The 226,958-nt window shown below is 44.5% G+C and overlaps 5 protein-coding genes and 1 pseudogene across 6 annotated transcripts; 2 read left to right on the forward strand and 4 right to left on the reverse strand.

The window, feature by feature from the left end:
- Positions 1 to 45,727: 45,727 nt before the first annotated feature.
- LOC310999950 (actin-related protein 3) lies at positions 45,728 to 52,696 on the reverse strand. Its single transcript, XM_083990573.1, has 12 exons — positions 52,507 to 52,696; positions 52,021 to 52,076; positions 51,616 to 51,740; positions 51,417 to 51,527; positions 51,226 to 51,321; positions 50,857 to 50,964; positions 49,732 to 49,875; positions 48,967 to 49,140; positions 48,781 to 48,873; positions 48,481 to 48,606; positions 47,567 to 47,650; positions 45,728 to 46,830 (listed from the first exon to the last, which is right to left on the reverse strand). The coding sequence occupies exons 1-12, from the start codon at positions 52,548 to 52,550 to the stop codon at positions 46,735 to 46,737; spliced, it is 1,257 nt and encodes a 418-aa protein (XP_083846699.1). The 5' UTR covers positions 52,551 to 52,696; the 3' UTR covers positions 45,728 to 46,734.
- Positions 52,697 to 58,714: 6,018 nt separating this feature from the next.
- LOC310997881 (ly6/PLAUR domain-containing protein 1-like) lies at positions 58,715 to 63,445 on the reverse strand (the record flags this gene model as incomplete). Its single annotated transcript, XM_083987705.1, has 3 exons — positions 58,715 to 58,962; positions 60,873 to 61,007; positions 63,397 to 63,445. The coding sequence occupies 3 exons, from the start codon at positions 63,443 to 63,445 to the stop codon at positions 58,715 to 58,717; spliced, it is 432 nt and encodes a 143-aa protein (XP_083843831.1).
- Positions 63,446 to 66,196: 2,751 nt separating this feature from the next.
- Positions 66,197 to 187,672, reverse strand: LOC311000213 (nck-associated protein 5-like; the record flags this gene model as incomplete). The annotated part of the gene is made up of 20 exons (XM_083990866.1): positions 66,197 to 66,765; positions 72,614 to 72,789; positions 72,894 to 73,023; positions 73,421 to 73,536; positions 75,816 to 76,136; positions 79,676 to 79,763; positions 80,832 to 80,937; positions 81,570 to 85,153; positions 85,261 to 85,449; positions 86,427 to 86,531; positions 91,491 to 91,610; positions 91,802 to 91,840; positions 93,433 to 93,501; positions 96,150 to 96,335; positions 99,874 to 99,964; positions 112,460 to 112,593; positions 123,747 to 123,810; positions 148,000 to 148,073; positions 179,827 to 179,929; positions 187,542 to 187,672. 20 exons carry the CDS (start codon positions 187,670 to 187,672, stop codon positions 66,448 to 66,450), a joined length of 6,144 nt encoding a protein of 2,047 aa, XP_083846992.1. The 3' UTR covers positions 66,197 to 66,447.
- A 6,527-nt stretch (positions 187,673 to 194,199) lies between these two features.
- gpd1c (glycerol-3-phosphate dehydrogenase 1c) lies at positions 194,200 to 198,481 on the reverse strand. The gene is made up of 8 exons (XM_083991325.1): positions 198,383 to 198,481; positions 197,622 to 197,799; positions 197,006 to 197,146; positions 196,682 to 196,820; positions 196,418 to 196,530; positions 196,101 to 196,334; positions 195,267 to 195,373; positions 194,200 to 194,716 (listed from the first exon to the last, which is right to left on the reverse strand). The coding sequence occupies exons 1-8, from the start codon at positions 198,421 to 198,423 to the stop codon at positions 194,620 to 194,622; spliced, it is 1,050 nt and encodes a 349-aa protein (XP_083847451.1). The 5' UTR covers positions 198,424 to 198,481; the 3' UTR covers positions 194,200 to 194,619.
- Positions 198,482 to 199,402: 921 nt separating this feature from the next.
- On the forward strand, positions 199,403 to 211,321 carry osbpl11 (oxysterol binding protein-like 11). The gene is made up of 13 exons (XM_083984958.1): positions 199,403 to 199,803; positions 200,144 to 200,212; positions 200,354 to 200,529; positions 200,811 to 200,890; positions 201,436 to 201,624; positions 202,481 to 202,679; positions 203,608 to 203,753; positions 204,709 to 204,849; positions 205,374 to 205,881; positions 206,728 to 206,914; positions 206,998 to 207,180; positions 208,318 to 208,471; positions 208,982 to 211,321. The coding sequence occupies exons 1-13, from the start codon at positions 199,688 to 199,690 to the stop codon at positions 209,036 to 209,038; spliced, it is 2,205 nt and encodes a 734-aa protein (XP_083841084.1). The 5' UTR covers positions 199,403 to 199,687; the 3' UTR covers positions 209,039 to 211,321.
- A 598-nt stretch (positions 211,322 to 211,919) lies between these two features.
- LOC310997890 (high affinity choline transporter 1-like) lies at positions 211,920 to 216,483 on the forward strand (annotated as a pseudogene). The gene is made up of 7 exons: positions 211,920 to 212,010; positions 212,407 to 212,520; positions 213,027 to 213,182; positions 213,267 to 213,417; positions 213,501 to 213,644; positions 214,568 to 214,735; positions 215,968 to 216,483. The product of its transcript is annotated as a high affinity choline transporter 1-like (transcript).
- Positions 216,484 to 226,958: the final 10,475 nt, after the last annotated feature.

Below are 226,958 nucleotides of genomic sequence, written 5' to 3' on the forward strand. Positions count from 1 at the left end.
AAAAAAAAAAAAAAAAAAAAAAACCTGGCTTGTTGCACAGTCAGCCCCGTCATTAGAGGCTGCACTCTGCATCCTTCATCCCACTGCGTGGTTTTTCCATTTCTTTGTTCAAACAATGGCCCGAGATCTGGTCGCACGAGGCTCCGCAGCCCATGTTTAACGTGCAGCGGTGACAGTGGGGAAACAAGCGGTAACAAAAATAATACGGTACGTAAAAAAAAAAAGGAAATTGAAGCAGTCTGTCGAGTCTTATTTTGAAGGATCTGGATTAGTTACATCTTTGTCAATGGTTACCATGAAACAGGCCCTTTTTGTGGCGTCCCACATTACAGTGCATGGCAAGATATTTGAAGAAGCGCTCACTTAAGCGGCAAGCTGCGGCATGGGACATTACATTAATGTGTAATGTGAATTTGTGAAGTGGAAGAGAATTGAAAAACAGTGTTATCACTGCACATCAAGACATTACACCTGCCAGTGCTCCTCTTAAAGCGATGTCTTATAATGTGTGGGTCATGATTTGCAACATTAAAATAATTATAATATCCAAGGAGATAGATAGATAGATAGATAGATAGATAGATAGATAGATAGATAGATAGATAGATAGATAGATAGATAGATAGATAGATAGATAGATAGATAGCATCCTCTTATATTCTACAGTTTACACAGCCTCAGCTCTTTTCATTTCCCAATAGAAAATGATGCTGCTGCAGCTGACATGCGCGAGCAAAATGTTAATCAAACAAACCCATTTCTGCTCAACAGCTAAACCAAACAAACGGGCCTCAACTTTCCCATTCAAGTCAGAATGACAGCGTAACACAACACAACAGCAGCAAAACGCAAGCGTTCTTTATTCAGGGAACGTCAGCCACGCGCTATTCTGTTGAAAATATCAACTTCAGATGTTGATGGGAGGAAAAAAAGACGGGCGTTTTGTCTGCCTTTGTTGGTTTGGGCTTGATATGCCGCCTTGAGCCTTTCAAGCCATTTGTTAGACTCAATTTCTTCCTCTGTTACATCTGCAGATTACGTTTCAAGCAAACAACCAGCAACATGAAGGCACAGAAGCGCTATTATGGTGAGAGAATGACAACTTGCATAGGTAGAGAGCAGGAGGAAATACAAGAAAAGGATGAGAAAAAAAAGAGTTGATGTAAAGAAGGCAAGGAAGACTGGAAAGAGGCGGAGACAGAAGTGATGAGATACTACAGTGATGGGATGTATGCGAGTGTGTATGTGTGTATGTGTGTGTGTTGTAAATGCATGCAAGCAGGTTATGCAAATAAAAGCGCTTTGATTCTCCGGCCTTAAACATAGTCTCCCTCTCATTGTTGTCTTTTCTTCAACTCTCCCTCTTCGCCTCCCTGCCTCCTTTTTGTTCAGCTTAACTTGAAACATCTGAGAGGCCGTAGAGTTTGTTTCTGGACAAGTAATTTAAGGATGTGGATTTGCATGTGATGTGTTTTTTTTTTCCCCTGTTTGTTTTTAACATGTAATCATACGGTTGGAGGCCACAACATACTCAGGATGCATCCATAAAGCACGTTCACACTTCTTCAGGAAACGTCACCAACTGAATTCTATTTGCCAACCAAAAATATTCAAGTGCGGTGGTTTTCGCAATCACAAAGAAATAGAAAAGCATGTGGATAAATCTATATTTCTAAAACACACATAGACAATGAGTCAGACTAGAAGGTTGTTACGTTTGTTGTTATAAAAACAGTGCTTTCCTAGAAATTATATCACCCGCATTGGCTAATTAGCTTAGCTACGTAACCACATGTACTGTAGCTGTGGATGTAAATGATGTTAATTAGCTATAGGCTGCTAACGTTCACTGTTCATGCATCTGTTGCTAAACAAGCGAGCTTCAGTCAGTGTTTCCTGGGAACAATTAGAGTTAAAGTGTGAACTTATTTAGCAGAATGTTTAAAAGCAAGTGATGGAGAAGGGTTAAATCGACTACATTTTTGACATTTTTGTAATTGCAACATTGTTTTTTGGTGTGTGGATGATTTGCTTTTCAAATAAACTAAAGATATTAATTAAAGTCATTGATTACACCTATGCTCCTCTTGCTATGCCACCTGTAGCTCCTCCCACTATGACATCACCACCACCACAGCTACTTGATTATGGTTTTGTTTTTTCAAAGCAGATTTGTTATGTTCAGGTTCCACTTTAAACATAGTATCTTGGATTATATCCTCCTCCTCCTGCCTTTTTACAGTAAGGCGCAGGAATTGATTTACAATTTAAAGATTAAAGTTGAGAGTTTTCACAGTTTGACCATTATAAAGCGCCGGTGGGGACATCTTGTTATGTCTTTGGGATTAACAGGACATTTTTACCCTAAATCTGGAGACAAGATTTATTAACATTCTCCATCTTCCCAACACAAATTTATTTTAATTCATGTGTTTCATTACCATCTTCTAATCACTGCTCCTCTTTATTTTTGTGACAAATAAACAAATTAAACTAAAAACTCAGACATGAATTTGTCACCCTGATCTTGCTTAAGCCTAATTGGGCTTGCTGGGGTTAAACCACAATCTTACCTAATTAGGAATCAGATATTAGCTGTGGTGTGATCTCACCCCGGTGATAAATTTGTTCTGAATCTGTGGTGTTGTTTATGTGCTTTCGGGCTCAACACTGAACACGCGTCGCTCGCAAGCACGTCAGAAAATCCTCAATCCCAGCAAAAAAAAAGGAAAAAGTGAAATCCAAATCCTATTCCATATTCCATAGCTCTACATGCTACGAGTGTGTACACTTCAATAAGGAGGATCACTTACCACAGAACAGTAGACTGCTGACAAGCCCTGTGTCCCTGCTCCTCTAGGCTTCCTCTGCACACACTGCTTTAACCGAGATCGCCATCTAGTGTTTGCATGCGGTGCGACTCCTGACACCTCTACCTAACACGCATATACACATCCCATATGAAATGTTTACAACCAGCAGGATGATTTTCAGGTATTTTGCATTAAAGTTCAAGTTGTTAGTGTGTGTTTAAACTGAATCCTGGCTTTGTCTCTCTGACAACCAGCCACAAATAAAAACCTGTTTTTAAAGGTGTGTTTATACGGTCGTCTCAGAAAGCTCTCAGACTGGGGATCAATATGTTCTCACTGCTTCCTGTGACAGTTAAATTACTAATATAAAACATTGCAACTTGCATTTGTCTCAAAGATTTGTCTGCTTTCTAATAGATTGTGTGTGTTTTTTCTTTTTCTTGTCCATGTTGTCACGACAGCCTTGTATCTTCAAAACTGTTAAAGATTTCAGAAATGTGTGTGTGTTTTTTGAGTGCAGTTCTGAATGGAGCAGATACTACTGTTTGTTTTTCCTGTTGTCACCACTTTGTATTTTCAGAGATATTTAGGATTTTATTAACACAACCTTATTGTCTGAGGGAAAAAAAGAACAGATAGTCCAGATTGTTTTGGGTGTTGTATCATCTTATCACTGTAAATGCAGCCCTCATTTTTTTGGCTTTCTGTTGATTCGGTTTTGACTGGGCCGGATGCTGTGGTTTATTTCTGCTTGTCATTGCAGAGACATTTAGTATTAAACAACACAACATTGTTTTCAGCTTTTTGTCAGTGCTATGTTGAACGGACAAGCGCTGTGGCTTGTTTTTCATGTCATATCACATCAAAAAAAATATTTAACAGTTCAATTTTATTATTGCTTCTTGCAGACTCAGTTTTAAATGGATCTGATCCCGCTGCTTGTTTTCCGTTTTTATCAATTCCGCAACAGCCTTGCATCTATAAAAATGTGTAGGATTTCAGAAACTAAACTTATTTTTGTTTGTCCGTCAATGCAGTTTTGGAGAGGACCATTTGATTTATTAGAAATGTCATGAAAATGGACTCGTTGGTTATTTACACAGGAACACTGGAAGGCTGGTGGTTAGGAATAAAGAGGAGGAGAATGTCAGTGTCTTTTCATGCATGTGTGTAGATTCCTGTGTAGTGAATGTTCGCCCGAGTGTACGTTTATATGCCTGAGATGTGTTTGTGCACATGTACAGTTATACCTCCGTGTGTGTGTTTGTGTGCGTGTGTGTGTGTGTGTGTGTGTGTGTGCAGAGGCCATGAGCCTCACCTCTCTATAATGAAATCATGCGGGTCAGTGAGGCCGGCGAGGCTCGGGCAGGTCACCCAACAGATCGGAACTAAGCTGCTTTGACCCGGCCTGGTACTGCATGCCAAACGCACACACATGCACGCACACGCATACACAAACACACACACACCCTTACAGCACAATAGAACCACTGTACAGAGGGGAGGGTGTGTGGCAATGATTAAAAAGAAAGTCCAAGCTGTTACACACACTCAAGGAGGTTTTTTTATTATTATTATTTAGCTCCAAAACTAATAAAACCTATCTGAGAAGACATCCTTAAAAGAGGGTTTGAAAAATTACATTAGGAAATTAAATCAACAATAGAAGCGATCAAAGTTGCTGTAGTCTGTAAACACTGAAATGGTACATTAGATTACAGTACAGCAAGTTGTGTTTCAGCAGGGTTATTATGGGGAAAGCTTTAATCATTTCTCTTCTATTAGCTGCTGCTCGTATTGCCCAGGGACTTCTATTAGAATTGAATTAAACAGTGGAAATGTAAATATTGACAACATATGCATAATTATTTATTCCACACACAACGAGATCAGAAAATTATTGCTGCTGCATTGTGTTAATATGAAAACAGGAATATTTGCATTTGTCTGTAATAAAAACGCAAATCACATCGTAGAGCAAACACAACAACAGTAATGATAACGGGAATAATAACGACAACAACGATAACACACAATGCAAGTGCACGAAATGTAAAATTTTTGTTCATAAAAAAAACACAATACAATTCAATGCATTTTACAAATACAAATGCAACCCCCTCCTTTTCCAAAACCACCATCCACCTGTCACTTTAGCATTTTATATTTTCCTGCCGTCACGTGTCATAGGTCAACAGCTCCAAGACTGCAGTCCTCTGGAACTTGTCCCTTTTTTCTAAGAGGGTAATCAATTACCAGAAGACTGATCTCCGCCGTCGTGTCCCCGCTCATTCCTGCTTCCTCAGATCAGCGAGGTCCCCATAAATTTGAATGTAAAACAAGCTCACCAGCACAGGGTTAAACACGTAATTAGCCACGACAAGTGAATATGAGGAACAGACTTAGTCAGGAAGAGAGCTATGGTAATGCAGGAGACTTCGCAGCCCTGCGAGGCATCGAGACGGGACGTGGGAAGGGGAGGGTGTATGAAGAAGATTTCACATGCAGATATTACAAATGCAATTGTCTTCTGCATACGGGGCGTCGGTCTGGAAATTGACTTTTTCATTATTCAGTTAGTACAATAATTAAATATTCGATGCCCTGGGTTGGTGAAGCTACTGAACCACACTGAGGATATTTAACCGGGCCTGACAGATGTTTTAAATAATGTTTATTTATCAATACTAATATAAACTGCCCTAAACTGTCACTCTCCTGTGACCTGCCTCAGATTTTCTCCAGGCTTTGCATCAGCAACTCAGATCCAACAGTAAGAAGAAGAAGAAGTTACTTAGAGAAATTAGTAAAGTTTGTCATCAGTTTGTCTGTTCAGTCCAAAAAACACGTGCCATGTCGTCTGATTGGCTGCTTCCCTCCGACTTCCGGTGCCCGCCGTTCGAACGCAAAATCAGAAGGAAGTGCTTGGTACCGCGGCGGCGGCCTCGTTTGTCCAGACGAAACAACAACGACCCAAATGTATAAATTAATAAATGAATACATGAGCAAACGCCAAATAAATATCCACGCAGATGAATTAATACATAAACACACAGCCATATTTATTCATAATCTCCATAGTAACACATTCGCCGGCCCCGGCAGATCTGAGAGGGAAAAATATCATTATACAATAATTAGACTTCCATCCACTTTCCATTGCCCATTACCAAATATGAAATATTCTATGTATTTACATCTGAAAATGTCAATCCCATTCAATATCACGCCGTGATTTGCAAGTCATGCAGCTCTGAATACCCATCAAGGGAGAAGATAAAAGGCAGAAAGGAAAGAGATTTTCTTCCTTACAAGTCCGGCCAGAACAAGGCAAGTACAAAAGTACAGGAGAGGCAGAGCAGAGAGGGATTTCAAAAAAAAAAAAAAAGAAAAAAAAAAAAAAACCAAAGGAGAAAACTCAACAGGCTTGGAACCGTTACAAACAACCAACGGACGGACGCCAGAGCTTCCAGTAAGGAAGAGGAGAGGAGCTCAGTCTGAGGTCGTCCCTCATGGCTTTCATGTGGGTAAGTACTCTTGTCTCCGTACTCTCCTTATGTTACAGTTTCCGTATTGGAGCACGTTTATATCAGCGTTTGCACAAACAGTTTTCACTGTTGAAACATTTACTCTGGCCCTCATCGTTTTCTGTCTGCGCCGCTGGAAACTCTGGAGAAGGACTTTGAACTGCCATGTGCGAGCCTGGCTCTCGCTTCATAAAAAAAATGCGCCCGAGTGCGAGCGCAAAGGGGTCACGCTCAACAGTTTATTCTCGATCTAGCTGAAGTAACCGGCCCACTCCACGAGGCAAACAACACGCAAAGTGGGGCTCAAACACTCGGGGAGGGGGTGGAACAATACGCTTCCTTTTGGAAAACTTTTGGAGTTGGAAAATCCATTTGCATTGGCAACAGGTAGCGGCGGCTCAATGGGGGCCCCGAAAATGTCTGGTTAGAAATTCATCTGCTCCTTCACATCAGAGATCTCCAGCGGGCTCAACGAGGGAGGGGGGGAGGAGAGGGGAGGGGAGGGGGGCAAAGTGGTAGAGTGCTTTTGTTGACAGGCTCCAACAACTTATAGTGATCCTTCATTGCTGTGTTTGATGGACATCTGAGCACCACTTGTGAAAGCGTGGGGGATGGTGAGGACGGGGTGGCATGAGCAGGAGGGGGTGGGTTGGTTGGTGGGTGGGGGGGGGAGAGTGTGGGGGGTGGGTGGGTGCACGGGGTGTCAACACAGAGACTGATGGAGTGTGCGCTAAAGCACTGTATTGAAAAAAATAAACAAATCAGAAACAATTAAGTGTGAACTCTCATGGAATATTCATAGGCGAGCAGCCTTTGCGTGACAAGCCATCACGCCACCTCCAGTCCATTTTTTTTTTTTTGTTCCTCCTCTCCATGTCCTGCACACATGGAGATGTGCCTGCCACTTAAATCAAATTAGTCATTAGCAAATTGAATCAACAATTAGAGCAAAAAGAGCTACATGGCATTAGCGTCAGTTCAGTCATATTTGTCAACCTATCAGAGCAACCTCTGGAGTAGCTGCTCCTGCGGTCCAACTCCACTCCGGTGCGTTCAAAGTCAAGGCCGTAGCTCAGGGCTCCCCGGCCCCCCCCGCGCGTCCCTTTTCTGCCAGGGTCACCTAGCATCACTGCGGCTTGAGCACACTTGTTTTTTCGCCAAAACTCCATTTTTTGTTTTGCTGGGCGGGTATTTTGATGGATCCGGTGGCTGCCCTGATCGCCCCTCTTCCCTGCCTCTTCTGGATTATTTGTATCGACGTTTCTCACTCCTCTCCACCGCGGCTTTTAGTTAGAGGCTGTCAAAAACATTGCTGGCGGAAATGGAAGTATCCTCATTATGCAAATGCAGGGTTGCACTGATGGCATGTTCTGTTTTATAAATTGCATCCCCCTTGTCAGAAGTCAAATTGTATTTGAGTAACTTCAGAGAAATTGTCACTAAGATTTCAATTTGCTTTGCCTGCAATGCCACCATCAATTTAGTCAAAACAAATATAGACATATGTTTATTTTTCCACAAAGAGCAACATGATTGTGTTTGTGTGGGAAGCACTTCTCACAATCATATATTATTATATACAGTTAGTACATCCTGTGAAAGCTCGTGAATAATGAAAGCCGGAAAAAAAATAATCATTTGAGATTCAGATTTTTTTTTTTTTTTCTAAATAAAATATGATAAACAGCAGTGGTTAGTGTATATTTTTAAATGATTTTCTGCGCGCAAACTCACTCCCCTGGAAGAGAGTTGACAGGGCATCCTCCAAGGAAACATTAATAATCATGTCCCATTAGAGGTAACAAGAAAACACATTTAGAAGTGATCCTCTGTAAGCTGCATGAATAAGTGGATAATTGTGAATTTGTTGATGCATCTAATTTGTAAATTTTCCTTCAAAATCAGGATTCCTTGTACTGTATGCATCACTGCAAATCGACATCGCTATGAAGTTTATTACTTATGAATAAAAACCAGATCACGGTTTGAAACTTTGGGATAAACAGGGGGCTTTTCTCTCACAAACTTCATTGTAACTTTTCTAATATGATACCAAATCTACTTTTTCATCAGTTCATCTCTGAAAACCTGATCAAGCCTGGAACTACTATTGGAAGAAATGAACTTAGTAACCATGGTCATATAAAACAACTAATGCTGAGGCTGCAGTTTAGGACATATAAAAGCACATATTGGGTTGTGGGATGTCAAAGAGCTTCCAGCCCCGTCAGCACAGGTCAATACGAATCTGTTTTATAGGATTTGATTTGAAACTGAAGTTTCCTGTGCGAAACAAGGAATTTCCTCCCAAAAAAAAAGGCAGCAATAGATCTGACTTTATGGTGTTACAGTGTTTATCTGTTTATGTCCTCTGCAGTCTTAAGGGCCCCAAACTCAGGTTCCCTTCACTCTCCGGCCTGATTCAAAGTGAAAGCACGTTCAAGTGCAAAAAAAAGAAGAAAGAAAAAAAAAAACTAAACATCAAAGTCACACGACAAACTCTCAGTTCACTTCAAATTGGCAAAATACGACTCTGTTGCGTGCTATCCTCCGTTGAAAAGTGGGAAAGAAACATGACGCCTTAAATCTCTGACAGCAACAAAAATAAATGGCGCCTGGCTATTACTGTAGACAAGCCAAAAAAACAGAGAGAGAGAGAGAGAGAGAGAGAGAGAGAAAAGAGGAGAAAGCGAGAAAAAACGTCAGGGTCGATTTTAATATTCATGAATTTTCTACCAGCTCAGTTCAGCAGTTTCGATTAAGCATTAATTAGGAGCCAGAGGGGAAACCAAACAAAAATAAGGAGCTGAATGACTAATGAAGGTGGTTGAGATGTGGGTAGACTGCCATGCCACTAATGGCTCGGTGTTATGGGTGCTACATGGGCAGGAGTGCCAGTGGTGTGGGCGGCGAGACGCACCTCTGCCCACACCAGAGATCACACTCTCTGAGAGAAAAACACACTCTGGCCATGGAAGAATAACATGCTCGCCTCCGAACAGTGAGCAACCGCTGCCTTCTCTCCTGCAGTTCAAAAATAAAAAAATAAAAAAAAAGATCCTACAACCCATGAATTCATGTAACACTTTCCAAACCAGCTGGACGACATTAAAAACATGCATGTTGGCAGGGGTCAAGCTGAAAACGAAAAGCTTTTTCACTTTAGAGAGATATGAGGTTTTTCCCGCGTTACAGCTGCGACACACGCAAAGCAGAGTGTTGTGAGGAAGTGTTTGCATATTGAGCAGTTCGCTTCACACCTACAGTAGAGTGGTGGAGTTTCCTTCAAGCAAAGAAGTCATTAAAAAAAAGTTTTTTAGGCCGCGTTGTCGATCCTGATCTCATTATGTGTGTTTTTAAAAAACGCCGTGTTTAAACTCAGGTCTGCGGTGGTGAGGTCACAGCTGTAAAAGGTTATCTGAATGTTTTAGAAGCACTAAAAAAAGACAATAACATTTTGACTCTAAGAATGATTATTACGTTTAGTAGCTGAATGATAAAACATGAACTTATTTTAATCACAAGTATACAGTATATGAAATGTATGGGTTTTTGTAGAACACATTTAAAAAACCAACTTTATTGTCCCATACGCTCATTATTAACACAGGAGAACTGGCTTTATTGTGAGTTTTGGAAATGGTGCCTCACAAAGAGGGGAAAAATAAGAGATGTATCATTATTATTTTCAATTTTTGTAGTTTATTGATTTGAATTCTGGCTCTCGGATGATGTTTTGAAGATCTCGGTCACTTAAAAGCGAGTATGCAAAGTAAAACAGAATTATAATTCAGTAACTGGAATATGCTGCAGTGTAAAATTGTCTCATTTTTTGAAAACCAGGAAAATTAGACATATTTTGAATGATACAATAATTTTGTAGTGCAAGACACTGGATTTGCATTCACACCAGAGAGGCAACATCATAAAATAAATAATTTTATCACTTAAAGATAAAAGTATGTTGCAGATGACAGGATGCAAGAATAAATTCAACAAATAAAAATATCATAAATAATATTATATATATTTTTTTTTTTTTCTATTCACAGTTGAGTGATACTTTTGTCTAAAATTTGTAATAATTCAAACACAGGCTTTTACTTTTGAATAAAACATTCTCATAATGTGCATTTTCCATCAGGTCAGGTTATGTTGTGTCTAATCAAAGGTTAGATCAAATTATGTCAACATTATAATAATGAGAACCTTAAACTATATTAGAATATATTTATTATTATTTTACATTCAGTAAAACTGCCCTTAGGTTTTTACCTAATATGTCACCACTAATGTGAAGCTTAATTATTAGTGTACTTCATGCATTTACAAGACCACAATGTATATGTATGACTGTGCAGCAGTTGAATATATTCGTCAAATATGAATAAACAGCATAAATATGAATTTGGCATAACATTTTCATTCATTATTGTCATGGCTCCAAAATGTCAACCAGGGCACAATTTACATCCTATAAATATTTTCACCTCAATTATTTGCGTTTACTTATTTCCCTAAAATATCGAGTTAGAGTCACGCAAAGTGCTGTTAAAATATTATTTTCCTATCGCTTTTATTTTTATTGGCACTTTATGAGAACGTGTGAGATCACTGGGGGGAGAGGAGAAGAAGAAGATGAAGAAATGTATAATCCCCACAGGAACAGAGGAAGAGGACAGAGAAAGAAAAAAAAGGTTATCTTTTCTTTTATCTATTTGAGAAGGGGCTTTGCAGTCTCCTCTCCCAGTAAAACAAGGATAAAGGGAACAGGGAAAAAAATAAATGATATTGTTACAGAGGTATTATCCTTAAGCCTGCCCATGATATTTGAATTGTATTGGTGAATTGTAATCAGGTGTTTTAGCTTAGTGGTGCTGGTGTCCGTGCTCAACGCCTACCATCTGGTATTGGACGACAGTGTGACAGACAGAGGGCTGGAGGAGGAAGGGAGGAGGCGGGGGGGCTGGTCTTTTCGCAGTGGGGATGGGGGGGGGGATCTGAGGGAGTGAGGGAGAGGGAGGAAGCCCTTATCCAACTGAAAAGCCCTGCGACTTTAGTTTCCCAATCTCTAAATCTACACATTGTAATGTAAGTCCACAGACAGGAAGCCCAGAGCAAACAGTGTTTGTATGAGCAGATATAGGCTGAGATCCCTGCAATCATGAGGAGAAAGTTGGCGACGGTGCGGCTTTGCTCGCTCTGGATAGGTGAGGGAAAAGAGAGGAAGAGAAACAAAAGAGTTGAAATTACTGAGATTTTTTTTTTTTTTTTTTTGCCAGTTTAAAGCTCCCATATGATCCACTTTTCATTATTTTGCTTTTAAATATCATATAGCTGGGGAAACGGCTCAGTGAATGGAGTGACGGAAGCCGCAGTCGGTGTTTGTTCTGTTGATTTCCTGTTAGGAAATTTTTTAAAGTGGCGTTAAATATGGTTGGATTACCTTACTGGAGGGGGGGGCTGGAGTAAGAAAGTGCTTTTATGGCCCCAAATGTAATTATTGCGGTATGTGCACCCAGTCGGTACTGTATTGCCCTGATCTTTAGGTGATTGGGTTTGGATGCTATAACATTCAAATCTTACACCCCAAATTGCACAGTCAATTCAATTCAATTTATTTTATTTGGGAGGGACAGTGCAAGTTAATGGACATCATCATATGTAATACAATAATGCTAACATGCCAGATTACAGCCATTGGCTAATTTCCATCTGTTGTCCCTAGCAGATGCCCGCTAGATAAAAATAAAAACACAATATAAACAGATAATAATAATAAGAGAACAGTACATTCAGTAAGTACATACAATAACAAAGTGCAATCAGTCTGAATAAAGTGCATATAGCGGTACAACATTGTACCGTAAAGTGCAATAGTCTGGATAACAGTAAAGTCAAATATACATGTAGTAATGTAATTCTAAAGTACACCGTTGTTATGCATGTACCACATGGGCAGAAAAAAAAAGGAAAAGTAAAAAAAAAAAAAAAAAAAAGCATAAATGCTGCAAATGTATGCGATAACTCAGAACAGCTTCACACAACTCGCAAGAAAAAGTTAAAGCAATCATTTCAAGTGCGGTCCTTTAAACTAAATCACATTTAACAGTGTCTTGTTCAAATAAGATCATAAATGCATTGGAAATAAATGAACTCTCCAATTCCAATCAATCTTCATGCCATGTTTAAACTGCACATATTCAAACAAGGCCTTTAAAACGACTGCACATCCACCCTCCCTTGGATATTCACCCCCCCCCCCCAGAGAGAGAGAGATAAGACGGACAGAGAGTCTCATCTCTTTCGGGGCCGGCCGGTTTGACTCCGTGACCCCTGGCCCGTCTGATGAGAACTCTCGTTTCCGTCGACGACGCTCCACAGAGGAGAGTCCTGTTGCAGCCGGCTCGAATCACCGCGGCTCGAGTGCCCTTCAGCCGCCTCACTCGCCGCCTTTCAAGTGATCAAGCGCTGCCAAAAGACAGATCCAGGCCCGGAGTGCCCTCAACTGAGAAACCACACATTGGTATTTGCTTTTGGGTTTTCTTTTGTTGTTTTTTTTGTAATAAATCCATAGAAAAAATGCATTTATTAGTGATAACTGTGGAGCAAAGCATCAGAATGTGTCCAATGCACCACAGATTTTCACAAGGTCATGCTCCCCCCACTCCCCCCTCTTTTTGCAGGCAAACTGACTCACCCGGTGCCTCACGTCACGTCCATTTGTTCTTATGTAACTGCACCTGAATTGGACATCATATGAACATCTTATCTGGTCAGCAAGGGTCAAACACAAAGAACAACACTGATTATCTGGCTGAGAGCGCCCTAACAATTAACAAAGGGAGGTGTGTGTGTGTGTTGGGTGGAGGGGGGGAGGTGGTTGGGTGTATGGGAGGGGGGGGGTTAGTTTTTCTTTTCTTTCCCTCTGCCTTGCCACCTATCACAATTCATTACCACAAATTAGGGTTCAATAAAATTGCTATTCAGAGATAATTAGGAGTTGGGTTTGTGGTGGCGGGGTCGGGGGGAGGCAGGGTGAGGTGAGGGGAGGGGAGGGGGGGTGCTGGAGGGGAGGGGAGGGGAGGGGGGTTGCTTTCCACATGTCATCATGACCCAAACCGAGGGTCTGCAGCTGGGGCAAGTGAAGTGAGACTCTGATCTGCCACCGAAACCCCCCCACTCTACCCATCCACACCCCTCCGTATGATGAGAAAGACCCACACACACACACACACACACACACACCCTTTCTCCCCCTGTCCTCTCACCTGCTGAGTTGGGAGCTGCTCCAAATTAAACAAATTATTTCAGGCCTCTCTCTCTCTCTCTTTCATTCTCTTCCTCCTTTAGAAAAGAAAAAGTGGAGCAACGGCTCACCGACAAACAGTGATCCCACATAAGGATGGAGGCTAATAAGGTTGGGTGTGTGTGTGTGTGTGTAAGTGGCTGCCTAAGTGCAAGAGCTGGGGTTATGCCTGCATATGTTCACCAAGCTGAAGGTTTTCTTTCATTAATTAACACTTTCCTGACAGCACAAGCCACCGATCTTTGCATCTGAGAAGGAGTGAAATATTTGTCGGGTGGCAGGATTTTGCCTGAGAGCAGTTGTATTTAATTAAGACACAGATCTTGCATTTCTTTTGTATTGCCATTATTCTTAATTAGTTATTAAATATTAAAATACAGCAATAAATTGGTCATTTTCATGACCGTGTTAGAGTACGGGCAACGAAAAATACAATTAATAATGTGTTTGATGTAAAAGTTCTGTTCTAGGAATAATGAATACACTTTATTCACTTCTGAATATTGAGGTGAACATGCATGCTGCAGTGGTTTATCCTCTTCAGTCAACAACTCTTTATTCAGCAGTTGAAGCAGAGTTTCACAATAAGAGCACAGTGATTTCAAGATGTAGTAACATTACTTCTACATCTAGTAATAGTGATAAATATAAGTGCGTTGCTATCCTGGGGGGACAAAGATTCAATGTTAAGCTTTGAAATGTGATTTATTAATCATATTTTTTGTCCATCCCTGCTCTCAAAAGGATTTATTTATTTCTTAAGATATTTCTCCCTTTGTGATGATTTTATTAAACAGTAAATCAAACTTGCAAACTTGGAAAAACAAAATTGAACGAAGAAGAAATCGAATGAGAATAGTGCATGTGCAATAATAAACAGAAATGTCATTTGAGGTAATGTGCCAGAGTTGGCAGTTGGAATTAAAACTTAACCACAGTAAATATTAATTTAACGCACATGTTAAACTGAGTGTAGCCACTTGATGGAAAATGTAAAAAAGGGGATTTCACAATTTCACTCCTGCATAAAAAAAATGTAAAAAAACATTGACAATTAATGTGCAACATGCAGCAGATATTTTAACTTCATCCCAAAAAGATAGAAAAAAAAAAAGATCCAAGGAAACACATTAGAGCTAATCTGAGGAATGTGTCGCAAACTTAACCCCAGAGGAAGACGCTGGAATAAAAACACATGGATTATCACTTCAACAAGTTTTTCCTCTGTTCACTTTCAGGCGAAGCTCTGGCTGCTGCTGCTGCTGCTGCTGACATTCAGCTGCTCGGCTGAACCTGCCAACTTTAACTCCACTTGTTCTCTCTTGCTGTTTGTACCCTGCGTCCTCTTCTTCCTCCTCCTCCTCCTCCTCCAGCTGTCTGCACGCATGCGACTCTGGCTGCGGCCCCAGCGCCACTGGAGGGGCCGTGTGAACCGGCCAGTCCGGTCACCTCGCATCAGTGTCGGGCTGGAATGCGCCGTGGCCTCGGCCGGGGACACATGCACCACTCTGGGGGTTGGTTAGTGGCGGCTGAGCAGGTGCTGGGTGAGTGTGGGTGGCAGGAGAGAGGGGGGAGGGAGGGGAGATAATGTTGATGTCACGTCCCTGCCACCCATTGTGGTCGGGGGGGACATGGACACCGAGGGACACAGAGGGCCCGTGGGTGCGCCTCTCCAGAGGTCACCGTGCCAGATCAGAATCACACTGTGAGCCTTTACTTATTAAGTGGCTTTTCTGTGCACCCGGTGGTTATAGCCAACAACCAAGCCACAAAAAGACCCCGGTAAAGAGACACCATTGAGACGTCGCTGTGTCCTATACCAGACACGGCGAACAAATATGGCACATGATACCAGAGGTGTAGCGTTCCTTCCCTTTTCTCTTCTCTCCGCTCCTCGTTGAAAGAAGTCCTTTTTACACAACCAAACAGAGCATCGCAGACTCTCTGATCAGCAATTATGCACTTTAGAGGTATTAAATACTGCTGAGGGTGGGTGGGGGGTGGAGGAGGGGGGTGGTGGGGGCCTCCAGGGACCACCAGCAGTCCGTAAATACACTTCTCTTTGCAAAAATGAAAGGAAGAGACCTGCCATTTGTAGACATTATTCATGCATTAAATGTAATGCCTGGGTAAAACAATTATGTCGCATATATTTCAGCTTTATTTACTTGCTGTATCTTGTCTCGTCTGTGCGGCAGTGTGTGTGTGTGTGTGTGTGTGCACAGGAGATGACAACTCTCCTAAGTTATTTGCTGTGCACTCATCTGTGTTTACCCTGCTCTGGTATCTATATTTATCGCCGGCGCAGGTCAGAGATCATCCATTTCTAAGTGGTGAACTGGCACAAAAGATTATCATCAATTAATATGCCATAATAACCGGGTTCACTTTCATATCTGCTGTATGCATTTGTCTTTTAAAGTGATCTAGTTTGGCAATCCAGCCGCCTTTTCCGTAATGTATGCTAATGTGAGTAAAAAACACTTTGGATTGTCTCTGAGGAATAAGAATCCATATTGGGATTCATACCGGCAGCATATTCCACTTTTGGCGTCGAGAAAAGTTCTCCGGCGGCCAGGAAGTCTCACCAACTTCACATGTATTCTTTTCATATTGTTTCCTCAAAGTTGTCTCTGTGAGCAGAGCCTGGTGAGTCGCCAGAGAGCCCATTATTCAAACCGGGGTCCTGACACCGGTTTATGGCTGAATCCCATTAACTTGCATGTAACTTGACTTCAGCAAGTGAGAAAGGAATTGTTAATATTCACCCCCAAACTGAGCAGAGCCTCTGCCAGCGTTGGCCACTCACAACGTCCTTTCATATGTTTTTCCATGTAACTCAATTCATTCTGGACGCTCAATGAAGAATATCATGTTGAAAGGAGAAAACATGCATAACAAAGGAGAGCGATTGATTTATAAAGCAGGGAAATAAATACGCTTTAGCTGCTTTTTTTAAAAAGAGTTTAACAATAAATATCTGATGCTATTAGTTTTCAAAGTGCCACATTGTTCACACACGTAGGAAAACTGTTCCGAGCCAGGAGTCGTCTCGCTCGTTGAACATCGCACAGCTTTTTCAGTTTTGCTGCACCTTTGCTGGCGCATGAAGTGAACATGTGAAATTGTCAGCAAAAGGTAAATGGTGAGAGAAAAACTGTGTCGAGCAGCAGCATGGAAAACCAAATAAAACTTTGCATGAAACGACTCAGTTAAACAGGTTCGTGGTTTGACTTGTAGGTCTTTACTTTTCCATTACGAATACATGCGGACTAATACCGTATGTGAATATGTAACGGAGGTCCACGGGTATAGTCACAGTCACCAGGTACCAGTAAAGAGAAGTGACAGCGTGTGGCGGTTAGCGGTACTGAAGTTAAACTCACTCACCCATAAAAGACGTGCTAATCCACTTGCCAAGTGGTCATTGACCTCTTGGCGAAACGGTTAGCATCGTCGCCCACGGTGCAGGAAACCCAGGTTGGAAACAACATCGGTCACACATATCTACACAGCCAGTCCTGCATATTCAACTGCAACTGCAAAATTAGTAATGCAACAATTTAAAAAAGTAAAAAAAATAAAGGACTTATGCAAAAGTTTCTCCACAAACAGCTCAACTACGTAAGTAAATAAGTTGTAGGCAGTGTAGAAACTGATAAGTTTGTATTGACTTGTTGTTTGAAAAGCATTAAATACTGTTAAAATAAAGTTGTAAAAATACAACTCCAAGTATCAGACAAAGTCCTGTCCTAGATGAAGGAACTAAAGCTGTGGAGCGGCGCGGCCTCTTTGGAAGTGCACTCTGCAGTTAGTGCACTCCAGCTGCACAGACGCTTGAAGCACCCTGGGCGAGGGGGCTTAAAGGACGGGCGCGAGTGATGCGGGCCTCGGCGCGAGGAGAGGAGGGGGGGGGACGATGAGGAGAGGGGAAGTGACAGGAGACAGTTGCTACACACTGTGTCAGGCTGGCGGTGTCACACCTGGCAGCTGTCAATCACCACGCTCGCGAAACACCTCGCTCCCCGATATCGCCGCAGCCGCTGCCAAACATGCCTTGAGTGGTGTCATCCATCCACAGATGAGCACTGGCTCACTCCGACTGCACTCATCCTGTCAGTGCAAGTCAGAGAGAAGGCAGAGAAAAAAGAGGGGAGAGGAAAGAGGGGAGAGGGAGGGAAGCATCCATCTATTTACATATGGAAAGGTCACAAATAGCCTGCAGGCACTGTGCTAATTAGAGAATGTGGCAAAAAAAAAACTCCAAAGATAAATTGAAAGACAAAAATGGAGAGTTATCTAAGTATGCTTGCGTAATGAAAGTAGGGATAAGGTGAATGAAAGGAGAAAAGGGAAGTGGCTTTAATGAAGGTGGAAAACCAAAAGAAACAAAAGAAGCAGTTTAAGTTCGTGACTGCGGCGTCAATTTCAAAAAACGGCCTTCACGCTAGTCTCGGCGGAGAATCATCATCATCCACACGAGTTCGGAGAAGCGATCGAACTCCCGCGGTCCCACACCGGTGTAGCTTCAGCTGGGCAGGTTAGCAGTTAGCTGCAGTAGGCCTCCACCGGCAGACACTGACCATATGATGGTGTTCAGATGACCGGGCGTGTGTGATCTCCCATAGCCGGATAAGCGAATCAACCTTTATAATTCATTGTGACAAGCTGACAGGGAAAATGAGTGTAAAATTTTATACATACATGAATTTTTGTGTCAGATCGCCGTCTGTGCACTTGTTTTTCTGCCTGGCCATAGCCGAGGGCTTCTTTCTCCGCGGGCGTTTCACGGACTTTGTTTCCAGGCCTTCAGACACATCGCCCTTCGCCCTAGTGAATTTGCTGATTAATTTTGGATGCTCCCCTTAATTAACACCCCAAAGGAAAGTGTAGATTTCCGAGCCCGAGCCTTTTGCTGCGGAACAAACAAAACGAGAGTCTGAAGAAGGATGACCTCAGGGAGACAGACGTGCCGATGTCCAAAATGACATTACAGGAGCAATGTGAAGGCCCCGCGATGCCGGGCCTAGACCTGGACACGGGCGATGCCTCAGGATCTCCCAGGCCTTTTAATCAGCGGCTGGAAATGAGCTCCCTATTAGTCTCATTTCATTTGCTTTAGCGTCGGTGGAGAAGCAGGCCTCGCATGATGCCACCCGACGCTTGAAACATGCTGTTCCAGTGCCAGTGCTGGTGCCGCCTCCGGCCCACGGTCATTAATTGGTGCCACTCTCTTACTTCCAGTGAAATTGGCAGATGACGGACAGGGGGCGAAATAAAAAATGTGATTTCTTTCTCCTTTTTTTTTTTTTTTCGTCCCCCCTCTTCGCAACATCAGAGTGGATTTCACTAATTGGGTTGAATGGCGCCCATCTCGTCTTGTGACAGCCAAGCAGGATGCATGAGAAGCTGCGGGCAGCTTGGAGAGCTCTCACCCTGCCATGCCAGCTCAGAAGACATGCCGGCAGGAGAGGGTGGCCGGGGTGGCGGCGGGGATGGCGGAGGGGGGGCGGGGGCGCCGAAGTTGCAAAAGACACGCTGAGACAAAAGAGCACAGCTAGAGATCGCACGCTCACTTTTCAGAGACCTTGAACAAACAAACTTGCACTTTGTGTCGCTGAGGGCAAAAGGATACGCACATCATCGCTCAACCAAAGGGTAGCAAATCAGCTCGTGGAAAAAAAAAAAAAAAAAAAAAACAGGGGGGCAACGTCCTCAGAGACTTCGCTCTGCCTCCTTGGCTTGTGCATAGTCACTGCATCACTCGGGTGGATGATAAAAACGGTTGAACTGAAGACAAATAGCGACGTAGAGGAGCGGGAGTGTGGGGAGAATACGAATGATGCTGCAAATCGAGCATCACAGGGTGGTGAGGATTCACATTTTAAGATGAAATCCTGCTGTTGTTCTTCTCTAATGTGGATCTTTTGCTTTTCGCTACGAGTCCCAAACTCCTTTTTTGTTTGCGAAAGAAGGATGTGGAGCACCTGGGGTCACGCAGAGGGCATCAGGAACAAACCCTCCAGATCTCTGAAACGTGAAATGCTCCCTGACCGCAGAAGGTAGACATACAGTTTACATAACTGCAGACTAATACAACTGTCCAATTAGGGCCATTAAAAGCACATCTGATCCGCCCCGCCTCCAGTAAAACAGACATGGATGTTTGAGCAGGTCGTCTCAGCTCCACGCCGGACAATTGTCCACTTTGTGCGCGCTGCGACTCAGGGAGGAGAGAGAGTTTAGAAGGGGGAGAAAAAAAAAGAAGCTGAATTCCCATTACAAAAGGACAAGAAGTGCAGGTGTAATTGGGATATTTGGGAGTGTCTTGTTTCAGGGCCCATCGGAGACGCGGTGAAATGAAGCCTGTAAGACTAGAGCGCCGGGGCCGGCAGGAGAAGCTGCCCTCTGCTCTCCGTCTCACTTTTACTGTACTCCCCTTTCTCTTGCATCACCCCTCCTCCCCTCTTTTCCCCCCTTCTTTGTTCATCTCCTCTACTTTTCTTCACACTGTCTGCCTAAGGTGCATCTTCGTTATCATTTCTTTTCCTCTGTCTGTCCGTATCCTAACGGGACATGACACTGCAGCGGCTCAGGCTTCCCCCCCCCACCTCCTCTCGCTTGATAGCAGCTTGATCGGGCAGGTATAGGTAACAAATGAGATCAATTAACGTGTCCAAGAGGGGCACCTACCCGAGAGTCCGGTTGCACTAAACAGTCTTCTCATCTTTTGTTTCCCTCCACGGGATTCCATTTGCAACCTCATCACTTTTCCGGCCCCGAACAACGGAGACGATTGTTCCACCCCGTCCGCTTTAATGGAGAAGGCCCAAGAAAGGCCGGCCTCTTCTCCTGGCAGTGTATCTTTACTATCACCGCTCCGGTTTAGGGCAGGGAGAGAGGGAGGGGTGGGGGCAACCTCTCCGAAATGAATCCTCGCTCCCCTGCAACCTTCCCACCGGCCTGACCTCTTGACCCCTCTCTCTTCACGGGAGCCCGATTTGTCGCAAATTTGTTTCATTGAATGACTTTGCCACTAACAAGCTGATTGAGCTCATTGACAACGCTGTTGAAGGCACAAATACCACAAGTTGCACAATATTGCAACCTCACACACACATACACCTGTGTGGATAAGACAGATTTGAGGAGAATACGAGTATGAAATCCATGTTTCCTACAGGAAATGAATCCTGCTGGTACATCATATATATCTACGACTTGCCGGGAGATAAATGTTGACCAGAACGAGGTGTCAAATCAATCACGGTTCCCATAGATGACACACTCCACGGGCGCACCCATCACTTATTGTCCGTTTACACCCGCTCCATCTCATCAGGTTTTACCATCATTTCCAGACTGAGATATTTTTTTTTCCCCTTTACAATATTTTCGCATCCCCCTTTTTTTTTTTTTTAACAGACAAATGGATGGTCACTTTTCGCAAATTTCATCTCTGCTAATATTACGAGCGGCTTGATGGAGAGATGGGATAACTAAGTGAAGGTCTGCAGGGGAGAAATGACCAGAAGAGAAGCAGAAATAGGTGCAATTATCATCAGTTAGAGAGACGAGGGAGCCGCTGATGGCGACCATCGAACCCTCTGAGCGTTCGTTTAAATCTGCTTGATGAATGTGATGTGTGCTCCTCATCTGCCCCCCCTCCTCTCCCCTCTCTCCCCTTCCCTCCTTCAGTCTGTCCACAGCAGTTAGACAGGATTGTTTACTATAACCTTGTAATCAACCTGGCTTGGTTGACAGCTCACCATTACCCCTGATAACAGGCCTGCTGCAATTTGGTCCCCCTGAAATATATATATTAAAAAAACAGACAAACACACACACACACACACACACACACACACACACAGAGGAGCTGCTCAGGCCCTTTCTGATGCCTTATTGATGGAGCGCTGGCCCTGTTATCTTTGTGCGTAATTTGTTTTCAAGAACTGTGATTTACATTTCAGTGGGATTACACCTTTTAATGCTACACGCCGGCGAGAAGTGGGCAGCCGCTGAATACTCCACATCTCCACCACAGGAGGAGGAAGAGGGCGAGGGAGGGAGGTGGAGGTGGTGGTGGTGGTGGTGGTGTGTATGAGAGGGGGGGTTCAAACGATGCATTTCCAAGTCCTCAAGTGGAGAGGATTACAATTACAATTAAAAATCAAAAGGCCTGCGTGTCCATCAAACGACTGCCCATAACCCTTTGTGTACTTACTGCCAAATAATCGCGGCTAGTGGAGGGTTGGCAGATGCAAAACGCTTCCCGGCTTAATTGTGGCGTATTACCGGAGCTTGTTCATCGGGATATTATGCAATAAGTGTTATTTCAGGCAAAGAATGCAGGTTCTAAATGGCATGCTAATGTGAGTCCCTTGGCAGCGTGTTAAAGAAAATCCATGCGTCGCCATTAAAAACAACGGCGGGGGCCAGTGGCAAAGTTCAATCATGTTGTTTTGGATATCGCCTTGATGTAGCACAACAAGTTCAGCCAGACTCCAGCTGCCACAGAGAGGACTTAACACAGGTAGTGCGTGATCTCGTGCTGGAACAATATTTGTTTGTGTGTATGAAAATCAAGCTTTATTCATTAAGCGCGGGGATATCTGCAGACAAACCGTGGCTCAGTTGAACATAATCCCTGCAAACATTCATCCTCAGAGAAGAAAATAAATAGGTACGAGTCGACACGAGGAGGAAAAAGGGAAATAAAATATCTTCATTCTCTATAAATATGACTTTCCACCAGTTTGTTGTTGCCCTGGTTTTTACCTCCACCATCAATGTGTGCACAGAGCCAGCGCCAGCTCACCACCCCCTTACACACACACACACACACACGCTTCTTAATCATGTGCATTATTTCAGTCATTCAGATCACAACATTTTACATAATTCTTTGTTTATTCATTTTCTCAGACAGTCAGTGAAATTATGTAAAACACACTCGGTGTGTGTAATAGAATGCAGATTTCATGTTATTCTAACACATTCGCATACTTGGAGGCAAAGTGTCCCATTTAAATGAGAATTACACTTAAATGTCACATGGGTTTATCTAAATTTATAAACAGTGCATTTATTAGAATAAATCCAGGGAATCCTAAACATGGATTGCGGGAGGTGGAATGAGAGACGTGCTCCGAGGGTTATGACTTACTAATGCCTATTTAAATTGTTAACGCCTTGTTCCTTTTTGTTTTATTTACCCACTATTCTCTCCCCGAGATGACACGGCACCTGAAGAACTGCTCTTTGAGTCTTCCTATGAGGCTGCAATTGAGACTGAGAGAAACGTTCTTTGCCTTTGTTGAATTAATTCAATCATTAGCTGGCAGTTTGAAACCTGCAGCTCCTTGAAAAGGCTGAGATAATGCCATACCTGCCATTCACAGTAGCCCCCATGTCTCCTGATAGCCGCCAATCTGTTGCCTAATAATTTTCAGGCCACATTATAATAACAGGAGCTCTCATTTAGAGGTTTAAAAAGGGAAAAAAAGTGTGAATACAAGAGCCCCTCACCTGTCTTGTGCAGAATGGCAGCCAAACAAGGAGATTATATGGGAGGGAGAAACTCGTTTACCTCATCAGTGGCCTTTGTACGCCCTGAGTCAGCTTTCTGAGGCGAATCCGTTTGAACTCAGTCATCACTGAGTGTCTGTGCTGAGACACAAAGTAGTCCCTCCTCATCCAAAGCAAAGAGAATCCTAAATATTAATGTAGATTTAGATATTTAAAGTGAAAACATGATAGAGATGAAACAAAATCCAAATGTTCTTCTTGCATTTTTTATGAATGGGCTGTAAAGATAAATTTATCTCCGTGTTACAATCAAACACTTTTTGTTTAATTTATTTTTTTGGACTGCATGCACTTGCATTGGAGCACGGCGGTGCACGCCTTCCATTTCATACACACTCACAGAATTGTTTCCATATGGGACCGCAATATAATGGCAATAGCGTACATTAGATCGCTTCTATACAGATGTTCACCTCAATTTCTGCAGCAGTTTGGTCCATCTGTGTTTACAGTGAGCTGCTTAGCACACGGCTGTGTGAAGGGAGGCATATCAAGCATATGGACATTTTACAAAAGGTTACCCTGCATAAATTAGCTTGAATGGCAATCTGTTGAGGAGAGGTGGCTCACTGTGAGCACTAGGTGGTTCCGAGCAAAAATGGATAACAAAGGCATCTGCTTTTATAATAGTGGCCAACACTGAATGACTCTGTTGTTCCAAAATGAGATGTCCACCATTTCTGGAGTGACAGTTTTGTTTTTGTTTTTCTTCCACATAAACCTCAAATTGTGCGTCTGGGAATGTTGAAACAACAACAGATTGTTTAGTTCCCCTTAGAATTTGGATGTTAAATAATAATAAAAAATATTTACAGTATTTTAATTATTAGCTTTTTACATAAGGTTTCGACTCAAGTCATGTCATTTAAACTGTCAAGTGTCAAAAACAGCTAAAATATTCCTTAATTCATGTCCTTCCTTTTCAGTGTTTTCTGTACATCACTCATATTAAATGTTTGATAGTAAAAGTGTTTCTATTAAATGCCTCTTTTTTTCTTTTTTTAACCAAACTGCCTTGACTGTGGAGGCAACATATGCACAACAGGCCCGGCTTTAGATTTTTATCACATCTTAGAGTGACATCTAGTGGCTGTTTCTGTAACGACACCATGAGCCCACGTGCAGCACATAGTGCACCACAGTCGTGTTCATAGTGTATTTTTGAGTAGAACCAAAACTTTCTGAGGAGTTTAGATGAAAACCAACTGAGAGAAGTATAAAAAGTATTTAGTATTAGTAAAAAAGGAAGAAAAATAGACCAATAGCAACACTGTGCAGTACGAATACTCTTAATACATCTCCCAAGTCCATACAGGAAAAAGAAAGTGTAATTTACAGGTACGTTTTCTATGTCCAAGTACATCTTCTCCTTAAAAAGCTTCAGTTTCCTGGTGGCACCGCCCTGAATAAAGAGGACACGACCTTTTAAAATCTCAACCCACAACTGCAGCACCGAAGCATAATGCAAACTGCCCTTTCTTTCATACATCCACCAACGCCTCTAATGCATTCAGTCTAATCTGCCTATGTTTGCTCTCATCTGCGAGTTACCTTCATCACTGTGTGGGTGGTTAAGATTGATTAACAATAACAGCAGCTGACTAGGCAGGAATAATTCACAAAAAAAAACAAAGCTTTTGTGAATCAAGAAGGCCCACGATGAGAGACGGAAGGAAGGAGGGGGAAAAAAACGCCGCTCCCTCTGTTTCCGAGTGTTCTGATGTTTGCTAATTGAAGCTTTGTCACGCAGATCGGGGCGGCGGAGGTTCAAAGGCGAACGGGCGTCCGGCGACAACACACAGGTTTCATTTCAGGATGGCTCGCCACCTTTGATGTGTGCTACTTCTTCTTCTTCTGCAGATGCGGCTTTGATACAAGAGGCCAGCGCAGCTTGATGGAGATCGAGGGCTCGCCGGACAACAACGAGGCCTCTGGGGGGGAAAAAAAGGAGCAGCCAAGTCACAACGGGAGAGACGCAAGAACCGGACACTAGAGCGCTCAAGTGGCCAGAATTCATATTCATGCAAAGATCACACAACATCACACATGTACTGTGGCTGCGGAGACAAAAGGAGAGGTTTTAGCTGATTTGACCTCGTCGTCTGGCGGCCATTTTGAAGGTGTCCAATACACAATTTTCCATGAGGGGCGCACAACTTTATTCTTGTTTCGGATTAACTGTTTTCTGTGTATGCAGAGAAGTTGAACTATTACACACAATTGCGCAAGCTATGCAACCATACCATGGCCACAGGTTGCATATTCAAGCAAAAAAAAAGTTGGATTTTATTTGGAAGGCCACGGAGTGAAGAAACATCAGCAAACAAGCAACTTTGTGGACATATCCTGTTGGAGATCCCATATTGCGGCTTGTTACTGTAAGACTGTACCTGGAGTTAACACAACCTTCATTGCCTCTCCCATCACTCTTTCTCCATGCATTTAGCTTTACAGTAGCCTTTCAAGCAACCACAAGGCACTTCTCTATGGACCCTTTCCTGGGGCATTCACAGGTGATCCGTATTGACCAGAGTTGAGTAATGCCACAGAAAGCAATTAAAGGAGGGGATAAAGAGGCAGGAAGACGGATGATCCAACTGTAACACTTCCCTCTCTTCACCCTCATAAATATGTCTCTGGTTGAACTGGGTGCTTATAACCAGTGACACCCAGTCGAACACTCGCTTTGGTTTTGTAGCCGAGTGGTAACAGCCCTTAACTCACCCTTCCAATGTCTTTTCACGGCCTCTCCTTTTGTTCCTCAACATAAAAGGAGAAGGGTCTACATGGAGAGGCAGGGAGACACTTTGAATAACATGCAGATCAATAAAGACCATCTAGCATGGAGATAATGTTGGGGAATTTAGAGTGCAGGTCGTTCGAGTGTCATCCACAGTGCTCGCAGTGAGAAAGGGTTCACGCCGTAGGTCATCCTCTGCTTTGGACTGGCGTGACCACGGACGGGTTAAGGTGCAGTTATGCCAGGTCTCCGATACAAATGGTCGCTTTGATGGCGTTCAAAGCCTGGTAGAAGCCTCAGGGTTAAAGAATTGTCTTGTAAGTGGTCTGAGTCTTGAACCAGTTGTAGAAGTCTGGATGCAGAAAGTGAATAGAGTCTGAAAGAAAAAGGTGCAGCCAACCTTCTTTGGGTATGTTTAATATCTGAATGAATGTTTATCTATAGAGCTATGGGACCAACCGGCACGCAAACAAAACAAAACATAGCCTAGCATACCGGGCATTCGAGCGCTAATGGTGAATGCAAGCAAACGTAAAGGAAAATTCATGTTTTAATGCTGCTCAGTTGTTGCAGCCCGAAAGAAGTGTTCCTGTGTGTCCCATGGGTGTTTTCCAGGGAATTAGATCGACTGATCTGCACGGGATCGGGTGCATTTAACGTCTGCAGCAACAGCAACAGTGATTTCTTCAGAGTTAAAAGGATTAAGACAAGCGGGCGTTCAGTAGTAGTCAGAAAACGTGCACCGCCCACAGAAAGTCGAGCCTTAACGCAACCTCCAAGGGGGAAAAAAGGTGAGAACTGCTGGAGCTTATTCCCTGCCAAGCCAACTGTGGGAAACGCAGTGTAGCTATAGTCACCAAAAATGGAGAGCAAAGGAAAAAAAAAATTAACAATCTGGTGTCGTGTTACAGATCTAAAAGTCAGATCTCAGTCTGCAAGGCCTCGTAGAGCGTCTGCTGAGGGCAAGGTCTGCTGAGTGCGGAGGATATCAGCGTTATCGCCTGCTCCTTTCACTCTCCCCATGATGAGCTGTGCTGCCGAGTGTGTTGTTGCCTAATTCCCTCTAACTACAGCCCTGTGTAATCACACACCCCAATTAACCACCTCGGCTCCCCGTTTCCTGCATCGTGCCCGCCGCCCCGTCTTCTCGCCACACCGCGTAATTAGCTTTCATCTGAAAATGAAAAGAAAGGAGCACCTCAGCAATTGTGCAGCCACTTTCTCTTTCTCCCCGTCTCTCCAGCACTCTACTTCTCATATCATAATGGCCTGCAATTTCAATCAGATGGATTTTTATCGCTGACACTAAGAAGGATTGGCCCCTCATCCTAGTCCCTCCTTCCGCCACCCCCCAAACAAGCAACCCGCCTCATTTGATAGCTTATGCTTCTGAGACAGCTATCAAGAAGAGTCCTTGTTGTGACGGGGTAGGTTTTAGTTTGATATTTGCAAAGGATTTAATTCCCCTTTGTGGATGTGTGTGGCATAATGGAAGGATCAGGTCTGGCATGTTCCAACAAGGCGCAGCACTAAATTAATTTACATCCACCTGAATGGGAATAAGACAAAATAAATCCATTGGAGACGTTTGGTGTTAATCATTTAGTTGGTTGTATTTAGAGATTCCCCAAGTCAAATATTAGCTTTTATGTGCATCCTTTTTTCTTTTTTTCTTTTTTTACTTTTGCTCACACACTTGTGTGTAATGTCTTTTTGGGAAAATTCTGGTAGAACCTCCAACATCTTTTCCCTGTAATGTCCAACTCTTCAACTCAGTAATATGCAGATAGATCCTCAAGCATCAGTACTTCTAATACCATACATGTCCGTTTTAGGATCAATACTCATAATAAAGTACCGATACTATCACCAGTCTGCACTTATTTGGGGTTAACAAATATTTTCATCAGTTATTCCTATTTGACTCGGTTGGAAGGGACTACATCTGCTTCCGGCTCTGAGGCGAACCACGGTTGTGTAAATCAATGCGGCACAGCTGAACTCAGAGACCTAAATTAGAACATTTTCATATATTAATACCATAGAATTGTGGGAATTGTACTTTAAAATAAAAAAAATCTGGGAAAGGGCTCTCATTTTGATCCTCCACCCCCACTCCCCTCCCATGTCTAGACCATAGTTACACCCTTGCATTTAATGTCTATTTTTAAGTGATTTATTCCCACTAACAATTCAAATTAAAACAAAGACAGATAGTCTGTGTTTTAGTCATTGCATCACTATAATTTTGAAACCGTCTACTTTTTTAGTTTCCACCTCTTTACATCAATCAATACTGGTATTGGTAACACCACCTTTGGTTTTACTTTTTACTAGTCGGAATAAAAATCAGTGGTATTGCACATCACTAGTGCTCAGGGATGAAAAAAAGTACATGTGCATTCTCAGGTAAATATTTATTCACCTGTTTTTGTTTGGTTCAGAGTTAATTCTCTTAAGAAATGACATTGAACTTGCTCCTGAATCAAAGATGACGAGGCTTTGTAGTTAACAGCCTCAAAATCAAAGTGAACCAGGAGAGACGTTCATATTTGCAGAATGTGACGGCACATTAAAGTTGGAGAAACTGAGATTTGAGATCAGAAATTGCTGTTTACACGTCCTGGTCTTCATCCCTGACCTCATTGTGATTTTTTTTTCTCTTTCTCTAATCATGTGACAAAGTTCTTGCAGTCGAAACAAAAAGTAAAAGTTTTGTCACTCCGTCAACCGGCTCGCGGTTTCAGCGGGAGGCTTCCCTGCAGATGAACGGTGAGATGATATCATTAGGAACTTATCAGCAGCGTGAACGCTCCTCGCAGGTACAGTGGTAATGTGACACGAATACTACACTTCGGTTGTCACAGGGAACAGTTCCAGCCGGGTGAATCATTGTTCAGTCATACAAGTGAGCAGCCTGCTAATGATACAGCCCTGACATTTAACACATAATAAGGTGTTTCATCCGCATCTCCTTCGGTGGGCGATTTGCAGGTGGAACGAACCCAAGACCTTTTAGCTCTAAAAGCAAAGACTGTTTGAATTCCTGGTTGTTGCTTCTCCTTCTACTACTACTTTCACTCTCCATGTGTGTATCCCACCATCCCCCCTTCTCAACCTGTTTGTTCCCTTATCTCTCCTTGTCCTGAACAAATCAATGAGGTGCTCGTTAGCCCAGGGATGTTCAGCGCCAAGAAGAGATTGGCTTAGAGCAGAGGGGGTTAGAAAAAACAAAAAAATCATGATGTGCAGGGGCGTGTCCAGACATTTTTGATCGGGGTGGCCCAAGTGGGGCACTGACTTATAGTGGGGTGGCATTACGTCCTACTCATGTATGCACGTCCACACAGGTTTTGGCCATACCCAGTTTTGTCTGCAAAACCCATATCTACTTCATTTACCAACACTGCAAGAAAAACTAGACTTACTAGTCAAAATACAGGAGTGGCAACATACAATTGTGATCTCAATATTTTATAATTACTTGACAAAAGCCAGTATAACAATGTATAAAATGCCTCTGACTGGGTATATAGCCCATCATATTTTGGGGTGGCCAATCAGATTTCAGGGGTGGCCCGTACAAACAGACGTTTCCATTTAACGAGCCATGCAATGATATCATGAAGCGTTTTTGTTGCATTTCTTTTTATTTTTAAGTATTTTGGGGGGCTTTTCTGCCTTTGATTGACAGGACAGTTGAGATAGAGACAGAAAATGAGCAGACAGAGAGAGGTGGAATGACATGCAGCAAAGGGCAGTATATGATGCCCCTTTTTGGTTGCATTTCATTAAAAGGCCCCCCCCCCCCCCTCACTTCTTGCAGACTTTCACATAAACTAAAGATGACTGCCACCTGAGAAGGAGAGGAGGGGCAAATACACGAGAAGCATCCAGAGAATAAATTATGTATAAGAAAGTGCAAATGTTTCCATCATCAACACAATTTCCACTGAATAATGGTTCCATTTGAGTACATAATCACATTCGCAAAAACTTTCAACACACACAGAAGCGATGTCCGTGCCTTTAGTGGCGGTGATCACGGGCAGACATGGACAAATAGACACGACGCAGACTACATCGCCTCTGATGTCATTACTTTCCCCAACAGCATGAAGAACAAAGCTGGTAAACATATTTATGCAATTGATACGCTCTTTCAGTTCCAATAGATTGTCTTTGCAAAGCAGTGCATCCATTTTTCCATTAGTGCATCTCTTGTCTTAATTTCCACAGTGGCTTGTTTGTTATATCTTATGTAGCATAAAGAGAAAAAAAAAACATGCACACTTCTAGAGAGCTAAATTTATTTATGACGAGTGTGTAGGAGGGTTGATCTTGTGTCGTTAGCCTTTGATATAATTCAATCAACACTGCGTGAGTGGGATGGAAATGAAAAGAGGGTGTGTGGTTTTTTTTCCACCTCATCTTTTAAGCCTGTCCAAATCTGGCATTTTCGGGGCATTTAGAGCAGCTGGTCGCCTCGTGCAATCTCGCTGATGCTCATCTTGGTGTGCTTCTTACTGATGCACCGCTTTATGTGGCAACTTCACGTCCTTTCATGTGCATCATAAAGAAGATTATATGGAGGTGGAACTGATATAAGATTAGAACTCCTACGATCAGGGCACACAACTGGAAAAAAAAAAATCTTCTTTTATAGACCACCAATAGAAATTTTAAGATTTAAATTGAAAAAAAATGTTTTGTTGCCACGTTTAGTCCATCTATGTCTGCATTTGATCCCATAGCTAAGGCCTTTTCTGCAGCTGCTATCACTGCAAAGAGCGGACCCTCAAAAATCAGCAGCGTCTTGGCACCGGAGCGACGGCGACCCTCTCGCCTCGCCTCGGAGGTTTGCATACAGAAGAAGAGCTTATCCTCTTAATAAATAAACCTGGAACCTAAAATCACAGGAACACAGGAGGGATCATTGCCGCACAGCCCTGCACTCCTCTCCGTCAGAGAGGGATTATCCCTTTCACTTGGTGCGCACGTCGCTAATTTCTTCTGCCAGGTTCAACTCCCAGAATGCACCAGGGAGATTGGCTGTCTCGGCTTCTTTTCTTTTCTTCCTTCCCCCCCCCCCCCCCCCCCTCTCCTCGTTGCCAGTCCTCCTTCACTCCTCTCCTCCCCTCCATACCTGGCTCCCTGACTTGTTTTATCTCCCTGCTGGTGGGAACACAAACCCCAGTGTTTCTTTCTCCTCATCCTCTTCTTTGATGATGTTTTACAAATTCACTTGGCAGGCTACAGAACCGTATTCCCCGGGACTCGAGGCTTGCACGCATGTGCCTAAAAACAAGATTAAGGTGCACACCTCTCGTAAAACAGGTGTTGTCAGCATCTAACAGGTTGAAATTTCTCCTTTTCTCACCTGATGCAATCCTCATTATGCCTCACTAGACAGTATGGGTCTTATATTTAGCAGCTTTTTGTTCAGAGGCATTAATTCATTTTACTCCTCTCATCATAAGTCGAGTAAAAAGTCAGACTTTGTTCTTAAGGCTCACTCCATCACTATTTCACCCAGTACTCAGTCTGTTGAATAAAGGCCATCCCTCTATTTGGAGACCTCTTATTTGGGCATGTGCAGTCATTGCGAGTTTGACTGCACAAACCATGACATATATAGATAATAATGGAAACAAAAACACACTGTACTGTACTGTATGTTCACACCACCATGGCTTTTCTCTCCTCACCCTTCCAGATGTATGTATTTGTTTCCCTTTGTGTGTTTACTCAGCGCATCAAATCAGTCTCTCACCTCCGGGTAATTCTCACACCTGCTGATGAATCCACAGTTGCGGCACGTCGGCCTATAAAAAAAATCACATAAGCCGGAGAATATACACAGTAGGTATTGTTGCGGCTTTCATGCTCGGTCAGCAAGTTCGGTGAGAAAACAAATTGCAAGGATGAGTGAGGATAGAGAAATGTATGATAAGAGCTGTATAGCGTCATGGAGGAAACTCACTCCGTCCATCGAAAAACACTGATGATAATAATAAATTACAAGACTTCTTCAGGATCAACTTTTTTGTCCCACTTTTTGGGTTTTTAAGGCGAACAAAAGCATTAGTAGGACCCAAAGCGAGCCAGCAGGAGACAAAATATTGGTTTTAAAGTCATTACAAGGACATTAAAGGAGAATTCCAGTTATTTAGAGCCAGGTGCCACACATGTACACATGTGCACACTCAGTGTTGTGTGGTAATGCACTGGTGGATGTTGCAAAGCACGTGTAGTGATATTTTGAGCATAATAGAGGCCAAAGTCACGTTCTGCCCCCTGTGCAACTGCAATGTGCAGCTAGCAGGAGGAGAGCTAAGTCCTGGCTGCACATACTGTATTTCTCATGGGTCTTTTCCTATGGTAGCACTCGAGAACCTATAGAGCTGTAGAGCGTTACTTAGAAAATGACTGGAATTATCCTTTAACACGACTTTGATTACATGCTAATGTTGCAGTCAGTGCCCTCAAGTGGCTACAAAAAGGAGCTGAGGTGGAAAAAATGAAGTATTGACGATCAAATCTCGATTTGGCAAAGTATAGATGTGATGAATTCTCCAGTTCCACTTCTTCTCAGTGTCACCTACAGCTGACCTGAGCCTCCTCCTCCTTTTTCCTCACTCTGTCCCCCCCACCTCCGTCTTTGTAAACCTTGGCCCACGAACGCAAGCCGCATCACAAGTGTTGGCGCTGTCACCGGTCGTGGTTATCCCAGCTCCCCGGCCCTACTGCTGCTGCTGCTGCTGCTGCTGCTGCTGAGCTGTTTGTTTAGGAATCTGGGCCCCGAAAATTGTATTCCATCGACCATGCTCGCTATCAACACACAATTATCTGGGTTAATCATGTGGAACTGTGGCAAATTCACCTGGGGCTCAGGAACTAATGACATTCGCGTCTGGCCCTGCTTTAGTGAAATGGCCCCGGCACCTGCAGCAGGAACACGGAGATTGCCAAAGAAAATTTGGTCTCATTTCGCCCTCCTCGACGCCGCCCCCTCCCCAGGTCCGACCCCTCCCCCTCTCTAAACCACCGCCGCCGCCGCCCTTCCCCCCCTTTCCAATCTTTCTCTGTCTCTCTTCCCATTTCCATCCCACTTGGCTCTTAAATTTGTTAATCTTTCAGGTTTCCTCCTCTGCTCCTCCTTTTGTTTCTTCTCGCACCTTTCTCTTCTTGGCGAGAGAGGGACACCCACTGTGGTGGCCAAGTCACACGCCCGCCCGCCCGCCCAATCACGACGTCGGTCTTCACGCCTCCTGTATAATCAGTATATTTCCAGCTCTGCTACCTGTGTAACACCTGAACAAGTATAGACGGTGGAGAAAAAAAAAAAGCGAGGAGGAGGTGATACAGAAAGACGAAGATGATATCTCGCAACAAATTCGTGACTTTGGTTCCGGACAGACAGTGACTTGTGTTCTCGCTGTATAATTAAGAAAGTGATTGAGTGCAGTCAGCAGGGTGTTGATGCTCTTTCTCCATCACTCTTTCTCCCATGCTCCCTTTGTCTTCCCATCACACACACACACTCACTCAATCATACACACGGCAGAGTCATTTCCACCAACTTAGAGGAAGTAGAGAGACTCAATGCTCATAATTATACATCAATACAAACATATGTTTCCCAATCACAGATGCCATCCATGTGTGAAATGGGTGTCACACCGTTGGAGGTCTCATTATTTGTGAAGTGTGTGTGCGCGCGTGCCTCAATACTTTGGATACCACCCACCCACCAGTCACAGCGACTGTGTAATATACCACCTCTGCTGATAATCTCAAGCAGGGCTTTTGCATGCTGAGCGCGCCGCACACCGGATCACATTCCCAGCCTTTCTACTTTGATACGACGTGCAAAATAAAAAACGCTCAATCCTCTGGGCGTGTGCTGGTCATTGTGGTTGGATTTATTATTCCACTGGACGACGAAGGGCTTTCCTTCTGCAACATGCATGCTCCTCAGTGAGAAAAAAATCCTCCCATTTCGTGTAAATTAAATGCTGGTACAGATACTTCTTTGTCACATGGCCATGCCCCTTTGGAGGCTTCAGGTTTGCTGTGTGAAATTTGGATGAAGATGCCAAACCTGTGCCGCGGCAGTTATCTCAAGTTTACTGGGTAGGGGCGACCGGGGATGGTTGTAAAAAGCATCACTTTCACCAATAAGGGATAACATTAGAGTTATATCATATGATCAATATCATGTGTACCCATCCCCAGGTGAATTTGCATGGCTGTATGAATTGTTTTATTAAGTGTCAACCACCTTTACTGGAATTTTCCATGGATTATGAGCTGCTTCTGACCTCCTGCTGAAGATTTCCATTCATACATGTAGCTACCATTTATTGGTATTATCAGAATACAGTATGTTCTTTAAGAAAGCTCTTCTAATAGGATCCACACCACTTCTTCAGGGATGAGGGGTTTTTTTTGTTCATACTGAACCATAGAAAGATGCTTTAGTGTTGGAACATGCACAATAAACTTACATAGATGCATATCTAGGTGGGTTGTAACAGTGGCACTCCTTGCATCTGACACCAAATAATGAATTCTGTGATATAGTTTGAGAAGGTCAAGGCTTTGCTATTTGTTGTGGACAAATGAGGCCTCAACCACACCTCAAGCCTACAAATACCTGGTCAACTCTTTCTTCCTCTGTTTGCCTCAGACTCTACAAGTTATAGAAGCTGAGACAAAACGTGTCGCAACCATCCCTGGTCTCCCTTACACCTCGTACCTCCAAAAAATGACCACACAGGTCGGATCTAAAGCCGTACCTGTTCCTAATAAACTGAGAAGAGAGTGTAAGTTGCAGGTTATTGCCATTTGGAGCTGCCTCACTTGAGCTTTAAATAGCACCGTCTGCTCCTGTGTCTCGAATATGTTTGCACACAGACACATTTCTTTACACAGAAATGTATTCAAGGCCATGATTGCAGGGCTAATTGAAAAATGTTCACGAAAATAATCAAATTTAAAGCTTAAGAGTGCATTCGAGCCCACATAAGAAGCAACATCAGGGCACACACACACACACACACACACATACATGCACACTGGGAGCTTGTCTTGTTGCTGTGGAGTCCGTGACATGGTTTAACAGTCTCACAGGATCCATAAAACGCCCCCGAAGGCTTCATATAATCTCTCCTTTTTTCCTGCTTAATAGGAGATAATACAAGTGCGCACCCCGATGAATCAATATGCAACAGCAGCTTTAGTTTGATAATTAATACCAGTGTCGGAAATAGATTTGTGATTTGGCAGGGCAGGTCTGATATGACTCTGGTCTCCCCTCTCTTTCTCAACAGCCAAAGTCCCCGTTCCACTCCGTATCCACATGCCATTGAACTAATCTCATTCTTTTTTTTTCTCTCCCCCCTTTTCAATAGCGCTAATTCTTTGACTAAAGCCTGTTATCTCATTAAAGGCCCCGCGATGGGATTCGATGGCATCCTGACATCTGTATTCATTCCCCTCAAAATTAGTCCTGACACAAATTTAATGAAAAAACACTCAGAACAGTGGAGATTAGACATCATGCCAAGCATCACAGAAGGGAGGGGGGGGGGGGGGGGGGGTGGAGAGACAAAAAAAAATCATCTATTTAGTTTTGGTTACATTTTTGGAAGGGTGGATTAGCACTCCTCCTTTAGCAGCAATAACTCGACTGCTGAGACCTTTTACACACGTTTACACTCTTTTACACTCAATTCGTCAGTCGCGTTGAGATATTGAGGAATGCAAGAGACTCCCCTGGTGCTATTTTGAGGGAGTCTGCAACACTCAGGCAGGTATTTTGGTACCAAGTGCTCTTAAGGTACTGTAAGAAATGCTGGGACAAGGCGAAGAGGCCCTCACCCCTGGCCCTCAGCAGATAAACTGAGTATGCATGGTAAGTGGATTCCTGCTCCCACCTAACTTCCCACCCCTCCTCTCTTATTCCACTACCAGCCTCAACCAACCACCCTCCATCCCTCCTCCTCCTCTTCCTCCTCCTCTCCTTTCCTGCGCCATCACCCTCGTCAAAAGCCTGTGTCGGTTGCAGCGCTGATAATTCCCTCTGTTTGGGGAAAAAAAAGGAAGATGAAAGCGTTCATGGATGAAAGAAACTTGGATTTAATCTTTCTCGCCGTCTTCCGCTCTCTCTTCCAGTACACGGTGTTGATCGTTTTCCTCGGGAAAAGAGGGAAGAGGGAAGAGGCAAAGAGAAGGAGGCTGGAGGGAAATAAGTGGGAATGGGAGAAAATGGGAGCAGGGTTAAGCCCATTTAGAGCCACCGAGCCCAGGTGAGGCGAGGTTGTGGGTTAGTTCAATAGAATCAGTTCACTTCTGAATGTACACATAGTGACCTGAGAGAGGCCACAGATAAAGAAAAAGAAAGCCGTCGTTTCCACCTGCGCCTCGCCACGATAAGCCCCCAGGTGTCTGTAGTCACAAGGTACGAGATAGAGAGACTACAGGATGGACTGAGGAGCTGAGAGAGAGGGCAGAGTCGACTGGATGGAGGAGGGATATTCACTCATCAGACCAAACCAGACAAAGAATAAGCGCTCTCATTTTTCTCCTGATGGCAGATACAGAGGCTCTGGCTTTGACTTTCATATACATTTAAAAAACACAATCTACTAGATTTTAATGTGAAAATGCAGATATTGTGCATTTGGATCAGATCCATCATATCAGTCGGGAATATAATGTAGTTTATAGAGCTTAAATGCAACATTTCTAACAGCATCTGATGCAAAAACTGGCCTGCTTACATTCAGTAAAGCTTCTTTAAAAATCGTAATATTAGCAATATCTGGGCAATTGGGCAATGTTCTGTGCATTTAAGTGAAGCAAAACAACCACTGTTCTTGTAATTTGGTTTATACAGGTGCTATGATGACTCCAGCATCAAACTCTGCAGGCTACTCCACTAATCCACTGTCTATTTGATATAAACCACACATATTCTCCTCACTACACTGAGTTTCCTCCAGTGTGGTTGTTGTGTATTTCTGCGTCATCCTGCTCTCTCTCTTTAAAAGAGGCAGCACAAGGTTGCAGGAAGATTCTGTGACGCAGCTGCTACGCCTTGAGTTTTCTTGTTGCGCTCAGCGAGTCTGGCAGCGCGGCACCGGGCCACAGAGCTCATTATCCTCCATCCACTGACCTGGCCTGAATAGATGGAGAGGAAATGTGGAAGGAGCCCAAGACAGACACACGAGGAGGGGAAGGCGTAAAGAGGAGGACCCGACAGTGGATGTTAGAAATCCAATCACCTGTGACTGACTCACTTCAATGGGGAGAAAAGAATAAGGCAAATTAAAGAAAAGATGAAGTGGAGAATAAAAGGAGGAAGAGAAGCTCTTATTCTTTGCCCCAACACCCAGAGAACATTCACTGCCATAATAGCATCCATTATAAAACTTTATACTTTCCATAATTGCTCATTTAAGATATTGACCTGCGGTAATTTGAAATCTTTGAAATGTAGACAATAGGTTGCACGACTTCCACTCTTGTTCTTAAATTCAATTTCCATCGTCCTCTTTTGTAAATCACGGCTCTTAAAGGCCGTTGTTATATCGAGGATGACACATCTGCTGCTCTCCATCTTTTGACTTTCCCTCAAATTGTTGTTAAAAGAACATGGTTGGCCGGAGGACACCCGCATCCTCCCAGGAGGAGGACGATAGTGGAGGTGTGGGGGTGTTTTGCGGTTTCGTAGCCCCCAGCTCCGCAGCCCCACTTCTGCCAGCCGGGCGGTGCAAGGGGGAGCCCATATGGCAAGCCGAGCATGGCTCCGGCCAGCCTGGGCTCATATGTATGGAAAACACAAGGTCTGGAGAGGGAAGTCACAGGGGGGGTCATGCTAGTCAGAGAGGCAGCCCGAGGTCCTGGTGCAGGTTAGAAGGTCTTGGTTCAGGAGAAGAGGCTAATTTCTTCTACTTGGCTGAGCAAAGGCCTGAATAATTGCGCCCCCTGGGTTGGCCTCCGGGTAATGTGGAGGTAGAGCGCACAGAGGAGAGCGAGCAGGGGGGGTGGGGGGGGCCAGGAGAAGTGGTGGGATAAGGTTGCATCCACCTTTTAATGGATGCTCAGTATGTTTTATTTTATGTCACGAACACAGAAACATCCTCTTACATTATTATTTCTGTTTTATACCACACAGTGCTTAAAGCAGAGGGACTGTTTGCATACATAAACCAGACATACACATACAGTTCACATCAAGCTAATTCAAATGTGCAATGTCTGTGACCTGTATGACTTAAAGCTGCTGTTTCTTTATTGTTTTGGACAAGCTGCAAAGCAAACATCAGCACATAACTACCAATGGTGAATAGGTAACTTAGGAAAAGTTGGCTGCATTCAACCTCCATTCTGTTAGGCACTATTTGGTGTTGGTTTGGAACCAGTACAAAAAATAATAATAACAAAAGAATGTATGAAATGAATTTGCAACCGTGGTATCATTGCTGTAATCATTTGCACGTTGCTGCGCATTTCAAGCCATTTCCATCAATGCACATTTGCAGATTTACAACAATAATTTGGGGTGCCATATAGCGGGCACCCCAAAAACAGAGGCTGTAGTCTTTGCAGCCGGCCCTGGTTCGAATCCCCCCAGTGGCTCTTTGCTGTGTGTCATTCCCCCTCTCTATCTCCACATTTCCTCTCTTTTTCTCCTCCAACTATTGTCAATTAAAGGTGAAAAAACCCACAAAAAATACTTGCAAAAAAAAAAAAAGAATAAATTGAAAACATTTAAAAACAGACAGAAATTGTCTCCACCCCCTAAAATACTAGAAATGTAACATGCAAGTCAAAGAAATAAATGAAACTTTGTGATTAATGCCTTTAAAAAGACATAACAGTCGTGTCTTCAAGTCCGTGTCTTTGTTGCCCCTGTGGTAATTGTTGCAGACAGCTCTATCTACTGAGGACAAAGCCCCCAGTGTGATGATGTGGCCGCTGGTGCTGAGTGTATGAGTCCAGAGCTGACAGCTACAGCAGGCCACCACATCCTCCGCTGGAGCTCAGTAATGAACCTGCCACCGTCCCGGCTCTCGTAAGATTGAAACCCCGGCGATATGACCGGATCTCCTCACATTCACTGTGGAAGTCAAGATCACCCCTTTAAAAAAAAAAAAAAAAAAGCCAATGACTGAGGCAGAGGAAGAGGGAGAGGAGGTGACAGAGATGTTTAAACACAGTGAGGGCCAGGGAAGCGAATGTGACATGCTCAGGTGTAATTATATTCACCTTGTTCACAGCGGAGATTAAGAGGAGAAGGTATGGAGAGGTGCAGGAGCGTCAGACATGAAAGAATATTGAAAGACTCGCTGATGAGCAGTGTCAACTACCCCCCCACCCCCCCCTCCTTTTCCTCCCCTTTCTCTCCCTTTTGTCACTGTATCATCTCAGGGTCTCGCATCTGTTTGCCTTTTCCAATTATCAAGGTGTGACTGTGTGCTTCCACCCAAACCCCCACCCCCATCGCCGCCACCCACAACTCCCCCCCCCCAAAAAAACATAATGTGAACTGTACTGAACTTGAGATAAACAAAAAAAATCATTTTCCTTTTGTTTGCAGGGGGAAAATTACAGTTGAATTAATTATCACCTCGAACATTTCCCTCCAGGCTCCATGCGCGGCGGCTAATCTGATGCAAGCACTGCAACTTCTGCTTTTTATATTGTTGGACATCAACGTAAGGATTTATGATAAAGTGGTTTTTGTGAGATTAGAAACAGCATCCAATATATCATCCTGAGACAACACTGCCCTCTGGTGGCTGTTGTGCTTTTTACAGACGCCCCCTGAAGTGGCCGGCGTCCTGTCAGAAAATGGATTATGACAGTCTAATTTATTATCATCTCCATCCCTGTGACCCCCGCATGTCAGCGCTTCAACCTGCTGTCCTAATGACAGGCAGGCCCGGTCACACTCAATCTACTCAACCCTCCAGCAGGCGCAGCCTTCTCCGCTCCACTTTTGTCAAAGCTGATTTATCAGTTATGATAAAACAGCAGATTGAGAGTATTGGAGTATTAGTCACAAAGGGATCTGTTAAATTGATTAGAAGAATCCTTTTATAATGAACAATTTCTAATCAAGGATTCCAATTATCATCGCTGATGGAAGTATCAGGCAGGTGGTTTGGTTTTAGAGATGGTTTCAGCCTCTTTGGGATGTGGTGGTTTTGGTTTGGAGGCCCTAAGGATTTAAAGCAGAAGTAAGCGATCCGGTGGTTTTGGCTAACTTCCTGTCAGCCGATGGAGTTAGCAGTCCCCGCCCTCGTCCCTACGTCGCCACATTCACGCACATCCCTTGGCTGCACACACAGAGAGGACCGCCCCTTTATGCCGTTCTCTCTCCTCATTGGATAAAGGTTGTAGGATACAAGGAAGTAGAAGTTTTCTCCTCGGCTTACAGCAGAGCAGAGTGACTGACAGACCCGTGTTTCAGACCAAACACTCTATATAAGTGATTGCTGTCGGAAGATAGAACTATTTAAGACTTATATTAACACAAACATTCTGCTTACTTCTGCTTTAATGCCTTTGCTTGATTTATTGAGAGGAGCCCAGAAGACGGACGGGCCGTGCTGGACGGTGAGGTGGGAGGAGGGGCAGCCGGAGAGGCTCCCATGGAGGGCCGACTCCCCCAGAGAGAGATCTGGACCCAGGTCAGATACATCAGCAGCACGGCCAGCAGACTCAGGCCTGACACACAGGGACACGGTCGCTACGGTTACAGGCGTCAGGCCAAACTGTCACATCATTCTGCTGCTAAATATTTGCCCAGCTTGGCTCAGAGTGAGAGGTTTATGAAATGTTGTTGTTTTTTGGGGGGATTTTCTTGATTTCTGGCAGCAATCTGAGTTTTTTCTCTTGAATTGTGGGTAATATTTGCTCCTGTGCATTAACACGCCGCCCCGGTGTCTACTGTAGCATCAGGTCATCAACATCATCATCATCTGGATTTTCTGTTTTGGAATTTAAACATCTCTCCAAACTTTGAAGCCTAAACTTTATTTAAGTCAATGTTTTGTGCGTTTGCTTCTCCCCCACTATTAAATCTTTTCTTATTGACTGTTTGCTGTTTATTCTTGCTTTGTCGTCGCCGTCGTGTTGTCCTCACTCTGCAGGGCTGCAGCTGGAAACCTGTGTTTTAGCTGAGCCAGTTCCACAGCAGGTGATGTTTTCTTTGCTGCTTTTACAGCTGAAGAATAATTTATGTCGCTCACACAACGACAATTAAAAAACACACAAAACTGTTTCATTTCTTATAATTTGTTTTGTTCTGGTGGCTGGAAGCAACTTTTCAACAAATGCAAACTTATTTTTGCAGAAACTTTTATAAAACAAGGCTATGATTTACATTTAATTGTCGCATTACTGCAGAGACAGCCTGGGCCTTTAATCTGTCTGGGTCTGCACTCCGCAGTGTCTCACACATGGAGAATGCTTTCTAGCAAACGTTGGCCTGAGTGAAGTTTCTGTGTGCGTGCATGTGTGTGATTTCTGCACAGTGACAGCGATCACATCCTGATGCTTTGGCAGCAGCGACACAACAGATGCCTGATCTGCTGAGACGGGAGGTATTGATTATAGATGATGGCAGATTGCTGTCAACGTCCCAACAAGCTTCTCTCTGAGAAAATGTTCCCACACTTTGCTCAAGTGAGAAAAAAAAGGTTCAGTTTGAACTTTTAAACATCACAGGGAAAAATGACTTCACCCCCAACTCTCTCTCACACACACAACGGTCAAACATGTGCTCCTGCAAACAGAGGCTTTTTAAAAGCAGCAGCTGAAGGTGATGATCCTAGATGAGCGAGCAGCACCTGATCAGGCCTGAGAACAGGTGTGGGACTATTTCATTTTAATTAAAGCAGAAGTAAGCAGAATATTTGTGTTAATATAAGTCTTAAATAGTTATATCTTCCGACATCAATCACTTCTATAGAGTGTTTGGTCTGAAACACGGGTCTGTCAGTCACTCTGCTCTGCTGTAAGCCGAGGAGAAAACTGTCCTTGTATCCTACAACCTTTATCCAATGAGGAGAGAGAACGGCATAAAGGGGCGGTCCTCTCTGTGTGTGCAGCCAAGGGATGCGCGTGAATGTGGTGACGTAGGGACGAGGGCGGGGACTGCTAACTCCATCTGCTGACAGGAAGTTAGCCAAAACCACCGGATCGCGTAATTCTGCTTTAAAGAGCAACTTTTCTTGTCTTTGTTACTGTTTAAGCTAAATAACATCAAAAAAAAAGGAAAAATAAATATTGGAACAAAAAAAATTGCCTCCAAGCCATTAATTCATTTAATTAAATGCAGTGCACTTATTCTAATTTTCCACACAATTAAATGGCATGTATTCACTTTAGATAACTCTGTTCCATTATTTAAAAATAAAAACACTGGTACAATACACTCACTCTTGTTTGACCCAACTGACAAAACATTATGGAGAAATAAAAGGAAACATTTTGTCACATTTCTCGTGAAATTATTATTATTTTTTTGTATAGTCGAGTAAACAGCTACCTCATAACACATTGTTGTCATCATATATCTGATTCTGGATAAACAGGGATGTGATTATTTTATTCAATCGTTAATCTTATTTTGAACCTTAATATTAACATCTAAGATGATGTAATTTGATTTCTTGTGAGGAGAAGTCACATGAAACAACGTTCCAGGTGATATTCACTTCAACACTCACCTGGAACCAATCAGGCTCCATGAGGTCTAACGAGCGAAGCTGACAGCAGAGTCTTGTCACAACCCTAACCTCTAACCCTAACCACAATCAGAAGCGTAAGGTAACCAAGGCAAAGTATTCATCCAAAGCTAGTCAGCATAAATCGCAGATTTCCATGCAAGATGTGCGAAATATGTGCATTTTCGTTGCAAAATCACATATATCTTAGCAGAAAGTTTTTTTGTTTTTTTTTTGTGATCAAGTTTTTATTATTTCATCCCCCCCACCCTTTTTACAATATGCCCACATTAAATCAAATTCACAGTTATGACATATATATACACCACCTTAAATCATACATATACCTTAAATCATACATATACCACCATATACCACCGTACATCGTATATCAAATCTTAGCAGAAAGTTGAAAAATGTTGCCTTTCACACAAGAGCAGCCATTTTCCTTCTGTTGCCTTGGGAACTTTATAAAATGACATCATCGGAAACCCCGCGAAGAAGACATGATGATGAACCTTAGGAATCGAAATCGAATCGATTCAGGAAACTGGGCACAATACCCAGCTCTACTGGGGTGGTGGTGGGGCAGAAAATAGGGTACCACTGAGAGATGCTGCTGTGTCGTAGACAAGCAAAGAGGAAGATGGGTAAAACGCCCATCTTAAATAGACCGCCAGATTGAGAGGGTGTGTGTATATGTCATGAGAGTGAAGCAGCGCAGCTCGTGTCTCTTAACTAGCCGTTTTAATTTCACCTGGCTTATTCACAAGCCGGGTGATTTGAATATTCAAGCCCTCGCTCCCATGTAACTAACATTACTTTTAGACATCAAGGTACCATGTGAAGTAGCAGAAATGAGCAGAATACTGTATGTCCCCTTTAAAGTGCATGATTCCTTACCGCCATAAAGGTGAAGCGCCCCGACCGCTTTACAGAGCTTGTGATCGGTCAGTGTGGCGGGACAGGTGATGAGAAACATGCCCACGCCTGAGACGAAGAAGGTGCTCCACAAAGTCCTAAAAACTGACAGACCAGGAGGAAATTAAACTTTGTGATTATGAAAAATTATAATGCATTGTCACATAAAGATTTAATCCCTAATACAAACCAATGGCAGAGAAATGCTCATAGGGTTCTTGAGGTAAACTGTGGCTCCGCCCACTGGCGCACTGATAGGGAGAGGAAAGCGGCCTGGCACACCTTCGACTGTGGCCAATTTGCTGAGAGTTAAAGTAAAAAAAAAGATTTTTCTGCATTGTTTTCATGTTTCATTGCATCATTTGAAAATTAAAACCACATCGTTTAAGTTCTCACCAATCCAAAAATTCCTTGGGGGGAATTCATGGGATGTGACCGTGAAGGAGCAATGCCACAACAAACCCTCGTGAAAGACCCTCATACTGTTCACAGCCTGGTGAAGGAGAAAAGAAAAAGTCATAAAACATGTGTGCAACTGCACACACTGGAGAGCTGCAACAGAGGAGAAAACAGTGTAACTGATGGTGCCATGTCCATAAAATGGAGCAACTCTGACCTCTGCAGGTCATGTCTTCTCCTGAGGCAAATACTACTGTACTGTAGGTCAGATAAGATGTAAGATAAAAACACACACATTTTTCTAATTCACCTTTGATTTATTTTCTCTGTAGTTAGTTCATTATTGAATTTGAGGACATTTCATGACCATTCAGTATCAAGGCAATAGATTCTGTGACATTTCTGTGGGTTTTTTAAAATCATTTCACTAAAGTTACATTTCTAATTTGTTCTGTTTCTCTATTTGCTTCTCGTGCAGTTTTAATGTCCTTACACTCATCAGTTGATGTGTGGATAAACTTACCCCTCATCCGTCCTCTGGTTGGCTGCAGGACTCGGCGGCCAGCAGCCAGTACTCTGTCCCATAGGATATCAGCATGAAGAAGAGCCCTATCAGGCCGGGCAGCATCAACCTCTCAGCAGGAGACATCTCTCAGTCTGCCTGTCCCACTCTCTGCTTCTCCTCTTTTTTACATTATCGGTATCTTCCACTACCTTTAATTACTTTGCGCTGCACTTTAATGCTCAGATATAAAGAAAAGATTCTGATTTACTACATCCATGCGATAAAGAAGCTCCCATTACGACACACACCTCTGCACAGTGTTTCAAATGAAAGTATACAACAGGTAGTTCCGACCAAGCAATCTGATTGGTCAACAAGACATTTAGAACGTGCTCAAATCAGCATAGTCTCGCTCGCCAGACCCTCCTCCAAAGAAGGAGATCAAAATCAGCATGACAGCAGGCCATGTTGTTTTATCTATCTCCATGGTAACCATCCATGGATTCTTATTTTTATTATTTTAGAAACGTTATGTTACTCGTGAAAATAAATAACAAACTAAACTAAATCAACTAAATCAACATGTAGAGTGTTCCTGTCAGCTGCCAAACTCAAATTTTAGAACAATTAATTTTTTTTAGTGAATATGCTGTAAAGTGCCCCGTTTTCAGAGAGACACTATAGTTGTAACCACGGTGAAAATAAAATATGGCCTGGAGCTGAATATTTTGTTGGATAAAACGGAAGATATCTCTATGTTTCTCTCTCTCTCTCTCTCTTTGGGCTATTAAATAATCTGGAGTAATGGAAATGTTTGACATTTCCCATCAACTGTGTCTGTGCGAGTTCATCATCTGGGACTAGAAAATCCTTTCTGTTGCTAGGTCGTTAACATTTACAAATTTGAGAGCAAATTGTCCATAAAATGAATATATTTTGATGATACATTTTATTTTGTTGGAAATAGTTGTATAATCGCAATATTATAATATTGCTTAAACAACTTGCATCATGTGTTGGTCAGTTGAAGAGGAGGATACGGTTACAGGGGATTCCATGTTAAAAATAGCTGCCCCATTTAACACAGAGGATGTGGTCTTCCCTCCAACCTAAACATAAACATGTAATTCCCAAAAAGTGAGACTGGAAGAAGACAAGTTACACCTGTAGAAACATCTCCTTGGCATTTATTGGAATGCCAGCAGTGAAATCCAGATTTGGTACAGTACAAGGCTATCCAGTATAACTGAGATCTAGGCAACAGTGATGGTCCAACAACAGTCATTCAAAACTGCAAGTTCATATATTAATACGACTTCTTTTTTTCTTTTCTTTTCTTTTTTTCTTCCCCCCTCCCAAAGACAGGTTGTTCCAGAGATGATTAATACAAATAAAATAAAAAAAGGTCAAAGGAAAAAAAAAAGCTGGAGAGACAGAAGAAGACAGGACGAGTCTCAGTCGAACCTGGAGAAAATCATTTGAACAGATTTATGATGTGAGGATTTTTTTCCTTTAATGCCTGACTTGTTTTCATCTAAATTCAAATAAACATTCCTCCAGGTAACTGATAGACATTAAAGAATTAATAAAAATAAAAAAAAGACACCCACAAAGAAGAAAATCAGGAATGGTCAGTATCGTCTGATGATTGTTTTGTTTTTTTCTTCTGTGTAACAATGTGTTTCATGTTTGCTCCGAACTGATGGCGTAGTGATCAATAAGGTGTTTGACTCTCTGATGTCTGTTTTTTTTTTTTCTTTAGAGTATTTAACATATAGCAAGAACCAACCCTTATACACAGAAGTGCATTTATATAGGACTCGTTGATTAATTACATATTACAACCCTGTGAGGAGAGAATAAGTACATAATACGAGGCACACAGAAATTAAAGATTCATCACCTATTATTAACCTACTTGCAGTAAACATTTTTATTTGAGGGTCCTTTGGGCTGAGTCACCTCTTTCCTCTAATTTGCGAGGACACTGCCGCTTCTTTTGGCAAGTTTGTTTGGTCCACTGTCGCTCTATCCGAATGAACAGGTCTGTCGGAGCATCCGTGCAAAGGCTCATGGGACTTCCGCACAGCGTCGTGAGGTCTTGCGGGCGCTTCCTTCTCTTTTTTTTCGTCCGGTGTGTGGGGTTGGGGGGGGCCTCCGCTGAACGCGCATCCCCGCGGCCGCCTAGGACATGACTCCGAATACGGGGTTGTGGCGGCAGATGCTCGGCCCGATCTCCTCGTAGTCCCGCTTAGTGTGGCACACTTGGTAAAACTCAGGCTGCAAAGACACAAATCCTTAATTACTATTTATTAGGGATGTACTGGATCCTGATTTTGGAGGTTTTGCAGAAACCTGAATCCACTGTTTCAGATTCGGTTGAATCCAAAACCAAATACTGAATCCTCCTCCCATCATCAGCCCATACAGTAAACACATTATAAATGTGCAAAGATCACACAGTGTGTTTTTTTTTAACTGTAAAAAATAACAGGCAATAATAATAATATTTTGTATTGTATTTGAACAGAAAGCTCACACTCTTTCTCTCTCTCAATTAAACCGCAAGTCATTCAGTATACGAGCTTAAGAATTCTTTTCTCATTCAGAACAAGAAAGAAAAAAAAACCAAAAAGTTAAATTATTTCCACAGAGCAGAGAAAATATATGGCTGTAAGTATTATTGTCTGTGTTAATTATGCCATGTTTACATGTTTACATTAAAATAACAGCTGTTTATTGGCTTAAAATGATTTATGCTAATTTCCGTTAGCCAGTCTATGGTGTTTTCCATTCTATGTTAGCATCAAGCTTCCAGATTTTATATTTAGTTTGTGATAATGAGGAAGGCAGAATATCATATGAATCCTGTAATCAGTACATCCCAACTATTTATATGTAATTAAAAAAAAGAAGAAAACAATGTGAGTGGTAAAATGTTTCCAAAAGTCTGAGGCACGTTGCATATTTAAAGAAGCTGCAGGAGGAAAGATGTGTTGTTGTTTTTAATACTCACAGTCGACGCCAGCATTGATCCTCCGAACCAGACGGCGTACCTCTGCATGTGATGAGTGACGACTTGCACATCAATGGGTTTGGGCTGAAAACATACAGAGATTCATACAAAAAAAAAAATCAACATTTGCCAGATTCAGTGGCTGAGGGAAGTTGTACAGCTCCGTAAACTTGAGAAATTGAGATTCACAATACACAGCCCCTCGGATAACTTTGAGGAAAATCTGGAAGCCATGAGAACTAGCCTTTCATTCCTCTCTTTTTAAAGGCACTCAGATGTAATTGACCTCTCCAACTTGATACCCTGTGTCTATTTGCCTCATAGCCCATCATAATGTGCTATCGTAATTTCTTTTTTTTCCTTCATATCATGCAACTGCAAATGCACACTGCAAAAACTCAAATATCTTACCAAGAATATTTGTCTTATTTCTACTGAAAAATTTCATTTCTAGTCAAAACAAATCTCATTCTACTTAAAATAAGACTCGTCACATAAAAAGCAGCTTGTTTTTAGACACTTTTTACTTCTTTCAAGCATATTTTCACTTGAAATAAGTAGAAAAATCTGACAGTGGATCAAGTTTTTCTTTCTTATTACAAGCACAAAAAACTGCTTCCACTGGCAGATTTTTCTACTTATTTCAAATAAAAATTTGTTTGAAACAAGTGAAAATGATCTAAAAACAAGTAAATTTTTAAGTGATGAGTCTTATTTTAAGTGGAAAGATATTTAGTTTTGACTAGAAATGAGACATTTTGACAAGAAATGAGACAAATATAAATGAGTTTTTGCAGTGCAAATGTGTTTTGCTTTTTTCTTTATACTGAAAAAGCCAATAAATCAACATTCAAGTGTCTTTTTTATCCAGATCTGCTCTCCCTCCTCTCTCTGTCTCTCTCCTCTTTCTTCACCTTCAACTTGCCGCCGCTCAGCTCTTCGCTTATTTTCAGCCGTGCGTCCACGCTCCTCTTGAGGTCCCTCTGCAGGCGTCTGCCGAAGTCCCTGAACATGGTGGAGCCTCCGGAGAGCACGATGTTCTGCAACACAGGTTCACAGTCAGGAAGATACACACACACTGAGCATTTACACACGATATCGAGCATCGGTTGATGTGTGTGTGTGTGTGTGTGTGTGTGTGTGTGTGTGTGTGTGTGTGTGTGTGTGTGTGTGTGTGTGTGTGTGTGTGTGTGTGTGCGTGTGTGTGTGTGTACCTTGTACAGTGGACGCCGGACGTCGATGGGACAGTTCTGGATGACCTCGTCCACCACCTCCGAGATGGGCTGGGTGAAGTCTGGGTTGGCGAACTAGAAGAGGATAAAACATTTCTATTATTCACTGCTGCATCTATTGACCAGTCATGTCATGTGTAACCACGACGACAACAACAGCAGTGGTACCTCCGGGTGGAAGAAGATCTCCGGGCCCAGGAAGCGCTCGTAGCCCACGTCGATGCTGAACTCCTTCTTGCTGATGGCGTTCACGCCCGTGTACTGTTTGATCCACTTGGAGCCGTCTGTGTCGTACTTGTTGAACTCCTTGACAAGGTCGGGACACACGTAGCTGAACCGCTCCTGTACAGGAAAAATAATTAAGTTTGTAAATGAAACGTGAGCGATGACACTATCTTACTCTCACTACCTCTAATAATAATGATAATAATAATACATTTTATTTGTAAGCGCTTTTACAAATGCTCATAGACTCTTTACACTTTAAAAATCATGAAATAAAGCAAAGTCTGAATGAAATTAAATTAAAAACAGCAATAAAACAGTATAAAACACACAAAATTATATATTAAAAGCAAATTAAAAAAGGTATGTTTAACCTCTGATACTCATTTATGCTCCTTATTGAGCTACAGGTTTCTGCAGCTGCTCTGCCCTCTTGTGGACAAACTCAGCCGTGCATGAGAGCGATAAAAGAAAACAATATTATTTACTGAAGGTATCATTTCCTCCCATGGTTCCCTCTTTTTGCAGATACAGGAACAGAGCCTGTCTCAAATTGTAAAGAATTGAAACCATACACCAAATCTTCAAGGACTGTGTGTTTAACTTTTGGGTGGAGCTTCATGCAAAAAAGCTTGAGAAACATGTTCCTCCTGTCTTGTCAGTCGCCGGGCGGCAGCGCTTGAGGCCGGTGCAGAGCCGAGTACTGACCTTAACAGCTTTAGCCGTCTCCAGAGACTGCTCCGGAGGAATCCCCACCTCCCGCTCCCTCAGCAGCTGCTGGATGAAGTACGTGATGTCGCGGCCGGCGATGGGGATGTGCTTGATGCAGCTACCGATGACGTAGCCCTCGGCCTGGAACACAGAGATGATGAGTTTAGTTTATTTGTTTATTTCATTCATGGAAAAACTAAAACAGGAATCTTGAAGTTCATTTTAATACCCTTTTAAGACTTTTTCAAGACCTTCTCAATATTTTTTAATACCTCACCGCCACTTCAAGCTGTAACCATTTACATCAGTGACACTTAGTTTGTGATAAAGACTATAGACCGCTATGATACAACAGATTTCAAAATAGGCTGGGGGCGCTCTCAGAGACAATTTACGAACGCACCCACAATAGCCTTGTTTTTTATTTACCTGTTCATCTTTGTTTTTTAATAAAACTAATAAATTCGCACACTCTCACAATGTTTTTTTTAGGACTCAAACTCTTGGACAGCTAATTCAGAAAAAAATACCTTCAAAATGTAAGACTTTATGAAGTCATGAAAAGACTTTTAAATACTTTTTAAGGGTCTTAATTTTCCCACAATTGATTTATCACCTTTTAATACTTTTCAAGACCCCGCGGATACCCTGTAAAATAAAAACAGTTTAAAATTTAAAAAATCATGAATGAAAGGCGGCAGAGAGAAGCAGACTTTTGTAGTCTACTCCTTGCTTCCAAGAAATCCTTTTACATAATATATATATATATATATATATATATATATATATATATATATATATATATATATATATATATATATATATATATACATATATACACTAATGTACTGTATATATAAAAAGAAAAGAAAAGAAGGAAAAAGATAAACTTTCTTCCAGTGTCTTATGTGATTAAAAATTGTCAGGTCATGACCAGGCATTTCTGAGTTTTTCTGCTTTCAAATTGCTGTGAACCAGTGGAAATGACTCTGGGGATAATATACGGTAAACGCGCTGAATCGGTAATTGTAGTTTTGGATAAAGAATGAAGAAAAAGGCAAATAAGTGATGAGCCACCCCCGCACCCACAACCCCACTCCTAAAAAAAAAAGTGACACCCACCACTGGGATGACGTGTGTGACTCCGTCTCCGCTGTCGATCACAGTCCCCGTCAGCGTTCGCTCTCCCACCTGTCTGGACGTCCAGGAGGCAGCCAGCGCCAGGACAGCCTGATGCAGGAAGCACAAACATTGATTCAAAAGGATAACAGGCAATAAAGCATTTAAAAAAAACAGTAAACAGTTGGATAATTATAGAGTGTGAAACCTAAAAAGAAGAAGTGCAGAAAAAAAAGAGGAAACAGTCTCATCTAATTCTGTCTGCAGTCAATCAGTCTGGTTTCAACACATTCAGCTGCTGTTTGCTCAGTGATTGATTGATTCACACTTTGATTTCTTTCTTTCTGGTGCTCGACCGTTTTGGACACGAACCTGAACAGCGATGTAGAGACCCGGGACGTTGAAGGACTCGAACATGATCTCTGCCGTGTACTCTCTGTTTTCCGGTGTGTTCAGTGGAGGCTCTGTCTGCAGAGGGACGACAGAAGAAAGATCTAAAAACACCGTTTGACACCTTTGGAGAAGCAGTCCTCTGCATCTGTCTCTGTCTGTCTGTGTCTTACCAAAAGAAAGTAATGGTCTTCAGGTTCTGCCCGCAGATACTTGAAGATGACCTGCTCCATAAATCTCTCCATCAGGTCCCAGTCCTCCACGATCCCATGACGAATGGGCCACTGGGAGGGAGGAAAAGAGAAACAACGGTGTAAAGAAAAGACGGCATCTCACAAGAAAACATCTGGCTGAGCTCATCTCTCTGTTTACCTTTGTTGAATATGACGGTTTGTCGATGGCTTCGTCCCCGATGAAGAAGTCCAGGTCGTCGACGCCCTTCATCATCCTGCGCTGGGCCTGGTCTCCCACCTTGGCCGACTCTTTGATTGCGATACCTGAAGACGCCGGAAAAAAATAATGTGCATACCGGTACATTCATACAAACATTACAAACAATGTTTTTTTTCTCTGCAGTTGTTTTTGTCGTTTACATATAAATGATCTTTGATAGCATTTATTTTTCTTTTCTGTTTATTATCTGATCAATTAATCAGCTGATCTATTGAAAACAATATTAAAACAGAGCCAGATCACTCCAAGTATTCTGATAAATCGACAATTTCTATAATTTCATGGGAGCAAATTCCTGATGTGGTGATTTCACACTGTACTTACATGAGGGTATGATGAACTGTGGTTCTGTGTTTCCTGCATAACCAAGCTTTGTGTACCTAAAACAAAGGAAGGAGAAAAAAAAGCAACATAAATGTTTAATTACAGTTCTTTCTCCCTCTGGTTTTAATGTTTACTATAAATCATAGACACGTAAGGTAACAGTCAAAATAATCTGCCTGATCTGCTTTTCTGATATGAGGATTATCCAGGAAGTAACATTAGCTTCAGCGGCTAACAGCAGCTAAGTGCAATGATTAAGCAGGACTAGGAATAAAAGCACAGTAAATAAAGCGATAGGACACTTTGTTGTCATGGATAGGAGCATTAAAACACTGTTTACAGACACTATAGTGATATAAAAGTGAGCAGACGCGGCGGAGCAGCGTCGGCAGCTCAGTCTGAGCAGACTGGGCGTTAGCTCCGTTTGACAGCGGCTCAATGGAAAAGCAGCTAACGCTAACTAGCATCCGGCTCTCCCTCACTCACCCTGTGCCACAGTCCACAACACAAGCCGGCAGCCGACCAGCCATTGCTCGCTCTCCTTTAGTCTGCCCACGGGTGAATGTAGCACGCAGTCCGATTAAAGGAAGGGGATGTATCTCCGTGGGAACTCTCCGGCTCTGAGAAATAAATCGCAGTCGCCTGAATGAATCGCTCTCACGGCCGATTGCAGAGAACTTCCGGGTTCGGCGAGATTTTCTTCTAGTGCAGCGTCAGCAACTTCCAAGCCACAACACCGCCGCCCTGTGGAGGGAGACGGTCACTGCAGGCGGAGAGGTAATAATTATATAAATCTATACAGGTGCATCTCAATAAATTAGAATATCATGGAAAAGTCAGTTTCCAGTAGCTGCAGTCAAAAAGCCCCAACCAAGAGAGTGCATGGAGATGGACATACTTTTCAGAAGGTTGACATTTCCGTATTTTTTGTTGGTCTTTTGTATTTGACGTACTGTATTTTAGATAAGCTAAGTTGTAAGCCATAATGATTACAATTCAATGAAATGTTTCATTCTATACGTAATCGATATATATAATGTACAGTATACGTTTCACTTTTTGAATTGAATTACTGACATAAATAAACTTTTCCATGATATTCTAATTTGTTCTAATTTCTGTGTAAATTCTCATTTGTCCAGGTCTAAGGCATAATTAATAATAATTAAGTCAACAGGACTTAGTTTTTGTCTTGAAGACATTTTGTCCCTTTTGTTATTTGTGTCTTTATTCACTATGACATGTGGCCACATTTTTATTTGCAAAATAGTTTTATTTAATGACATGTTTTGTGATATACATCTTTTTTTTTTGCAAACAATTCTTTTTTATTGTTTTGAAATGTAAACAAGTACAGAAGTCAGACACCATTACAGATAAACTGCAATCAATAACAAAAAAAACCCTCGATTTTGCTCAACCGACATCTGCAGTTAAATGTACATTCGTATATAACCTCTGAGGTTAAATGCATGATCACATACAGCGTTATAGTGTTGCAATGTTTCTTTTTATAGTGTTCTTTTTTCCATTGACTAAAAATAGTGACCAACCTCATCTCACCCCCCTGACACAACAGATGATATCAGTGATTTAGGTGCCATCAGAGGCCAGACAAAGTGGCCCTCACCCTCCAGACTGCATGGAGGGCCACTGATAAAGACGATACATGAGCATGAAGGAGCTGTGTGGGGCCCATCGTGCCTTAGCGCATTAGAGCCAATCCCAGGGCCCGAGAACATTGGCCCTTTGTCCTGAGGCAGACTCATCACTCACACAACAGTCACTTCATCGGCACAGAGTCTCCTCGAAAAGCTCTTGGCTCCGCGGCTCCTGATAGAAACGGCCCTTGTCTCCCTAACCGTACCGGGGGCCACTTGATGGAAACTCTCCATCGAGAGCTATAGGTGAAACAATTTGTCTCGGCGCTGTCAGGGCCGCAGCAAAGACTCGCCGGGAGCCACAATCAGAGGACTTTCCTTTTACATCACAGAGACAAATCACAGCAAACACAAGTGCTGTCCTTTGATTTCAGAGGAACTGAACAACAGCATCATTTCATAACGACACTGAAAGGATAAGAACTGCTGTTAGTTGGTATATTCAGCAGAAATGGTTATTTATTATAAAGTTTTAAGCGATGTGGCCTTCACTGTCCAATGTTTTCAGAAAAAATAACTCTGAAACTGTCCTGTTTGGTGACCTTGACTGTTCATTGAAGTGACATTTGAAATAAGAAAAAACTCATTCTGCTTCTCTGACCCTAACCCTATGTAATGATTAATTCTTGATTTTCAATTAAATGTTATCTCATTATTCCATCCACAGAACATCACTCACATTCAATAGTGTGTGAAAATGTTTTATCCAACTTTGAAGCTGTTTAAAATGCACTGAATGAGACCCTGAACTGTGACCCGATGGTATTTCAACTTCAGACAAACAAAACATTTCATTTCAACTGATTTATATTCCTGTACATCACTGCTTTGAATACTAGAGGGCACCATCGCTCTCTTTTTTTGTTGTTGTTGAGCCTCTCACCATCTATTATGAACAGTGTGACACGACTGTGAAGTTTAGTAACTCACCTCCGCTGAGCTCCATCTGCAGCTGCACTGTAACTTCTGGGGTTGACTTCTCTTTCTGGGCTCTGCTGCTTCCTGCAATGAAGACGTGTGACACTGCACTGGAGTGGAAATAAAGTGGTGTTGGTGGTTGAAGCAGCAGCTGGTATCAGGTTGACCGCTAAACCAATCAGATTTAGGATAATTATTGAAGCGGCACAGGCTTTTCCATCTTATTCATATCCAATGTAATACATTTGATGGAATTTAATAGTCTCATTTAGCTATTTAACTGTATTGATTACTGCAGAAAGTAAACGAGATTAGATCCATTAAAGAGGTTCTGCTGCTGATTCATTTCAACTTTATTCAACATGCAGTTTCTGAGTTCTTGATCTCGCCGTCCTCTGTCGGTCCTGAGCCTGACACAACTCCCCTCCCACTGCAGAATAGATAATTTCCCCCTCATTTCCGATACACTTTGCCCACACAGTAAACAAAGCCGGTGAGTTGAGGTCCCTCATCAACTGAAGTATTTTCCACTGCCAGAGCCCTGATATGAGTGCGTTTGCATGCGCGTCATTAGAGCCAGGCAGAGGTGGGCCTTATTATTTTTAATAATCTCCTGTTTTTTGCTGCTTCTTAACCCCGGGAGATCTTCATTCAGCACTTCCCCTCTTCTCAGTCCTGACTCCTTCCACCACCTCCTCCTCCTCTGTGCTCGGTCCTGTTAATGATGCCTCATAGAGCACAGCCACTGCTGATAGACAACACATAAGTGAGATTCAGCTCCTTGTAACATCATTTTAACACCAAAGTCATCTAATATCACTGTGTTAATGATTTATCTCTTCTTCTTTTTTTAATGTCTTTGCACAATGACAGTAAATTTCACTGCTGACTGCAGGATCCGTGCAGTGGGAGCTGCTCTATTGTGTTTCTAACAATGCACTGCTGCATTGTGAGGCACATCATTGAAAACGGTTACTTGGAAACATTACTGTGGCCCTCACAAGTCAATCATGGGCTGTCGGCGACACTCGTCACAGCCGCAGCTGGCCTGTTAAACTCTTTTTAAGGTTGTTAGGAATAATTACAGTAGCCCACAAGATAAGCAGTAGTTTAACATGCCGTGTGTGTGTGTGTTTTTCTGTCTGGCCCAGCAGCCATTGTAAAGCCGGTTGTAATGCAGAATGGATTAATCTGGACTCTGCTCATTCTGACAAAACCTTAATCTTCTGTTTCATATAGGGCTTTTATCAGGTTTCAGTGCAGGGAACTTGAAATGCACACAGCGTACACCTGCACAGTGAGACCTTCGACTCTGTGGTATCGCACACAAGGCTAAAAGTTGCGGGGGGAGTAAACACTGCAAATGTAAGGTGCATGCATGCTCACACAATGAACAAACTAATCAATAGATGAATAATTGAGTGACGGTAGCATGCTCCAAATGTGGATAATCCAATAAATCTGCATGGTTTCACACCGTCCTCTGTGTGAAGGTTAAAGACATGGAGGAAAGCGTTTAGGCCCAAATAACCTCCCAGGGACCACCCGCAGTGGGGGGATTTCATTTCCCAGAGTCAAATCAAAGCTACCAAAACTCACGCATTATGTGTTGAGGTGAATTCTAATGCTAAGCTGTGTGTGGTTTTATCTTGGATGGAGAAGGTGTAAACAGTGCAACATTTCATGTGTGGTTTCTCAATCAGCAGGGAGGCCCCATTGTTGGGAGTCGTTCAGCCTATGGGTGATACAAATGAATGCAAATGTACTTTTAGTCTGACTAAAACTCAAACTCATCCCTGCGAGCTCCCACCAAATCACAGCTTCCTTTCAAAGCAACTTTCTTGTAAATTACAGGTCTGCAAAAGCAAAAAAAACAAACAAAGAAAAATCTTGTCACTAACTGGAAACACGACAGCTCTGTTTTTCTGCGACATTTATTTACATCACACATCAGCAGAACACAGCTTCACAGGAGACCAGTCAAAAAAACTGCCATGAACATTAATCAGATGGTCTGTCTCAGTCCTTCTGCCTCCGACGTCTATTATTAAATAAGTTCCAGAGTCTAAATCAATATATTAGTTTTGATATGAAAACATATAATCATAATGTGAAGTCAATAATCTGAAGAAAATCCTCAGTTAGTGCACTTTCTTGTCCCTTTATACAATCAGACCCACATCTCTGGCATTGAAATACATTTAGAGAATATCTGCACTGTTGTTGTCACTACATACTGTATGAATATAACACTGTACATATCGAAATATAATAATAATATTAATAAAAGCCTTAAAATAAAATGTCATTGTGCAATAAAAGAGGCAAATCAGTCATTTAGGGGGAGATATAAAGGTGTACATTTCCTAATGCCCACCTTATTATGTTAAATTAGTTTTCATTAGCTTAGCCTATATCATAATTGCAGTATCTGGTCTACAGCAGTGGCTACATGCATCACCAGCTTTAATTTGGGTTTATGTTTGATTCTATAATATGATATAATATAAAGTTAAAGGGAAACTCAGCTAATTTCAGCCTGGAGAGAACTGAATTGTGCTTATAGTCTGTTTTTCTACTGGACTGTGACAGTATAAAACAGTTTTTTTTTTATCAATTCACTGTACCAGGTGTTGACAGTTGGATATCTCATTTCACAAAGGGCTCTGTGGAATATTAATGCCTCTTTAGTATTTCTAATGAGCTGCCCATCGACCCGGCCAATTTTCTGATCAATGACAGATGAGCAGAAAGACTTATAGACTTTCCAAAAACCATTTCACCATCTTTCATATTCGCTGTAGTAAAGTGTCAATCAATACTGTACGACAGTGGGGAAAAATATGCATAAATATGGCAGGATGGGAAGCTACAAGGGATCTCAGAAACTCCTGAGTCAAAGTGCCCGAATCAAAGTGCCGTCTTCTTCATAACATATAGAAGAATAAGAGGAATAAGGAGAATATAGTGTAAGTTTAGTTTGGGATCACAGGGTCAGTTCTGTTGTAATCAAACTGGGAGAAAGAAAAATCTGAGCAATAACAGCAGCAGCAGCAGCATCAACACGAAAATAAAAACACCAGCGCTGTATCAAACCATAAATCAAATAACGCCCACAAAGCAAAAGCTCGAAAACATTATTTTTCTACATTGAGCTCTATACCTGTACCGTTAACAGCATGTAATAACCAGAAAATAACTTCAGAGCAGGTTCTTCACAAAAGAAGAAGAAAAGAAGAAAAAAGCAAAGAAATTGAGAGATGCCTCAGTGGCAGACTGGACGCTCCTTCCTCCACAACAGACTGGAAGTGTGATCACTGTGCTTCGAGTCTGCACTTCATTCTCAGTGGTTACGCTGTTACATCGATCAGATTCACTGTTTTTGGCATCATGCCGGGAAGATACAAAGCCAGAGTGGCGTCCAAGTCGGCTCCTCCTCTATATCACAGTTAGTGGCTGCAGGGCCGGGCTCCACGGTGAACCTACAGTATAGGACGAGAACAGGAAGTGTTAATGTGTCCACTCGCTCTTTGATGCTGAATATTTATAGAAAATTAGGAGGTTTGGTTCATATTTAACCACATAGGAGCATGTCTGCCATTTCTTTACAGACCTGCCAGGGCCGTTGCTAGCGATTCTGGGGCCCCAGAGAAAACATTGAAGTGGGCCCCCTATGTATTTCTTTTTGTTTTGTTTTTTTCAACGAGGGGATTCTAAGTTAATGCTTCTCCTTATGTCTTATGAAACTTTTGGTTTTCTTGTTTCTAATGTCATACCAGGCGTGTGAAAACGTAGTGTAGCATTAGAGTAGGGTGAGTCTCCTGTATTGATTCAGTAAGGGACAGTGCATTCTATTTTTCAATACAGGACAAGCTTGTTTTTGGGGGCTACTGTTGCTCCTGCATGGATTAAACCATTTTTAAGAGAGGGCAGGGGGTTATTGCTTGGAAAATAAACCATATATCATAAATATTGTATGTTTTGTGGCTTTGTTTTGATGCTGATAGTATGAAAAATATTTTTAATCATAGAAACATTAGGCTACTATACAACAGCCCTGGACAATCTTAAACTAAGCTGCCTTAAAGATAAGAGAGGAAACATGTTGGGACCTTCTACGTCAGTGTGAGGAGCATCAGCGGCACAGGGAGAGAGGCGAGGAGGAAGAGGAGGGGCCGGCCGGCGTGGAGGTTGGACATGGCCGCCGAGGGGACGGGCCGCTTCCTCTTGGGCCCGTTGCAGAGCGGGGTGTTGCAGCAGGTGATGCAGACCGAGTTCAGCCTCCCGGTGCAGAACTGCTGGTAGCCGGAGGAGGCGATGAGACACGCCCCGGAGGAGGCGCAGGACTTTCGATAATGTATTCCTGCACAGAGGAAGAATGTTGCAAAAAAATGTATATATAACATCAGGCTGAGGGAACTCGTCGTGATTCATTTTCTGCTGCTGTAATTAGATTGCAGAGAGAGCATGCGTTTCCAGTGCTGCAGAGTTTTATGGCTCTTTCGGGTTACCGCACTATTGACTTTCTATCCGCTCTTATTAACTGATGTTTGTCAGTGCGCTATATGTTGCTACTACTATTTGTGTGCTTGTATGAAGAAAAGCAAACTCATATTCTGTAGTGCTGCAACTTTTTTCTTTATTGCACTCCAGAGCCATGAGTCTCTTATCGGGTGTTATTTGTTCTGTGGTTCTGTGGTGTTGCTGCAGCGGCAGGACTTTTATCATTCACATAGAGGCCTCGTTGTGTTATTTATCTTGTGTTCTCCCTTTGTCTGTAAATGAAACGTCCTCTTACTGGAAAAGAAAAAGTTTTGATTAAATCAACGTCGTATAAATTCAATCCCCACGGGAACGGAAAGTTCCATTATCTGTGAATGCTTTTTTTATTGACAAAGGAACAGGAATATGTACAAGTGGACTTTTTTTCCCTTTAGTGTTGGTGGAAAACGTCCTACAAATAGAATCAGCGCTTTGTGACTCTGCCAAGGGTCTAAAGAGGTTCAAAGTCACCTTGACCAACATAAAGCTTGACCTTCAAGTATTTTTTAAACCTGAGGTAAATGTCTGAATGGATTGAATATGTAATGCTTTGGATATTTTAAGCTAAAGAACCTAAAGGTCAAAGGTCAAAAGACAGTTAATGGTGTGTCCTGATAGCAGTGAGTGAGTGAGGTAACCAAACATGCAAAATGATGTTACATCAGAGCAGATACACACAGTGTTTAATCCGTTCCTTCCACTTTGTGGTTTTGGAAAAGGCTAAAAAAAGACGTGAGCGATCAGTCAGTTCTGCACCCTACAGGGTCGAACCGTTTTATTTACTGTACGACGGCGTAAAACTAATCTAATGTTGTGTCGGTGGCAGCTGAAGGAAATCTCCTCCTTGACAAATGAGCTGAATGAAGTAGTTTAGTCAGATGCCACAACTCCCTTACATGAAAATGAGCTGGATCCTATATATATATATATATAGTATATGACAGATTTACCCATGTTAGGTTTAAATAATACTAACTTTGCTGCACTTTGCTCCACACATCTGTCAATCAGTGCTTCTCTCTCTGTCTTTGAAGCTGAACAAAGGAACAAAATAACAGATAACAATGTCTATTACCCTTAAATCACAGCAGATTGTTTTGACCTACTCCGTCTTCTCTGCTCTTGCCAGTTAGTTAGACCCATGAGGAGCATTTTTACACGGGAGAAAAAGAGAGATAGTTGTGTGTTTCCTTGATGATGAGTTCACTTTCCCTAGTCTTTTTGTGTGAAAAATGTTTCTTTTACAGTTCATCCCGGTTGAGTAGTCAGTAAAAGTGTTAATTGTCTGCATACATCAAGAATACTGCAGGTGCTTAGTGGACTTACCCTCATTTGAATGGCAGGAAAATAAAACTTAATGCTCGGAGGTCAGTGCTGCCTTCGGTTTCCTCTCAAATTCCCAGACGGTCACCTTTCGTCTACAGATAAATATGAGCGCTGGCTCTCCACCTGGATACTTTTGGCCAACCTCAACTATAAATCTTCACTGACTCCGTCCTGGTGGAAAAAATCTGAAAACCTTGAAAGCCTACACCTGCATAATCCTCCAAAATTGCCCATTAATGATTGAAAATTAACATATAATAATGGTTTTCTTTCGCCAATGAAAAACCCAAGGGTGAACAGCTGCAGCAGTTTTTGTTTTTTTGCCATCCAATGCATACACCTGCATTCTTACAATACCAACCTGCAGCATGTAGACTTTAAATGAACAGACAGGAGGAAACTCACCATCAGGTTTGACCAGCACCTCCTTCTGGCACATGTCCTGCACGTTGACGGTGCAGTTGACGATGTACTCTGGCGTGGAGCAGTCGTTGTGCTTCATCTCCTCACACTGGTAACACTGGATCTGAAGGGCATCTCCTGCATCGGGGAGGAAGATTAGGAGGAGGAGGAGGGGCAGAAAGGCAATTTGATCACAACCCAGATGAGTATCTCAAAATGATCCCGGAGAAGCCGGAGGACTTTTCTGAGCTGTGATGGCTAAAATATGTGAAGAGCATCAGTGTCGTCAATATGTAGTGGAATATCACAGGTGTAGCACAAATAAACTGTAAAATGAAAGGACCTAGGATGGAGCCATGTGGTGCTCCTGTTATATCTCTCCAGGTTCAACGCTTTATTGCTTTATTGAAGCTCTCCACTGTCTCCGTGTCCTTTCTTGACATTATTCTCCTTCTGTGCATCTTGGGAATATTAAGTATCTGTTCACAGTATTTCTTATTCCTCATATTTTTCTGCCTGTGTCCTCTCTTCTTTCTTTTTCTTCTTCTCGCAGTCCACACTTTTATAGATTTTGCTTTTGTGTGAGTTCCTTTGATGGTGTTTCAGCCTCAAACAAGGCTAATGGCGCTCCGCCACAGCCAAGTGTCACCTTCTCTTTCTTCTGCACATTGATGTGAAATTACCAGCAGTAGGGCATGTAAGCAAGTCCTTCACTGAGCCTGACTTTAGTGCTTTTCAGCTCTTTCTATTGCCGGTGTCACAAGTGTCAACGGAGAGGTTATATACGACAAAAGAAAAAAAAACACATGAAGCACTGAGTGATTTCTTTTGATTCCCCTTTAACCTGCGTGTTTTTGTAGGTGATAAAACTCCATTTACAATATAAATCCACAGAGGGGAGACTTGATGTCCTCTGCCACTGCAGAGGCATTTGCGTGAATTCTCATCTCCTGAGGTGGTAAAAAAAAAAAAGTGAGTGCCTTGCTTGTAAAAGATAAAGTACAACATGACTTGCGGCTTTTTGGAAATGTTCATGTGATGCTTTCAAAGCTGCCGGGATGAGTATTTTGTTATTGCCTGAAGCCTCATCGTGATTCGGAGGATCTACTGTGCAGCAGACGGAGAGAGACATCTGCAGGAATCAGGCTATGACATCTCAGATGGAAAACATGCAAAGGCTTAGAGTCAGTGTTGTACTGTCACTGTTGGTTAATACTGCAACACCTATAAGTGAAATGGAAATCATAGGTGAAGGTTAACTTGTAGAATATATAGAATTGCTCAAGAAAGTGAATTTTTATATCACATAACTCACTGTTAAGTAACACTCTGTCTTCTACCAGCCAGTTTCAATCAGTTCCCTACATATATGACTTCCAGCATCACACAGGCATCCAAAGAAAACAACAAACATGCCTGCCCTTTCCTTCTTAACAATCCCACGCAGGCTATTCGTCCCCACTGGCAGATATTACTGGTGTAATCATTGAAATGGCACCAATCATTAATCTCAACTCCAACAGCGCCATCAAACACAACTGATAAAGGTCCACATATAACATCACAACCCCAGCTTAATTACTTTAAACCAAGCAAATGCCTGAAACTTCCATCCATCATGTGGAGGGAGACTCATGAAACTCATTTTGGGGTATATCTGTCACGCTGCAGGGCAAAACAACAACAAAAAAACAAAAAACAACCTCAGCTTATCACTTTTAGAAAATTGCTTTAAATCTATTTCTTAGCTCCGCCACAGAAAACAGAAGCTGATAGAGGAGAAATAAACCAATTCCTTTGCCACATTTTGTACGCAGGTGCAGGACGATTGCAAAAGCAATATCTTTTGATTCTGAACACATTCCCATCGCCTGTGTGATCACTGCAGGAACCAAAAAAAGACTAAATAATATTGTAAAGAAAATAGGACACAGGTGCAACAGCAGCTCTGGAAACAGAATCCCATTTCCTTACATGAGCGCCGGCCACTTCACACAGAGCAATAGAGACACCACATCCAAAGTCAATTCACGCACCAGAGAAACAGGAGGAAGAATCTCACGGGCTGCTAATAAATACGAATATTAACACTTTAGAGGTGTTAGGGTGGTTTGGATCGCTGTTACTATCCCCCGTCTGTGCCAAAAACAGCGCAGAGACTCCGGCGCGCTGCTCCTCACCAGTGCGTAAAGACATCACCAAATAACGCAGCAGCGATTGCCAATCAATGCCTGATCAAGCACGTATAGGTGAATGAAATATAAACATTCAGGTCATGCAGAGATAATTAGTCTCCCAGTTTTGTTTCTAAATGAAATGGCATCAAAATAAAGTTGTAAACATTTTTTGGAACAAGTGAAATGGTTTAAATATCGGTGCCACAGATGCAGCACATGGATATCAACACATAATTTCAGCTCTGTTGCGCATGAATGAGGAGATAATAAAGGTTTTATTTTAGCACAGATTTTCCTCTGATCCAGACTCCAAACTGTGGCAGCGCACAGTGACCGCACCTGCAACCCACCTGCGTCGAGAAGGACTCCGAGTAAAGTCGCAAAAACCAGAAGACGCATTCTCTCCCAAATGACGCTCGGTGGGGAAACATCCGACCGGACGGACTCGTTCAGACGCGGCGCCGCGGAGGAAAGCCGGATCCGCTCATCCCGTCGGCTGCGCTGCTGAGACGAGAGCACGAACTCCGTGGTGAAGTGCGAGGGGGGGATCTGCTCCGGCGCAACTGGAGACGCATCCTGAGCGCAGGAATCATACGGAGAACCACGTGACGTGCTGCTCCACAGCCGTGTGTCCTCTCGTGCGCTGATGAGAAACAAATGATGGTAACGATCCTGTGGAGGAGGCTCCAGCACTTAGTGACTCCTGAACATTGTTCCTGCAGGAATTGCACCTTCATCACAGTCATCAAAATCCTCCTAAAAGATTTGAGTTTGCAGGATCTACTTTATTTATTTCACAGAGTTGATTGGTGACCTGCTCATTAACTTAATTAGTATTATATTAGAGTCTTTAGAGGGCTTATTTGTATCCTTTTTTCAGTATTTCCGACTATTTCAGTCATATGTTTTGTTGGTTTCATGATTCATTTATTCTACATCGTCGCTCTTGTACAGTGTTTGTGTCACCACAGCCATGGCATTTTATAAACCTCCTCTGCAGCCAGAGTCATGAATGGGCATTGGACTCTTCCAGCTCTGTTGGCGTATTGATTTGTATATATATTTTTTAATTATTTTCTGATTCTGATCATAAACACAAAAAGAAATCTTTGACTTTTACCACCATTTGGTTCTGCTGTCTTCAGATTTGCAAGGGTGATCGATGCGATTTATCGACGCAGAGAGGGAGCTCACTCCAGCGTGCGTAAACTAATTGCGTTTATTTAGAAGCACATAATTGCCCATCAAGGGAGTAATAGTTACAAATCCCTGCGCTGCTGCTGCTGCTGCTGCTGCGGTCTCCACACCGGCTCCGAGCCTCCGTCTCCCGCTGACAGACTGTGAGTGGGACGCGGTGATTACGCGCGACGTCCTTATTGCGCACGGAGAGATTTCGGGGGTTTCTCTCAAACCTTTATTTGCACATTCAGAGGATGGCTGGGCTGAATCACCTTGGTAATGCATTTATGCAACACACACAGACACACACCATGCAGCTCAGGATGAAATAGGAAATTCTCATATTTATTTAGGAAATAGTTACATAAAATATAGCATTAAAGTCTAGTGTAACAGACAAAATTGCACACAATAATAATAATAATAATAATAATAACAATAATATTAATAATAATTACCAAAGTAACACTGCTGGTAACCATTTCTCTTTACAAAGGAACCAGGAACATTTAAGGAGAGAGGTGAAGCATGACAATCACACTACAGTCTGACAGTACAAAATGTGGGTATAAATACTGGACATCTAGAAAAATACACAAGTCCTCTTCAGACTCTCTTCATACAATATTAACAGTTTCATAGAAAAATTGAAACATAGTCGGCTCTGTTGATTAGCACCAGCTGGTCAAATTCCAGAGAGAAATTTGGCATAACATCAGCCTAAAGTTCAAATATGTCTTTAAAATAAAGTGATAAAATATTTTAGGATTAGCTCTTATTGATCAAAATAAAGACTTTTTTTAAATTCAAAAACAAGAACCCCTAATGAATTCCTTAACAAAAGACACATGCCATTTTCAAACAGCAGACTTAAAACCTTGGTTGAATGATTGGCAAACAATTTACATCTTTCTTTTTTTGTTGTTTTTTTATGTTTATTTTTCCCGTTTGCATATATCAATCAGCAATGCCCATTCTGATATTAACTTATAGCAATTTTTATATACAACATAATGTACAACTAGGAAAGGAAAACTGAGGTTTGGAGAGTTCAGGTTTGCTGTGCTACATGAGAGAGTGAACCAGACCAGAGTGGATTGTGGAGTTTAGTTTAAAGGAAGTTCAAAAAAAAAAAAAAAAAAAAGGAAAAGACGACTGAGTGTTATTTGTGTTTGTCAGCGTTTTCCTGTTGGCTGTATCTGAAGTCGTACAATCTACATTAGTCCAGTATGTTCCCTGAGCTACCAACAATGACACTGCGTGCGTTCAAGCCAAGAAAGTTGGTCGTTTTGCGGTACCGGCGCATCCGTCGGACACTGAAACACGTTACATTAGTTCATGTACCACGGAGAAACACGATGCGCTGAGATAATCTACTGTTAGCTGAGTGTCTGCTCTGTCACCCACACACCAAACAAAACAAAAAAAGATTTAAAATGAACTGAAACTGTTGTTGTGATGTTGGAAAAACGTTTCGCTCCAGCAGACGAGAGATGAAGCAGGTGTGTTATTATGGGCTGTGATTCCACATGGGTAAGTTTTTTGGGCAACTTCAATGGGCAACGTACTTAGCAGCAAAACATAAAACGAACCCTTGGGTTGTAATCTAGTTTCCTAGGCAACAGGGAAGCAATCGAAAGCAACATTTTTGTTGCATTCATACGCCGATGTTGCCTCGCCATCAGTGCCGCTCCGTGAAGACCCCCTGCTTTGTCACTGCTTGGATAATCGCTATTAAATTCACTTTACACTCCTTACAAACTTTGTACAGTATTTGTTACAGTGCAATGATAAGAAGTTCCCCGGCACCGGGGGGAGAGACAAAGACAAATTGCAATGAGACAACGTCGTATATTGCTGTCCGGTCCACCACACCCAGAGTCAAACTGTCAACAGTCCTGGTTTGGTGTTTGGGTTGAGGCTTCGTCCTCGTGTCCTCTAAGTGCTTTGTGTTGTGTGTAGAGAGGGGCGGGGCTCCAGGCAGGAATCAGTGAGTCCGGTCCAGGCTGCAGGAAATCCACTCCGCAGGCCGAGTGCGGCCCTCGCCATCCCAACAGGCAACGCATGGAATTTAGAGAAGAAGAACCAAACTGAGAACGGCAGGAGGTGACGGCTGTGAACACGACCAGATGTCAGAGTGGCTGCAAAACCAGACTCAGGACGTGGACTAGGTTTCCTCCACTACAGCCCTGCCCCCCCTACCCCCTCCCCGTCTCTCTGCCCTACACGTCATTGGAGCCCTGGCTGGTGCAGGAGGAGAAGCTGTCGTACAGGGAGTCGCTCAGGGAGCCCACCGGGTCGGCCCCCGGCCTGCTGGAGAAGCTGGACGAGGACGGCTCGTCCACCTTGCAGCAGTCCTCCGAGCTCTTCCCCGCGTCGGCGTGGACGTCGCCTCTGCGGCCGCCTAAGCCCGAGTCCGGGTAGAGGCCGCTGCCGCAGCTGGAGCTGCTGTGATTCAGCTTGTTGAGGGACTCCAGGGAGAAGTCGAGGGAGCCCGGCTGGTTCACGCCGACGGCCGTTTTCTCCGGGGAAATCTCCTTCTGCAGAGAAAAAAAAAAGGAAACAGAGATCAACAGAAAGCACAAAACGTGTCGATTCAACATGATTTGATGCGTCTTGATTGATCTCGACATATGCTGCACTTTACTTATGAAATAATATTGTAATAATAATGTAGAGATAGAGTTGTTTTCCAATATTTGCTTCATGTGTCGTAATGTTACATAGTTATTCATGATTATTTCATAGTGTGGTGAATGTGCAGGTCACAACTTGTCCACCAGAGCGTTGTGGAGTTGTTGGATTGTGTATTTGATGAGTTTGATCATCTCCATTGTGTTCGCTGAGTAGCTCACGTCTCTTCTCTGCAGATCTCAAAACAACCTGCACCGATAATTAAAGGTAATGAACCTACCGCTGTGACTATAGACATTATGGCAATAGGCAAATTTACCAAAATGTTGAACTATCCCTTTACAGTGTTTCCCACTTCTGTTGCTTTAACAGATGCATAACAGACACCAAGCACAGCAGTTCAGACTCATGTTAACTCATCTGGTTCACGGTGTTGAGCTGCGAGGCGATGAGACCGACAACGCTTCAGTGCGTGACACTGATCTAGGACCAAATGTTTCTCTCAGGTCTTGCTAGATGTGCATCTTTGGGCACCTGGGCACCACCAGCCCACCCCCTCCTCCTCCTCCTCCTCCTCCTCCTCCTCCTTCACTCCTCTTGTTATACTAGCTAGAATGTGACAGGCTGCTTTACAGATTAGCATAATCAGGAAGGTGTTACTCCAGGGAAAGCTGCTGTCTGTTAACACGGCTTCAACTAGCAGGGGACGTTTCATCCTGAACACGCTGGTGACTCCTCCGCTGACATGTGTTGAGGAGCTGTAGCTGTTTAGACGCTGTTAGAAGTGAAAAACGATACTATTGTGGGTCTCGTTGTATCAAAAAGATCTAGATTTTTGCACTCGTGACTTCATGCCATGTCACTGCTAATGATGAAACAATAACAAGCGCCGACCTAAAAATAGTCGCTTGTTGTTTATGTCGCGCCAGCTCTTTAAGATTCCTCCACAACTTGTACTGTAAGCCTTGAAGGGCACTTCAGGGAACTTGTTACTGCGGCGATCAGCATCAAAACTCCTCCTCAGAGCCTGTAAACAGCAATTCCAGGCTTGCAGCAGAGCAGCTATCTGCACAGGTTGTTTTTTTTTTTTTTTTGCATGGGTAAGTACACAGAGGAATAGCTGCAGGGTTGGTGCTACCTCCAGGGATGCTCAGACTCTGGACCATTTAGCGTTTTTGCTGCAGGGTGCATCTCCCCTCAGACATAATCCCACATCTACTCCGCACAACAGGCATGAACACATAAACACGCCTGCATCGGGAACAGTTAAAACTTCCACATGTGGGTAATGGAGCCCACCGGCGTTCTTTGATCTTAAAAAGTTGCCAAGTTCCTCCAGTCGCTGACTGACCTCATGGTCAAATTACTAATGTGCAAAAAAGATCAAACTCAACATTTCACAGCAGATTTTGACAAATTTGGTCCCAAACATGTTGAGTTTCTTCATGGAAACACGTGCTTTGAGTTTCCTGAAACAATAAACCGTCTGTCTGTTGTTGTAAAATAAAATATTATCTGTGTCCTGCAATATTCTATTGGTCTGGTTCATTGCAGACATCTGCGTAAATGTGCTGTTTTCCACAATTCCTTGTGACCGGAGGGAGTTTTTGCATCCTGCTGTATGTCAGGCTGCAGAGACTTTAAAAAACAACAACAATAGTGACGGTTGTTTCCTCCCGGGCCTGAAGCCTGGTTGGTTTCCTCTCCTACCAGCCGGCTAATTGCATTCACCTGTCCTCCCAGGTGAGAGCGATTGTGTTGAGGGGCTGGAATGAAACCAGCAGGACTCTCGGTCCATAGAGCTCAATGTGACAACTGTAGGCACTTAACAATAAAAAATAAAACAGCTCTGTCTCTTAAGTGCACAGATTTCTGTTTAATTTCTGCTTTTATCAGAGGAACATCGAAAAAAATTGGATTTTTTTTCTTGCAAAACACAGAGAAATGATTTATTTAAATTTGTGTACAAGTATAACAGAGGATTTCTACTTTGCATTATTTAACTCTCTTTAAAACTTCAGAGGTCGAGCTCGAGTGCGTGGAAAAAAATAGCAAATCATGTCAAAATGCAATGTTTTATTTGGATGCCGCATCAACCTTGCACCCTAAAATCCCATCAAGACCCATTAATGTGCACTGATGTGAACTTTCTGCAAACCTAATGAATGTGCAAAGAAGACAGCCGGTGAAAGGAAAACGTTGCCCAAAGGTTGAGATGTGGCTCACATGTGATGTGAAATGTTGAGCAGGCGTGCAGGTTCAGTGCAAATTAAGTACAGGTGCTGAATGCAGATTAGACTTGTTGGGTTTTAGTTTCACTCCCACATGCTGTTATTCATAACATCGCAACTTTTATATCATCGTCAGCCATAAAACTTGTTGTTTTACGGCCGGAGGGAATGAAAGAGAGCGTGACGTGATGGGGATGGGTGATTACTGCGGGCCCTGTGACAGAGAAAAACAGACTCTCTCCTCTTGTGTCTCCTATTCGGTCAGAAAACAAGAGGAAAAGAGAGGTGGGATGGCTGTGTTATTGCTGATTGGATTTGATTTTGGAGGGGGAACGCAATTACGGGCGGATCGAAGCTTCCCGGCGCAGGTCTCTGTACCACCTGCGAGCGCAGACACAATGATGGCTGCATGCAGGACCGAGGGGCTGCGGGCTGGGCGGACGTCTCGGTGAGAGCCTTCCCTATTGAAACACGAGACGGCAATTGGTTCTGCATCGCATGTCGGTGATGGGATGTCTAAACTTGAATTCAGTCGACCGGTTCCCCCACAAAAGGCTCTTTTATTGTGACTCGAGTCAAGACATGTTTCTCCTTCTCTCCCGCTGTTTTGTATTTTTCTGTTTTTGACTTGTATACATGGTTTTTCATTCTTCGTGCTGGTGTCTGCCTTTTCAAAACACCTGCCTGTGAAGCTTGAATGCAAATAACTTTTGCATCATGGAGAAAGAGGGAGAAGCTACAATGACACAATCTACACTACACCACGCTAACAAACAACCAGCAGGGGAATCTTACGTATTACATCTTTAATTTGTCTGCTCACATTCACTGTTGCATCGTTAGAGTCAGATGTGTGTGTTTGTGTGTGTGTGTGGTCTCTGACGTCATGATGATGCCAGTCCTGTCATCAGTACCAGCTGTTTCTCACTTTCTATCTCCGGGTCTATTCCCTCTGACTCCAGGTTAGTTATGCTATCAATCTGACAGTGATGATGGCGGAGCGCATCTTCTCTGCTGCTGATATTTATTTGCACGCTGGTTTTGTCATAGTTTTGATTATCCGCTGGCCCCCGTTTCAAATTACACCTCAAGGAGACGCCGCGCATGCTGATTCAGGACCTGGGAATCTCCCTCACTTCAGTAATGCTTGCGCCCCGGCTTGTTTTAATGTTATTTTCCTGCAACAATTTCTCTCTCCTTCATGAAGACAAAGGACGGAGAGAGGGAGGGGAGGTGGAGAGTGAGCGGGAAAGGAATGAAGAAATGAGAAAAGTTAGTTTGGGGAAGGGAAAACAAATGCGAGGACAGAAGAAAAGTGTTTGGAACAAAAGCAGGAGAAGTCAAGTGCGAAGACGACGAGACATGTGCAGAAATAGAGAGAGACAAAACTGAAAGGGGAAGACAAGAGAAGACACGTGGGAGAAAAGAGAGAGTGAGAGGAAGGAGAGGATAGAGGGAGAGAGAGGGGGCGGAGGCCGCCGTTAGCAGGGCTGTCAGGTGCTGTCAGGATGATGAATGGGAGGCCGGCGCGGGCTGTGAGGGCTCTGATGGGAGCCGCTGAGCTTTACATCACTCTCCTGAGTGTTTGTGAAAGGTTATTAAAGGCGCTTAAATCACGGGGCTCTGACACCGGCCCCCGCTACCGGCCACAAAACTTCCCACCAAACTGCCTGGCCGGTGACAACGTCTCCAGAGCCGCTCCTCTCTCTCTCTGTCTCTCTCTTCCCTCTGAGTCGCGACACAAAGGGAAGCGGTCACTCGGGTGCGGACGTGGCGACGGCGAAGGGGGCGAGGAAGGTGATGGCACGCAGACGGATCGTCTCTTTCTGGAGAATAATGTAGGGTAAATGGGTTCAACAGCAGCCATCCATCATCACAGCTGCTCCACAGCTCTGACTGGGGCCAGGTGACTGGACAAAAAACATTAACACCAACCCTGCGGGGAACTGTGTTCTGTTTCAATATTTTTAGTAGAAATCTTCTCATCAAGGCTTCAAACTCTGAGCAATTATACAACTGTAAACATGGCAGTGGTTGGAGCTGAACTGTCCCACCGCATCCAATTAAATGACAGACAGGTTGGAGGATGGAGACAAACAGAGCTTTGTTTGTCCTTTCTCGTCTCCTGCATGCCCAGTTAATGGAGTCGTTTCTCTCTCTCTCTCCGCCGGGAGTCGGGATCAGAAGCCGAGCTCTCTCACGCGAGTCCGGCTTTGCTATTTCGTTAAGACGGGAGACTCTGCCCTTATATCTTGAGTGACATCTTTTGGCTGGAGGTGGGACGGCCCGGTCGGCTGCAGCGAACTCTGAGCTGAGAGTTGGCTGCTCAAGGACACGTCAGCTGACTCACTCTCTACTCGCAGCAAAACAAACCCCCCCTGCACCCGACTTCCACACATTTGTCATGTCCTTGTCAAATAATAGTAAAATAAGCTGTTTATACACGTGTAGAAGAAGTATTATGTAAATGTTTCACACATAGTTTAGACTTAGTCTTTGTGTTAAATTCCAAGGTGACACCAAAGGTCAAGCGCAGGATAAATCCGGCTCTTTCTCCCACCGCTCATGCGCGATTGTTTTTTAAACTTGTGTTGAGTCAGACACTTTTTTCTTTTTTTCCCTTCAGAATATGGATTTTTATGTCAGGCGTGTGTTGGGGCGGCAGCGGTGTAAGAGAGGAGTGTTTGGTTGTCCCCTGGAGCCCGGCCACGCAGCCTGGAGGCCATTTCATGGTCTCTGATCCTCATTTGTCATTCAGCAGCGTTAAATACTTGTAGGCAAATACTCGCTGACACGAGAGGGCGAGCCGATCGAAAGCAATTAGGCGGCTTTTTCTATGAAAATCGCCGAACAATTCCACCGGTGGAAAGGAAAGCGGATTGGTTCGCAGCTGTAGGATGGGATTTCAAAGGCAAAGTTGACATTGCGACTCTCTCTTTGACCACGTGGAAAGACTCCCTGCTGGGAATCTATGACACGCAGGAATGGTGAAAATTCAATTTATTCACCTTGGCGCCGGGGGGAAGAAGAAAAATTATGCAATCCCTGTGACAGCGTGTGTCTCAATCCAGGGAAAGGAGTTCCACTGAGGGCAGGGGCTGTTTTTTTTTTTTTTTTTTCTTTAATATCATTTTTTATTCTCTCACACATCTACATGTGGAGGCCCCCTCGCTTTTTATTTCTTTTTTGAACGTGCCTCCATTGGGCGCCATGAAAGGAGAACTCTTGATTTATTCTTCGACAATCAACGCAGGGTGTTATCTCCTTCAGACGGAAAACTGAGGTGAAACAATCAATAAAAGTCTGAGACTGAGAAAACAAAAGCTTGAATATACAGCAGCGAGTTTCCCTCCTATTTCCAATAAATAGGAACTTCAGGGCAGAAATTAGCAGGAAGTTTAATGCACGGCCTCCTGGAGTAACGGCCAGTAAAACGCGTGATGAGGATCAGCAGCGTGCCAGTAAAGCATCTTTTACGAGTGAAACCGATGAGCTGTGAACGACGAGCCGCTGTAGTACTCACGCTGAGCCTGTCTCCTGCTTTGCCGTCCAGCGAGGACTCTTTGTGCAACAGGTTGTACTGGGAGATCCTCCTGCTGTCCTTCTCCAGGTGCGAGAACATGTCGTGTTGGTAGTAGTCCATGATGGACAGAGACTTCTCCACGCTGCTTCTTTTCAGGGTCTCCTCGTTCTGGTCCACTGTGGGTGGGTGGAGGAAAACGTCACAGCACAAGTTAAAGCAGAGAAAACAAACAAAAAGAAAGAAAAGATTGAAGTGGAAAAGGATTTTATTTTAACCAGACCTGAGTCACTCTTCTTGGTTCTGTGGACCAGGGTCCTCTGCGGCGAGCCCAACGTGCTTCCCGTCTCCTCCAGTTCGGTCTCGGTGTCGCTGCTGCTGCCCGAGTACGTGCACACTCGCAGGGCTCGCTCCTGTTCACAGTCACAGAAGCAGAGGCATCTTAGAAATACTCATATCTTTAAAAAAAAACAACCTCAAGACGAGCACCACAGCGATGACTAAAGAACAGAGGCTGTAAACAACAAAACCAAAAAAAAAAAATCAAACTAAAAAATCTTTGAATGCAGCTTTGTGTAAAATTCATTGGAGCGGTGCTTTGTTTTCCTGTAAATAATTCTTTTAGAAAGAATAACTTATCTCTTGCAAGGCTGCTCAAAAGATGCACTTGAAACATCCATACTTTTTTTTTTTTTTTTTTTTTTTGAGGCCTTGGGCATTCATATGTAGATGTAGATGTTTAGGAGAAACTGTGAGAATGTTCTGTGGAGATATAACGGATCTGAGTGAAGTAGGATGTAGCTGACGTACGCCGGGTATGTCGTAGTCCTTGGACTTCATCCTCCTCTCTGCGTCTTTCTCTTTGTCCTCTGTGGAGCTGAGGCTCCGCGGAGCGCCGAGACTCAGCCTCTTTGTCCTGATTGCGTCTATAAGTCAAAAGAGTCAAAAGAGAAATGAGTCAGTCAGTGTACAGTAAATAACAGATGGGCTGTCTCGTATTCTCCACATGCGTATAGACGGTTGGCGAGGAGGAGGAGTGGGGGGGGGGGGGGGGGGGACATCATTTGAATTTCTCTTAAGTGACAATCTCTCTTTGGGCAGACAGGCTGATGAAACGCAGGATGAGCACATCTCGCTCAGCCGTTCAACCGAAACCCATCTAACCGCCTCCACCACTGTTCAATATTCCAGATATCAAACGGTAATGGTGTCCACCCCGTGATTGTTCCCAGCCATGACTCCTGGCTTTCTGTCCCTGAATGAGGAAGCAAAAGCCTTATTATCAGGCTGCCGACCGCTGTCTCGGACAGACGCTGCTCTAATTGACATTCAACTGCATCACAATAACACACTATTATTTTTTTCCCCCCATCTCCATCTGAGAAATAAATCTGCATCAAGATAATACAACTCTTTCCACCTTCTTCCTCTGGCCTGTGAGGGAAGCAGACACTGTGACAGACTCCGGCTCTTTTCTGGCTTTGTGATTCTACATAATGAAGATACAAAGGGAAAAAGTAGTAAAATAAAGATTGGGCTCCTCAGTCGTTCCGCAGGGACGGCTCCGACAGGAAGAGCTGTGTGTGTGTGTGTGTGTGTGTGTGTTTGCACCGACAGCTGTGGCTCGAACTGCTGCCTCTGCAGTGCCACCGCAGCACTCAGGTGAAATAGATGCAGGCTAATGTCCTGTAAGCATGAATCCCCGGGTGTGATCGCTCATCCCTGTGTTGTTGTTGCTGCAGCTTTAATCAGCCATCTGATTGCATCTTATACCTCCGCCATTCCGTGTTGCGCGTCGCCGCCGAACGCCCGGGCAGAAGGCGCTTTACGATCTCTGGCTGCGCTGACGTGCTTAATTGCATTTGTTAGTTTCCTGAGGGTTGAGAGAGTGTGTGAGTTTCTATAAGGACGCATGAGTGTGTAGCAGCCCGAGCCGAGTATCAGACGTCAGCGTGGATTTTCAGAATTAGCTGAACAAACAAGGCTCCTTAAATAACCCGAACATCTTCCTCCTGTCTGCTTGTCTGGAGACCTTCAGGGCTCTGGATGAGAATGTGCACAACAACATAAAGTACGGTGACATTCAATATTTCACTGACATCCTGAGAGCGAAAACAAGCTGTCTCAGGCTCTCAGGGCCCGCCGCGTGATAACTGAAGCACACACGCATATATTTTCCTCCACAGTCAGGACTGAGGGAACCACTTCAAAAAACAAAAGCGACGTTCGCCTTCAAACGCTGATGATCTTCCAGCGGGCTCAGAGTAAAACAAACCGGCCGCACCGAGGTATATCAGGATTCCCAGGAGCAGCGCAAAATAATAAAATGTTACATTTTAAGACAGAGAATTAAATAGCTGTTTTTTTTCTGACAGATAAATCCTCAGCAATGTTTGAAAAGCTCAGAAGCTTATAGTTTACAGCTCCGACTGCTGTTTTGAAGATATGTCCTCGCGATCCTCAGAAGCTCATGTCTGGATTTCTACAGCAGTAAAGATGGTTTTCAGAAAGGACATTCCTCATCGCCTCATTTGAAGGACATGGACCTAACTTGAAGTTTTGTTAAAGTCTGTCCAAGCTAATTCCCATCAGTACCATAAATAGTAATGTTATGACTGTTTGTATAAATTACATTCAACCTTTACTCCCACACTGTACAGCCTACTCATGACTCAATACATAAGTTCAGTGATGGGGCCATTCAATAATATAATAATTACAATAATAATAATAACTTTCTTTATATATGCATAAAGTGCTTTACTACGGAAGAGCATTAGGACCAACAATAGGTTTTATTTTTAAGATTATTTTCAGAATTTCTGAGTTTTTATCTCAGAATCTTAAAAAAAAAATCTCCATTGTTGGCCCTAATGCTCTTCTGTACTTTACAGATAAAACATGACAGAAAAAGAAGAAAAGAGGAAGAAAAACCTCATGTAAACCCCACAATCCAAAGTCCACAATAAGCAGCACTGTGCCCACAAAGACAGTGCAAAGTACAAATGAATTAACATAAGTAAATGAATACAAAGATAGAAGTGCTCTTGTAAGGCAGATAAAATGTTAGAATTATTAAATAAAATCAGGAAATTGTTCGTTAAAATAGTAAAATGGAATTCTACTGACAGAAATTTGCTTGGACACACTTTAGTTATCATTATTTTTCAATACTGACACACATACACAGCCTCTCTTGACTCACCTGTGGTTGCTAATTTGGGCAGCCGGCTCTGGGCGTCCGGGGCGTCGGCGCTGCTGGTCACCGTGGGGTCGGACAGGGAGTGACCCATGCTGGCGGGGGCATGCAGACGGGTTTTTGGGAGGGAAGGCACTTTCACATCGGGGTGAGGGGGGTCTGGGTGAGAAGAGGGGGGCTCCGGGTGGAGCTCGGAGGAGCCGGCGGTCACCCCATCGGGGCTGGATTCGGATTTGGGGATGTGGCGACCGCTGGCTCGGGTTACGGAATCGGGGAGGGGGAAGGTGCCGATCCCGCTGTCCAGGGTTCTCATCTGACAGCCGGAGCCTAGAGTGACAGGGAGAGGAGTGTAACGTCTGGGAGAAGCAGGGAGACGACCACCGAGGGACACGGAGGAAGAGGTTGGGGGTTCACATGCAGCGGAAGGGGTTGTGAGTAAAGAGCACGTCTGAGGCAGGTTTGGTAACACGTGGTCAGTAGGAGAAGAGAGAAGAAACAGCATTTTTATTCAATGTTGGAACATTTCTGGAAGAAAACTGATGTTGGTTCCTCCGACAGCTGCATCTTCTATCTACATAACATAACAACCCTACAATTAACACCTGAACACACACAGTCGCCGAGTCGCAACCGGAGGAGTGCATGCTGGGTTGTAATCAGGGGGAAAGCCGGCGAACGGCAACAGATGGACGTTGTTGTTTAGAGACAAGAGTTTGCAGATCCTTGACTGAGGCTGGAACAGATGGACGGCCGTTCATCACAGCCCAGGTCCCTGTAACTGTTACCGCTAACGACCCACAGTTACATCGGCCTCTTATTAAGTGGGTTTCTAACTTTTTCACAAAGAGCAAAGTTGTAAAGTGAAAAAGCACTGTTGTGTTAGTTCTGTGTGTGTGTGTGGTTGTGTTGCTTTGGGCAAACACGATTCCATTACATTATATCATCCAGTGCTGGCCTCACAGTCGATGAAGCCTCTTCAGCCATCCGCTCCGTCTCTCCAAAATATTGGAAGGTAAAACCTCTTAAAGCAGCCCGACTCTGTCTCGCTCTTTGTGTGTTGTGGAGGGGAGGGATCGATACTGCCAGGCTCTGCTTCTCAACTGTACAGCTTTGTCTCGGTGGGATGCACAAACACAGCATTTCCTTCGATGAATTAAAAGCCGTCTCTGAAATCTGAGGGGCATTCGAGACGAGTCCACAAAGAGTATCCTGATCTGAAAAAAACGTTTTCCCCCTGTCGCTGTAAACCTGCTCTCCTGGTGTGGATCTGTGAAGCGCTATGGATGAATTCGCTAGGTGAGCGCGTCACATTCGGTGACATTCGGCGACATATAACGTACACACGGAACTTGTGAAAATCAGTCATCGGTGTTCAGATGCACGCACAGCAGACAGATGGCCTGGTAACTCGTACACAAATGTGCACAGAGAACAGTTGCTGCGGAAAAAGTAAAAAGCCTGACATAAAATCCTGATCCAAGTTTTAAAAGTGCATGATGTGGTTGATACACACACACACATATATGTACACAGCGAGTGCACACATGAATCCTTATTTGTGTGTGAGACAAAAAAAACCGGGGCAGAGAGAGCCATAGATTACACAGCTGTATAATTGAAGGCCAAGCCTGGCAGTTCAAAATGCCCTCTATAACCAAACCATAACAAGGTCCACAGTAATTCCACCCAGAGGCAACAACAACTGGACATAATCTAGTTTTTCATGAGCTCCCTATCACTTCTGAATACAAGCTCCGGGGTTTTGAGGAGAGAAAGCTGCTTTGTTGATACCTCCACTGTGTGAAATTGGCTTTATGCAATGAGAAGGTGTCAAAGGGGGAAAAGGGAGTCATCACTAACAACCATAACCTCATTTAGGAAATACTTCTGTCAACCTTTAGGTGAAAACACACTGACAGTTGGTAATAAATTGGACAAAGTTGCACTTTTACAGTAGAAACTGGTATTTTAGCAACAAAATCTGCTGCGAGATGTTCCTTTAACGTCTGTTTTTGCTTGTTGCCTGTTGCAAAACAGAGTTAAGTCTAGAAAGAAAGTTTTCAAATGCCTTAAATGTCTTTTTTTTCTTCTTGTTGCCTGTTGAAAATCTTCCCCGCAAAACAGTGTTAAGCTCAGAGAGAAAGTTTTCAAAGCCAGCGGTGAAGTAAAATGCCCAAATCACTGGTATTGATCAGCAATGCCATCAAATCACTGCAGATACATCAGGGCCGTTCTGTGCTATAGACCAGTCAGATGTATTTTATTATCTCTTCATGAGGATAAATACTGCATCTGGTAATATACAAGAAGTGACCGCTGTGGAGTGAGTTTAAAAATCTGCATTCATAGCATGAGTATGGATTTTACTCGGGCTGCTTGCATCATAAAGTGGCTGGATGTAAACTATTTACATGATTGATGTGTTTGTCTGGCATTAGGCGAGTCAATGCTGCACTTTGGAGAGACGTGACATTAAAGCAGCGCTGAGGAGCGATGAAAAGCTGCAGCCGAAACCTTTATGAAATATTTAATTCACACTGTCTGGAAGTGCTTAGTTGGCAGAATATTAAGAAGGCGGCCTGTTAATCACAATACACAGACAATTAACTGTTTCATTTTGGGCTCTGGCTCCAAACGCAGCACGAGTTCCTTTTCACACTCTGATTTGATTAGTTACTTCTGAGGTGATTGTGCAAACTACGAAAATGAGAGAAACTGAGCGACCACGTCTGCTTCTATAGAGATTATTTCCACCAACACTCGGTCCGGACAAAAACACAAACAACTGGCAGATTCAGTACAAGTCCATTTAAATGTCTCAGAGTCTCCAGCATGTAATCAGTGCCAACTATGACGCTACAGTATGCTGCGAAAAACAACTTTTACAGCAAGTTGGAGGCAATAAAGTAAAAGATTTGTTTCTGTGTTGAAGGATGCAACCAACTCTTTACTATCAATGACTCCAAGTAGACACATGATTCCACTTTTTATATGAGAGCGCTGATTGACAGTTGTAAATGCAGGAGTAAAGTTAAAAAATGTCATAGGACAATCTTTGAAATTTATGCTTTAGGAAATCCAATTTATAAGACAAGAGACTGACACTGGAAAGAAAAAAGAAGCACCTTTTGGCCCAGAGTAATAAAAAGAACCATCTTAATTTTATATATATATCGCAGGAAATGTCATTACGACCTTTTAGATGGATCACGGAGACAATTTCTCCAACGCCCGTCTGACTGACAAGTGAGTGACAAACAGTGCATCTGCACATCCAGTAACCAGCAGCTCTCTTTCCTTCCCCCTCGCTGAATTACACACCACAATGAAAGTTTGTCGCACTGCAATGACAACAATAATCACCCCCGTCTCACAAACTGTTTGATGCATCTATTTTTCACTTCCTTAGCTGCTCAGGCATTGTAAAATATCACCTGGTTGCACATCAATCACCTGACTGGATTGTCAACATGCTGTTTTTTTTTGCGGCCGCTGCTATTTCCCCATAGTAATGGCCAAGTCTGACGGTGAGGGGGGAATCAGTCGGCGGAGGAATTGAGTTGTCAATCACATCAGGAAATCACAACTGTAAAATGTGTTAATGCTCTGTTGCACCGGTTGATTCGTGACTGTATGTGACAGCTTTCTGCGCGCTGGATGAAAAAAACAACAGCTACAGAGCGAGGTAAACACTTGCAAATATGAAACTCAGTGGTTTAAAACAACAGACAACATGAACTCCTGGTGCCGTGGAAGAAACGGATTCAAGTTTGAAAAAACTCAACTCAAATTTCACACACGATAAGATTTGATCACGACTTTTTTGAATACATTTGGCAAAAAAAAGTGCCGAGACACGAGCTTACCTATCATGTGGTCTTGACAAGCCGTGTCTGGGATGCGTGCCTCCTCATTCTCAGCCCTCAGATTGATCCTCTGAGTCATTAAAAGGGTCTGAAATAACAACAAAGCATGTTTGTGTGATATGCACTTCAAAAAGCAGCTATAATAATCCATTATACTTAATAAAAAGCATAATATATGATACGAGTAAGTGTCTTTTAGGCTTCAAATAGGCCATTGTTTGTGTAAAATGTTATAATTTGCACTTAATGGAGGGAGTATTTTAAAGCTTCCAGATGAATAAGTACTGTAAGACTCTGACATTGTGAGATCTGTTTTAAGTTTTGTTCAAAAAGAAGGTAATGTGAGGTAATTGTAATCATTTCGTGTCTTTCTTTAATTGGGTTATTTAAAGAAATGATTTTAAGGGTGGTGCAAGAGGGGCTTGTAGGTCATAAAGAGTGGCTCTTTTGTTGCATTTCTGTGGGGAGGGAAGGCTTGGAGGATGGTATTAAATAGCTGCTTTCAGCGCCTGTGATAAGCAGCTCCTCTGTGTTATCGAAATCCCACATCATCTGGAGTCTCTTTTTGTCATTCTCTTCCTCCATCCAGCCCCCTCTTCCCCTTGCTTCCCGTTTTTCTTTATCATACTTATTTTAAGGCTCTCTCTCTCGCACGCACGCTCTCTCCATCATTTTCTGGTTCTTTTTCTTTTTCACTGACAGATAATAAAAAATAAAACCCGAAAGGTCGTAATTTTACCAAGTGCAGAGATATGATTTAAAGAATCAAGCTGCTGAGAGAGGCCTAATTATCGCTTGTATTACATGCATGGCCTGATGGCCGTCTCAATGAGAGATACAGTTTATAAAACCTCCAGCCTGTGGAAACAACAACAGCGGCGGCGGCCTGGGCTGATAATGAAAAAGTGGGCGATGAATTGCAGGCTGAGTCAGAACACAATGTGAATCAATAGGCAGCCTTGAGGGGGATATGATGCTGAAGAGGCGGCCGTGTTGTGGATGTGTTTGTGAACACGTCCATATACAGTTCAAATGCTGGAACCTGTGGGAATTTGCACGTATGTGTCGACAGCTCGTCCAATCACAGTCGGAGACAAGCAGACGTCACTGAAAAAATAAGTAAATAAAGTGAGTGGTGGAGTGTTTGCAAACTTACAGCGGTATCTGGACAGATCTCCATATCTCCCTTCATTTCACTGTGTTTCTTGGGCGTGGAGATCCCAGGCGGCGACGCAGCCACGGAGCCGCCCTTCAGAGCCGACCTGCCGGAGAAACCGGGAAATAAGATGTGATCTGTTTTTATGTCCGGCCGCGCCGTTCCTCCTTTATCAACTTGGCAGGTAGAAGGTGAACCTGCTGATAAACGGCACTGACCTGCTCCTTAACCTCAGAAAGAACATGCAAACATACGTATACATGTGCAGAAAGACTAACCGTCGCATTTCTAACAACCTCTCGAGTCGCTGTTTGCAGGAACGTCTGGATAAACATCTGTGAGTTGTGATTTGAAGTGGCAAATCAATGGAGTGGGAGTCACGAAATGTGGCTGAGAGCTGCTTTAGCTGGAGTGTGTTGACTATGTGTTTGTGTGTGTGTGTGTGTTGATGCCGGACCAAGAACATCTCCTGCTCACTGGAGTGGAGTCATAACTCAAACAGACAGCTGCTGTTTGTGCCGTTTATTTATCACTTTCTCTCAACACACAGGTTTTTAACGCGGCGACGGCTCATGTTTAATTTACTAGAACAACCAATTAGTTTTAATGTGTCGATGCGTTAAATAGCAAGACAACTCTGGCAGGGCGTAGTGACGGGAAGCAATCAGCATCGCATCCGATCAATTAAGGATAATTCATTCTTGACGGTCTTGATGACAAAGACGGTGTTTAACCCACCTGCCGAGGAGCTCCTTCACAAACTGGTCCTTGCCGATGAACGCCGTGCTGCACTGGATCTGAGTGGCGATCTGACCCATCTGGTTGTTGCAGTGGTCCATGATGGAGCTCAGCTTGTTGTTCACCTCGGACAGGTTCGCCGCCTCCTGGACGTCCTTCTGCTGGCTCTCGCTCTTCCTCTTCTCCTTCTTCTTGTCCGTCTTCGTCTGCTTGCCTCCGAGCACCGATCCGATCTTCAGCTCTTTCTTCTCCTCTTTTTTCTCTTTGGGGGAGTCTGTTTTTTTGCCGCTCAGCGCCGGGAGTTTGCTCTTCCGGAGGCCGAACCAGTTGGCCAGAGAGGGCCCGGTCTTCTGTTTGGCCTCGCTGACCTTCTCCTGTTCTTGACACTTCTGCAAATTCTGCTCTATTCCCATCATGACTTTCTCCTCGATGGTGCAGACTGTGGAGCCGCTTTTTTTCTCGTCTGTATCTGCGGGTTTGTTTGGCGAGTCCGTCTGAGCTTTGACTTCCCTGCTGAAGTCTGGCTCAGTAGCGCCGGTTGCTACGCCTCCTGTCTCCCGCGCTTGGTTCTCCGGGCTGTAGACGCAGGAGGCCGGAGGCTGAAACTGCGGATGAGAGGCGACCTTCGCCGGTTTACGAATGTTTTTCAAACCAGTCCGGTCGCTGATGGGCAAGCTCCGCGCCTCCTTTTGAGACGGTGATGTGATTGCCTCTCCTTTAGAGCCTGATTTAGCAGTTCTCTCAGGAAGGACGTTATGGCTGTTTGACCCCGTCATGCCTCCATATTGGCTGAGTCTGGAAGAATGGACAGGGCTCTCTGCTACTGCAACACTGGGAACCTCCAGGGAGCTCTGTCTGGACAGGGAGTTCCCCCTCTCACCTGAGTTGGTGATGATCTGCGTTCGGATCTTCCCGGGTCCGTCCAGAGTGTTGATGTTGGGCTTGTCCATGTAGTTGGTGCTGAAACTCTGGCTGCGAGCTTTGGCTCCGTTCATCCCCAAGGCCGGCTTTAGATGAGGTTTGGTAGAAACAGATATGGATCTGGAGAAAAGTTGACTACTTCTTTTCCCCTTATCGCTAAGGACCCCCTCCTCTGGTAACACAGCAGCGTGAGCCTCCTCCTCCAGTAACCGACACTGGACCTCGCTCTCTCCCTCTGTCACGGACATCTTGGGTGGTGGGTCGATGCTGTACTCTGGCTGCAGGCCGTCACACTGGGTGGAAGCATTCAAAGTGACGGTCTCTTTGGAGACCGAGTTGATATGATCTTTCTCCTGCTTGCCCGGTATGGAGGGGCTGTTCTTGTGGCTGGGGGGAGATTTCAGAAACGCCTTGAACCCCATCGGGATGCGAGTCTTTGAGGCTTTTTCCGCCGCGTTCGGGGACATCATGACCGAGCCGGGCGGGCTGATGACAGCTTTCCCGCTCTGCGGCTCCGTTTTACCTTGAGGGGAGTCCTGAAGCGTTACAGGTAAACTAACAGACGTCTTCTGCACCGACTGGTGGACATTTTCATGGGTGGATCCTCTTTTATTTGCAAAGGAGGTCTGGAGCGAGGACCCTCTGAGGGCGCTGTAGGGAGGGGGGACATTCTTTGAGCTTTTAGGTGCATTTTCAGGTTCGGGAGCACACCCTGAGTTTGCGGGAGGGAGGTAGTCTTTCGTGGTCATTCGCTTGGAAGTGCCTTTAGTAGATGTCTGAGTCGCAGCGGGGGACTTTTGAAGGTGCTGACTGGTTTTGTCGACCAGTTTCTGAGGTGCAAGTGCAGTCCCGTAGCCTGCATCCAGGTCTAAACAGTCTTTATCCTTGATGGGTAGTGTCGTTTGCATATTTGGTACAAGTGAGGTGTGGTAACTCGGGGGAGGGCCCCTCACAGTGGTCGGCGTGGATGGTTGAGCTACCCCTGTTTTATGTGCTTGAGGCGACCCTTCGTAGTTTGGTCTGATCAGTAAGGAGGTGGTGCGGCCGGGGGGAGGGGGCGGAGACGGGGACCTGAGTTTATTTTTGCTGGTTTCACAGTGTTTGTCTCTGGTGGGCTGCTCGCCGTTGTCAGCGTACTCCAGCTGCCTCCTCGGGAGGTGTGGGGAGCCGGAGGAGGAGGAGCCTTTGCTCCAGTCGGCCCGGCCGGGAAGCTTGGAGTTCACCGCCCTCGGGCTCTGGGAGCAGCTTCCCGCCTTAATGAACCTGGACATTTTAACCGTAGGAGAGGAGGGGGATTTCTCCTGGCCGGAGGGTCCTGAGTTTCCACCGTTGCTTTGCTCGGTGGTGGAGCCCTTTGACAATCTGAGCGGGGACGCGGAAGGTTTGTTGCGACCAGGAATCTTTGAACCGCCGGACTTGGGCGCGGTGGAATCATTCAAAGGAGGGATTGAGTGACCTTTGTTAGCTCGGCTGCTGGGAGGTTTAATCAGCTTCCTCTGTGGAGTCAGCTGCATCGACAGCCTCTCTGCGCTTCCCTCCCTGCTGTTGCTCGTCTTGCTCGTCCTCATCTGATATTCCGACGGCTTCTCCGGGGATTCCAGCACCGTGTAGTTTCTCGTGTTTGCCGACTTTTGCCTCGTCGGCCTCTCTTGGGGCACCAGCTCCGTGTAGTCGGGAACTGCTTTGCCAGTTGGAACGTCACTCCGAGACCCGGCGCCCGCTGCGAGTTTCTGAGCACAGAGTTCAATCGGCTCTCCTTCCGCGTCAAATATTGCCAAAATGCTTTCCTCGGACTGAGTGCATTGGGTGGCTTTGGGCTCCTTAATGAGGCTGAAGGGCCGGGGCCTCCCGTCCGCCGACTGGGTGCGCCCCTGGTCTCTTCGCAGCCACTGCGGCGCCGGCAGCTTGGCCGAATCCCTCGACGGCCTCTTGGAGTCCCTCTCCGCTCGCTGCTCCGGTGGCTGGATGAAGGACATTCGCTGGACGACGCTGGACTCGGACTTGAGCTCCTCCGGATCGTCCACGTCGGAGAGGTGGGTGATTGGCTGCTTTATTGGTTTAGAAAAAGCGGACGTGCGCCCTCCCTCGGGGAGAAAACTGTTGATAAAACTCATGAGTTTCTCTGGACGCTCTTTTGAGTCGTAGCCAGGCGGCGGTTTCATCGCCACCAGACCTGAGCTACCATCACCTCCTTCTCCTCCTCCTCCTCCTCCTCCTCCTCCACTGTCCTGTGTTCCCTCCCAGCTACATAAACTTTCTGAGATGCTGTGGGAGCGCCTCTTACAGTAAAACCAGCCGTCCTTGGTGGGGATGTTATCTCCACGACTGGAATGTGCCAATTCGTCGTCAGCATCATCCGAGTCGTAGGAGAACTTCTTGCCCCCAGCGAGCGAACCTCTCTGCGCGGGGCCGGGCTTGGAAACCCCTTTGGCCCCGCTCTTGACACCCAGGGAGTAGATGCCCTCGTTGGAGTTCATGCAGTCCGACTTGGAGACCTTGGAGGAGCAAGAGGAGCTCCTGTGTCTCCTCCTCTGGAGCTTCCTCAGTCCCTCCAGGATGTGGCTCTCCTTGCGCCTGGTGGGCAGCTGCTCCTCCAGCGGGGCGCAGATGTTACTCGGGGCCGACGAACCGAGACTCAGCCTCTTCTCCCAGGTCAGCGACGACTGCAGGGCGGAGAGGAACAGCGCATCAACCTCACATTTGAGTTACTACGTGCTGGATTGGAGTTTTACAGAGTGGTGGGTGGTGTTTTTTTGTGTTTTTTTTTTACCATTTTTCCACAGGAGCGTCCGTCGTTCCAGGTGTACGAGCCGCTGGAGAATTCACTGCAAGCGCTGGACAGGGAGAGCTCGCTGCTGCTGCAGCTGCTGCGTGGGTAAACAGGCGCAGCCACCGTCAGACTCAGCTGGCTCAGACACTTGGCCACAGGTAGACCCGCCTTCCCATTCAACTGGACCTCCTGTTGGACACAGACAGAGATAGGAGAGGTCACAATACAGAGGGATGATGGATAAATGAGATGCCACTCCAAGAATGTGATGATTTTTTAACTTGTGCTTTTTTTTTTTCATTAATCATTAAGAGAATTTGATGTTAGGAAGTGTTGCGGATCTAATTGCTATCTCGCTGTTGATTTTTTGATGCAAGATATTTGAGAAGGACATGACACTCCAATCAAAGATTGTTAAGTTTCTTAAACAGCTAAAGCAATGTAGTCTGCAAACTTAAAAAAAAAAAAATCAATCAAATTTCCATGTGCAGACACCGCAAAGCAGCAGATGTTTATCCAATTTGCATCTCGCTGCAGAGGATTTCACTGTGCAAATAAATTATCCCAAAGTTGTGCGAGGCGACATCATGAGAAACATGAGATATTCGTGCGGTGTAAGTGTCACTTGTGTGCGTCACTTAGCCGGACCCATTTACTGAGATGTGGTGCTTTTGCACATTTAGATAACAAGACGATTTATAATTCACACCGTGGCCATTATTATTTCATTTCCTCCCTCTTCTTCCACTTTCGCAGCGCACATTAGAGTTTATCAGGTGGCATTCTCTGGGGGGGTAAAAGGGTAAAAGAATGGAGCAAACTCATTTTCAGCGCTTAATGCATAATACATAAGATGAGTAATGTACCACAGTGTCCTATGGAGTCATTTTTACTGACGATGAGTCCCAATCGATGCTTTTCTGGTAATATGACAAGGATTTATTCCTTTTAGTGCCGAGTGATACTGCCAGCTCTTCCTGCTGAGGGCAGAGGAGGGGTCACGGCTTCAGATTGTTAGGTCTGTATTTTAATATCTTGTAATGATTTCTTGAGGGGGGTGGGTTATGCTACCTGGACGAATTACATGGCTGGAAAAAAAAAAGCACATTGTCTTCTCCCAAAGAAGATACAGTACATTGCCCCCCTGTGTTTCCCATTAAGCTTACATTAGACGGAAAGTCCATGTTCCTGGAAAGTAAGAAGGCCTTGCTCCTCTCAGGCTCCAGGAGCAAATCTGCCGCAGACAGATCCATGATCCGAGAGTGGAGCTTCTGAAAAGAGGGAAAAGGACACGCCGTGGTGAGTTTTGACTTGAGGGATTTCAGGAAATTAAAATGAAGCATGGTGAATGATCTGAGACCGGCTCAACAACAGAGTGCTGGTGAGATTTTTATCAGTACTTTGCACGGTTCACGGGGTCATGGTACATTTTTTTGTTGCTGTGGCGTCTCAGCAATACACAGTTTTCTTTTTCAATTTTAAAGCCTTTTAGCACTCACAGTAAATCTCCTGAATTTGAAGTCTCTAATGTTAAAATGCTTTTGAAATATAAAAATCTAATAAAAAGTAACAATTATTCAAATTTGCAGCCAAGCCTCAGCACAGTATGTTGCAGCAGAGAGATATTTTGCCCGTTAGGTTCCCTTCAGTGGCGCCACACAGAGCCCAGATTCACTGCTCAAAGTCATTAATGTCACTGACCGGAAAAAACTAATGTGAATATGAAATAATTGCATCAGGGAGTAAGGGATTCCTTTGATTTTCTTTTTTTCTTTTTTTTTTTTAATTCATACGCTCGTCTGCAGACTCTGCTGGCATTCGACTCATTTGTACTTAAGAGGGGAGGATACAAAACCAAATACATTTCCATGTTCTAATCTCAGAGCTTAATTACACTGGATTCCCTGTGTGTGCTCAAATTAACCTAAACTGGAAAATATGCTGGAACAAAACACTTGATTTTTAGACGGTATTTCCTGCCAAGCCACTTGCAGAATTTAAATCTACGTATGAATAATATACTGTATATTGATACAGATAGATACAGACCAAATTTCTGTTTCCTGATATGTGTCAGGTTTTCTTTACTGTTAAAATGAAATGCACTTTTCACGCTGCATCCTGCAATAGGAAAAATTTCTATCAAGAAAATTGCATGTTATAAAAGCGAGTCACTATCAGCAAATGGAAAACCAACTGCTCTAATTTTTTCATCAATGTCATAAACATTTCCAAATAACAACAGGTAGATTCCTCAATTTTACTGCCTTCCATAAAACTCCTGCTGACAGTTTGTATTGACTTTTTGTGCCGTGACAGACGTCCTCTGTACATTTTGTTGGGAAAAAAAAGAGAGAGAGAACAGACTGAAAACAGCTCCTAATGATACCAGAATTTAACAGCTTCTTTTGTCTCCGAAGAACAAACAAACCTGCGTCACTTTGCCTGTGGCCAAAACATAACCATCCTACGTTTTTTCTCTCCAACTTTCAGCCAAACATCCAAGCACCTTTCAAAAGGTGCCTTAGAAAAAGATCAATGCCTAATATCAATGCTTTTCACCACTGAGATAAAGAAAATAATTCTTTACTATTTTTAGAATTTAAAAAAATACCTCAATCTCCAATACCCCCACACACAGTGCTTTGTACCCCCACTTGATTTGCTTCAAAGGCAGTTGAAGAATAGAGGATTTCTCAGTTTTGCCTTTTCCACAATTTGGACTTACAGCACTTTAAAGTCTCATAAATGACTCCAACAAAAAATGACGTATTGTAAAAGCATTTCTTCAAAATGAATGATGATTCTAAGGTGGATCTGTGTGATTTTAGTTACAGTAGTCTGGACTCAAAGCGCCAGATGGCTTCTCAACCCGGTTTTGAAGTCATGAAATTGAAATTTGTGCAGCTTTGATTCCCCCGCATCCCTGCACCTCCCCGCTGTCCACACGGGATGGGAGTGGCTGAGGTGTCACAGGAGGCTCTGATCTTATCGTAGGGTGCAGGATTTCACCTCCTCAGCATCCTCATCAACGATTCAGTCAATAGTGTCAGAGGGTCACCGGGGAGGGGAGAGGAGGGGGGGATAGTTGAAGGAAACGGTGGATGACAAGGGCGGAGTATGCACTTCTTGAACTTTTTTCAGCGTCAAGGCCAAGATCAAAGTCAAAAATGTTACTTACAAAGTTCCCATTAATGCAGGGCCGACGGTAATGTATCATGCGACGCTTGGCCTTTTATTAACTGTTAGATAATGTCTGGGATGATGACATTAATCTTGGAGAAGCTTCATGTGTTGTGTTGGAGAAAAAAAAGCAAGAGGAGAGGCTCTCTGCTTTTGTTCTTTGTTGTTTTTGGTTTGACGCCGGTCGTATTTCAACATGATGAATATCATCATCCCCAGAATAGCAGCAAAAAAAATGAGGGTATTGGCACTCACTGTCAAAAACATGTCGGGCTCAAACACGCCCACAAATACACACAGCATATGGTCGAGCAGTCAAATCGGTTCATCCATACATACATGTGTCTCATCACTACAGCTTTTCCTAAAGCTCCGGCAAGTCGGCAACACACAGCTCGCTAAACCATCCAGGATATGAGACAAAGGCTCGGCTGTGATATCAAAAGTAATACGACAAGAGTAAGGTGAGATATATGGAGCTGTATTCAAAAGCAGCCATTCAGTATCTGAAAAGCTCCACTCTGTAGGAGCTGTCATTGAAATGGATTCTTCAAAAGTGGTGTAATTTGTTTGAATTTAAGCTTTTCCCCCTGCAGAAACACTTGGCTGAAGGCTATTGAGGCTGTGGCTGTTTGACTATACAATATAATGAGGTCATGGCATTCATGCTGTGTCCTTTGGGCTTTCAGGTATCACGGGAAACACCGAGCATCTGTCCCCACATAATGGGCAACTCAATTGCCACTTGCCTGTCATACTTGATAAGCAGCATGAGAGGATGGGAGTGATTTTCCTTTGGTTTGAGAGGAGAACTGTCATTTTTATTTTCTATATGTGATGGAAACGAAATGGAAAATGAAAACGTGGCATTTGGCCGAAATCAAACCGGGAGCAGCTGAAGGCGGTGCAGGTGCTCGGGTGGCGCAGTTACCATCAAGCGCGCTGCGGTTCTTTATCAGAGGAACTCAAGATGCCCACAGGGGAACGAGAGAACGTTTAATTACTGATAAGCAAAAGGTCCAGAGCTTGATGGGAAATAATAGACTCATAGTGGTGATTAATACTCTCTGAGCTTCAGGCTCAAGAAGCAAAAAAACAAAAAAACAACAAAATGAAACTCAGTCTGGTCATTTTTAAATTTTCAATCAGCTTAAAAGAAATAGATACAGAATTTGATACATAATATGCAATCAATATGTACTGTAGCTGCAGCTAGTTTAGCTTAGCATCAAGACCTGGATAGATGCATCCAGTTCCTGTGATGTGGGTACAGTAAATGTGTTTTTTCTCGCAGCTCTCCCACACAAGACTGGAGCGGCGTGATCACATGATGATTAATTCTCACACTGAATCACCAGCTGATGGAGAAAATGCCACTACCAAATAACGGGCGGGCAGGCAAATCATTTTCTGGTGGGAAAAACCGACATGCACGCACACATCCCCAGAGCTCCAGTCCACACCACACTCACTACCTTTACTTCTGCCACATTAAGAGATTTATTTCCTTTTGACAAGCCTCACACATACACATCAGCAGCTGACATAGTATAATCCAGCGCTGGTTTCTTTTCAGCTGAATCACCATTGATGGGGGAAAAAAACACCTTAAGTCTCAGCTGAATGCCAATAAGATACAGCTCTATCATATGTCTTCGTGCCTTATAGTTCACTTCTCTGACTAGATAGCACCCCGCCCTCGGTGGAATCATCAATATCCCCCTTCAAGCTTTTATCTCGCAATTTCATTTGACGATGTTCCAGTTTGTCCAATAATGACATTGGAAGTAGCTGAAACTGACAGAGAGCTCTACAACACACCCAGAGCTGTGTTATAGCTCTCTTTCCTGTTTTTTTTCTAATTCCATTGACTCCGTTTCTGCCACTTCTTATTTGGCTCTTAGTTTTTCACCTCGACCTCCTTACCGGCACTCGGCGCCGACGCTCTCTCATCTTTCTCCATTTTCAGCGTGCCGTCCTTCCCCGCTTATCTACCCTTGCTTGCCTCCTCTCTTTTCATCCCCATTTCTGTCTTCTCATCTCCTCTGGGTGGACTGATGGCTCATTTTCCTTCTTTTTTAGTGGCGGCTTGCTATTTTCATATTGTCAGTGAGGGGCCCTGTGGCGATTTCCACAATTATGCGAAATCCTACTTTCCATGCTGACTCTTTTGTTCTGCAATGCTCTATCACAGTCTTTGGATGGATGGATGGATGGATGGATGGGAGAAGCTCACGGCTGCAGGTTTGAACTGTTTCTGCAGCTGCACCTTGAAAACTCAAGCTGACGCGGACACTTAAAGAGTAAATTGGTGTTTTCCGGAGGACCAGGCAGATGAACTGAGCCACTTCAGATGAGAGAATGTGGGTTTAGAGGAGAAGTTAACTACAGTGATCACTGTCTGATAGTTGTCTGATAGACTGGATAGTCGCCGGTTCACATCTTCTGTGTTCTGGAGGATGAGAGGGTAGCAAATCATCCCAGAAGATTATAGTTCAAGCGCTGCAAAGAGCTGGTTTTAAGGAGCTTCATTCACACCCCAGTGCACCTACAGGATCCTCGGTGCATGCATGAATCCTCTACTTGAAACTATAAAAACATCAAATATGCACACTCGGACTGAACCAAGATGCTTGATAAACCTTAACGTCTACAAGGGATTTGTGCTTTAAGACCAGCAGCACTTTCTTTATCTCCGCTTCGAAACACACTAAGAATATCAGAGGAGAACATTTTAATAGCAAGCCAGATGAAAAACAACATCAAATGCTCGGTTGGAGGAGCCGCTGCTTCATTTGCAAAGCGAAGCGAGTGCAGGGGAGGCAGGTTTACAACAGTGGGCAGAGCAGACATGAAAAAAAACAAAAACCCAGAGCTTTGCAGGGTCTGGTTCAGTTTGAGTCAGTGGATCTCTCTCCTCTCGGCACCGTTCTGACTAAACACCTTCACCTACACTAATTCTCCCGCTTCCACAGCTTCTGCAGTGAAACTTAAAAAAAAGGGGGGGGGGGGGGGGGTGAAACATCTGTGTGGGCAGCGTACGGTACCTGGAGGAGCAGGTCTGACGCAGGTTTGATCCTCTGCTGGAACAAAACGCTCAGCGCCCGGTTCTGCTGCTCCAGGTCGAAGACTCTGGTCCGCAGCTTCAGACATTCCTCTCTCAGATCCTGAGTCAGGAGAAAACACACAAAAAGAGACCGGTCACTATGTGTTGACAACTCTGTCTAACTGTCCTTGTTGTTGTAACTACGGTGGCCCTGAGAGCTCAATGTGCTGCAACTTAAGAAAACACACCCAGCCAATCGATTAGTAAGGATAAAGTTGCTGAAATGGTTTCCATGGAAATGAAGAGACATACCTTCTGGGTGAGCAGCGCCTGCACGACTTGATTGGCAACCTTAAACAGAGAGAAAGAAGAGAAGGCGTTATTGAATGTAATGAGTCTCCTGTCGACACACACACACATAAACAAACAATTGTCTTTTTCACTATTCAACTCTCACTTCCTGATGGAGGTATCGACAGCGGCCGGTTGCCGTGGCGGCCGGTCTAAGTGCCGGGGCCTCGGTCTCAGACCGCGACGCCCGACGGAGGAGCAGCTCGGATTACTTCTCATTGATTGCTCATTAATACCGTGTGAAGCCACATCGGCTCTTTTGAGTGCGCTCGCTCTGGCTTTATTGAATGAGGAGAGCTGGGAGTAGATGTGGTGAAATGAGCCCTGCATCTGGAACTGTGAGTTACTGATCTGCCTTTTGCAAAAAAAAAAAACCCAGAGTGATCAAACAAACCCAGGCTCTAATGGTCTGCGACATCGAGTTTGAACTGTATGACTTTCGTAGAAGTAATTAGGCTAAAAAGGAGCTTGCCCACACACTAACATTTAGACAGACAGCTGGTCTGACATAAAAAATAAATAAATAAACATCCCTTCTGTTACAAAGCAAACTAGCTTTTCTACCGCAGCTCTGTGCAGTCATTAGAGGGACACACACAGCTTCCATCGTTAAAACAGCATCATTACCAGGCCTTCCTTCCACAAAAGTCAACCACACAGGAAAACAGTTGACAAGTAAACACATCAAAGCTGAGCCATCTGAGTGAGAGCAGGGAGGCAGAAAGGAAACGAGGGCTGAATTTGTCGATGCCAATTCTACAACAATCCCTTTCCTCTCTTTCTTTCTTATTAGTCATTTCCAATTTTCTTCCTTCTTTCTCTCCCCCCTTTCCTCTTTCATCCCCTTCAGCAGGTCTGCTCAGTTCCAGGACAAATAGAGCAACTTGTCCCCTGCTGGACGTACTTCATTCCCTCCCCTATCCCCTCCCATCCTGCTGTGAATCAGCACCAGGGCTTGGTTTAGTCTCCTCGTGTGTGTGTCTCCCCTGAACAGCACTTATCACACTCTCATAAATAACCAGAGGGCACAGGAGTGGTATTGTTATGTTCACATCGGGTGAAGGATGTCGACCAGCTCGCGCTGTTCTGTCTGCTTATTGGAAAAGTAAAACTGAGCACAAATAGTGAGAACAATAAAGATGTTTTGACCAGCGAGGTTTAGGTGTGATGCTGAACAAAACACATCTTCTCGTCTTTTGACATGAAAGATCCCTGAACTGTGAATAATAATCTAAAAAAACAACACGTTTTCTTTACAAATCTGAGACTCCAGGGAGTTCATGATCACGTTTAGCTGAGGGCAACTGCAGCACTTTCCTCTTTATTAGAAGAGACAGAAAATTATGTTTTCCCAAATTAATTATTAATATCAACAATTCACCCCCGCGCCCCTCCAGCCACGGTTCAAGTAAATTGGCAACCTGTGAGAAACTCGATGTGCTGTGCAGGACCTCATTAAAAACCTTAATCTTAAGCCGCACGACGCCGCGCATCCTGTCGGAAAGAAATTCAATAAACACTTGTGGACTTCTCAAGGTTGGCAAAACACCTGTGGAGTCTTGTTGCACCTCGGTAGAAGAGACGGGACTCACCTCGTCCAGGCAGCGCTCATACTGCTCCCTCTGGTTCTCGTTCTCCGAGGCCAAGGTGGAATTCCGCTCCTGCAAACACACACAAACACACACAAACACATTCAATGCCAATACAGCACAAACCTCACAGGGACTTTGCTTACATTTGATACAACAAACCAACAGCGATGGAGACAGAGGCTGCAATCAAGCAGAGCTGCGGCTAAGTGGAGACTCGCCTCGCAAAGGTCATATGTCAACGCCGAGCCTGGAATCGGCGATAAAGGATTTAGAAAGAACCACGGAGGAAAAAGGTCAAGGGGACGGAAGTTATGATGCTGAACTTTGGGCCGGCAGCGAGCCATTTGGAGTTTGGACCTAATAAGGATATCTCCCCTGCTTGCCAAGCAGTGAGGCGGTGCTCTATTGATCTCTGGGTGGTTCCAATTTGTCAGGAATAGGCGCCGTATTAGGAGCTGTCAGCCGACCCCGCTTCCCTCGCCCTCTGCCCTTCTTTCGATGTAACCATGAGAAACATAATTACAAAGCAAAACATCCCAATTATAGCATTGAGGAAGAAACGCTTTCTAATTAAAGCCTGGAAGCCCAGGACATAGTCTTTGGGTGCAGATGTAATTAAAGAACGCTTGTTGTTTCTAATGTGTTGGTTTGTGAATGAGATCTCTTTTCAGGAGATTAAATACGATGGGGTTCCCTTCGTTTGTAAATCCCTGAAATCTCTTCTTTATTCCTGCAACGTTAAATAGAAATGATCACTTTCTAAAAAACAACTCAGTCAGCAGCACATCTACACAAGAGTCCTCTCGTCCAACTCAAGGATAAGATGAAGCATTATCTAAATCTCCAGTCGATAGTAACGGGATGCAATTCGAGTGGCGCACCGTTATGTCAGCGCTGTTATGAATTTCATTGCGGCTTTATTTTTTATTGTGAAGCGACAACACTGCCTGTAAATGCTGATACAAGAACTCCAATGTCATCTGGACTCACGGCTCATGCAGGGCAGTGAACAATTTGTTGATCTTTTGATACAGAACCGCACACATACAGGTCGTATACAGGAAGACACGCGTGTGGCATTTAAGTGTGTGCACTGAAACGGTGCAGAGGGATTATTTCTGGCTGCAGGTGCACATGGGAAAATGTAACACACTGATATGGGATGGCGATAAACATAGACTGAACATAGAAACTGATATTTAGGGTTCTTATTTTACAACATGTTCTCTGTTTATCTAACTATAAGTGAGACTCTTCCTGTTGCATTTTTGTAAATGCTCCTCCGTGGATTCATGTCATCGGTCATTCCTCACAAAATCTGGACATACTCATTTTGAGCTCCGGCTGCAGACTGCGGTGCGTGCCGGCCAGCCTAATGAACAGCATCGTTGGAGCTGCAGAAATGAGCAGCGGGCAGTGCTTACTTAGTGTCACTGCAATTTATGCACGGCGGCGAGGCGGTGATGTATTACCCCGGCCTTGTTTTCGCCGCTTTAGCTGGCGGTGCATCCATCACCTGCGCGGCGGAAGGGAATAAAATGGCAGATAACTTTTGATAAAGCCATTTAAAATGTAATGTTTAGGTAATGCGCTCCATCCGATGGATTACCAGGACAGGTTAACCATACTTCCTGCCAGGCTGCGAAGATAACTTACAGCTGAGGAGCAACAGGCAATTATCTGCCACTTTACTGTGATTAGGGTGTGTTTTCTCCTGTTCTTTATTCTTTCTTTCTGTATGTGTTTGTGCACAGAAAGCTTGCAAACAGTTTGAATTAATGCAGTGTTATTTCTGAGATGCAGAAACTGTCTTCACGAAGAACAGTGATGGGAATAACGGCATTACTAACGGTGCTACTTTTTTTAAGTAACAACTAATCCAAAAAGTTACTGTTTCCCCCATTATAGTGCCGTTACCGTTACTTGACCTAGGAAGTCCTGTCACAATATAAAATACACCCATTTAAGTGTTTTTTATAGACACTTTTTTTCCATCCAGTTTTTCACTAGTAGGAAAAAAGGCATTTATCTGGAACTAACTGCCTGTGCGGAGGAATAATGAGTGAGTTGGTCAGTTCCAGATAAACAGGAGGTTAGGGGGGCAAGTCTAAGTAATTTGACATTTTATTTAAAAAAGTAACACAATAAATAAAATGATTACTTTTAATACTTAAGTAACATGTCCAACACTGATGAAGAAGAAGAAGCCACATGGAGCCATGTAGGAAGGAGTGAGTAGGACTGGAGGCCAGATTTAATTAAGTCCTTTAATTAAAGAGATGTGAGAGGTGTGTGTCCAGTGGCTTGAGTGAGAAAAAAAAAAAACAATCAGTACATAAGTGTGGCTGCGCTCCCGCCTCGGCTGCTGCTGGAGGCTGCTGGTGGAGTGCAGCTTAAATCCCCGAGCGCAGAGGAAAACAAACGGAAGCTGGAGCGGAGCCGCGGGCCCCTGCAGTGGCTCTCTCAGGATGACTGTGCTCTCCAAATGAACAGGACTGGAGAATTTGATGAGCTGTCATGCTTTCAGACACACAGCCGAGCAAGGACTCTGACAACTGGCAGACGGGCTCGGCCACAAAGGATATAGCCAGGGGTGGCTGGAAAGTGTGGATGCAAAGGAAGGAAGGATGAGGGAATAAAGACGGAGCAAGCAGGAGGAAGGTAGAGGTGGAGAGAAAGGAAAAGAAAGACGAGAGCGGTGGTGGTGAAGTGGTTACCTCCAGGGCCTTCAGGCGCTCCAGAAGGAGCTTGGTTTTGTCTTTGTCTTCTTCTGCTTGGCCGGCGTCAGGATCAGCGTTCAGCAGCAGAAGCTCCGGGTCCAGCTCCACTCGAGACGCCGGCAGGGAGCCGTTCTCTTCGGGGCCGTCGTCGTGCCGCTTCTGCACTTCCTCTGAGAGTTTATCCTGACAAACACAGACAACCAGACGAGGTTAGAGGGAGGAAAGAAAAAAAAAAAACACAACTAGCAGAAGAAAAGGAAGGAGAAATTTGGCATGAGAAAACCTGAGCAGATGGGAAGAAAGCGTTGAAAAGAGAGGTATGACAAATGTTTCCAGGCTAAATGAAAAATGGGTGAGGAGCCGTGAAAGGCAGAAATTAGAGGGAAGGAGAAAGTGGAAGACGTGGAGAAGGGAGAAGGGAGAAGGGGAGAGTATCAGATGGGCAGATGGGACAACAGGGAGGCAGCTTCGACAACAGAGCTCCAAAACATCCCCTAATCCCTAATCATGTTTCACTTGTTTTCCGAAGAGTGGCAGCGACCTTGGGGCTCTCCTCTTGTCTGTGTTACGGAGATCCTCAGCCTCACTTTTTGCCCTCTCTCTCAGTGTCTTTGCCAGATATCGCTCTGTCTCTTGTGTTTTTTTTGTTGTTTTTTTTGGGCTATCTGGCATCTGCCATAATTAATACTGGTAATAACTGGCTACTAATTAGGCTGGTTCTGGCTACAGCACCGAACTGCAACAAGAAAAGACGGCGATCTTTCTCTCACACTAGAGAGATGATTCATCTATTTGCGAGGGATCTTCCTCACTGAGCTTCTACCCACCATGAAAAAAAGGTCATGGCAACAGGATAGTCACACTATTTTATTAAATAAACAACTACACATGATATAACTAGTTGCTGAATTAATACAGTATATTTATAGATGTGCTTTTTGAACTGTTGATCAAAGAAAAAGAAGATATTTATCTGTGAGCTCATGATATTTTTATGGCATTTCAAAGTCCAGTTTGGCCGGTGTTGTTGAAATGAAACAGTATCTGCCTGGAGGCATCTTGGCCTGTCTGTGTGTCTTCAGCAGTTGAGTGGTTTTCTGCTCTTGGGGGTCTTGAAAAAACATGAACCGTTTGACTAACAAACAGGAAACAGCAAAAAAAAACACATAGAGATAAGATTTAAACTTAAGTAGCAGAACAATATCTTATTCTTTGCCCAATTGATCATCTCGTGACCTCACAGATTTATATCGCGACCTCCTCATGGGGTCCCTACCCTCGACAATTCATCATAAAAAATAACTGAGAGATAAATCGATGATGAAAAAAGCCATTAGTCGCAGCTCTAAATAGATTAACTGCAAGTTTTAATTAAAACAAGTGCGGTAAAAGATTTATCCGGACTAAAGTGATTGCTCATCCCCTTAAATATCCATTAAATTTCAATTAGAGAAATATTAAAACCTGTCATTTCTTCCAGCTGGACTTACAATCGCAGTCGCACAATATTGAGCCGCACCTACAGAGCTGGAGTTTGAATGAAGCAACTGTTGCTTTTCTTCACAGGTATTCACCGGTTGGACTGTGATTTATCACCGTGCGCGTGCGTTACATCTTTCACTGCTGCCTGAGCTCTGAAAGATAATTGTCAAACTTGCAGATACCCGTGGTTAATGTGCAGGTGAGCGGCGCTGATGGATGGCTGCAGCTCTGCTTTTTATAAATCCAAAAGCTGCAGAGAAGAAGCTGCTTCTTTCTTTCTCCAAATAAGAACTGGAAATCATGTCCTTCACAGCGCTTTGTTTTCAGCTTGATCCAATCTCCTCTAAACATATATTAGGTTTTCAATCTTGCTTGATTCCATCAGACAATTGTTCTGAGGCAATACTTTATAGTCACGGTTTTCTTAGTTTGCCTTTGTTTGCCAGTAAAGGCTGCAGTTTGCTTTGAGAGGCTGCTCATCAGACGGCGTTAAAGGGCTCAGTAATAATCTCCACGGAGAGAGTCTGGAGTGGGAGAGGGGAGGGAACCTTGTCCCTCACGCTGCCCTTTCAAGTTATTGAGTCGGTCTGCTGAATACACAGAATACAGGCGTGTCTGGAGCACCTCGCTGCGTAGGAACGGAGCTGGGAATAAACACAAGGTTTACTGTACAGTATGCCTCCCGACACGTCCATTCACTGCTCATCAATGTATGTGTGAAAAGTGTACATCCATGTGAAGGACAAGACACTGAAACCATCTCACCTCCTGCAATTATTTAACTAAATGTAATTTTAAATCAGAGTTTCAGCAACTTTCACTCAAGACAAAATGCAGAAACTAGAAAGTTTTATTTGATGTGAATCTATTTATCTGCTTTAATTCTTATAAATTAGAAGATAATTAATACTCGAGCTGATCCACATGAAATTAATGGTCAGATATTAAATCAGTGCATCCAGTCAAGTGCTTCAAAAACAAAAGCCTACAGACATGGAGGCAGTGACATTTTACGGACTGAACAATTAAAAGTGTTTAGTAATAGGGAAAATCATAAAGGATGCAACCTTGGATATAAGAAAGAAGTTCATTAATTCAATTTGTATGCAAGACTGTTTTTTCTTGCTTGTATTTCTCTCTTTTGTTGACGGTGATGAAGGTATGTAGTCATTATAACGACACTTGGTATTGCACACACACTGTTCTAGTGCTGCCCTTTCCCTCTGTTCCCTGGAGGCATTCTGCTCTTGTTTCAGCTGCTGGATGTTAAACACAATAAAGTGGTGGCTGCTTTAAGGACACTGTAGTTATCTCATGCTCCTTGAGAGACATAAAGTTGCTGGATAAATACTTGAAGAGGCATTATTCTGAGGGAAAAAAAAGAAACATCACATAAAGGCAGCACATTAGGTTTGAAGCAAAACAACCTCTCTCTCTCTATGGTTACTGCTCTCAGGCAGGTGAGTGGATAACATCACACCGAGGCAGCGGCATTTCAGCTTTGCAACACCGCTGTAAACATGTCGGGCTCCAAACTGTGAGGTGCGACCCCGTGCTTCAGAGGTGCACAATGTTTCTTATCCTCACTGCCTCTGCTTAGTTCCAGCGGCTATTTCTCTTATGTAACACAGTGAGTGGTGAACGCCATCCCCTTAGCTCAGTCTGCCTTCATTCAACACTGTGGTCATCGAATACACAATTCAACAGCTCCAAAACGCTCTGGTGGACAAGTTGTGACCTGCACATTCACCACGCTATGAGATAATAACAGAACGTTACCAGGCAGAGTTGTTTTAGAGGGAAATACAGAGACTGCTTGCTGAAAAACTTCCCCCGACAGCAACGTGCATCAGCAGTTTTGCATGAATTTACCTCGAAAACAACTCTGTCTGGTAACGTTGTGTTATTATCTCATAGCGTGGTGAATGTGCAGCTCACAACTTGTCCACCAGAGCGTTGTGGAGTTGTTGGATTGTGTATTTGATGAGTTTGATGAGGAAAACCAAGAAATCCCATGAGCCTCCGTAGCGTAGCTCTGAGCAGCTCGCGGCTCTGCTCCGCTGTTGTAAAAATAGCTTGCACCAACAAATAAAGGTAACGAACCTACTCCTAAAACTATAGGGATTATGGCAATGGGCCAGTTTGCCAAAATGTTGAACTATCCCTTTAAACCAGGATATTCTTCATAACTGATAACTGGTGAATAAATAAGAGTCTGTGATTGGACGTGGTGTTTTACCTTGTAGGCCTTCATGATGTCCACTGTGTCCACGGCAGTCTGCTCCAGGACGCCCTGGTTCTGCAGCAGCGACCGCACCGTCTCTTCCATCCTGCACACAGAAGACGTCAGCGTGTTGAGTTACACATCGCATCAAAATACAGTGTGACACATGGATTTTAGATTTTTGCAGATATTTTGATGTTAACATTTGGCATTTTTGCCTTCTACACCCCCATGAACACTCATCATTAGCTTGCATAACACTGTAATATTTTAAATTCTCCTTCTGATGGTCCTCAGATAATGAAGTGAAAGCTAGAGTGAATAAAAGGGGCATTCTCTCTTGAAGTGGTCTGGGTTTCTGTAGAGCATGCTGCTCCTCAAGGTGGAGAAACACTATTGCCAACATTCAAACATTTTTTTCCATTAAATCCCCTTTAGAAAAGTGTGATTCATTCTGTGAGCGATGCAGCTTTTAAATATCTTAAATGCTGAGAATCCAGAGCCGTCAGCAGCATCAATAACCATACACAGACTCAAAGGTACCACTGTAAACATCTGAAATGGGATCTGTTTTCAGGTGGTTTTGCTATTTTATGAAATGTTTGTTTGAAACGGATCATTGCTTCCTTCAATTGTGTTTTTTTTTATACTTTCCATAAGCATGCACACACAAACACACACACAAATGGTGCCCAGAGTGAACATGAAAAGAGAATGGGTCTGAATCTATGCCAGGGACGCAAGATGGATGAGTGGTATTTTTCTGGACTGAATCCCAACTTCTGCTCAGTTCACCATGTTGGGAACAGCTTCAAGTCCAAAATGACTCGACCGAGTACAAAATGTGCAAACATAGTACTTAACTAACTTACTGTGTACGATTTTGTGGGCGTTTTGTACGCGCACGGCAGCGCGCCTGTGTCTGCTGATGGCTTGAATTAAGTGCAATCACAGCAGCAAACACCGAGCGGATGACCTTGACCTTCAAGACCGGGGTCTGCTCAAAACAATCTGTGCTTCTATTTTGTGCTGCTAACGCTGCAAGCTGCATGCAAAACAGGTGCTAGAGAGTGCATGTGAAAATGGCTCTGCCTATTTCCATCTGAATAAGACCCACATGCCATCTTTATCCCTCCAGCTACAGGGTGAACTTCGACCCTACATGGATTCACTTTCGGATTCTGTATAAAAAATAAAAAATAAATAAAAAAAAGACTAGCACAGCAGCAGATAAGCTTTGTGAGATGATCTGGGAGCCAGCTGGGATCATGTACACGGAAACGATAAGATAAAAGTGACATTCAGGAGCAGCGGTGGACGGGCAGCGACAGCCGGCTATTGTTAAAAAACCAGCAGCTTTGACGCTGTCAGGTGGGAAACATCTGAATTCAACGACACTCCTTCACAGCAAAGCTAAACTAAAGGACTCACATGATGTGGACTAATGGTTGGTTACAAACAGTTCGTGAGGGCCGTCACCTCTTTGACTCGCAACTCGTGTGTGACAGGAGGCCTGCTGCTACTTGTCAGTCCAATACAAAAACACATGAATCACATAAAGCACGAGTTTAACCAACTGCTGCAAGTCCTGCATTACACTGAGGAGCAATTAGCGCCATTAACTTGATGAAAGCCAACTCTGCTCTCGTGCCTGTGCACTCAATAAAGAGCTGTGGCCTGCAGCCGTTTAGCTTAGCTTAGCATAAAGACTGGAAACAGAGGGAAACAGCTAGCCTGGCTCTGTGCTCTGTAAATCTGCCTGACCAGCATCTCTGAGGCTCAATTATTAACTCTCTATATCCCATTACTATAATCCATAACAAAGGGAATGATTCTGTTCAACAGTAAAATGAAAAACTTTATTTAAAATATAATACGATATCTCTAATCCCAAAAATATATGTGTTCCAATACACAACACATTTCTCAGTGTCGTACTGCATATTCATACCAAACTGTGGCGTGCATATGTTTCATACAAGCTTTATTATATCATTATTTCCTGGTGGTGATTGGCTCTGGCAGCGGGTGAGAATGAGCACACGGCGCTAGCCGCACCATCTGTCCTGGCTGAGCCATAAAGCCGCCTGTAATCAGGCTGCTACATGTATAGCCGCTGAATGAACAGTCGGGGAGGCAGGCATGGCTGCAGGCGGGCGGGCAGGCGGGCAGAGCTGGTGGCAGATTGCTCCACTTCCTGCTTTAAATGCTGCCCTTAATCAGCACATCCTATAGACAGATTTGGAGTCCGGAGATGCTGACACCAGGTCAAGGACCGAGCAGACAGACATGAGCAGCATGGCAACTCGGAGTGGTAGTTCTTGGATGAAAGGGGGGGATTTGGGCAGGTGACCACCTGCAGTGAGAGCCACTGTGTCCCTTGTGTATTATCATGACACGTAGACGGGTATTTCCATAAGGATTTTGAAAAGGATTTCCACAATCCTCAGACACTCCACTGGTAATCTGGATAAAAAATATTCTGTCCACTGCACAATAATAAAGATTTTAGAGTCTTAAGTTCTGAATCTATTTCTTGATCCAATACAGATGGTGACTGGAAGATGAGGGAAGAGGAAGACTATGATCTTTGAGACTTAACTAAAAGAAACTGAAATATCTCCGTGAAAATATGGGGATATTAAACATTCAAAGTTTTAATGGTGCACTGTTGCTCTGTGCCCTGGAGGGACAGTTTCGAAACATCACAAATTGCTCTCCCGTTGCTGAAAATGCAGCAACACAAGTGAAGTGAGGTAGATGCGGGATAAATTTGTAAACGTGGGAGTTTTAAAATTAAACCTGAAATGAGAAACGGTGGAAATATCATTAGGCAAGCCACCAGATGGACTCCAAATTATTCTGATGCCGCTCGCATAAAAACATGTGCCAGATAAGCCCTCCAAGCAATCGATGGAAAATCAAATGAATGATATCAGCGTTTTGTTTTTGTATAACTTCCAGGCAAACTTCCCAGCATGCTCTGTGTTACTGGCGAGACCTCAGTGACCCTCGCATTACTAAGTGACAGTTATGGTAAGAAACACTTTGATGCCTCGGCCGGCCTGCCTCTCTGTGCCGTGGCAGCAGGAGGAGGAGGAAGGTGGGGTCTGGTTTGAGTGCTCCTGTTTTTGAGGGGTCCGTGGCATTCCTGCACACCTGAAAGAGACCCTTTGTGTTTCTAAACTGACACGCGGAGCTGCCTCGCTTTCCATATCGCTTTCATTTCAAAGCGCGCCTGTCACAGACGTGTGGCATCTCGGCCGGACAGACTTCTGAGCGCCGACGGCAGCAGCACAGCAATGAAGGACTTTGAAGTTCACTGGTGCTGAGGGGTCTGCTATACTTAACCTGGACAGAAACACAGTGAAATTCATTCTAACTTTTTTTTTTTTAATATATATATAAAACTGTATTTACCTCTCTCTTTAATCTCTTTCATTGCGGTACGACCACTGGCCAATCTTTGAGGCCTTTTCACAAAACATCAACAACAACAAACGCCTGCGAATATAACGTTTTCAGCTCGGCTGTGGAGTTTGCTTTTTCCCTCCTGAATACGAGATTCTGCCTGAGCTGCTGTTATTATCTTATTTTCACTGGGAAAATCATGAGGTGCAAAAACACAAATACGAATGGCCTTGGAAAGTTACCTCTGAGTAATCACTGTAAATCTTGCACCAACTATAAACTGCATCAACTTTTGACGCATTTATTTTCAATCAAGTCACTAACAGGTCATTAGAGAGAGAGAATTATGAGGTAATGTGGTTTCAAAAGCACAGGAAAGTGCATTAAGGTAAAAAAAAAAAAAAAAAGAAAAAAAAAAAAAAGCAGAGAGCAGGAGAAACGTCCAGCAAACAAGCCGTTAAAACAAACAGTGTCATTTGTCATTACCATAAATCCAGCTGCCTAAAACCTATTTACATGTGAAAGCGAGTGAGCTAAATGGGGATGATGGATGGAATATAACTCAGATGACGGAGCATTACTTTACATAGAAAAACAGCCTTGCTCTGTGTGAGTGTGATTAATCTCAAAGAGCTCACCAACAAGCCACTGAAAACAATCTGAGAGGGAAGGAGAGAGGGAAGGACGGGCAAATGTGTGTGTGTGCGTGCGACGTGTGTGTGTGTTTTGAAGGGGGCGTATGTGGAGATGAAAGCAAATTCTGACTTTTCCTGACCCTCACGCCGCGCGGCCTGAATTTCAAATCCTGCATTCGTCAGCAGTCCGGGAAATACAATTAAGGGTCCAATCAATTTTCATCAGAGGTCTGATGATCTCCAGGCCATCACTCCGCTCTCCTTGTCGCGAAACATGCACACACACACACACACACACACACGCATACGGAGAACACACACATGCTGCCTCCGGCTTTGATATGGCAGTGAACCGTAGAGGTGAACAAAAGCGGCGCATCATCATTCAGGACACAATAAAAGGTGAAATGCTGCGTGTTGTCACATGCTGCTACCTTCTTCTTAATGATTTAACCGTCAGAAGTCACAGTGACATCAAAACCAAGGATGTATTCCTATTCACTGAAACTGCTCTTGAGATTTCAATGATAAATTCCTTCACAGACCAGAAAACTATGAAAAGACTCAACAAACTAACAATGTTTGCTGAAAAACTCACCCCATCTTGACTTTCTCTCCATTTTTAACGCCGCCGTTTTTCCTGAAAAGCGCCAGAAAAACCGTGCAGACGTCCCTGAGCTCCATATGCAGAGACATCCGAGTGCTCTCCGCTCTCACAGCTCTATAATGTGACCCAGACACTAGCGCTGAAATGTGGGTCTCTAGGCTAAAATAGGCCATGCAGTCATCACATAAGCCTGAGTGCTTTTCGCTCAATCGGCCGACGGCGCGGTCGGCTCCTGCGGCCCGGGTCACCCAGCCGGTCCTGACAGCGGATCTTCTGTTCTCATTTTCTACTTGCCGTGTCTCCGGCGTGTCATTATCCCACACTGGCCCTGTGCAAAGACAGTGATCTGGCAGGCAAAGACTTTCCCATATGTCCCATGTTAAGCCCTCTCCAAAGGAGAAGGGCCCCCCCGCTGAGAGGCAAGCAGGCCGTTAGTCTCGGATCAGACGGGGGAATCAGGGATGGGTTTGTCGAGATGAAGCGCGCCTAAGGACAAGGACAAGGATCCCCCCCTGTTTTGCCGGCCAGCGAGTGCATGTGTGGCTACGTTTGTGTGTGCATGCACTCGTGTTGGTGCTTAAGAGGCTTTTGGCTTCACTAAAATCAACACTTTCCGTGCAAATGCCAGGACAGTCGCTGTGTGATCAGAGATCTCCCCCCCGCGTGCCGTCTCACATTTCCAGCTTGTTGTTCTCGGCGGTTCTTGCTCTGCGTGTGGCGCTTTTCATTAACGCAGTTTTTGGATGCACGTTTATTTCGGTCGCCGATCTCCTTGCCAGTGGCCGCCCACGTGTTTTCACAGCTCGGACCGAGCGGGAGCTGCTGCACGGTTGGGTGTCTGTGCTGCCGGTGTTCATTGGCAGCGGCGTAGTAAGTACCAACTGAATTAAAAATAAAAAAAATCCTTCAATGATTCACTGATTTTCCCACGGCAAATTGAAAATAAGGATAAGATCCTAACACCCTTGATGACTTGTTTAAGCTTCAGCCACAGAAAAAGAAACAAAATAAAACGAACCTCTCAACAAGAGAGAAGCTCTGAGCTCCTAAATGAAGAGAAAAAGAGCAGAAATAAGTGGAGATGTTTCTGCTTCTCTCCGTCTGTCTCTGCTCACACTCTCACTTTATCAGCGCTGTCAGGGGCTCAGGTTGACCGAGACCCCTTAATCAGATTTGACCGGTGAACAATTGGAAAATCCTATTGCTGCTGAAATGATAGGGAGAACAATCACCTGGTTGTGCTGCCGAATCGAGGCCATCGGGGGCCCTTGCGTGACTGCTGCATCGATGGCTACAATCGCCTTATCGGACCTCGGTGCGCCTCAGCAAAACTGTCCATTTTGGCACAAAATTATTCCATTCTTCTTCTCAGACTCCTTTCCAGAAAATCACTTTTGTGCGCCCACCGGGTGATTGCCTGGCTTAACCCGACGCTAAGCCACTCTTATCCTCTTAGAGCTGTTTTGCGGGAAAACATGCAAGGAGACCCTTTTTCTTAGTCGTGACCTAAATGAGTGAGAGGAACAAACTCCCTGGAACTTAACTGGACACTTTTGGGTGAGAGGTTTGGTCCGGTTTGGAGCCTGGAGGACGGTCCGGAGCTGTAAAAGTCGTGCACATCAGTCATGCATGTTACAACGGGGTAGCATTACAAAGGTCCTCACCCTTGCGACCGCTGACTCTCGCCAGCGACCTTTTAACCTTATCAACAAGACACACATGCCGGAGAAAAAGAGATCAAGAGGGGAGCATTTAGTATTTTCTAACAGTCATATTTCATTCCTTCATGTGTTGACCAACTGCTGTGAAAAGAAGAATTCTTTGGCACTTAAATGATTCATATAGATACTTAGGTTTTGTTTTTATACCTATATATTATACCTATATGTTAGAAATGCATTGAAACCACCAAACATGATTACCCCTGCAGCAAGAGCCGAGAGGCCGTGACTGAGGACTGCTCTGTAAGGGGTGTAAATTAAAAAAGGACCTATGGCGGGAACCAGATTTGGGTTCTTCCACGCTACATTTGGAAGGATTTAGAGTTGCAAAGTCACGACGAGCCGTTCACCTCTGGCCAAAGGAAGCAGTTAGCAATGAGGAAGCCATTGAATCCTCAAGAGCGTGTCACCGGGAGTCGTCTCTCTCCCCGCAAAAAAAAACGCGATCCGGGGCATGTGCGTCCCACATGTGAGACGGAGACAAGAGGAAGACATCCCAGTGGGGGAGCCTCAGTCACGATGACAGCCTGGAGTCCATTACTTTACACCGGGAGCTGCATTTCCTGCTAAGATGGGCCATTTGGGAGCTGAGAGGGGTCGAGTAGGAGCCGGGTCAGGACGGAGACAGAGCTGGGGGGGAGGATGATGCTTTGATTTTACTCTGACACTGCTTCTGTCTCTGTCTTCGGTGCAATAAAGGTTGAAGGAATAGAGTGTCGAAGCGTTTTAAACAAGCAGCAAAATCTGCTCTGTTCCCTTTAGACAGAAAAGACTAATTGGGACCCCCGACCATGTCTGATAAATAATTGCTCACTACTACAGCAAACAGGGTTCAATTTTCACTTCTGTGGTGGCAACAGGGACCTCGAAGTGGTGAGCAGAAGTGAGTGGAAGATATTTTCGGTTTAAACGTCCTGTTATCGTTCAAGATTCACTTTGTAAAACGCAACACATGTAGCATACATAAGAGCCGCCCCTGCGTATATGTGTCAGGCAGAGCAGCTGCCAGACAATCAAATCTATACTGCGGCCATGAGGTCAGTTTGAATTACATGCTGTTTGGCTTCGGGCAACAATCTGTGAAGCACCAGCATCACGAGCCGGAGAGAGAGCTCTCGTGACGCGTGGACGGATGCCCTACTTCCGCGGAAAAGCTTGTAATCTGACCTCTTTCAGAACGCCTTTAAACATCATAACCGGCATGTTTAATCCAAGGCCAGAGTTGTAGAGTGTTTGGTGTGTGTGTGTGTTTGTGATTGTCCGACAGAGTTACAAGCAAGTAAACGGGCTGCACTTTGACACGGCGGCTCAGCGTGGTGCTCGGAGAGTGAGGGGATCGTGTGCTCTGGAGAAAAATAAAAGATGAAAAAAAAAAAAGGATGATTGATACTGAAGCGAGTGATGGAGGAGAATAAGCCAAATTAAGTCCAATCAGATGTAATTTGAGGCTCAAATTTGGGAGTTAAAGAGCAGGGCTGGAATGGACCAATAAATCTAAATACGAGGTGCTCCCAAAATAGTCCAGACACCTATTATCTATTTAACAGTCCTTGTCCCCGTCGAGCAGGAGCAAGGAAGTGACTTCAAAAGACTGACCCCCCTCCATCCCCTGTTAATGACCCCAGATGTGTCGTCTTGAACAGGGGCCTGATTCATCTGGCTAAAACCCTGCAGCTGCCGGGGGTCCGCCAAATTAAAACACTCGGGCCAGGTGTGGCTGGATGCTTGGATGATTAGAAGAGAGGGCATTGATCTGCAAACAGAGTGCAATCACTCAGCTTCCCTCTCAGAGTGTATTAGCCGTTTGCCGGTCCAGCTGTAAGCGCGCTGGTAATGAGAGTAGCACATGAATGCATACACACACACACACACACACACACATGGATGCAAACTCCAGTTCTGAAACTTTACTCTGCGGACCGTGGCAGGATCTCAACCTGAGCGTGACTGTCCAAACAACACGTCCAGACTTGAAAAGTGCTGCCATTCCTGCCTGTTTACATCATCCTGCCTCACACACACACACACACACACACACACATATGCGCGCATGGTATACACACACATGTTCTGAGTAATGTGCAGAAAAGAATACGCTGCGGAGCCATAAATCTGCAGGCGGCAGTCGTCGGCGGCTGTTGTTGTTGTTAGTCCAGCCGTAAGTCTCCCACGTCCTGCCACGAAGAGGGCCTTCCAGGCGGCCATGACTCAAAGTCAAGCGGACTGCTGGGTCGGCATGGAAACGCCCCCGCGGTTGTGCAGATGAGCGCACGACGTGTGTTCTGGGTGACAATGACTGCGGTGATACAGAGGCCAGGTGATATTTACATCCAAGGAAAACCGGTTTACGGGGAGAACAAAAAGCAGCAAACAACAAGTCGGAGGATAAGGAAGTAGGACGAAGATACCGGAGCGTGTGAGCAGACTGGGAAACAGCAATCAACAAAAGGCCTCTCCTTTTCCCTTTCTAGAAGCGTCTAATCTCCACCACGGGCGGAGGAACCACTACAATAAAGTCTTTAAGAGGATGAGCATGGAAAGCAAAACAAAACACATAACAGCCGAGCGAGACCGAGCAAACAGCGAAAACGCAGTGAAAGGCGGGAGAAAAGTCAAGTCGGTCCGGTCGGTCTTGAGTCAAAGTCAAAGCGCCACTTGCACTTCTGGTGGTTACCTGGAAACTGCCTCCCTCATCTTCATCATCCTGAGGTCATCCTGTCCTGAGTGGGAAGGGGCGGGGATCTTCCTTGTGGGTTCGTTATCCAAATGCACTCTGCGTTATTTCATTCATGAAGAAGTGTTGCTCCTGGCGACCCCTCCTCCCCATGCATCCATCCATCCTTCTCCTTTTAAATGTCTTGCCCATATGGGGGGCTTTGGGCCGAGGAGGCTGGAGTCTCCCACTAATCCGCAGCAGTTTAATGACGGCAGGCCTCGCTAGTGGTGGTGAAGCCTTCGGGGTGGGGGGGGGTTGACCCAAGTCAGGAGGGGGCCGGGCATGTGACCCACACCCAGCTAAGAGCCCAACTGGTGGGGGGAGGGTGTGTGTGGTCAGTCAGTCACTTGAGGAATGTAGACTTTCTGATCTCAGCCGTGAAAACAGGCAAATTGAACTTTTTGATTTTTTTTTTTTTTTTTTGTGTAGGTGAAAGCAGAAGAGAAAAGCTTGCTGTTCCACTTTTAGGAGATTTCTGCCTTACATTCAAGCCTTGCCAAAAAAAGTGTAAGTAAGAGTTACTGGGCACACACACACACACATAACACACACACATATACACACACAAACAAAGGCTGTAAGAAGCTGAGAATCCCCAGAGTGCGTCTGGCTCCAGGAGCAGCCGTCTGATCTTTCCTGCTTCGCCGTGGATACGCCTGTTTGTTCTCGTGTGTGTGATACTGTAAAGTGCAACTCTAACAAGCATCTCATTACCTTTTTTGTCTCGTTTCATCACACAACACCTCTTGTCTGCCGGTGCGACAAATCATAAAAAGCGAGCGAGCGAGCGAGCTCCGCAAAGAAAGGCGTTTAGCTAAATCTGACTCTATTTTTGGCAGAGTTTGGGGGAAAAAATCCATTTAAAGCGCTCATTTGCATAATGTTTGATATCTTAGCTATAACATTGCTGGCTGGCTTTTATCATTCCGATTGATACGCCCCGTTTTCAGCCCTGATTTCACTCCCATCTTCCCGATTCCGAGCACAACCTCAATTAATTAGCAATACGCAAATCAATTGTTGCCTGAGGGTCAAACAGATTCCAGTCTATTTAAAAAGATTGGACGTCCACTTAACATGATTTGCTGGTGTTATCTGGGAAGACACATTGATGAACTGAGGTTTCTATTCCCCTAATGCGGCAACAAATAACGAGCCTAAATCAATCGGGAGATATGGATGGAGGTCTCGCCGGGAGGAGAGGCCGATGCTCGTCGTCAGGGAGCAAGCACACGCATGTGAAGCTGTGCGCATGCGACCTGTAAGCCAATAACTGGAAAACAGCAGACGCATGCGGGGCAAAGGTCCAGGGGAAGACACTTGTCGGTAGCCTGGTGACCGAGTTATCTTGTTGTTTTTTTTCTTTCACTGGCTTGTAAGTCGCTAATTAAAGTGACCACACTGATGTCCCATCTGCCACCGGGGCACGGCGCCACTGATTATTGGCTGCCATGGAAGAATGTTAATCCACTGAAGGGCCAGGTACGAGTAAACACACTCCACACACACACACACACACACACACACACACACACACACACACACACACACACACATACACATACACACACACACACATACACATTGGCAGCTTGCACAGAGGGCTGGCCCCGGTGCGACTCGCTCATTCACATTCAGATAAGCGCTCAGCAATGCTTACACAAAGATTAAGACTTTGACAGTGAGTCTGAAATCCTGTTAGCGTGTTTGTGTGGAGGTGGAAGTGGAGGTGGAGGGGGGAGAGAGAGATATCTGCGCGGCTTGTGGAGGAAGAGGAGGGAAAAAAAGCGGCTGAACCTCGGCGTTCCCACCGGAGAGCCGCGGAGCCACTGCGCAGGAAATTACAGCAATCCAGTATGATGACAATGAGCGCTGCGGAGGAACCCGTCTGGCACCCAATGAGAACCATCCATCTGCGCGACCTCTGCCACGGCGACAAATTCATCTGTCTCTGTAGGGACCTATGCAGGACCCAATCAGGGATAAGCTTTATATATTTCCCTCCTAATAGAATTGCAGCACTTTCTCTTGCTCTGGCTGCAAGACATCCTGACTCTCATATGGCTCCTTTACTAATTCACCGCTACATCTGCCCCCCCCCCCCCCCCCCCCCCCCCTTTAAGAGGCTCACTCTGCTGTATCTCCCCGCATAGCTTCACATTTTCCTGGCAATGTATGTGGAGAACATAAAAAGGTCAAACCGGGTGATGTTATGTCTGATCCTGCACTCCAACACAAGGCATGGTGGAATATAGAATTGATTCAGACAAGTTTATGCAGGATTTGGTGATTTATGCACCTGAGACTGCACAGAAAGTTATGCTATACCTCTCTATGCACTATAATATTCAATGCCATGTCTGTATGAGAGATACTAACATTCAAAACAAATGAAAATGGACTAAAAATGCGACAAAGTGAGACTAAAGGACCCTTGAGCAAGGTGCTTAACTCCTGCTAAGCTGCATCCAGCAGCTCTAAGGTGTAAACTGCCCAAATGCAATTGTGGGTTTTGCTTTTCTAAAATCGATGTGAGACAGTCGAACATAAGTGAGAAACTCCGTCGAGCTTAATTCAGAGGCAACAATGGAACATTTTAAATATGTGATAAATCTTTGGAATGGCTCTTAAATATTTTATTCTTCCCCTGGCGGCGACTCTGCCCTCATCTGCACTATAACACTGGGACCATTAAAAACGTACAGGATTTTCTCCACCAACTTAATGAGAAGATAAGCAGGCAATGTGAAATCCTCTTTTTTTTTTTTTGCATAAGAAAAGTACTGAATGCCTATCGCCTAATTACAGCATCAACTCAGCTCCGACTCTTGATTTGCCGTCACACCTCAGCGGCTGTGAGTTGGAGGACGAGTTTCGCGAAAATGGATGTTAAGTTATGACAAGAGCCTTGTTTCAACGGTATAACTGCACTTCTTCCACATGCAGCTGAGGGAACCTATCACCCTCATCTGTCTGCTGATGACAAGGTCAAGCGGCCGAGAGAAATAATGCACAGGTAAAAAAAAAACGGCCAGGCCAGAGAAATGAAGAAATAGAAGAAGCAGTGGGGACGTGATATCGATTTTGCAGGGGGTTTTTGTGCTGATTGCAGGAAATTGCTCAGAAAAATCAATGACTTTCACTAAGATGTGTAGCAGCTGGAACAACCTGTTTGATTTAGCCACAATTTATTATTCCAAGTTTGTTCCAAGTTGTTTTAATTAAATCCACTTCTGATCTTGATTTTTCATTCTAGCAGGCCTTTGGACGTCCAATGCTGTGAAGTTTACTCACATCTTTCATATTAGTGTCTCAAAACTATTTCTTTGTGAAATATTAGTATTTTCAAGTTGTCTTATATGTGAATTCACATTTCTTCAGTAAAATATATGAAATTATGTAATTGCATCATTTCCGTCAAAATCTTAACTGTACACAAACAGATGGGCTGATCAAACCTGGCAACCGCAATGAATTTAGGAAGAAAATGATAATATCCAATGTCTTTTACCTGGAGAATTGTTGCTGCAGTGAAACCATCTGCGCCCGTCCCAGCTCGGACTCCTCCGTCACTTCCCGGAGACGCTTCTCGCTCTCCAGTCGCAGGCGTCGCTCTTCCTCTAGCTCGTGGATCAGCTTTTCTCGCTGCGGACACAAAAAAAACGAGAGTGATGATCTCTCTTGGGCTTGCGGCTTTGACGGCTCAAAAGATCAACCTCATCATCCCTAAGTCATATGCCATATTTATGCTCCTTGAGACCGTGACAGCTGTCATGATGTCATGTTGCTGCTGACCCTGACCTCTGACCCTGACCTTGAGAATGAAAACAGAATATTTCAACTTTAAGATCATAAAACCATCGGCAATAAAAGCTGCACAAAGAACTTTTGTCTAATAACTTAAAACCAATCAAAAGCTGGACATTTTTTTAATGCTGTTGGGGTGTTGCGATGACATTTAAGCTTCCAGACCGGCATGACTTCCTCTAGTTTGTTGTTTCTTTCTTTCTTAATGAAGCTCCCCTTCCTTCTGCTGCTGTGGCACAAAGTTCACACTAAATGTCAAACAGGCCTGGTGTCCGACGCCTCCGTCTTCCTCTGCGCTCTTGTTTTTTTTGTTTCATTGGGGTTCAGTGCTGTGCCGCCACATTGAGTTTGAATATTTATGGAATCAGGGTCCTTTCACGCTTACTGCTGGAAACATGCAGGATACTCAAATTGTCACAAATGGCAGCGGAGCTATGAATATCTTGTTTACCACCACAGCAGCCATCCCTTCTCTCCTCCCTACATACAAACTGTTCCCTTGCATGTTTTATTTATTTTTACTGTGCTGTTGCTTGGTAACTTTGCAGAAAGAGAATTTTAAAAGTTGTTTTTTTGTGTGTGTATGTGACTAGATGTGACCTCACTCGACTCAACTGTTGATAGATTTAGATTTTTTTTTTTTTTTTGATTTAGAAGCCAAAGCTCATCAGTGAGACACAGGTGGTACAGCTGAAGAGGGTCACGCCAAGCCATCGTCGCCTTTCATTCCTTTCCACATCCTTCATTTTAATTCCGTCCGCAGCAAAGTATTCTGGGTGTTTCCTCTGAAGATTTGTTTGCAAATGGTAGTTAACCCCTTCTTCTTCACGGGGGAACTTTCAAAGTCTGTGCTGCGTAAGGTCTCGGCAGATCACACGGTCATTTTTATCTGTCCCTTTCCACCAGAGACAATTCAAAAATGAAAGCTCCTCTTTCAGTTTTTAATTGGATTCTTCTCTTTTCTGATGGCCTCAGCCATCTGCTCCCAAAAGAGAGAACCATCATCGCCTAAAAACCCGACTTCAAAGACCCCGGCCTCGTGCTAGCACACTCTCCGCTTGGAGGGGGTGAAATTTTGGCACTGCCGAGTGAGTTTTCGCAGCCACGAAGTTGTGGAGAAGCTTTGAGGAACCGCTACCGGCAAGACTGAGGGTTTCAGCTGACGGAGCTGAACTAGCGAGGATCATTCTATTAGTTTTGCAAGTCTCTCCACAAAGCCTGGCGTCACCCCTCGCTGACAATTTATGACAAAGCAATTGGCTGAGTTTTCTTAGCTGAAAAGTTTTTAAGTGATCGACCAGCTGTCGCAAATCTTGTCAGGAGTGTCAGCTAAAAATATAAAGATTGTTAAATAACTGCAAAGTGGGTTCCAGGCCAAAAAAAGACTAACTGGACTGTCATTGGGACAAAGAATGGGGGGAAAAAAGTTTCCACTGCTGCAAAGCAAGGTGCAGCTTTTGCTGAATAAGAGATTTGAATGTGAGGTGCACTTTATCTTATTTGTTTGGCCCAATAAAGAGCAGACGTTGGCTGCAGACGTTTATGTTATTACGGCTATAATGGTGTCTGCAAAGAAGACGAGTCACTCTCTGGCTGTAAATTCAGAGGGGGATTATCCTGTTAGTCCTCGAGTTAAAGATGATACATCATCATCAGCCTTGATGTCTGCAGAGGCTTTGGAGAGAAGTCTGTGGTGCCTGTTCAGCAGACAATGCAGAATGACTCTCTTTTTTTCTCACTCCAGAGCTAAACTCTCTCCGGTGTGTGGCTGCAGACACGTCGAGGTGTTATGGGGACATCTTGTGGTGTAAAAGCATAAGAAAAATACTGACTGGGCAAAAAAAAAAAAATCTTTCCCTTTGTTTGGTGCATAGACAAAACATCCTCGATATGTTTGTCTTTCCATTGAGTGTGTCATTACCATCTGCGGCTCTGATTTAACACTATGACATTAAACCAAACAAGGAGGAAAAATGTCAAAACAACTGGGAAAGCGCGCCTGTAAATCACGTAAGATTTTCCAAAATTGTTATTTTTACCGTGACCATACTGTCTCGAGTGCAACCAATAAACAACCATATTTCACTATATTGTCACTTGGCAGGAATTCTGTCGCAAAAGCAGATTTTAAGTGGGTGAATCAGCCGGGAGAGAGAGAATATTAAACCCAAGTCACCATTAAAACCAGTTCTGGTCCTCTCAGTGGCCATAAATCCATGGCTACTATGCGGAGCGGCTCTTTACACAACAGGGAGGCTCCCCCCTGTCAGGAGTAATGGCCACTGTAAATCCAGTTATACAGAAGCATAAAGTAGTACACCCCCCTGCCAAGAGCTGGACCTACAGTATATATCTGGACAGAAACCAACAACTCTCTGGCTCCTTCTCACCCTCTTTCTTTTGAGGAAAATGGGTCAAGAGATGCAAAAACACGAAATGGAAAGCTTGGATTTCTTCATCCGTACATCATGTTGTAAGCCCAATATTTACTTACATGGCAAAGTGCAAGGAAACATTTTTTTTCTCTCCTTAAGTAACGCGGATAGAAGCGATTTTAACGACGCAAGTGTGGCGTAAAGGCCGCTAATTACAAATTCAACCTCCAAGTGTCTTATTAGTTTAGCTGAATTTCACCTCAATGCAAACAAGCACAAAGGCCTTTTCTTTGGCTGCACCACGTGTAATAATATGCACGGTATTGTTCAGCGAGTTGGCCTTGATTCTCACAGAAGTGCAGTAGCTTTAGTCTTGATTTTTTTTTTTGTTGCCCACATGGCCTAACTAACGCCCCAGGCATAAACCACCGACCACTATGTGTCTGCTGACAGAGTCTTGCCAACAACCTCAATAACAACACAGGATTTATAGTCTGTGTTCTAGTAAAAGGGCCTCTATTGCTTTTGTTCAATATATAATTTCAGCAATTTAACAAGGCTCGAGGCCATTAAATCAAACATTACCATATCTTTATGTGGCCAGAAATCCCGAGCAATACATTACGGTTTTTCTGGGTTGAAATGTTTATTGTCTGCAGCAACTTCATGGCTTTTTTTTTTCTGCAGTAAAGAGTATGCTAATTGAAAGCATATTCTTTAATAAGCCTTAGCTACAAAGGCAACACCAAGGCCTTTCAGAATGGCTTCTTAGGACACCTCAAAGTCAACACTGAGATGGCATGGGATGAAAACACGCTTGGCAACTTTGTGTGAGAACATTTACTTTAGTTAATCCGACGACTCAGGAGATAATCCTCTCGCTTGACTGCCTGTCATGGCCCCTGGATGAATGAGGCGCACTACCGCCGTTCCCCTGTGGAGGGCAACGTTTTCCTGGGATAAAAACTGCGGCGGTGGCAGCAGCTCCAACAAAGCCCGGCTCTATCAAACAATAACAACGGCTGGGGGAGAAAAAAAAAGCAATATCAAATGGAATGAGCCAAGTAATCTATAAAATGGCCCTGGCAGGATTTTATACCGGCCCGCAGAGCCATATATCTGAAACAAACCCAGATTGGGTGTTTCAGGATTAAATTTGACCTCTGTCACAGACGAGGCCGGTTTCATTTCCTGGTTGATAAAAACTGTATCCATCTGGATATGGCAGAATTTATCACCATCAACATGTATAGCTTTAGATTGAATGGGCCGAGATATGCTATTGATTTCAATACTCTAAATGAACAATGAAGGATAAAAACAAACAGCAAACACTTCATCTATGTGTTGTTGTGTGTTGTGTGTTTGCAGCATACATTACATTACATTAGTTTCTCCTGCAGCTCATAGTGCTTCATCCTTGTTTCTGCCATAGAGACTCATATGTCTTAAATTGTATTAGATGCAGTGGAGCCCAGAATGAAGCCTGGCTCTGTAATTGGACAGCATTAGATGGTAATGGTATTCATCCGAGCTGAATTACTAGAAGGCCCCGAACCCCCCTGATACCCTCCAAGATCCGCAGAGGACTCTAAATTAATTAGAGACCTCTGCCTCTCCTTGTTGTGCCTGCAATTCTGTCTGCCATAAAAGAAAAGCTGCAGTTGCAATGTTATCAGGTTAAGTGCATGTGAGCAAGCGGCGGCGGCGGCTACTGCGTCTGTGCTTCTGTAGGATGCCCATCTGCGACTGTATATGCCTGTGCATTAATGTAGAGTTTGGGGGTACAGTTCAGGGGGCTCATAATCTCTTCATTACACAGAACCCCCCCATACACACACACACACACACACAGTTGGAGCTCTTTGCCTAATCAAAGGGCCGGGAGCGGATCTCTGGCTGGCTGCTAAAGCAAACATCAGGGACACAATACACCATGCAGGTTCTTCATTCATAAATAAAACATGCAACTAGGGGCTGTTTGTGTGTATGTGGCGCAAGAAGTGTGTGCGTGCGCGTGTGTGTGTGCTCATCAGCAAGACTGGAGTCAAATGAAAGTGTAACATGAAGACGGTTGGCTGCCACAGAGAGTAAAAACGTGTTTGAAAGGTCAGATAGGCAACACTAAAAACTAATCAATCATTACATATGTCATTAAGATGAACGCCTTCAAAATAAAAGTCTTTATGTTGCAGAGATTAAAAATAAAGAGAAAAAAGGCCTTTAAATTAAATATCACTCAGTGTTCAGTGGTTTAATTATGGCGTCTGACAAAGATCTCAAAGCATAATTAAAAAGACGGGGAAGTGTGTGTGTGTGTGTGTTTCTGTTTCAAAGCAGCATATGTTTTCTGAGATGACTTGTTATAGAAATACGGTCGAGTCTAAACACTGTTTTATTCACTCAAAATCTGCGTCCCGTGTCCCCCAGGGCTCCATCAATTCAATTATCATGGAGAGCCACTACATTAGAGTGTAGCTGCACTTCTCCCTTACACAGCCGCCGGCACTATAGCAAATAATACACACACACCCCAGGAATATGCTAAATCATATGAGTGGCCCATTTATCATTGCCAAGGGAGCCCACACCCACCCCCCCACCTCACCCACGCACTCCCCGAGTCATTCAGTCACACACTCTGGAGAGAGGGTGAAAGGGACGGTGTGGAGATGCGATTTGAGCCTGGCTGTCAGCGCCCGTCACCCCCGGTGAATGTGCTTGAGCGCTGGGGGAGACCCCATCTTGCCCGACCCCCCCCCCCTGTCCGCGGCTGATAAGGCCAATCTGCGGAGACAGCACCTGAGTCCCCGAACCTCCACGCTGTCACACGTTCTCCAAACAGCTGTCAGAAACACTCTATGAAGGTCCCTCAGCGCTGGTGGAGCTATACCGTGAGGACTGAGCCCCTTTTTCCTTTTTCCCCCCTTGTCTTTTAGAGCTGGACCCCCCCTGGAACGACTCCTTTATCTGCTGGAAGCACGCTGCAAAAAGATGTCTATCTGAAAGGTGTGTTTAGCACGGTAGTTTAAATATCAATAAATCACTGTCAAAGTTTGGATACCTCACACTAATTACCACACACTGGATTTTTCCCAGGAAGAACACAACTCAGAGGTTCCTGTGTTAAACGGATAGTTCAACATTTTGGCAAATCCGCCTATTGGCATTACCTTTAATTGTCAGTGCAAGTTGTTCACAAGAGGACAACTTGTCCACCAGAGCGTTTTGGAGGTGTTGGATTGTGTATTTGATGAGTTTTGAGGGAAAGGCGAAAGTACTGTTCGCCTCCAGCTCGCATCTCTGCCCCGCTGATCTAAAACAGCATGCACCGACAATTAAAGGTAATGAACCTACCCCTATAGGGATTATGGCAATTGGTGAATTTGCCAAAATGTTGAACTATCCCTTTAAACATACAACTCCCAGTCAATACAACAGCTCAGTTGTTTACTTTAAATAATGTAGGCGACATGACTTCTAACTTGTTTTCCCTGTGTAAATGACTAATTTGTCTCTTGTTACATCAAGTCTGAGTCAAAAATACATTTGTATCAAGATGTTTGTTTTCTCTTTTCGGTAAAAAAAGGTTTTGCAATCTAATCCAATCTCGAGGATTTGATTAAACACCCTGTCGTAACTAAACCCCGCGGAAATATTTCACATTTCCAGAAGCTCAAGATTAACTGCTGTTTCGCTGTGACCTCAAATTGTTAGATACAAATCAAATCAAATCCGTATTTAGCACGATGTAAGTTTCCTCTCGAACAGCTGAAGCAATCTGCCTTTTAAATACCGTGCAGCCCCGGCGGCCTTTCATTCTTCTCATAACATCACCTGAGATATTTTTGCTCTACAAGGCCATTCACAACCTCAGACTGTGACCACTTACAATATAAACAGCACATGAGCCTGAAATAGCAGGTTTCCTCTCAGAAAGTGAATCAGCAACACGGTGATATGAGCTCAGTGAAACCACCTCGACCCCACCGGCTCTAATATCTCATCCGTCGTGAGGACAAAGACTGAACCAGTAGCTGCCGAACGCTCGGTTACAGATCTGCAGACTGTAGCGGCAGAAGAATCTGTTTTCGTGGACAGAAATAGCTGATTCTTATTATGGCTCCAGGGGTTATTTTCTCATTCTGTGCCATCCGCTTCCCACTTTATATTCACAGATGCGGCGGCTCTCTTCTTATCTTAACTTCATTTTCTACATGAAATGCTCGGGAGACATCTGATTTTTAAATGAGTAAGCAACACTGTTAAGTGAAGTTCAAGCAAAAGACAATTCTCTTATCATGAGGACATCCAACGTTGTAAATTAATCAGCCCCAACATCCAGGGAAATAAGTGTGTGAATCTACTGTATGAGTAGTGCGGCTTGTATCTGTTTAAGCTCAGATATCACAGAGCGTCCACGAAAACCCAAAGAAAAATAAAGCCCGTTTCTGTCAAAGCCAGATCGTTTATTTTCACATGTTGTTTAGACAGCCGTTTCCAGTGGTCATAATCTTACCTAACAGTTTTAAATGCCTTTTTAATGGAGAGCCCGCCCCCCCTCAAAGCGCTGCGTTTACAAGGCTGCATATAGACTCCTGTTTTCTCTGTTTTGGGCCCTGACAGGAAACCCAGCATCCTGCCCCTGACGGACTTAGATTGCACTTTTCGGAGTGGCATCAAAAGGGAGAGAGCGGGCCCTGCCCTGCGCCACGCCTCTGGGTTTGGGGTGTGAGGAATTCCAGAGGAAAAAAAAAAACCTACAGCAGCGACGGCGAGGGGGCTGTGAATGAGCGGTTTTGACTCCTCGCAGACAGACAGACAGGGCAAGGCTTGTTGGAGGAGAAACCGGGAGGCCCTCCGCAGAATAAACCCTGACCTGTGCTCTATCAAACACCTCGCGGGAAATCCACTGTTTTTCTTGTAAGGGTTTGAAAAGATCGCGCTCGGCCAAGAGCACCATGTCCCGAGCCCTAATATAAAGTTTAAGATACAAACACTGGGGCAGATCTGGTGGCTGTTGGACCGCATCGCTTCGGAATAATAACAAATTGCGTCTTGTGTGGCCATATTTGTGGTGAAATCCTTTGCAGATGCTGGTTCCCTGAGCCTAACCACTGATTGCCCTGCAAATTATTTAAAAGGTTTCGTGCGATTCTCCCAAATGATCCATAACAAAAGAGTGTTGTACTTTCTGCGCTGCCAGTAGCCACCGTGTTTCGCAACAGGAGACCCAATTAAAAACGCACACTCCTCAGTAAAACCGTGTTGTTAATGCTGTCTCATTTACAGCTGCAGGAGTGCACAAGCCAGACCTGAGGCTTTTATACAATCGCGGGGCACTGTGTGCAACTGCAATCATAAAGATGCCTTTCGCATTCTTCTCCTACACACCAGTGGTGCAGGATGACGTTCCCCCCGCGGAGCAAACGCAGGAACGCAACGGATGGCGCTTGCTGCTTTCTCCTCTGTTCCTCTGATCGCGTTACACACAGGACACTAATGGATGTAGAGAGGGAAGACCAAGGCAGGAGAACAGAGGCTGCTAAAGAGAGGCATCAGATACAGAGCAGCTTCAAAAAAGTCTGCGCTTGTTTTAATCTGTCTCTCTGGGTTAGTCCCTTGGCAGGCGATAGGATAGGGCTGCTGGGGGGGAGAGAGCGAGTGGGCATGGAAGTGGGCGTCAGGGGGTGGAGGGGGGCTGAGAGCTGGTGAGCGGTTTCCCCACTTCGCACCGCCAGCAGTTTGACGATTATCTCCTTGATGCAGCAGTCTCTTTTTCATTTCCATTGAAGAACCGTGCCCGAGCTCCGAAGCCTCCCAGGAATGCCAGAGAGAGAGTGCGAGGGGACTCCGACGGGGATAATCCCAATTTCAAATGGAGCTTAGTGATACCCCCCCTACTCCACCCCTCCTCCTCCCTTTCTTCCTCCACCACCAACCCCCTTTCGCCCTCCTCCTGTCTGGCACAGATAACTCATCCCTCTCTCTCGCTCTCTCTGTATCTCTCGTTCAACCTCGTGCATGCGCAGACGGACGTTCGCACACCCCTCAGAAGTCATAATTAGCATGTCATCCACTCGCGTGAGTCCGAGGGCTGGCTGGCTGGCGAGTGATGTGTTCTCCTCAGGTGCTGCTGAGGTCAGAGGATGCGGAGGCTGCTGGTGTCAGAGGAGGAGGTGTTGACAACGCAGAGGTGTGGACACATACACTGGAGTGAGAGTGGAGCGGGATCTCCTCCATGTGCAACACGTGCTGTCTAAGTTTCATTCAGCAACCACAGAATGTGATCAAAGACAACGTTTAACTATTAAACTTCCCTCTATCCTTTTATTGATCATGGGAACTAGTGTGAAAATTACATAGAAGACAGAAGAGGCATAATATTGTTGAGATTGCATGTATTTTTCTCAAGAAATTTCAGGTTGCTCATAAAATATTTTGTAAAAATAATGGTTTATTACCTGTAGACATCTTATCTTAAAGGGACATTTCAACATTTTGGCAAATTAGCCCACTGCCATAATCCCTATAGTCATAGCAGTAGGTTTGTTACCTTTAATTGTCGGTGCAAGCTATTTTTAGAACAGCGGAGCAGAGCCGCAAGCTGCTCAGAGCTACGCTACGGAGGCTCATGGGATTTCTTGGTTTCCCTCATCAAACTCATCAAATACACAATCCAACAACTTCAAAACGCTCTGGTGGACAAGTTGTGACCTGCTCATTCATATTATTTCATAATATTATTCTATTGGTCTGGCCCAATTGGGATCAAATGTATGTGGCCCCTGAACTAAATTAATTCTCGTGGGCACACATGAGCTACAATGGAAGGGTGTTTCCTGGTTGTAAAGTAGGTTACACTCTACTCTCCACTACTATATGAGGTCTGTCTGCAGGTCTTGTGACCTCTGTGCGACCTCCCAGAGAAGACAGATGAAGCACAGTGAAGGGCAGCGTGACTCGCGCAGTCAATCACCGGAATAAACCTGTAGTTTCGATTTGTCTCAGCGGGGCGAAGTGACGCGACTTGTTTCCATGAATGGGTTATCTGGCAGCGTAAACATGTGACTTCATGTTTACAACCCTTTGTTTACTTGCAGGAAGTGAAGGCATCGGTTTAGGCATCGCTGCCCTACGAGAGACGGAGCCGCGCACATGACTCGAGTCACGCAGAGATACCGAGGGTTCACCGGCGGCTGCGTGCATTCCACTCATCTAATGCAGCCTGTATCTGTCCACGGTGGAAATCAATATGGAGCCCTTGTTTCACCTAGAAATGCATGACTGGGGTGACAGTAGGGACGGGTCACATGGAGGTCGAGGGAAAGTGGGGAAGCGTACACACATGACACTTTCCTTAAGAACGTTTTTTTTTAGATATGTGGATGTTAACAAATCACACAACCTCAGACAATAACAAGATTTGGAATTGTGAACAAACATATACATATATATCTCTGATGTTTTTGTTTTTTACATATTTGGGTTCACTATTTCACTTTATGACTATGAAATGCTGTGAATGGGCAACAAATTACAGTAAACTATTGAATGGAAGTGATGGACACCAGCCGACTATACATTCACACTGATCACCCATGACTGCTTTCTTTATTTAGGATGAATATAAATTTGACTTTTGTAGTTCTAATCATTTTCCATGGCTTCACAGACCAGTCGTCACGTGTTTTAATGTTATGACAAAAGAGACTATTCACGTTGTAGAGTAGCTTCTGTTGTAAAATAAATTCAGGCGTGGCGAAGCGCCTTTGAGCGACGCGCTGACTCCCTGCCCAGCTCCAGGGGCGCTGTTCTCTATCTGACCCTGAGCCGCGACCTCTTTCGACTGTGGAGAGAAAACAAGCGTTCCTCCTTCAGGGATCAATAGACGTTCACACGCAGCAGTGTGAAAATCTGGGAGTGTACGGGCCCTTGTGTGCTGTTGCTTTAGGCCCGCTGCCATAAAGACAATCAGAGGCATCACCGGGGTGCAGCCCAAACAGCTGGGCCTGTGGTTAGAGCCTCCGCTCCGAGGCTGCAATCAGCTGAGCCGAGCTCCATCACATGCTTCAACTTTTCACTTTCTGACCTCCCTTCCACAAACACGCTCGTGCTGTATTCACACGTTTGCAAAGGAAAGATATGAATTCGTGTCGACGTACAGTACAAACGCAGATTCTGTTCCCTCCTTTCACAAAAGACGTGAAAGCGCAATGTCAGCCGCTTCCAGGAACTCCAAGTGTAATACAGTGTGACAGCTGCCACGCAACTGCAGCGCGGTAATGTTACACAACCTGAGCATGAATGTGAATGAATACCTGTTGTTTGCACTGAACACTTGGATCCTGTGTCTTTCCTTCCTCTCTTACTTTAGCAGAGTTAGTTTTGTTGGGTTTTGTAACACGTGGCTGAGAAAAATACCTGCATCTGCACGCACTTCTCCTTTAAGATCAACTGATGAAGTGTTGAAACACCAAAGATTGACTTTGGCCCGACGTGACAGCTTGGCAGAAAATGAGGGTGTGTGTGTATACTGTGTGTGTGAAGTGAGCATACTGTGGCTGTTTTGGCTTTGTGCAGATTACAGGGGAGAGCAGCTCCACTGTACTTTACCATTGTTCCCTCGCTCTTGCTCCGTGCGACTTCCCTCTGCAGGCGAGCCACAGCCAGCTTTTCCCTAAACAAAAGAGGAGAGAGAGAGAGAGAGAGAGAAAATAAGAGTGAGTCCACATGTGATCGTTCATCATTCAGCGAGTGACAGTCAGGCTGATGACAATATCTTTCAACCAGAAATGTTTTTTCCCAGAAAAGTCTCTTGTTAAGCAGAAACAGCCTCTGGAAGCAGCTGTCAATCAAACCAAGAGACTCTGGTATCATATTCCTTTGGAGATAACTAATCAATAACTGATCTGACATTTAATTAAAGTGGATATCAACTCAGTGGAGGAGGGACTGTCACTTCTCTCATTCATCTTTCTTCTGCCTAACAGCAGAAACCACAGAGGCCTGATCAGCAGATAAACCACACACACACACACACACACACACAGTGAAGACGGGGTCTTTCCGCCGACCGCACAAAACAGAGAGCTTGCAGTTCTGTCCAGACCAAAAATAGCTCAGAGGAAACAAAAAGCAGGGCATCCTCGCGCCAGACCTTACATTGCAGACACACACTCATCACACACTCACACATGAACACACACACACACGTGAACTAGGCTAAACAAAGAAATTGACTGTGCGCGTCCAATCCGTTTCCCACGTGAGGGCATTCCAGACTTTAATGGGATAAATCTTGGCACACTAGCACGGATAATAAAGAACCCGGTTTTATTGCCCCTGCTGAGGTATCACAACAACTGAAGCACGGGACGACACAGGGAGACACACACACACACACACACACACACACACTGTTTGCCATTCTCCAGGTGTTTTTATCAACACTACAGGAAAAACAACAACTGTTCTGAGGAGAGGGCAACGCAACATGTGTTTGGATCCTCCTCATCTGCTGCTGCGAGACCAAAAGTCATTAATCCAACTGTTAAATAAAGCATTCAAAAAGATGTTAATACAGTGTCCATGCAGTGTGTTGACACGGGGGGGCACAGGAGCTGCCAGCTGTCCCACAATTATCCCTCTCGCACATAGGCAGGTATGCAAATGAGGCCATTAATTAAGCTAATGAATACATTAATTAGCAAATATTTAAGATGGGACAAGATGGACTTGATTGTCCCGAGGGAAATCATTCAGCTTCCAACAAAGAACAGAAAAAACTGAAACAAAAAACGACAAAATAAAAGTCTCAAAGCTGGTTCGCCAAAATAAAATCAGGCCATCTAGCGAGAAGGAAGTTGTTGGATGTGTCATGCCGCCTCATATGGGACTATGAGACCTAATAAAGAAGCGTGTGGAGCAGCAGACAGCCACAAGTAATCACAATCACCTGCACATTTTTCACATTTCTTCACTCCAACCTCCCCCCCGCCCCCCCGCCCGCCGCCTCAGCCCCCAAAATAACTCATGACTAACATGGTCCTGGTCGGCTTTGACAACAAGACATCATTGTTTCTGAGCGGCTTACCTGTCGGGAAAAGCCCCCGATGATTAAGCCACAGCTGGGGACGCGCGGCTGATGGATGAATCCCCTGTCTGGGCCCAGACTGAGACGGGCATACCGAGCTACAGACGCACGCCGGTGCTGCTGGGAGACATTCTCAACGCCACCGCCGCCGCTGCTGCTGCTGTGTTTTCCCCCTCTCTAATGGGACCAGACTGAATTAGGCAGAGAAGTCGAGCCTGGCACGCAGATTGTGAAACGCATGGTTGTGACAAATCTGGGAGGAAGTCGAGCAAAGTGTGGAGGCTGTGAGACAAGGGGGGTGTGTCTGGGCGTGTGTGCTTATTATTAGTGCGTGTGTGTGTGTTTGTATTAGCGCATTTCATTTGGAGCTTGTGTGAGAAGTTTGTGTGGTGGTTTCCTTCATAAACTGAGGTGTGTGGGTGGGTGCATGCATTCATTAAAGTGAAGGTGTTGTGAGTTTAATGTGTGCAAGAATGCACAAATCTGCGTGTGTGAAAAAGTGTAGTGTGTGACAGCTTGCTCCACACCTGAGCCTGACTAACACACTCATGTCCCGGTTACACAATGTCTCTCTTCCTATTACCACATACTGTGCACTTACACATTACGCTACCTTGAGCGGAAAAAAAGAAACACACACACACAGGTCTCTGGAAGTTCTCAGTGCAGATATTGTTTTGTTAAAAGGACCGGCCTGGCATTCCTCCAGTCTGTGTTATGGCTGAGCGTCATCCCTGTAAGGGGTTAAGTTTCAGGCCACTTATGCACAGGCATGTTCCAGGAGCAACCGAGCATGAGCCAACTGCACCCCCAGAAAAAATCATCTCCAAATATAGAGCAATTTGACATTCTGTGTTAAACATAATTATAGTAATTGGCACAAGCAGTAGTCAAAACAGTATTCCGCTGCAAAACGCACGCTGGCGACGTTTTGCGTCCAATTGATGGTGGCGTGTAATTGAATTATATTTGAGCAGCATCCAAGCAGCACATGAAAGCAATCTGCGATCCCGCTATATTTGGTAAGCGTTCGCTCTGACGTGGAGTTTTTATCATTTGCATTTCAAGTTTACAAACCGTCACCACCTGTGTAAACCGGCCTATCAAAACAGTCCGATTGAGTCGTGGCGCTGCTATGTCACGAGAGTCGTGATGTCATGGTGTTTGGTGGGTCTCGTGCGCTAATTGTGATGTTTTCATTTTGAGCTAAAATCACACGTGTTTCCTGTAAAAGTCTCCCAACAGGGTCAGAGCCCGGAACGCCTCGATTTAAAGGATAATTATTACTCGTTGGGTTTTATTTTTGCAGCTATGGCCGTTGTTACGAATGGTTATGAAAACACTAACAATGGTTTACAGGCGGAGAAACACAAGAGGCCAGTTTGTAGCCAGATTATCTCAACCATGTTAGGAGAGAGAGTCAAAAAAGTCATAACTATGGCAAACAGGATGGGTCAAAGTTTAGGTTTGACTAATCCAGGGTTTGTTTATAACCTGTCAGAGGCTCAGTGGCTGTGTTGTGTCTCCTGCTTCCCTCACTGTCAATATAAAACTGCAATAAATCAGTATCCTCCTTTAAAGGAGCTTCCGTAAAATTCTGGAAGATTAAGCATGTTAGCGGTGTGTGTGTTTGTGCTCAAGTGCTCATATGCTGTGCACACTCTGTGTATTTCACACTCGACTGTGACTAAACAGGAATTATTCCCGGCTTCAGTCCGTGCCTTTGTCCTGTACATCCGAGCATGTGATGAAAGCCCAAGCTGACAGTCCACCGTGTATACATTCCTCCTTCTCCTCTGCTGTTTTTCCTCTTTCAGACCCATTATGAAGCTTGGCTGGGTAAACGCCGGCAGCCAATCGCGAGCGGTGTCGACGTGGACCTCCAGCGGTTTTCCGCTGACCTGGAATCACCTGAGAGCACCGGAGGCCTCAGCTGTGGAGGGAATCCCGCCGAGCTCTCAGCTGAAACGCCACCTTTTCTTTTCTTTTCTGCTCCCTTGTTCCTGTGCATCAGGAGTTAACGCAGCGAGCGGAAGATGTTCAGAGACCTTGGTAAAAAAAAAAAAAAAAAAAAAAGACGGGAGGGAAATAGATGCATTGTTGTTGTCACGTGTGAAGCACAGGATTATGTGCTGCTATTTGGGCCGAGCAAATTCTGCGAACTCTTCCATAAGCCGTTACATAACCACCGACATGGCATCGTTTTTTAAGTTGAATGTCACAAATGGTAATCAAAATGTACAGTGGCATGCAAAGGCTTGGGCACTCTTGTGCAACATTTTAGGCAGTATCAGTGGATTATTTTTGTGAAACAAAGCAGCATCTTGAGCTGTCAGATAACTTTGACCAAGATATTTACTATTTCTATTTCTATTATGGATTAATGGACATTATACAAATGTATTTATGCCAGATTATATGGCATGGGGCTGTATAGTAGGTACTAACTATGCAGGGTGACCAAACCTTTGCTGCGAGCCCTTTTCCTTTCTGTCATTTTGAAAATATAAAAGATGAATGTATATACTGTATATATATAAATTGTTTAAAAGGAATGTGTCATCTGTAACTTTATGCCTTTTGGAGATCATTTCATCTTCCACTTGCTTTACATGAACAGACATTTACACCAGGGTCGCCCAAACTTTTGTAAACCACTGTAGAAGCCACCCACAGACCTCAAATAAGAGAAGATGAGAAGCTGCTCTCACTCTGCCTTTAAAGCAGCACCTGCTTGCAATGCACAGACATTTCTATTGATTGTCTCGGTCTAAACCGTTGCTGTTTGCACACACACACACACACACACTTTCCACATGTCAAAGATGCTTCCTCTCCTTGATGCATGTGATAGCAGCAGCGTTCAAAGCTCTCCATCCCTTCCTGGGAGATGAAACAGATAGCAGGGGCACAGCGGGAGCGCGGCAGCCAGCCTTGTTGATCAACATTCAGACACTGTGTAAACCCTCCGACGACGACAACGACGCCGACGCCGGGGCTGTTTGCTTCAGAGCGCCGCGGCGTGCAAAGACACGATCTGTCAGGGCTGAGGGAGGATCAGTCACGGCGAGAGGGCATTCGCCAAAAACCTGAGCTGACATGTCGGACACCGTGCGCTTTGAACTGCATTGTGGGAGGCAGGCTGGTTAGCTGTGTTTTCACCACTGTTATCACAGCTCCTCCATACAGGTGGTGTAATCCATTGTACATTGTTTGCAGTTAAGCGCATAATGAAAGAGAAAAAAAAAGTGCTGTCTCTTACATTTCGGTTTCCTATTTCCTTTACTGCGCACCGTCTTATTATCAAGTGCGGTTAATCTCCCCTCTCTATGGAAAGATGTTAACAGATTAAACACCACGTAATTCCTCTGCTTCCCTGCAGCACTTTGTCATAGTGACATAAACACACACATCAGGCTGTATAAAAGATGCATTCATATGTGCCGACTTTCAAATATTGTCACTGGAGCTTACAGCGAGCTAAACATTTCAATCGTTTCAGAGCAAACACTTGTCCTGAGAGTGGCTGGGAGCGATGCATAAATGTTTGGATGAGAGCATGCAGAGCTGCCATGCATTTATGTATTAGTGTCTGCACTCCTGCTGCGTTAAGAGCCCTGATACGCACGCAATCCCCGTGGCCCACATAGGGCATCCTGTCCACAGTCGACTCTGGCAGCGTTTTTCGGGCCCTCGGCTCCGGACTGGTCATTCCCATCCTTAATCCTCCTCTACGGCTGTGTTATGTAACCTTTTTGCACCGATCCAAAATTTCACCCAAGCCTCCAGCGCTGGACAATGCGCTTACCGAGGCGTTTGATAAGTTATAACATCCAGCCCGGTCTGACAGGAAAACTGAGTTACAACTGCCAGGAGGCTTAAAGTGGAGATGGGAGGGAAAATGGCTTTGTCATTCTGTGGCTGAAAAACTGTACTGGTTTATATTTTTAGAAATCGCAGCTTGCATAACTCCAATTTCTCACATTCTTGGGTGATTTCATCAGATGAAGATAAACATCAAACGCTGAGATCTTGCTGAAGCTTCACCCCTCAGTGTAAACATCCTCATCTGTTTGGAAGCATCTGAGGGGCGGGGCTCGCGCATCTGTGACCGCTCAATTGGTCCCAGCGCATTAGGCAGGTCCAATCAATCACTGAAAAAAAAAAAAAAAGCCAAACCTTGCGCCAAAGGTCTGACCTCGCACCCCGGTTCCCCACTACAGCTGGTTCCTGACCTCCTCCCCGTCTGAAAACCAGGAGCCACATGTCAGCACCTCGCACACCCACCCAGCCAGCCAGCCAGCCAGCCAGCCGGCCGGCCGGGCACAATGAGACTTACCTCACCACAGCAGACCATCAATTATTGACGAGGTGAAATGTGATGAGGTTCTGCTGCGAGCACACAAAGAACTACACGCCTTTTGGTTTCACCACGCGGCCTCGCAAACCAGCGTGTTTGCTTCTTCCTCACACATCCAAGAGACCGAACGTACTGGATGTCGCTGTGAAAAGGATAAAATAAGTTTTTCACGCATCATCGTCATCTACTGTAAACTTCTCCCCCCCTGTTCGTACTTTGCCGATGTTAACATATAGATAGAGTTGTGTATTGGACTTTGTTTGGACACGTGTGTGAGTAATGCAGTCAAACGGGTTGAGACGATCGTGATTAGCGAGATTTATCCAAAGTCAACAACATGCTGAGTGCTCTGAGCTGTTTCTGCTTTCCCCCTGTGATAACATCTCACCAGCCGTCTCAGCACTGGATGGCTTAATTGCACCAGTGTGACATGAAAAGCAACTTTTTATGTTTTTTTTTTTTTTTTTTTAACAAGAGGTGACTGACATTATCTCAGAGCAGCTGATTGATGGCCGCTGTCACCAGACTGTGTGAAAATGATTTGTCTTCGCACACGTCATGTCAACGGCTTCTGTGAATCATCGGCCGGATTAAAGGGAGGGCAAAGGTTTGGAGACACACCTATTGGCAGGGCCGAGGTGAGATCAAATGCATTTCGGTGCATTTCTTAAAAAAACTTCTGAAGCAGCGAAAAAATCAGACGCGAGGAGGAATCCTTCCGAGACTCCTCCTGAGCTCGGAGGAATGTGCTCGCCAAGCGTGGATTACCCCTGCCTGACTGTCTGTCTCCCTAAATGTTTTCTTATTCTGCAGAGCTAGGGCCTGACCTCAATTGTTTCCAAGCCACAGACGCATTCCTGCTCAGACGAAACGAAACATTGCGGATGAGCAGATGTGCTTTAAAAATGGTTGCAGCACCCGTCTTGTCTTTATGTCTGTCTGTCTTGTCTGTCTGTCGAGAGGGAGGGTTTACTCACCAGAAGGAGGACGGAGCTAGACGAGAACACACAAGGGGCAACATATAAACACATGGATGAACACACATGTACAAACACTCTTGGCGAAGAGACACGGAGACATGCACACACACACACACACGCACACTCAGTGTAGTTCTGAATCTTTCATGTCTGAAAACATAAAAGCGAGATGATTCCACGCTGTCGCTGGACCTGAACCACCACAGATACCAACAAGAAGATGTTGACGCAATGCAAAACAGCTTTTGCATCCCCACAAAACAATGCGCCAGACACAGCCTGTTTTGAAATCACACGCTTATCATAAAAGTCCATCACAACCACACACTCACACAACAACAAGTGATAAAACTGAGTGTGTACATAAGCTTTTCCAGTTCGGTTGTCTAGCCTGTTGTCGCTGAAACAAAGTCTGTTTGTCAGATCTCTGCAGAGAGGGTTCAGGCCAGGGTTTGTTTGAAGTTCATTAATTTCACAAGACACGTTGTGTGATCCTGTCTGAGGGCAGAAGTGTTCATACCTGCTCTGAAGGGAAGCGCTTGAAAGCAGCGAGAAAAGCCGTCCCTCATAGAGAGGGGAGGGGGGGGGGGCGGTGATTAATCATCTTAATGAGGATAAAAAAACGCTCTCCTCGAAAGCATTTGTGGTTTTCTGCACAGTTATAACTGTAGACAAACCTGTAAAAATGGCTGAAGGCTTCCAAAGGACAAAACCTGCGTCGTTTCTCAGAGCTGAACTGAGAGATCTATCCAAAGAAATAAGAAAAAAAAACACTTCACATAATAAAATCAAGGTGCTAAAAATGTCCTATTGTGAATCTGAGAAGCTGATTCAGCAGCTTTAACATGCACAGTGGTGTGCAGACTAGGGATCGATTATGATAGCCGTTAATATCGGCCAATATTCTGCTTCGTTTTTTTTTTTGTAATAATCACTATCAGAACCTGAATTCACCACTCTTGGCTGTGAAACAATGTCCTGCTTACTGAACCAAGATCTGTGCTGGAGTTTGTGTTATTCTACAAAAATTGAAGGTCTTTTACTGCAATCACAGATTTTTCTAATGTACAAAAACCAAACTGTATACTCACTGTATTCAGTCTAATCCCAGGTGTGTTATTCAAAATTTCTAAATATAGTTTCTCAGTTTCCTTGATTACTAATAATTGGTCTCGGTATCGGCCCTGAAAAACCCCATATCGTTGGATCCCTAGTGCAGACTCCCACATGCCATGTGTGTGTCACACGTTTGATGCATTGTTCTGCGCCTCACACCTGGCCCGGGCTGAAGTAATTGAGGAGCAGGGGACTCACATTTACTACTGTACTGTAACACTAGAAGCTTCTGCTGACTCATGGAGACTACAGGCTATTTTACAGTGGGCTGTCAACACATCGTTTTCAGAGAGGCGGGCAAACGGGAGCCCTTTACAGAGGCAGACAAATGGCCGCTTCGCATACAATAGAGACAAAGGTACGGTAAACAAGCGCACTCAAGCCAAGGGTCTGAATCTGTGTGTATGTGACATGTGTGTGTCTGTGTGTGTGTGTTGCCGGGCAGCTGTTACATTAGCCCCCTTTTGTGATGAGCGTGTCTATTCTGCAGATGTCACATGTTGGGTTTGTTGCATCACGTTTGGATCCAGCTCATAACTCCTCAACCTGAAACCTGAAAATCCTCCTCGCCGCTGGGACTCGGTCGCAGACACACGGCAATAAAACCAAAATCGCGTTTGGTTCTATCTATTCTCTCTTCTATTCACTCGTCACAGACGTATTTCCATGGCGTCCTCGCTCCGGCGCTCTGGCATGCCGGTAATCAAGTAATTAAAAGTTACTGCACTCATTGTAATTCACTCTAAGTAAAGACAGTCACCAAATGGCTTAAAGAGCTGAAAGACAACAAGAGAGGTGTTTGGGGAAAGAGTTTTTACTGCGTGGAGGTGAGCCTCTCCAGCAGCCTTTATCCATTTCGGTTTCAGCTGCGCCAACACCTCCAGCCACTGGACGAGGTCCTGCATGTTTCTCCCGCTATTATCCGATGATTTACAGCCAGGAAAGTGGGGGAGCCTCGAGTTTGTTGACATTCCCTGCCCCACGCAACCTCGAATAACGACGCTGACCCCCTTTTTCGAAACCTCGTAAACGGCTCGGGCCTGCTGAAAGCCTCGGCCGTGACGAGGACAGAAATATGAAACAAGAGGGATACGCTCGCAAAAGAAAAAAAAGGGGGTTTAGACAGACAGACAGGCTTTGATCTGCAAACTTCTGAGATGCATGTGCCTGTGAAAGTATGTCAGCCAGCAGCCTGTGTGTAGTAAACAAGGGCAACACCATATTATCTTGTAAATTGCTGGCATGCAGGATGATGACCTAAAAAAACAAATCCAATTTGGAGATGTTTTTCAGCGAGAACTGAAACATTTGTGGCGTTTCTTTTTCTTTTTCTTTTTAAAGGCGTGAATATGAGAGATATAAACAAAGGGTTTTATAACGGGGGAAAACAAAAGGTTTACTTTTGGAAGCCAAGACACTAAATCTGGCTCTTGTGCAAAGAGAAACAGGCAGTTTAGAAGCGGGGGTGACTGCAGAAACCGGCCCACCAGCCATCGCACCTTGGTGAACTCATATGGAGCGAGTTCATCCATTTAGAAACCACAAAAATGCTCCGGCACTAATGACATCACTGAGCAGTCAGCGAGGGTGTCTGGGTAAAGCTTTGTCTCCAGGCAAAAAAAAAAAACAGCCAGTGCAAGCAATAAGCCACTGATAGCTAGCAAATAAAAGCCTTTTATTGGTTATAAATTGTGTCAGTCCATTAAACTTTATGTTTTTCCTCAGTGACATTACTCGAAGTTAAGCCAACAGCAGACACAAGAGAGGAGACATCTGATAGTCCCATTTTCAACTTGTTAACATTCAGTGAAACACAAAGAGTTCTGCTTCTCTGCATTGAAAATATGAATGTCAAAATCCTGTATTGAGCTATTTATGTTGTTGTTGTTTTTTCAGATGCAATAGCAGGTTCATCCCAGCCCGAGAGAGCTCTGCAGCCTGTTTTTAGAGTTCCCACGTGCTGTTCGTGGGAGAAGATAAATGTAGAGCAGGCTGAGGGGAGGAATGCATTCAAAGCACCCTTAATTGAGCTGGATGGCCTGCAGTCACAGAGGCAGAGCGTCTCAACCAGGCTAGATCCCGAGATGTGCCTCACACGTACACATCATTAAAGCGGCTGCTTTGGCTCGCGGCTCCGCGGTGCCGACGAGCGCTGCAAGAGACGGTGGGAATTACATGGGAAAAAGTTTGTCTGGAAGGGAGCTCCCCTCCCTCCTTCAAAAAAAATGAAAGTCCCCCTGGCTGTCAATGAAGGGGAAGTGCTCCCATGCTGAGGGCCCAACTGTGTCGGCCATTGAACGGAGGAACATTCCTCAGTAATTCAGTTTGACCTGAGCCCAATACGCTAGCTGAGGGTCACTGAATACAGAGCGCCACATACAGGGAGCGGACGAAAGGGGAGGAGGAGAAGTTGGGAAAATCGGATGTAGAGGAGTGAGGGGCGAAGTGACGGACACGACTCGGAGGGGTGGAAGGAAACACAAAAGCACACGTCAGGACGATCTGCCTGAGCGCTCTTCATTTTTTCGTCGACTGGATTATTGGCCAGGTTTTTAACAATGATGAGTGGCACGGCGTCTGGGAGCCAGAACGACCCGGGCCACACTTGAGTGTTGTTAAGTGCTGAACTTTTCACATCCGTCTCTTTAGAGAGGGAATTTGCCGCAGCATCTAGGCCACGATAGATTTCCGCCACTGCACTCAAACACAGAGCAAATGTGGCCGACCGTCGCGTGACTTTTAAATGAAAACTGCTTTTAAATGTAGGACACATGATGCAGTAATGGGACGCGCTGGTCAAATGAAAAACGTGGCAGCAGGCGGAAAAAAAAAGAGAAAAAAAAATCATAATAATGTAGAGAAATGGCTGTGATGCGGCGTGGCCGGGGCGGAGAGAATTACAGTTTTAATTCTATAAAATCAAATCCCTCCACTTGGCAATCCTCTTATCAAGTAATCCCCAGGTGGGTTTCAGAGGCAGAGGGCAGCAGGCTCAAACTGCCCCAGTGCAGCAACACATCTGCCCCAGTGGCGGGATGATATCACCGGCTGCTGCTCTGCTCTAAATAAAGGCTTTAAACTGACACTGTCAGTGCACATACTGGGCCAAATGGCTCAACTCTCTTTGGTATAAGTAATGGGAACTGCCCTTGTGCGCCCAATAACAAAAAAAACACCAAACACTGGTATAAATATTTGATACATGTCTGTCCTGGTTGGGCTGCGTTCACTGACTGAAGTCTACGCAGGAGATTGCAGATTGGAGATTAAAACGACAAAATATTGTATCAAATGTGTCTTTCGTTTAGACGGTGACAGCGTTTTGGGGGCTTAAAAACGCTCCTGTTCCCGCCTAAAGGGTAAAAACGCAAAAGTCTGTTCTGCGTTTACATCACAGTACAGGAAAATAACAACAAACATGTCGGATTCCACAAACTTTTGCGATTTCCCCCCCCCGAAAACGCTTGTCTAAACGCGGAACAAAAAGTGAGAACGCAACGCCACTTTTGCGTTTTCTGTTCGGATCGTTTCCGTGTAAACATAGCCCTAAAATGCATGCAAATTGTGCATCCAGTGCATGGTGTAATGGTGCATGTCATGCGGCCTGGGAGAGGGAGGAATTTCCCTCAGGTCAGAGATCTTCCTGACCAAAACATTAGCTGCTCTCGAAGGACCAGAAGTCACATGGTTTGCTGTTGATGAAAACTGGTTTATGAGGTCACAGTCTTGAATATGGGTTAAATGTTTTGAGTGACTTCAAGGTTTGAGGCGCTTACAAAACAAACGCAGAGAGTTTAAAACTTTAAGGTCATCCCAGTGAATAACTCTCCTCATGAAGCACTGTGAGTGATACTGTGAATTGCTACTTCACAGCATCCACAGTTATAAAGTATCCACTACATGGCACAGGCTATTTTCTGCTCTCATGTTGGGAAGCACCCGTTCCCAGGGCAAAAAGACTCAAAAGGCAGAGAATGGCATTTCTCTCTGGCACGTTGACAACAGCAGCAAGAGAGTGATGATACCGTCCGTACTCTCCCATGCTCTCGTTTTCATGTTTCCCTTCGCATTGCTGTTTTTAGAGGCAACAAATCCACTTCTGGCTATAAATACAAAGCCAGAACCCTGCGACTAACTGGCATCCTGGGTGTGTAAGCTGCAAACATGGCAACCCCAACCCCCCCCCCCTCCTTTCTCTCTCTGTGTACAGTAAATACGGCTGACTGGGAGGAAAGACCCCCTGACCCTGCTGTAACTTTGACATATGGACGCTGCGCCGCGGCACTTGACACCACATTAACGGAGCATGGCCGTAAAAAAAAAAAAAAAAGAGGGACCGCTGCTGCATCCACCGGCCGTTCCATATTCCCCATCACTTAGCTGTATCCACACTTCAATTCAGTCACCATTCATCTCGGCGTGGGATTAGCGGGGATAGAAAATCTTAATCTGCCTGAGAGAGAGAGTGTGTGTGTGAGGAAAGAAAAAGGAGTGGAGAGGGAGGGGAGGAGGGGGGGAAACACACCACGCATTCCTGCACATACAAATCCCCTGCAATGCTGGATTGTTTTACCGCTGCTTGAACGACGGGTATCCGTTTCCTTCTGTTATCAATCAGAATCCGAGTGGTTTTTAACACAGGCCACTATGCTGTTGCCACTAGCAACAGGACACGCGACCCCCCCCACCACCACCTCCCACCCCCTGAAACTGGCTAATCAGGCTCAGTGCAAATCAGGAGATCATCCCCTGCACATGTGTGTACAACGCATGCTCTTTGAAATATGTTCCCACCTCAGGAGATTATGAAGAAAAACTGCAGCTCAGAAACAATGTGAGGACGACTGAAGGGTTAAAAACCATCAAGCCTTTCCTGCATTAAGACAGGAGCAAAAAAAGCTGAGTGTGCATGTATGCAGTCAGTCAAAAAAAAAAAAAAACACAGTGGAAATCATGCACTTGCACGTTGGGTTGATTTGCCTGTTGGGTGGTGTGGTGTGGTCTGTCTTACCCCGGTGGAGATGCAGCATCCTGGTGCAATTCAGAGGACACACATGGTAATCCACCAGCACGCTTCCCTCCCGCTCCGCAGCTGCTCCCCCCGCTGATCCCGTCAGATGATAAAGTTTACATCCACAATGCAGCACTAGCCGGCTCCGCTGCTGCTGCTGCTGCTGCTGCTCCCTGCCTGCCTCTTCTACTTGACTGGGACCAAACTGCCTCTCCTCCCTCTCCCTCTCTTTCTCTCTCTCTTTCTCCCTCAAGCACTCCAAACCCTCGCCTCCCTCTCCTCTCCTGTCCTCTAACCCTCTCCCTGTCTCTCTCGATCTGCCAAACGTGCGTTGACTCTCCCGATGCTGCTCCTCTCCTCTCCTTTCCTTCGCCGCGCTACGTACGCTCTCCCTCTGTGCTGTGCTTCTTTCTCTCACTAACGCACACACACACACGCTCCGAGGCTCCTCTCCTCCTCTCCCCCCACCCCGCCGCCCACACCGCCTCCTGGCTGTATGTTTCCCCCTGTATATTCCTCTCCTCAGTCTGTCTCTGCTTCTCTCTCTCTGAGCGCGTCCCTCCTCCTTCAGGCTTGCGGGACGTTTAACATGTGTTGAGGGAGAGAGCTGCTCTCCTGCCTCTCTGAAGGAGGCTCTTTCCTCAGGGGAGGAGAAGCGAGGTTAGGGTGGGGGGTTGTATGGAGGAGGAGGAGGAGGAGGAGTTTTTTGGGGGGTGACAACAGCGTTGAGGGGGGTTTAACTACAACAAGGGGAACGTGAACAGGCAAGCAGCAGCCGGCGTGTGATGTTCCACTAAGTGGACTCTTTTAGAGACAGACAGGGACGAGTGAAGAAGACAAGACCAGAGCAAATAAAGACACACACAAAGAGGGAAAAAAAGTTAAAGTCCCAAACTTTAAGGTGGCTCAAAGAGACAGGATGAGTCACACACATGGAGAGCGACTTATGTGCAGCCACTCCTTGGAAGCGTTCATTATCTTGCATGTAAAGGCTCTAGATGAAAGGCATTATGTGGAAAATGAAGGGAAGGAAGCCTTCAGAAAATCAAATGTTGCGTGCAGTGGGCACGCTGACAGATTTGGAAAGTTACTAAAAAACTGTCAGATGCAAACTTCCCCATTTGCATCTGAGTGCTGGAGGGAAGGAGAGAGGGGGGAAAAAAAGTGGTTTCAGATGCGAGCTCAGTAATCCCACAAACACTAAACCGGTGAAATGTTATGAACGCACCTTTGTCTCTGTGGTACGGCGCTTCATCCACGCTGAGCCACCCATTCTGACACCCAAAAAAAAAACTCTCTACATCTGAAAACACTTGGCGGCCTGTTTAAATGTGCAAAGGGGGGGGAAGCGTTTGGAACGACGACACGGGAGAAAGAAAGAGAAGCTGCTGACAAAAGGCAGATAGGGACAACCGAGGAGGAGAGGAAGATCAAGAGAGCAGAGGACAGAAAGTGAAAGCCAGAGAGAGAGAGAGAGAGAGAGAGAAAAGGCTGAGAAAGAAAAAGAGAGAAGAGAAGTGCTTGGGCCGAGTGACGGACCGGGCTCCAGCCCATCTGCCACAATCACAATCAGTCTCAGCTGAATGGCTGTGACAAACTGCAGCCTGGAGCCCACAGCATCAACCAGGCAGGACGTCTGCGAGGGCCGAGGGAGATGAGAGGAGGGGGATGAAGAGGCAGAGGAGGAGGAGGAGGAGGAGGAGGAGGGATACTCTCTATTGTCTGCTCCCCAATAGGACCAGTGCGAGAGGGGGCGGGCACCGGAGGGGTGAAAGGGGGAATTAAAAGGGTCCCAGTGACAGGAGAGCTCAGTTAAAGAGGGGGAAGAAAAGGACGGCGCTGACTTAGAGCCGGGGCCGCCGCCGCCACTTCGCCCCACATTCACTGTCACTAATGTCCTAAATGACACTAACCATGTGAGAAAATTAGTTTAGGGTGGCGGGGGCTGGATGGCTTAGAGATGAAACATAAACACACAGGGATGAGTTTCCTCCTTCACACACACACACTGTATAGATTACTTGGGGCATCATCCAACTGCGATCATAATAAAAAACCTGACACATCCCGTCAAGTTCTCGTTATCAGAGGTCCTCGTAAAGCCGGTGGCCGTTTGTCATCGTAAAAAAAAAAAAAAAAAAACTGGGAGAGATTCATGATGCCTGATTATGGCGTGTTTGACCGGAGTGTCATGCGGAGAGGTAATTGTGTTTATCATACGTGCAGCTGTCTCGCAAAGGGGAAAAATCTGAATACATAGCGAGCATGATTCGATTCCAAGAGCAGGTGGTCACCAATTAGACACCATTGTCCCATTCGGAGGAGACAAATGGACGGCTGAGTCAGCACCAACACGTACATATGTGCTGTAATCAAGAAATATTGAAGGAAGCGCTGCGTTTTAATTTCATCAACGGCGAGCGGACGTTCGTTGAGCGATTGGCTGCGACCGCCGTAAACAGACGGGCCGGCGGTGGAGTGGTTTGGTCAAAATAGATGGATGCATATTTCCCAGAATCCCCCTCCTTCCCATTATGAGGAAACAGTCCATGTTTGGTTGTTAGTTTCCTTCCATTTTAACTAATGAGCGTTACATCTGCATATACGTCTTTTACACTATAATTTGTGCATTTATTACAATGTATATATGATGATGTGTCTGTATTGGTAATATTCATGCACGTTTGAGTGTGTGTGTGTGTGTGTAAGTGTGAGTGTGTGTGTCCACTCTGCGCTGAGTGATCTGCTGAGCTCATTAAGGCGCTGCTTATTGCTCTGCCAGGGGTGTCAATGACAGATTCCACTGTTTGGAAACACTCGGCCGCCCACACAGCCAGCCTGGCTCCACCACTGTCGCACACACACACACACACACACACACACACACACACACACACACACACACACACACACACACACATACAGGCTAGGTTAGCATTCCACAGAGAGGAGGGGGGGGGGCGAAGGGAAGGAGACAGGATGGTGCTGGGACAGTGGCTGGAGGGACGGCGGGTCGATATGGATTTGTAATGGGGTGCAGGGTGGTCTGGGGCCAAGGGATGCTGGTGGTTGTGGTTGTGTGAGTGTGTGTGTGTGAGTGTGTGTGTGTGTATGTGAAGTGTGTGTTTGTGCACACAGAAAGGAAACATGTGAGTGTAAACACCTTTGAACTGTAATCTAAGTTGCTGTACTACTGGGCTACTGGTTAGTCTGGGTGGAGTTAAGATCATCCTGTTCCCTTCCTCCATCCTTCCTTCTTTCCTTTCTTCCTTTCTCTCTTCCTTCTTTCCACTATCCTTTTTCCCTTCCTTCCATCCTTCCTTTCTTCCTTCCCTTCGTCATTACTTCTTCTTCCTTCCTCTTTTGATCCAAATGACCCTCCATTTTTCTTTCCTCCCTCTTCCTTTCTTTTTCCTTCCTAGAACGAATCTGTTCCCTCCCTCCATCTTTCTTTCCTTCCTTTTTCCCTTCCTTCTTTCCACAATCTATTTCCCTCCCTTCCTACCTTCTTTCTTCCTTCCTTTTTGACCCAATCTGTTTGTGGTGGGTGCATGCTACCTCTCCAGTCTTGTTCTTTGACTCACCACCGGCAGAACCAAGATTTCCGCGACATGCTCCCTCCTTCCATCTATCTTTCCTTCCTTTTTCCCTTCCTTCTTTCCTCCCATCTTTCCCTTTGTCCTTCCTTCATTCCTTCCTTCCTTCCTTCTCTTTGTCCTTCCTGCCTTCCTTCCTTCTTTCCCTTTCGTCCTTCTTTCCCTTCGTCCTTCCTGCCTTCCTTCCTTGACCCAGGTGGACAACAGGAGGGTTATGCAGCAATTCAACAATGTAAAAAATACTCAGTTTAAACAGAAATACAGAGTTTGTGTCCTGATTGATCGGCTTCCAATCATTATTATTGATTTTCATTAAAAACACAAGATCAGAAAATTGGAATTAGTCCTTCTGAGAGAGCGTGATATCTGTGTGTGAGACTGAGATAATGTTCAGCATCTGCACCGAAGCCAAAGACGATCACCATCAGCTCTAGTGTAACCTACATACCTTTATAAATTGCTTAAACTCTGTCCGGCTCGTGGTTCCTGTTTCATGTCTTCGGTCTTAAGATGAACTCATAATTGTGAAGAAGTGCTCCTTCCACAGAGTTAAATTATTAATGCATTAACATGTAGGCAGCATGTTAATGTTGTAGCCTGTCCAGACGGAGCTAAATTCAGCCACTTGAAGCTGCTGGATGGTTTAATGTTTTCCAATGTATCATATTTTATGGGCTTATCATATGTTTGGAATGTAAAATCTTCAACTCCAGCCTTAAAATGAACGCGGTGGGATGGATTTTAAACATTTTCCTTCATACTATAGGTGCACAGGAATGGAAAACACCAGAGCAAAGAGCAAGTTTACATCTATATGTCCATGAAATGTACAAACATCCTGTCAGTGGAGCCTCCAGCCACACTTCTCCCTCCGTGACATTAATCCCCTGCAGCCAGGTCACACATGAGCGAGCGGAGGAAGCCGGCATGTGTCACTCACTCCAGCTCATTACAGGTCGATTCCGTCGTCTAGGTGTGTGTGCGTTCCCGGTTGGACATTAATCACAGAGAGGGGGGGAGCAGGAGAGGAAAAACTTTGTCTCCTTCTTTGCTTTGTGTTTGAGCTTAGCCATGATTCTGAGAACAGCTATTTAACGTCTGATACGAGCGGGGAAAAGTACGGGGTTGAGCGGGGTTTAGAGACACATCAGAGGTGCAGTGGGTGGCTACAATCCATCCAGGAGATACTCAGCTGTCAACATGGCTAGACTCCTTTTTTTTTGGGAGGAGGTGGGGCGGGCAGGGGGGTGTTTGTTTTCAGTATCAGGACGAGTAAAGGAAATGCCAATCCGTACACAGGCAGCGTGTTTGTTTACTCAACGCGAGCCTCGAGGAGGCAAAACGCCCAGACAGATGCAAATCACATGATGGGTCACGCTGCACGAGCCCCTCCACAGATCATGTGTGTGTGTGTGTGTGTGATGGTTAACTTCTGTGTGGCAGAATGAAGTGTGTAATACAATGAAAGCGATAATGCACCTCGGTCATGTTTCATTAAGCAGGGGGATGGGGGCGGAACGACAGGCGGGGATGGCGGTCAGGCCAGAGGCTTTCTTCTTCTTCTTCATGGAAGTCAGGAAACGCTTGGAAGTCATCACGACTGGAAAGAGCGGGATTAACGCCGACGGAGTTAATCTTTAATTAATGTCAAGTAAATCACGAAGAACACTTTCATTCCTCGTGTGATTACGGTAAATAAATGAGACAATTATGGAGTAATCTCGGAGGAACAGTCACTAATAGTGCTTCTACATGTGAACAATCCCAGTATTCCCAGTATTTCCATGGTTCAGCTCTGTAGAGAATAGATTCCTCCAAAAACACTACAATGGAAAGCAAACCCAATGATACAAACTTGCTGCAGGAAGCTGAAGCAAACACATTACAAGGGAACTACAGAAGTCGCTCCTGAAGACTTACCGGATCTCGCTGTAAACTGGAAGCATTAGATGCGATTAGAAAAGCTTTGATAAGTCTAAATCAATGTGGTAATAGGTTATTGATGTTTAAATGCAACATTCCTGAGGTCTTCCTAAACAACTTGGATCTACAGCCCGGTGGGATGAGATAATGACTTTTCCTGAGCCGGTGCATTTACTGTACTGTATCCTCTGCAGCAGCTACAGCGTTGTCTCATTGGCACCGCATGATCTCATGGATTTGTTTGATTTACTTAAAGAAACATTTGTTGTTTTTTAAATCATTGGGCGCCCTCTGAAGTCTGAGGTGTTGTGGATTTCACAAATTTTCACTCCTTCCTGTTTCCTCAGAGAGATGAGAGGATGTTTGCCAAAGAGCCCTGAGCTTGGAGGTAAATAGCGTGGATGCAACCACTGTGACTTCCACCAGCCAAAACCACACGGGATCTATCAACAACCCCAAACCACACAGGATCTATCAACAATAAAAAATAAAACACACACACACACACACACACACACACACACACAGGATCTATCGCTCTTCTAATCTTAAAGCGAGGATGTTTTCCGCAGCGCTGTGCAGCACCCATATAAGTCAAAATAACTACACGCTCTCATGAGCACAAAAGGAGTCGCAGCACATGCTTCTACAGCTTATCTTGATAAGAAGAAATCTTTTCATCGCACAATGGAGGAGGTTAATAGACCTGGATGTAGTGCGAAACTTCATTTAATTAAACGTACAACTGACTAAACCTGCCTGGAATCAGATAAAAATGTAATATTCTGAACCCACACATTCTTTAAGTGCTTTTCCTGCAGCACATTGGTTCCTATTAAGAGTCTGAAACTTGCTTAGACAAACAACAGTGGTAATAACCCATTATGCAACGACTGAGGTCTTAAACACAGCTAATTGCTTCTAGGAATGCAGATAATAGCCTATTCAATGCAAATGCCAAGAATACGTGTCACAGGTCCTATAAAACGCTGTTGTGAAACCGCTACATCCCTACACCAGCTGGAAACAACAAGTATTGTTCACTGTTGTATATCTACTACTGTATATCTGCTGCAACTGGATACGTCCATTATGCTAAGCCTGGCTTTATACATAACCTTCTTCTCACTCCTTTTCAAATATGTATGATTATGCTTTTGTGTTTTTGTTTCCAATTTTCAACTTGTCTATGTGAAAGAACAAACTGAAATTGAGCCTTATTGCCTTTGTTGTGCCTTATTGCCTTTGTTTTACATGTTCGAAATGAATAAAAAACAACCTTGAATGCATCATAAAAGAAATCTAAAGGCTTCTGGTGAATAATATGTGGAAAGGGAGGGGGGTGCAGGTGGTGCAGCCGTAGCATGTCACGACTGTAGCAGTGTGTGCATGGGAATGCGGCGCTACAGTATGTGACCAGCAGCGATGGAACGACCTTGAGGGAGCGTCAATAAAAGGCTTCATTAACCCGTTCGATTAACCTCCTCCTCTCATAAGCTCAATAAAACTGATGCATGTATTTCAGCCGGGGACTGGAGTTTTTGCTCATGAATCAGGGGCCTGAGTGTTTGGCGTTTACAGGAGCGAGGGGGAGACGGGCGGGCTTAGCGAATCTTAGCTGGAATAAACGCACACGTGTTGACTCGTGTCAAAGCAGCAGTGGCAGCGGCGGCGTCACCTCCCTGACGAATCGCTTTAAGGAGTTCATCATCACGTTCGCAGCTTGACAAGTATGGTAAAGCTCAACACTACATGCCAACAATCAATCACGCTATAAGATGTGAAGAGCTTTTTGCTAATTACAGATAGCACACATGAAAGGGACGCTCTTATAGCACCATTACCTCCTATTCTCAGCCTCGCATTCCTCATGGTTTCTACCTCACGCGCTTTAATCAAGCTTCTCTACACACACAGACACACATGCTGATTTTAAATGATCCAAACACCAAATTCCACCAGTGCCTGGAGGTCCCAATGAAGTTTTCATAGACTGATTTATTTACCCACTGACGGTTCCTGCGAGATATTAAAGAGTCTGGACTCCTGGGCCGTAAAGTGACGTCTAATGGATGGATTAGGCTAAGTCATTCACTTCAGAGGGCACACAAATATACTTTGGGAGCGTATTAGATCTCTTTGGGGCTTAGCGTGATCAAATTATTGCATTACACTGGTCAACTTATCCAATTAAAGTTGTAAAATGCGCGGCTCGCACCCAGCCGAGACGGCGGATCCCTCGGGGGGGCGTTTGCGGGGAGGCTGAACCCTATCCACCTCCTCATCGACGGAACAGGCCTCACCACATACTTCAGCTGAGGATTACAGCCTTTCATCTCGCTCAGACCGCCGGCAGCACACAGGCGTCTTTGAGGCCAGATATGGCTTGTAGTAACATCAGTAAGGTCCAGATTTGTAAAGCTGTTCCCCAGCTTTGCGCTGTGGTCTTTTTCCCCCTCTCTCATGTGTGTGTGTGTGTGTGTGTGTGTGTTTCTCTTTCGCTTGACCTTGTCGTCTTCTAAGTGCAAGGACGTTTTCTTCCATTAGTGCCCCCTGAGCGACAAATTTGAGGAAAACTTAAAGCGGTTTTGAGCCATTTCTCAGTTCTCTGACTTCAAATGAAACAAATGAAAAGTGATTAGTGGCTTAAAAACCAACACTCTTAATAGCTGAAACAATTAGGAGAGTTTTGAAAAACGATTCTGAGGGATTTATACTGATTAGGAGCAGACGTTTCAAAATAAACCTACCCTTCAAAAACCAAGCAACTTCGGTCGGCCCCAAAAATCAAAACCTCAGACGTCTCCTCCTCTGATGAGACAAGGACAAATGAGCAGGAACGTTGAGCAGCTACAGTATACAACAGGACTGGTCAATTTCTATCCCACCCAGAGGCAGATTCACTTAGGCAAAGAAAAGTCCTATTACCCATAATCCCACAGCAAAGCACACATCTGATCTGACCTCTTCGTCTTCGACGGCACCGTTGCTCCATGAACATGACAAATAGCTTATTGATCGGCAGATGTCGCCGCTAATGTCGTGCAGCTGCAGCCTCCCGCTCCACGCAACCTGTCCTAAGCCCCTTTTGGATCTCCAGCTGAGCCCCCTGCCCCCCCCACTCCTCCTTATACACCTCCTCCTCCTCCTCCAAAACTCCCTGTGCCTCCCTGCCCTCTAAGGTGTGGAAAGGGTCACAGACGAACGCCATCTGCTCCGGCAGAGAGAGAAAGTGGCAGGTGAGGTGAGGCCAGCTCCGGGCGACGTGACCCGACACCGGCCGCGGTTTGACCCACAAAAAAAAAAAAAAAACAAGGTCAAAGAAAGATTCAGCGAGAAACAAACACCAGCTCAAATCAAGAGTGGGAAAATTGTTGGAACCAGACCGGGAGATAGAAAGGGAAAAAAGAAAGAAAAAAAAAATCTAATCTACATTGTTTTAATCCACAGGGAAGATTACACAGTCACGGTGCCTTGACGCAGCAGCTTGTCAGAAAGAGGTCATGCAAACTCACTCCCCGCCCCGTCATGCTTTTTAGCGCTGCCGAGCATCCATATGTCCGTCCTGCACGTCTGTCACTCAACGCCGGTCTGTAATAAACGCAGGATGTTTGTCGCCAGCGTTTCAGAGCCGCCACTAATGACACTGTAAAGCTTTAAAAAAAGATATTTGATCATATTTAATTAGAGTTCCCTGCAAACAAAAGATGAATAAGGAGGGGGGTTTGGTTTCTATACTGTACGCTGCATCTGATGTTGCCAAATTTGGATCTGCTCCATCTGATGTTGACACTGCGCCGTGGAGCTTTTGTTTCCGTCTGTCAAGGACGTGGTCACATTGAATAGAGGGTGCAGGAAAGCCCGGCCAGCATCCCACTGGGGTTTTGTGCTCCATCGAGCAATGATGCTGTGACGGAGTGCGAGACTGTGTCTGTGTGTGTGTGTGTTTGCATGTTTGTGTGTGCCTGCATAGGATACAGCAGATGCTTCTGACACGTATGATACAGTACGTAATCTAAACTCTATATACGATTCCTCACTTGGCAGGAAAAACCACTGAACGTCTGGAAAATCTCCTTCCTGCAGCGTCGTGCATACATCTGCTTTTGACCCATATGTTGAGCTTGTTCCAAACAACCAGAGTCTCTCCACATCTACTTCTTCGTGGCTCCAAAGTTCCACTGACAGCGGCGTATTTTAACGATTTATCGAAAATGCCTCACAGTCTCTCCTCTAACCACAACAAAAGGGAAATGTCTCTGCGTTCGCCCTCGACAGGGATATTTGATACACCTTACCGACGCAGAAAAGTCGGCGGGCTTAAAGAGAAGTCATAATTGTCCAATCTGTGTACCTCAGCAGTGTGAAACTACCCTATAATACGATACAATGAGAGACATGAATGCAGCGGGTCACTGGGTCATGACGTATGGGATGCAGAGAACTAGAGGAATGTAAGAGCTTCTCTTTCTCCTCTTGACGGATTGATGGGCCCCATATTCTGAGGGGTGGAGGGAGACAACTATGGCATCGTGAGATGCTGCCTAATAAGGGGAAAGAGGCGTTTTTTGTCTTTTTTTCAACTTGCAGTCTGTGTTTTAACTCAACAAAAGCCTTTGTGGAGTCATTTATCACTGTCACCGCGCTGAATGAACAACACTGGAAAAGTGATGAGAACAAATACCACCATCCTGGTGGTTTGTTGTTTCTAAAAACCGAGCGTGGCTTCGGTTGCGTCTCAACCAACGCACAAGCTCTTGCCTTCGCGTCGTACCTCTCATTCCTGCGTGTAAGACCGAACCGAACGATGCATTATGCGTGTTTGTGTTGTCAGCGCTTGACGTCCCGTCTTCTCCACTTGAAGTTTGGACGCAGTTTAACACCGCTAAGTTTCTGTTCTGTAACATGAACAGAGCCCCAGCGCCGTGGTAACTCCTTTACCAGATGCACAAATCAATTCAAGCCCCGACTGTGGTCGTGACAACCACTCCAACAACCAATCCAAGTTCATGGCTTTTAAAAACCACCTGGTCCTCTGGTCCAAGACTCGGGTCAGTCCCCACAAAGACGCTCTGGCCTCTCTAAGTGGCTGTGAGGTCACTCTGGGTGTCAGCGAAGATGACTTCCCTGTCCTATAAAGAGGGGTGGGGAGGGTCATTCCTTTACACATCACTTCCTTTATTAAGGGGCTGCCCTGGCCTAGTAAAGGGGATGGTCAGTGGTCATCCACCCCCACTCCCCCCCAGCCACCCACCCTGAGACCCCTATCCCCCTGCGTCCAACCCCCAGCCCCTCGCTGCTCACTCAGGGGGAAAATTACTTTGAGCTGGGGGGAATACAGCTCCATTGAGATGGAGAGAGGCCGGCTACAAAAGAGGCTGAAGTTTAAAAAATTGTCTCTCTTTTCTGCGGGGGCGGTGCATCACTGGAAGGGCTCGGGACGATAGGAGCACGGAGGGGACAAGGTCATTAGATTGGCATCTCCATAAGCTCTTCATTCCCATTGTCTGGGCAAATCCGCTCCAAAAGGACCTCCATGAGAAATGCCCCCAGTCAACCCCACACTGAGCCCAGAATCCCCCCTTCCTTTTGTCTGACACTTTTTTCTTTTAGTGGGCTTCCAAACACAAAAAAGCATTTCTCAAGAACGGCGTACAAAGCTTGTCTCGCGCTGGAAACCAAACAACATTGTTCTGCGGAATGGATTGCGGGGCAGCTGCTGATGTTCCTCGCCTCGGCAATAAAACATCTGGCCCCCCCCCAAAAAAGCTATGGAGGACCTCTTACCTTCGGACGTTCCGCCGCTCCTCCTCCAGCTGTTTGAGGAGCTCGTCGATGCATTTGTTGGCGTCCATGTATTCCTGCAAGAAGACACCAGAGAAGAGTAAACAATGGAGTCCAGCTTCATGCAAAACACTTTACACAATGATAACAGTGGATATTCATGCTGATGAAGATCACAACTGGCTTGTGTTTGTTTTTATTGAGTGTGAAGAAGAACAGTAAACCAGTGTAGTGCTGCTTTTCCACAGAAAAAAGTGCTCTTCTTAAGAAAAAGGTGTGATTAATCAGTTTAGTCTCTCTCTCTCTTTCTTCCATTCTTCCTCTCTTTTTCTACAGTATGTGTAACTCCAGAAGCACCTCTGGGTAACTTCTAACGGCTGGCCCAGAAGCGAGCCCAGCTGTGTAATGTCAGCTGGGAATAGCCCCACACTCCCAAAACGTGCGCTACTGAGTTACAGCACGGACGAAATGAGCTAAGGCTAAGAGCGGAATGGAAAAAGCAGATGTCAGGATTTCTTGGCTCCGGCCTAATGATTTGCCTCTTTGTGGTCCCGACTACATAAAGCAGAGGGGGGAGGGATGGGATGGGATGGGATGGGATGCAACTGTAAGAAACAGGCCACATAGGCACCATACTTCAACCATCTGGGTTTGCAGACCTACAGTAGAGAACACGCAGCCAGTTGTGACTGGATGCTGTCACATCGGTGTGGTCTAGGTTTTTGAGACTAATTAATTAGAGGTTAGCTTGACAGCTCATGACGCATCTCCTGGGTAAACCCTTATCTCCGCGGGACAGATGCTCTCCATTGATTTCTGGAGACTCTGCTCATGTGCTCTCGGTGTGATTAAATAACGGGGATTCCTGCGAAGAGGTCAGAGGACAGGGGGAAGCGCATTCATGAGCTTCTTGTTTTTGTTAGCTCATTCCTCTAATTAATCAAACACAAAGACTCACAAAGAAGCTAAAGTCAATCAAAAGCTCAACACTGACCCTGTTGTTTCTGAACTTCTTTGAAAAACCCTTTGGTCAATATGAAAACAGGATTATTGTAACAACAGCAAAACACATTTCTGTGCGACCACACTGTGAATCTGAATCCAATATAATGCAACCAAAACCAGCGACAGCCTCAAAAATCCTCCGCAATCTCCAGTCCTTCATTGATTTTTCAGACGTGTAATTATAATAATATTTCTCTATGCGCCTGCAGTCTGAATAGGACAGACTCTGACCCCCCCGTGACCCCCCTCCGCCTTTGAGGCCTGACCAGACTTAAACTTTCGTCTGCTATCGCTGCGTGAGTTTTTTTAACCTGTGGCCTTGAGAGCAAAAAGACTCAACAGGCCAGATGTTCACAAGTAGAAGCTGCTGGTCTAAATACAGTAAGTAAGTGCAGTTGTTTAGTCTTCCTTGCTGTTTTCCCATCGCCGCCCGTGAGGCAGTTATCACACTTAATCTCACATCTGAGGCTCGCACTCCAAGACTCCCCGCCACCGCCACTTGCCCCGCGATGCCAGCAGAAAGTGGCAGAGGTCCAGGCGGCCTGCCGAGTCGCCAGTCAAGGGCACTCTGGGTGACCATTAGGCAAATGGGGCTGACGCCGAAGCAGAACAACAGATCGATTGCTTGACAGTGTGGTGCCGTATTTTTTTATTTAAATTCTGGCACTTTTTCCACAAAAAAGAAAGAAAAGAAACGTCAAGGCATCATCTCTTCATCCATCACTGCCATCATTAATTCTGACTTAACCAGTGTGACAAATCTCTCATGTTTGGAAAGCGACCAATTACAGCATCTAAACTACAGTGGCCCAAAGCCATCTGCTAGTCTCAAAGTGCCACACAGCCAGGATGCCACTCATGCCCCGGCTGAGAGGCCATTAGTGCTGAGCACAGCTCCAAAAGTTTAATTTACTGTTGGCTGCATCGGCAGTTAGTTAATCAATAGCCCAAACTATGGCGAATAATCACATTCATGTTGCTCTTTTAGATGCATGCAGTAGGATGTTTGCAGCATCCCAGCAGCAAAAAGTTCGAAGCTGCAAAAGAAAAAACTAACATCTGCCATCTCATCAAGTTAAAGTGCGACTTCTTTTTTTTCTCGCAGCCAAAAAACCTGTCTGAGGTAAAAACGTCTGTCTCTGAGAGACCATTAGCAACTCGATCCCATAATGATCACGGCTGCAGCACAAAGGGGAACCTTCATTGTGAAAGCCCCCATGTCAGGGGAAATATTTACAGGCCACATCAGACGTGAAGTAAAGCTGCCTAAGTCTGTGTTGTCATCGTGTATGGACCTCTGCTAATGACAGGGCACTATAATAATCCCCAGCGCACATGGAGGAATGTGGAGAATGCAGCATGCTTGTTGTCATGTGAAGTGGGGTGGTGGTGGTGGGGGGGTATTTAAAGCAGAGATTTAAAGCATGACTCATGTATGTTATATCTTCAGCCAGGCATTATTCCTGACGGTTTTACGGCGTGAGTGAAAGCCGCACTGTTCCCACGAGGCCCAGGTACTCACGTGTAGACTGAGAGGAGGGGGGGAAAGAAGAATTTACTGACCTGAGACTTTATCGGACGCATATTTCACAGAACCAGCTCTCTTGAAACTGCAGTTCCTTACAGAGGTTAAAATGTCCTAAGAGCTGTAAGCTCATAAGGAGTGCGTAATCACCTCCAAACTAAACTATACTAAATCACAAAAGCCCTTTAAAACAAATGCTAATACACTTTTCACAGACCTTCAGGAGCTGATTTAGGTGAGTTCTTTATTGATGTGTTGCTGCGTCTAATTCTTTTATTAAAGTTATGCTGGGATTTTATTTAAGAAATATCTGCAGTTGTGTGGGAGATAAAACACCTCATGTTGATGATTAGAAGTCCATTCTGAGGTGTTAGATTTCACGTTAAGCTGCAGATGAAACCCTGGATTTTTCATTAAAAGCCGCTATTGGATAGAATATGGATTTTTTTTTCTCTGTTATGATCTGAGCAGGGGCGAAGCAAGGGTTAACCTGGCAGGTAATGTGTTTGCTGATATTCCTGCCCTATGACCGCAGGTTCTCAGTAGTGTTTATCCGGCCATGTTTGCTGGTGTGTGTGTGTGTGTGTGTGAGGGGGGGTCGGTGTAGCTCCAAGTCCCCATTCGACTGCACCAGTGCCTTTATGAAAATTTTTAAACAAGCATCATGCTCCCTGCTGTTTTGGCAAAGCTGAGCAGGGAGGGGAAATTAAAAAATTAAAAAAAACACAAAACAAAGCAAAAAGCACACTTTTGGCCACATTAACATGCAAATGGTCCGACAGGCTGACTGACACACAAACCCCCGGCGCAATCTGTTTGAGATTAATGGTCCAGATTCTCAGTAATAAAACATAAGATGCGTTTTTCATCCATATGACTTTTGCTAGCACGCTCTGCTCCTTCACACATTCTTGAAGATTAGGAGGGATGGAATCACATCCTAGGAAAGCGTCTGGTTCTTATATATGGGCCTTTTTCGGAGTTAACTGGAAAAACTAAATAAACCTACGGCGAGATAAAAAGACCTGCAACCGAGGTCAGCGCGGATCCCTTGAAGTCCTCGCCGCGATGAGTTCCCCTCCGCCGCCTTGATGTGTCTGCAGATCTGGCCTTTACAGATAAGACACCTTGTAGCGGCGTAGTAAGCCCTGCCAAAGACAAGGTCGCAACCTCTACCCTCTACGTCCCTGCACCCCCAATCCCATCGCACCGACCTATCTTCCGCTTGCCATGAATTTCATGAGGACTGATGACATGCCAGCGCGGCCTCTGGGACCGCAAGAGCAACTGCGGAGCCCCTGAGCTGCAGGTCTGACAGAAAGCCGAGCTCCCGTACGGGCTACTGCGAGCCAAAGGTTATGCCAACAGAAAGCAGGATTCCTTTTTTTTTTTTTTTTTTTTTTTTATGGAACACTTGAGGATGAATTACAGCAGTGACTTTTTTCAAGGTGTGGGAGATACCGCATCTGATACGGCTGTTGGTTTTGGCCTCCCTCCAAAGAAAGACACGACTGCCAAACTCTCCTGCCATGCAACGCGAATGCGAACATCATTAGCGCAGATGTAAACACAGCAAATGTAATCAGCGTCAATGAAACTCATATGCCATATAATCCATAGTGAGGTAACAAACTTAATCAGTTTGACTAATTGTCTCTGGGTGCAGATCCTCCAGAAACCTGCCTCTGCTCCTATCAGGTCCCTGCATATCAGTCAGCCTCCGTTTAAATTCATTAGTCTTATCAGCGTCGTTTTGAGGCTCCGCGCTGATGATCCCTCATTCAGAGATCGTTACTCACATCCCCGATGACCTGGTGTCATAATATCAGCCCGGCCCATCAGGCTCTCATATCCTCAGACCCTGATAACTCCACCTGATAGGCCTGTCTTTTATCAAAGGAAAGGCCAGCTATTCAGGTTAATGTGTGTTTCTTTCACGTGGGAAAAAGCCACTCAGACCTGTGATCTGTCAGACAAAGAGGTGATCTTAGACGGTTTTATCACGCTGTCGACATGTTCCCGTGGAGGAAATTGTTGATTCTTGAGAAGACAGAAGACAGATTTAGATGTGGAATAGGTAGAGACAAGTTCACAACCCCCCTTCTCTCTGTGGCTGCGCTCCTCTTCCCAGACACCGACCGTCAATCAAACGGCGAAGCTATCGCAAGGCATACTCTCCAATTTATATCTCTGTCTATCTCAGTATGAATTATATATAATGCATTATCATATTGGACAGGTGGATGATCTAAAGACAACTCCAATATCCAAGTCAATGCAGAAAGTAGCCTGGCCATTAGCAAGACAAAGAGGAAGGGTGTGGAGCTTGATGTAGTAGATGGAGAAGATAAGAAGCAAGGCCAACTTTCATACTGTAACTGAAGTAACCACAATCTTTTTTTTCCCCAAATGTCAAACCCACACACTCCGACTTTAAAAGGTGTAATCCCTGAGCTTTCAGTCCTGGCAATGCCACCGATCCGCTAACGTCGTCTTTTGTAGATTTTGATTTTGATGTGCGATTACTTTAAGCCAGGTGTCGATTACATCGTGTTTCCTGGAGCTGCTGAACAATAAAACCGCCTGTGCTTCGCCAGCTGAATGCTTTTAATGTGAAACAGCAGCAACTGATGATAATTAGATCACATTATAATAATATTACAAACAAAACAGTAGCTCTGTGTAATCATGTTCTATTGTTGCTTGTGAATCCCTCATGTGTGTAAAGGCAATTTTAATCCAGAACAGGAGTGGAAGAGAATGCAATAAATAAATTTAATGCTACAGCAAGAAAAATGCTGACCATATAAAAATAGAGAGAAAAGAGGAAGAGAATTTGCAGCATCTATCATCTCCCAATTTATCCATCCATCAATCAAACTTGAAGAATATTCATCTTAAAGTAAAAACAATCAAATCAAGCTCTTACCAACTCGCAGTTAATGAACCTTCCCTCAACAAATGATGCTGAAACTGAGCCGAGCGCCACACGGGCTAATTACACCTCAAAAACCTCAATGACTGTAAAGTTGTGGAGCCTCACACAGTGGCCTCATTGAGCCGAGGACATTCATCTAACAAATGGCTCCAGTGAGCGGGATATTCTTCATCTGCCTACCTGCCCCAGATGGAGGAGTGTCGGGGAATATGGATTACTCCAGATACAAAAGGGAGCACTGTTCATCGTCGAGGGAGAGTTTCAGCAGGTTTTGGGTTTATCTGATGTTCTTCCTCCAGCAAGCACCTTCGGCTCGGCCCAGCCCAAACATCAACACCTCGCCACCGTCAGGAATCCAAATCCCTGCAGATTATCTTTCCAAACATTAAGATACGTCCAAACGCTCAAATAACCCCCTCGTCTGTTCGGGCTCCTCCTCTGCCCTCTTTGGGGTTTTCGACAGAGCGGGCCATTCATGCCTGTTGGGAACAGTGGCAAAGCTGTTCGCGCCGTGGATCTCACAGGGGAGAGCTGAAAAACTAGCCGAGGAATGAAATACATGGGACCTGACATCGCTATTTGATCACTTCCACAGAGCTACCTGTGTGGACCAGGCATCACAGAACCTCTGCAAGCATGTGCATTTATCAGTTTGTGTGTTTTTGACTAAATCATGCTTACATTTCAAAATAAAAGCACAGTGAACAGAAAGAATTATGGAGAACTTGTTCTTCATTCTTCATGCCTTAGTTCATGTCTCAACATTTGACTTGTTATCTATAAATCTGGCCTTATTATAACTGACATTTTCCGTTTATCAGGAGTTGTTTTGCTGAACAATGCTGGATTCAAGGACAGCTGGAAATGCGTGCATCCAGTACAGTAGACTCTCTATTGTCTCTCATGCACACAAATATTTATTTTTCCATTTTTGAAATGCATCCAACTCTTTTTGTTTTCTTTGTCTCTCCCCTCTCACTTTTTGCTCCCAGCCCTCAGTATTTTAAATCTCCAAAAACATGCGACAGGGAGGAGCAGCAGAGGAATGCAGCTTTCTGAAATAAAAACAAATACGCAGTGTGTCCACGCTGGTACCGATGTTTCCAGACAGGATGGGAATCGAGGAAACAGTTAGCGCACAGGGGGTAGGAGTCTGCAGCGCGCCTGTGCCCAGATTTTACAAGCCTGGGGGGTTGCGGGGTTTTATTATCATCTGGGGGCCAATATTCAGCCAGGTGTACTTGGAGAGGGAGGGGTGGGGAGCCGCCGATGACAGGAATGAAAAGGAAAAGCCTGGACCTGGCAACCCAGAGGAGCAGAGGGGAAAATAGAGAGAGAGAGAACGATCAGTGAGCGAAAGGGAGAGGAGCAGATCTGTTTCACTGGCACAAACCAGGAAGAGCCAAACACCTCCGCTGTTAAAGCTGCAGCTCACAATTAGAAAAAGGGATGTAACGGATCATAATGCATTATGAAATACTGAATAAGTTGATTTTGTGTACTTTTATTTAGCTTTCCAAACACAAACATCAAGTCGCCAATGACAGGGACTGTGTTCACAACTATTTTTCAATGTCAAACTGCGACAGGCCGTCGGCGGTGACGGCGATTCAACTGAAAAGAGACAAAGAGCGGACGGGGACAACTCTGTGGAAAGGGGCTGATGCTGAACAGATGTTTGTCGGTCGACGAGAGGGGAAGTCGGGGCTTCTGTTTACGCGTTGGCTTTGACAGACGGGCGCCACACCTAACCTATAACCGAGCCGTGGAGGCGTTTTGCGAGAGCGGAGGGGAGAGGGTTGATCAAGCGGCGGCCACTGTGTCCCTTCACGGGAAATTAGGCACATTATAGATTGAGCAAAAGAGCGTTCTGTTCTGCGTTTTCTGCTCTCTCAACCTCTTCTCATTACACTTCGGTTGTGTCGTCATGCTTCACACTCTTGCTTTGGTTTTGTTCCAGCTCATCCCTGCAGAAATTTATGTCCTTACCAAAACAAATTAAGAGATACCTGAGACGACCCACGGCGCAGGCTTGTTTTACGACCCCGGGATGATGACACCGAGTTAAATTTGAAGTAAAAAAAACAAGAAATTCAAGGGGGTTCAGCTGATATAACATCCCAGGTAACAAATCACAAGACTTGCAAACACAACAAAGTCTCTTTCGGCGGCAATCCCCTGACCTTGGAAGCGTGTGTTTTTACAGAGATATTTCTCGCCCGAGACACTCTGTCAGATTCTCCCGACGTTTCACGTGCATTAGCTTCGGGCCTCGGCTTTATCACAGCTTCTCCTCTGTTTAATCCAGAAGTCTGATTTATTGACGCGGGCCTGTCTGCGAGCTGAGTCGGCCCCCTCGACCCAGGTGCCGGGCAGATGTCGAGACGAAATGAGCAGGCAAAGCGTTTTGCATTCCTGCTCGAAAAAAAAAAAAAAGCATTAATGTCAGCGTCTGACATTCGTTTCTGTCTTCCTTCCTGCCTCGGGATATAGGGAGCGGAGATTTCCCCCTGCAGGCATGCGAGGAACCATAACCGAGAAAAATGTTAATGTGACAAGAGGACGCTGTTTGTTTGCGATTCCTGTCATCCCCGGACCCACCTGTGCCACTCATGCTTATCAGATCCGCGTTGCCTATATCTTACCTGACTGTGACGGGAGAGAGGATCCAGATATAGTGGGATGGGATGGGATTTCTTCTTTTAAAGGGGGGGAGGGAAGGTGTAGTTGGGGGATAATAATGAGAAATGTGAAAAGAGATGGGTTGTGGTGACTTTTGACCTCTACTGCAGGACTCGCTGCGATGATTATTCCCGTGGTCATGAATTATTTCTGTGGAGATGCAGAGGAGATGATCACCGTGTTTTTCTTTTCTTTTCTCCTTGGTGCATCTTCTCAGACAGACTGTGGGGGTGGCAGTATAGCCTCGGGGTTAACTAAACAGGCTTGTGGCCAAAAGGTTGCCTGTTTTGTTTTGACGGCTAACTAGGAAAAATGTGCATTATGGTGAGTGAGTAATGCACCACATTTCCCTAAACAGATACACCTCAAACGAAAAGGGGTCAACCAATGAGGGTGGTCGGTAACCTACATTACAAGAGAGTAGAGGGTCCTGATGTGGAAACGTAACCCAGCCCCGAGGCTCCACTGTAAATAAGAATGTCCTTAGTGAACTCGCCTTGTTAAATAATACATTAGACAATGCTTTGTTTGCTGCCTGTTCATCCTCACCAGAGGTGCACTGCTGCTGATGAACAGCAACTGTCTGATCGTCAAAGGATCTGGATCTCTACTGGTTTGGTTTTACCTGCCCGGGTGCTGAGGTTCCCACCTCGCTAAAGATTATAACAATGATCACCGAAGATAAAATGCAGAGTGGAGTGATATGCATCTGTGAGTTTGTCCCTATCTCCCTCCTTTTATGTCATAAGTACTCATTTGACCTGTTGTCTGCATCATAACAACATAATAATCTTGATTAGTGCTGCTTTGAAGCTGCAACCGAACCAAATCGTTCAATAAATGGCTGTTTTATCCAGAGAAAATTGGGGTCACGCTGAAGTCAGGGTTAAATTCTGTCATTGTCTCTGCTCTAAAGGCCTGTAAACACAGCAAATAGCATTATGCTGTTTACGCTATCATGCAAGTGCAGCTGCAAAATCATCATCATTCAGCAGCTCGGATTCAAACCTGAGGCCCTGTTTCGCCAACTTTGCATCATTCAAGCTGCAATTTGAATGATGAAATCATCTCTTGCAACCTAAATACACAATCTGCATGTACAGTAAGCTGTGGTCGCAAATGGTTCATGTGGAACAGGCCTGTGTGTAGCGGACAAACCCTCAAAGCACAGAGTTTTTTCTTTTTTCTTTTTTTTTTTTTGTTCTTATATTTCAGTTTCCATGTCGGAGCGATTTTGGCTTGAAGAGATCATCTACACTCGACTGCGGCTGCATCCATTTCATAGGTTAATGTGAACAAAGACCTCTCAGTGCTGCAGCTCACCGCACTCCGTCAAGTGATCTGAGAGAGGACCGGCAGAGTCCGATAATTCAGCGGCATAAAATATTTAAATCGACCATCATCAGCTTTTTGAAAGGCATTACTGCAGCCCTGGCTTTTTTACAGTCAGAGCTCATCCAGGTTGGGAAGGAATTTCAATATGAATCTGGGGCCAACCACACACTGTATTTACACAGTTAATGGCACTAAATCCTTGTTATCATCTCAAGTGGAGACTTATTTTTAGCAGCCATATTTGTTTTATTTCTTCCAGATGGGAGCTGGGAAGAATTTGACATGAGCTCTGTTTCTCGTTAAGCATCTCAGACGGGGTGACATCAGTGGACTTGAATACTCTCTTGTCCCGGGGATTGAAACACATTGGGATTTCTCTGTGTTTAAGGACTTTTGAGGGGCCCCCCCGAAAAAAAACCCCCATATGTCAAAGGTCTATCTGATAAATAAATTGAATTCATCACTATCATAACTGACCTCCCACACAGGAACCTGAATTCAAATATTATTTATTTGCTTTAAAATGTCTTCATATCCTGAGACGCTTCGACACTTGGACTCTTTTGGAGATATTTTGGGATCAGAATGTGATAGTTCCGCCACTGTGGGAAAATGTTGCGGGGCAAGGACCTGAATTTCCTTTGCTTAGCCCGGCTATTTGCTCTTACAATAACAACACTGTTCTATCATTATTATTTGTTTATTCAGCTAACCCTCTTTATCTGGGGCAGCCACCCCCCCCCCCCCCCCACACACACACACACACACACACAACACACAACACACAACACATACACATACACAGACTTTTAGCCAATGCTCCGGCATTCTCTGAACCCTCTGGAAGCCATTTCTCAAGCGAAGGCCTCAAACGGGGCTGATTGAAGTGAGGCAGCGGCTCCATTCTGTGGGGTTACAATAGCTCACCCATCAGATGCCCTCTGTCCTCTGAAAGCATTACCTTCAGCATGAGCTGTTTACCATGGCACTATACTGGAGCGTTCTGCATTGTTCCCCTTTTAGGTCACAAGTTGGACTGACCACATTGATTGTATTTATGGAGGCGGACAGCAAGCAGACAACACACAGCTCGGTTGTTTTGTACTTTATGAGGGATCATTTGAATCTAGCCCTGAAACTATTTGCTGCTTAGTTTAAAAAAGGCCAATATATACGTATATATATATATATTAAGAGAGAGAGAGTATAGGCTTGATTTCATGTTTGCTGTGCAGATGTGATAATGACATGGTGAACTTAATGAGCTCATTTCCCTAAATGTGAAACTTAGTCTGTGTTGTGGGGTTGATGCCTGAGGACGCTGTTAGAGCGGCGAAGCCTGAAAGACTAACCGGCTCAAATCCGTCCATCTGAGCCTCGTGAGCCAAATGAAGAGCTTTCACCATCACCTCATTTCAGCATCCTCTCTGAGCACTCGCTGTGCATAAGAGCTCCATTTACTGCAGTGAAATGTATCCTGAGACCATTCAGATGCTTTTCCAGGTTCACCGGTGTACACAGAGTAGACCCCACGCTGGAGTCCGGCCATGCGAGCAGCAGGGGGATGTGGGTCGGGGGAGAAAGGCTTAATAATGCACTAATTCAGCCGGTTTCGACTTGAGTCCCATAGTCCCCCTCCTCAATGCTCCGGCTCAGGCAGGAGGGAGACAGAGGAAGGGCGGGGAAGACAGAAAATCCAACCAGGAAATTCCTTCCAAAACAACATTTGTTTGTGAATTGTGTGTGAATGAACTGAGAGAGAGGCAGGGATGTACTGCAGTATTTATCAAAGAGTAAATATAGGCCGCTTTGTTGAGAAAAACGACGAATAAACGAATACGCAGAGATAATCTCAGGAATTCTGTTTCATGTGAGGAAATCTATTGGATCCTCCAGCTGCCGCGCCAGATGGATGACGGCTCCCGGGCTCAATAGCCCCTCAGTGACCGCTGTGGCCACACACAAAGGCGCTGACCACTGACACCGCAGACAATCAGCCCCGAGGAGGTCAAACGGTCCTGTGCTGAGCATCTTTCATTCAATCCCTCTCACCTGAGGCTCAGCCCGCCTCATAAAACCCCAATCACCGCTCTGATGTCTGGGAGACCCGCGCGCAGAGGAGCTCGGAAAATCATTGAGCGCCACAAGCGCATCACCATAAAGTTGAGTTATGGACTCATGAAAGGCATACAGATCATATTATGTCTGTAGAAAGTGACTGGGACTCAATAATGTGAATGGCTCCAGCTTGCCGGATGACTCACACACAGACAAATGTTACTACATGCAGATGATATTGATCCTTTTCATGGATCTTACCAACAGCCTGTCTTTTAATGACAAAGAGCCAGGCATCCAAACTGCCGGTACTTCATCTCAAGAATCAATGGCTGATATTAAAGGCTGAAAAAAACACTGCAAAAAAACCAACATGGAGTCCTGGTGAAGAGTCTTAAATTTGACTTCACTGAGGAAATACTAAGAAACAGGGATTGTTTCATTCATCTCTAATTTTCTGTGTTGAAATATCTCTGAATCCAGTTAAGTGTTTCCTTCAAGAAATCATTTCTTTCCAGAGACAAAGGAAATCTTCTGTGGAACAAAGTAAGGAGCATGTTGGAAAGATGAATCCAAACGACTTTTTGCAGCGCATAATTGGATCCATTGAAATGTCCAATCTTCCAGCCACTGGCTCTTTATGACGGCGCGCCATCCAACTGCTCCTGAATGAATTCCCCTCTCATCATCATAACGGCTCTGCTTTGCATCTCAGTGTTGATACTTGGCATTTGAGATAATGTGACCACAGCGGCTGTGTTTAAGGCCTTGAGATAACACGGTCAAATAGCAGGCGGAAGCGCAAATTGAAGCAGGTTAGATTTATAACCTGTGCTGTGACTGGATCGCTCTGTAGCGTGTTTCTCTGTTACCGGCGGCGGGGAGGATATCTGCACGGCCGACCTGCTGGACCTGACAGCCGCCGACTTCTCAAATGGCAGGAGCGGCGTGAAGGTCAGTGCCTCCTGACTGCGAGGCTGCGTAGCCAACAGGCGGATGTGCTGAGCCGGGCTGCACGCTCCCTCTCGCCGGCTTTACGCAAAAAAAAAAACAGAGACAAGGCTAGCGTCAGGCGCAAAAGCTTCTGACAGAGAGCATTAGCCACGTCAGGCGAAATCAAGGTTGCCTGCGAACAACACCTTATTATGGTGCGACGCGCTGCAGCAGTTTGAGGCAAGGCAGAGCTCTCTGCTTTCTGCTGCTGTGTTTGCACATACAGTACTGTATCCCAGCCAGTTCCAGCGCAGGATATCACGGAGAAACATTTCAGCAAATGGCTCGTGCTGTGAAAATAACCGCAGGCGATTTCCTTTAAAACATGTCAGACGGAATTAAAACTCTCACGACAAGCAACATAGACCAGGAAGGCCCCTGTTATCAGAGAATAAACACCAGCCTTCAACATTTCCAACAGACATGTTAAACACAAGTTCAAATGCTTGTGGAAAATTTTAATCTGCCACAACTCGCATCAAGTGGGTGAAATTGCTTAAATGGTGCGTTCTGGGGCAGTTAATAGGAGCCCATTGTGACACAGTATAGTTACAGACTTCCACATGAGGCCGCAGCCTTCCCCTCGGGGCTCTCACCCTGTGACACATCACACAGCCAGGCAGGTGATCTTTTGTTTGGGAGGGAGAAGAAGATGATGAAATGAAGCGCACACACAGCACACAGTGGCTCCCAGTCGGCAGCATGCAGCAAACAGATGAATGACAGCTTTAAAACAGAAAACAGAGAAAAGAAATGAAAGACAACTGTGCTGCAGGCTTTTTCCCCCAGTGTATAGACAATATACAGGAGCGGAGCACTGTCTGTATTGTCTGGCGAGCTGACAGGCTCTTGAAAGCTGCGGTGCTGTGTCTACTCAGAGGGCTGTCATCAATAGAAAACGGACGGGCGGTTGGGCGGTCGGTCAGGGCCGAGGCCACTGCAGGGGCACGGCCAGCTGGAGCACCTGGTGTTCACAGCCAACACACACACATGAAGGCAAACACACCAATGTCGATGCAAACGCACAGCTTGTTAGGTATATATGTTTGCTTACACGTGAACAAACAGTGATGGTGTGTTTAAGTACACGTGGATGAGCAAGGTACATCCACATCCAGTATGCACACATATACAGGACACTGGAAGCTGTTTCTGTAAGATCTATAATGGATTTTCAATGCCAAATCCAAATTATTCAACAGATTCTTTAATTTTTCTGTGGAAAAATCTGAGCTGATTCTAATTTTCTGAAATAAATTCATTTCATACAGTGCTGAGTGGGCTGCTGGAGAGGGATGAGGAGGTTTCCAGTAAGATTTCACTGACTCACTCTGAATTGAATTAGGCAACAGTCTTTTTCACAACATCTGATTCTCTATAAAAGGTCACATTATCAGTTCATCGCATAAACGTGAGCGCGTGGGTGTGTAAACTCATGCAAGAGGCAACCACAGCCTGACAGTTCGCTGCAGATTTATGTGCGTGTTCGCTGGAAAGTGACGAATGCCGAGCTTTACTGTACGATGAGCGTCGCCTTTCACCTGTGCGTCGTTAAAATCCAGATCGACCTCAACAATGATAATTACAGCCATTTTGACTCATTATATCTGTCAGCGGTAACTGCAACCGGTTTAGGAGCAGCTTCTTTCCCATTAGTGGCGAAAAAACCGACTGACACCTCACACTCTCTCTGCTGAGCAACACAACCTGCCCAGAAACCAATGTTGCACATTCACCATAGCATGAGTAACAACATGACCTCGATATTTCAGAAGTGTGTTTGTGTGTCTGTTTTGGGTGGTAGCAGTTGTTGTGGCGGTGGCGGTGCTGATGGTGGTGGTGGTGGGAGGATAATCTATGCAAAGCTCTGAAGCTGAATTTTCGGGCTGCTGAAAGCCAATAAGGCGGTATCAAAATGAGGGCAGAGTTAATTAATCATCTCGGCTTCCTTTTCACGGCCCTCCCGTGACTGTCCCGGGGGCTTGTGAGAGTGTGTTTTGGTGCGTGTGTCTGTGTATGTGTGTGTGAGAGAGACAGAGAAAGCAAAGGCAGGGGAAGCAGGAGGGTGGTGCAGGTTGCAGCTGGGGGATATTAGCATAAAGTAATGTGAGCCAGCAGACTGCTGAGCTCCTGTAAGCCTGGTTCAAACCTCTGAGGAGAAAAAAACAGGAAACTACTGACACCTGCTTTATTCACTGACCACGGTACACGAAAAAAAAAATTCAAAAAAAGGCAGAACAGACATGGAAAAGACAGTAGGAGCTCTGAGCTGCTGATGTTGCACTGATTAAAAGCCATGAATCAGACGACAGCTCCCCACGCCGCTGCCAATTAAACTGCACAAAGAGAGAGCAAAATCTTCTTCCAAAGATTTAATACTTAAGATTCCCTGAGTCGTCCCACCAGCATCCATAATTACTTACAATGCTCATCTCTTTCTTTCTTTCTTTCTTTCTGTGCAGTGCAACATGTGCAAAAAACCGAGACAGCGTATCCACCCGCACTCCTTAGTTCAGCCTTACACAATTTCTGGTAACAGTTGCTTTATAACAAGCAAGGTGACATTTAGAGACGGATGAATCATCATCATTTTGCGTCATTTCTGCCTGGTGCCTGTTGTACTGCTGCACTAGGGCCGGTTCCTAGCATAAATGCTATGCAGTTGTTTGGGGGAGGGGGGCAGGGTTCAGTTCAATTCATTAAACACATAATTAATTGAATTGTGTGTGTGTGTGTTCATATAGTTGCAAGCAGTGTGTGTGATTTGGTGTTAGCGCTTGGAGTTTTTTGGGGGCCAAAAACAAAATCTTGTTTAGGGCCACCAAAATCCTAGGGTCGGCCCTGGCTGCAGTATGGCCTAGTCAATAGATGTTTCTTTCGAGACTTTTTTCACTCCCCATAGTCAAAACTAGCGGGCGGCTGGTGAACATAGTGGGGCAGTTAGTAGATAAAGAGCCAAGTTGGTTCCAAAGTGGTCAAACAATCAGCTATTACACATACAAAGATCAAAAACAAGAAATGGTGCTTGCAAAACCATGATTAGGTAACAACATTAAAACAAATGGAAGCCTATGAAGGACGTGATCAATATAAAACATAATGGGCTCAAACATAGAAAACCACCTGTGTGGTCTTCTTAAGACCAGTTTTGCTTTACAAAGACTACAGCGGATGGCTAAGACATGAGTAGAGGCTGTGGCTTTGGCCCTCTCTCTTCTTCTTCTTCTTTTTTTTTTCTTTTTTTTTTACGATGGCCATGGGCAGTTTGAGAAGGCTTTTATTTTGGCAGCACTAGCTTGGCCGGCTGAGGACGATAAAGAGAAAACACTCCTGGACTTCGGAGGTGGTTTGCACGCCAAACAGCGCACACAAAAAGTCCACGCTCGCTTGTGGCCTCGGCGCACGTAAACCTTTCATTCAATTCGCACTAAAAGCAATGTTAACAAGAAAGTCCCCTGTCGCCGCAGCACATCTTCATTTAGTTTGAAGCTTTGAGTGCAGCCTCGGCGTGGAACACAGAAATATGACGGACAGTGCAGAACGTCAACATTCAACGTTCAAAGGAAATAAAGGGGGAAAAAATAAATCCCATTACGTATTTTTTGCTGTGTAGAAGTCTTTCAGGCTGGAAAAAGGCTCAGTGGGTCAGTGTGTGAGTGTGTGTGTGTGTAGGTTTGGGGTTGTTGGGGGGATTTCTAAACGGAGCACAGGGAGCGATCTGGGCACGAGGAGCAGCGAGAGAGTGAAATAGGATGGAAAAATGCAATCATGCATCCCGGGCCTCTCCAGCTCCTCGTTGTGTGTTTCTTCCCTCTCCCTCCTCCTCCTCCTCCTCCTCCTCCTCCTTCTCGACGAGCCATTAGTCACTATCCAGCTCCTGTTAATGTAATTAGATAAAGGATATATGGAGTCTCGGAGCTCAGCGGAGACATTTGTCTGCATAATTGTGTCCATGCTGTGGCAGAGCCTCAGAACCCCTGGATTTCCACAAAACACCTCTGCCTCAATAATTCAGAAAAAGTGAAGTGACGAGCAAAGGGATGGAGAGAGGGTGAAAGATAAAGATGAAAAAAAGGAAAATCCCCCCTGAAATAATCAAGCTGCTTTTTTTTATCCAGAGGAAAAAGCAAAAATCACTTTTTCCTTCCAATCCAATATAAGTCACAAAAACTTAGGATCCTAAATCCTGAATTCTGCTGAACCCACACACACGAAACAAAAAAACAGGAAGAAGTCAGGGATCAAAGCCCTCAAGAGCATCCACAAACCTAGGTGATATTTTTAGATGTGGCTGTTGCCACATGTTCAACTGCTCCTGCCTCCATACTGCGCATCACGGCAGCCTACTAATAAACTGCGAGACGTCAAAATCCATCTCAGCCACTCTGGGTAAATATGTGCAGATGGCAGCCAGGTCCCCTGATTTCAGACGGAAACCTGAAACAAGCCCCGATTCCTTGCGTGTAATTAGCGGTATAGTTGCAGCTTGTCAGCGAGTGACCTACATATGGAACATGGTAAGACTGCATCCACTGGAGATACACCTCGCTCAGACATTCCTATACACACGGGAGACATGCAAAACAAACAAAAAGTAAATGAGAATGCTGCATAATGATGATTTCTCCTCCAAAATTCACTGTAGATCTGCTTTTTGATCAAACTAAAGTAAAAATTTGACAATAAAATGTCAGGGTGAAAGCAGAAGTTGCAACAATAATAAAAAAAAAAGATAAAATGATTCAATTTGCTTTGCTTTTCAGAATTATTACTGATCGATCTTTGAGTCAAAAACATAAACACTCAGACCAAACAGTCTATATGCCAAAATATCAGAGAGCTATCCACACATCATGCACACAACATATACAGAGCTTTACTTCACTTACCCTCTAATCAATTCTAACTCTCCCTTCTCTAACCCAGCCCCCTGCCCTGCACCTCTCCACCCCCCGGGGCAATTCCTGTCTCCTGTCTGGGGCGAAACAAGCGATGTAGGTGGTGGTTGTGGATTTTGGGGGCGAACTGGAGGGAAGGATGTTGAAGCCTGATTATCGCCCCGGTCAGTCAGACCTACTTCCAGCTGCAGACAGGCTGCCTCCTGTCCCAGATACGGAAGGATGGATGCAGGGGTGAGATGTAGGGAGGGGTAGATGGGGGGTAACGTATGGACCGAGACTCACCGCCAGCAGCTCCAGCAGGGCGACGTTTCGGATCCTCCCGCAGACCGACGCCGCGTCGTGGTCCGCGAGGTGGCTCATCCCGTGACCGCTCGTTTTTCGTCTGTTCTTGTCTCTCTCTCTCTCTCTATCATTCCGCTTCGCTCCCCACTTCTGCCCTCGCTGCGTCTCAGCTGCTGCCTGCCCCTGTGTGTGTGTGGATGTGTGTGTTTACATTTGGCGGTGTGTGTGTGTGAGTTGGGATGATGATGCAGCAGGCAGGCAGGCAGGCAGGCGTGCAGCCTTGGCAGCAAAGTGCCTCGTCTGAACCCCCCTCCTCTCCTCTCCTCTCCTTCTCTCTCTCTTCAATAAGGCCACATCAGCTCCGGTCAATATTTAAACAGCCGAGTCAAGTCGGATTAAATCACCTGGGCACGACCAGAGTGTGGTTTTTCTGCCCAGGAGAGTGGATGTGTGAGCTTTTTATTGAGTTTGTGTGTGAAGCAGTAAATTGCCTGTATTTGTGCATATGTGTGTAAAGACATAAAACACTAACATGTCAGTAGAGAGGGCTAATTCGGTCTCCCACTCTCTGTGACTCAAGCTTCTGTCCAAAACTCACACTCAAACTCTGAGCGCCGGCCACCTTCTTTCCTCTGTTACTGTTAACTGCTGCAGAGACACGGCTCTGAGGCGATGAGAAGAAAGATTTGGCAGCAAAGAAGAAAAAAAGAGGGAAAATGTGTACACACGTTCATGCAGCCGACTGGCAGCGCGACAGTATCAAAAAAGCGAGTGAAAGGACTCCTTGACATTTGCCTTCGGGAGTATTTTCCTGTCTCATCATGAGCGCACAGCTTCGGTTTGAAATCAAATATGACTCGTGAGTGCTGGCAGGAGGCGAGGAGGGATCTGGATCCAACTACTTTGTGCTGGGCTGTACACTTTTTCGCAAGGCAGACACGTGGGTCTGTTTTTGACGGGGGGATGGAGGCGGGAGGGCACCGAGCTGGTGGTTTTTAACCACTGTAATTTATCTGAACAGGCGACAACAGATTGATCGTCTCGCTTGGTGACATGACAAAAAAGTTCAAAAAAGACGCAGCTTCCAAACATCTATAACAATCGATCCTTCGCTTACAAATCTATATTTTCCCGACTCTTCCTCCTGATAAAGATCAACATCCACAAACTGATGAGGAAGATCATGTGATGCAGAACCGACCCCTTTTTGGTGAGACTGTTTTTCTCCACCGCTTTTTCCGAGATCATGAATCAGAGCCTCGCCACCTCCGCAAACAAATTTCTTGCGGGGGAGACGCAGGGAATTTTGAACCTCAGATTGCAGGTTGTGTTTCATCGGCGCTGGTCTGGTCAAGGAAGGCTGCACAATAGATAATGACAGTTTTCTGCTTCGGAGTGGAAAGCGCGGGGAAGCCGCTCTGGAGACACTGTCACGCTTCGCCCTGAATTATCCCGCCGAGCTGGATCTGAGGTGAGAAGAGCAACAGTCGAGGGTAATCATTCTGGAGAGGATGAGCCAAAAACTTCAACTGTGTGCTGAAAACTATTCTATATTCATCCAGAACTGCTGGAACTGAAAGCGAATAAACAAGTCTTGTATCTGCATCTACATCTGACATAGTTTTAAACCTTGAACGTGTACATTCTGCTCCCACTGACCTACATAAGCTGCGCTTTCTCCCTCGGAGGATCGAGCCCGTGTGACCTGTGGCTATCACTGTGATTGATGGGAGTTGAGTGGCAGGTGGTGATCCTGCTCGAGCGCAGATTACGAACCCATCAGTCAGGCGTCGGGAGGCGCGATGGGCCGAGCCTCGCCGAGGAATTTATGACGCGCACGGTAGCTTCACACATCACACGAGACAGCGAGCTGAGGCGATGCAGGTGTAAAAAGATCGGCCCTGCCCTGAATGCGTTCCCGTTAGGTGACTAATTGTTTTCCACTGCGGCGTCGCGGCGGTGAGACCGTCATTAAACAGAGAGTGACTCAGGCATCACAGGCCGTCAAGAAAAAAATGTAAAGATTGAAGCTGAGTCATCTGCTCATCAAACCATTACAACCAGTCCATGCAGAAGTAACAATGAGCAGCAGAGAGAGAGGCAACCATGTCTATAGAATAAAGACCTTATTATTTATTAATAATGCATCCTTTGGTGATTTAAGGATGCTTCATTTGTCAGCGAGGGAGCATCATGACACTAATACCCGTGTAATGATTTTGGTCTGGGATGGTCAGAAAATTGAATCTGAGTAGGAATGACTGACTATTTTGGTAATGCATCTTTAGCAAATGAGACGGTCCATTTATCAAGGCTTCACTAAGATTAATGGTGAAATAATATAAATATAATAAATTAGGGGCAATTATTGTGGTTTGGCATGGCCGTGAGACTACACCGGGGTAGGAATGACTAAATAATTTACATCGTTTGTCAAGCTTAGAAACTATTTGTAAATTGAGCTCAAATTCCACAGGAGCTGCATCAGTGTATGAAAGAATGTGCTGAGCTCAATTAAAACCAGGTTTTGACCCCTTTTAGCTTTAACCTTTAACCCTTTAAAAGAAAAGAGGTCGCCAGGTGTGAGGGAAGCAACGCTCCTCCGTGTGAACACCTGGTGGCAACTCGACGCACAAGCCCGACCGGTAGAGACAACGACTGCCCCTGCGAGGCGTCTGTTTTGCCTCCGTAATGAGTCTCAGCCTCTTCCTCCTCGGGGCAAGACAAGCCCTGTCCTCAGACTCACATGCAAACAAGCTCATTTGCATGTAAAACATTGGAGCATACATCCATACATTCACGCACACAAACGCGCCCTCAAGATGTCATCAATCAACGTGCGTGAAAACAAACACGCGAGGGGCCGGGGCACTTATAGTGAAGCCGTATCTCAAATGTTAGCTTTCAAGCGGTTTCTGTATGTATTTACTCAACGGTTGGAGTTAATGCGGAAACATGTAAATATTTCCCCCCGCCGCGCTCGGCAGGAAGTGATTTGAGGATCGTTACGGCACTTCCCAGACCACCAAAGGGGCCGAGGCCGGGATCAAATGTTGGATTATTGAGGCTGGACGCACCACACATGAAGAGCGCCTCTGTTCGCTGCAACATCTAGCGCTCTATCAGCGTCCACACACAGGAAGCATTCAGGCGCAGTATAGAGTGTAGGTCACTTGTGTTTTGGCCGCGCTCCCAAAGCCCGACGCATAATGTCCGTAGTTTTGTGTATGCGATGGAGGAAAACAGAGTCGAGGTTTAAAAAATGCGCCTCGGGTCGCGGCCGCACACGAGATGGATGGCTGAAAAACACGGCTGAAACGCTCACTATGCAGACAAGCCTTTAATAATGAGAATGATGGGAATTCTTGAGGACCAGACGTCTCCAATCCATCAACACCAAGTGGTCTAGAACAGACTCAGTCAAGTGAGTTATGATGACCTTCTTTTGGCCACTTTGTGGGGGAAAATGAAACAAGTCCATAACGCAACGCTGACAAATTATAAACCCGCTGTGTGTCCTTGCTTTTAGGAGATCTCGTGACATCGACACATCGTTGAACCCCGACGACAAGCCTGGTTCCCCCCATTAAAGAGCCTGCATGAAAGAGCTCTGTGAGATCCCAGCTGAGGGGTTTGGCTCTGGGCCTGATGAGGAGGATGTGATCACAGGGGCAGCCTCTGTGCGGGAGAATAGATGGGGCCGCCGTCGCTGCTGCACCACCTTCTGCCTCTCGGTGCACGCCCCGTCTGCGAGGGTAAGGAGGTGAGCTTTCCCTTTCGCTGACAGATGCGGCCCCTCCTCGGCCTCTACCCACCACGTACAACGGGGTCTTAATCTGCACGTCCAATCCTGTTAGTCGCCCTCTGCCAGTTTCACCTTGTTCACGTCCGACAGTGCCAGTGTTGTATCCAAAGATGGTGCCTCATCCACACATGATAAACAAACACGCCCCGGAGATGGAGCTTCGATGCCAGGTGGACGGGGTTAACACCCTGGGATAAGCTCTATTGACTGCATTGTTTGGATCATGTTTCAAGTTTCTCAGCTGAAATCAGCCTCAGTTACACAAAAAATAAATAATATCCTATCCCTACTTTAACTCATTGGCTGCCATTGACGTCTATAGACGTCAATCTAATTACAACCGTTCACTGCCATTGACGTCGATAGACGTCAATTGCGTTTTTCAACGGGAAGGGCTGGAGGAAGGTCTGGCGGAGCTTGTCCATCAATATCAGGCTTGTAAACTAGTGTAATGACGTGTAGGTGCCCTGTAGGCCCTGTAGGTGGCAGCAGTGCCCTCTTTGGATGAGAGATCAGCATTGATTATGAGAAGAAGAAGCGAGATGACAAGAGATATGCTAAAGAAACTTATGCACGGAGCCTATGTGTTCCGCACGTCGGCACATTATGTACCGTGTGTGTCGCGGTAGTTCGGAAAGGAAGAGGGTCGCGATCGTGAGAAAACGACGGAGATCATTGAAAAAGACACCGACGACCGACACCGACGCTGGACACCGGCGATCAAGCCGGGCCGAGCGGCCGGTGAGAGCAGCAGCTGACGGTGCGTCACCACAGACCAGAGCCCAGCTCAACTGACGGCTCGGTGGACGTGACCCGAGCGATTCCATCCGGATCAACCAGCAGCAGAGACCCGTCCCCACGCTCCAGAAAGACATGAAGGTAATAATATAATACATCAATGGTAAAAATAATAAAAATAAACTAACTTGCTAGCGAGCTAACTTTTACTGCTTAGAGAAGGGCGGATCGCTTTGATCGGAAAGGTTAAAAAAAAAAAAAACTCCACATCACACTTGACTACATCTAAGAGATGTATTTTTATGGTAATTCTATATATTTCTATAATTTACAGGTGGTGGATCGAGCAGTGGTCGACCATGGGGCAGAGGTCATGTGACAGCTACAAACGTACAAAAAAGTGAATGCATTTTTACTGATATTTGTAAATAAATTATTATTTTGCCATCAAAAGTCCTTTCTCAGTGTTGTTTTTGTTGTTTTATAGAAGGAGAACACTGTTCAGATGTGTGAGGTGTCACTAAAGCAAAAAATATCAACGTCAAAGTCACTGTTCTGCTTGACATGTTTCTTTCCACAAAAAGCTTGTTTTCTCAGTGTTTTGGTCAAAAACTGCTGTTTTTGGCGAAACCAGCCTATGTTCTACTGCTGTTTACAAAAGAACGGAAAAAGGTAGAAACAAACTTTTTTTTCCTATTGAACAAATAGAGTCTACTCTTTCTCTTGGTAGTTTCGGTGTTTATATAGTCATAGAACACAATATTCTGTGGGTCTTATAAGATCGTTCAAAATGCTCTAAAACGGCTGGCAGTATGGGGCTCTCTGATCTGAAAATGGCTGGCAGCCAATGAGTTAAAGGATCGCTGTTTAAAGCAGGGTGTCATCAAGTTCAAGTGTGAAAATTACATAGAAGACTGAAGATGCATAATATTGTTGAAATTTCACATGTTTTTTTTATCAAGAATTTCAGGTTGTTCATAATATGTTTTGGAAAAGGATAGTTCATTAAAGGGATAGTTCAACATTTTGGCAAATTTGCCTATTGCCATAAACCCTATAGTTATAGGAGTTGGTTCTTTACCTTTAAAGCAGATATCAGCTTCACGGCCGTTTCGGCTAATGCTGCGTTCAAGGCAGGCTTTTGAAACCGTAAGTTACAGCTTCAAGTCACAACTACGACTTGGTAGCGTTCCAGGTAACCCGTAGCTCGTGTTTTTACCATCCTGTTGTCTGTGAAAGTTCCCAATAACGGCCACTCGTAACTTCCGACCCGTGAACTCGTACCAGATCGAACTGGTATGACTTCACAGGAAGGAAAAACACAAAGTACGAGTTTCTTTGAACGCACCATGAGTTAGCAGCCCCCGCCCTTGTCAGGCATCAATTGGTCATCGTGCTACGTCACCACATTCACGCGCATCCCTTGGCTGCACACACAGCCCTTCATGCCGTTCTCTCTCCTCATTGGATAACACTTGTATCCCACAAGGAAAATTTTCTCCTCGGGTTACAGCAGAGCAGAGTGACGGAGAGACTCGTGTTTAGGCTGAAATACTTCATGTAAGTGATTGCTGACGGAAAATAGGACTATTTAGGACTTATATTAACAAAAACATTCCACTGATATCTGCTTTAATTATCGGTGCATGTTGTATCGAGATCCGCGGGGCAGAGACGTGAGCTGCTCGGTGAACACAATGGAGGTGAATGGTACAGGTCCCCTGCCCCTCATCAAACTCATCAAATACACAATCCAACAACTCCAAAACGCTCTTGTGGACAAGTTGTGACCTGCACATTCACCACACTATGAAATAATGACTCCTATTGGCAATAGGAGAATTTGCCAAAATGTTGAACTATCCCTTTAATGAACTATCCTTTTCCAAAACATGTTATGAACAACCTGATCAAATTGCGCTGTTGGTGGCCCCTGAACTTGAATGAGTTTGACACCCCTGGTTTAAAGGAAAAGGAGGGATTGTTAATTCCAGTCACAAGAAAAGTAAGAGCAAAACTTTAGGGCAAATAGCATCTGGTCTGGTCACACTTTTGAGTGTGATGTGATCAGTTTTAAGGATAACACTTGTATAATCAAAGCCTTATTCTAAGTGAAATCTAAACACATGTTTTAACCTCAGTCTCGAGCTAATCGTGCCTAACAACAACAAATTTACTCCCTAACTGTGTGACTCTTTTATCGTGATAATCTCCCACTTGAGTCCAGAGTAAATCAGAGGACACTTTGAATGGCTCCGAGTGGTTGATCCTGTGGGGAGATAACGGTGGCGGAGAGAGGATCTCTGTCTTCTCCTTGTCCCTGCAGACTTCAGGCCTCTCAAAAGGCCTTTTGTGTCGCTGCCACCGGGCTCTTTTGAGGGAAACCACAGGGTGAATACAAGTTGGTGCAGTGCATTAATGTTTTTTGGGGAAACGACGCATGTGACTGAGACCGCACGCGGCCCCGGTATCAACTTTGATCTCTGTCATGATTGGAAGAAGACTCACTAATTGGCCCCTCAACTAGAGGGACACAGAGGACGGTCTCATTGGGTTGGGGAAAAATGGACATCCAATTACAAGAGCTGGCACAGAGCCCTGGGTGAGCAGAAACTCTCTCGTTACAAGTCCTCACTCAGTCTGGAGCTGAACCAAAAGCTTTGTTTTTTATTTTCCAAGTGATTACAACTAAAGTGTCTTTGATTAAGCGGCATGCGATAAACCGCCTGACCCTAAAGATAACAGCGTTTGCGACATCAACCTGTGTTCAGAGGGCAAATGCGATTTTTTATGTTTCAGAGCATCCTTACTGAGGCGTGCCACATAGTGTGCATGCAAGTTGTGATATGGGTCAGAGATCTCAGCGCACATTAAAGCGCACATCAGCAAGTCACTGGCAGGCGGGACACGCTGCCGAGCTGAGAACAAGCAGGTCGGCTAAAAACACTGGGTTCGATTAGATACCACATTTAAAAAGTGTGGTAATCTTGTTTCGCCCACCTGAAATGAGTCAAAAAGCTCCGCTCACGTCCACACCAATGCCTGGAAGCTCATTTTCTGACATGTTGTGCAAATAGCTCATCATAAAAAAGAGAAAAAAAAGCATTTAACTTCACAACACATGATGCCGACATCCATAAAATATTATATAATTGCCCTAATAAAAACACAGGCTAGGTATTAACTGGGGACTGCCAAATCTCGTTACTCGGAGGTTGGAAAAACAGACGAGTGGCTCATATCAAAACAGCCTCGACAATTATTAAACCAATTTTACAAGCGGATGGAGGCCGCTTAGTCTTATCCACAGCGTGTGGTTGGTTGTGGGGGGAAGCTGTCAGGTTTCAGACTGGAGTCTAGGGAAAAGCCAAGGTTGTAATTGCTCCTTGCGGGGTTCATGACAGAGGAGACGGTTCCCATGAGACAGGATGAGGAGGGAAAAAAAAAAAAAAAACGCCACCTCCTCTGCCCTCGCGGAGTCAGCAAGCGTCCCAGGGTTTTGCCGGGTTCCCACACCCCGCGGCCCCGTGGCTACCCACGCGGCGAGCCCAGGTATGTGCGGTATGTCACCTGCACGCTGAGGGAGCTCGGCGGGCCCCCGCTGAGAAACTTCATTGAGAGACGACGAAGTGTGAGAGAGAGAGACAGAGAGAGAGAAGTGGAGGCTGCTTGAGAAGAGACTAAATCTTTTTATGTAACTGGCTCCGAACCAAATTGTCCCATCGGCCTCGGCCTCAGAACCACACTTTAAACCGGTTACTCAAGAATCGGGCCTGACACACTGAGTGAGCGCTCCGTCCCCTGAGCTTTGGCGTCCTGCAAGCACACATGGCGTGAGAACGGGGGCCCTCGCTGAGGACGGCATTGTCGGCGGATTTCTACTGTATAATTACACTCAATTAGTTTGAGCTGCACGGTAATAATATCAAACTTCTGCGTTTGTCTGCCTGACGATGTGGGAGCCAATCAGATTAGACTGAGCATTTTCTTCCCATCCAGCTCCAGAGCCTGCTCCCCTGCTTAGTTTTATGTCTCCATTTTGCATTGTAACAACCAGCTGTAATGGGCTGTGGAAGAGGAGGGGGGGTGTGGGGGGGAGGAAATCCAATTTTGCCAAACGGACTCCATGCTGGCTTGCCATCTAATTCATTTGCACTTAAATTTAGCATAAACCAAACTAATTTGTCTGTTTTGGAGCTTGTTTCTGGGACAATTTCATCGTCTTTCTTTCGCCAGTGGGCGAACAGGCCAATGAAACAAGTTGCAGCCTGATATAACAGCATGGCAGCAAATCAGCGCGTAAAAAAGACTTTATACGAGGAGGAGGCTCGACAAAAGCCAGGGGGATTTAGTCCAAATACTTTGGAGATAAACAGGAAAGCAGTACCACATGCTGTTAATTCAATACAACTCACAACTATGCAGCAAGCGTTTAATCAGTAATGTGGAGCACTTGATTATTAACCCTCCCCTGCAGAGTGTTTTCAATTTGGCCTTTTGTTATCAATTATCTCTGAGCATGATTGCACTGCTGCACACATTATAAATTTTGGCAAGGAAAAAGGGTGTGGAAGAGAAAACAAGAGCATGCTCTCACCAATTTAAGGATCCTTGGGTTGATGAGTGTTACTTTGTGGTTTGTGGAGATGCGTTAGATATCACACACATCTTTGATGGAGGAAAATGAGGCTCTTTTGTTCTGTGGAAATGAGGCAGAGGCATTTGGTAACATTAATTAAACCAAGGCGGAGCAGCCAATGATATAGAAGTGTATTTTTGGCATAAGCAGGCATCAAGTCTGATGTGGACACATGACAGCTCATCCATCACGTCCATTCTAACCAGCCGTCACAAGCCTGAACGTTGCAAAAAGTGCCTTACGGTGATAGAAACTTTTTGCCAGTTCAAAAGCGCCTGTGTCTGTGTTGCAAATTTCGTAACTTTTTTCTTCTCTCAACATTCCTGCCTTCAAACAGAGTTCAAGTTCGCTGCCGTGCTGAACCGGGGCTTTAACCAAACACGTGACTGACTAAACAAATGTTTTATTTTTAACTAATCTTGTAAATTCTTTTAACTAATCTTGGAAAATTAAATTGTTATTTGTATTCTATTTGTTTCTTGTTTTTTTTGTCTATGATTAATGTGACTGTGTTTGAAACTTTATGTGTTGCCATTCTTGAGATATCGGATCTCAATGGGACAAACCTGGTTAAATAAAGGTTTAAAAACATAACGCGTGTATTTTCAACTTTTTATCGAAGACTCTGATGTTTTCACACACAGCTGTTCATTGTTTCCACCAGTGAAAGTCACCTAACATGAAATAAAATAAAAATCAATGAGACTTTTATCTCCCAAAAAACCAGCGGCAGCCACAAACCTTCATGACGACGCCCGAGGAGCCGTCACGTGTTTGCTCCACCCGCTATTGTCCAAATTTCAACTGATGAAACCTACCAAAGTCAACACATTAATTATTCTCAGCCATGCATGATGTATTCATATGCCAATGCAAGTATAATCAATTAGGTGAAGCCCTCTTTACTTGCACCGCAGATGACACATTAATAGAACAGTTTCCACTGTATGTTGTTGTTGAGTGTTTACCTCCGTAGAAATTCTGAGGTGAAACCCTATGGCAGCCTCCAGCATATAGGATAGACCCCTGACAGAGCCTTCTGCGCTGACCTAGTTAAAGCTGGCTGGCAACAGCTCACAAACCGTCCACGGCCACGGGCTCACCGTGCACATCCCTGCATGACGAAGAGAGTCTCATCCGCGGGCGGGCATCAAACGATAAAAATAAGCGGAGGCGCAGAATCAACCCAGCAACATGACGGTTATGTAATGCAAATAGTGCCCCAGTTAACGTCTGCTGCGACTCTGGGCCATCCCTGAGCCAGATTAGATGCTCCGACCCAACCTATTTCCAGCAGCTGCAATGAAACACGTCAATAACATGCCGATAACGCTGACTAAGGGTGCGCTCCTTTCACTCACAATTTCTCAATAATTACTTTGAATGGAGCCTGTGGCATTGAGCAGCTTTGGCGCAAACACACACACACACCCGGGAAAAATTCCCTTAAACCTTGCCTGCATACATTGAGGAAACATATGCTGGCTCGATGCATTATACATGTGTGAGGTGGAGGTCCGGGCTGACATTCAAGCTCTATGTTCACCAAATCACCCTTAGATGATTGATAGAAGCTTTGTATGAAGCTAGGCCATGTAATCCATCCAAAAGAAGAGCAGATATAAATATTTCACCTGGTCCTCAGCTGACATATGGCATTCTGTCTCCGGTTTTGTGCATTAGTGTGAACTGAAAATCTGTCAGCAACCATCCCCAGTGGAAAATCTCCTCTTGTTCATAATGTTAACAAGCCATAAAACACATGGAGCGGCTGAAAGTCAGGAAAACAACAAAACAAGGCCAGGCATTTGGTGTGTAATCTTCCGCAAAAAAAAAAAAGGGTGACAGCCTTGTGATAAAACTGAGCGAGCAGCTAGTTCACTCTGGGGTAATCTGCCCAGGTCACACACCATGTTATGTAAAAATGTGTTGTTAGCAGACATCATGTAAAAAAAAAAACAACTAGACAACTGGCCAAAACTGGTTCGCAGGTGACGCGGAGAAGGGAAAACCAGAACGCGGAGGCTCATGCCTGTCGTCTGACGGAATGTCAGAAAACCGTCCTCTGGTGTTTTCTCAGATGCCTGAAAAAATAAATGTATCAGAGGCTCATATCCTCCCAGGAAAAGGAGTGTTTACAGGACTTAGTAGGTTTATCTGTGCCAGGGCCAGCAGGGCCACAAGGGCCAGAGACATCGTGTCCACCATCAGCGCTGAGAAGAGACAAAGACCTGGGCTGGTGTTTAGAGACAAATTAAACTCATTGGCCTCAAACTCCGGTGACTTGCAGCTGAGCAAAGACTTGTCAGATGTTGTTGCATGATGAGTAATAACCAGTCAATGATTAACTTCCCTGCTTGACACTTTAAAATAATCTATAACATCACATGCACAATGGTCCCAACAAATAGCGTCTTTATCGTCAGATTTGCTGTAACAAAAGAAAGCAATGTGCAATCTCTTCATGGCTGGTCATGCCATGGAATCAAATGTGCACACTGCCACCAGATCCATGTTGGAGCTTCACCAAATCGCTCTGGGCCTCCTCATGTCCCACTATTAAAACAACCCAGCACCCTTATGCTCCTGCTGCCCCGAGTGAGAATAAATCATTAGGGGAGTGGAAAGCGAGGGAAAAGATAAAGTGAAGTAAAGACAAAGAGATACAGTAGACTTCATTGTGAGGAGGGAGAAGTGAATGAGTGCAAAAGAGAGTGAAAGAAGGAGGAAAAAAAGAGAAAACAGGGGGAAAAATACTGCATGCATGGATAGTTGAGTGGACAAATGTGAGCATGTTGAATCATAAACCCGTATCGCAAATATGACCTACTTCCAGTTCCACAGCAAATCAGGTCGCCGTGTATCCAATTAAAGCAATTAAAGCTACAGTGCGTCTTATATGATATAATAACGATCAGCTGCAAAGATAGTGCTCGGAAAGCCTTTGTGAATCACGCCGACATTAGATAAGAAACCACATCAACAGCTAATCGTCCACTGTGTCTCAAAGTTACACATTGACGGAGCTAACCCGCTGTGAATAAATTATAAATGAGGGAGTGTCTTGTCTCGGCGAGGAGGATTCAAGTGTGTCGTCTTCCACATTCACTTTCATGTGAAGGAGGAAAATGATTGACAGACTCTGAGGTTTGTGTCCCCGAATCTCAAAGGAGAAATCAACATTGAAATGTGTTATTACAATATTAGATTAAATTTTGATGGCCACTGAATTAAAAATGACTGACTGGTATTTATGATTTAGTCTCTTGGTGACGTCAATCTAGTCAGGATGCTTTTTCTTTTTTTTTAGATCCAGTGACATGGACATCTGGATGAGAAAAGAAAATACAGGCATCGCTACGGGCAAAACGGTTATGTGAATGTTATGTAATTTCATATCATATGTCCAAAAATTAAAAAAAAAAAGTCCTGCTTTTCTTGTTTTTTACACAAATTTCTTTACAGACTCTGATGAAAATAATAATGGTTTTTGCAACTGTAATTTAAAGGAATGAGAAACACAATGAGACACAAGACAAATGTTATGGATGGATGCAAATTAGAGCGATATGAGGACGATACAACAAAGTAAAGATGATATAAGAGGCATCCAGGAAACTCTCGGAGGTAGGTCAGCAGCAAATCATGAAGTCAGGTCAAGACAATAAAATGTGTTGACATGTTTCAGCCTCATTGAAGCCTGGTATTAGGTAATATGTGCACAAAGCACACGGTGAACTACAAAACTGTCCCAGAAATGCAGCTTAGTGTGTATTGCTTCATGCTTATACAGTGTTTGGGGCTGTAGCCCACTTTCCCTGTCGAGAAAAACACCCTGAATGGCTGCAGTCCTCAACTGTTGCCATTTTAATCTGCAACAAATGTGTCTTTGATGACTTCTGCATTTGCAATATCAAAATACTATTTTAAGCCTCATGATTTACTATTTCCTGTGCAGTGACCGTACAGTATGCACTTGGGGTGCGGGGGTGGGTGGGTGGGTGAGGGGGGGTTAAGCTTCTTTACTCCCGTGCAGACACAACACAGCAGCAGCCACTATATGGCAGCACTTGACATTCCAAAGAGGCACTCGTGAGCAGATTCACCTTCAGTTAACCCTGAGCCAAAACAAGTTTCCACTCCTGTGATTCACAAGTGCAGCGCAGCATAGAGATAAGCCTGTCAATCACCAGTAGCTACAGTGCCACAAATAAGTCCTGGGAGGAGGGTGGGTTGGTGGGGGGCTGGTTAATATCTCTCTGCCTTCTGGCACATGGATGCGTCTGTATATGTATGCACCTTCAAGTCTTAATGCTCGGACCTTGGAGCAACAGTGACATTTTCCCTTTTTTTCCCCCCTCCAATATAATACCAAAGTAATTCATCCACGCTGATCTTAAGACGTTTGACATTTTCTTTCTGTTAAAAAGCCTCAGCATAAGTGGCTGCTTCCTGGGGAAAGTGCAGGAAGTGAAGGAGTTTCATTCCCAAGGGAATAAACAAAGGACAGAATGGATAGCGAGTGTGAGCGGTGCTCGCCACACATACATACACATACATGTATGAGGAGTCAAAAGAGCGCCACCTGCAGAGCTCCGTGGATGGAAACAAACTGCGTCACCAACGTGGGACTGGATGGGAAATGCAATCCAAACAAACAACGACCAAGACAATGCCATTCAATCACAATCACAAATCCTATGAGTTATTTCTCTAAAGATTTCAAAGATTTTCAGATTTCAAAGTTGATGCAATAACAAACTGTATCATGTAAAAGCAGATGATGCAGCAATTTTTAGATAAAATAAACTTCTTCCCATTTGCCTTTGGGGGAGAAGCTAAACTCCAAGAGGTGTTTTCACAATGTCTATTTCCTCTCTCACCTAACATCCACTGGTGTTGTAGGGGGTGTGGGGGGGTTTGACTTACCGGCAGGCCGCTGTCCACAGACAATCTCTTTAACTGCTCTCTCTTCTCCAGGTGTCTGTTCATGGTCCCTCTGCCCCGCGGCGATCCACACACCTGGGAAGCCCTGGAGGGAGGGAGGGAGGGAGGGAGGGCAGGAAAAAAAGAGGGAGGAGGAGTGAGAGCGGGGAGAAAGTCAACAAGCGTCAAAGCTCATGTCCGGCGGCCAGGTCACGTTTTCCGCTGTTAAGAGGGCTTTCACCTTTTATATGAGATCAGAGTCCAAGTGAAGAGCAGCAGCGGAGGCAACTTGCTGAACTAACCCCTCTACTTCCCCTTTCGCTTTCCATTGCAGTCAAGTATGGACTCCTCCTCAGGCCTGACAGGACTCTGGGACCACTAAGCTCCAGCTAGATCTTGCTGCTTGCTCTCGGCGTCACCCGGGCATCCCACCCTCTAACCCAACCCCAAACCCCAAGCTTCAGCCCTTTTGTTTTTCTAGGCCTCTCCAAACAGCGCTGGGAACCAGTCCGACCTGGCCTGACTGAGGCCACAGCAGAAGATAAACACTTCACTTCACGCATACTACTTCTTTACAAAGAGCCCCACGGCTTTAGACTGGCTGTGGTGGCGCGCAGGGTAAGCACAGCACTTCCTCATTTGGTGAAGGCAAGGGTCAAAGGTCAGCTGACGGACGCCTCAGGGTCAGAGACCTTCTCTGTGAAACACAGACTGTATTACTGAGTGCATGAATGCATGGATAAACCCTGTGTCTTACGTAACCAGACCGACAGAGACAACACCTAATTCAGGTTATTCAGACATGGTTAGGATTAATTTGGTTATTTTATGCCTATCTTGTTTGGGCTTGGTTTGACTCTCAAACATAACTTAAAGGGATAGTTCAACACTTTGGCAAATTTGCCTATTGCCATAATCCCTATAGTCATAGCAGTAGGTACATTACCTTTAATTATCGGTGCATGTTGTTTTGAGATCAGCGGGGCAGAGACGTGAGCTGCTCAGTGAACATAATGAAGGTGAATGGTACAGGTCCACTGTTCCTCATCAAACTCATCAAATACACAATCCAACAACTCCAAAACACTCTCGTGGACAAGTTGTGACCTGCACATTCACCACGCTATGAGATAATAACAGAACGTTACAAGACAGAGTTGTTGGATTGTGTATTTGATGAGTTTGATGAGGGACAGGAGACCTACCATTCTCCTCCATTGTATTTGCAGCTCACATCTCTTCCCCGCGGATCTAAAAAAAAATTAAGAAATGACCCTACTCCTATACCTATAGGGATTATGGCAATAGGCGGATTTGCCAAATTATTGAACTATCCCTTTAAGAACATTTTTTTGTTTTTAGATCATATTCTTTTTCGTGGGAACTGTTGCAAATAAGCTTTGTTCAGAATGAGGCAAACCTGCACAAATCCCGTTTTTTTTCCCCCCAGACTCAGTAATGTTTACGCGCTTCACAGACCTACTTATGCAACCGTTCCTCCCAAACAGCATCCCAGTGCCCCTTTTGCATCTGCTGTGGGCTGTATCTGTTACACCCTGTCTACAGCTTCGGCAGCGTGACTGCACTTGTCAAACATCCCCACACATCAACATGACATGTTCCATCCACTGCCAATCTGCCCATGTCCAAACTTATTGACATGAAGCCGCGCATGCACGTCGGCCCTGCTGCGCTTATAAGTTTTCATCCAGACCTGATGTTATATCTCTAAACACGACGCAGTCTAGCAGTCTGCCCCCATTTCTGAACGCCCCCCGGCTAATCTGGAGTAGAAGGAAGTTGTCTAATCAGTGAACAGGATGTGAAAGGGAATGCCTTTAATGACACAGAAACATCAGAGTCCTGCCTGTCTCTCTCTGTCTCTCTGGCTTTGTAATGGCTAATTGTGCGAGTGTGTTTGCATCAGATGAAATAGTCTGGTCTATGTTTAGATTACATTTCAGTTTGGTCCCTTTTCCGCTGGAGATTAGAGGAGGAAGTAATCCCTTGGATGCAGAGATAGGAGGGGGCGTTATAGGAAATTTAGAGTAAATGATTAAAATGGATTATAGCACTGCGCCTGATTGCCTAGACTCAATATGGAAAAGACTGACTGCATTTTCCTTAGGGTATAGAAAGTGCGAGGGATGAGGTAGTGCATGGATCGGAAGTGATAGGGATTAAGCAAACATATTAAAAGCCAGATATCAGGGGCATTCAGATAAGGGCGAGCGATAAAACCGAGGGAACCTCCTACCTTTGACAGTCAAACAACAAACCAATCCACGCTTAGTCTTTATCAGCTGCCCTTAAACTCCACCCGGCTGATCTGAGTTCACATGTCAGATCCCTGCAGCAATGAACATGCAGTAGTTGTCGGTGTGGTTTGATTTCACTCTCCATCTATTTCCCAGTTACTTGGTTTTAAGGGGAACTATGCAAGTCTGGTGGTCGCTTTTCTGCTGTTTTGCTAACCCTCCCCCTGGCCATGTGCATTTGTTTACAATGAAGCCGGTGAGAATCAATCAGTAGAGTGGTACATAACGTTATATATATCATATACGATGTTACGATGTGTATATTTTTGTTGGAACAAGTTACATGTCATTTATTAAACCATCACAAATACTCCAAAACTATGTTAATTACGGTAAAAATGTAGCAAAGGTAAGGTAAAAATCCTGCATACTGTAGCTCCTCTCTAATGGAAATAAAACATTGGCCATGTGCCATTTTAAATATGCAGTGACACTGGTTTGGTGACTTCCAGCAGATGGGAGTTACACATCACGTCACAAAAATAAATGCTGCTCTGCCTACATTTATGATGCACCTATAGGGCCTCTGTCTGTGCAGCCCCCGGCCCATTCACAACTGTGCTCCCTCCTTCCTGTTTTCCCTGTAATTTACACCAAAAGCAATTACTGATATGTTAAACCGGTCCTGGTGTTGACCTACGCCGAGTGACACGCGTCGACGCCTATAGTCCACACACACACACATACAAGGCCTCCAGCCGGCCCGTCCAGCCAGTCGGCAAACCAGCCAGTGGGGTGGAAAGGATATAATCAAAGGAGGCCAGGAGGACGCTGACATCTGGGAGTCTTTGTGCTGTAGGCCTAATTAGATGCCAGGGTGAAGGGAGGAGGAGGTGCGGCAGGATGGTGTGTGTGTGTGTGTCTGTGTATGTGGAGTGGGGGGGTGACGGTGTGTGTGTGTGAGTGTGAGGTAGAGGGGGGGGGGGGGGACTCTCTTTTTTAACATCTGCTCCAGGAACAAGAGAGGACCCAGCTGAGGTCACAGAGCCGCAGACAGCTCCAAACTACAACAGGGATAATGTGAGGGGATAACAGCTTAATGATAACACTTAAACCCATTGAGAGATCGCTGTACTGAAAACAGACTGTGAGCCTCATGGATAAACGGTGATAATAAGCCCAGATTGGCCATGAATATGGATGGTCATGACTCAGATTTGATACTGTTCCTTTGTAAGCTGAGGAGAATTAGGCAGCTGTGCATTTATTGCAATCACTGCCCTTTTACTGGGACTCTTATCTGTGTTTTTTTCTAAGTTGGGAATAATCCTGCACATACAGTAAGTAGCTGGCCTGTTTGCTCCACCCTTCTGGCTTTTGACTTCTAAGTGTTACAGAGACCGCACTCTGCCACAAGTGACAATGCTGCCCTTTGTACCCAATACAGTCTGCCTTTCACCCACGCATATTCTCATTTCACACTATGCAAAGAGTCACCACAACTAAGAAATCTTTGTCACGGTAAGTTCAAACACAGATATCGAGTGGCTTGAACTTTGGCCCTTCTTCCCTTTAAATAAAACCTGTCATTGAGGGATAAGTGCGGCGGAATTTGCAATAAAGAATTTCCTCAGGTCTGTACATGAATAGAAAATACATTGAGTGTTTCTTTGTGGGTCAATTTAGTCATGGGTTATACATTAAACCGCAACAATAAAGATGGAGCAAATAAATGTAGGTAAATATTTAAATGGCCATCTGGAAGAAAAGAATGAGGGATGGAGAGAGCCAAGGAGTCCAGATTCCAGACGTGCATTTTGCATGAGTTTTCAATTAGCATTCACATCTATTACAAATCCTTTGGAAAACACAGAGAATCTCAAAAAAACGAAAGCCCCCGGGCTAAATAGTGAGTCAAACCTCTGTGATCAATAACCCACTGCCCCCCTAACCAAAAAAAAAAAAAAGAGCGATGCCAGGAAGTGCCAGTTCCTGAAAATGGATGGTGGAGTGTGTGTGTGTGTGTGTGTGGTGGGGATTCGACATTGATTGGTGCACCCCCTTTGCCCCAGGAACCAATTCATTTTGTCTCTGCCTGCCTTGAATGAGGGGAAGACTGAAACGGGGTCAGAGCCGTGGCATCCCCCACGGTACAGAGCCCGGCTCTCTCTTTATTTTTCCTCTGAATGATTCATCCAGATTGCCATGTCCGGGGAGAAGAATGAATGACCGGGGAAGATTATACATCGGAGCCTCGCTTTTAATTCGCCAAGGGAAGTGGGAGGGGACTATGGGGGTGCTATTACTTTCCATTCACTGAGGAGAAAATTGAAGCATGCAAGTGTCTGATGTGGGGTTTTAATGTGCAGAGAGAGAGAGAGAGAGAGAGAGAGGTCCATCTGTATTCTAGCGGCACAGATGGTCTATGCTGATCGGATGTTTTGAGTCCCTCTGCTGGCCAGCCTGTCTGATCCTGCCTCTGCATGTGTCCCCGGTACAGTTGGCACCACCAACTGTAGCCTGGCACAGCCTGACGTGGAATTACAGTGTCTGAGAGCCTCGAACAATAAGCCATACTTTGCACCGCTCTGTTGTTTTATACTCTGTCAGCAGCAAACCAATCATTAAGCTCAATGTTATGTCTTTTTCTAAAAAAAAAAAAAAAAGAAATTTAAAGTGTGCATTCACAGCTGCTGCCACGGTGCATCAGTGTTTGTGCCATGTTGCTAATCATAACATGTTTTAAGATTGAAGTATTTATCACGTGGCTGTGAAAATGAGAGGCTTAGCGTCAAGGCTAATAGGTCAATTTAACAGTCTCCTTTAAATTAATGCTGATGCTGCAGCACAATGCCCCCTTATGTGACTATGTGTTCTTCTTCATCATTTTAATCACATTAATCAAGGCCAGTCTGAACACGTGCGCATATTTAGCATTTTTTGAGATTGTGCTGCACAAGCCTGTTTGTTTTTCTGCCTTTTAAACCACATTATTATGGAAACTGTAGACTTCTGGTGCAATGAAAGGGGGTTAATTGTAAATTATCCTGCTCATGAATAGTCACATTATTGTACACGTAAAAAATAGAGGCTTTGTCTGCATTAGAAGGGTTTCTATATACATGGTTATTTGCCAAAACAATGAAAAGAGGCAAATTCTTTCATTTTGGGAGCTGAAACGAACAAACGTCAACATTGTTTCCTCTGTAAATGGCTGCAATTTTCTGTCAATCAGCTAATCATTTAACAAAACAGGGCCACCATGCTCTTCTGTCAAGCGCTTAAAGGCAGGGATAGCATGACTGAGTAGACATGATCCTCCGAATGTGCAAATGAAGGCGCTCATTATGTTTTTACAGTCGCAAAGCTATGAGACATGCAGGAGCACTGTGAGGCATTTGTAAATCACTTGGTGCATGTTTGCAATAAAGAGACAGTTATGTGACTAGAACGAGCTCTGCATTTTTAATCAACTGTGCTTATATTCCCTCTCATCACCAGATGCTCCAGTTCTGTCTTGGAAAGTATTCTCCACATTTTTATGTTATTTTTTCCTAAAGCAATATATATTTAACGGGCTGTCATTTTGAAGAGTATATTATCAATATTTGACTTCAGCAATCATAGAGAAGACTGAAAAGACTTGTTCTCAGATGTTATACTATGCAAACACCTAAATTACTTCCTACACTAACTGATGTCAAACAAGATAAAGGGAAATAATCTACTAACAAGAAAATGTGTTTCTCAGACACTTTTAATGATAAAGATTCTGCCAGAACTTGTCTAAGCTGCTTTAAATCTTGTTTGGTTTAGTTGGGAGGCAATTTAATGTGGGGGTTTTAAAAAAAACGGAAGAGTTGGAGGTCTGGTTGAAAAAACAATGAGTGCAGCAATGTCGTCATCCTGTTCATGAGGGGAGTCCCTGCAATTCCCCGAGCTTATCCCACCAGATGCGTAGGATGCTTTAATATACATCCTGGAAAAAATTTCAGCTCGGCTTCCTGTCGTGGGACCCTTCACTCCAACCCAGCGTGCTTTCAGCGGACAGCCTGACTCTGCGCTGAACTCTCCCATGATAGCGTTTCAGGTAGAAAAGAAGACAGGAAAATATACCCCAAAGGCCCAGGGGTGATGCAGCAAGCCAAGAGAGGGCAGAGGAATTTTTCCGACTGTTATCAAAATACACAACTGTGCCCCCCCTTACCCCTCTCACTTTGGTATGTGAGCATCGTGCAATGGGCAATGCACTAAGAGAACTGAATGCACACAGAGACAGCTCATCAGCAGGCTGCTGCATGCTGACAGCTTGGGATACAAGAGTGTGTGTTGTTTACCCTGGGTGTTTTTTCTCACGTCGCTTGACAACATTTCTGTCAGTTTGAAAACAGCATTTCAAAACAAAGGGCAAGCTTTGTAACTCACTAATTACCTGTTTGTCACCAGTAAAATAAATACTACTTTGTATGTTTCCTTATTTACATCACCTTATGTCTAATGTTGACACTTCACTGAGCCAAGTTAAAACATTGCTATTGCTTGCTTTTGTGCATGCTGCTAATAAATACAGTGTCTACATCTATAGCTATCTGATATTATACTGCATTACTATCATTTTGAAACGGTTAGTGACATCTATTACATGTTTGTATGTGTTGTGCTCCTGGGATAGCGACTTACCTAATCTAGCTCTTGAATAGGCTGAGGTAACTTTAGCTAACAAGCTATGCAGTTGTCCACTTGTTTCTGTGGGAGAAAGACATTAATAAGGTAACATTATCCCTCCCGTTATTATTCATTTCGCTCATTTTATCTTTACAGTTCAATTTCTAGTTTTTACAAAATTTTACCTAAAGTTTTCACTGGTCTTTGCAATATCCTGTTTAACCCCGTTGCTCTGTGCTGCCGCTAATTAATTAGCTAAGTGGCTACACCTGTTCGGTTATTTAAATGGTTTGTCAGCAGTAAATTAACGGTTGTGTTTAGCTAGCTAGCGTTTATTTGACTGACTCTTTTGTAGTGTTTACATAAGTTTGCAGAATGTAAAGCACCGAAAATTGCTTTTGCTTGTTTAACGCTGAACAGAAAACTTTAAAACATATGTTCACAGTTCCGTTTTTGGGCTCAAATAATTAGGCTAACTTTAGCTTATCATGTAAACAGACAATTCTGGCTGGTTTTCTCGGTCCTAGCTTAAACCATACAAGGTAATGGACTTTAAATTGATTTTAATTGACGGTTCTTTGTTTTTGCACAATTATTAGTTTTTATAAAATTCTACTTGCGAATATTTGTATAGGCTAAATTGCCAACAATCCCATCACGCTAATGCTATGCGCGCAATTTTGCTTAATTCTCAGGAACGCCATGAGTGGAGGTGAAATTGTTCTGTGCAGCAGCTTCCCCATAATTAAAGAAGACAAGTCAGAAGACAAACAACACGCAGGAGTCCAGACTTACTCTGCGCCGGCCGGATCCTCTCCACTCAACAGGTCTGTAGCCAGCTCTGAAGCCTCAAGTCTCTCTGAGGTGTTTTCCTTAGGAAGACAACGTGATGATGTGGAATTTCCTTTGATGGCAGCTGAAAACATACTGTCGTAAATGCCCCCCCACCTACCCACTCACCCCTCCTGTTGCAGAGAGCGTGAGGAGGGAGGTGGTTGTTGTAGGGGTTGTAGGGATAAATAGGGGGGTGCGTGGGGAAGGGTGGAAAGCCACGCACAAACACACGCACGTCTTAAACTTACTGCCAGTGCTGCTGGAAGTCTGCAGCAACACCCAGTAAAGACTTGTAAATAGAAAGGAGGAGAGGAGGAGGAGGAGGTGGAGGAGGGAGGCAGGGAGGGAGGCAGGGTGGGGCGGGAGGATAAGGAGAGTGAGAAGAAGTTCCACATTACATCACCAGCAGCTGTTGACAGGCCTGTGTTTATTAACTAACTGCCAGGGCTGCAGGAGTCACAACACATGCCTCATGCTCTCTCTCCCTCTCTCTCTCTCTCTCTCTCTCTCTCTCTCTCTCTCTCTCTCTCACACACACACACACACAGCTCCACTAACACTGACAAGACAGGACAATTGCTCACTTGCCTCCAAAATAGTTGGTAGACAAACATGCAGTTATGTTGCAAGCACCGACAATTTGCAGACACGTGGATGTGTGTTTTCTTTTATTGGGGAGGGGAAACACACACAGAGAGAGAGAGAAAAATACAGCTATTCTTGGAATCGCTCAGTTCGATTTTTTTGCTATTCCACTGCTTCTGCTAATAGTGTTACCTGTCATCTGTCTCCACTGGCTGTGAGACTTGCTGACTGGGCTAGAGGAGCAGTTTTCCTGACTCAGATAGCACTAACTGTAATGGTATTACTGCAAAGAGAGAGAGCTGCTGTTGCATTCCTCAAGTGTCTTGGCTTGGCAGACTCCCCAGCCTCTTAGCTGAGCCTGTGTTTCTCTCCCTCCTCTTCTCTGCCTCTCTCTCTCCCCTTTCTTGCCTTCTCATTTAAATGGAGGCACATGACTCTCAGCTTTACTGCCAAGTAGACTTCTTTATGCCGGCCGGGAGCCACCAGCGGTCTGCTTTTCATCGGCCTCTCTGCAGGGTACTCCTCAGTGCGCTGCATTCCTCACTGCCACCCATCCCTGCAGCCCGCAAGACGCAAGGATGTGAAATCAACCTTATCCCTGATGTCATATTTAGTTTGTCTTTTTCATTTTTGCATTTGATTTTTTGCAGAATGCATCCAAATCAAAAGTAAACTTTTTTTTCTTGTCTCTGGATGACAGAGCCCTTCAGCTATAGCTGAGAACCTCCCACTGTAGGTCATCCATAACCACTGTGAACAAATGCTCCGCTTCAGCCCATCTCTGCCACATTCCTTGTGGTCTCAAATGCAATAATTTCTCCCGTAATTCCATTCTGTTGTCGCATTCTTCCTCTATAAGCTCACTGCATTGCAACATTGTTCACTCAGAGAGACAGAGCGAGACTGAGTAGGCTGACGACATTGCAAGGCTTCGGGCCGGGGAGAGCCTGAAAGATGGATGATTTCATAAATCACACAAAGAATCATTTGAAAATAATCTCTAAACCGTTTTGAAGCAAGACAAACGGCCAGACCAAGCAAATAACATCATCCCACGGTTGTCCTTTTTGGCACGGGCATTCAATTAAACCTAAATGTCAGCATCTAATCGGATTTTCTTTTTAAAAAAGCAGCATTGTATGAAATTGATTGGCATCAAATGTTATGAGGGAGAGGGGTAATGATATGTGGACATTGACCGTGTCATTGTCTGTTAATGTTTGATAATGGAAATCTTTGATTGCTTAATTGGAAGCTTGTGATGTATTATTTTAATCTAATAGAAACTAGGAAATGCCCTAAATGAAAGGTTTTTCCCTTTTGCCAGATAACATTTTTTAATAATGGCTCAGTTTATCATGCAGACACATTCAGCTTTCAGACTACATGACAGAAATATTAAACAGTAATAACAGTTAATGCTTTTATTTTTTGGTGACTTTCGGGGAAATGTCTTCACTGTCAGCGCTCTTAGTTTGACATTTCTACAGATAAGTCATAAATCTTAAAGCCTGTCAGATACAACAACACAAGAACCATTGTGCATGTGTCTCATCATCGTTAGTGTGTGCACACATGCAAAAGTGTGTGTGTTCTTATCAAAAGCAAACAAAAAAAAGTTCAAATCCGCTCTCCTTCCTAAATCACATCCTGTCCTCCGTATCTTCCCCCTCCACACGTCTGATGTGTTCTTATCTTGAAATAAGGAAAGAAAAACACTATTTCTTCTCTCCTCAGCTCTTATTTTTTTATATTTATTGTCATGTACCACAACTCATCACTTTGGCATCAAGGGAAACCTGTCAGAGCACGCATTTGGGCATCAATCTGACCAGTTTAATGGTATATTTCCATAAACTGGGATCTACAGAACGGCTCGAGAGTCCCCCCTCAGCCAAAACCTTCCACATGCATTGTTGTGCACGTGTGCTTTGTGCCCTGAGAAGGCAGCAGGTAGGTAATGGCTAATGATCCTTGAACATGCGTCTTGACCTACACCACATCCGGATCCATTCCCGGGCAAGAGGTCTCACTCTTTCATGTCACAACATCAGAGCCCTGCAGGAGCACTGAGGAAACGATTGGCGAGAGAGGAAGGCTGTATATATTCCGCAGCAGGTCAGAGCGGATGCAAACAGGCGGGTCAATTAAAGCTTTTAGTATGGATGCAATGACTTCTGGAAGTGCCGGTGCTTTCACATGTATTTTAACATGCAATACACGCACAGCTATAAAAGTTACAGCTACAAAAACTGAAAGTAAACAAGGAAAATAACTCTGACATCCACTTGAATTGAAACTTCTGAAGTAAACTACACAAATATGGCAAGGCACACTGGGAAATGCATAAAAGCTGTTTACAGTATCACCCCATCTCCCTTAAAATGCTGCTTTATCATTCAACCATAATGCCTCCCTTTGGATTGCTCGCCGCATTTGTGTTTGAGGCCTGTCTACCTGATGTGGCTTGAACTCATGTTCATGTGGGCCCGGGACTAATTTACATGCGCGATTGCTGGAAAACACATTGAATCCGATCAGAGTTGTGAAAGGATCACCGAGTGATTGGAGCCTCCCCTGTGAACGGTCGCTCCGAGGAACAGGAAGTGGCTCCGTGCATGGCCCACGCTACGCTGACATGTTGGAATGCCACATCAATGTTATTTGCAGCTGCACTGGGAACCCGGCGACGTCCCCTTTCACATCGGCAGCCCGAGAAAGCATCTTTATGTGCATGTAAGCGTGGACCCAAGAGAGAGCAGTACAGTACATACGGTAAAGATTTCATCTTCCACAAATCAGGGAGAACCGGAGAGTTTGCGCTGATGTCAGCTACTTTGAGTCCACAAGGAGATCAAGCAAAGGAGATTTAGATGAATGGGCATGTTATGCAGAAATCGAAAAAGAGAGGAGACATTATCCAACTTTGACTTTGTCAGCCCTTTGTCTGGTCAGACATATATTGTAGTAATAAATTGCGGTTACTCTCCTGATGCTGTTTTGTGGATCCACATTAGGGCTGATAGTATTTCATATCTAATCAAAGTGCTTTTTCACTATTTTCTTTTAAGCAGCAAAGCGGACCGGGCGCCACGCCAGGTTTTTACTGTGCAAACTGATTTAATTTCATTGAATTATGGTCAGCGATTTCCTGACGTGGACCGCTTCCCATTTGTCTCGTCTCCGTCCATCCCCCGGCTGTCCAAGAGAATCGATGGCTGTCCAGAGGGAGTGAGGGACGTGATGCGCCGTATCTTATGGCTGTCCCGTGCAATGTTTTATTTTTTTTCCACTCTCCCTGAGGTAAGAGGATGAGAGAGTCAAACAAATGGGCCTTGTGTTTTTCCTCTCCCTGTGTTTGTATGCAGTGCCACAACCAGCAGGCTCTCTGCCAAGTTCTCCTCCTCCTCTCCCCCCCAGACTGCAAAAGCAAAAGACAAACCGGGGCAACCACCGCCACCGTTCCCTTCACCTCCAACCCTGCTCCCCTGGCTCCCCTCCTCTTTCTCTTTCTCCCCTCATCAGAGCGCTGGTGAACAACAAAAGGAAGGCAAAGAGACCAAATCCACGCGAACGTGCCCAGATTAGGCCAGGGTGATGATGATGAAGATGATCGGGCAGAGGTGAAGGCTGAGGGGGGGGAGGAGGATTAGAGGAGAGGAGAAGGAGTGGCTGTTATTTCACGGACAAGACCCGAGTCGGTGCCCTCCGCCGCTGAGCCGACGCCAGCTGGGACGAGGAGTGGCATCCTTTTCGCTTTATCTCTTTTGGTTTTTCTTATGTTTTCAATGAGGCCATTGTATGAGCTGGAGGAAGGATATGAGGTCCCATTTGGCCATCATTGACATGTAAAGAGAGCGTGGCGGTGACAGCTGACGAGATCAGTGGCCTGTAATTAGCTGAGAATGTCGGACAGACTCTCTCTAGACCCTTCTGTGCCAAACACACACACTCCACCTAAAACATAGGAGATATAAAGATGCAAAAGACCACTAAGCTAGGAAAGCCTGGAGGTAAAATTATGAGTTATCTATTAGCCTATGTGTGAGGTTTCACACTGACGCAAACCTTCTCTGGGTGCTATAAATCTAAAGGCGTGAAACATGTGGTCTGGCCCCGGGGTGGCCCACATATATATATAGTATATAAAAAAAAAAACTAAAGCCCTGCAATGCTCAGGGGAGAAGTTTGGCTGTACAACTGAGACATTCATCTATGGGATACACAGGTGTGATAAGCCGACTGTGAACAGCCCAGTCTGAACACACCTCATAAATCACAAGAAATATAACCGAGGAGCGCGTTAATATGTTTTTAAGACGTGTAGCTTGATATCACCAGTTGTGACTCTGGGTTTAAACTTGCATGTGCTTATTTCAGCTGCCTTTTCACACAAGTGCGTTCACTAGCTGCGAGTTGAAGGGTGCTGAATCCATTTTAATTATTCAAAAAACAGATATCTGCCTCGAGTTAAATGGAGGTGGATGGGATTGTTTGTGCCGACTTAAAAACAGCAGACAGCGTTCTTGTTGCAGTGAACTGTCAGCAGCTTGCTTAAGACTTTTTTCCTCTTTAGAAAGTTGTCCCTTTGTAATTCAACTCCCAAGCCCAACACACAGCTCCCCCTAAAACCACAAATTATTGTTTTTATGTTTCTCTTTCCTCACGAGTTTAACAAAAAGAGATACAAGATGTTAAACAGTCATCTTAAGAAGTGTTGAAAGGTGTATTTTTTCACTTTGGACGGAGCCAGGCCGGCTTCCAATCCTCACGCCAAGAGAAAAAACTGACATTGATCCTCTCATCGCACTGTTAGAAAGAGGGCAGATAGAAGAAAAAGACAGAGCTCACTTCTAGTGCTGCTTTAAGGTACTGAAGCACAGAGATAAGTGTAAATCTACGGACCTCTATCCATGCTGTTACGCCATTATTCTCGGATGCCCAAAGGGCCTCCGAGCGGAGGACAGTGTATCTGTGTGCGCGTGGGGTCGAGGGGGTACCAACAGACAAGTTACCGTGGTGATTAAGCTCCTCTTTCAAGCCGAAGGTGGGCCTTCTCTTTGAAAACAGAGGATCTGGGCTTGTGTCAAAACCACCACAAGGGTCTCAGCGCTCGCTCAAAAACCCCACCGATGACAGTTGCTGTTGGGAGATGAAGAAGATCCATCCCACTGGAGGGAACGTCGACCTGCAGGACACAACGCTCCCATGGGAACCTGAGGGAGCTCCTGGTGGACCCCTTTGTGGCCCCCTTATAACCGGTGCCTCTTCCAATGAAGCCTTTGATGTCCTGGGATCTGGGCAGCCATGGACGTGGAGCACTGTTAGCCTGAAGGGGGAGATAGCTTGGACAGACACCCACCAATGAAAAGATGGAGAAAGACAGACTCAAAGAGAAGAGAAAGATTCATCGTCGGCGTGTAAAGGTTCACACAAACCCAAATAAAGAGGTCTCACAAACGCCACGCTGACGTCATACAGGGTGCACGGCTGAAACAGAAGCACAAGGACACCGTTTGTTCATTAATCCTCTCTTTCATACCGAGTTACTGCGACCCGTCCCTCGTGGGAATCAGTTTCAACCCTGTGACTGTGAGATCAAACACACAACTCTATCGCACGGCGCGCGAACACAGGTGTGAACATCTGGGTGTAGGTGCAAGTTCCCATATCAGAGAGCTGATCACAACGGCCGTGCAGTATTTTGCATGTGAAAACAAAAAAGGACCGAGCAGCTTTCATTTGTGATCAAACATGAGTCCTGTGTTTGCTGCCCTTTATGGAGATGAACCATCTTCATCTTCATCCATCACCAACAAACACTGATGTGAATAGTGCGCCCCCTTGTGACAGAAATTGGAGGAATAATAATACATACGGCAGACTTACCTTACCTGGGTTCAGTTAGATTATTCTGGAATAAAACAAACCATTTCAAATAAATTTTTATTGAGAAAACAACTCCACGCTTCGATTTTAAAAATTTGTTTTCAAGATTGTAAACACACTTCAATGTAGTGAATTTCAAGTTGGACAATGTTGCATTCATGTGCCACTGTACATAAAACGACATTTTATGGCAGTTACAGTAACAAGACAAGTGGAGTGGTCTGCCTTAGAGAGTTTTATACCCACCACTGTTATAAAATGCAGCTTATTTAGTATCATTTCTTTAATTATTTTACTTCCCTGCAGAAAAGACAAAAAGGATATAACAGAACCTTTCGCAAAAATAAGACCAAAATCAATTAAATACAGTTGCTTTTGAAGCTAAGGACAAATACATGTTCCTTTCTGAAATGTTATCGGTAAAAAACAGTACAAAGTGCCAATGGTTGTGTTTGCTTGCTTTCTTTGCATTGTGCGTCTCTGCCTTGTGAATCTCTTTCACCCTCTAGTGATGGTAAATGGTCACTGAGGGAGCAGCAGTGAACCTGCCTGCAGACCAGTCACGTTACATGTGCTCAGGATGGCTCTGCAGACAGGTGATGAACTCCGTCACCTCCTTGCCCTCGAAGCAGATCTTATAGACGGCTGCGAAGAGAGGAAACCTATAGGAAAGAAAGTATTCATGTAAACGCTGAAATATTGGTGAAAACTACAAGCCTCAAATATCCAGATGACCCTAACCATGCTCAGACAGATCTTTATTCTAATATATGACCATAATATTAGTACAGTATATATATTCTGGTCTGCATTGAGCCTTATTGTGCTGTTGTTCAGCCCTAATTATAAAAATTCACATAAAACACAACGCAAATGATCAAGGGAGTGAGGATGACAAGTCCTTTACAATCAATGTTAGATGTTTTTTTGTTTTTTTTAATACCACTAATGCAGATACTGTTGTTAGAATTATTAATGTTCAGAACCAAATTGCTGTGGTTAATTATATTGATTACAACATTTAGGGACAAAGCCAACATTATTGTTGAGCAGCTGTTTATACAGAACCACACTTTGTATCCAGTTTATTATACCTGTGCAAACAAGTGAAGCCCAATATGACTCATCCGCCATAAAGAAGATGAGTGATGCACAATCATTGTGTTGACATTGTTCTGTTTTAGCACTGAGGGAGATGGATGGAGGACTCACTTGTTGACTATGTCGTTCTTCTGCAGGATCTTGAAGACCTCAGCTGAAGTCTGTGGACCCTGAAGCTTCTGGCCGTTGAGCATTTCTGCCTCTAGCTCAACGATGGACTGAGGTACCAAACACAGACACACTCGATTAGTGACAAATTCTATGGATCTTCTAGCCTAGAAATCTAGACGCACCCTAGCGGCAGCAAATATATTTGCCCCGCACGTCAGTCTAGAAATGAGCCATAGGAACTTTTTGAGTCTTGAACACCGTTTGTGTTCACCAATCACAGCGCTCTATCTGTTTAGAGAGTCGTTGGGCGGGCTTAAGGCGATGACGACATACTTGCGACGGTGAAAAACACGACAAGATGGCTTTGGCAAAGGAATCGTTTGAATCTGCGTTGGCATCAACTTTGAAAGAATTAAACTTGTCATTTTCTTTAAAAGTTGAGCAAGAAACTGAACTGAAGTCATTCATTTAGAAGAAGGATGTATTTGGTGTTTTGCCGACGGGATATGGAAAAAGTTTAATCTACTGACGTCATCCTGCTCTTTGCTCTGATTGGTCGTAGCGCTACCCTATTGGTGCAGAGGCAGTTTGAAAGACAGCCTTCATCCCGCCCCCTGGATTCAGCCAAGGTCTACCGGTTGTTGCCAGACTAGACATTTTAATGATATAGTCTGGCTTGTCAGGCTATGGATCTTCATTATTCATCCTTATCTATTGTTGTAAAAGTACCGCATCAAGTTTTTTAAACCACAAAACCAAACTCAAGAGGTCTTGGCAAACAACATAGTCAGCTTTTACTGTACATAAAAATCACAATCCTCCGGTTCGACTCACCTTGGACGTTCTGACAAAGGCCTCTGCAACTTTACGGTTCCGTCCTCCGTAGCAGGTGGTGATGAGGTCGGCCACGCCGCAGCTCTCCAGGAAGGTGGAGGAGGTCACTTCGCCTTTGCAAAACAATTTGGCGAAGGCGACCATTTCCATCAGACCCAGCCTGATCACCGCTGCTTTGGTGTTGTCGCCGAAACCCAGGCCGTCGCAAAATCCAGCACCTACTGCCACGATATTCTGGGAGGGCGTAAATTAAAGGAGTCATGGAACATATTTGCAGAAAAGTACCACAAATATTCACGATATGTGGCCGTATTTACCTTTAAGGCTCCACACAGCTCCACTGTGTCACTCTCTTGTACAACAGTGATGCGAAAGTTGGGAGTTTGAAGCAGCTCTTTGAAGATTTGGCCGTTTGCCTCGTTTTTGGCTCCTATATTGAAAACATTTGTTAAAAAACACAAGTAATGTCATTAAACACTCATGCAAAGGGGAAGTAATCGGTTGCCACACTGCTCAGTAACAGTTTGTGCGATTGAAAGATAAAAAACATTGATAAGGATGAAAAAAAAACAGTGTCTAACCAATGGTGGTTTCACAGAACTTCTCATCTGCCACCTCGCTCGCGATGTTGGCCCCCATCAGGACGCTGACCTCGATCTCCAGTTTTTCTCGAATGATATCTGAGATGAGCTTCAGCCCGTCGGGTCCCTCATCTATACCCTGGATAATGACAATCAATGAGGAAGACTGAGTCACTGAGTTTCTGTGCAATACTTAGTGGTCGGGATGGGGTGGTGTGTTTCACAACTGCAAAATCCCGTGATGCTGAGGCCACAGAGAAATACGAAGTGAAGTCAGGTGACAGTTTCCTCTTTTTGCAGCAAAGAACAATTGCAGGCTCTTACTTTGATGAGCGATATACCGATGGTTCCTTCTGTGATGTGAGGCTTGATCTGGTCACAGAGTTTGCCGATGAACTGGTGCGGGATCACAAACACCAGGACCTTTGCTCCTTTAACAGCCTCCGTGACGTCTGGGACAGCGACCTAGTTGGACATCAAAATAGGAGAGCTGAGTCCAAACAAAACACCAACCTCTACAAAGTTTTTTACAAAGAGCAGATAGCAGGCAGTAACAAAGGAACTAGAAAGGAAACTGCTAAATAAACCAAAATATTAAGATTACATCTTTAAAATTATGAAACAACGGCTCTAGAAAGAAGCACAAGCTCTTTCTCCTCAAGATTCTCTGATGATGTTTGACATCACTGAGTAATAAAGCAATTTGTCTGCTTAACTACTCAGTGTTTACTTACATTAGATGGTTACATTTAATTAAATCCAGTCAATGACACAAAATATGGGTCAAAGTTAAGTTATCTTATCAGTGTAACCGTCTTACTGTACAGTCAAAGCAGATTGCAGTGAATTGCATAACCTGTCCTGTGGACATATGAGATGGGCTGGGTGATTAAAAAGATAATGCTGCTGTTGGAAAACCTCTGTACACGTTTGTACTTACCACATTCCTGGGCAGTTTGTGGCCTGGAAGATATTTGACATTTTCATGGTCTGTATTGATGATCTCCGAGAGCTTCTTCCCTTCGACCATTTCTTCAAACACCCACATGTTGACCATGGGGTCGAAGCGGTTGGATGCTTTCACATTGTGCCCGACGATTTTGGCGATGGAGGAGCCCCTGTAGTAAGTATTGTTTTATATGGAAGAAATAAAGAAAGAAAGAAAGAGATTGTTATTATATTATTATAGAGGGAAAAGATACATTCACAGTGTCAATAACAATGTCATGATAAAACATTGGTGCATGGCAGAGAAAATTTTCCATCAAACATCCAAAGGTCGTTATTAACACGCCTCATTAAAGCCCTTTCATGCTGCAGCTTGCAGGTTGCCATAGTGCATGCTGCTGTCCAAAGGCGGGACAAAGCTTATTCAGGTGAACACTTTTTGTGTCTCCAGCGCTGGAGGGTAACAGCTGGAAACAGCCCAGATGTGATGGTTTTGGTGAAGTAGCCTATACACCAGACCCTGACGGGGGAGCCAGGATAAGTTTTGCTGTAAATGCAACAGCTGGAAGTTTTAGTTTCCCATTTAGGAGATGAGGGTATTGCAAGAATGACATGTTGCCGGTTTGGGTCTAAAATCTGAAGTGACCGATCCTGCATTCAGTTCAGCGTCGACTGTGTGAAATCTAGACTAAACAAACACGATCTTGTTTCTGAGAGATAAGCATCCCAAGTACACATGGAGAGATCGCCTACCAGTTTCCAGATCCAACGATGCAGACTTTCTTTCCAGGCATTTTGACAGTGGTTAGTCCTTCGGCTCGACAGCGCTGAGGGTCCTGTTGTTCTGTTTTTCCTCCGTCTTTGGTAACTTCCTCATACGCCCTGTGCATTTCTCCTCGGTTCACTCCTCCCCTCCGTCAACACGGATACACCTCTTACCGTGAGAAAAGAGGAAATCCCATTAAAACAGTAACGATTGGAAACCTAATACACATTTATAATACTTAATTTTCCATTTCTTCATGTTTTATTTTAAACATACATAATTCTCGTGCTTGCAGATGTGAGATAGTGATTTTGAGTGCACAAATAGGAAAGGAAAACATCATGTAGAATGCATTAACATTTAAGTAATCATTTATTACTAATTATTGACTGAGAATATCGGAACCCGTATGCGTTTTATCTTAAACCATCGGCGTCAAGCCGGACAGAGTACTTTAAAACACTTCCGGTCAAGAGGTTTTTTCAAAATAATGCTCATAGTGACCGATAGTGACACTCATAGACGAACAAGCAAACAAACAGATAATACAGAATATTGACAGAAATATTTGCAAATGTAAGCCAACTAGTTTTTTGTTTTTTTTAAGAAAGAAAAAAGATAGTGTCATCAAGGTGATAGCCTGTATTTGCTCCCATTTATCACATATTGATTTACTAAATATTTAACATAAAATACAGTATATGGATTGGATTTTTCTTTGTACATTTACAGTAAAAGAAGGGTTTAGTATAAGAAAACGTAAAATAAAAACACATTTAAAAAAAATTCAAATTTAAAATTCCTCCGCTGCTTTTTATTATTTTTTTTTTTTTTTACAGATTTTTAATTTGCATGTATTTATTTGCCTTGGATTTTTTTTGGTAGGTTTATGTGTGCATTTTTCTCTTTCTATTCATAATAATAATAATTATTAATCGAGCACGGAAGCCTGCTCTTGTGATCGAGTCACATGACTGTTTTCCTGCCAGAGCAGTAAATATCAGGCGAGGCTAGCAGGAGCAGGCTAACAGGAGCTTCTCCCTGTAACAGCAGTGTGTGTACCATGTTTTATCAGCCTATATGAACATAGCCGCAGCGACAGTCCGGGCTGTGGAGGGTGTGAGGAGCGTTTCGTTGAGCGATGAACCGACACTTTCTCTCTGCATCATAAAGGAGGCTCGTAACGCTTGAATCAGATCTGTGGTGACTTAGCTTAGCTTAGCTTCGCTGGTTAGCCTAACGCTACCAAGCCTTGAGTTAGCGTCTGAAGGGGGGTTGCGTTGCCAGTGACTATGCAAGCGGAAACCACGGCTCTGAGAATCACGGAAAGCGATGGAAAGCTGGATGTATTTCCCCAGAACAGGACACCGAGCTCGGGGAGAGCAAGTGCCAAGAGCTGGCAGTACAGGTGGGTGTCTGTCTGTCCTGCTAACGGGCTAGCCTGAGCATTTAAGGCGTGTTTGGTTCTGTCACAGTGTGAGTCACAAGCAGGATCAATATGATATGTACATATTTTCTATCCTTATAAGCGATCGATCATTATATATGTGGATTGTTTTGATTATTGGGTCAGCTGTCAAATCAGAAAGGTTGCAGCAAACAGTTGCATCATGATGCCTTTTGTGCAGATCTAAACAACACTGTGATTGATTTGTGTATTTACCTTTGTGTGTGTGTATGGGTGTGCTGTGTGACTGTGGACTCAGATATTTCACAACTGCTCTTTGTCTCGCTGTGTCTCATGTCAGCGATCACATGGAAAACATTGATGGCTACTTGATGAAATACACCAACCTGGTGACAGGGTGGCAGTACAGGTGAGGCTTAATTACATTAATCTTAAATGTATGTAAGTGTAAGACAGTTCATTATTGTAATCCAGATTAATCCACTCCAGGTAATGACATGGTGGTTTACACAGTGGACTGACTTTGTTGTGGCGCTGCTGTGATTTTCAGGTTCTTTGTCTTAAACAATGAGGCGGGCTTGTTGGAGTACTTTGTCAATGAGCAGTCGCGGCCCCAGAAGCCCCGCGGCATGCTGCCCCTGGCCGGCGCTGTCATCTCCCCCAGCGACGAGGACTCACATACCTTCACCGTCAACGCCATCAGCGGGGAGCAGTACAAGCTCAGGGGTGGGTATCTATCTTAAGTACACACGACTGACATTTACCTCTCAGGATATTTGTGTTTGAGCTTTCATTTTCACCGTGTTGTTGCCTGTCAGCTCCATTTCTAAGTCCAGACTTGCTCTCATCACCATCCATCAGGTTTATACAGTATTGATCCAAATGTTTTCCATTATCTACTGCCGGTGAGGGAGAGCACACAAGATCTGATGCTGAGTAAGGCTATCGTAGAGCGAGCGTAACACGGTTTGACTCTCTTGTTTTTCTTTTGTGTGCGTGTTTTGCAGCCACCGATGCCAAAGAGAGGCAGCACTGGGTGAGCCGACTGCAGATCTGCACACAACACCACACGGAGGCCATGGGGAAGGTACGGGCACACAAAACTTAACACTCGGATGTTTACAAGGAATCAGCCGTGTGTACACAGAAGTGTCCGCTGTGCTTCAGCGCCGTTACGCTGTCGTATATAAATAATGTGCAACGGCCGGCGATCCTAATAAAACATGTGACTCTCGCTGAGCGGATGTGTGCTGGACAGTTTTCAGTTTCCTGCTTTCCTTCCTCATACGCCAAGGACACAGTCGAACAAAAGCCAGTTGTGGCGCACAAATCTGCACAGCTGTGAAATATTAATGTTTATGTAAAAAAAATGGATCAGATTTCACCCTGTGTGTAAGCACAGTAATCACTAGTATTGATTTAGATATTGATCTACACACTAGTACACTGCCCACAATGTCTTTTAATGGGCTTGAGATACGTGAGAACTACCCAAGGTTCTCTTTTTGGCTTGGGATAGTCAACACATGACAAGATGTTGTTTACAGGAAGTGTATACAGAGTGACCGACTGCAGTTTACACATTTTTGAAGACTGAGCTAATTATATGAAATGTTGTTATCTATTCTTCAGAGTAATCCCCCACCCAAGTCTCGGAGCTACTCCATGGCGTCTCAAGGCAGCGGCAGCTCGCCGATGTCCGTGCGCCGGCCCAGCCAAAACCCTAACGCGATATTCGGCTGGTCGCAGGTCCACAAGGGCTCGTCGCTCTATTCCAGCAAGAGATCCCTGCTGCCGGACCACCTCATGGACGCCAGAGAGGTACTGCAAACCAGAGATAACACAAAATGAGCTGATGTTGCTGAAAGATGTCACTCAGAAAAGCATACATGTAGCTTGTAGTTACAAGATGGATCCAGCGAGATTTAATTCTGGATGTTTAAAGATAAGTTTTTACTCTGCTTGTTTGCCAGAAATCAAGATTACAAGTGAAATCTGGAGAAAAAAAAATGCAGCTGATCCAATTAAAAATGCAGTTGGATTTCGATTGATGTATTATGCAACCAAAGCTGTCACAGCATCTTCCAATTTCTGCCATGGTGGACGTGCAACAATCCATGTCCTATCCCTGATAGCATTTAAATTCTACAGATATTACATAAAAAGAGCCATGAATATTATAGTGAGTCATCATATTGTGTGGAGAGGAACAGAGGACGGACGGGAAAATATGAGGCTGGCACTCTACTCTCTACACAATGTTTCATTAATGTTTAAACTTAAGTGCGATGCAACGTCCCTACAATGAAATTCTGATCTCATAAAGAGCTTCTTAGGAGTACAAGCCCCAGCGTGTTGCTACAAGGCGTGCAGTTGTTCAGGTAAAATATTTAGGACTTGGTGCAGATTTGTGTTGCAGATCGTCCACCAGAGGGCGCCGTTGTCCTTCTCTTTACATCAGTGAACCACAGCAGCACAGTTGGGCTTGTTCTCTGTGTATTTTGTTGTTATTATGACGACCATTAATCAGAGCATGTTAGAACAAGGGATTTGCTCTTTTCTCTTTTTCTGCCACCTTGTTGCGTTCTTTACGTTATTGCATCAAAACGTGGATGTTGTGTGAAATAAAAAAATTCAAAGAGACACATCTTTTTCCCACCGTCCCTCCCTCTCCTAGATGATGACCCAAGCCCAGGGCCAACACAGAGACCTGATCCAGAGTATTGAGGGCTTGCCCGCGGCCCCCGGCCTCTCCCCTCTAGACCAGGACCTGTTGATGCTCAAGGCCACTTCCATGGCGACCATGAACTGCCTCAACGACTGTCTGCACATCCTCCACCTGCAGCAGGTGGCCAGGCAGAGAGGCTCCCTGGGAGGTCAGTCTGCGTGGATAATATATGCTGGCCGTTGCCTTGTCTTTTGTTTTTGTTTGTGCATTTGGCCGGTTACCCTTAGCAACAAGGATGCTTGCATGCTTTGCGTGACCAGTATTCCCAGAAAGAGAGCGTTTCTGCAATCAGACGCCGCGGATTAAGTGTCTTTGTCCTCGAAACGAGCCGCTCCACATGCAGGACACAGCACGGCGAGACGGACAGTTCGCGTTTGGCTGGACAGTGGAATTATTTTGCATTATTGATGAGGAGCTGTACCTATTCTTACCACCTGTCTTGAAGGTAATCAGATCTCAGATCGTTGAAATTCCCAACAGCAACACCGAGGACAGGTTCATACAGCTCCACATCGAACAACACGAGGTATAATTTGAGAAAAGCCAAAGTAAAAGTGTCTGTCTCGCTGGTATCTCGACCCTCTGTATTCAGGTGGGTTTGAAAACGGGAAAACGTCCAGGTAATGTCCCACTTTTCACAGCAGATCTCATTACTCAATGTATATTTCATTAGGCCTAGACTCATCGCCGCAGCCAATCAGATTAAGTTGTCCAACGACGCACAAGGTGAATTTGAATGAGATCTGCCCACCTCTGAACATACATAAAAAAAATGCCCAGGCCATACTGAGCGGCTTTAGCCAATCAGAAGGCGAGGATGTTTCCTGTCGGCGGGGCCAAAGTATCCTGATACCGGGCTCGTCGGAGGGGTTGGGTTACAGTCTTTTGGTCTGGGGCAGTTGTCTGAGGAACAAGCCATCTGTCCGGGCAGTTACGGGGGATGTTGTGTGGCGAATGCGAATGGTTGAGCCGAGCGTAGAGCTGCGATTGCCGGCGGGAGGGGAGTGAGTGAGTGGGGTAGTACTGTACCATGAGCGCCTCTGAACCCGCCTCTGTGCACTCCCCGTCCACCGCAGGACCCACCATCGAGTGGCTGGAGCCCAAGCTGCCCGACATCCTGAAGAACGGCGGCAGCGGCTCGCTGGGCAGCTTCGCCACGGGGGAGGGCCCGCTGGGGGAGAGGCTGGAGCTCAGCAGCCCCGAGTCCTGCAGCTTCTCTGGGGTAAGGCCACGGAAACGCTACCCTCTCTACTACCCCCAGGGAACACATCAGAGACACAATCAATCAATCAATCAATCAATCAATCAATCACAATCAATCAGGCTTTATTTGTATAGCACTTTTCATGCCCACGGCAGCTCAAAGTGCTTCACATGATAAAAACAAGAAACATAGGGAACACATACATTCACATACACATATGCATTCACACAGTCATTTTAGAACATTGGATTGTAGACATCGGGAAAACGCTATCTTACACTAAATCATTTGCAATGGGGAAAACACTAGATACAATGAAGTAAAATAGACAGGTGTAGTAGGATAAGATAGTATAAAAATGGATGAATTAAAATAGAATAAAAAAGATAATAATAAATAAATAAAAAATAAAAAAATTGAATTAAAGCAGAAGTAAGCGATCCGGTCGTTTTAGCTAACTTCCTGTCAGCCGATGGAGTTAGCAGTCCCCGCCCTTGTCCCTACGTCACCACATTCACGCGTATCCCTTGGCTACACACACAGAGAGGACCGCCCCTTTATGCCGTTCTCTCTCCTCATTGGATAAAGGTTGTAGGATACAAGGAAAGTTTTCTCCTCGGCTTACAGCAGAGCAGAGTGACTGAGAGACCCGTGTTTCAGACCAAACACTCTATGTAAGTGATTACCGTCGAAAGATATAACTATTTAAGACTTATATTAACACAAATATTCCGCTTACTTCTGCTTTAAATGTTTTATAACGATAAAAAAGCGTACCAACAACAGTACCAACCTGTTGCTATGATATCATTAAATCAGCTGAATGCAACCAGAAACGGTTGTGTTTTTATTTTTTATTTTAGTTATTCAGTCTCCCACAGCACAATCACTTACTTCCACCTCCACTTCAGCTTCAGCTGTTGAATAAACCCCACTCCCCTCCCCTCCCCTCCCCTTCCCTTCCCTCTCCCAGGAGCAGGAAGACATAGACGCGGAGGATGAGGACGAGGACTCCCTCACGGACAAGGAGGAGGACCTGGGCGCCGTGGAGGAGGAGCGCAGCGTCATCCTACACCTGCTGTCCCAGCTGAAGCTCGGCATGGACCTCACGCGGGTAGGTCAAGTTCCACGTACTGCCAGGCAGCGCAACAAGCCAAACACAGGGAAATTCAGTTGGACCAGTCATCCTAAAGTTTATTCTATGTGTATATCACCCTGAGGTATGAAAGTGAGGTCATACGTTAAGATTTAGATTCTGTTTCCCCCCCCAAAAAAGATGAAATGAGGTAACTAGGATTGTTTATTCTCTGAGCACTTCTTGCTGTGTAATTACTCATCCAGGCCACGCACGTAACACCAAGAATCGAGTCCCACAGAGACACTCTATCTTCCAGTGTCAGTTTGTTTTAGTATTTGGATATCCTCCTCTTGGGTTTCTGATTTATCGAATTTATCTGTCTTATCTCTGGGATCTAGGAGACAATGTGACCCCAAGGTCATGTCTGGTGTACGTTGCATTGTCGGTGGTAGATTATTCGATAACATAACGGAAAAACTGTAAAGAAAAGTCTTGCAGTTCGTGAACCTTGAGAAGTTCCAGCTAGAATAAACTTTATATATTTTGATTTTCCTACACAGGTGGTGCTGCCCACCTTCATCCTTGAGAAACGCTCTCTGCTGGAGATGTACGCCGACTTCATGTCGCACCCCGACCTCTTTGTGACCATCACCGACGGCAGCAGCCCGGAGGACCGCATGGTCCGCTTTGTGGAGTACTACCTCACCTCCTTCCACGAAGGCCGCAAGGGCGCCATCGCCAAGAAGCCCTACAACCCCATCATCGGCGAGACCTTCCACTGCTCCTGGAAGGTACCCAGGAAGACGGACGCCTCCAAGGAGCCGTCGCAGGGCGGTGGCGTTGGCGGTGGCGTTGGCGGTGGCGGTGGCGGAGGCGGTGGCGGCACCGACCCGGCCGCCTCCCCGGAGCCCTACCAGGTGCGCTTCGTGGCAGAGCAGGTGTCCCATCACCCGCCGGTGTCCGGGTTCTACGCCGAGTGCCAGGAGAGGCGGATGTGTGTGAACACGCACGTGTGGACCAAGAGCAAGTTCATGGGGATGTCTATCGGAGTGTCCATGATAGGTGAAGGTGAGATGAGGTCGTTTTTGTTCTGTATAAGTCGATCAGGGCAGAAAGTTGGGGTTTATCTGTAAATGTATAAGAGAAATATTTCTGGTAAATGTGTTTAGTTTGTTTATTTATTTGATGGTTCACCTTTTTCCACACAGTTGTTTTTCTTTGAGGCTAGATTGTTGAATCTCCTGACAGGAGTTTCAACAATCTAGCCTCAAAGAAAAACAACTGTTCACAAATGGCCTCCTGTGACTCCAACGACTGTCGTTAGAACACAATAGGGCACTAACGAAGTCAAAACCAACTTTCGACCAACGGCTGTCACTCAAACGACTGTCGTTGGCACATGGAGCACAAAGGGTTTCCAGTGACATCATCGGTCTTGTGAACGCCCCCACAGAGGTTAAATACCTGGATCTCCACATCAGATAGTATGTAGATGTGTACATGAACTGATGAAGCCTCTTGGATGAGAGGTGAAACGTCTTCCTAGACAAATAACCAAGTCCAGTTGCATTCGATGTAAATTTCCTTGAGATATGGACATGAGATGTTTTCTATTATAACAATACAAGGAAATAAATACTTAACTTAACTAATTAATATATAAAGAAAATATAGATGTCTTTGAATTTAGATTGCTGAAGCCTCATTGAAAAAGAGAGTCTTTCCATCACAAATGATATGCCATTTGTCAACAGATTGGATGTCTGGCTTAAGCCATTTCTTTGTGATTGCTTTTCTAGCGGCTGAACTCAGTTATTCCAAATAAATATTTAGTTTTCACACTTACAGTAGTTGAATGTAAATGTGTTTTGTATAACAACAACCTGATCTTTCTGTCTTTGCTGAACTCTCCAGGTTGTCTGAATTTGCTGGAGCACGACGAGGAGTACACCTTCACGCTGCCGTGTGCGTACGCCCGCTCCATCCTCACCGTTCCCTGGGTGGAGCTCGGCGGCAAAGTCAACATCGGCTGCGCCAAGTCGGGCTACTCTGCAGTCATCACTTTCCAGACGAAACCCTTTTACGGCGGAAAACTACACAAGTGAGTCTCCTCCACCCCTACCCGTCCCTTTGGTCCAACTATGAGCTGCTTTTACCCATTCCGTTTTTCCGCTTTGCATGTAGAGTAACGGCGGAGGTGAAGCACAACACTACCAACGCGGTGGTGTGTCGCGTGCAGGGCGAGTGGAACGGCGTCTTGGAGTTCAGCTACACCAGTGGAGAGACGAGGGTGGTGGACGTCACCAAGCTCCCGGTGACGAAGAAGCAGGTCCGGCCGGTCGAGAAGCAGGGACCAACCGAATCCAGGTGACGCTGCGGATTTTATTTACTGTTTCCGACTTCCGACATCATTGCGTTCACGCTGCAGGAACTCGGAAGAGAAAAAACATGGATACCCGAAGAAAGTTTGGCATATTGTGGCTCATAGCTGAATACGAAAAATATATGCAGCAGTAAATTATGTTTATTTTGGAGGCAAATGAAAAGGAGAGGAGATGCCGCAGATGAGCGCCCTATAATGTTATAGCCTTGATAACTGTTAAACGTTATTTCCGTTATATACGAGGACCACAATTTCACACAATTCATCACAGCTTAATATAAACGTATTTCATATAGGCTACTGCAATAATACACAAAAAATATGCATTAAAACCTCAACAAATAACTTCAAATTTTCTAATTCTAACCGTTTAAAGACCCCCTCCCATGAAAATCGTGTTTTTTGAGCTTTTCACATGTTCCTGTGGCATTTTTCTTGTGTTAGAGCACATATCAGCAGAAAAGGAAGTGCAAAATTGCATTTCTGAGTTTTTCTGCCTTCAAATTGCTGTGAACCAATGGCAGACGCAAACTGGCAGTTTCAGGGAGACTGGAGCTGACGTGTCACAGCTCCAGGGGAGGGCACTAGTGCTACAAGCTCCGCATCTGGCTCAGAGGTGAAAGGCTTGGCAGCTCGGTGTAGCTGTGAAGGTATAACGGGTATAGCTCACCTGGTAGAGCAGCTTGCACTGTGAGCAAGGACTATGTTCCAGTCTGGGATCGAATCCCAGTGTGCAGTTTTACGCTAAACGCGCTGAATCTGTAATTGTACAATGTCCAGCTGTCAGCAAGCAAGGAGTTGGCTGGGCGGGTGCAGAGCAGCGCAGTCTCTGCCCACCCTCCAGAGGTGCATTGCTAATGTGCTGATTTTAAAATGACCAAAAAGGGTCGCGGGAGGGGGACTTTAAGACGATGTTGATGTTGTCTTGACGTCAAGACCTGTAATTTCCGAGTTCCACGCTGTTCAATTCATTTTTTACATCTTGGAGCTTGTTTTTTTTCCGACTTCCGAGTTGTCTTGAACGCACCATAACTTCAGTACACCCAGTTTCATTGATGCAGCATAAACCTAAACCACATGAAGCTTGACAGGTGCATGTATCTATGTCTGATCATCCTCAGGCGCCTGTGGCAGCATGTGACGGAGTCGTTGCGGCAGAAAGACATCGACAAAGCCACCGAGCACAAGAGGATTCTGGAAGAGAGGCAGCGGACAGAGGAGCGGCACCGCGCCGAGACAGAGACCCCCTGGAGGACCAGATACTTCGAGAGAGAGGTGAGCGAGAGCATCACGACACATTTGCAGCTGCGACGATACTTGGACGTCAAAGTCTGAGGTTGGGTTACGGTGTAGTCTGCTAGAGGTCGTCTGTGCTCAGGCTACCTCTGCTGACTCTAAATAAATTTTAAATCACCTTGAGCATTATTTCTGTCCCTAGCTGGAGGTTCTCACCGCCCACAAAGCTATTTTCAACACCCCATGAATCTGTGTGGTTTACATGTAGAGGGTTGGACTACAGTGGGATGAATTTGATTATTTTAGACCCAACAGAAGCTTTATTTTCTACAGAAAATACCACTCTCCTCCTCTAAACTGCATGCACAATCCCAACCTGGTGTGAAAAACTGCTCTTTTAAAACGTGAAGGACTTGGGATTTGATTTAGGTTTTGACTGAAAGACACTTAGCTGCAAAACATGTGCAACTATATCATATTGAGATTCAGTTTGTTGCATCACACTTTCAGTAAAAAAAAAAACATGTTGTTTGTTTTCTCCTTTCCCAGGGTGAAGGCTGGATGTATCACAAACCACTTTGGAAAAACACGGTATGCAAGTCCTAGTTCCTTCGGTCTTGGCGGTTGGCACTGCATGCGCAGACATGCCGGTTATCGAACGAGGCATGACCCTCACAAAGGTAAAGACGATTGCAACACAGGGAAGAGAGACAGCATGACTGAGGGTGTTCTCCAATGTCACTCACGAAGTTCACGAAGCCTCGAAGTACAAGCGTTTGTACTGCTGATCAGTTTTTTTTTACAATCCAATGTCAATGAAAACATATTCTTGTACAGGTACTGGTACTCTTATTTACACAGCCTTAAGATAGTCGATGAATGATGCTCTAAGTTTGGGTTTCTGCTGATCAACCTGGATATGGTTCTTTTCTTCTTTTTTTAAAGATGTGGAATCACACTATGGTGTAAGAGACTCTCCACGAGTCTCTTCCTATAATAATAATAATAACAACACAAAGAAAAACGAGTGCAATGAAACTGTTGTAAATTGAATTCTTTGTATTTTCAATGGAAAGTAAAAACTAAACCCAAGAACGGTTTGCAGTGCAGAACGTCTACATGCACACAATCTTCTGATCTGAGAGCAGCTAACTGCTCTCGTTGCCCAGGACAGATTGATTCCTCAAATGTCGACATGAACACCCTCAGCTGTTCAGCAACACAAGCTAACACACTGGCAAAAGACGTCCTTTAAAAGTCAAAACTGTAGAGATTGTGTTATTCTGGCTGTCAATACTTAGAATGTGTTAAAAAGACAAGGGCCTAAAATTGTTCTTTGTAAATCTGAAGTCCCAAAGGCCACATCAACATAACTGATAACATCACTAGCAGCATATAAACATGTAAAAAGAAAAATGGTTTATAACACAATCTAATTTAGCTCAAAAAAAAAAAAATCGTGTGGCTTCTATAGGTGCTTGAATATAATTGAGGGACATCACTATAAAAGACACTTGTAATCATAAAGATACTGTGACCTCATTGGATAATGTTTAAAAGTGTCTTCATGTGTGTTATAAGCCATTAATTGTTTATATACTACTTGTAAATATTAAATATGGTTAAAATATATGAGTGAAAAGACTATAGACTGTATTAATGTAACACCTCCACTGATCCTGAGTATTGCTTAAAGTTTAATATCAGACGATTGTGTGCATTTAGATATAAAGTGCATATTGATTTGCCACTTCTGTATAAATGACTATTTGTTGACTTTGTTTGATGCTTTTTAAATTTGATATGTTGAATGAAGTCACACGGCGGGAATGGCATGTCGTAGCCCAGCTGACTAGTAACCAAATTTTTAGGAATCAAACATGTGAATGCGCCTTTAGCCCCCCCCCCCCCCCGACATTCACGTATGTCTTTGTTTTTGTTTTAGTTTAGCAGAGTAGCAGGAGTTCCCTCGTGCATGGTAGCAAAGTGTCTCCGTTCACAGTCATCGCAGAACTCGACTCTCCGAATGTCTGTCCTGAAGCTTTTAACCAAATTCACTTGTTTCGTCATGCATAACCCCCCCTCCCCATATCTTGTGCTTTAATTGCTCTTATTTTTAGAGCCACTTTTTTGTATAGAGACGTTAACATCAGTGTTTGTGTTCTTTTCTTTTGGAGGTAATTCCAATCTGCTATACTGTGATGTACATGTACTACTTGTTTCCTCCCCCTCCCACTAAATCTAAATTTCACCCTCACACTCTCAAAAATGTCCCATTACATCACGGAGTAAGAACAGTTTCTAATTCTCTACAGAAAGAGGAAATCCACCTGCCATTGATAAGCTACTCCCCCTAAGTCTTGGTGCCTTATGCAAACTCTTTCTGTGTGTGTCTTCCAGCTGAAGGAGCACATCATTTTCATCACTGACTTACTGTATCTAACAGATGCAAAATGGCAGATGTATTATTTGTGTGTGCGTGTGTGTGTTTTTTTTTTTCTTTCCTTCTTTCTTTTTAAGAACCAGTGCTTCATGTTAGAAGAGGACAAAGCACTTTTTATTCCAGGTTTTGACATTTTCTTGGTTTTGAATTCTACTGGTTGTCTCGCTGACCTATGAAATGCACTGACATTGAAGGAAACCTGATGTTGTAGAAAAATGGACGTGTGTGTGGTAATAATCAAATAAATTGCGTATCAGTTGTAAACCGCGTCACAAGTTTCTTCCTTTCTCCTTCTGCTGCTCGTTCAGCTTGATAAAATGCGAGGCGTTTTTTGGCAAAGTGCAATTAAATAGCTGTGGCGTGTCAGCGAGAAGTCAATTTCCTAGGTTCTTTCTCTCCTATAAAGTTGGCTTCTATCCCAAACTACAAAGAGGAACAGTTTACAAAGCACTCCAACTACCGGTATGCCCATTTAGCCTCCCACAATGACCAATGACCCCACACAGTGGCCAGAAATTTCTTACCCGGACATGTGCCACTTTGACACATATTTGTGCCTTTGACACAATTCAACCTAGAATTCTGAGAGGAAAGCTGGAGAAGATGGGTGTAGATCCAACCATCATCTTGTGGGTCTATAACTATCTTACAGAGCGGCCACAGTATGTGAGGCTGGGGAATTGCATGTCAGACACAGTGGTGAGCAGCGCAGGAGTACCACACTTTTCACTGCAGATTTCACATCTAAGTCTGAATCTTGCCATGTTCAGAAGTACTCTGACGATACGGCCATAGTGGCATGTGTGAAGAAGGGACAGGAAGATGAATACAGGGACCTGGTGGGGGCGTTCACAGACTGGTGCAACAAGAACAACTTGTTGCTTAATACATCAAAGACCAAAGAAATGATTATTGACTTTGGCAGGTCCAAGAGATCCTTACGGCCTGTGACTGTGGATGGGGTGGATATTGAGAGGGTTCAGTCATACAAGTACCTTGGAGTACACCTTGATGACAGGCTGGACTGGTCCGTACACACAAGTGATGGCGAAAAATGCACAAAGTGGAATAATTGAGGCCTCTTTGTTGGGAAACCGGAGTGTCAGCTTGGTGGTGGGAGTCTTCACGATGACAGGTGAGCTTTCATTTCATTTGTTTGTTTATTTGTAATGGAGACTCTGCTTATTCATGAACATACAAAAAATAATTTGTTGTAACTGTGCCAGATGTAGCTCCAGACAATTTCCATCTGTAGACCCATACTCTATTCATCCCAAAGGAAATTCAAGTATCCAGTAACAGAAAAGAATAGAATAAAATAGAATGCTAGAGTAAAATAAATATACACTATATACATCCATATACAATTATGTACATCAATATGTTATGAGATAAAATACTAGAAATAGAAAAAAAAACTGTACCAAAAAAATATGCATAATGTATAAACTGTAGAAAACTGTGCAAAGAGTTGTTTGTTATACAGTAATTGTTTTTCTAATTATGTATCTATGTGTTATTCCTGCTTCAGCCACATTCGTTGGAGGTGGCTTCGTCATCTGCATCGCAGAGTCGGTCTATGACCCCACTCAAGGACTCATCTGGGCTCTCATTCCTGTACAAATATCAGTTTCCTTCATCATTGGTAGGTGCAAGTGTAAAATGGGATGTTTGTTTTGGTTCTACAACTGGAGGTTGTAGGAAGAAATGACAAGTCTTCATGCGCAGGGCTTGGCTTTGTGGTTTTTGGTAACTATGAATCAACAGTAATAAAGATGAAGTGACTCGTGAATATCTACAACATTATTTGTTAGAATTTCTTTTTTCTTTAAAAAAAAACCTTCTTTCATATTTATTGGCAGAAGAAAGGACATGTGTAGCTCCCAGGATGGTGGAGTCTGTGGAGCGTTTTAAACTGTATTAGATTGTGACTGGTGTTAACTGGACACAATCTAATACAGTTTAAAATGCAACATTTAATTCCATATTAAACTCATCTGCCCTGCCTGTTTAACACCTCTGTATTCAGCAGAGCTCTATTATGGAGGATTCGATCCAGTCTATTCATTGCCTCAAGAATGTCATGTTTATTCAGAACTTCAAACTTTGTTACTTTTTTAAAAATGTTTTTTCTCTTTCATCTCTTGAAAGGTGGACTGTTTTTTGCAAAACCGATGAGGGAGCGCAACTACGTCAGTATGATGGATCCCTTTCAGAGGAAGTATGGAAGAAAACTGACTGCGGTTCTCTCCATTGTTCCTATCATGGCAGAAATTGTCTGGATCCCCCCATTAATGATTTCCTTAGGTAGGCTACACGTTCACACACTCACTTTTTTTTTTCAACATACCTTTTCTTTGTATTTTGAGCTGTTTGTTTCCTCTGCTACAGGAGCATCCATTAGTGTAGTTCTGGATCTGCCCTTCAGTGTGTGTGTGTGTGGATCTCGGCCGCGGTGGCCATCACCTACACCGTCCTGGGGGGGCTGTACTCAGTCGCTTACACTGACGTCATCCAGATTTCACTGGTGCTCTTAAGCTTGGTGAGTTGAAACTTAAGACATGACGCAGTTGAGATGTATTTGTCTTTGTCTTGATCTCTCTCTGTGATTCCCTCTTTGCACAGTGGCTGTGTGTTCCCTTTGTTCTGACGAGCCACGCTCACACTGCCATCGCTGTGACGGCAGACAACCACACACACCAACCGTCTTGGCTCGGCCGCCTAGAGTTTGACGATGTCTGGACGTGGATTGACAGTTTCCTGGTGATGGTAAGATGACAAACACACCTAAACACAGAGTTCCTACACTTTTTCCAGACTCTAATTACCTGACTTCTCTGTAAGAAAATATAAAATAATTTGTGACGTTTGAGTAATTAGATGGGTATTATGTATTATGCAATTAATCTTTTGTTTTCATTGTTCTGAATTTGTGCACTGCAAAAACTCAAAATCTTTCCAAGAATATTTGTCTTATTTCTTGTCAAAATGTCTCATTTCTAGTCAAAACTAAACTCTTTCCACTTAAAATGAGATCCGTCACCTAAAAATCTACTTGTTTTTAGATCATTTTCACTTGTTTCAACAAGTTTTCACTTGAAATAAGTAGAAAAATCTCCCAGTGAAAGCAAGTTTTTTGTGCTTGTAATAAGAAAGGAAAACTTACCCCATTATCAGATTATTTCAAGTGAAAATATGCTTGAAAGAAGGAAAAAGTGTCTAAAAACAAGCTACTTTTTCAACGTGATGAGTCTCATTTTAAGTATAAGTAGATTTGTTTTGACTAGAAATGACATTTTGACTAGAAATAAGACAAGTATTCTTGGTTGGATTTTCAGTTTTTGCAGTGTGTCCCATTATGTCACCAAATCATTTCCAGGAGACTGTAGGTTGGTACAAGAGCGCATACAAAATAATTAACCCAAATAGCTTCAGATCAGACAAAACGCAGATAAATATTAACATAAATATATTTCCATGTAGTTTCCATTTTCAATACTTTTCATACTTGTGTAGGAAAGGCAAAGAAATTACTAGTAGGTGTAGTAGAGTAATATAATAGAAAATAATTTAAAAAGAAATCAGAGTAAAATGTGTTGTTCCAGATGTTGTTTAGAAGAACAAAGTACTTTGATAAAAAAAAAAAAAGATAAAATGCAGTTTCAGTTGGTTCCCATTGCCTTGTTTGACAGTCAGCGGGAGCCATGGCTGGTCAGGACTTCCATCAGAAGACGCTGTCGTCCAGCTCCACCTCCACCGCCAGAACCATCTGCTTCATCGCAGCAGGAGCCGTCATCATCCTCGGAATCCCACCGACGCTGATCGGAGCTGTGGCGGCTTCGACAGGTGATCAGTCAGTGGTGTGGTCAGATGTGTTGGTGTTAAAGGGATAGTTCAACATTTTGGCAAATTGGCCCATTGCCATAATCCCTCTAGTCTTAGCAGTAGGTTCATTATCATTAATTGTCAGTGCAAGCTATTTTTAGATCGGCAGAGCAGAGCCGCGAGCTGCTCAGAGCTACGCTACGGAGGCTCATGGGATTTCTTGGTTTCCCTCATCAAACTCATCAAATACACAATCCAACAACTCCACAACGCTCTGGTGGATAAGTTGTGACCTGCACATTCACCACGCTATGAGATAATAACAGAACGTTACCAGACAGAGTTGTTTTAGAGGGAAATTCAGAGACTGCTTGATGAAAAACTGTTCCCGACGGGAACGTGCATCAGCGGTTTTGCATGTATTTACCTCTAAAACAACTCTGTCTGGTAACGTTCTGTTATTATCTCATAGCGTGGTGAATGTGCAGGTCACAACTTATCCACCAGAGCGTTGTGGAGTTGTTGGATTGTGTATTTGATGAGTTTGATGAGGGAAACCAAGAAATCCCATGAGCCTCCGTAGCGTAGCTCTGAGCAGCTCGCGGCTCTGCTCCGCCGTGCGACCACCATCTTCACCACCAACATCTACCAGACCATCAGGAGCCAGGTAAAAACAAACAGGGGGTCTGGGGGAGTCGATTCCATCAGTGGCCCTTTGCTGCATGTCTTCCCCATTTCCTGTCTGTCTAGCTGTCCTATAAATTAACCCTCCTGTTGTCCTTCTGGGTCAAATTGACCCAATCTCTTCCTCCATTCTTCCTTCCTTCGTCCGTCCTTCTGCTTCCTTCCTTGACCTAATCTGTCCCTTCCCTCCATTTTTCTTTCCTTCCTTTTTTCCCTTCCTTCCTTCCTTCGTTCCCTTCGTCCTTACGCCCTCTTCCTTCCTCTATTGATCTAATTGACCCAATCTGTTCCCTCCCTCCATATTTCTTTCCTTCCTTTTTCCTTCCTTCTTTCCACAACCCTTTTCCCCTTCCTTTTTGACCCAATTGACCCAATCTGTTCATCTATCTTACCTTCCTTTTTCCCTTCCTTCTTTCCTCCCATCTCTCCCTTTGTCCTTCCTTCCCCCTGACCCATTAAAGGCACAAAAGCCCCCAAAAATATACTTAAAAAAACAAAACAGTGTGGAAGTGGCTTTAATCCGCTGACGGTTATTTCTACATGTGTAAATATTGACTGAGGTTTCATGTGCTCTTCTGTTCAGGCATCGGATAAAGAACTGCAGTGGGTGATCCGTGTCTCCATCGTGGTTGGAGGGCTTGTGGGAACATCCATCACCTACCTGAAGGGCAGCGTGCTGCTCTTTTGGATGCTGGGCGCAGACCTGTCTTACACGCTTTTACTCCCCCAAGTCATCTGCATCCTCTTCATCAAGGTTTCCAATGGTTACGGAGCTGTCGTGGGCCTCCTCGTTGCCGTGGTGATGAGAGTACTGTGTGGCGACTCTTTATTAGGCCTCCCCATTGTCCTCCGTTTCCCAGGTTGCGTTTTAAAGGATGGCGTTTACACTCAGCGCTTCCCCTACAGGACGGCGTGCATGCTGTCTTCGCTGGCGTGCATCCCGTTGTTCTCGTACGTGGCCTCGCTACTGTTTCACAAGGGCGTCCTGCCCCGGAGGTGGGACGTGTTCGAGGTGGCCTCCCATGGAGCGCCAGCAGATGGTGCCAGAGACACTGCTGATGCAAATGATGAAAATGAAATATTCGATCTGAAACCGTGATTTCTTTTTCTTGCATTGTTAAGTAACGTATACCAATGTACTCAGTGAGGTGTGCTGGTGGTCATCAATGCAAAAAAAAAGGTTTTTTTTGTATTAAAATGTGTGAAAAAAGAAGAACGTATTTCTATTCTTCAGTGTATTGCATCCTTTGTGTGTTTATGTGTATGTGCTGTGCTGGTTTCTGCTCCCCCACCACAAATCAACAAAGACAAAATAATAATGAACACACACCTAACCAAGTGTGTGTTCATTATTATCCTATTTTTCGAGGATAGTTTGTTAAAGACCTTGTTGTGCAACACTTGTGGCTTTGGTTTTGTCTGTATGTTCAGACTACACACAGGTTCAGTCAACACTTTGACTCATGACATTAAAAAGTAACAACATACAACAATCACTCTGCAGTAGGAGTTGGTTTGGTTGCAGTTGGTTTCAAACCTTCAACCTCTGAGTCCTCAGACAGGAGCATTTTCCACTAGACCACCACTCAACCTGAGAATTTACACTTGGGAATTTGTACTGTTTGTCACTTTTGCTGTGTTTCTGCTTTCTGCTGCTGTGCTGTGCGCCGTACGAGTCAGTACAAGTCCCACATCTTCAAGTCCCACATCCAGTAGTGGCCTACAGGATAAACTCACTGGTTCAAGACCTGCTGTTGACACTTTGCTTTTCTCTGGTGGGTTTCCTTTCAATGTGGAACTCAAATACACCAGGAGCCAGTGAAGAAGACAGCTCGGCTGGGTAGTTGAGAGGTTTGCCGAAAAGTGACTGCCCCTGTAACTCAGGAGTGCCAAAAAGTGACTGCCCCCTGTAACTCAGGAGTGCAAAGGGCAATATTCATAGAATTTTCTGGAGTGACAGTAGGGGGTACCAGTTACAAGTACAGTGAATTTGGTCAATGTCACCCTTTGCACTCCTGAGTTACAGGGGCAGTCACTTTTCGGCAAGGCTTTACCAAAAAGTGACTGCCCCCTGTAACTCAGGAGTGCAAAGGGCAATATTCATAGAATCTTCTGGAGTGAGGGTACCAGGTGTATGTACAGTGAATTTGGTCAGTGTCACCCTTTAGGTGAAGGAAATTAATACAGAAAGCTTTGCGGTGATGTCATCGCCCCGTGCAATTACAGGGTGCAGTCAGTCACTAACTCAGGGATGATATTGATGTGACCAATGTATAACTATACTTGTTGTGGATCCTTGATAATTAGCACATTTATTTATCCTCCTAAAATAATTGAAACTAATTTAAGTCGGCTATAACTTAATTTATAGGTTAAAACGGTGTAAATTCACATGTCAGATGTTATAAACAAAGACGGTTTAGAGTATCTTTGATATAATACATCCATGGTCTAGCCTTTTCGCCGCCAGGGGGCGCAGTTACAGCCGCAGCAGCTTCCGCTTCACTTCCTGATTCACCTGCTTGAGGTAAAACACACCGGAAGTTCACCTGAAGACCACCACCTGAGACGCCGTGAACTTCGCTCAAACCAGAGACGTTTGCTCAAACTCACCGTAAGTACGATAAAAAAAAAAAAACTCCACTAGTGAAAAGAGATAAGTTTATGAAGAAGCTGTTGAAACCGCGGAGAGGCGATAACGTAGAAAGAGACTCTGCTCCGTGCGTCAACGGCATGATGGTCAACGGTCAGAGACAGCAGCTAACAGCTAACTGCTAACAGTTAGCAGCTAACAGCTAACTGTTAGCAGCAGGCTGAACAGGAAGCTGTTCCTCTGTCTTTGTAAACTTCACTCAGTGTTGTCATGTCAGGAACACGATTGAATTTGTTTACGTTGTATGGTTGTGTCCAATAAGAAAGGAGTGATTTGATTAAACATCTGGAAATGTCTTTACACTGTTTGTAAAGACAAAGAGGACACTCTGGTGATTTTGAGTATACAATGCATGAGTATACGTATGTGTAGACTATATATACACTACTCAGAAAAAGTTAAGGATATTTGACGAGAATCTCCCTATAAAAAGTTGATGCAAGCAAGTAGAAGGATGCAATGGTCATTTCTATATCTCAAACAACAAAAGCTATAGACCTTTTCAGAGAGTATAAACAAAGACAGGTGTGGCTCATTAGAAAACGCTCTGGTACACTAAATGGAATGGAGCCTTAATGGAGATATCAGTGAAATGTTTTTGTTAATATAAGTCCTAATTAGTCATATTTTCCGTCAGCAATCACTTACATAGAGTGTTTCGACCGGAACACGAGTCTCTCCGTCACTCTGCTCTGCTGTAACCCTAGGAGAAAACATTTCTTCTGGATACAAGTGTTATCCAATGAGGAGAGAGAACGGCATGAAGGGCTGTGTGTGCAGCCAAGGGATGCGCGTGAATGTGGTGACGTAGCACGAGGACCAATTGATGCCTGACAAGGGCGGGGGCTGCTAACTCATGGTGCGTTCAAAGAAACTCGTACTTTGTGTTTTTCCTTCCTGTGAAGTCATACCAGTTCGATCTGGTACGAGTTCACGGGTCAGAAGTTACGAGTGGCCGTTATAGGGAACTTTCACAGACAACAGGATGGTAAAAACACGAGCTACGGGTTACCTGGAACGCTACCAAGTCGTAGTTGTGACTTGAAGCTGTAACTTACGGTTTCAAAAGCCTGCCTTGAACGCAGCATTAGCCGAAACGGCCGTGAAGCTGATATCTGCTTTAATTAGTATCCTTGGTAACACCTGTATTTGTTTATACTCTCTGAAAAGGTCTATAACAAAAATCTCAATGTCCCAATAACTTGATCAATTTGATCAAAGTGAAGCTTGGTCTCGTGATGTCAAAATGTGAACATGGTGGAGAGGGAGAGAGAAGAGGACTGCATACAAATTGTCAATGAAAGCATCTCATATGTTCTAAACAGAGATTCTCTCAGAGATATGAACGATCAGGTAGAGTCAGTCCGTAGTTTCCACTGTGTTGTCTAAAACAAACACAAGATTTAAATCTAAATTAAAAGAAAAAGCTTTAGATATGAATAGTGTATTGTAAAACTTTAACTGTATTGTTGACATGTAGTATGAAATGTAGTTTATATGATGCAGCAGAATGTGAATTGTGAAAATGTAATTAGAGTGTAAACGAAGATCCAAATCAGACGTAATCGATAAAATAGTTAAAGCAGAAGTAAGCGATCCGGTGGTTTTGGCTAACTTCTTGTCAGCCGATGGAGTTAGCAGTCCCCGCCCTCGTCCCTACGTCACCACATTCACGCGCATCCCTTGGCTGCACACACAGAGAGGAACGCCCCTTTATGCCGTTCTCTCTCCTCATTGGATAAAGGTTGTAGGATACAAGGAAAGTTTTCTTCTCGGCTTACAGCAGAGCAGAGTGACTGACAGACCCGTGTTTCAGACCAAACACTCTATATAAGTATATAAGTAATAACAATGACAACCTACTAAAAGTGGAAGGCATAGAACATGTGGAACAGTCAATAAGGGGAGGAGATCGTCTAAACAAACTATTACAAAGGGAAACCTTTTGGATTTTTAAGTTTGACGCCTGTGTGTATCCAGGTCCAAATGAGGAGATCGATTTCAGACCTTTTCTGTAAATGTCCTATTTTGTTTAATTGATTTCAGACTTTTGTCTGTAAACGTTTGGTTGAGTTTAAGATTTATATGGTTCTGCTTTTTCATTTATTGATTTATATTTTTCATTCATACAGCTATTCATACATTCATTCGTTTGTTTGTTTGTTTTTTTCCATCCATTTATTAATGTTTTTCCTTTTCTTTTTCATTCAAAAATCGAATACAAATTTTGCATACTCCTCATGTGATCATCGATTGATGTTGAAATGTACTCACAGGAGTTTTTGGAAATGTCATGTGATGTCTACTTGGTGTCTGAACGCAGGTGATTCAGAAAAACAATCAATGCACCTGACTCTGATTACTTCCAAACGCCCTGACGAAGACCGCGAGGTCGAAACCGGTTGGCGTCCTATATTTTAATAAGAAGATATGCCCTAACATAAAATAAAGGCTTTTTAAAGAAAATTCCTTGGCTCGTCGGAGTGCATGAAGTAAGCTTTTTTGCTTTAGTTCTTCTTACTCTATATAAGTGATTGCTGTCAGAAGATATAACTATTTAAGACTTATATTAACACAAACATTCAGCTTACTTCTGCTTTAATAGAGACAAAGTGACAGTCTTAGTCAAGTCTTGACAATGATGTTTGAGACTAGATTAAACCAAATCACACCCTGTAGGATGAGAGACAGGTGTGCCAGCAGCGACGACTTGTCTGCGGGCGTCGTCGTCCGCTCGGCCGAAGAAAAGCTTGACTGACGTGTCTACTGTGAGGTCTCTTATCAAATGCTGTCCCTCTGTCTTGTTTTCTTTGTTGTAGGAAAACGTGCAGCCTGAAGACGTCTGCACTTGAACATGCTGACGAGTTCCTGAGTGACACATGTGAGGTGAGACACAACACAGCTGACAGAGCCTTTTGTTTCTCCAGCCTACAATCTTTAATATTTGTTGCATAGTGTCAGTGTGCAAATTATAATAAGAAAGTGTTTGTCAACTTTATTCATGTTTTCAATGTAAACTGGTTTTATGTCATTTAAAACTAAACTGGTGTAATTCTATACTTTGACCAGCAGATGGCGCCAAACCAGCAGCTGAAGCCAGGAGTGACCATCTCAATGTTTCTGGAGAAAACACAATGTAAGTGTGATTTGTAGCTGAAGTGTTGCAGCTCAAACATTTCTAAATGTCAGGATGAGTGTGACTAAATGTTTTTTGTGTATGTGTTGTCCCAGGTGGAGAGTCAGAGGTGTTTGTGAACATCACACTGAAGATGAAGCAGGAGGAGCTGACTGACTGTCTGCACAGCAGTAAGAGCATTTCTTTATTGTCATTAATGCTAGTTTGTTTTTCTGGGGTTCACCTCATTAGTGTATATATAGGTTTGTATATGACCTGATTGTAACTGTACATACTAAAGCTATGGTCAACAATACATGTGTTTTAAATTTAAAGTTTTGTATCTTTTATATACACTGCTCAAAAACGGCCAATACGGACTTTTTCTGAAACGATGATGTCATGCCCCCCGCCGCTCTACCTGTAACCTGAGACACACACACACACAAACACACCCTTTTATAACACAATCTTTTATATACACTGCTCAAAAAAATAAAGGGAACACTTAAACAACACATTGTAACTCCAAGTATATTACACCCGTGTGAAATCAACCTGGGATGATAATTTTGATTTACATTGATCATTTTTATGTTATTTTGTTCTCAACACACTCTACTATATATTGAATAACGATTTTAAACTGCAATATTTCATTAATTGAGATCTAAGATGTGTTTAAGTGTTCCCTTTATTTCTTTGAGCAGTGTATATAAACAATTTATTGCATCTTGCCTTATTGCTTGTTTTATTGTTTATGTATTTGACTGTCACAAACTAATTTACTCAAGATGTCTCCAATTTGACACTCCAACGAGGTGACGTCCTCCAGGAGGGCCATGGAGCACAGATCTTACATCTTTACTTCAGGTTTGGTTTTTATTTTGTACTTTTTTCATTTACAAACAACTTTACATTGTTTAACCTTGATCCCATCCCTGGTTTGTGCCATGTGCTGACTGGGTGAGTCGGCCATCTTGTAGACCAGGCCATGTGGCTGCAGGTGTTTGTTTCAACCAAGTCAAGTCTGGTGTACTGCTGCTTGGTTGGTGTCGTCTACAAGATGGCCGACTCACCCAGTGAAGCACATGGCACAAACCAGGGATGGGATCAAGGTTAAAAACCAAACCTGAAGTAAAAGACGTAAGATCTGTGCTCCATAGCTCCATCACTTATGTTGGCAAAGTCACATACCCTTCACATTCACTGACGGTCCAGTGCAGAATGACTATTTGTAGGACACTGCTCCTCTGGTTGTTGCGGTTGATCATCAGGACCTAAGTAAGATAAGTAACCTGAAGTAAGATCTGTGCTCCATGGCCCTCTGGAGGACGTCACCTCGTTGGAGTGTCAAATTAGAGACATCTTGAGTAAATGAGTCTGTGACAAACAATAAGGCAAGATGCAATATTGTTTATATAAGAGATACAGAACTTTAAAACATGTATTGTTGACCATAGCTTTAGTATGTACAGTTACAAAGGCCATATACCTATACTAATGAGGTGAACCCCACCTTATACACACACTAATGAGGTGAACCACAGAAAAACAAGCTATATTATATGAAAGATACATTTTTATTAGGTTTTTATTTTGTACTTTTTCCATTTACAAACAACTTTACATTGTTTAACCTTGATCCCATCCCTGGTTTGTGCCATGTGCTTCACTGGGTAAGTCAGCCATCTTGTAGACCAGGCCATGTGGCTGCAGGTGTTTGTTCCAACCAAGCAGCAGTACACCAGACTTGACTCAGTCAAAAGTGCTCTTGGTTGAAACAAACACCTGCAGCCACATGGCCTGGTCTACAAGATGGCCGACTTACCCAGTGAAGCACATGGCACAAACCAGGGATGGATCTCAAGCATTTCCACATAACAGTGTTGAGTCTTCAATGTCTTCTTTGAACAGGTGGTGAAGTTCTTCTGGACTCAAGGTGGACAGCAGCTCCTGAAAGAGAGACAAGGACAAGCAGTGTTAGACAGGACTACCTGCAACTCATGCTGAATGTGTCCTTTGTCTTCAGACTGAACAAGATGGAGGTAACTGTGGAAGTAAGTAAAAGATTGCTGTGTGGATTGGTGTTTCTTACCAAGTAGAGGTGGCAGTCATAGAAGCACATGGTAGCCAGTCAGCTCAGAGTTGAAAACCTGCAAAAGAGACAAAGATGAGTGAAACAAACACTATCAAATGAATAAAAAACATAAGTGTAAGATGCCTGGTCTTTGAGCAAAGTCGCATTCCCTGACGAAATGAGAAAAAAACATAAGTGTAAGATGCCTGGTCTTTGAGCAAAGTCGCATTCCCTGACGCTTCCGCCTGCAACTCATGCTGAATGTGTCCTTTGTCTTTCAGACTGAACAAGATGGAGGTAACTGTGTGACTATGTGCATGGGGAAGTAAGTAAAGATTTCTGTGTATGCTTTGAGTGTTTCTTACCAAGTAGAGGTGGCAGTAGTAGAAGCACATGGTAGCCAGTCAGCTCAGGGTTGAAAACCTGCAAAAGAGACAAAGATGAGTGAAACAAACACTATCAAATGAATAAAAACCAGAAGTAAAGATAAGATGCCTGTTCTTTGAGCAAAGTCACATTCCCTGATGCTTGTAGACCAGGCCATGTGGCTGCAGGTCTTTGTTTCAACCAAGAGCACTTTTGACTCAGTCAAGTCTGGTGTACTGCTGCTTGGTTGAAACAAACACCTGCAGCCACATGGCCTGGTCTACAAGATGGCCGATTGCCCAGTGAAGCACATGACACAAACCAGAGATGGATCTAGGCTGACAAACATTTCCACAATAACATTGAGTCTTCAATGTCTTCTTTGAACCAGGTGGTGAAGTTCTTCTGGACTCAAATGGTGGACAGCAGCTCCTGAAAGAGAGAACATGGACAAGCAGTGTTAGACAGGACTACCTGCATCTCATGCTGAATGTGTCCTTTGTCTTTCAGACTGAACAAGATGGAGGCAACTGTGTGACTATGTGTCTTGTGGAAGTAAGTAAAAGATTGCTGTGTGGATTGATGTTTCTTACCAAGTAGAGGTGGCAGAGTAGAAGCACATGGTAGCCAGTCAGCTCAGGGTTGAAAACCTGCAAAAGAGACAAAGATAGAGTGAAACAAACACTATCAAATGAATAAAAACCTTAAGTGTAAGATGCCTGTTCTTCGAGCAAAGTCGCATTCCCTGACGCTCCAGTGCAGAATGACTATTTGTAGGACACTGCTCCTCTGGTTGCTGCAGTTGATCGTCAGGACGGGAGTGCAGACACATGTGCTCGGCCAATGGAGAAGCAGCTCCGCCTTCCTGGAGGACGTCATCTCTTCAGCTCAACATTCAATCTGTGTCACAGTACGAGTCAGTAACACGTCTGGTCTCAGATCCACCGCTGGTGTAGTGGATCTCCTCCTGGCTTTAGACTCTGACATCGTGGGTTCGAGTTCTGGTGTTGGCTTCTTGGTCTTCTCCTTAAGTTTCTTTGTATGTGCTGCTTTGTATGAGTCAGTACAAGTTCCAACACATCAAATCTCAGATCCGACGCTGGTGTAGTGGATCTCGCTCTGGCTATGGACTCAAGAGGTCGCTGGTTCAATCCCTGGTGTTGGCTTCTTGGTCTTCTCCTTAAGTTTCTTTGTATGTGCTGCTTTGACGATGTCAAATACACTATGACCAATGTCTCTGTCACACCGATTAATGGTACAGTGGGTTGTGCTGCCGCTTTGGGTGCAGCAGACCATGGGTTCAATCCCCGGGGGGGACAGTGAGAGAAGAAGAAGGCTGGTTAAAGAGATGCATGACAAGTGAGTAAATAAGTGGGATTTTATTGACTTTATTACTTAAAAATACAATAATACTTAATAATAGTTCTTACTTTAGTTTATTTTTATTTACTACTTACTTTTAGTTACTTATTATTACTTTTATTTTTCTACTTTTATCTAGTCAATTCTACTTTTAGTTCCTATTTTAGGACCTATTTAAGCACATTCATACAGACGGACGAACAACACAACACAGAGACGAACGAGACGAACGACACATAAGTCGGGCCCAGTCGGGTCAGGTCGTGACCGGTAGGGGCCGGTCGGGTCGGGTCAGGCCCTGTAGGGGCCGGTCGGGTCAGGTCGGGTCGTAACCGGTAGGGGCCGGTCATTAGTCGGTAACGCCCTTGTCCGGCCTTCTTCTGTCCCACCGTTGGGGAGGGGAGGGGACTGCTCCCACTGGGGCTCGAACCTGTGATCTTCGCTACCCAAAGCGGTAACGCAACACATTCGACCACCGAGCCCGAGACAATGCACTGGTCATAGTGTATTTGACATCGTTAGAGCAGATACAAAGAAGCTTAAAGAGAAAACTGTCACTGTCTCCCCTGGGGATCGAACCCGTGATCTGCTGCACCCAAAGCAGCAGCGCAACCCACTGTACCATTAATCGGTGTGACAATGACATTGGTCATAGTGTATCTGACATCGTCAAAGCAGCACATACAAAGAAACTTAAGGAGAAAACCAAGAAGCCAACACCTGGACTCGAACCAACAATCTCTTGAGTCCAAAGCCAAAACGAGATCCACTACACCAGCGCTAGATTCGAGATGAAATGAGATGTGTTGGAAGTTGTACCGACTCGGCTGCACAACAACATACATAACAAAAGCTGTCAGCTGTGTTGACAAGCAAGTAGCCGATCCACTGCACTGCTATCAACTAACGACCGGATATGGTTCCTGATGTGTTGGAACTCGTACTGTGGCACAGCACCACATACAAACCATGCACAAAGCTAAAGGAGCACTCAGACTCGATCCTGCGACCTCCATGTTCATTAACATGAGTAAACCCACTGCGCCACCAGACAACCAACAGCTCTCTGTCTGAACATGTGGACTTTGTACTGCAGAGTGATTGAATGTTGAGCTGAAGAGATGGCATTATCTCATGAAGATGAATAAGTGAATAATTCTGACAGTCTCCTTCATTGACATGTTTGGTTGGTCTTTGTTGATGAGATTGTTTTGGAGCAGGATGATGATGCTGATGATGATGAAAACTGTGCGTGGTCTCGATCTAGCGACCACTGCGTTGACAGGCAGGGTGCATATCCATTGGACCACAAGCAGATGATGGGGGGAAAAAAAAAAAAACTGGGAGTGCTGATCGTGAGAGGGTCCTGGTGTTCAGGGACCGACAGACCCCTCAACCTTTTCCAGCATCATGAGAACAAACTAGCTATAGAGTCAAACAGCATAGATCAGCATCATGATTCATGCTGATCTATGCTGTTTGACTCTATAGCTAGTTTGACTCCTTTTCCGCCTAGAGATCTAGAGATAGAGAGATCTGAAAGACAGAAGAATTAAGAAATTAAACAACACCCTTTCTTGTAATTTGCGATTGGTATTTGTAGCTAGGACTGTCCTGATGGGTTGTGAGTGTGGAATCAGTAGCAGGTCCACACAGCTGGGAAATCAACTTTTAAAAAAAAATCTTTATGAACACTTATGTACATAACAATACCTTTGTGCCAGGGAAAGAGCAATATATAAAAGTATAAATATACAAAGATAATTAATTACCATTTATGCATATAAAAATAAAAATAAATGCATTGATATAAAGTAAACAGGCTCCAGAAGATCTTCACCATCTCTTCTGGTCATAATTTCTAGACTTTTTAGATCAGTGTCTCATGAGAAATGATTGATTTGATTAGAAACATGTTGAAATGTCCTCAGAATGAACCAGACACTGTGTAGTCTGTCATTTAACTTCATGTATGGAAACAAAACACAGGTCATATGT

Source organism: Trachurus trachurus (assembly GCF_905171665.1).
Source record: "Trachurus trachurus genome assembly, chromosome: 2".
Classification (NCBI taxonomy): Eukaryota; Metazoa; Chordata; class Actinopteri; order Carangiformes; family Carangidae; genus Trachurus; species Trachurus trachurus.

Coding starts and splice junctions, on each gene's coding strand:
- LOC310999950 (XM_083990573.1), bottom strand. CDS start 52,550: ATGGCTGGTCGGCTGCCGGCTTGTGTTGTGGACTGTGGCACAGG. Junction 49,876..50,856: donor TCACACACGTCATCCCAGTG/GTGGGTGTCACT, acceptor TCTGTGTTCCAG/GCCGAGGGCTACGTCATCGG. Junction 46,831..47,566: donor GATCAATGCTGGCGTCGACT/GTGAGTATTAAA, acceptor GTGTCTTTGCAG/CCTGAGTTTTACCAAGTGTG.
- osbpl11 (XM_083984958.1), top strand. CDS start 199,688: ATGCAAGCGGAAACCACGGCTCTGAGAATCACGGAAAGCGATGGAAAG. Junction 203,754..204,708: donor AGTCCTGCAGCTTCTCTGGG/GTAAGGCCACGG, acceptor TCCCTCTCCCAG/GAGCAGGAAGACATAGACGC. Junction 204,850..205,373: donor TCGGCATGGACCTCACGCGG/GTAGGTCAAGTT, acceptor TTTCCTACACAG/GTGGTGCTGCCCACCTTCAT.
- gpd1c (XM_083991325.1), bottom strand. CDS start 198,423: ATGCCTGGAAAGAAAGTCTGCATCGTTGGATCTGGAAACTG. Junction 196,531..196,681: donor GTTCTGTGAAACCACCATTG/GTTAGACACTGT, acceptor TTTTCAATATAG/GAGCCAAAAACGAGGCAAAC. Junction 196,335..196,417: donor AGCTGTGTGGAGCCTTAAAG/GTAAATACGGCC, acceptor ACGCCCTCCCAG/AATATCGTGGCAGTAGGTGC.